We start from the raw sequence: 288,358 nt of genomic DNA, 5'->3' as shown, positions 1-288,358 counted from the left end.
ATCTGTAGCAATTTCAAGTAGAAACCCCATCTTTTAAGGCGAAAAAATGTCAATAAAATGTTCTTCATCTGACGGAAGGAGACTTCTGGAGAGACTGTAGTATTACACATAAAACCAATTTAGGGAAGATTGTAGGAGCCTGAATTTTTTTTCTTAACTTGAACGATCTAATCAGCATGTAGGGAAAGCTGTATGAACCACTGCTAGTCCTTGTATATCTCAAACAGAAGCAATTGCTGATCTGTAACCCACCATAGTACTGTGTTTCAATTTCTTGACGTATCTAAGATAAAGTAGAAAACCACTAAGAAATTGTTGAGAAATCTGAATTTCCCTCAATGTAAAAATAACAAAAAGACAAAGTCATCAATATCCCCCGCAATGGCAAAATACTCTTCATGATTATGTCAAATATATAGGTGTGTATTTAGAAAATTTGAAGGAGAGTAATAAAAGGTCTTTAAAGTTCTGCTCCAGAAAGGAAGACTATCACCAATTTCAGTCTAAGTCAAACTTGTGGCCATGGAAAAACCCAAACTATTTTATTCAGAAATCCAAAACTACCAAAAGGCACCAGTACACCGCCGGACCAATGTATATGCCAAGTTTGGTAAGGAAACATTGAACGGTTTTAGAGTTCTGCTCCGGAAAAGAGCACTACCACCAATTTCAGTTTTAGTCAAACTTGTTGCCATGGAAATGCCAAAAATAGTTTATTCAGAAATCCAAAACTACCAAAAGGCACCAGTACACCGCCAGACCAATCTATGAGCCAATTGTGGTGAAGAAATAATGAACGGTTTTAGAGTTCTGCTCCAGAAAGGAAGACTATCACCAATTTCAGTCTAAGTCAAACATGTTGCCATGGAAATGCCAAAAATATTTTATTCAGAAATCCAAAACTACCAAAAGGCACCAGTACACCGTCAGACAAATGTATCTGCCAAGTTTGGTGAAGAAATAGTGAACGGTTTTAGAGTTCTGTTCCGGAAAAGAGCACAATTACTAATTTCAGTTGTAGTCAAACTTGTTGCCACAGAAAGGCCAACAATATTTTATTCAGAATTCCAAAACTACCAAAAGGCACCAGTTCACCACCAGATCTATCTATGTGCCACGTTTGGTGAAAAAATATTGAATGCTTTTAGAGTTCTGCTCCGGAAAAGAGCACTATCACCAATTTCAGTTTTAGTCAAACTTGTTGCCAAAGAAAAGAAGGAAGAGAGCACTACCACTAATTTCCGTTGTAGTCAAAACTTGTTGCCATGGAAATGCCAAAAATATTTTATTCAGAATTCCAAAACTGCCGAAAGGCACCAGTACACCACCAGATCTATCTATGTGCCAAGTATGGTGAAGAAATATTGAACAGTTTTAGAGTTCTGCTCTGGAAAAGACAAATGTGCACGGACGGACGGAGTCCATTTTAATACCCCCGCAAAACAAGCGTTGCGGGGGATAATAATGGAGAATTGATTTTAGTACAATGAAAAGAATCCAGGGATTGTTGAAACAATTCTTCATTGGATTGTTCTGGAAGATTTTTATCTCCAGTTAAGAGGTGAGATTGTTCTATAGCTGTCGAATGGTCTATCGCAATCACTTGAGTGTTATTGACATCGGAAAACTGCCTGAAACAATGTCCAAAAAAAAGGAGAGCACAAGCCCCCCTTGTGGGCTGACATGGCCACCATGGTATCTTGATGAATTGCCATATAATACTCAAAACCTGAATGAGGAAACTACCCGATTCCCAAGGTAAGTCAACCGCCGTATGAAAAAATATCAATCTAGTATGCATGGTCTAAAAATCTCAAATCTAAAACTCCCTACAAGTAACGATTTGTGAACAAAAGTTTGGGATAAATTCAAGTTCAGGTTTGAGAAATCCCTATCAATTTTGAATCACTGGCGGGGAAAAAACCCATCCTATGAAGGTTGACATGGAATTGTCTATTCATACTCCTAGCCCAGGATGCTTAGTCTTCATATTGGCAATATTGGAACTGAATTGCCCCATCACGATGTGCAGTGAACGCAGACTTGCGAAATCACGGAATAACTTCCCACATGGTGCATAAAAATATTACAGCGCATTTAGCATACAGCGCGTTATATTTGTAAAGACGCACCTTCATAGAAAAGTATCACTAATCAATGTGTCGTTGACTCCCTGAGATTAAACTTATTTCCGCCTGTAACACTCGACCACCTAACATCACAATGTTTACTGCACCCATTTTCAATGTATTAGCTCTTGGCCAATCAGCTTCATTCAGTCCGCAGTAAATACTATTTATCAGCCAATGAAAAAATTCATTATAGTCTAACTTACACATGGTCCAAGCTGGTTCCCAAGTTGGTACTCGGCTCCCTTTGCGCTCACTAACTTGCGCCACAGTGAATATATTGCGATAAGCAGGATGAGGCCCAGCTTAACACATGGTCGTAAAGCATGGCAGAAGTAGGTAGGCCAGATGCCATTAGCTTGTTTTAGAGAGATGGAGTTGATGAAAAGGTAACCTAACGACAGAATACACCTTCCAAGATCCATTAGAAATCAGAGGGACTATAAGCGCTTGTTAGAAAAATAAATAATAAACCACTCCTTTTCCATGTACAAAGCACATGCTCAAAGTGTTGACATGTTACCTTTTATTATCCCTGATAATCCAGGCTGCCAAGAGGCGCTAGAAAGTTGAATAGTCACATGATTTATCCCACCAGGTACCCATTTACTCTGCTGGGTAAATAGAGGCAATTTGAATAATCTCACTTGCCTGTATTCAGTGACTGGATATCGGTCTTGTTTCCAACCTAACGGTGTATCATTCGTGCCTCCCGTTGAGGGCTCAACTGACTGTGCATTCTGGCAAGAAAAACACGTGTCATCCCCGTTATCTGGTTCATTCACCTGACCGTGACCTGGTCGACTACTGTATCGTTCATGTGCTACCTGAACTGCCGCCACCTCGTGGATCAACTGATTGATTTTGAAACGTGGCCTCGAAATAGTCGTGGTGTTTCAAATTTAGTAATAGTAGTAATAATAATGATAGTAATAATGATATTGGCATGACATGACATTGGCATGACATTTGGACTCAGCTCCCCATTGTTCTCGGTGCCCTTGGTTTGGTACCTCCTGATCTCTTGGCGCAGATCAGGAGAGTGCCCGGGTTCTCCGCCGGGAGCACAGCCCTTCTGACACTCTGGGTAATGCAGAAGGCTGCAGTGCTGGGGAGCCTTCCTATTCACCGGAAAGTTCTTGGTGGGTTCAACTAGGCATTGTTTCCTGAGAGAAGTCCCATTCGCTGTCTGGGCTGCGAGTAGAGGGGGCGAGGGCCCTGAGCTGATGATGAGCCTTACCAGCCTGACTGTGCCAGGATCACCCGACCCCTCTCTGCTGCATTTTCATCTTTAATCTGTAAACATAATAGTGCACATTCATAATGTGCTCATTTACACGCTAGCAACATGCTCAAAGCGCAAAAATCAAAAGTACATAGGAAGGGATGATGACAATGTTATATTCATAGAACTGGCGGAAGAGATAGGTTTTGACACTCACTTTTAATGAATCAAACCCTAGAGAAAGTTTAAGATCTTGGGGAAGAAAGTTCCACACGTAGGGGGCATAATGTTCAAGAAATCTCTGACCAAAGCACTTGAGTTTGTATTGTGGCACTGTCAGTAGGTTCTGGTGTTGAGATCTTAGTTCCCGTGCTGGGGCATAGGCTGATATCAGCTCTCATATGTATGAAGGAGATTGCTCATGCAGAGATTTATATGTCATACAGAGAATTTTGATCTGGATCCTTGCTTTTATTGGAAGCCAGAACAGGAGTGATGTGGGATTTCTTGGAGGTGAGGGTCATGATTCGTGCTGCCGTATTTTGCACCTTTTGAAGTTTGTCGAGGAGGACATCAGGGAGTCCTACATAGGGCTGTTACAGTAGTCTACTCAGTATCAGACATCTAGCTAGACAATTAGCAGCTTCCAAGGTGATCAAGGGATTAATCATTCGGAGATTCCAGTAGCAAGTCTTGCAGACGTTATTAATCTAAGCTTCAATTAAATCTTGTGTATCCTCTGGACCAAGGACTGTAGATAATGCTGGGATATGGAATTGTCTGTCAGGCTGGCTGGGCAGCTGATTCTTGCAATAAAATCCCATCTCAGTCCAAGATATACGATATCACGATGTCTTGTTTCAAATTGTGTTCCTCCAAAATCTAGAGAATGGATTTCTGACATCTGTGCTGCCGTTGCTAGGGCAATCAGAAACAGCGTTTTCTGTGTTAACAATTCAAAGGATGTCAGCTCTAGAGGCTTGTAAATGTCACTGGTGACACTACGTTGAGATCCCAAGCAGGAGCCTTAAATTTCTCTTGTTGGTCTTCCAACTTAAACGACTTACTGACTGACTGACTGAGTTTGGTATTACGCCCCTTTTAGCAATATTCCAGCAACATCATAGCGGGGGACACCAGAAATGGGCTTCACACATTGTACCCATGTGGGGATTCGAACCCAGGTCTTTGGCGTGAAGAGCCAACGCTTTAACCACCACGCTCCCCCACCGCCCCCCAACTTAAACGAGCATAGTAGAACTAGTAATTCAGGTACTTTGGTCAACTTAACGCCGGTTTTCATGGCGATAACTGTGCTGAGCGCAGCCAAGTAGGTTTAGATTGTTGAACCTTTTAAACACCTCGTCTGTCGCAGATGACACAAGTATTCCACCACTTGAGAATGAGATGCTTTAGTTGTAGTAAATCCTTTCCGCCATGCATATAGTTTAAATTTCTTCCACCTGTCATGAATCGCGTGTCGATCTGCTTAGAGCAAATGGTACTGCCTTTGCCGATCTGGGAGAGTATCCTCTTTACTTTAGGCAAGCTGTAGTTGGAACGATGAGGGATTCCAGTGAGCTTGCTTGGTGTGCGGATGGACGAGAAGGTTCGACCACTCTGGTAGTTTGGACTTCCGAGTTCTTTGATGAGGATGGGAAACCATACCCTCGCTGGCCAGTAGGGCACGACCAAAATCAGTTGCAGCGCTGTTGTCTGGTTGATTTTCTGTAATACTTGTGGTAATAGTACTGGAAGTGGAAATGCGTACGCGTTTAGTCCATCCTAGAAGATGCTTAGAGCGTCTGTTGCCCATGCCTGAGGATCCGGCACCAGTGAGACGAATGTTGGTAGCTGTTTGTTGAATTTTGTCGCAAACAGGTCTATCAGCTGGGGATCCTAATGCCTATGATGAGCCGAAATGCTTCTGGATGTAATATCCATTCCGTCTGGGATGGTTGGAGTGGACAAGATAGAGCGTCTGTCATGACATTCTTTGCTCCTGGAATGTGACACGCCTTTATGTAGATGTTCAGGTCATCGAGAATGCTGAACAGGTGAAAGGTGATCTTTAACAAACTTATTGAATTTGTGGATCCTTGTTTGTTGATGTAAAACGCTACTGTGGATTTGTCCGTGTGGACCGTGAGCATTGTGTTGCTCAGTACCCTCGACCAATATTGTAAGGTGTTGATCACTGCTTTCTTCTCCAACTGGATGATATGGAGAAGTTCATCCTGGCTCGACCACTTCCCTGCTGCAACTTCGTTGTCGAGGTGAGCACCCCATCCCTGTAGCAACGCATCTACGTAAAGATGAGTGTTGCAGGCCGGCTCTGTTAAATAGGTTCCTCCGCAAACATTCAACTTCTGAGTCCACCACAAGAGCATACAGCATCAGGTTGCCCGGTAGTACAATCGGGTCCATACTGTACAGGTGAGCATTAACAAATCTTTGCCGTGGGCGCAACTGTAAGCTCCCTCTGCGGGTCATGTCTTGAGCTGAGGTCAGTAGACTGAGAATACATTGCCAAGTTCATAGTGCCAGCGGAGAGAGTATTGCTTGATCCTGTTTTGGTTCCAACTGTTTTGGTTCCAATTCCGATTTTAGGTGATTACTAACCATCTGCTGCAAATCATGTCCTACGTTATGGGTAAGCGGACATAGGAACCTTTGCCATGTCCGTAATGGAAGCGGAGAGACAACCAATTCTGGAATCTTGGCTTGAAGCTTATCTGATCAATCTTCCGGTAATATGTAATGAAGATGTTGTCACCAGAATACCAACAATGTGCAGCGATGATGCATAATTCGTCGTCTCTAGATCGGCAATAATCTATGATGTACTGGGACTGCCATCGATGTGAAGTCTATTTATAGTAGATTGGCTGCCGAGAGCAGAAATCGTCTAACGCTTGTCGCTGCAAGTCCCCAGATAAATAATTTCTGCTGACAGGGGAAGTCCTCTGCTACCCTGCTAAGTGGACTGTAAATGGAGCCTTTCCCACATTGAACGAGTTGTTTACAAGTTGTTTGGTACGTGAACTCCGACCTCCTTCTGCGCAGGGCGTTGTCTCTCATGGACCAATCAGATTCCAGATATATGACATCACCAGTGTTGCAACAAACTGATCACCATGGAAACTTGTGCAGTCGTTGGTTCCTTCGTCATCACTCAGTCTTGTCCGTAACCTCGCCATTTGGCTTGTCCCGGAATAACACGAGTGAACACGGGTGTAGTTGGTTGAGTAAAGCATGTGAAAATATTCGCCGCTTAGAGCTGATGTAAGTAGACTATCCCTCTGACAGTTGCGTCTCTATTCTCTCTATTCTTCAATTTCTTATTCTTCACTGAAGACAATGCAGTCTTGTACAGAATTTCTGATGAAGTTTCCACGCTGTCTTAAGCGTCCTAAAATATTCTTGCATACCCCAATTCTGTTGTAATACACATATAGGTTACTGTAACGTTGATAACTTCATCACCTCGTCGATTATAAGTCGAAACATTCATCAAAATGAATGTTAGTCTAATAACCATAGGGACGGATGCGATGTCTCGATGAGGAACTGCAATGACGCCAATCTTAGGCTGGTGTCGTCTGTGAGTATGTTCCCTCGATCTCTTGTAAACTGCACATGCATGATGTCGAATGGAGAAAATATAAATGTAGCTACATTTATGATCGAGATTCATCTTTGGTGCTTTCTCAAACGTTGTGTGACATTATTGTAACTTGCTTCACAAACATGCCTGGGACGAAGTTCTGTGATGTGGGTAGAACTTGACAAAATGCAGTGTAAGCGCTGATAAACGCTGAGGCGCTGTCTTTATCCCTGATGACAGACGTGGTTGATCATCAAACAGCTGGGTAGCTGTTGTAATTGCATGGGAAGTTCATATCACCGATGAAATAGTGTGCGTAATCGTTGATCTTAAAATCTAGATGAACATCTACTGATGATATCAGTTGATAACTTAGGGGGGTTTGCAAACCCTGTAGATGACTGCATTGTTGAAATCTGCCTGTAGATTTTTGCCATGAGGTTACTTCCTCATCTGAAAAACTGACGTCACCCTCTTCATCCAAGGCCAACTTATCCAACATCTCCTGATCCGAGGAGCCATAATGATGCATGTCCTTGCGCGCAGACCTGCGAGCAGGCGAACGGTCCCAGTGCGTGTCCCTCCTAGGGTCTTCTAAACGAGGATCCTCTAAATAGGGATCCCTCCTAGTGTCTCGTGTAAACTCTCTGAGCCTTTGCGCAGGCTGGTTCCTTGAGGTAGAGGCTCCTGATGAGAATCTGAGTGCAATGGTTACGACCATCCGTATCTTTGAACATAGTAAGATCTTGGAGAATGACTTGATCCGCTTCTGCATGAAGAGCCTTTCCCTGATGTTAGTAGAATTTTCCCAACTCCTAACTTCAGAGGGTGAAGATCTCCGGGAGTGTGGGCCTTCCTCATCATCCAAGACAGCTGTAGAAGCTGTTGTCCCTTCGCGCAGGCTGGTAGACCTAGGAGATGTCTTTGTAGCAGCTTTCTCATGTGCAAACCGGCGCTCCATCATAGACATCATCTGTTCTGTGAATTGCTTCATAAGCAATCCTGTGCATTTCTTTTACACATTTGGAATTTGAAACTTTGCACCATTATCTGTCAAACTTATCTATCCCCCACACTGCCATGCGCCCTCGCAGATAGTGAACGGTCCTGAAGCTCTTTTCTGCTTGCAAACGTCAACCCTTGATGATGATCGAAGAAAGACCAATGTCAATATTCATTATTTCATCCCCCTACTAATGTACCAGGTGCTCGTTGTATACCTGGGTAACTTAAAACATAAACAACAAAACTACAGTTTTTGATATTCGAATCTCAAATATGATGTTATTTAACATTCAGTTTTCGGTATTTGAATCCCGAATCTGAATATTACTTTTTTATATCTGGGATCCGAATCCCAAATCTGAATATCTTTTTCATGTTTTAAGATCTGTGGATAAAAAGTTTGATGACCATATTTGGTAATCCGACATTATGAGCTGTGTTACCATCATTCACAGGATAGTTTGATTTGAATATTCTAACACATACTCACACTGGACATTGATGTTGACCTGAGCTGTGTCTGACAGTCCGGGGGTGTTGGAGGCAGTACAGATGTACACTCCTCCCTGAGTCCTGGTGATAGGTCTGTCAAGTACAGCCCCATCCTTGCTGTAACCACCTGGACCTGTCCACCTGTAGCTTGTTGTTGAAGGTTTGCCTGGTGTGATGTTACTGCTACAGTCGATGTTGGGACTGGTGTTCTCTGCCACATCCTTGTTGCTGGGGACGGAGGTGATCACTGGGGCATCTGATGAACAGAGGTGACATATAAATATACATATACATCCAGCAAATCCATTTCCACAGTTGTTGGCGTGAAGATCAATAATATCTCCAATACATCAGATATATTGCATTTTGTCCAGATGTTAAATAATGTTTAGTTAGCATGAGTGTAAAGACCAAATGTTCAGTCACCGACAGTTTCTGGGTGTTATACTCTTGTGCATCGGTCACCTCACTACTCACCTCACTACTCGTTGACTCCAGGATAATGTAGCTCATAGCTCGAATCAATAAGACTGGTGTGTCATTTAAGTTTGAAAATAATACAGATACTGTTCTCAGATATTTCCATTTGCCTGGCTTTTTAAACCAAACAAAGACCTGTGGAAAAGTTTGACAGTGGCGTTATTAACTCTAACACCTGTAATTAGGACAACTAACAATATATTGCCAATGACAATTTTGGTTCCACCCGCCAAATTCAGGACAAACATTCTACAACATGAGTCCAATCCAATCACAATATTTTCACTACCCCAATTTCTAGATTCAGTCAGTGCTATTGAACGACCCCATCTAAATTACATTGCTTGACACAATACGTGAATGTGCATTACATCAGACTGAGAGGTGCCATCTAAAACAACTTGCTTAACGAAATACATGAATGTGAATAAGTGTTACAAAACTTATAAGTGTTACTAGAAAGTGCCATCTAAATTAACTTGCTTGACCGAATACATGAATGAAATTACATTAAGTGATTGACATTAAATGCAGTTATCAAACCATTCTCTGGCATCCTTTGCATTTGCTTCCGAAATCTCGTGTTTACTTCCACATTCTGTTATCTGCTGCCATAGTTACGTCACTTAGTTACCAATGACGTCATGTATCATATGCGTGCCGATTACGTCACTTTCTGAATGTCATTCGCGCCAATCTCATCTTGCCGTCAACATCATTCTGTAAAATCCCCACCCTAGCTTGCCTTGTTATTATATATTTTGCCATATAAATTCTTACACATTTCAATCCCTCTGTAAATGCTCCCAATTATAATTGTTATTGGTGAGGCGAGATTCTTGGAGGCTTAAACATATTATAACAATGTTCTAAATAGGGGTCCTACTTTTCAGTTGGATCTTATTTTCCCTCCACTTATCAATGGTGGGGACTATTTTGGCATATAAATATATTCCTACTTCTCAGCAGACATGTCTTTACCTATCATTTTGCTGCTGCTATATCCTGCTGTTGCTGGTGTCTACTCCGTAGTCGCCCAATTCAACTCCTCTTCCATAATTATTAAGTTAGGGCCCCTCCAAGAACCGCCATGCTCATGACCATTAACCCACAACAATTTTAATTATTTGTGTTGTATGCAACTACAAGGTGCCATCAAAAATAATTTTCAATAATAATGTAAATCAGTACTACATTAGACTGGTAGGTGCCATTTAAAATGATAGTTAAGATTTCAGTCTTCCTCATCTTTCCCCCCAGTATCCAACAGGCAAAAAATCTAATCACCTTTTGTCCTCAGTTCTAGCTAGCCAGTTCTAGGAAACTGTTCTCTGAAGACAATAATGGAGGGTGGCACAGCTTGGCACACTATCCTTCTTATCTTTCCGTAAGCTTCGTGGCCATTATTAACAGTCAGGGAAAGCGGCACAGGAATGCTTTGAATCTTGCTCCTATACAAGATTCGTAATTTTGAAGTTGAATTACATTAGCAACATTCCGGGAAGATGTTGTCATTCAGTGGATGCATTCAGGCATTCCCATGACGTGAAAGTGGAGTGATCTCAAGCTAATGTGTCTGGGATTGGAGTAACAATCTGGGTGTTGACATGACAACACGACAAGTATTTGTTTGTTGATCACACTTTCACCCCAGAATATCAAGCTGTTGCCTATCTTCCATGTACTATAGAGCTATAACAACCAGTAAGGAAACTAACTATAGTGCTGCAGTCTTTGTTAGCTAGTGAATGTGTTATGTGCATAACTTGCCCTCAGTGCATCCAAGTAGTTCCCAACATTTCAACATGCTCTTTTTATTGTTTGTTAGCTCACATGTGCTGATAATTTCAAAACTGATTACTTTGTTGGCTTTATGTTTATATCATTGGCATATGTAAATGACACTTTTAAGACTGTCTTCATATTGCTGGACGTGCCATCATGAAGTGCCATCATGAAGTGCCCTCAAATGACTAGACAACCCAGTATCACAAATGATCAAATAGTCCCAAAGAATAATCTGGATTAAACAATTTGAGACACAGATCAACTTAAGCTCTGTGTGTCATCATGATACCAGGGTCATATGACATATGAACTCCAGCTTCTGAAGCGAGGAGATTCACTGTATGCCGCATAAGATCGAGGTTGATTGGCTACATTGTACATGTAATTAGGTCATCCATATAACATGACACATTTGACTTGATGCCTTTCATGTCGTATAGAAGGTCTGCATCCGGTACATCCCAGTACAGTAAACCATGGTTATAAGGAACTTTAAGGAACCATTAATTTTAGTTTGCTATAACCGTGGTTGGTGCAGCTAAGATCTCTGACTTTCACAATGAGTGAAAGGAAACAGTTGTGCATGACCATTGTAGATCCTACTGCCCTTGGTCCTTGAGGGCTGGATGCAACTGGTAGGAGAGGGAAAAACAAGCAAACATTAAGGCCTTGAAAATCACTGAGTGCATCCAGAATGAGATTGTGCTGCGTGAAAGAGAGCAGTATGAAGATACATTTGTTTCGCGAAGATTCTAGTGCTCTGACTGAACAGAGAGAAAGATCTTCGGTACCGTTATGTTAGAGGACAGAAGACAATGATGGCATTATGCAGAGTCTATCCATGCAAAGCACACTCAAACTTAAAGGGCCTGTTCTGTTACACCCATTGAAGATTTTATGAACACTTCAGTCAGTTTATCAGCTATAGAGTTACCTCCCCCAGTAAACTCTTCCCAGTGGAGATAGATTTGTGAGCCCTGCATGTCGTCTGCTACCCAGCAGCTCTATTTGGGAACCAATTAACTAAAGTCAGACAATTATGCAGTCCACACAGTGTAAGTTTTGTTTCTTTTATCTGAGTAAGGTTTTTTTTTTTGTCACTTTCAGCATAACTTTTAGTCAGGAAATGAGCTTTAAATGTACTTCTAAATGTTCTGAACTTTTGCTGTGGTTTGGCTCCATTGGCAGAGGTCACAGAATTTTACTTCACTGAAAATATGATTGAATTCTCTCTTTATTGATTATTGATGTAGGAATCATTTCCATGAGTTAAATGCATTCTTTGTCTCATGTTAGAATGTATAATGTAAGAATTATAAATAAGCTAAAAGACTTTGTACAGACTAATTTCAATGACCTTTTGAACTGACAGAACTATTGTAGAACTAATTTGAACTTTTATGTCCGTTTCAGTCTTTTCACCATATACTATCAAGTACTACCACAAGAATATGTCAACTAAAAATCATCACTCATCTGTAACGCTCTTATGCATCAACAAGATTCATTAAAATCTTGATAGTTGGTTAGATGGCTGTATCATTTACAAGATTGACTAACTGGTCACAGTACAGGGCCACTGATCCAGAGGGATTATTGTTTCCAGCCAACAGTCTAATTACGAATCCTAGTTGCAAACTGGCCAGCCTCTGCTCCCTTGACCATGACGGACACGGGGACTGGGCTACTGTCCACCCTGGCAGAATTTCTTCAACCTAATCATTGGGACATTAGGAAGGGTGGATGCCCATCAGATGCCGTTATTTGAAAATATCCCCGGTAGTTCGTGTCTGATTGTAATCAAGTATCCCAGCAGTGTAGGCTTTTTCAGATTTTCAAATGTTTGGATGGTATAGTGACTGATCCAATTTGATCCTATTTCTGTGTTTTTCACCTCAATATTTAATCATGTAAAAATATGATGTCTATTATGTATGCTATGATATAAAAAATGCACATTTGGTATATTTGAATCCATTAACTAAACAACCCCACTTTGCCATTGCAAAATACATCTGAAATTTTACTTAGGTATATAGGTATATACAGTTTTTAACGAAGTACACAGCAAATGCTTACATATATTTCTTACGTAACAATGAAGTTCTGTTCGTATCTTCAAAACAGTGTCTGCCCATAAGTTTTTTTTTCAGGCAATCAAACTTGCATGCAAAACAGCGATTACTACTCTCTTGTTGTAACCCTTGTTTGGTGGTAAACCTACGCAGGTTATTTGTCATTCACTTGATGGTCAGTTAATGAATTTATAACAGGTATAATTAGTGATAACACCACTCAGATTACCCGACAAAGGTTCCCATTTAGCATTTCTTGTGCCTGGAGTAATACTCATCATTATAAATTGAGGTCTAATGTGGCAAATGTATTACATCTTATGTAATATGCGCATGGAAGTGGTGGTGGTGGTGGAATTGGGTTTAACGTCGTGCTTGAGAATATTTCGCTCATATGACGACGTGCATGCGTTTGTATGTGTATGTGCGGCTGCTTGTACTAGCCCAGACTGAAGCTGGTTTTATAGTGCTATCCCACTGTGATACCATGCCGCAGTGAAGCATGAATACCCCACTTCGACACATTATACTAACTCCGAGCCGACCAGTCCTTGTTGTACCCATTAATGCCGAGTGCCAGGCTGGGACCAACAAGTACCATATTTTAACGTCTTTTGGTATGACGCAGTCAGGGATCGAACCCGCGTCCGGGCAGACGCTCTAACCCGCATGGAAGTGCAGTAAGGGGAATTATCAGCTGAGTTACAAAACAAACATCGATCAAAGGATTAACCGATAACACGCTGATTGATAAATTGCTTTTGTCCTGTACAGAGGATTTGTCAAAAGGTAGTGTTTGTGTATGTAGATTTACTAATCTATACTGAATACACCCTGTCGTAAAGTCTCTTTGAAAAAACAACGTCCTTCCTTCAAAGGATTAACTTTTTTAAGGAATGGCGGACATCATGCAATTAGTTGCCAGGTGTGTTATGTTGGGTGACCAATGGGACTATACACCAATTTGTATCACGATAGATCACTTTTTCGCATATTAGTCTGTTATAAGACACATGACATGGAGCAGGATTCTTTGTCAGCTGCAGATGAATGGCATCTCATTCCTTCATAAATGTGGATATTGATGGATACATTCCCCGAACAAGGTAATAGCCTGATATTGTTGCTATAACTTTAGTCTGTTTTAATTTTAATATTTGCATTTGTTTATATTTATTTGTTATGATATTCAACAGAATCATTTTTGCCGTGAAGTGTAATGAGGCATACAACAAACACTAGGTCGCACTCAGGGCGTGTGTGTTGGCAATCTATAAAATGTCTAAATATTATAATCATGTTATAAATTCACTAAGTATAAGCAGATCATGTGCATTTTATTAAGTTTCAAAATGCATACAAATATTATAATAAACTATTTAGGATTATAAGATAAAATATAAAGACGTACATTGACTTTGTTGTTTCAGTCCTAACGTTTTTTACCACTGGCAGATGGTTAAACTTAAAATGTTTTCATTTGTTATCAAAATAATGCCATTTAATACAACATTCAGATTGACTAGTAGTGAACCCAAGCTTACAACCCTCCCCAAGACTCCCCATGTACTTAGTTAGTCTTACTTTCAAACAATGCTATTATATCAGGCTTCTCACCAAATTCAAGGTCAAACTATTTCTTAAATCAAATTCAACCTCCATTTACGTTAACATTTATATTAAGTCAACTTTACTATGAAATTAAAATAAAAATTAAAAAATTACATCAAAATCAGGATTTTTATCAAAGTGAATATTTTTTATAAGAAACCAAATTATTCAGCAAAGTCTACATAATTTTACAACAAAATCAACATTATCATGTAAAAAAGATTTCATTTTTGTTGATCAGTCTATACTTATACTATCAATTGCGCATGAGGGTGGCGCAGCAGAGGTAACGAACCAGTCATGAATTCTGGGATATCATCTGGGTACTAACTGGAGAAAAACAATAACAAAGGCAACAACCAGTCCATGGAAATTGCTCTGGATCAGTGGGCTTTTACATCTGAAGCATGAAACACCAAGTGACCCGGGTGTGCCAAATGAAATGCATATCATAATTCTGAGCATTTTTACTACCTGTGTATATTTCAAAACACTGATATCTATAAAAATGTAAAAGATCTGTGTATTAAAAAAATATAGTCAATGAAATATTACAGATTTAGCTGTAATCACATTTATTAATTTATATTAACAAGTTTGTTTTGAGCATTTGTCATAAAACTTTTGTTACAGTAACATTTATTCAACAGAATCAATAATGACATCTTTTGACAATGTAACTATTTAAATGTAACTTTGTTACCACAACATAATCTTATCTGTAATACAGACAGACAGACAGACAGACAGTATTCATTCAGTAAAGAGGCCCTCGCCCATAATACAATCAGACTGATATTGTGTTTAGTGGGTGCGCAATACAACTTTGCAGCTCTATGTCCTGGAGTTCAATTTCTGTATATGGTATAAGTATAGGTATAGGCCAACACTGTATATGACAGCATCATTTTTGCTTTGCAAAAGATTTACGACAGAGTAATGAGTAAGTGGTTCTTTAGTGAACTTTGTTATATATTTCTTTCTAAGTATATCATAGGTATTACAAATATATAGTATGTGATATTCATTTTCTATATAATGCTGGCGTCTGGTTTTACAACAGGACATATTATATTCAATTCCATTATACCTGCCACATTCAACAGCCGTATTAAATTACTGCATCTAAACCTTGATATAGCAATTTTTAAATGCATAGGGATATCACAACACAAATATCTTTCAACATTTAACGAAGTTTTGAACTCCTTGTAAAATCTACATTTAGGAGATTCACTAATTGATGAAAACCAAGACTGTATTGTTATCACCTAGCCTTAGCTTGAATAGATACACAGAATATTCCACATTTCCAATTTCTTGGCTTAGCCAAGCATAACCAAATCCATATTGAAACGGGATGTGTTTAACTTTGGTTACCCAGGTTTTATAGCCTAAGCTATCTGGTGATCTGAACATGTAATACAAATTTGTATTTTGAAGTTTTCAGAAATTGATTTGATTTGAGTTTTTACTATGATCATAGTTTCATAATAGGTCCTGAATCTATTATCAACTCCGATGAAAACTAACAAACACTGTAAATAAATACTCTGTTATACCATTAGTGTAAATATGATGTATATATTATGTTCTCATAAAAATGCAATACAAACTTCATGCTAATCAACATTAAAACTCAATCAGTTTTCTTTCATTTCTTTTTATCAAAGGTCCTTGAAAACTTGATGTAATGCATGCTACAGTCCACAACTGATTAATGCTGCCCAGTTCAGCAAGAGAGACTGTAGAATCAAACAGGTGATTCTCTTTAACCCTTCTGATCAGTCTTTCTACATGAATCCTAAGGGATGCAATGGACTGTGTCTCCCATACTTCACTAGGCGTGAACTGTCCAGAGGAATACAGAAATGGAGGAATGTTCAGACCAACACCTTTTCTCACTCAGTATACTGGCAATAGTAAAACCCTTATCAGTCATAACACTGTCCCCAGGTTCCAGCAAATCTAGAATGCCAGACAGTTTAGTTATTTCAACATCTGACATGACACCTGTGTACAGATTGGATACAAAGGTAATAGCACCATTTGGGGCAATGCCAATCAGACCTTTCAGAGTGCAAGAGCTCTTGAAATGGGAGTAAAACATGGAATTTAACACCAAAGCTGAGGGAATTTGGATCCTGAGCTCAGTACAATCTAAAATGACTCTTGTAGATGGGTAAGTTATCTGAAACTCAGGAGGCATGTGTCTGTCTACTGTCACTCTGGAAGGCCAGATAGGAACTGATCCAAGAACAAAATAGAGAAAATTTGCCCAGGTGATAATTTTTCGACTAACTGTCGAAATATGGCAGTTAAAAAGAACAGCAAGATCCTGTTCTGGTAAACCAAGCCTAAGGCGTACATAAAAACATGTACATTTCATCAATAAGGGCCATATTTCTTGGTCTACCTGCAAGAGAAATGGCATTTGAGCATGTATAATACATACTGCACATATTGGAGGCACTTGGTTTTACAAAGTCAAAGAACTGTTTGAACGAAAAAGATGTGTAGTACTGGATCATATCATCATTTCCAGCAAATCTTTCCAGTCCAAATCTCTCAAGGGTGAGCTGTTGTTTTAACAAATCTTTCTCCTCCTCAAGCTCTTGAATTCTTTTTAGAAGCACCTGTGAATCAAACAGACTGATATCTGTCTGGGTCTGAGCTGACAACTGGTGCTCGCCTTCTGCATGAGGGTCACAATCTGACATGGAGTTTGCATTTTCAGGACTGAAAAAATATGTAATTTTCTGAGTAAAATTGATATTTTATACTTATCCTGACTCATGCTTATTTGCTTGTCTTCTTCTTCTTTGCGAACACAGTGGAACACTTGTATCTCTCAATTGAAGTTCCCTTCAATGTAAAATCACTAATTAGTACTCACCACGAGTTATCTTTCCCCTCGCAAGCGCGGGAACGAGGGCGCCACCTCCCGCCATGTGCCTCACTCTCTCCTTATATAGCGAGCCCAACACTTGAATTTACAGGGAAATCCAAAGTGTTATGTGGGGAGGACGGGAGGGCTTACCTCATGAGTCAGGATAAGTATAAAATATCAATTTTACTCAGAAAATTACATATTTTTTCCTTATCCTGACTCATGCTTATTTGCTTGTAGAATCCGGACAGCTATGGAGGTGGGAATATATAATACTTTGGATTTGGATAATTAGTGATTTGAACTGTAATGATTGTAATAACCCTATGGGAACTTCATAAAGGCACTGAACTGATGAATTCCTGCTGCTAACTTATCAGCTGCCATATATGGGTTATTACAATATAATTATTATGATAAAAGTATATACAACATTAATATAAAGCTGAAGTTGTTAATGTGATAGCATAAACTCCTGTGAGTTTATAGTTAATATACTTTTATGAAGTAACAAAAAGTACTAAGCTTAAGATATGCATAAACTTAAAGGTCACATGCAACCAAAAATCAAACATAATTAAAACACAATTATCACTTCTTCATGACATATAATATGCATTGCTGATTATGAAAAACAAATAAACAAAATTATAAGCGTATAATCGCAAATCAAAAGTGCAATATTGTGTACTTGGGTTTACCTCCCTCGAAACGAAGCAGCCGGGATACCGAACCCAGTCAGAGCGGCTGGTGTGCACTCAAGTGTAACGGCTGGTTCATTAGCAGATGCCGCCTTCACGGGTCATTGTGTGTGTATATATAGAGATGTTGGGTTTTGTAAATACATGCTCATTTTTGTGTATAACATTTTGCAATCAACAGACATCATAACATGTCATGTGTTCAAGTATCACACCTGCCTGTCTGTGTAATTACATAATGTGACAGAGACCGAACTCGGGCAATAAATCAATGCGTTTTGTTTATGGTGTATAGCCCGATTGGTGTTAAGTTCAAATTGTATGTGCTCAGTGATCGCAGTTGTGTATTGAATATTGTCATTAGCAGACAGGCAGGCAGACACACACTGGTGTCAATAAAACAAGACATTGAGTTTTGTCTGTGACAGCGACATATCTATATCACAGTTAGAAATCGTGTCAGCTCTAAATAATGACATTGCTTTTAAGTATCGAACTGAGAAAGTGACTGGGTAAGAAGAACGTGTGGTGAAATAGACAAATGAAATTATATAAAACAGTTTATTTACTGTCATAACATACAAAAAAAGCTCGCGCCTGTGAGATATCAACAAAACATTATGAAAATAGCTCACACCAAAGCCTTCACCGAGTATTCACCAGACAGCCCGCTTCCAAGTTGCGCGAACCTATTTCACTGCGCACGTGCTATGAGCGCAGCCAGCTGTTGAAACCCGTATTCCCCAGAAAAGTCTGGGGAAAATTAGTGAAACGTTTGAACTCCGATTTCTCGCGTTTTTTCATCATCGCGTTATTTTTCAACTTTATAAGTTGAATTTGCATTGATGACGCTTTTTTTTCGGTAAGTCCATACCGAAAGGTATCAGAATCTGCAAAGTTGTGTTTTACGTTGCATGTGACCTTTAAGCTATATGAGTATAGTACTGTGCTTAAGATATATAAATTAACTTAAGCTATATAATAGCAAAAACTCCGTAGAGTTTGTTAGCTAATACATTTATTAAAATGTGACCATATTACTGAGCTTAAGATATGATGAAACTTTAAGCTAAATATATATAATAGCAAAACTCCTTAGAGTTGTTAGCTTATATATTGTATGACATAATAACCATAGTACTGAGCTTAAGATAATAGATTGAACTTAAGCAAAATATATAGATAGCATGTAGCTATTTAGTACTGATATCAGATAAGTATAAAATCTGTAAGATTGACTTATCTTCTCCGAGGAACTGTCAACTGTTGAGCGAGGACCATGGGACCGAAATGGTGGATACCTGAGACGTCCTCGGTGGTGATATCTCTCAGATAGTGGTTGGCAAACACCATATCGGATCTCCAGAAACAACCCTCCATTATGGTATTCAATGAGCAGTTGCCGTGTAGAGCAAGAGTTGAGGCTAGCGCTCTAATTTCATGAGGATTAGATGCTCTTGGAGGGTCGAGTCCTGCAGCCTTGTAGGCACGTAGTATGACAGTTCTGATCCAAATGGAGATAGTAGCTGTAGATAGAGGGATAGAGGGATAAATAATCTCTTGAATTTTGCTCTCCTCTGTTTGGATCGTTGGAGATATATTTTCAGTGCTCTTACTGGGCAAAGTGATAGATCCATCGTATCATGAGGTCCAAGTATGGATGAGAGAGCTGGGACGTGGAATAATCTGTCTGGTTGACCTGGCAATTGGTTCTTAGCTATAAAATCCCAGCGTAGTCCCAGATGAACGATGTTATGAATATCATCAAAGCGTGTTCTCTCATAATCCAATGCGTGAATCTCTGACATCCTGGCAGCCGTAGCTAGTGCTAACAGGAACAATGTTTTCTGGGTCAGTGATTCAAACGATGTAGATTCTAACGGTTCATAAGCCTCACTTGTGAGGTGTTGGAGCACTATATTTAGATCCCAAGCTGGAGCGTGAAACTTCCGTTTCTGATCCTCCAATCGGAATGCTCGTAGCAAAGCGAGTAACTCTGGGTTTTTTGTTAACTTGACGCCCGTTCTCATAGTTATGACAGAGCTTATTGCTGCAAGATAAGTGGACAAAGTTGAGCCTTTTAGATTCTTAGTTTGTCGTAGATCGTTACGCAGGGCAAGCGTGACTGCTTTTGCCGCCTGGCTGAATAACCTCTCTTATTCAGACATGCCTTGATACAATCCATACGTGAAGTTGGAATACTTCTGGTTTTCCGTGCGCTTGTTTGGTGTTCGGATGTATCAATAGATTCGAGCGTTCTGGAAGTTGTAGAATTGGTTGTCCGATTTCTTGAATAAGATTTGGAAACCACGTTCTCGCTGGCCAGTAGGGCGCGACCAAAATCAGATGGAGGCTCTGCGTTTGACTGATTTTCCGTAAGACTTGTGGGATTAACGCTGGTGGCGGGAAAGCGTATGCGTTGAGTCCCTCCCACGATATGCTTAGTGCGTCCGCTGCCCATGCTAGTGGGTCTGGAACTGGCAATACGAATGTTGTCAGTTGTTTGTTGAATCGAGTGGCAAATAGGTCTACTAGTGGAGATCCTATTTCCATGATTATTTGATTGAATATCTCTGTGTGGAGCATCCATTCTGTCAGCGAAGGTAGGTGTGGCCGAGAAAGAGCGTCTCCCTAATAATACATTCTTTGCTCCTGGAATGTGGCAAGGTCTGACATGTTTGTTTAGATTTTCGATTAGATCGAATAATCGGAACATAGAGACAGTAGGTTCGGTGACCTTGTTGAGCCTTGTTTGTTCACATAAAACGCCACTGTTGAATTGTCTGTGTGAATCATCAACTGAGCGTTCTGTAGTAGGTTGCTCCAGTGACTTATGGCGTTTATGACTGCTTGCATCTCTAGCAGATTTATGTGACACTTGCTCTCTTGATTGCTCCATAGGCCTGACGCTGTCTTTTGGCGAGGTGGGTTCCCCAACCTTGTAGTGACGCGTCTCGTAGAGATGTGTTTCCGATGCCGGCTCTATTAAGGAGACGCCTACGCAAACATTCAATCTCTTGGTCCACCAGAGTAGAGATGAGGTTTGACATGATCTGGTAGACTGAACGGTAGAGGGTCCTCGAGATGCGCATTGATGAGGACTTGTAACGGACGTAATTGAAGCCTGCCTCTGACTGTCAAGTCTTGAGCTGATGTGAGTAGTCCCAATATGCTCTGCCACTGTCGTAGTCGTAGCGGAGAGAGTAAGGCTTGAGGGATTAACTGTTGGATCTTGATCCATCTGTCCTCCGGGACTACTATACGATTCTGGGCTGTTAGAAATCGTATACCTAGAAATTGCAGATCTTGCGTTGGTTCTAGGTCCGACTTGAGTAGATTTACTAACCATCCTAGTTGAGTTAGTAACTTGATTATAAAGTTAAGCTGTAGTCTGAGACGCTGTGGATCTGGATCCACTTGTATCCCGTCGTCTAGGGTAAAATGCGCCAAGAAGACCTTGACGATGTAGGTATGAGACAATAGTCACTCTTGTGAATACCCAAAGGGGCCGATGAGATTCCGAAGGGAAGTACTTTCCATTGGTAATGTTTCCCGTCTAGGATAAATCTTAGATATTTCCTTGAATTGGGATGAATCGGAATGTGTAGATATGCGTCTTGCAAATCTATGCTGGCCATGTAATCTTTGGGACGAATTAAGTGCCGAAGTTGCGGTAAGTGTATCATGCGAAACGCTGGCGGTTTGCTTAGATAGTCTTTGTTGAAGATGCTCATGTTGTATATGAGACGAAACTTTTCCTTGGAATTTTTCTTGGGCACTAGGAAAACTGGGGAGTAGAAACCTGGTACGATGTTTCGCTGATCCAGAACTTCTAAGGCCTGTTTGCTTAGCAGAGTAGCTACTGTTTCTCTTAACATAGGTAGTTGTGCCGGTTGAAAGTCGAACCTTGGAGGGATGACTGTTAACGGAGGTATGGCCTTGAGTTGTATTTGATATCCGTGCTGTAGGATGTTGGATACATAAGGATCTTGTAGTAATCCCCAGTTTTCCCAGTGCAGCTGAAGGCGTCCACCCACTTGAGAAAGTTGTACTAGAACGGCTGGGGGTGGAAAACTCCAGTCGTTCCGAACCTGTATTTCATCGTCTAAATCCGCGGGAACCTCTGGATGATCTGCCTCTTGCTGATCCTCCTCTGAAATTGCTGTATGGGCGACGAAAAGATTCCCTGGGACCTTTTGCTGTAGCCAATTTCTTGTCCCGTGCTTTCTGTAGTCCAGAGAATTTAGACTTGCCAGAGTATCTCAAGGATGATTGCTTAATGACATTCGCTAACGTATCCATGGACTTGATCATAAGCACCTCTCTAGAGTCCTTAGACACCTCTTTGGAGACCTTGTCTATGTTACCACCAAAGAGTAAGGGCGATGACCATGGGGCAGCGTAGAGGGATTCCGTAAATTGATTATCCCAATTGCAGGAGGCTAGTAGACCCTGACGACGAGCCATGGTAGTAGCTGCAGTAAGCGCTGACAAGTGATCTGTAAGGAACTGTTGGTCTCTAGATCTATTTCTGCATGAGTAGAGCCGAGTAGATCATGCTATCTTCCTCCTCTGTAGAATCTTTGAACTTGGTGATGAGAGTTTCATTAACAGTTCTAGATCTATTCAATCCAAAAACATTCTCCTAGAAATGGTATCCAGCTGGGCTGGTTTGCGATCGTCTATTCTGTAATTCCTGGACTTGGCATCGCTGATTAACTTAAAAGTTGTCATCAATCTCTTGAGCCTTGAAAAGGAGTCCATATTTCCTTGTGACCTGCAAATTTCTTGGCGTTGAAGACCGGGAAATGTGTTGATTGAAATTTCGTAGATTTGGTAAAGGCTGTATCCAGATTAGCTGGAACCGCCTTCGTTGAGGCGCTATCGAGTCAATAGGAGGTAAGGAGATAGTTGGGCTCTGGGGCCCGCGGCTCTGAGGCCTCTGTAAACCGTATCGGTCTTCCATCAACATCATGATCTGGTTGACCAGGTCGTCTGGGACGGTCTGCGCTGGCGTTGAGGCTGTCCTCTCTGTGACAGTGACGGGACCCTCAGTTATAATCTCAGGCGTCAGCGTAGGCATCTCTGGTTGCATGTTGATCTGTGCTGAAGTGACGGTAGCCGATACTGGTCGCTTCCTATGCCGTACATCTGGAATGATAATCGGAAGGTCATCATCATATAAACACAATTCTGAAACAGGAAGAATGTCAGAAGAAAAGTTTTGAGTAGCCTTCGTGGATTTCCCTTTCGACGAAACTGTAGCCCTGGGGGTTCGGAGCGTACGTTGTGACGACATGGAAGCTCTTCTAGTCTTAGACTGTGATGATGGAACGTCCTGGGATGCCGGTCGCTTCTTGGATATAGCGGACTGCGTCCCACGCTTCTCCCCCGAAGGTAACTCAGGCGGAACACCAGACGGTAGAGGGTCGTCCGCCAACAGTTGACAGGGTATATCTGACTCTGATCGATTAGCCATGACTGAAGATTGTTTCCGAGATCTATCTGCAGCCCGTCTCAAGACGGAATATAAATATTTATCAAAGGCAGAATTAGACAAATTAATACATAATTTGCAGCGTGAAACAATAGAGCATGGAGTTGTACAGCTAGGGCATACTAAATGCGGATCGGCAGCAGAGTAACGTAATTTACAAACAGTGCAGATTTTCATTAACGCAATCTGCTGAGCAAACACGGCGAACCGTGAATAAAGCAGCAGAAACACGAATAAATATCAATGCATGTTGAATAAGGATACTAGTTACACCTGTATAGATGAATATAAGATGTAACAAACTAAATATAATTAAAGGATATAGTGTGTAGGGAGACACAGGCGCTCTCACGTCCTGCTCACTGGGCGAAGAAGGAGAGAGTGAGGCACATGGCGGGAGGTGGCGCCCTCATTCCCGCGCTTGCGAGGGGAAAGATAACTCGTGGTGAGTACTAATTAGTGATTTTACATTGAAGGGAACTTCAATTGGGAGATACAAGTGTTCCACTGTGTTCGCAAAGAAGAAGAAGACAAGCAAATAAGCATGAGTCAGGATAAGGAAAAATACAGAATTTACTTTCAGTGGAAATCAAATGTTTGTATACTTCATAATTTATTCATTTCTAAATGTTATGATGAGGTATGAGGGTCATCAGTGATTATGAATCCTTCATCTGAAATTTAATTAGATGGAAATACTTTAAATTAATGGATACAACAAAAAAGAAAGACATCTTTAGTTAAAGAGCATTTGAACTGAAGTAGTGCTTACACATCTACCAATTTGTTTCTAACTCTTAAACTGACCTTTCCCATGAAATTACTTGTTTTGGCATCAGTGGATGACGGATGGATGGTGCTTTTCTGGACTTCATATTTTCCAAGTTCCAAGGAAATATGGATGGCACAGATCCTTGCTTGAGGGTCTTCCTTACCAGTGTGTACTTGTAGTCCTCAGGCCGGAAATGCTTCGAACAAACAACACTCTTCCTGGTGATCTAAATACAAGTGAAATTAAAATAAGTCTACTGTCATTATAGATTTTGAGCTCCAAGATTTAAAAAATCTCTCTTTCTTTTTTCGAATTGTTACAATAAATAGTTGTGTATATAAGTGATTCTATAAAATCCTTCCTGGGTCCATCTGCCATTGTTTCAAATAGGACCACATAAGGCTAGTGTATGCAATCATCCTGGTAATTAAGTAACACGAAAGTATGGTTGAAAACAAATTTGACATGCAAAATGCTATCATGTAGTTGTTTGAGACAAAATATTTTTTTGTCTTATAATCTGTTTGACAACTGCAGCTCTGATAATATGTTGCTGTTTGAACGACTCAAATTCTCGAGATTTAATTTAGAAAATCCTGAATAAAATTTTTAACCTACCGTAAAGAAGGGTCCTTCATCCCGACGAATGGCAATTATCCATCTCCTTCACACATCTTCAGCCTTCGGAAATGTGTGAAACGAAAGTGAATTGTTGTATCTCGCATCAGATGTACACTGAGGTACAGAGCAGTGATCAGCTGACATATTTGCGGGTATGACCTCGTTTTGGAATCGGTCAAAGGTCACATGCATAAATATTAAGAATCCGCTATAGTGACCTTGACGTCAACCCGGCAAGAAGTGGAGAGAGTCGCTATTGTGCAAGTGCACAACGCGATAACCAATCGTATCTTGAAAGAGAAAGCGCACGACAAATACACACGATAGCTAAAAATAGAGTTGGGAATTACCGCATTTCAAGCGACAACGGTAAGGTGATGCCACACGCAAACATAATAAGCTATTGCGCACACATCAAAGTGTACGGAACTTAGGAGCCTGTACGGTATTCGGAGTACTGACTCTATATCGTATTGTTGGAGGTGAAAAAAACCCAACAAAACTTTGTAAATGAAAATTAAATAATAGATGTAGGTACAGGAACCTTGCAATCAAACACCACTAGACAAGGTAGTTCAATTGTTGTTCTTGTTATGCTACCTGTTATTCAACTAAGCCAGAAATAGCAATCAGTGGTGCACAGATGTTTTGGTCATTTGTACCGGTGATTCAGTTAAATATGATCCGATAACATAACAACAGAGATTATATATTGCTATCGTATAAGTATAATGCATGTTTTCTATGAACATATTTAACTTAATAATTGACATAGGCTGAGCACTTTGGGTTACCTGGCTGGATACATTTTATGTAGGAGACAGTTTGACAAGTCACCGCTGACTTCCCGCGGTACGTGCCACTTTGATTGTAAAAACAAAATGTTGGCAATTAATTGTCAAATATGACTTCAACGAGTCAATAAATCGGGTCTTGGGGTCAATGGATGACGAGGCTGTAATCTGTTCGTGATTGCTCAGAAATTTCTCTGGTTTCTCTGTTGTTACTGTAAACAGTTTTAATCAATGAAAATGGGATTGAATTTGATCAAATATAATGTGTTTTCTGACATCATATGTTCTCGGATGGCGGCGGTGTTTACCCGCGCAATAACGCGGTGTGTTGCATCACAGCAAACATTATAAGTACTCAGCTAATGGCAAGTTGTCTTTCATTATTATTATGATGTTTCGCTGTTCGCGCCTGATTATTATTGAGAAAACCCAGCATGTTTGAAACATATGAAAAAACATGGATATGTACGATAGACACTGTTAATTGCAATCCACACTGAATGTTCACAACGTGATTAACCAGAGCTCAACAGCGGATTTGTTGATGTGCTATTTTCGATCACGTGAAGATGTGTGATCGCTGGGCAACCTTTTTTTTTATGGGAGCCACAGATTACCCCGCGGTTTAACCAAATCCATGGTATCGCGAAGAGCGTTATTGCGAGGGATGACTGTATATATTTCCTGATTTTGAATCAGTCTAATACACAGTGATTAAACACTGTTGAAGTTATATCGTGACTATTGCAACAGCCTCCTTGCTATTTAACAGACTCTAAGCAATTCAAAATACAGCAGCCTGGATTATGTTTAGATCATCCAACTTTCCCCACGCTTCACCAATTTTTAAAATAAATTCCATTGGCCACCATTTGCTTCACGTGATGATTTCAAGATCCTCCTTATGTCCTACAAATGTTAAAACAGTCTTGCAACATCATGCCTCAGAGAACTCCTACCAGTCTACTGTCCTCAAAGGACACCCACTCAGAACAACATCTCTTCTCTGTCCAATTTAAATCTTCTACTTTTTATTGTTTTTATTTCACGCTGCTTCAAATTGGAACTGTTTTTGCAGTCAAAACTGCAACCACTGTCTTTTCTTTCAAATCACAGCTGAAGACTTACTTCTTTCATCAATACTACAGGATCCTCTCTGCTAGCACACAGAGCACATCATAACTGAGAACTAACTCGCTATATAAATGCATGTTTTATTGTTGTTATCATTACGCCCTTAAGTTCGATGATATCTGAAAAAGACACTTCAAAATGTAACCATTATTGACAATCAAGGTTTGCATTGTTCTACTACTAGGGCCTCCTCAACGTCATACAATTTAGTGCTCAGTAAACAGCATACAAGTTGCATTTGTTTTGTGTTATGGTTAATTAATTGCCATGACAAAAGGTTTAAGAATCCCCATTGAAACAGCAAAATAGAACACAGACAAGTCTAAAATATTCAATAATATACTGAGCAAACAATGAGCAAGCTACAATGAATCACAATACAGATATTTAGTGCAATGCAGTTGAGTCACAAATCTAAAGTTATGGGTCACATAATATGGAATATTAACTCACCAGAGTCTTGGTTATCACAGTGAGATCTTTAGAGCAAATATTCAAATGAAGGTAGTTTGACGACAGAAATCAGGCACACAGAGTCAATTTTGAGTGTACTCTCAAGTGTAGGTCAGCTATGTTGACGAAACTAAGGTGACTAAGGACGACCGGTGGCATAACTCCAGTGAAAGATCCATGTAATTCCGTATGCTAGTCTGTGTCAGTCCTTGCTTGTCGTACAACACAACAGCCAGCCTTTATATACACTAGCACAGATTCTTGAACTTTCCAGCAAAGCGTGAAGGTATCATAATTTCCTCAGAATATTCCAGACATCGCTGGGAGACTCAGTGACATGACGATGTCGCATAGAAACATCCGATCAAGGGAGGTAACTCTGGAGTGCTAACCCAAAGGCGTGCTGCTAAAATACTGTTGCCATTGAACATATATGACGCGAAATGTGACCCACAACCAACACTCAAATCTTTCAACATTGTGACTCATAACTATTATCACCTAACCAATGTTATTACAAATTACAAAAATCACACACAGGTACTAATTTTGAGAACTGAACTACTGAGTTAATGTTGGTGTTCATGTTAATTCCCAAGGTGAAACTAAAACCCTAACTGCGAATCAGTTTGTAAGAAGACTACTTGTGAAACCCCAAAACTACAAAGAAATGTGCTGTATTTCACAACTGTAGTCTAAAATTAACAAAGTTCAAAGGTATGACTTTGCCGGTACAAAATAATCTGACAGGATATTCTTACACACCCGTGGGTGAGAAAACTGGAATAACACATATGTGTGAGATCGATTTCTAATCCCGTGATTGGCTACTCCATGGTGATGACCTAGGGTCAGGTTATGACGGACTACTTTCCTGATTAAAATTCATTGTTAAGTTCCTCGTGCTTCAATCGAACAGAAACCTGTTACTCATGCCCAAAAAAACCCTTTACAACTACTTGTTATTTTCACGATTGCAACATAAACAGGTATTTATACAATGAAACAGTATTTGAAGAAATATAACACAAATCTATTTATTTTCTAATTCCTTTTATTAAAACTTTTGATTTCTAGTCATGAATTCAAAAAACCTGTGTATTAAAACGATTATGTGGAAATCGCCGTTAAAGATACCCGGATTCCCATCGAATATTCAAAATGTACAACATTTGTACTTTTACTGGAGAGATGCCACAACTCATGTATCGTCTTGCAAAAATACCTGACCCGATAACGCCAGTGCCTGTCCATTTTGAAAACAATTTGCCTCATTTCTTTGATGAATTGATGAAGATGACATTTTTCATTGATAAACATGATGAAGACCCACTTCCAGCTCCGAGCTACTATGTGATTCCAATGTTACTAAATTCACTCATGACAATCAAAACAAAAACACACTCGTTGAAACAATACAACATTTTGCAAGGGTTCATGAGTGCAAATGCCGGCTCACGTCCTCTCTATTCAATCGAACATGTACAGGAATGATTTATCTACACATAAGTCATTGCTTAGATATTCCTCTGATGCATGATAATGCAAAGTTCATGTCTTCATAACATACAGGATGTAATCAACTCACATTTCATACTGACAATTTCCGTAAATTCCGTTACATCCCAAGCGGCAGGTTCTGGCTCGGGAAAACAAGAAGGCTGTTATCTCTTATAGTAAAAATGATGGTTTAAAATTCGTGGGCATAAAAACACCTATACCGCTTTCACAAATCACCCAAGTAGAAGAACAAAACAAGTTGGTGATTGACGTCTTCGGAGACCATGATGGCATCGTCGTCTATCGAGTTAGCTCCGCACCCACCATGATTCCACGCATTCATTTATTCCTTGTCCAAAGGGCGGTAAATTTCTTTACACGTGAATTAAAAACTTCAACCGTTTCCTATTCGATCCACCCAACAAGAAGTCTGTCTGCAAGGCACCTCATCTGAAGAGCACGTGTGTTTTGGGGTAAACGAATTACTATCCAACAGACGATTCATGGAAACTAGGTTGAAGAAGGACTGTTATAAAATAGGCATTATAAACGGACTTTGCCACTCACAGATTTAGCAAACTGCTTAGAAAAACTAAGCAAATGCCAAGCAAAGCGATAGCCTGGCTCTTTATCCCTGACCTACTTTCTGTTTAATGCTGTGTGTGTGTGAGCTCAGTGGTTAAACAATACTGTGGCTGAGAATGGAATGTGCGTGGGTGTTTAAGCATTCATTGAGAGATTTGACTTCGCACATGGTATACGACATGTGGCCCTTGGGAACTTATTTTTGCAAATGGGTATTGCTCGGCAAGGCCATAACCTGTGGTAAACGCTGTACGGATGAATATTGTCACTTGTATGCCCACTGTGCGAGAAAGGGCCATGTCAATTTCGTGTCCAAAGTATGCAGTACAGGGGTCAAATGTCATTATGGCAAGTGCAAAGCCCACGGGGTGAACGTAGTTTGAAACCAACTTATTTACGACAAGAAGAAAGATTATCTCAACCAACGTTACTCACTACTCAGAATAAAAATGTAAAAAAGATTTTATGAGCGCTAAATTTCTAAACGCGTCAAACAGAAGGCTGACAGGGGGTGGGGTGGGGTGGGGGAAGAGTTATCTGCACAATGAAAACAACCTATTAGACATTTGACTTTGCATAAGATATACAACATGGCTACCGTCAGCGAGCCCAAAGCTCTCGCGAAAAGTCATGGATTGACTGGTTATTCTCACATGAGGAAAGCCAAACTGCTCACCTTGCTGGGCATGAAATATGACAAGCCCCCTACTGTATGAGAACTCAAAGTTTGAGCTAAAGAACATGGGTTGAAGGGTTATTCTCGCACAAGGAAAGCCGAACTGCTCACCTTGCTGGAAGACACCCAGCCGGTCAAATTGCGATTCGTGCCAACAGACCACGCCGTGGGTAACTATCTCCGAGGATGGAAAATGGCGGTTGATTCTAATATTAAAAACCCTTAATCGACAGTAAACTGCATGAAGAAATAAACGATTTGAAAAGTATCAAATTCCAACTGACGATGAAAATGACGCTCCAAAAACCTCAGTCGGACAGCTGTACCAAGTCTATCGTGCCCTATTTCAGAGGCAAACAGGAAGTCCTAACTCAACCGAATTGATTGAATCCTCCATTGACACCTTGTTTAAAAAAATACAAACATCGTTGCAAAAATCGACGCATCAAGGTTCGGGATGGGTGGTGGATACCGTCAACACCGTTTATCTCGACATATCGAATTACAAACGACTCAAAGGTGGATCGTACCTCCCGGTGCCCAAGCATTTCAGAGATGAAAAGGCCACCCTCAACCCCGAACACAAAAGTGAGGATGTTAATAATTATTGGGCGGTGGTGGCGGTCATAGCTGCCTCGCACGAACCGAAAGGTAATCCGTGCAGGCGTTCCAGCTACCCCAACGCTAGAAGCATCTGGGTTCAACTTCATGGGTGTAGAACGCCTCACACCCATCTCCTACTGGACGTGATTCGAAAAGCAAAACCTTTTGGCTATTAATGTTTTCCGAATCAGCTCCATGCCTGATAATGTGCGCAGAATCAATTTATTCCTCATCAAAAAAGGTGACCAGTGTCACTATGCAGTGATTTAAAGTTTGAGCGATTTAATGATGTCTGCACGACATGCTGGAAGCACACCAGGAGGATTGCCGAGGGGTGGGAGAGACGGCGATCAGAATCGACATGCCCCCTCGCGGCTCGTCTTTCAAGTAGTACAAGTTCGGCTCGTCGTCTTTGATGTCCACTTTATCTATGCTGTAAGTCTTGACCGACCATGTTGGGTTGGTGGCTCGTTTCCGAGTGTCTCCTTCGTGTTCCCCCGGCTGGTAGAGGTACCTCACGAGGGCACTGTCGGGAATCTGTTTCTCCTTCCACGCGATGTTGCAGCCGGTTCGGCCGTCACTGATTTCAGTTTGATAGCGCCGGCCGGTTTCTTGCCGGTGAGACGAGTGGTTTCGTGGTTGATAGCCGACACCACTTGAGGTAGCCGCGCTACCCATTCTGTCGATCGTCTCCCCAGGTTGGCCATCTCTCTCGCATACTGGTGCCCGAATATGCGCTCTGCCAAAGTCCGATTGAATCTCTCGACTATGGCTTGGCTGCGATGAGCTCCGGCCGCGCCACACCTAACTTGGACGCCGTGCTTGGCTAGCAGTTGTGACACGGCACCCATGAACTCCCGTCCGGAATCGACTTGCAGCTCTCTGGGCTATGTCAGCAGACTGCGCTTGTATATGCACTCAAACCCAAGGGCTACCTGGGCCGAGTCTTTCGCGGTTAAGGGCTATCAGTCTCCTGAGCTTCTCGAAGTCACTGGTGGCCAGCTTTCGCAGGTCTGTGTTCATTCTGATGTAGGGCTCCATCCAGGGGCTTTGGTTGAACTTGAGCACCCTATAGGTTTTAGTCAGCCTCATACCCAGCGACAGGTACAGCTGCAGGTTGCGATAGTGAACGATGTACTTGGTCTTGTTCATCAAGTTGGGTACGAGTTTTTCAACGTTGGCTAGCTTATTTTTCCCCAGCAAGTTCTGTTGGTAGTCGGACATCCAGTCCGGGTTCACCATCAAACATTCTGGGGTCAGGGGGTAGCCGTTGTGGGACTTGTGTAATGCTGCTGGATACTCCAAGTTCACTTCGAGTATGTAACCTACCCCCGAATCCGGTGGTATGCTCATGACGTTTATCTCAGGCACCCACTCGAACCCCCTAGTGGGTAGATACTGGCTCATGGCCCAGCCGTACAGGTTGTTGGCGTCGAGACAGAGGAGATGATTGGTGGGCTTGCTAGGGTCGTAGCTCTCCACGTACTTATTGTTGGCTCTTGTGTACCGTTTGGCAGACATGGAGATCCCACCTCGCAATCCTTTCTCGATGAACAGGTGCATGTTCTAATCGGTGAGGAGTTCCAGCTTAACTCTGGTTTTCTTCAGCAAGGCATCCCAAGAGAGACCGGGGCTGGTGTAGTACCATGCGGGGTCGAGTTGATACTGCTTGAAACACGTCTTGAATACGTCAGCCACCAGGAGTACGTCCGTTCTCAAGTACAGGTCGTGGTAATCACCCAGGGTCCTGCAGCCCAGTTTCTCCCACACGTTCTGGGCGTGGTCGTAATCGCCCTGGGTGATGGCCGAGTCGGTCAAGTTGCTGTAAAATTCACTGATGGGGGGTAGTCGGGTCTCAGCAACGGCAACCTGACGTGCATCCCCAACAACATGGAGAGATACATCTCCTTCTCCCTGAACGGCCTGAGGTTCATAGACTCAGTTCAGTTCCTGCTGTCATCTCTCAAGAGTTTGGTCAAGGCCAACGATACCTTCCCCATCACCGATCGATAAACCGACGCCGAGACTCGACCCCTGCTGATGAGGAAGGGTGTTTACCGCTTCGAGTACATGGATGGCTGGGCCAGTAGTATATACAATGGGGGTTCTGGACCACTTTCAACCAAAGCCTCTGCAAAGCCTTATTTTACAAGTAAGGCTTTGGTCGGGCCCTTAGCTCTTGCTACCATTACCCCTACTATGAAAAAGTTTGGGACGATAGCGGGGCCTACTAGCCGCGCCGGGGACATGGCTGGAGTGTGTTGGTATCCTGAGGTTGCCGCTATGCCGTGTTGACTGGAGGTAACACTGTGCCGTACGGTACGATCAATAATTCAGCTCTTACAAACCCCCTACCTGGCCCATCCCTCAAGTAGTACAAGTTAGGCTCGTCTGCTTTGATGTCCACTTTATCTATGTTGTAAGTTTTGACTGACCATATAGGATCAGTGGCTCGCTTACGGCTATCACCCTCGTGTTCCCCCGGCTGGTATAGATACCTCACTAGGGCCCTATCTGGTATCTGTTTCTCCTTCCCACGCAATGGAGCAGCCGGCTCTGCAACTATTGATTTTAGTTTGATAGCGTCTGCCGGTTTCTTGCCGGTGAGCCGGGTGACTTCATGGTTGATTGCCGACACCACCTTGGGTAACCTCGCGACCCCTTCAGTCGATCGTTTTCCCCCGGTTTGCCATCTCCCTAGCATACTGATGTCCGAATAAGCGCTCAGCCAAAGTCCTATTAAATCTCTCAACTATGGCTTGGCTGCGTGTGCTCCAGCCGTGCCATGCCTGACCTTTTGTATCGTGTTTGGCTAGCAGTTGTGACATCGTCACCCATGAACTCCGTCCGGGGTCAACTTGCAGCTCTGTTGGCCACGCCAGCGACTGGCGCGTTTGTATATGCGTTCAATCCTCTGGCTACCTGGGCGAATCTTTCAGCGGTCAAGGGCTCGGCTTCCTTGTAGCGACTGGCTACGTCCACTACGGTTAAGGCATACTTGTTCCTCTTGTCGTGGGGTAGGAACAGTAGGTCTGCCTGGTGAACGCTATTAGGTATGTTAATACCGAACCTCCTTCTAGGCACGTAGCGTGGTGCCGGCAAATAGATCTGCCACAGGGCATGTTTTTTCAAGCCACGCTTTGGCCTCCTCGGGGGTACTCGCCCATTTTAGCCAGCTTATCTACAGCTAGCTCCTTTCCAGTACCCGCGCCGGGCTATAGTAAATAGCCTCAAACTTTCTCTGATTCCGTGACATGTCGCCCCGACAGGGTATTTATTTATACCTATGTTCTTGGTTCAATTTTCTCATGCCCATACGCGTACGTGTTTATCCCATCAATAGCTATCCAACGTTTAGTGTCCATAGGCGACAGGGATGTCTTGTTTATAGACAGTCCGTATATCTTATGCCCATCACTTCTAAGCGTGTTCATTTTATGCCTAAAGGTACGGGTCTTGAACAGGGCTTCCTTGAATCTGGCGTGTTTGATGTGTTGTTTCACCACGTACTTCTTAACACCCTTAGCCTTCCGGATCTCACCATTGTCGGCTTTCAGTATGGAGTACATCTTAGGCCTCAAACCTATGTACTCGGCTATGGGCGTGCCAGCACACTCATCCTTCATCTTACCTAGGACCTTTTTATTTACCGTACTGTGTATGGCATGGTCCTTAGGGTAGTCGCTGGTGTCGTTACAAATCGAGGTGTTTTTCATGTCCTCGCATTACCGTCCTCGGTTCGAATCTCCATCAGCAGGGAATCCGTGTCAGTGTACAGCACTTCACACCTGTCGCCCGTACTGTTTCTTAAGCTCGTTGTAGTAAAAGTTGTACATCAGGTGTTTGGACAAATCGAGGATGCTCATCCCCACGTAAACAGGCGGTTGAATTTTATGTGGCTTTTCTTCATGTGTAGGGCAACTAGGTTATCAGTGAATATCTTGCTACGGTTGAGCGGACTGGCTATCAGTTTCCTGAGCTTGTCTTCCTCATTCGACCGAACCAGCTTCACGGTCACGCTGCGTTTCCTCAGGTTTTCCATAGTCTTACCAAACACCGAAGTTGTTCATGAGCTTGTAGAGATTTTTCTCAAAGTCACTGGTTGCAAGCTGGAGGTCTGTGTTCATTCTGATGTAAGGCTCCATCCAGGGGCTCTGGTTGAACACGAGCACCCTGTGTATTTTGGTCAGCCTCATACCCAACCGACAGGTACAGCTGTAGGTTCGCGATAGTGAACGATGTACTTGGTCTTATTCATTAAGTTAGCCACGAAGTTTTCAACGTCTGCCACCCGCCCACCTAATAAGTTATGTTGGTACTCAGACATCCAGTCTGGGTTAACCCTCATACGCGTTCGGGGCCAGGGGTAGCTGTTGTGTGATGTGTGTAATGCCTTGGGGTATTCCAAGTCAACCTCGAGGATATAACCTTTATTCGAATCTGGTGCGATGCTCATAACATCGACCTCCTGTAGCCCATTCGAACCCCTGTGGGTAGATACTGGCTCATGGCCCAGCCGTACAGGTTGTTGGCGTCGAGGTAGAGAATGTGATTGGTTGGCTTGCTAGGGTCATAGCCCTTAGCGTTATTGATTATTTGCTTTTCGTAGACGCTTGGTTGCCATGGAGATCCCACCTCGCCAAGCCTTTCTCAATGAATAGGTGCATGTCATAATCTGTAAGCAATTCCAACTTAACTCCGTCTTTTTAAGCAAGGCATCCCGACAGACCTGGGCTGGTGTAATACCATCGCGAGATTCGAGTTTATACTGCTTGAAACCGTCCGCCTAAGCGTTTCAAACACGCCGCTAACAGCAGTACATCTGTCCTCAAGTACAGGTCGTGATAATCCCCAGGTTCTTACAACCCAGTTTATTCCATACATTAATAGCGTGTGAGTAATCATCTTGGGATATTGCTGAGTCGTTCATATTGCTGTAAAATTCTCTGATGGGGGTAGTCTGGTCTCCGGCGAACTTGACCCAACTATCCATGTACTCATAGGGTACACACCCTTCCTCATAAGCAGGGGTCTAGTCTCCGGCGTCTGTGTATCGGGTCGGTGATAGGGAAGGTATCGTTGGCCTTGACCAGACTGTCTAATGAAGACAATAGAAATTGTACTGAATCTATGAACCTAAGGCCGTTTAAGCTGAAGGAGATGTATCTCTCCATGTTGTTGGGGATGCGTTATATTACCATCGATTTTCGCGATGGCCTGCATGATTAAGTGAGAGTCGGTACCCTCTCAAGTTGTGAAAGACCACGGGGATGTTTATTGTCTTAGGGATGATTCTAAGCTTAAGGTTACACGCTGTGGCGGCCTATACTTACCGGTTACGTGGCAGTGATCTCTCACCGAATCACCATTCAGTGGTGAGTCACACCGTGACAGTTAGTGCTACAGGCGAGCTAGCCTGTCGGCTTTCGGGTCATACGCGCATGGGGCGACTCTATACAGTGCATTCCTAATAATTTTTTCTTCCTCCTGCAAACACTTTAGAAACCTTTCAGCCGCGTCAGGGCCCTATACACTACGGAGCTTTCGTTTCCCCATCACAACGGACGACAATGTATCCAAACCCACAGGCTTCATGCTCTTGTGTTTTGTGGGTGAAGCTCTCACCTGTGGGAGCCCCTGCAATGGGGGTATCCCCAACAACTGGTTTAACCAAGGCTTCAAAGTCGTTATATGATATAAGGCACAGACATTTGGTTCTTGTGGTTGCCGAATTTTAGGATATTGTCACCTTCTTTAGGCATGTCACCTCGATATAGCCGTCCGCCCACACCTTGGCAATCCTCGGTGGGATTCTAATAAATCAGCTCGGGTGAAGCCATGTAGGCACCGTTCGCAGAAGTGGGTCTTTTCTCTGTGTGCCGATTGGTCATACAACAGCCTGCTAAAGTGTTTATCCATGTGTAGTGATACTTGTCACCTAAGCTGGATCATGAATATATTGATAAGGGGTTTCCCCCCTTGGGGTCCCCCCAACGGACTGACCCTGTGCACTATTGTTGTGTTACCTTCGTGCCCAAAAGACATTTATAGCTAGATTATTCTGTTTTTCGATTTTAGTGATCTGGGATATGGGGGTTGGTTCATCTATACCATCCCAGTTGAGCCCATCGTCTTGGGGATAGCTAGAAGGCCTGTCTGAATGAGTGTCAGCTGGAAACAAGGCTGACCTGATAGCTACCCTCAGGCAATCGTCTCCTCTATTCTTGACATTGACCATGGCATGTTTTTTCCTATAGTAGGGAGGCAAGTCTAGGTATGACCCGCCTCTGAACGGCACGTAGTTAGCTATGTCTAGATAGACATTATCGATTTTATCTACAGTCCACCCAGACCCCAAGTGTGTGTAGCGTTCTAGGTATTCCCGTATCTGCTGAAAACTGGTATCGATTGATCGTCAATGGTCTCTGTATGTGACAACCTCTTGTTTACCTCGGAAGTAAGGCTGAGCGTGCTCAGTGACTGAGTGGGGTTCCCCGTTCTTATCGGCGACATTTTCACTGTGATTTGAAATTTGATACTTCCCAGACTGTTTAGTTCCTGGGTTATTTTATCAGCTATCAGAGGCTTGATATCTGTAATGTCTATGTTCCTATCAACATGCATCGCCAGCCTTTCAAATAGTTACCTACAGCGCTCAGTGGTAGTGCGAACTGTAGGTCGACAGCTCTATTCTGCCGTAACAGTTCTACAAGCTGTGGCTTTCTCATTCGAAATATCCCCTAACCCCAAATCACGTGCCTGAACTTTCAGTTCTTTTACAGTGGGAGGTTTTGCTTTCGGGGTATGTGATAACAATCACGACTAACCGGCTCTCCCCAGGTTTGAATAACCCGTGTGCCCAAGCTGTTTTGCTTGAGCTTTTAATTGTTTTACCGTGGGAGGGGTTTGTATGTTAAGTAATTTCAACAAGGCTGGCTTCGCGTTCGAGAATACCCAATAACACCTCTCTGCCTGGCGACCGGCTTTAAGTTCACCAACAGTAGTCATAGTTGCGCATTACACACCTAAGAGAACCAATGTCTAATTGGCCCACCGTGGAGTAAAAAATCAAGATACACCTTATCGATTATTCCCTCAACCCACCGAATATCGCAGCATAGTAGGGTGTTTTGTATTACTTGCAACGAGTCAACAACAAGTATATCTATATCCCCATGCACATCTACTACTTCCACCATCAAAGTAATTCCAAGTGTGCTTGCAGCCCATGGCACATCAAACCCTACTTTTACAATGATTGTAAACGAGCACCCCTTATATAGTTCCCTAATAATCATGGGTTTGAGGACACTAATATCTATACTTTCCCCACATCCATCTGCCAGCTGCTCAGGCAACCTTCCCTGGGCTCAATTTCCACAAACATAGCTATATCGTGAGGTGTGTATAATCTCTAATTGGGACACTACACTGTTATCTTGAGAAGTTAAGCCACGTTCTTTTATGTAGGCCTTTTTATTCTCGTAGATGAGGTGATGTCTGACTACGTTAAGCCCGTGAGCTTTACATAGACAGTAGTGCCCTTTAACCCCTATACCGCTTTACACAGAACACACGTAGTTAGGGCTTCCCATGTGGAAACAACAGTACCCTGAGTCCTGCATTTCCTACCACAGGCCTCGGTCTTCCCCATAAGTATGTATTCGCGCATCGGTATGGAGCAGGTCTCATGTTTAGCATACTTATATGGGTATTTAGTCTAATTGTTTAGCAACCAGCGCGGTCGCTGCTATACCCAGCTATGAAGCCCAGTTCACGGTCCATTTGCCCCTTGGATGGTGTGTAGTACTGAGCGAAGTGTGGGGTTTATTGAGTGGTGGCAACCGTTTACCAGTTAGTAAGTAGTATTCTTCGCGTGCGTCATTCGACATTGTGGAATGTTTGAACGGCATGGTTTTCACGCCTGAGTTGTTCGTTAATGTAATCGATCCTCTGGAGGCGTTTTTAGCGTACTCAGCCTGTGCTGTTTGTAAGTTCTCAATAGCGAGATCATGCCGCTCCTCTCTGCCTGTATTTCAGCCGCGTGTGACTCGTAGTTTCGAGAAGAGAAATTACTCCCGGAAAATGCCAGGGCATTCACTAACGCACCACCGACCATCATAGCTATCGTGGCCATCTTTACTTCATAATATTTTCAGGTATTATCCCTTGTTTTACTAGGATGTCTTTTGTGGCCATCGCCATACCAAAGGTTCATTATGAGCATACCCATATCCTGTAGGTTGAAATCTAGCTTGATAGTTGGTTGTTTAAGCACCATTTTGGTCAACCGAGCATACCCTACGGCTAGACTGGCGACCACTGTGGCGTGGTATGCGTGGCTGATGAACGTTTTTCCCTCAGACATTATGTATATGATATAAAAATATTAAATTATAACATGATATGCGGGTCGACCTCTAATTGTGGGTGAAGGTTTCCCTCCCTGTGAGGGGTTCCCTCACTGTGTGGGTCTCCCTCCCTGGGATTCCTGTGTCGTGTATATAACCACGAGATAGCCACGGCAGCAGTTGCGCATACAACTAACAAGAGTCGCTCGGGTGAGTCACCCTGATAATTTTATGTTGGTTACACCACCGTTTTTTACCGGCAGCTACTCTCTTAGGATTCTTCTGCCTGGTTACTGTTTCCCCCAACTTTGGGGTCTCCACCGCCACCTGTGAAGGGGTCGCCTCCAGTTGGGGTTTCCCCAACGTGGGGGTTTCCTCCAGTTGTTGGGGTTCCCCCAACTTTGGTGTCTCCTGTGCAGCATCCATCTATACTATTATTATTATTTTTCCTCTCAAATTGACAATGCTTTGCTGTAATAATCGCCGCCGTCACTGGGGCTAACAACATACCATATTTGTGGTACAGCTCGCAGCTAATAGAGCTCAAGGCGTGTTCGATAAAAGGGTCTTTCTCGAGGTCTTCCCACAATCGGCGTTCCTGGGGAATGGGAAGGAAGTATGACGCAATACTAGTGTATATCTGGGTCATAGCCGATCCTATTGTCTTTGTTATTTCTGCTCCGAGCCAGGACTCGTATCTAGCGTACAGCTTATCGATTTCTTCGGCTGACATTTTGTGAATTTTATCATGAGTGTAGTCTCCAAAGTAATGTTTGGCTTTGCCACCAACAGCCAACGCCACCAGTTTCTCTCGCTTATCATCATCCACCTGTGGTGACTGGGGTACCAACAATTGTTCAAGCAATTCCTCACACTCCATCTTATAATGTAACAAGTAAGTTTTAGTTTTAACACTATAATACCCGATGCAGGCAAAACACAGCGAAATGAAGGTTAAGTTGCACACGACGAACACTTCAAATATCATAGCTATAACTAAATGCTAAGCATTATACTAAGCATTTGCTAAGCTTTGCTTAGCTTTGCTAAGCATTTGCTAAGCATTACTAAGCATTGCTGAGCATTGCTAAGCTAAAACACCCTATAGGCTACTGGTTGATCGGTCTTGAGCACGAGCTTAGCGTGTTTAGTTTCAGCGAGCTGTTTCTTCACCCGTTCCCGTTCTAATTTGCTCATCACATCGTTCTCTCTCAAACACTCTTCGAACGAATCCCTGTCCTTGCAGTGAAATAAGGCCACCCATCGCGTCTGCTCCCTGAGGTCTTTCAACACCGAGTTGAACTTCTGCGTTAGCACCCAGACGCTGTGATTTGCATGCCGGCCGGAGAAGGCCAGGTACGATAGCATGTCTCTCTTTTTTGTTATCTCGCGATTAGCGCTGCAGTCGTCCAGTATAAACAACGTCGACTCCCCTTTAAATTTCATATGGTAAGCTTTCAGCCAGTCCTGCAGGCGTGTTCCCGGGTCGACTTTGCGTACGTCCGGGTCCGTCATCACCCAAGGTCTTTCCGTGTACGTTTTATTCATGCCCAGAGTAGGGCACATGATAACGATGTGGTCGAACACATCCCTGTAGTACCCCTCCAACATATCCAACACGAAAACGGTCTTCCCACAGCCAGTCTGCCCGCACACTATGGCGCAGTGTGGGTCGCGGGGCAAATCAATGCCACTGCATGCCGGTGGCTTAGTAGATGGCCTGCACGAATCTCCCATTGTCTATATTAAGTTGCGCGTCCATAATAACGTACAGATATAATTTCAACTTACCAGCGGGTTGAGCCTTCTTCACGGAGGATAGGTCCAGGTCCTTGGTTATGTGGTGTTGTTTGGCTGGTAGCTTTTTTATCTCATCCCACTGCTGGTATGGCCTCATACCATGACTGAACAGCTGGTTGGGCACGCCCTCGATGGTCACTTCCACCTTTTCAATCTCGGGGTTGAAAAACTTCTCGCTGTCCCTCCGGAACGGCTCGTAATCCTCCACTGGGACGACCAGGATGCCTTTCATCGATCGCGCCGGCACGTTCAGGTTGATATTCCACACAGTGTCGCTCTTATCTCGCACGACTGATCTGTGCCTCAGTATGCGGTCGTACAGGATGGCCATCTTCCCAGAGTACTGGCTTCGAGCCTGCCTGGCCAGCTCCGGGCTAGTGACCATGTCAAACTCCAGAGAGATGTTATCTATGGCGTAACTGGCCTCATCACCGTTCGGCGTACGCACTACTTTGCTGTAGTCGTTAAACGTTAGCTCATATTCAAGCCTATCACCCAGCGGCCTGGTAAAGCGGCGTGTGAGCAACTTCGAAGTCGGCGGCACGCAGAACCGGTTCCCCGTGACGCTTGAGCGATGGCCTTTTCACCGTCCGTGATCTTGTCTAGCTGGTCTTGCGTGAAGGCATACCCTATCGCGCGACCGGTTGATTTGCTGATACCCTGGTACACGTCATTGACATCGTTCTCCCTCGCTTTTCCAGAGATCCCCGTAGCAGTGAAACACGTCGCTGTCGTCGATGCTCAGCACCTCGTTACCGCTGATCTTGATGGTGGTTTTCTTGATGATGGCTCGACCTACGTTCTGCACTAGCTCACGTTTGTCGTTGGTGGAGGTCAACGTGAGGTTGAACGCCAGTCGAACCGTGCCTGGTACAATGAGGTCATTCTCGCCAAGGTTTGGAAATCTAACCAGCAGAGTTTGATTCTGGTCTATCTTGCTGGGATTGTTGGTGATGGTCACCGACTGGCGCACGGCTCTGACGCCTAGAGGCTCTCTTGATCTTCTGAAAGGATCTAGTTTTCTACCGTACATTGTTATATAAATGAAATATATTTTAATACTAAATAATGGCAGAGTACATACCTATGGATGATATGTGGGATGATAGTGCCCAGGCATTCGATGAGCAGGAGACCTCATTCGAGGATGACACCACATTCACTAACCCCTTAAGTACTGAACTTATACAGCCTGCTGTCGACGATTATTACAACGCAGTTGAAAATAGAGACAACATCAAGCCGTTGGGAAGGGACTATGCCAAGTTTACCGTCGATAAGGCGGGCGCTCGCGATTGAAGGCTCACCCGGGTCGATATCATAAAAAGACGGAAGCCGTATGCTTTGTCAACACTCACCAGTCGCCCTGGTGGGGGCCAGCTGATCCGTGATGAACTAGGCTTCATAGATTACGGTGGCGCACGACCTAAGCTTCCCCCGAAGGCCGTCCAAGATCTGCAAGCAGCCAGGGCCAATACTGGGGATGCTAAAGAAACGTCGGACAGTATCGAGAAAATATTGACCACGCACCATGACAAACCCTTGCCGGGTCTCGAATTTCCCCTGAGGGAACTGCGAGGCCTAGGCGAAGCCTTGAAACATGTACGCGGAGAACTTCGTGAACAACATGGGGAAACTTAATGACATCGATGAGCACATATCGCGCGAGAAAATAAAACTCACCCAAGCGGATGGTGATATGAAACGTCGTGACGAGGATAGAATAAAAACTTGAAGGCGAGACGGACTTCGGTTGGAATCCGCTTCCTCTAACCGGGAAGCCCTCCGATCACAGATCAGTAGAGTACGGGAAACCATCGATCCAGTCCTAAATGAAGACACCACGCTAGCTGACAGGATTCGGATCCTGTTCCGAGAGCAAGGTATCACCATCGCCAGCATTCTGACTGCATTGGGCTTCATCATATCAACCCTGGTGGTGTCATTGACAGGGGGTACCCCCACGCCTGCACCAACACCAACACCCACAGGTGGTGTCAAAGAGTGGATAAAAAAACTCGGGGAAGCCCTGGCTAAACTGGCTGGTAAGGCCGCCGAAGCCCTGCCTGGAATCCTGGGTAGCATCGTCTCGTGGCTGCTGGGCGCTCTGGCTAAAACTGCCACGTGGCTCAGTCAAAACCTATGGGCAGCCATTGTCGCCGTGGCGGGTCTGGTGTACGTAGCGGCTAAGAAATTTTTAACCAAATAAGCCCCAAAGCTACCCCACCAACCACCAGGGCTGTTTTACGGTCGATGTGCTGCTGATTGGAGGCTGCAGGCTGGGGCTGTGGGTGTGTTGGTTGCACCCTAGGCTCCGGGGGTGGCGCCACTATACCCGTTTAAGCCGTCGTGGGTGGTGGGACGTGGGGGGCGTTGACATCGAGGTTGGCCTTAACTTTTGAGAGTCCGCCGTGGCTACAACTATTTTGTTGTTGTAGCCCACTACTTTGTTTACCCTCAGTTGCATGTCACTGGAGCCATGTACAGCCCCACATCGAAGCGTAGTCGACTTCGACCTGGCATATTCCAACACGTCTTGGTAGCGTTTGATGGAACTCGGGAGATCAACTGGAGCATTGATAGCATCCTCAACGTTGGCAACGAACTGTTTCTGAGCGTCGGAAGCAGTCCCCTTACCGATAATACTGGAACGCGTTTAGGCGTCCTGCGCAACAGCCCAAACGTACGCTCAATCGAAGTCGTTTAAGCGTTCAGTGCCGGCACGAGTAAACCCTTTCGACGTGTCCAACATAAACTTTTTCCAGTCATCCGCTGCCCCTCCCTGATCAAACCTCCAGACTCTGTACTCCTTGTTGGCATTGAAAGCCATGTAACGGTCATCCCACTCGTTGGTTGTGAAGAGATGATACGACTTGTATCCCCAATCTTTCACCAGCAGTTTGCTGGCTTCCACAATACATTTTAAAACTATTATATAATGAGCATATATACTCTAACATGTACATAACACTTCCAGGAATAACGAGCGGCGAGGCCATTCAGCTGACGCACGCGATCGATAATATACGTCGGGTCAACTCGAAGTCGCACTCTGCGATATCACCTACCTACCGCAATGGACTAACATCAACGCCAGCAACAATAAGCTGTTCGTCAGTGGAGCTCGCAGCCAGATAACTGACGGCTACTACAGCGTGTGCTCGCTAAGCGACGAGGTCTTCAAATCCCTGGGAGCCGAACTCAAGATGAACGACTCAAACGGTACAGTGGTGTTAATCAACAACGGAAGAAACTCCTTGAGGCTTGGCCGGCCATTGGCGAGGACACTCGGTATGACGCCTGACGAGATAAAACCAACAACAACCGTCACAGGCACGAAGTTACCCGACCTAGTACCGTACCGAGAGCTGTACATTCATCTCGGTCAGGTGAGCACAACGTACAACATTCAAGGGGGTCACCCTTCCACTATACTGAGAGCAGTACCGGTGAAAACAGAGAAATACAACGACGGTAGAACTGAGTCGTTTTCACCGCGGCAGTATAAGAGGTTGACTCAGGGCAACATACCTGGGCCCACTTGCACAGAACGATCTTAGCGCTACAATTATTGTAAATCCATAAGATCGCGATCTTAGGCTTCGGTTACAATCGCCATCGACTTGCACAAAGCGATTGTAGGCTAAGATCGTTGTAAGTTACAATCGAAACTTACAATTGGTCCGGACCAATTGTAAGGAGCTAAGATCATTTTAGAAATGGCATTCAAATTAGTGTTTTTTTCACGCAAATAATCAGCTTTACGTTTGGAGATTGCATTTATATTGCATGAAACTGTGTGGTTCGCCTCGACATTTCAACAACACGGAGAATGCACAACTGATTAAAACGTCGGATACATTGTTATATACTGTAGTGAAACACATAACTATCGAGTCGATATCACATAGTACTATTCCCACCTCGATTCAATGTTGGAATAAGTGTGAAACAACATACCTTCTTGATAATCAAGGAAAGGATAATAGCGAATGGTGTCCGCGTCGATTAACAATGGCCGTGACCTTTTCATTAACTCAAGAGCAGATAATTTTACTTTATACGCCAAGATGGGAGTGGTTTCCCTTGGCATATGCCGTTGCCAGATACAGTCTCTCATGCCCAATTGCAGAGCTCAACATACTGATATCTCTTTTCGGTCATGGAGTGATTTTGTCTTAGTTTATCATTAAAGTAATCTACAATTAGATACAAGTTAACGTGCAAAATCAAGTTTCTTTCTCATCCATAAATCTAAATTTGATTATGCAATTTAAATATATACAAGTAGTCATCAAATAGGGATATACACATGATGGGGTATTAAAATTTTCTGTTTCAAAAAGAATTTCACTTTAAGAAAAATATTAATCAACGCCAATAGGGTTAAATAATTAATATACTGTGAATACGTGTTTAATAACTACTCTCTTGAAATATTATTTAATGCACGTATTTCCCTGCCAAGCATTCTTTACAACACTTCTGTAGCCATTGTTTTATTGTATTTTATTCTAGGTTATATTTAGGATTTTACCCTCCCCTCCCCAACAGCTGCGTATTAAACAACGTCTCATTGACAACCATTGGCAAATCATACATTTAGGTGTTATATCATAAGGAAATACTGTTTATATTTGTTATTTTAAGTTCCATAATTAAGTCACTAAATCTAGATTCAAATTTATTCATGTATTTTTAGAGTATTTCAGTATTTTCATAAAACATGGGTAGGTATTTCTGTTGTTGCGATATCACATTCTCAGTTCATAAATCAAGACAGTTAGAATGTAGAAAAATATATGCTATCGTCCACGTAATCGGTTCCTTCTAAGATTTCTGGGACTTTTTCATGAAAATTCTGCAAGGTGCGATTGAGGGAGGTATGTATTGTGTGCTGGGACCAGTATCACTCTCTATTTGCGCAGTATGCTATGCGCACTTGCAGACAACTGTAGACAGGAGTCGAGTTTAAGAAATTCGCACCTCCACCGTTGAAGAGTGCGATCTTAGCTTTGATCGCGATCTTAAATCCATGCCGTCTTACAATCGCGCTAAGATCGGCTTTGTGCAAGTGGATTAGGGCAATTGTATGGTGATTGTAAAGTTGATTGTAAGGCCCTAAGATTGATTGTAACTAAGATTGCTCTGTGCAAGTGGGCCCTGAGCTGATAATATCGGTGTTAGATATAAATCATAATCCCGTGAATATAGGATACCTCAGCTTAACGCTTCACATAAAATGACCAGCGCACAAGGGCCCGGGGTGAAAAAATGCGTCAATGTGAGGATCTCCGACCTCGGGGACACACGCGGTTTCGACGCTCCCGGAGTAGATGGTAAATTGTACGCCTTGCAACTGAAAAACAACATTTACAAACGCGTTGAAGTCCCCTCCGGGGGAGCCCTAGGTGATATAGTAGATACCACAAGAGCAACAGTCAACACTCGGTACACCCTAGTCACCACCGGGGATGATAAATGGATAATATACCCATCGCTCGGTGGCAAACTGTTCGACTTAGACGATGTTGAGAGCACTACCGTCCGCCCGAAACAAGCCATATCGCTTCGTCTTCACCGAAGATGACAAGTGGGTGTTGATACCAGATAAAGGCGACTGGTTTCTCAATATTAGGCTCGGCTCCCCTCGTGTTCCACGGATAACAAAGACAACCACCTAAACAAAGTCGTTAACAACGGAACCCTGCTTTCGTGGCTTACGTCCCGACTCAGAGACGAAGCGTAGCCATCAGCCCAGTCGCCAGTATGGCAGCCCATATGCTATCGGGTAAACCGGGCATGCAAAAGCGTGACATTGCAGTTGGTGTCTGAATTGGCGTGGTCAGGATACTGGAGAGTCTACCGGCAAACTCAACACTGATCATCAAAGTCTACCTAGGGGAACCATCGCGGGGTGATGTCGAGATCGTGAAGGGGATCAAACTCTGGTGGGTGAAACGACACCAGTATCAAGTTTGCAACGTTTACGTGCGGGTGGGTGTCGGCTCCAACACCAGTCTGCAGGGTGTCACCGTGATCGTGGAAAACACGATATCACTAACCAAGATCTTCCTACCTGACAACATACACTTCATGGGGATTAAGTTCACCCCTGAACTATTATCAGAAAACCAGTTGGAAACTATATCATAGTAGTATTATAGCAATGACCAGTCATCGGCCCAACACTACGCTTAATGACCTAGGGGACACGGAGGGATTCGATCAGCCTGGTGATGAAGGTGGCTCATACATCCTACACTTGAAAGACAACGTGTATAGGCGGGCAGCAATGGCCGATCATCTACCCAAGCCCACACTCGAGGGCCTAGGGGGCACGGAGGGATTCGATCAGCCTGGTGAGGAAGACACCTTATACATCCTACACTTCAAAGACAACGTGTATAGGCGGGTGTCGTTATCAGATTTTAAAGAGCCTGAATGGTTACTCAACTTAACCCTCACTGCACCTTATATCACCTTGAGACAAGATGGTACTGTCTCCGAGCTTAAGAACAATGGCATAATTATAGGATCGTTCGTTCCGGAACTCAAAGGCCTACTTGTAGATGGAGTGGTATATCCAGAATCTAATATATATATCGCACCAATACCAGACCACTCGGGTAACATGTTAACTTCCAGGGAGAAGGTGAAGACAGAGATCAAGAGGTCTTTAGAAATGTCGCGGAAAACTACACATTCATCATAGACGTCTATCTCGGAGATAACCCGTCGCCTGGGAAGTATATTTACATTATGGCCGATGTGGTCATAAATTGGGAAGCCAGGTGTAATGGCAAACGTTGCCGTATTACTAAGGTATCGGGAAACAGACCTGTAGCAAGCCTTGATGGAGTTCGTCTCCTTAATGGAAGTAGAGTTAAGACCCGGTTTTTTTACGTGCACACTAATCTAAGTATTATCAGCTTTAAATACATTAGCCGAAGGTTAACTGAAACTCAATTAAAATATCTTTTGTAATATATATTATAGGATGGGCCTGTACCCAGTCGTGAGGAAGTAGCGAAGACCCTGAAACCGTGAAGCGGGTTCCGTTTGAGGCAGTTATGTGATGTGAAACGCCAACTAGAACAAGACCCGCTGACAGCGTAAAGCACTGTGTAAGAAGTACCATAGAGCTTTCAATATCGTGGACGGGGCTGACACTGCCCTTATGGCAACCAGCATGGGGCTAGGAGCGGCAGGTGTTGGGTTGTTAGCTACCATCGTGGCTACCCCCGTGGTGCTAGGCATTGAAATAACAGCTGGGGTGGCAGGGGTGTTAGGGTTGGTGCTTAAGTTTGCATCACGCAGACTGCATCGTAAGGCATTGAAACACGATGAGATCAGAGTTCTGGCCGAAGCAAAACTGAACACAGTAAGTGGCGTATTTCCACGGCACTTACTGACAGTAAGATCTCAGAGGAGGAGTTTAGTTCAATCCTCTCTGAACTCACAAAATATAACAAAATGAAACAAGATATTCGGTCCAAGTCTCGTAAGTCTACTATCAGCGAGGACGAGAAAAAAAAGTACATAGAACAAGGGGTGAAAAAAGCCCGGCAAGCCTTTATTACAAACACCAAGGAGATCATAGGCGATTCACATTAAACTGTTTCATCGAGGTAAACATGGCATAGCGGCACGTTAGACGCAGCCCAGTATTGGATGGTGCAATCCCAGGATACCAACACACTCCAGCCATGTCCCCGGCCCGGCTAGTAGGCCCCGCTATCGTCCCAAACTTTTTCATAGTAGGGGTAATGGTAGCAAGAGCTAAGGGCCCGACCAAAGCCTTACTTGTAAAATAAGGCTTTGCAGAGGCTTTGGTTGAAAGTGGTCCAGAACCCCCATTGTATATACTACTGGCCCAGCCATCCATGTACTCGTAGCGGTAAACACCCTTCCTCATCAGCAGGGGTCGAGTCTCGGCATCGGTTTATCGATCGGTGATGGGGAAGGTATCGTTGGCCTTGACCAAACTCTTGAGAGATGACAGCAGGAACTGAACTGAGTCTATGAACCTCAGGCCGTTCAGGGAGAAGGAGATGTATCTCTCCATGTTGTTGGGGATGCATGTCAGGTTGCCGTTGACCCTCGCGATGGCCTGCATTATCAAGTGAGAGTCATACCCTCTCAAGTTGTGGAAGACCACGGGGATGATTATTGTCTTGGGGTTGATTCTGAGCTTGAGGTTGCACGCGCCGTGAGCGGGGCCTCTGTACCCCCCGGTGATGTGACAGTGATCTCTCACCGAATCGCCGTTCAGCGGGCCATTGCACACGTGGCAGTGAGTGCTGCAGCCGTGAGCTCGCCAGTCGACTTGGGTCATACGCATGGGAACGACGGTGTACAACCTCTTCCTGATGGTTTTCTCTTCGTGCTGCAAGCACTTTAGAAACTTTTCAGTCGCGTCAGGACCCCTGTACAACACAGAAGTGTCCGTTTCCCCATCACATCGGATGACCACGTATCCGAACCCACAGGCCTCGTGCTCCTGCGTTTTGTGCGTGTTGGGGGCTGGCCCGATGTCAATGGGTTTGACCAAGACTTCGAAGTCGGCGTAGATGATGTAAGGTACGGACATCTGGTTCTTGTGGTTGTTGAATTTTAGGACACAGTTGCCATCCTTGGGCATGAAGATTCGTATGGCCGTCTGCCCCATGCCTAGGCAATCCTCCCTGGGTGATTCCAGCAGGTCGGGCCGGGTGAAGCCGTGCAGGCACCGTTCGCAGAAGTGACTCTTTGCTTTGTGTGCCGATTGGTCGTACAACAGCCTGCTGAAGTGTTTTATCCACACATAGTGGCAGTTGCCACCTCACTGGATCATGAATATATTGATCACGTGACGACCCTCCATTGGGCTGATCCTGTGCACGATCGTTTTGTTACCTTCGTGCCCGAAGACGTTGATGACTATGGGGTTCTGCTTCTCGATTCTGGTGACCTGGGATATGGGGGTGGGTTAGTCTATACCGTCCCAGTTGAGCCCGTCGTCTTGGGGATAGCTCAAAGGTCTGTTCCCCTCTGTTCTTGGCGTTGACTATGGCTTGTTTCTTCTTGTAGTAGGGGGGTAAGTCTAGGTACGATCCGCCTCTGAACGGTACATAGTTAGCTATGTCTAGATAGACCTTATCGATTTTGTCCACAGCCCACCCGAACCCCCTGTGCGTGAAGCGTTCCAGGGACTCTCTTATCTGCTGAAGCGAGGTGTTGATGGACTCGTCTACCGTCTCGGATTGAGTCGCGACTTCTTGTTTACCCCGGAAGTAAGGCTGAACGTACTCAATGGCACCGTCCGTCTGCTGTTTTTCAAGTGACATCTTTGTCGTTATTTGTAACTTGAGACTTCCCAGGTTGTTCAGTTCCTCATTGACTTTGTCAGCGATCAGAGGCTTGACATTGCCGATGTCTATGTTCTTGTTTACATGCATGCCCTAGCCTCTCAGGTAGTTACCTACAGCGCATTCAGTGCGCACGAACTGTAGATCGACGACTCTGTGCTGATGCAACAGTTCGACGAGCTCATGTTTCCTCATACGGGAATAACCCGCCAGCCCCAGCTCTCTCGCTTTGAGTTTGAGTTGTTTCACCGTGGGAGGTCGTTGTACGGGGGGCGTGCAACAGTGCGACTAGCCCGGCTTTCCCCAGGCGGGAATAACCCCCCAGCCCCAGCTGCTTAGCTTGGAGTTTGAGTTGTTTCACCGTTGGAGGGGGTTGTATGCCTAGTAAGCTGGGGTTTCCTCAATCAAGGGTAACCCACTACACCTGGTTCTCTCGCAATCTGCCTGAGCTATCGGACTGTAGGCATTGTTATACCCAGGTGTATACAATCTCCGGGTCAATTGGGTCACCAGCAAGGGAGGTAACTCCTCCAACCATCAAAAAAAGGAGGCGTCATAAAATCCTTAGTAAATACCTACATAGACCTCATCAATTACACCCTCGACCCACCCAGAACATGCGCAGAGTAGTAGGGTGTTTTGTATTATTTGCAACGAGTCGTCGACAATCATATCTATCTCCCCGTGATGCACATCTGCTAGTCCACCATCAAAGTAATTCCAAGTGTGCCCAGCACACGGTACATCAAACCCTACTTTCACCGTGATTGCAAATGCGAAGCACCCCAGCTTATAGAGTTCGCCAACAACCAGAGGTTTGAGGGCACCGACCTCTATACTTCTGCCAACATCCATCAGCCAGCTTCTCAGGCAACGACTTTCCCTGGGTTCAACTTCCATGAACTGTAGACTATTCATTATTATACCTAGGTGTACACAGTCTCTAATTGGGTCACTGGCTAGGGAAGGGAGGTAACTCCTCCAGCTCTTAGTCCTTACACATCCATCCTGCCTACGTTCGTTTATGTAGTCCTTTTTCCTCTCGTAGATAAGCTGGTGCCGGACTACGTTTGCCCCGTGGGCTTTACATAGGCAGTAGTGGCATTTAACTCGGATGCCTCACACGGAGCATGTGTAGTTTATGAAACACCTCCTGTGGAAACAACAGTACCCCTCGGTGTCGGCGCGAGTGAACCCTTTCAACGTGTCCAACATATATACTTTCCAATTGTCTTCAACGTAGGGGGGTTGCTCGACCTTTTGGATGGTGAAACCAACGTCGCCTGTAAAGTCCATACGATCATCTAGCCATTCGTTACTCGACAGAGCAAATTCTGGCCGAAGTAAACTCGTTTCAGTAAATCATCGCTGGCTTCTTTCACCGGTTTTGGCCCACTGTGTATGGGTTTAGGAATGAGGTTGGAGAATGCATGGAAGAAATTACCCGAACTAAACATATTATGCTTCATACAGTTACCCAACCCGTAGTTCACTCCTCCCGGTATACGTCAATCCATTTTCGGATCGATTCGGAATTCGTTCGTAAGCCCGCCGATCGTGCAGATTGTTTGATGCATCCCACTCCTTGTCCTGTGGAAGCGATGCGCTGATCTCTTTGAGGATACGCCTGACCTGGTAGTACACGTGAAACGTGAACACAGACCTACTCAGTGCATCACGCCGAGTGTCGGTCAATGTCAAGCCACACCCCATTGTAGCGCACCACGCGGCGAAGTTGAGTTGATTCTGCCAGAATTGCATCGGATTGCTGAACCAAGCGTGGACTGCCTTGACGTTCATCAGCGAAGGGCTATACCGTTCGAACACATCGATGAACTGGGCTCTGAAGTACAACCCAGCCACGTCGACCACGATCTTCATGTTCATGAAGTCTATGTCCATCTTAGGGTAAAACACTACCGGAATGTACATTATAAAAGTATTATATCATGGTACATATACTCTAATATGTACGTGACACTTCAAGGGATAACGAGCGGTGAGGCCGTTCAGCTGCTGCACGCGATTGATAACATGTCAGGTCACCTCGAAGTCGCACTCTGCGATATCACCTACCTGCCGCGGTGGACCAACATCAACGACAGCAACAACAAGCTGTTCGTCAGTGGCGTCCGCAACCACATAACCGACGGCTACTACAGCGTGTGCTCGCTAAGCAATAAAGTCTTCGACCCCCTGGGAGCCGAACTCAAGATGAACGACTCAAATGGCATGGTTGTGTTAACCAACAACGGAATAAACCCCTTGAAGCTCGGACGACCATTGGCGAGGACACTCAGGCTGCTGCCGGACGAGATAAAACCCACCACCACCGTCACGGGTACGAAGTTACCCGACCTAGTCTCGTACCGCGAGCTGTGCATTCATCTCAATCAGCTGAGCACAACGGACAACATTCAGGTCGAACGCCCTTCAACACTGCTAAGAGCCGTACCAGCGAAGATGGAGAAGTACAACGACGGCAGAATCGAGTCGTTTTCATCCCGGCAGTACAAGAGGTTAACTCGGGGCACCATCCCGGAGTTGGTAATATCAGTATTAGATATAAAGCATAATCCTGTGAATATACGATACCTCAGCATAACGCTGCACATAAGATGACTAGCGCACAAGGACCCGGAAGGTTGAAGAGATGCGTCAATGTAGGGATCTCCGACCTCGGGGACACATGCGGGTTCGACGACCCCGGAGTAGAGGGTAGACTGTACGCCTTACAGCTTAAAAACAGCATTTACAAACGCGTTGAAGTCCCCTCCAGCGGTAGAACCCTATGTGATATAGTCGATACCTCAGGAGCGACCCTCAACACTCGGTACGACCTAGTCCGCATTGGTGATGATAGAAGGTCGGTATACCCATCATTCGGCGGCAAACTGTTCGACCTAGAAGACGTCGAGAGCACGACCGTCACCCGAAACAAGCCGTATGCCCTCGTCTTCACCGACGACGACAAGTGGGTGTTGTTACCCTCTCGAGTTGACTGGTTTCTCGGATCCCCCTACGTGTTCACAGAGAACAAAGACAACTACCTAAACAAAGTCGTGAACAACGGAACCCTGCTCGTGGCTTACGTCCCGACGCAGAGTCGTAGCGTAGTCATCAGCCTACTCTCCAGTATGGCAGCCCACATGCTATCGAGTAAACCCGGGGCGCAAAACGTGGGGTTGCAGGTGGTGTCTGAATTCGAAGGTGTGGTCAACATCCTGGAGAGTCTACCGGCGAACTCCACGCTTGTTATCCAAGTCTACCTAGGTGAACCATCACAGCGCTAAGTCGAAGTCGTGAAGGGGGTCAAACTCCGTTGGGTGAAACAACACCAGTATCACATTTGCACTGTTTACGTGCGGGTGGGGGCCGACTCCCACACCAGTCTGCAGGGGGTCACCATGACCGTGGAAGACACGATATCACTCACCAAGATCTTCCTACCCGGCAACATACACCTCATGGGGATGAGGTGCACCCCTGAACTACTATCAGAAAGACAGTTGGAAACTATCTTGTAATAATAATAAATGCAATGACCAGTCATCGTCCCAACGTCACGCTTAGCGACCTAGGAGACAAGGAGGGGTTCGATCTGCCTGACAGGGACGGCGCCTTGTACGCCCTGTCCTTTTACAACATACATATGTACATACGGGTGCCTCTGTCAGACGACTTTAAAGAGCCCAAATGGTTGATCAACATGACCCTCACCACACCTTATATCTCGTTCAACAAAGATGGGTATATCTCCGAAATTAGGAACAACAGTATCTTGCTCGGGGCTTTCATTCCGGATCCTGGCCTAAGTACTCGGCTAATACTAGATCACACGGGTAACATGTTAGCCCCATACCATTCAGAGTTAAGGTTTGACGTACACGATTCCCAATTGGATCTTATGACTATGAAACCAGGCTCCACACTCGCCATAGAAGTCTATCTCGGGGCACTTTTTGATGATACAGGACTACAACTTTTACCCGGGGTGACAATACACTGGTACCCCATACTCAGGCACCAACGTTGCCATATCGTCATACAACCGGACCCCTTAATGGGTTCTATAGTCCCCTCGGTAAGCCTCTATAGGGTTCGTGTGGTCGCAGAGTTACCTATTAGCCTCTCACCTATTTCCCTGTACGATGATCTAAGCCTTATAAGCCTCAATTACACTGTGCAAGGATTAAATGGCAAACAATTAAAAGATATCTCATTAGATATATAATATGCACAGGATGGGCCTGTACCCAGTTGTAGAGGAAGTAGGGAAGACACTGGAAACCATAGACGGGTTCCGCTTGAGGCAGTTATGCGACATAGAACGCCAACTGGAACAAGACAGCGACAGACGGGCAGCGTTATGCAAGAAGTACCATAGGGGTGGTAGGTGTCGGGTTGTTGACCACCATCGTGGCCGCGTCCATAATGCTAGGCATCGAAATAACAGCTGGGGTGTCAGGGTTGGCGGGGTTGGGGTTTAAGTTTGCATCCCGCAGACTGCATCGTAAAGTGTTGAAGCACGACGAGATCAGGGTTCTGGCCGAAGCAAAGCTGAACATGGTGAGCGACCACATCTCCACCGCACTCACTGACAGTAACGTCTCTGAGGAGGAGTTTCGTTTGGTCCTCTCTGAACTCACCAAGTACCACGAGATGAAGCAAGAGATACGGTCCAAGTCTCGTAGGACTGCCGTCAGCGAAGCCGAGAAAAAAAAGTACATAGAACAAGGGGTACAACAAGCCCGGCAAGCCTACTTTACAAAGACCAAAGAGCTCATAGGCGATTCACATTAAACTGTTTCCTCGAGGTCAACATGATGTAGGTGTTGGTTCACGGTCATAGTGACCAGGAAGTTGGTTGGGGTCGCCAAGGGGGTTCGTCAGAGAGGAATTATTGATCATACCTCACGGCACCATGTTGCCACCCAAGTAGCGATTCAAGGTCATAATGACCAGGAAGTTGGTTGGGGATTCAAAAGTGGTATATATACTTGTGGGGGGAGAGATCAGGGCCTGATAAAGCCTTTATCTATGAAATAAAGCTTTACAGAGGCCTTTGGCAAAAGTGATCTCGTACCCCCACTGTATATACTACTACCCTCTCTATGAAAACTTATTTCCTAAACTGCCAAGCCTGGTTCCACCACTTGGGATCAGAATTCAACCACACATACTGTAAACATATTATATTTCGTGCAGGTTTTATTTTCGCGCAAAACATTTTAGAGCGACAATTTATACACCGCGAATAAACCTGTCATTCATTCAGTCTAACCACGCTCGCCCCCTGAGTTGTTACCATAACACATCAAGTTTGAAGACAGAAATCTACGGGAATCTTAAAATGACGACTGATAGTAGCCATAAAGAATCATACTTAACTGTCGCTGTAATGTATTTCCCAAAACATAATTAAATAATGAGCCAAATCCCATCGCCGAATTAGCGAAAATAGCAATGTGTGTTGTGGCCGCCATGGAAATTGGTCACATGACAGATGGTTTGATACAAAACAGATTACCATGAAACGACTCGGAAAGAATTAATACAGCAGTATTTTATTTATTCATTAAGATTTTATTTACCAGTACATCATGAAGTGAATAGTCACTTAACACTCAATCATCTCATTCACAACAACCCGGCTTGTTTGAAATCACAAAGAGCTTCATATACAGTAGAAGTTAATTCGTCAGATCGTCAGAATTCGGAGCATAAGACTGATGTGTTTTTCATCTCTTCCGTGAGTAAACGGATTACTGTGTACTAGTATATCGCACAGATAAGGATTTCCTGTGAGTAAGCAATAAACGCCGCCTGACAGGTTCAGCCACTCTGTTTGTTTTCACTGCTATTAGTGGCGGCCAAAGAGACAGCTGGCAGTTCCGGCAATTACTGATTGCGCGAATAATTGACCGCGCGATGTAGTCTAAACTGTCAATTCCGCGAAAATTGAACCACGCGAAAATAAGTACGTTTACAGTAGCTGCAGCTAAAATTGATCTCTATATCATAGCACCTTACTGACTCCTGTCTTCACCACCCTGGCAGATGGTGAAACCACAGGTTGATCTTACCCTCACTAAACTGAAAAAAAGTCCGAAACAAATCCCTTGGTGTTCCAGCTGGAATACAACCAGTTACGTTCCAAATATGACACCCATTGATCCATTTTCACAGATGGATCTAAGGATGAGGGCCAAGTTGCCAGTGCTACAGTCATTGGATCTAAGACTGTCTCCTCTACAATTCCCGACAACAGTTCCATTTTCACTGCCGAGGCCAAAGCTATTTTTTCAGGTTTGACCTATATTAAACAGCAGAATCATTCCAAAAGCTTCATCGTTTTCACAGATTCATTATCTTGCCTTCAAGCACTACAAAATGTTACTTCAAGTCACCCAATCATTCTGGACATTTTAGAACTTTACAACGACCTCTCTACTGGCCAATGTGGCAGCATCCTCTGCTGGTTGCCGGGTCACGTCGGCATAGCAGGTAACACTAAGGCCGATGCTGCAGCAAAAGCAGCTCTTGACAAGCCCTTATCTCCACTGCTAATCCCGTACAGTGATTTCAAACCCATTATCAAAAGCTATACTTGGTCCCTGATGCAAAAAAAGGTGGGACACTCAAGTAGGAAGAAATAAACTATATGAATTGAAAAATTGGTTATACCTACTTGGGTTGTCAGTCAAGACGTGATGAGGTAATTTTACGACGATGTCGTATTGGCCACAGTCGATTTACTCATGTCTATCTGCTGAAAACGGATGGGGATGGACCCCCCATGTGTGCCTCTTGCGATGAGGTTTTCACCATCAAGCATATTCTGCTTGAATGAATGGACTTATCGTCTGCAAGGGACTCACATTATGATGCAACAAACCTAAAAGATCTGTTCACCGTGTGAGCGCTCATCTCTTAGTGAACTACCTGAGGGAAGTTGATCTGTATCATAAATTGTAACTGTGAAATGTGACTAACAAATTGCCTGCCTTTAAATTTGATATGTTTTTTAAATAAAACTCATTCCGAGTATGTACTTACAATGTTTATTAATGCAAACTTGTTCTCGTCACTATATGGCTGGAATAATGCCGATTTGATGCAAAACCCAGCTCAACTAAACTCAACTCAACTGAAAATCATCATTTTTACACGCCTAGGAGGAAGTGGTCCCGTACCATCATTGTACTACTCCTTCCCCGGATACCAACAGTCCGTCTAGACCTCGACGCGTTGGAGAGTTGCTAAGACCCCCTATAAAGGAAACTCCACTCGCCACATTGAGGTCTAGAAATCACCTACTTGGCTGTATTGAAGATGAAAAGTGTCACTGTCCGCAGAAAAATAGTTCAGAAGCTTTCTTCCCCTTTACTTTAACATAGGTAATAGAACCCCCATGATAATACTACTATTGTAGTTGGGGAGGAGGTCGTCTTACACGTGGGATTGCACAAAACATGGCAATATACAGTCCCTAACAAAAAGATGCCAGTAAATTCTACACAATGGCAGAAGATTCTTGCTCCTTGTAGCGCCTTTCAGATAACCCTGTCTAAATCTAGTACATGTCTCAATATAGTCTTCTGCCCCTCCCTGACTCTACATGCACAATATATAACAATGTGATGCCTCATAATATTCAAGCTTTAATGAAGCATCAAGCATAATAATTTCAGCACTGGAGACAACAGGTAAGTCACATAATAGTTTTGACACTTCCTTTCAGGACCCATGAAGATCTTGGTCAGCATTGGTCTTCAGTAACCCATGCTTATCATAAGAGGCTATTAACGGCATCATGTTGTCAGGCTCGCTGTTGACTCATGTCATCGTATCCCAATTGCATATTGATGCTGAAGCTTTTGATCACTGGATTGTCTGATCCAGATTAAAGTATTTACAGACCGGCATCATATAGCTGAAATACTGCTGAGTGCATTCATCATTTCCCAATCGATGATCATGACATCAGTCACAGGATTGTCTGGTCCATACCCGATTATTTACAGACATGAATGTTGGAATATTGCTGAACAAATCTGATGTCAAATTGTGAAGCTTTTTTAACATTCAGGTGTTTGGAAAATGTTGAAATCCCACAGTGGTTTTCAGTCTGGGTTTAAAGATAACTTATTCTCACACAAAAGATATTCTTACCCTGCACATTGATGTTAACCTGAGCTGTGTCTGACAGTCCTGCAGTGTTGGAGGCAGTACAGATGTACTCTCCTCCCTGAGTCCTGGTGATAGGTCTGTCAAGTACAGCCCCATCCTTGCTGTAACCACCTGGACCTGTCCACCTGTAGCTTGTTGTTGAAGGGTTGCCTGGTGTGATGTTACTGCTACAGTCGATGTTGGGACTGGTGTTCTCTGTCACATCCTTGTTGCTCGGGACGGAGGTGATCACCGGGGCGTCTAATGGAGACAAGTGAAATATATGTTATGTGGAAGTGTAATTAACCATAAACTCTGAAGTTACCAGAGTGAGTAAGGTGGTTTAGTTATACACTGCTTTTATCAATACTCCACCAATATCATGGTGGTGGACACCAGAAATGGGCTTCACACATTGTACCCATGTGGGGAATCCAACTTTATAGTTGAGTTGAGTTGAGTTGGGCTTTACGTGACAAGTGAATGCATTAACCCCTAGGCTTCCCTACCGCCTCAAGATACAAGTATTCTGACCAACAGCTGTGCAGAATTAATCTTTTGACGTAGGTGTCCTTAGTGCTATAATTACTTCTGTTAAAGCCATCAATGTATTTGCACTGATATTGAATGGTTTCACACAACATCCTATTCAGGACGGAATATTGTTTCAACTTGGAAATCGACAAAGGCAAAGCCATTTCCATATTCATAAATAAAAGCAGGGTCAATGTTTGGTATTTGTATATCTTGTCCTTCCTAACACTGAAATTGTTAGTCAAGAAAAACAAGGAAAAGAATAAACAGTTATTCATCAAGATATGGATAACAACTTCTTGAGTTATTTTCACAACACCGGGCTACTTCTTGCCCCTTCTTCAGGTGGATAATGATATAGTGAACAGTACAGTGTGTTTGTGTGTACTATGTATATCTATAGTTTTGACAGTCTGAGTTCTTCATTGAGTGCAACCATAAATTAATGATAAAAATGACGTGGGCAAACTGAAATTTCACTCGCGATAAAAAATCATCAGTAACGGGTTAAGCCATCATTTGCATCGAATACAGCTACACATTTGTCAATGTGTGCGTGTGTGTGTGTTTGCCGTAGACAGAGGTTTGGATAGTGTTGGACAGTGTTGCCAGCGTCGTGTTGACCAGAACGTCAAGGAAAGGAAGTTTTGAGTTGTTTTCACTGACGAATACATTCACTTTGACTCCAAACACCCTCTCAGAACTAAAACTGGCATAATTTCTACCCTGAACCACATTTTCATCCAGCTTATGCTTGCAGAGGGCGGGAGCCAATGACCTGTAACAGTGTTGGGTCATAAAGGTCAACGTTCGTCAATGTAGGTCAGCTATGCACGTGACAGGTATGAAGAGGTGTCACAGGTCGTGAATAGGGTAAGGTGGGTGCCAACTGTTAACCATCATACGGAGTTTGTTTCTCTGAGTTGTTCAACATTAACCACAAAACCCATTAGTGAGAATTATTCTGTAGGTTAAAATCTTTAAATTTTGCAAATACCCGTCGAATGACATCTCTGATGACCCTGATGTCAAAAGAATCTAACTTTGGATGCCTACCTTTTTGTACAAGGTTTTGTTTATTGGTTGTTGGTTTATTTTTCACAATTTTTAGCACGATGTTCTTTTCATGCCAAGAGTAAAAATTGTAGTTTCATGTAATCCGACACCTTATAAATCGGTTTGCTACGTTTGCTCTCTTTTTAAAAAAACATTCAACACATTTCTAATTAAACGTTTAGCATCATCTGAATAAGCTTTCTCTCTGACTTCTTGAACTAATCCCCTCCCCTAACTAGCTATCCCCACCCCACAGGTATTCATGTTCATCATGCTTTTATTTTGCCCCGGCTTGTCACATCTAGTCTAGGGGTTGTTCAAGGTTGCAGGCCAACGGGCACAATCACACCAACAACGAAAAATTAAACCCCAAGGGTGTGATCTACAAAATAGACTGCAACTGTGGACAATCATATATTGGTGAAACGTCTAGACCAATCAACACCAGGGTTAAAGAACTCCAGGTGTCTACAAACAAATCGGACAAGAAATCAGCTATCTCTGAACATATACAGAACAACCTCAATCATCAAATCAACTGGACAGGGTACACAACACTGGCAGGCAACCAACCTGACTTCACGAAACAAAATTAACCGAAGCCATCCACATGAAACGACAACGCCCATGATCAATAGAGACCAAGATTATTTCATCCCCTCTGCGTACGATGAACTCATCAACCAACCTTAACTGGTTGAACTTATTGAGAATTTAAAGATTGTAATTTTTTTTTTCACTAATTATTCACGTATTAAATGTGAATATTAGCAGAACACAACTCCAGATTCAAAGACATGTGAACAGTTAGTAATTTGTCAAGTCACCATGGGCAGCACAGTTCCTCTATCAATCATATCCAGCCTTAAGTTTTCTAAACTCCTTCGTTTGTTTTTAGAAACAAAACCAAGCCCCCTCCTGTCACCGATAGTCAATTTTCTTGGCCTACCTGCGCCTCCCTGGTGCTCAGTGCCATATCCATTTGCAATATTTTTCAAAACACGATAAACAGTGGACAAAGGGATGCCTGTTCTACTTGAAATCATTTTTGCTGATCTGAGGTCCTTGTTATAAGACTCTAAAATCAACTTCCTCTTCTCTAAATCATCCATACTGAGGATCACTGAAAATGTCATCTGCTAGCAAGTAAACAAAGGGGGATAACTCTTCACAAACTAATGAAAAAGAATTAACGGAGCTGTCTCTCTTGAATGAAACCAAGCACTTGATAGCTGGTCAAGGTTGTTTATACTAGAAATCCAGTATATTCCTAAAATTCTCAATAATTTCTTGTCAAACACCTGTAAACCCCACTGGCTTCTACATACAATCCCTTGTCATCACATTGTTACCTATTCACGTCCTTGTTGGTTTAGTTAATTATTTACTGTATATATAGTCCCCTGTTTTCTACCTTACCCATACTTGCTTGACAACGAAAGAAGAATCTGTATTGAAACGTCGCATCTACCGAATAAAGAAGTTGTTTGTCTTAATATTACTCTCCAACTTCTAAACAATGCCACTCAGAGAAACTCCCGATATACTAACACAGAACTTGTGATGGGTTCCTTCATCACTATAATATACTCACACTGTAGATCCACACTGATGGTGTTGACACCACAGACATGTCCAGTTATCATCACTATCATACACTCACACTGTACATCCACATTGATGGGGTTGACACCACAGACATGTCCAGTTATCATCACTATAATATACTCACACTCTACATCCACACTGATGGTGTTGATACCACAGACATGTCCAGTTATCATCACTATAATATACTCACACTGTACATTCACACTGATGGTGTTACTGTTGACACCACAGACATGTCCAGTCATCATCACTATAATATACTCACACTGTACATCCACACTGATGGTGTTACTGTTGACACCACAGACTATCATCACTATAATATACTCACACTGTACATCTACACTGATGGTGTTACTGTTGATACCACAGACATGTCCAGTTATCATCACAATAATATACTCACACTGTACATCCACACTGGTGATGTTACTGTTGATACCACAGACTATCATCACTATAATATACTCACACTGTACATCTACACTGATGGTGTTACTGTTGATACGACAGACATGTCCAGTTATCATCACTATAATATACTCACACTGTACATCCATAGTGATGGTGTTGATACCAGAGACATGTCCAGTTATCATCACTATAATATACTCACACTGTACATCCACACTGATGATGTTGACACCAGAGACATGTCCAGTTATCATCACTATAATATACTCACACTGTACATCTACACTGATGGTGTTGACACCAGAGACATGTCAAGTTATCATCACTATAATATACTCACACTGTACATCCACACTGATGGTGTTACTGTTGATACCACAGACATGTCCAGTTATCATCACTATAATATACTCACACTGTACATCTACACTGATGGTGTTGACACCAGAGACATGTCCAGTTATCATCACTATAATATACTCACACTGTACATCCACACTGATGGTGTTACTGTTGATACCACAGACATGTCCAGTTATCATCACTATAATATACTCACACTGTACATCCATAGTGATGGTGTTGATACCACAGACATGTCCAGTTATCATCACTATAATATACTCACACTGTACATCCACACTGTTGGTGTTACTGTTGACACCACAGACATGTCCAGTTATCATCACTCTAATATACTCACACTGTACATCCACACTGATGGTGTTACTGTTGATACCACAGACATGTCTAGTTATCATCACTATAATATACTCACACTGTACATCCACACTGATGGTGTTACTGTTGATACCATAGACATGTCCAGTTATCATCACTATAATATACTCACACTGTACATCCATAGTGATGGTGTTGATACCACAGACATGTCCAGTTATCATCACTATAATATACTCACACTGTACATCCACACTGTTGGTGTTACTGTTGACACCACAGACATGTCCAGTTATCATCACCCAAATATACTCACACTGTACATCCACACTGATGGTGTTACTGTTGATACCACAGACATGTCTAGTTATCATCACTATAATATACTTACACTGTACATCCACACTGATGGTGTTACTGTTGACACCACAGACATGTCCAGTCATCATCACTATAATATACTCACACTGTACATCCACACTGATGGTGTTACTGTTGACACCACAGACTATCATCACTATAATATACTCACACTGTACATCTACACTGATGGTGTTACTGTTGATACCACAGACATGTCCAGTTATCATCACTATAATATACTCACACTGTACATCCACACTGGTGATGTTACTGTTGATACCACAGACTATCATCACTATAATATACTCACACTGTACATCCACACTGACGATGTAACTGTTGATACCACAGACATGTCCAGTTATCATCACTATAATATACTCACACTGTACATCTACACTGATGGTGTTACTGTTGATACCACAGACATGTCCAGTTATCACCACTATAATATACTAACACTGTACATCTACACTGATGGTGTTACTATTGATACCACAGACATGTCCAGTTATCATCACTATAATATACTCACACTGTACATCTACACTGATGGTGTTACTGTTGATACCACAGACATGTCCAGTTATCATCACTATAATATACTCACACTGTACATCCACACTGATGGTGTTACTGTTGACCCCACAGACATGTCCAGTTATCATCACTATAATATACTGACACTGTACATCCACACTGTTGGTGTTACTGTTGATACCACAGACATGTCCAGTTATCATCACTATAATATACTCACACTGTACATCCACACTGATGGTGTTACTGTTGATACCATAGACATGTCCAGTTATCATCACTATAATATACTCACACTGTACATCCATAGTGATGTCCAGTTATCATCAATATAATATACTCACACTGTACATCTACACTGATGGTGTTACTGTTGACCCCACAGGCATGTCTAGTTATCATCACTATAATATACTCACACTGTACATCCACACTGATGGTGTTACTGTTGACACCACAGAAATGTTCAGTTATCATCACTATAATATACTCACACTGTACATCTACACTGACGGTGTTCAAAGCAGAGATTTGTCCAGTTATCATCACTATAATATACTCACACTGTACATTCAGACTGATGGTGTTGACACCACAGACATGTCCAGTTATCATGACTATAATATACTCACACTGTACATCCACACTGATAGTGTTACTGTTGATACCACAGACATGTCCAGTTATCATCACTATAATATACTCACACTGTACATCCACACTGATGGTGTTGACACCAGAGACATGTCCAGTTATCATCACTATAATATACTCACACTGTACATCTACACTGATGGTGTTGACACCAGAGACATGTCCAGTTATCATCACTATAATATACTCACACTGTACATCCACACTGATGGTGTTACTGTTGATACCACAGACATGTCCAGTTATCATCACTATAATATACTTACACTGTACATCCACACTGATGGTGTTACTGTTGACACCACAGACATGTCCAGTCATCATCACTATAATATACTCACACTGTACATCCACACTGATGGTGTTACTGTTGACACCACAGACTATCATCACTATAATATACTCACACTGTACATCTACACTGATGGTGTTACTGTTGATACCACAGACATGTCCAGTTATCATCACTATAATATACTCACACTGTACATCCATAGTGATGGTGTTGATACCACAGACATGTCCAGTTATCATCACTATAATATACTCACACTGTACATCCACACTGATGGTGTTGACACCAGAGACATGTCCAGTTATCATCACTATAATATACTCACACTGTACATCTACACTGATGGTGTTGACACCAGAGACATGTCCAGTTATCATCACTATAATATACTCACACTGTACATCCACACTGATGGTGTTACTGTTGATACCACAGACATGTCCAGTTATCATCACTATAATATACTCACACTGTACATCTACACTGATGGTGTTGACACCAGAGAAATGTCCAGTTATCATCACTATAATATACTCACACTGTACATCCACACTGATGGTGTTACTGTTGATACCACAGACATGTCCAGTTGGTTTGACCTCATATCGCCTACACCACTATTTCGCCTACAGCTTATATAAACATCCTGTCAAATCCCATCTACCCTGTTCAGGGAATGGATGGCCCTATTCCACTGCAGTTTCATCGAATGCAACTAAATGGGAGAGAAGACTATTGAGAAGTTACTATTGATACATGATTTGTTTTAAGTATACAGTGAAGGATATTAGTGAAGGGGGTTATGCTTACCCCTGGGTGAGATAATCCCATTGTTTTGATTAGAATTAATACTTCAAAAGATTTATCTTATAAAAGTAAAAAGATTATAATTAGGTCTGTTGTGGTTGCAATGGTCGCAGCAGCACCATCGGAGACCACGTAGTGTCCTCCACTATTCACAGCCACCCACCCTTTGAGAATGGAGAACACATCCGACTCGTCGCCCGTGTAAAAGAGCGTGTAAAGACTGACATCTCACCGGTGCTGCAGATCTACAACAACGAGCTCGACCTCCTTGATGAAGATGATGCCGCAACTGCACCCACGTACTCTAATATTCAGGCCGCACTGTACAGACACAGAGCCAAGTCCATCCCACCACTGCCTGAGAGCAGGGCTGGCGTCACTCTAGAAGGAATATGGACCCAGACCGATGATGGCCGAGAGTTCCTCTGTGTAGACGACGGTGAAGATGACAGACTTTGCTGTTTGCTACAACCGAGATGCTGGAATTATTGAGCCATCGCTGACATTCTCTTTATGTATGGTACATTCTTTGTGTGTCCTAACCTGTGGCTACAAGTGTACATCATTCATTGTCTGGTGAATGGTAAAATGTTTCCTGTCGCTTTTATGCGTTGCTTCCCAACAAGACCAAGCGGACGATGTTAGGCTTTTCACTTTGCTGAAGGATATTGTTGTGAGACGACTTGGCATCGAACTTTCACCAGAAATATTCCAGATCGACTATGAAGCAGCAGTTATCAGTGCTATTAGTGAAGTCTTCCCGACAGGTCCGTCCCGAGGTTGCCTATTCCATTATTCTCAAGCTTTGTGGCCAAGTTTTGGAGAGGGACTGTCTCACGACTACATGAACAACCCAGCAGTCCAAGCCCACGCTCGACGAAAGCAGCTGCTTTGCCACTCCTTCCCTGAACCAGGTCCAAGATGCTTGGTTTGAAGTCATCGAGCAGTCTCCCGACGGCGACAGAGTAGCAGCCTTCAATCCACTCACGTCCACCAGCACCTGGGTTGAAGATGATGCCAAGTTCCCAGCACATCTGGAACCAGCACGAAAAAACACAGGCCCGCCGCTCAAACAACCATCTTGAGGGATTCCACTCTGGCTTGAAGAAACGCGATACCCGATCACACCCCAACATCTACCAATTCGTAGAGGAGCTCAAGAAGATCGAGAAGGCAGACAGGCACAAGACGACAGTTTGGACTTGGAGGAGCAAGGAGACCACGAGCACGTGTAGACCGTGATCGAGATCAGAGGATCGAGAGACTCAAGGTGCAGCTTTCCACCGGTGTGAAGTCTGTGATGCAGTTCCTTGATGCTGTTGGCCACATCCTCAAGCTAAACTGAGAACTCAATTCAATCAAACTCATAACTCTGTGTGCTCCTGATGACAATGAAGTGCTTTATTTATTTTAATTTAAAATCAAAGTTATTAATGTATTAAAGTAATGTGAATCACATACATTTGTTTGTTTTTCTTATCCCTTAGGCTGGTCCATTATTCCATGGGTAACATAGGCAGGAAATGGTGTGCAATGGTGCATAAAGTTGTTTTGATAAGACTGTAGGCGAATCGGTGATGTAGGCGATATGAGGACAGGCCGTCCAGTTATCATCACTATAATATACTCACACTGTACATCCATAGTGATGGTGTTGATACCACAGACATGTCCAGTTATCATCACTATAATATACTCACACTGTACATCCACACTGTTGGTGTTACTGTTGACACCACAGACATGTCCAGTTATCATCACCCTAATATACTCACACTGTACATCCACACTGATGGTGTTACTGTTGATACCACGGACATGTCCAGTTATCATCACTATAATATACCCACACTGTACATCCACACTGATGGTGTTACTGTTGATACCACAGACATGTCTAGTTATCATCACTATAATATACTCACACTGTACATCCACACTGATGGTGTTACTGTTGATACCACAGACATGTCTAGTTATCATTACTATAATATACCCACACTGTACATCCACACTGATGGTGTTACTGTTGATACCACAGACATGTCCAGTTATCATCACTATAATATACTCACACTGTACATCCATAGTGATGGTGTTGATACCACAGACATGTCCAGTTATCATCACTATAATATACTCACACTGTACATCCACACTGTTGGTGTTACTGTTGACACCACAGACATGTCTAGCTATCATCACTATAATATACTCACACTGTACATCTACACTGATGGTATTACTGTTGATACCACAGACATGTCCAGTTATCATCACTATAATATACTCACACTGTACATCCATAGTGATGGTGTTGATACCACAGACATGTCCAGTTATCATCACCCTAATATACTCACACTGTACATCCACACTGATGGTGTTACTGTTGATACCACAGACATGTCTAGCTATCATCACTATAATATACTCACACTGTACATCTACACTGATGGTATTACTGTTGATACCACAGACATGTCCAGTTATCATCACTATAATATACTCACACTGTACATCTACACTGATGGTGTTACTGTTGACACCACAGACATGTCCAGTTATCATCACTATAATATACTCACACTGTACATCCACACTGATGGTGTTACTGTTGACACCACAGACATGTCCAGTTATCATCACTATAATATACTCACACTGTACATCCACACTGATGGTGTTACTGTTGATACCACAGACATGTCTAGTTATCATCACTATAATATACTCACACTGTACATCCACACTGATGGTGTTACTGTTGATACCACAGACATGTCCTGTTATCATCACTATAATATACTCACACTGTACATCCACACTGATGGTGTTACTGATGCTGTTACTGTCCTGACATGTCCAGTTATTGCTATCATTTCTACTGACAGCTGTGATGTTTGTGTAGAATATCTTTGTCTGTCCAGTCACACATCCACATGAGTAGCCAGGATCACCAGTGAACTGTGCACAGGTTCTAGAGTTGACAATACATGGCCTGTATGGTGTTGCTCCTGCTCCCCGCTGGAAGCTCAGTGTTCCTTGTAGAGGGCCGCCTCCAGTCACTGTGCAGGTAAACTGGAAGCTGTCACCCAGTAGCACTGAAGATGAAGAACCTTGTAGTGACAGTGTCTGACCTGAAATATACATAGATAGATATAAGACATATATGTAACTGTACAGGTGGACTGTCACAATGTTGTACTGAGGATGAAGAACCTTGTAGTGTCTGACCTGAAATATACATAGATAGATGTAAGACATATATGTAACTGTACAGGTGGACTGTCACAATGTTGTACTGAGGATGAAGAACCTTGTAGTGTCTGACCTGAAATATACATAGATGTAAGACATATATGTAACTGTACAGTTGGACTATCACAATGTTGTACTGAGGATGAAGAACCTTGTAGTGTCTGACCTGAAATATACATAGATATAAGACATATATGTAACTGTACAGGTGGACTGTCACAATCCTGTACAGAGAATAATGAACCTTGTAGTGACAGTGTGTGACCTGAAATATACATAGATAGATGTAAGACATATATGTAACTGTACAGGTGGACTGTCACAATCCTGTGCTGAGGATGAAGAATCTTGAGGTGACACAGACTCACCTGCAATACACACACATAGACAGCTATATCAGATTAGACAAGACAATGTTTTGAGTGTAGCGGCCACTGCCACAGAATTTAGCAGTTATATTTCTTAACGCTGACATTAACAGATACTGACAGAAGGAGGATGCAATTAAGTAGACAAAATACATGCATGGACATTTACAAAAATATAACTCAGGCACACGTCATTAATTGTTCTAATAGAAATGTAATTTGTTAAGTAAATATAAGCCTATTCGATGACAGAAAACTTATTTCGTATGTTGTGCACATTACCTGGATGTAGGGAGAGATCACGTATTGCTTGAGTGTTTATTCTGCATATAAATCAGCTTACTGCTCTCCCATTTGGTATATATTTTCTAACACACTTAGTCTCTACTAGAGTACATACAATAACTTCATCTTTTGTTTATATTCTGCCATTAAGCTGACACTGAGGACATAATCTTAGATGATATGGTACATTAGCATATCTTACTGTCTCTGTTATAAGTCTAAAATCTGAATCTTGTAAAGCATATTCTCAGAAATATATCAATGCACAGATATTTGTGTCTCATATAGAACATAGTTGGAACTTTCATAAGAAGGGTGTAACATAGAATACCAATTTTGCTTGAGACTATACAAAAATCTTGTTTCAAATAATCTGATGAAAGTGTAAACATACCTAAGATCCTGGCTTATCAATACAAAACCAGATCAAAATCGAAATAGAACATGTTTCTTTTGCATAGCGAATTTGACTCTACAAGTATTGTAAAGAAACTTAACATAAAATAGTGTTGTGAGGTAGCCACTTTCTCAAGAGGAATTAATCTATCTCAGTATGTAACAGTCCGGTCCGAAGAAGACCTCTATCACATCCATGCATGTTTACTGAATATCAGTAAGTATTTGAACATTTTTATCTGAACATTTTCAGCAGTTTCATAGTATTTTGTTTACCAAAGTTCTGACGCATAGCACAGTATTTGTGTAACCACTGCATCAAGAATCCTGAAAAGGTCAGTACATTCAATATAATCTACTCTCTTTTGTTACCTTTAATGCCAGAAGGACTTTACTTGCTTGTGATGCAAGGCATGATTGTGCTGTAGTCAAAATGAGTATGGATGTAAATACTAAACATAAATTTCTATAAATGTAATTAAAAAACCACAATCATCATCAGCAAACAAACATAAGAGCAAATAGTTTTGTTCATCAGGAGATACAAAAATACCGTGACCATCATATTCCTTCTTTATGTTAACATTTTGATCCTCAAAGATGATAAACAACTGTGGACTCAAGACAAATAGTACCAACATTACCAATGAAGTACTTAGACAATCCATTTGAAGTTCTTACAGAGGCTGACAGCTCCGAATACATGATGAAATATTATTGATGAAAGTATTCCAAACAAACAAGCAAAAATTGTTTTATCTCCAATAAACATCAGGCTGGCAATACGCACACAAACTTTTCCAAAGAGTGTATTCGAGTATCTCCCAGTCTCTTTATGTAAACTAAAGTCATTACATCTGAATCCTGCTAATAAACGTTTAAAAGAAGTATTTATTATGAATGAAAGATATCAGCAATAATTACATATCTTGTTTTGGACATTGTCTTTTGTGTGAAAGTATGATGTTAACAATAGCAAAGAATGGGAAGAATAACTGCATCATCAAATAGTGCAGTGAGATCAGATCTTCAACCACATTGTTCTGTGGAAGGAAGATATAGACAAAACTGCCAAAACAGCCACAACAGCCAAACCTGCCTGTGATATAAACAAAGTTGAGCCTTACTCCATGAGAGTCTGGGACAAACACACTGCCTAAACACCTATAGAATGGTAAAACATGCTTCAGTTCTATATCAATTTTCATAACTACTACAAGAATGTCTTAGTTATATACTGAACCGATAAAGAAATGCCACACCAACAGACGTTTCTTAAAGCACACACTTCAGTTCACTCAAATTAACCCATGGTCCTTAGTATGGTGATCTACCTTCAGGTGTTGGCAATTTATAGCCTGTTTTCATATTGTATTGTCATGCTTGGTTGAAATACTTGAGATAGTTTTATATATATATATATATTACTGTCCTTTGTTGACAGGTGTTTATAATTTACTTTTAATTATAATAAATCTATAACTTGATTTACTCACGATAGGACTGAAATATTGCCGATGCAACTTAAAATCTTCACTCACTCACTCACTCACTCTAATTAACAATCAAAGTGGAGGATTGAGTTCAAACCTGAAAATTATATATGGTCAACACAAAATCACCAAAAATGGTGAGTGAGTAAATTTAGTTTTAGGCCGCACTCAGCAATATTCCAGTTATAGGGCTGCGGTCTGTAAATAATGGAGTCCGAACCAGACAATCCAGTGATCAACAACCTGAGCATCGATCTACGCAACCAGGAACTGATGACATGTGTTATCCAAGAAAAGCACGATTTTCTTTATTGTCAGTAACATGACATTTCCTTTATCAGGTGAATGGTAGGAAGTACATGAGGCACTTTCAAAGAAGACATACATTCCGAAACGTCGTAATATTCACAATAAAGAAGTCGACATCCATATATATTCCTTTTCTTATGTACTCCACTTCTAAATGCCCTTCAAAGATTTGATGTGTCAACCAACTAAGCGAGCCCGACCAACCGATCCTGTTAGTCGCCTCTAAGACAAGCATGGGTTACTGAAGATCAATTCTAACCTGGATCTTAACGGGTACCAAAAATACTACAATTAGGATACCTCAAAGTTAGTATCATGTGTGGCCTCCATGGGCATCGATGACGGCGTTGCATCATCTGTACATGCAATGAATTAGCCAATAGATGAAAGCCATGGGCACTTGGTTCCATACTCTGCAAAATGCCTGATCGAGACCAGCGGCAGCTGGCGGCTTTGGTTGGAGGTCATTCAGTCTTCTTTGAATCTCATGCTATCAAATAGGCACTATCATATAAAAACACCACCTTGTAAGAACAAGATTATTGATGTGGTTTTGAAAGGTGACGTTTCTTTTGCAATTGAATATATTTACATTAACCCTCATACTAGGTTCTTTCTCAGAAAAACATCAAAGCTATGTAACCCTTCTACATTTGTTGTGCTGTGTCAACAATCCTTGGAACATTGTCCATAAACAACAAGCATGTACATTTTCCACAGTCAACCGGGTCATGGTTTACTCATAAAATGTATTGAAAGGCCATTTGAAGTTCCCATACTGACTGTAAGTGAGTGAGTGTGTGAGTTGAAACTGTAAGTCAGATGGGCTGTATCTAAGCAATATAGAGGTGAGACACTGCCAGAGTTTGATTGATACATATCATGTCATGAAGGAGAGTAAAACAGTGGCATGACATCACTAAAACCTCAAAACTAACCATTGCAGTAGTGTATGATTATAATTATCAAATACAATATTGTTACATTTCGTAATATTAAAAATTAACTGCACACCACCAGCGACTGAAGCTAGACCATGTTACTGGGGATCATGGGGACTTAAACTACTTCACCTTCCTGCATGCATCCCCGGCAAGATTGAAACATTGGTTTTAGTCACTGGTGGTTGTAGTCATTACTAGCTAAACATTAATACATTATACAATACAAACATGAAAGCATTGACATTCAGGCTGTCCGTGGAGTACTTTTATACCATTAGGACATACATGTCACCATCAGAGTACAGTTAGATAGAGGACGAGACTTCGGCCCCATTAAATGGCCCTGCCATAACAATATCAGTTATTAATTGCATCAACCAAAGATAAAATATTTATAGCGTATTGTATATCTGTACACATTATGCCTGAGTGGACTCATGCTTGAAATGTTTCAAGTTTCAAAACATCTAAACACACCTAACAGTCATCACCACCTTCCACTGACAATGTTACAGCTCTAGTGCAGGATGGTGCACTTTTGAGGCATGCACAAAGTACCCGCCTTTACCTTGACATGTGCACAGTAAGGTCTCCTACAGTGCCCCAGAAGCTCTGTGGGAGTGCACCAAGGATGCACATGAGCGTAATATGGACGCAGTGGTAGTTAGGGGCGCTGCGCGGAGACCTCACAGACACAAACCACTACTCTGGACTGAATTGATGGAACAAATTGGAATGCAAAAGGCTCTAAGACGGTGTCTGTATGAATTGTCAAAGCTGCCTCGTAGATCAAATAGATTTCTTGTTGGAATACAGACGCCCCTTGCAATTACTATCATTAGCCCAATGAGCACACACCTCCTACACACAACAAACTGGTTGGCATCTGGTAGACTGCAGGCATGGTTGCATGACGAAAATCTGTTTACACATAACACAGACCTTCCTATTTCTCAACGGCGAATTATCCTTTTCCATGATGAGTACTAAGGTTAATAAAGGTAAGTAATAGCCTTCTGATTACTGAAGGATTCTCTATATACAACAGGTCATCTGATCTCGTCAGTGGCAAGAAAGAGAATGACTTCAGTCGGGTGTTCCATGGTCGGCTAGGGCATGATGCACTATGCATGAGCTTCCAGAGACTGCCTACATCAAGATAGGTAGCAGGGGTGTGTTCAGGCAAAGTGTTTACAAGGGGCTGGAAACTTTGGTTCAGATCAATCCACTCCATGGTCGAAAGGATAAGGGAAAGTGCACAACACTAAACAGGATAAGTATGAAAATATAATTGTTTTCTGTGTAACTGTTATCTTATAAGAAGAATATAAGTTTCCAATAATAGCAAAGCCTGCACTAAAGTCCCGATTTACCCCAAGAGCAGCATATTTTGAATGTTTTATATACCAGCTCATCTGGGTGCTAACTATAATATACTCGAGACAAACTATAATATTCAGATGTTTACCAACAAAATATTGAAAAAGGTTCACTATTCTATACTAGGCACATAAAGAAACTGTGCATACAAAAATTTAGAATCTAAATTTATCAAACCTGTGTAGACACATAAGGATTTAAACTCAGAGATTAGTGACATGTATCCAACATGCATGCACGTGCCACGCTCCGTGACGTCAGTGGGTTCGTCCTTGAGACGTGCAATATGTTGTTGCACGTCCATTCCGGGAAAGAGAAACAGAGCAAATGAATGCCACACAATACTGTCACTTTGGAAAGCTCAACCCCTGCCCTTGCGATCATTCAAAAAATTAAACCGCTATTGAAACGCATAGCATGCCAAGGCTCACGTCTGCACAACGTCATGAGGCCATTGGGTTGGTTCGTGGGGGAATGTCTCAGCGACAAGCGGCTGCACATTTCCACTGCCACCAGAACACCATTTCTGCAATGGTAAGATGCTACTAGAACACAAATGACGTCATCGATCGGCCACGTTCTGGACGTACACGTGTAACAACGCCAAGACAGGACACATGGATAAGGGTGACCCATCTTCACCATAGGGTTCAGACTGCAGTGATGACTGCCCGAACCATCCCAGGACTTCGCCGTATCCACCCCAACACCGTTCGACAACGTGTACGTCATCACGGGATCGGACCACGACGTCCCGCCATACGGCCTATCCTGACACAACGTCATCGACAAGCCCCCCGAATGTGGTGCCGAAATCATGTCCGCAGACCCTTGTTTTGGTGGAGAAAGTTTGTTTTTACAGATGAGTCCAGGTTTAACATTTCCCATACAGTATGTTTGAGTCAGAAACGGACCTATGAATTGCAATTTTTATCACTGTACAAAATTGTCACATAAATATAAATAGTACACATGTTTATCATTTACTAATACCCAACAGCTTTCTCATATTTGAAAATTTTCCGGACTCCACTATCATCATTGAAAATGCAAAAGTTGTCTAGTCGCGTCGGGGTGAAACCGCTGAAACGGAACAGCCAGTCATGGCGGGGGACATCTCAAAATCTATTCGGGAGACCTGTCGGTTCCTCGTCTGTCGTAGTGTCATAGTCACGACTTAAAGGGATTACAAGTGGTGCCACAGTTGCCTGTTGTAAGCCATCCCGAGACCAGTAACCTTGTTCAATGACGTTAGCTACCTTGTTGACACAGTTTTGCCAAGTTTCAGTCGTGATTTTGTTAAGGGATTCCTTAACCTACGTCACGTAATCTAAAAGTTGTGTTTGATCTGGCAACATCTCCTTTGACAATACCCCATATCATTTCAATGGGGTTAAGGTCACAGTGATAGGGTGGAAGTCGCAGAATATCGTGACCCTTACTTTTTATGTAACTCTCAACTTTGTAGAAAGGTTCACCTTTGTGGGTTTTTATGATCTCATATAGCTGAGGCTTCCTTGCCTTTGAAGGCCGTGCGATCTGAAATTTGTCGAGCCATGATATCATATCACCTTTTCGACTGTTCGATGTCGGGGCTTTACTGTCGGGGTCCTGCACGCTGTGGTATGGGGCATTGTCCATTACGATAAAAGACTTCTTTGGTAGAGCTGGTACCAACCTGTTTTTAACCCAATCGAGGAAAACCGAACCATTCATCTCGGAATGGTAGTCTCTGTTATCTGTGGACTTTGCCCTGAATACCAAGTCGCAGCCTGGGAGAAAGCCTTTGCTGGAGCAACCAGCATGGAGAATGATTAGTCTCTCTCCTTTCCCTAGAGGCAGCTTCTATGTGACCCCTTATCACCCCTATCGGGTACCCACTGACTGCTGGCAGTGTGCGAGGCATTGATCCAGGTCTCGTCCAAGTACACTGGCTCGAACCCTTCCTCGTGCTTCTTTTTTATAACCCTGAGAAAATTATTTCTCAAGTGAACAATATCAGGGCGTTCACAGAGTACTGACCTATCCCGACCCCCGAAATTTTCGAAGAGTCGCCAGAGTGTGTTCTTTGATACTCTGAGGTTGTGTTCTTGCTTCAAATGCTTTTTTAAAATTTTCAGCGACATGTATTTGTTTTCAGAATAGAGCTGTTGATAGACTGCCTTACAAGGTTCTTTTGAAAGTTGTCCAAATATTTTAATTTGTGTGATTTTGACACGACCCCTACCTGCTTCGCATCACCCTCACAATGTTTGTGTTCCAGAACATTTGTCAGTACCCTTGCTGATACTCCTAAAGCTTTTGCTGCCCGCTTAGGGAATTTATTAATGGCATAAAATGGTTTGCCCCTTTCGGCTTCAGCACGGAAAAAATCGTACTCTTTAATCATCAACTGTTTCACGTCAGCATTCAGCTTCATTTTTCATCAGGCATGTGTATCCCGTGCACGACGAGATAGTGGCTGTTCCGTTTCTGCGGTTTCACCCCGTCGCGACAGATAACAACTTTAGCGTTTTCAATGATGATAGTTTCTTCAACAACTTTTTGGTGGAGTCTGGAAAATTTTCAAATATGAGAAAGCTGTTGGGTATTAGTAAAAGATAAACATGTGTACTATTTATATTTATGTGGCAATTTTGTACAATGATAAAATTTGTAATCCATCGGTCCGTTTCTGACTCAAACGGACTGTAGTGATGGACGTCAACGCGCCAATAGACGCGTGGGAGAACGTTATGCACAGGCCTGTGTTTGGAGAGGAATCGCTTTGGTGGTGGTTCCGTGATGATTAGGGGTGGAAATAGCAGCACGCCAAAGAACTCCTTTGGTGATTGTTGAGGGCAACTTAACTGGTGTGGGCTACAGGGATCCAGTTCCTCGACCTGTGGCAATTCCTTTTCTGCAACGTCATGGCCCTGGGTTAACATTCCAACAGGACAATGCCCGCCCTCATACGGAAAGGGTTGCTATGGATTTCTTGCAACACCACAACGTTGACTTACTGCCTTGGCCTGCAAATTCACCGGATCTCTCCCCGATAGAGCATGTTTGGGACGAGATGGATCGACGTCTACGCTGTCTTCCTCATCCGCCAGATAACGTCCTTGACCTTGCAACAAAACTTGAGAGAATCTGGCGTGACATCCCACAAGCCTTCCTTGCACATTTGATAAGCTCTATTCGTCGTCGATGCACTGCTGTTCTCAATGCCGATGGTGGACATACCCGTTATTGAGCCTTTGACATGGTCGTTTGACCCCTGTCCCGCTTGTGGACTCGGGACGTCATTGTGATTGACTTTTCAATTGAAATTCTCCCGACTTGTTATGGTCTCATGATCCCTCCATTAAAGTTTATATGTACCTTTGACATTGTTATCGTACTTATCAGCTGAGATAATATTTTGACAATGCACAGTTTCTTTATGTGGCTAGTATATAATTGCTAGATCAGTACTTTTTTCTGTTGCCAAATAGTGTGTCAGTTTGGTCATCACTAAATGAATGAATTGGTCCATTTGTTCATGTTCAATTATTCCCAACTGTTAAATTGTGTAGAATTGACAAGAAAATAAGACAACAGCAATTAAACAATTGGTCTAAAACCCAAAATATGCTGAAATATGGTAGTTGATGCACTGCTCTACACTACACTAAACTGCACTGCATTTGTCAACACTACACTAACCTACTCTACTCTACACTACAATAAACTGCACTGCATTTGTCAACACTACGCTAACCTACTCTACTCTACACTACAATAAACTGCACTGCATTTGTCAACACTACACTAACCTACTCTACTCTACACTAAACTGCACTCCACTGTACTAGATAGCTCTCTACTTCCCTACATTGTACTAAACTGCATTACACTGCATCAAATGCACTCCACTGCTCTACGCTCTAATAACCTGCTATCCACTTCTCTACACTGCAGTAAACAGCACTTCACTGAACTAAACTGCTCTCCGCTGCGCTCCACTGCTATTAACTCCAACAGACTGCTCTCCACTCGTCTACACTGCACTAAACTGCACTCAACTGTACTCCAGTGCACTAAACTTCTCTCCACTGCTCTACACTCCAATAGACTGCTCGCCACTCCTCTCCACTGCACTAAACTGCTCTCCACTGCACTAAACTGCTCTCCACTGAACTAAACTGCTCTCCACTGAACTAAACTGCTCTCCACTGCACTAAACTGCTCTCAACTGAACTCACTGCACTAAACTGCTCTTCACTGAACTAAACTGCTCTCCACTGAACTAAACTGCTCTCCACTGCACTAAACTGCTCTCCACTGAACTAAACTGCTCTCCACTGCACTTAACTGCTCTCCATTGCACTAAACTGCTCTCCACTGCACTAAACTGCTCTCCACTGAACTAAACTGCTCTCCACTGCACTAAACTGCTCTCCACTGAACTAAACTGCTCTCCACTGCACTAAACTGCTCTCCGATGAACTAAACTGCTCTCCACTGAACTAAACTACTCTCCACTGCACTAAACTGCTCTCCACTGAACTAAACTGCTCTCCACTGCACTAAACTGCTCTCCACTGAACTAAATTGCTCTCCACCACACTAAACTGCTCTCCACTGCACTAAACTGCTCTCGACTGAACTAAACTGCTCTCCACTGCACTAAACTGCTCTCCACTGCACTAAACTGCACTCCACTGAACTAAACTGCTCTCCACTGCACTAAACTGCTCTCCACTGCACTACACCTAAAAAAACTGCTCTCCTCTCCTCTACACTGCACTAGACTGCTCCCCACTGCACTAAACTGCTCTACACTCCAAAAAACTATATACTTGCATATTTGCATTTATAATAGGTCTTTGACCTTTCAGTATGCAAAAAAACTACACTGTATAACTACATACTTTTCTGTGAGAAACCAGTGCATATTACAATACTATACTGGCCAGCGAACAGTTACCGCAAATACATCAGTATCACACGTGCGCAGTTCCGGTCATTTACAATTCCGGTATTTTTCCCCCACGGTATTTGACAGCAACAATGCACAGCAAAAAAAAATCTTCAAGGGAAGTAACATAAATATATCGATATATTATTTCACGAGTGGCATTAGACATTCTGAATGGCGATAACTGTTATGTACAGTCAGTTGTGAGAAAACATCTATTTGTACTGCCATGATTCCCTTCCGCCGCGTTAAATAAATACATGATCGGCGGCATTGAACAGACTGAACACATCGGTGAATAGCTAATTAAGTACCATACTTAATTCTGTTTCATTAATTTAACGAACAGCGGAGTAATTTTGTAAATACCGCTAAAATATGGCGATAACTGTTCGGTAGCCAGTAGAGATCTATAAACTGGTATATTTCGGGCATAACACGTGCTTCAACTTACTGTTACTATAGTGATTTCCATGTAGTCACTCAATCTTCCATGACAGAGTGAACAAGCCTATTTCCGACACGGTTGTTGTTGCTTCCGTGATCTGGAGTGACCTCCCCCCTGATCTATTCTATTTCCGGGTCCAAACAAAAGCCACGTGAAACCCGCTCCATCTACTGATATGCACCATCAGGGCCGTAGGTAACCTGTATGTGAGTGAGTGCGTGTGTGTGTGTGTGTATATTAGTGTACATTAATACTCAAACTGAATAAAACAGTTGTTTTGAAATATACAGATATTTTTAAAACATATTTATGAAATTTAGTTCTGAACATTATGTACAGATGTTACAAAGAAACTCAAACGTAGCATGAAAAAACACACACATTTTATACAAATTTGTAGATTACATGATTCAGTTTACCTTCAGAAAGCAGGAAATTGTATCTGACAGCATCTGATTTTTTTTTTAAATTCCCGGGGGAGTATGCCCCGGACCTCCCAAGATCCTCGAATGTGTATAGCGCCCCCCTATTAAGAAAAGTTAACTACGGCCCTGGGTGCCGTTGTACAAGCGATCTTAGCGCTAAGGTTACCCTAACTCCCATACCTTAACATAGAAGTAAGGTAGTCTCAGCGCTAAGGTTGTTTTGTATAACAGCACATTGATCATTCAGATTTCTTGTTCTTTCGTGTCATTGCTTGAGAATGTTGTTTTTGCTCCTCTGTGATTACTGAACACTTCGTTGTCGACTAAGCACCCGGTGTCGTCTCAGGACGCCGACCTTTCGATTTTCCACTAGTCTCAGGACGCCGACCTGCGGTTTCCTTTGAAGGTTAGGTTCTGATTAGGCTTAATTAGCGTTGTAAATAATCTACTCTAGATGTTTTGATAAGGTGAACTCGTCGCACATGTAACTTCCAAATGACTGAAAAGTTTAAAATAACACTTAGCAGAGTGCCAATATTGAACACTGTTCATATCTTTCGTATAAATGTCTATGGAATGGTCAATGGATTCACATTCGATTTCGAAATGGCAAATGCACAGCTAGATCCGAGATTCATCCCTACAGCTCGCGACAGTCGTTATTTGGTTGTTGGCGGGTTCATAAATGGAAAAGTTTGGAACCAAATGGTTAATGATTCTTTGTTTGTTGGACCCAAATGGTTAATAATTCTTTGCTTTTTTGTAGGCGAAGGAGACGCTAGAAAAGCTGAAGGTGAAGGCAGCTTCGACCCCCCAGCCCATGCAGTCCCTCTACGAAGAAGGCCTTATCGAAACGGAAATTAAATGAAGCGATCCACATCAAATGACACCGACCCCTGATCAACAGAGTGAGAGAGAGAGAGAGAGAGAGAGAGAGAGAGAGAGAGAGAGAGAGAGAGAGAGAGAGAGAGAGAGAGAGAGAGAGAGAGAGAGAGAGAGAGAGAGAATGTTTATTAAAGTGTCACGTGGTTTTGCAATAAAATACAGTACATTACATTACAGACATACATTAAACACAAAAAGCACCCGGCCATTTGGCCTATGAGACACTAAAATCACAAGCATTATCACAGTAATACAATAAAATAAGAGAATACAAATAAAACACACCATTACATACATTCCAGATTAATAACATGATATTTTGATCACACAAATGTTATAAAAGCACTTCACCATATGGACGTAAACGTGCACACTCACACGCAATTATGCACTCACTCAACCCCTCACGCAATCCTGCATTCACACACATCGTACAATCACGCAGTCACATACACAATCACAGGCTTAGGCTATGACATTCTCGCACAAACATGTACGCAATAACGTACTCACGCGCACATACATACATACACACACACGCACTCGCACACATACATACACACATACATCGATACACAGGTACACACATACATCCATACACAGGATATACATACACAGGTTCACACATATATACATATTCAGGTACACACATACATACACATACAGTTCACTACATACTGCACACACTCAGGCTGCTTTTTGCTTTATCCTACTATATATTTCAACCTGTTTCAGTCTTTCTCATACCTGCTTGACAACGATACAAGAATCTGTTTCGAAACGTCGCATCATCCGAATATAGAAGTTGTTTATCCATAAACTTTAGTCCTTATCTGATTCTCCAACTTCTTAACATGCCACTTAAAAAAGCATTACTTTTGACATAACTCCTCTGATGTAGCGGGGAAATCACCGGTGATTGTAGCAGAACTTGGGCCTGTTTGCAAGCATTACCTTTGACACTCGCGGTGATAATTTTAACGATGACAGGTACATCTATCTACATTTCGCCCTACTGGCATATCTTCCATGAAAAATCATTAAATCTGTCGCCCACCTCTGTGAACTGGGGTTTTGATCTTTATTGAGTTTGTGTTCGATTCTCAATCCCTCGATATGCACGTGAACTTCGGATGAAATATTTTCGACTTTATTGTCCGAAGCTTGAAAGTTTTGTGAAAGAATCTGGGTGTTTACTTTTATCTCTGTCAATATCTTTATCTCAACTGAGCCTTTATCATGAGTACACCAGTTGGTTGTCACAGTCACGCGACACATAGAAACGTAGGTTATGGGAATAGTTTCCATGATTTGTTTGGGCGCAAGAAACATCCGATTTCATTTTGTACTGAACCTATACCCACTGTCCCAGCTGGCGAGAAAGGTCCTATTCTGTCGCTGACAAGCCCGGATCATCAAAGATACATATATGGGTAGATATGAGACAGATGTATCACTTTACAGGTGGACGGTCATACTCTTGTAGTAACGATGATGAATCTCACAGTGACATTGTCTGACCTGATGGATGGATGAATATTTCTTCAATGTGCTGCGTCATTCTTCTCAACTGATACTCTCCTCTATATTAATGTATATAACAAGCGATCCATAAGCCTATATACCCATTTCCAAAATGTATGTTTTGGTTATTTGTTCTCGCTATTTGTGTCTCTGATAGCTTCCAGGGAATAATACTTAAGAAAGGTAGATATACAATGCTAATTTCGAAAAATGAACTTGTGGCAAATGTCAAGACATTCATGTTAATTATTTTTCAGTGTCACGTAGATGCTGGTATGATGAACAAGGACAATTCTTTATTGCAATGGATTCAATGGATACATTTTTTGCATCTACTGAAATAACAAAAATCGTTCCTGTTCAAGGTATTATTAATACGATGCCTTGCTACAAATACGAATATTAGTAAAGCAAGCGTATCTAATTTGGTACAATCATTAGACAATACTTTCAATAAACAAATAAACATAACATGATACATATTGTTTCATAGCTAAAAGAAATCGCTCACAGATTCAGAGACCACTCTGCAATTCAATCTGTGGGTAAGAGTAAATGTCATCTGTCTCTCTGAGTTTTCCATGCATCAAGTGTGCACGAAGGCCTTCATTTTTCCGTGACACAAATTAAATCGAGCTTTTTTAGTTCCTTCAAGGATACAATGGGACGCTTTTCAATTTTGAATGTTTCAAAGTCTAAACACATGTTTGTTGTCCGGGGTGTTCTCAAATAGAATTGAATAAAGTAATATTTAGTGACAGTTACATGATCAACAGCCAAACATGACGATTTCTTGTATTTAGAACATCCTAAAACATGATTCTGTAACACAGTACGAATGATCAAATATCATATGAATGTTCAGACAAAACAAACACAAATGGAAACGTCTATGCACATACCTTCAACATGAGACAACAGTGTCACCAACAAAGTTCCTCCAATTAGAATCACCATTTCCATCATCGAGTGTCATTCCTAAAAATGTATGAATTGAAAACATGTATAACCGATATAGTAAATGTGACCTTATCTGAAATGGGTTTTATCTATATTTTCCTGTAACATCATAGCTTGACTACAAGAAAACACAAAACGGACAGTTTTCTTCAAGGTTTTAATAGTGAATATGGCACAATACACAAATCATCCAAATTGGCTCAAAATGTTACAAGTATGGAGCCAGAGTGAGGATGATGCAATATGGTGTGTATGTGACAAAACCTTAACGTGTATTGTTGACCTGGGAACGTTGAACAATAGATATTTAGTGTACCCTCTATGTGTATGGACAACTGCCGTCTGTCGTCGTATCCGTTGCCGAGAAAACTATCGCCATTCATGGTGCAAAGCTGCATGAGGCGCCGTTGTGTTGTATGTGTGGCTGCTAGGTTCGGTCACGCTTGTCACTGACCTTTCTCTTGATTTTGGTCGGTTTTGACCCCAGTGACATTACTGACATCACCACGTGTTCACATTATGAACTAAAATGGATTGTTCATGAATTTCCCTTTCTGTTTACTCAGTAAGTTTTGTTAGACTTGTGTCATCTAAGGATGATGTTTTGATAAGTATTGCTACTTTTTCTTTAGAAGGGTATATTATGCCTGTACATTGTGCAAAAATGGTTCCATAGCTTTCAAAGGCAATAATGTATGACTGTTACTGCTTTTACCAGCATCAAATAAAATGTAAAATTATTTTGTAATGTGGGCCATGGCCATATATACTGAAATAAAACTGTCTGCCTGTCTGCCTGTCTGTCTGTAAATAATGAATTTACCACACATGTCTCTGTCCTTGGTTCCTGTTTGCAAACATACCAGTGTTCCCTAACTTGTTTTGAGTAGTCTAGTTGTCTCTGCAGTTAATTTTGACTGTACATCGTGATTCACTACACATGTAACCATGACTCTCTGCTATGGCCAGAGGCTAATCATGGGTTAAGATAATAAAGTCTGTCTGTCTTTATATACTTCTCTCTTCTCTGAACACAGTTGTAATCTTATGAAGAAACAGACTGTAACGAAGCCTCTGTCAAAGAGCTTGAGGTGCTGAACGAAGCTGGTTCCTGTATGTGAAAAACTGTTGATGCGACGTTACATTTTAACTCACAAGGCTCAGGTATGTGTCAGTCGGACAGAGGTAACAGTTTTGGCAAACCTTGCTTTTCATTATCTGAAATGTGCTACTAAACAATGGCATCACTGACATATCTTCATCATCGATAACTACACCACTTTGATGAAATATATTAGGGGGGTAGGGGTGCTGGATTAAGTTCCATGTGTAGACATACGCGCAAAACAAAATTTGCAAAATAAAGTGCAGAATTATTAGTATACAGAGATGAAACAAGATAAACATATGGAGATTTCTACAAGTACAAACAGAAACAGATCCCGGTTGGTTACACAAATGATATATGATCCAGGGACATCTATCTTATCAGTAATCACTAACATTGAATAATATCTTAAGTAACAAATACGTTTGTTTGTCTAGTCATTTAGTGTGTCCTCATCTAAATGCCTAGACAAACAAGACATGCCTTAAAATATGAAAGCAATCTCCGACACACAAAATCTGCTTCTTACCACCAGCTAAATACTAGACAAGTGTGACCCACATACTGCGCTCTGTGTATGTGTGCTCCGATAGTGGCTATGGTTTGATTGTGAAAATATGATAACGGACGCCTGGCTGGAGGTGTAGTGGATTACACAATACACATTACCTTACATTCACATAACATGTACTCTGATTACAGAAGTAAACTATTTGAGTAATAAATGTATAAGTTACGTAACGACTGTCTTAAACATTTCTGAGTCCAGCATATATTCTGCATGTAATGATTGTATTTTCACAATGTGGGTGTAACTGGACTCAGAGATAGATTACATCATTCATATACCATTTCCACCAACCACCGTACATACAGAATGAAGAAATATAATACTTCATCAATAAAACTGTACTTACATTGCGTATGGTATGTGCACCTTTGGATTGAAGGTAGTCCGACCAACCAGGAAGTGAAATCTAATTTTAGCCTCATCCTTTGACTGGGTATTCTGGCGTTGTCAACACCCATACACGTGATGTAAACAGGTTAATTTACTTCCGTGAAACTGAAATACTGGTGTTCTCTCGTGTACCCGCTTACTACCGTGATTCCTGTCAACTGAATATTGAACAGGCATGTTAATTCATGCACACTGGAGAGATTCTATACCACGAGATATGTCAGGTTTGAGCCAGGAAGGCATATAGTGTTAGGTTTGACGTCATAACAAGTAAGATAGACAGCAATGATACGAGGCCATAGGGTAACTTTTTGTCACTGTGAAACTATTATGCTATTAGTAAGCGGGGGATATTCATCAGGAGTCTCAGCTACTGATATCTAATTTAGTTTAACAGTTCGACAGAGTCCTGTGACTGACATCTGGATTAGTCGCTGCAAGTCTGACGGCCATAGCGTTTGTTACATGATTGGCCATTGCGCCCTACTACCCATCACGTCATTTACAATGAAAAGTCAAGGTCACATTAATATCGTGTGAATCCGCCGCTATTCTCAAGACAATCCAGGATTCGACGAGGCATGCTCGAAGTAAACGGCCAGAGTCAACTATTTTTTTCCATCCCATTCTCCCAAAGTTTGTTGAGCGTGTTGAGTGGCGGTGTATATACATTCTGTTGAGCCGTCCAAGCACATCCCAGATTTGTTCGATGGGTGACAAGTCTGGACTTAGTGCTGGCCATGTAAGGTGGTTGTGTTCTCCTGTTGCAGGTACACAGTAACAATACGAGCCCTGTGTGCGCTTGCGTTGCATCATGAAACACAAACCGATGTCCATGTCGTGGAGCAAGTAGCACCAATCAAAGATTTTGTCACGGTAGTGCTGACCAGTGTCCGTCCGAGAATATCATGTAAATGCGTTCTTCCAGTAACAGTGATCCCAAACATCCCACACCATTACTAAGTCACCCACACCACGGTCGTTCTGTCTATCGTTAACGACATGAGAACGATCGTCCCACCTGTTTCCCAACGACGAATAGTCCAGCGCTGCCGTGGAGGTCGGATAACACGTGGACGTCGGGCAAGCAAGATGCACCTGTGTTGTTGATTTCGAATGTCCGTCCAATCACTTTAACACATATTGTTCACTCACGCTAACACCTCTAGCTTTATTAGTCTCATCTCCATATTGAGAGGCACTTTGACCAGGGTTTCATAACACTGATGTTCGTGTCCGACTGTTGTCACCCTTGGACGACCAGATCAACGTTATTTGTCAGTCGAGTATGTACATTTGATAATTACCAAAAGTAGGCTTATTTTGATGTCATTTATTCATCACTACTCGAGTGCCCCACTTAGATCAGGAATATAAGTTCTAATGAAAGGTCTGCAACCAGTATAGGGAAGAAGTCTCAGATTTGTTGAGTTCTGCTTTAGCTGCCGCACCAGCCACAATGTTATCAGAAATGCCAACATGGCTGGGTAACCAAGAAACGACGATGTTGTATTGGCCAGTAGCAAGAACGTGAAATAATTCCAATAAAACGTGGATGTTTAGAAGACACGTTTTAATAACCCAAATGCAAATATAAAATAGACATTATTGAAATACTGTTCAATGAGATATAAAACCACACTGAACTTAAAGAACAAATAAACTTTGTTTTTTTTACTCTTTTAACTATTACATATGAGAGATTTGTGGTTAGACTTATGCGGAACACCAAATTCACTCTTAAAAAACTTGTGGTTAATTAATACCGAGCGATTAAAAGTTGCCCAAAAGTCGCCTGCTTCACTCTCGCCCGCCAACGAAACCACAGACAGGTTACGTAACTCTGTCGCCAGAGCACTGCAGTGACGTCATATGAGGAGCGATTTTCAGTTAGTTGTATAGCAAGTGTGTAGCACGCTCACCATTTTGATGATTTCTCGACATCAACGACGACATGCCGAATCGTTGCTTTGTCGTCAATTGCTCCTAGGGGTCGGGCGATGGTGTCACCATGCACAGATTTCCACAGGACCCCGCAGTTCGTGCTAAATGGGTTATGTTTGTGAGTGCGAAACGAGCGTTGTGAAAGCCTGAAACGACATCTTATTTGTGTTCAGATCGCTTCACTTCACGTAAGTTAAAGAATCAAAACTACTTACTAGTTGTAGTCAAATATGTATATGATTGATGACCATAAAGATTTTCCATGACACAACTTGGAACATAACGATTTCTTCCTCGGAAGTGAGGTTGTGGTCGAAGTAACAATAATATTGTAAGTAGTATTATATTGACACCCACCTCGCTGCCACGACAGATATTGTTATGTTATAAGCTATGTCATGCAAAATCCTATTGGCAATCAATCAAATATATATGTTACTACCAGTAGAAAGTAGTTTCGATTTTGTAACTCGGTGAAAACAAACCTAAATAGCATTTATCCTCAGACTGGCGTATGTTCGCGACTGGGCGCCGCCATTTTTGAAAATCGTAAAGTGACGGGCTAAAGTATGTTAGAATTAATGAGATTATGGTTTGTTTTCATCAAGTTAGAAAATCAAAACTGCTTTCGACTCGTAGTTAAATATGTATTTGAATCATAACCAAAAGCATTTTGCATGACACAACTTATAACATAACGATTTCTTCCACGGAAGCGAGGTGGGGGTCGAAGTCACAATACTGCGCGATAAATTTCTTGCTGCATTCACATGGTTAACGTCCACTCACCAGTATGTAGATACTAGTCAATGTACGTCTTTATATTTGGTCTTATAATCCTAATGAGTTTATTATCATACTTGAATGCATTTTGAAACTAAATAGAAAGCAGACGATCTGCTGATACTTATAGTGAATTTATAACAGAACTGTAATATCTAGACATTTTATAGTTTGCCAATGTGAATCATATAGAGATTACTAAACGAGTGTCTGTCAGATACCATTTATCTTAAAACGAGTTGTTTCAAAACGTATTTAACGAGCGAAAGCGAGTTAAATACGTTTTGAAACAACTCGTTGTAAGATAAATGGTATCTGACAGACACGAGTACAGTAATCTGTTTCTTACACCATAAAATCGCACCATTTTATGGTCGAATAGATTCAAATTTCATGTTTTCTCATCGTAGGTGCGCAATAATACACAACACAACGTTTATGAATGAGTGACGTCACTTGGCTTCCTAATCACTACTCATCCCCATGGTGACCCTCCACAAAAAGGTTTCTGCCACCTCTTCGCATCATCAAGGCAATGGTGATAATGATAACTAGATAAGATCACAGAAAATTAATTAAACCCTCTAAAACGATGATGTTACCATGCAAATGTGGATGATTTTAATTCTTGCAAGCGTAAAATATTTGAGCGAGTGACGTCATCGTTATCGCTTGGTGGTTGTCGTCATCGAAAGATTGTTTTGGATATCTCTGCACATTGGGGATCTGTACTTGTGTACCAGTTTACGTTCAATGTTCTCCCATCTTTGGGTGTGTGTAATTAGGTGCACCCAGTGTGCTTGAATGTGACATTGCTGAGGTTACGTTCACTGTCAATGGGGGACTACTCTTCTTCGCCACATCCTTCTCGTTTTCCCGAGCCAGAAACTGCCACTTGGAATGTAATGGAATTTACGGAGTTTTCAGTATGAAATGTGAGTTGATTACATCCTGTATGGTATCAAGACATAAACTTTTCATTATCATGCGTCGGAGGAATATCTTGAGAAATGACTTATGTGTAGATCAACCGTTCTTGTACATGTTCGATTGAATAGAAAGGACGTGTGCCGCCATTTGCACTCATGAAGCCTTGCAAAACGTACCATGTCGTACATTGTTTCAACGAGTGTGTTTTGGTTCTGATTGTCATGAGTTAATTTCACGATAACATTTGAATCACATAGTATCTCGGAGCTGGAAGTGAGTCTTCATCATGTGTATCAGTGAAAAATGTCATCTTCATCAATGCATCAAAGAAACAACGAGGCAAATCGATCTCACAATGGACAGGCACTGACGTTATCGTGTCAGGTATTTTTGCAAGACGACACATGACACTTGTCGCATCTCTCCAGTAAAAGTACTAGTGTTGTACATTTTGAATATTCGAAGGGAATCAAGGGCTTTAACTCTAACGGTTATTTTCACATAATTGTTTACACAGGTATCACTGAGTGTTGGCGCCATTTTGAATTCATGACTAGGAATCAAAAGTCTTAATAAAAGGAATTAGAAAATAAATAGATTTGTGTTATATTTATTCTACTTGTGACTCATTGTATAAATACCTGTTTATGTTGCAATCGCGAAAATAACAGGTAGGTGTAAAGGGGTATTTTTTGCACGAGTAACAGGTTTCTGTTCGATTGAAGCACGAGTAACTTATCAATGAATTTTAATCAGGAAAGTAGTCCGTCGTACCCTGACCCTAGGTCATCACCATGGAGTAGCCAATCACGGGATTAGAAATCGATCTCACACATATGTGTGATACCAGTTTTCTCACATGGGTTTCTCACCCACGGGTGTGTAAGAAAATTCGCACGCACACCCTAGTGTATGTTGTCTCATTACACTTCACGGCGAAAACAACGATTCTGTTGAATGCTATGACAAATGAATAAAAACAAAATGCAAATATTAAAATTTAAACAGATTAAAGTTATAGGAACAATGTCAGGCTATGACCTTGTTCGAGGAATGTATCCATCAATATCCACAAAAACGAGTGATATGCCATTCATCTGCAACTGTTCCAAGTGATGTGTCTTTTAACAGTTTAATATACGAAAAAGTGATAAATCTTTTCAGGTATTTCACATTGGTGTATAGTCTCATTGGTCACCCAAGATAGCACACCTGGCAACTAATTGCATAATGTCCGCCTTTCTTTAAAAACAGTAATTTAGTTAGCCAATAATGGGCAATCAATCAATGTATTGCCGGTTAATCGTTTGAAAGAAGGACGTTGTTTTTACGCAGACACCGACACGACAGAGTGTATTCAGTATAGATTAGTAAATCTTCATACATAAACACTACCTTTTGACAAATCCGCTGTGTAAAATAAAAGTAATTAATCAATCAGCGTGTTATCGGTTAATCCTTTGATCGATGTTTATAATGTTGAATATTTACTCCAGACACAAGAAATGCCAAATGGGAACCTTTGTCGGGTAATCTAAGTGTGTTACCACTAAATTATACCTGTTATAAATTCATTAACTGGCCATCAAGTGAATGATGACAAATAACGTGTAGGTTTATACCACCTAACACGGGTTACAACAAGGGAGTATTAATTGCTGTATTGCATGTGAATACTTATGGGCCGACACGGTTTTGAGAATACAAACAGATTTGTACATGACATGATTAAATATCCAGGTAAAAAAACACAGAAATAGGATCAATTTGGATCAGTCATACAAATAAGGCCTAACGACACCAATCGATTTTGACAGAATCGTCTATGAAAACAAGTTGTAACTCGGAAACTAGGCAAAGCAGGAGACAAAATTTAATGTCAGTAGATTGTGAGAACATATAGCTTTCATTTTCCACAACAGTTGTCACGATTTCAGGTTTATAGAAACCTGTAAACAAGATAATTTACCCCCTGAAATGTAGATGAATTCTGCATCGGCCCTCATATCTATTCCTCATATGACGTCACAGAGACGCCCCGCTCTGATTGGTTGAAATTTCGTTCGCGGGTGAGAATTGTGCACTGTTGTCAAAAAGGTGCATTGACAATATTTTTATCTAATACTTTAAACAATGAACTACTGAATTGATAAAGTCCGGAAATGCCCACATTCACCATATGTATAATACATATAAATAATATACAATGGAATTTCTCGATACTGAAATCAATGCCACAATACATTAGAAATTCTCGATACTGAAATCAATGCAACATTATTGGTTGTATTTGGCAGTTTAATATCGTAAAGAAAACACCAGGTGGCAATGGTCCGATTTTTCCAATGTTAACACAACATCAGTGCTTTCCTCCCACTCAATCAGAGTAAAGGACTAACATTGCTAACGTTACTACTAACTTCTTTAAAATAGTGAACTTCAAAACACCATCATCTATGTTTTTGCTAATCTACCTCCCTTTCTAAAGCCAACCATACTAGACGCATCCAAATGAACTGTTAAACCCCACTTTTCTGAATATGTGACTGAAAGATCAAACAGATTTGGAGACCACATTAAGACTCGGAAACAGATTCAATGTTTTCTATTTTGTGAGATTTCTACAGAATGTTTGTTTACGAAAAGCGACAAAAGCATTGGGCAGTTAACATAATCTGTGAAACGGTGATGATATCTCACACCCGATTTAACTAAAGAATAAATGCCTCTTCATTAAAGCTTTTACTAAAAGCAACAAACAAATTTCTATTCTTATTATTCATTATATTTGTCCTCTGTGTTAAAAGTTGATTTAGTACACTTATATATTACTCAATATACTTTATAAGGAAATATTTCATCACTGGTTATGGATTTTACTTCCATCTAGTGTTCAGTTAAATAGACGTGATTACATGTGTGCTGAATGATGGAATAATACAGTAGTTTGTACAAAGGCAGAGTGCTAATATACGCTGTCAGTTATTCAAAACCTCAACAAAGTCATCGACTTACAAAACGCTGTCAGCATTATCATCAAATACACAAGTTCATTTCCCTTGCACGGGTTGAGAACGCACGGGACACATGTGTACAACGGGTGTGCGGCGCCTTATATTCCCGTGTCACATGCGTGTACCATGTGTATAACACCGCACCGGGTTTCACTTGAATTTGACGATTTGAATATAGAAACACTTTCATTTTTGCGGGACATGAAGGGCGAGGGTGGGTGAATCAATGAATGTAATTATGATTGTTGAATCAGGACAGTTTATGGTAAGTTTATGGTATGACTACAAATGTTGCAGAAATACTAATAAGGTAGACCTAATGCAGTAAAGGCATATGCATTGGGCCAAAGTAGGGTATTCCAGAACACTCCTGCTGTATATAGGCCTAGGCTTCATCTCTGGACTTCGTCAAGCTGGCAATCAGTATTTCGTAACTCGCCTGTAAGAAGGGAAAAAAGGTTCTTTCTTCAATTTGACTCTTTTAAAATTACCTCAGACATTGTACTCTCGCCGCTGCCGATGTAGGTGGCAAGGCAGATAACTGCATTTGTGTATGAACGGGACACTGAACGCTTTGACAAGTGGTTGCAAGACCTGTCGTTTTGTGAACAGCATGGTAGTTTTATTCTTTCCCTGTCTGTACAAGGCTGATGTAGTGTCACAACCAGTCATGGCTTGGAGAAAGAGCAACCCAGAAATAAAGTTCTCTGGCAATGCTTGCCGTAACAACGAAATGTTATATAGACGATCAGCAGTCTTTCCGCTCCCAGTTTTAAGGAAGTACAATCTTTCTGTAGCACACAAATGGATGAGGAGTACCAGAAGATCAACATCAGTCCCAATAACAATGGCTTTGTGCCCATTATCAGCACAATCAATACCTGTTTGTACCATGAGAAGATCAGCATCTGCATTGGCTTGTTTCACTGGGATATTGAGCTCATGAAATTGTTGTGTCAGAGCCTATATCAAATGTGACTTGTTTTTACCATTGGACAGGAATTTATCCTGTTTGATCGTCAATGGTGTTTCAGAAGAGACGACAATATCAGTGCTCAGATATCTGGAGTCTCTCCAACTCTGTTCAACACCTTTAGTGGCCACAGACTCGCTATACCCGAGTCAAATAAGCATCATAAACATCATTGTATGTTCTGCTTTGGGGCCATGTCACTTTTCTCAGCAAGTATCCACCATCAACTATGTACATAGCATCTGGAAGACTATTCCTCATCATGTGGAAGGCTTTAAGTACTCATCGAATGGTGATAGAGGACATGGAGAAAGTTCAAAAAAGGATAAAAGGTCATCATCTGTTTTCATGAGGCACAGGATGTGAAAAGCTGCATGGTATTAACATGTATAACCTCATTCTGTATTTTGATTGAGTTGTTCATGACAGATAGGGGGAGTACTCTGTTTTTCTTGGAATATGCAGATCTCCAAAGCTTTTGCCAACTGTATTCTTCAGCAGAATCTCCAATTGCAAGTGCAGAATGGCAAATATGTCTTCTTTCCCTGCAATCCCATTACTCAAGGAGACCAGTTCCTGTCCTTGTTCAAATGAAGAATGAGTTGATAGCTATTCAATTCGCTTGTTAACATCACTGTGGTGTCCCTCTCAATTCTACACGTCCTTAGTTCTACGTGCTGGTCAACACTACAAAAGCTGGTCCCACAGAATTCCTTGAAGTGCTTAATCATTTCAGTACAACCAGGCATTGCCAAGATCCATTGCGCCAACACACTGTCTGTCAGTCCTCGTCCATGTGTGAGACCACCGGATGTCTTCATCGCCCGCATGGGAACCTGTTCAGCTGTCATGTCTGTCCAGATGACAGCCCACATCTCGTCACTTCGCCTGACAGTAAAACCACCAAACCTGGTAAAAGCTTCAAATTGATCCTTGGGCATAGTATCTCCCAGTTGTGACATCTGTTGAACATACATATGGGCACTTTTGGCATAAGCAATATGTCTTCCAGCATGAAAATATGATATTATCTTGCAGGCAGCATCAAGATGAAGATCCCAGTCTCCGATCCTTTCAGCTCGAACTTGCTAAAAATATTGACACCACTTGGCAGTTCTGCTTTGAGACGATTCAAATTCCATAACTTGAAGTCGGTTTTTCGACAAGGTGTGTGACATTGGCAATTGCTGGAAGTTCATCAGGGATCACATGGTTGGTTTGAACATCCTTATACAAAGTCTTCAGACAAGCTTTACTTGTTTCATCCAGGCTGACCTTCTGCAAGGCAATAACAGCCATTGCTAACTGTGTCAGTGTCTGAGCCCTCAATGCTCTTGCATAAGCGTGACCTGTCAACATTTTTTCAGTAGAGTCAGAGGCATAGATGAGTGACCATAGCTCTTTCAATCCACTGCCATCCAATATATAAACTACCAAAACCCATGAAAGACATAAGGAGATGGAAACCACCAAGTCTGACAACAACTGAAGCTAGAGTACTTTTGTTCTGAAGCTACAATATCAACAGCTTTCTCATATAGAAGTTGGTCAAATGCCACAAAACATGTTTTCTGTCCATGTTTCCTTCATTTGTCAACAGAATATGCCAGCACTGAAAATAGTGCGTCTGGGTTCGATGCCTGCAAGTTGACAAATGGCAAAGGGATCACGTTGGATTCTTCATAATTTTGAACACTTATGGCACACTCCATGTATCCACTCCAGCAGGGAGTGTCCTCCAATTTCAACAATACTCCACTCATCCAAAGTATATCCAAAAGAATATGCACATAGCTAGAAGGGGTCAGTCTGACATTGGAAATGTCATCAACAGTCAAACCAATCAAACCTTTTCTTGCGCTGAAATGAACAAGTCAAAAATATCAATTGATTTGGACCTGAGATTGTCTGCTGAAACAGTTTTGTTACACTTGATAACATCAGATATACATACAGAACTACCTAGAGTGACACACATGATTCCACTCATACTATGAAATGTCCCATATCGATCAAGTGAGCGAACATTAAGATCTGCATTGTCAAAGACAAATTGCATGAAGGCATTTCACCAATCTCTGTAGCCATTGCAGAATGTTCATAGAAAATATCCCCATTGTATGAAGAACACATTCCCAAGGCTGACATAACATCCAGAAGGTGCTTAGATCCAATTTGTCGGTGAATAAACCAAGTTGTATCAGAGAAGGAATGATCTTTTTCATACTGCTGAGAGTATTTGGTGACAAATAACAGATGCCTTCCTTTGCTTTGTAGTAACATCACCTTTCTTATCTTTGTTTGTAATCCTTTCGACCAAAACACTGAGAGTATCAGGCACATTCATCATGTGATTATGAAAAGCACCATCAGCAGGAGTGTAATGGTCAGTATCACAAAGCATTGACCTGATGTCCTGACGTATGGTATCCGCTGCTGTTTTCACTCAGGGTTCCCCAACAAACGTCTGAGAATACCATGCATCGCTAAGGATCGCTGTGGCCAGTATTTCTAATGCAAAATAACGGTTCCTTTCACGAATGCTACAAATGATAACACCAGCACCAAAGTGATAGCAATTTTGATATCAGGGTTTTTTTCACTACATTCATTCTCACCATGAACATGAAATTCTCTCAGTTTGCTTACGAGATCCTCTGTTGAAAACTGACATTCATCATTTTGTTCAAATTTTGTTCCATAAATTCAAACAAAACATGAAAGGCTCTACTAAGTTTTTAATCTGCAGGTCGACCCTTCCCTCGGATAGAACGTGGTCAGTTTAAGAATTTCTTATACCATGTATGGTTATACCTGGCTTTGGCAGCCACTAAATCTATGGCGCTTGATATCCGTTCCATAACAGCTCAACGCCATACATCACCACGATATTCAGCCATGTCAAGAATGGAATATTTGGAACTAATCTTTCGAACTTCAAACATATCCCTCTTGTCTTTAGGTTTTTTAGTCTCTGAAACTCACAAATTTTCTCCACAGAACAAGCAATTCATTTTGAAATTGAAAGTTGACAGTGATTTGAGGTGAGGGATTCACAGCTGCTTAAATATAACATTCACGAGTGTAATCTTTGTGGTAGTTTACATGAACTGAAACTGAAGATTTCCAGATACTTTCTCAGCAATTCCATCTTTGCACCTTATACTACTTTGCAGTAAGGTAGTTATACCTCTTGTGACGGTCACAATATCACCATGAGTAAAACTGTTGCTGCATATGATACAAAACTCTGTTGGATCCATAGTGAAATCCGTGGAACTAGCAGGTTGAAATGTGGATATGCTTCAGTATGGCATTGCTAGAGACAGTCTACCTATCTTGAAAAGAAAAGATGGAAGCAAGGATAGAAATGTGGTGAGAAGTACATGCAATCGATATCTCACAAACCATCAAATCAAATTGGTCCATCATATTAGAAACTTTATAAAACTGTTTCTGCATTTGCTTCAGTGAATGGTAATACCACAGGCCTTCTCAAATCGCTTGGAAGAGAAAGGTGTGTGGCAAGATATGTGTTCCTTACCAGCCAAGTAAGCTACACAGAATGGAAGCTGTTCAACTTAATTGCTAACTGTTCGTGTTAAGCTGTTAATTTTAATGCTGAAAAGGGTGACAGACAGGATGCTGTCCTGAGGGACGCCCTGATCTTGGTGGAAATAATCAGACAATGTGGAACCTTTCCGTACTTGAAATTGTCTGTTGTATAAAAACTGAGATATGAACTGAGGTAATCAGCACCTCAATCCAAATTCATGTAGATCTTTTAAGATACCATGTTCCACGTTGTATCGTATGCGTTTTCTAAATCGAAAAAGATAGATACAGTATGTTGTTTGCTGACAATGGAATTTTTGGTGAAAGATTCCAGACGCACCAGATGGTCAATGGCACCTCGGGTTTTTCGGAAACCAACACTGGAGGTCACTAAGGAGGTTATTGGTTTCAAAGTACCAGATAAATCGGTTGTTGACCATGCGCTCCATGGTTTTACAAACACAGCTAGTTAGTGGTATAGGACGGTATATGAGGGATTAGTATGATCCTGGCCAGGTTTTGGGTATAGGGATGATAATGGCGTTGTGCCACGAAGGAGGAAAGTTGCCGGTTGTCCAAATGTCATGAAATATATTGAGTAGAGTTTCCAAACTTGAATCCGGAAGGTGTTTCAGAAGCTGATAATGAATATCGTCAGCTCTTGCTGCAGTGTCGTGAGCCTGCCCCAGGGCAGTACGTAGTTCATGGAGAGAAAACGTTTCATTGTAATCCTCACCATTAAAATTGACTGATTTCTTTTCTTGTTGGGTTTGGTATTTCTGGAACTTGGGGTTTTAGTTTGACGAGGAGGAGTGGTTTGCCAAAGTTTCGCCAAGTTTGTTTGCAAATTCATTTTTATTGGTTAAAAGGGAGTCACCGTCTTTGAGATGGCGAACACCAGATTTGGATCCTTTGCACTTAATCTTTTAAATCATGTTCCACACCTTGGACATTTTTTATTACAAAGCTGGGGATAGGGTTTGGGGGCAACACAGTTTTCTGGCTGGTATGAAAATCAATGAAATTTTGCGTTTTGCCAGTTTCAATTTAAATGTTTAATGATATATGTCTTCCAACTATTTGGTACCATTGGATAGATAAATCAGAGGGCAATTTATTCATGTCTGTATAAGACCAATTAAACTTCACATCAAAAAGTGTCAGTACAAAATTCAGACCCAGGGTCACAAATTCATAGAAATCTATTTTTAGAACAAAACGGGATATGCACGTAAGGCAAATAATTAATTTCTACTTTTTAAAAAGAAAATTATATCCGTGCACTATAATCCATTATATCTGTCAAATGTGATGAGATTATATTCATAAATAAAGATTTTATGAGCATTTCTTAGAAGAAAAATTATCGTAGGGTATGCATGTTTGCTCGTGCACTGTGGATTTAGCCCAAGTGGGACTCTGGGGGACTTTTAGTATGTTATGCAAGAAGGTCCATTAAATATATGTGCCAAGTTTAGTTTCTTCATCATTTTTTTCCGACCTTGGCCCACAAAATGGCTAATTTGACTGACCCATGAGTATGTGACGATTCATGCCCAGCATAGGGGGTGTAACTAAGGGATTTAATTATTGATTGTTTAAGAAAAGATATATATGTAATTAATATTGTATATTGTAATGTCCCGAATAGTTTATGATTTTAAGATACATGCTAGCTTTAAATCTGTAACTGTGATATTCTAGTTGTCTTACTGCCCTTCGACCAATTATGTTCGATAACATTATAGATTATTTAAGTAAGGCCTGTTATATTAAGGATATGGCTGAACTATTGTAAAAGTGTAAATTGTCACTTGTAACTCACTCACTCGCTCACTCCTGTGTTCACATATATACTTTTCATACTAATAGACTGAACTAATGGAAGCAACTCTGCATATACCCGGCATAACAGCCTGTGTTCAGAGGGTAAATAGTGACCGTATTGATAATCTACGCAGACAACACAGCGGCAAAGTCGAAGTAGGCTTGTATATCGAAATATTGTGTGTTATTCCTATACACTTTAATGCAGAAGATGCGTTCGATGTTGCCATGTTCACTGAGGTGAAAGAAGTGAACACAGACAAATCAGGCGCTTTGTAATGTAATTAGAAATAGATACATTATACACACCTGTTGAGACTTCGGTTTGTCCGGTAACAACCGTCACTGCGGTCGTCCTTTGTAGCCCGGTTTCAACAGTAATGTGTAGGTTGCATATATGAAAATGCATATATCACTCGCTTAAAACTGGTTGAGTAGTTTCTAAATATAGCTAATTTATTTTATAAAATGCATAAATGACTTTGTCAACTCTGAAGACAAACTTGTACGTATTTTTGAGTTCAGAAATATGTATAATATAACTTTGTTCTCGTCACTGTATGGCTGGAATAATGCCGATGTGACGTAAAGCTCAACTCAACTCAACAACCCTTATGATATCTGTCATATCAAAGTGGGTGTAGAGGGATCAAAACACTTCTATAACGTATTATTAGTTTACAGCGACTTCTACTAACGCTAAATGGGATAAAGATATGACTGATGGTCCTGAACCTTTAAATTGGAGAAATATTAACGAAATACCATTTACATGTACGGATAGTACTCATTTACGGTGGCTCCAGTACAGAGTAATAAATAGAGTCCTTCCTGTTGAAAAATATCTTTGCAAGATGGGATATAAACAGTCCCCAGTGTGTACTAAATGTAAAGAATTCGATCGTGATATCAGCCACCTATTCTGGCATTGTAAACATGTCAACTTTTTATGGACTGATATTCAACATTGGATAAATAAACTAGAATAAACTAGAATATATGTCAATAAGAAAATGTTATTTTGGGATTTCCTACTAAAAACAATGACCCTTTAAATGCTATAATTCCAGTGATAAAAGACCTCATTTTTTAAATCGTATTTCAAACAAAGACAATTGAGTCTTGAAGTTGTCCAGCAAGAGTTGACAAACTACTATAATATTACGAGCAATAGCATATTCAACTTGTGATTATAATACGTTTATAAGTTTTGGTCCAGTTGTCACCGATTATTTGCTTGTGTCGCTTCTGAATGATGTAACACTCATTTCTTATGCCAAATCAACTTGTCATATACATTGTTTAAATCAATTGTATTCTAATCATTGATGTGTAATGCGTCTGTGGATGTATAATATGCTGTACAGAAAAAAAGTGGAAGAATAAAAAATAATAATTATATGACAGCAGGCTGTGAGTGAGTGAGTGAGTGAGCTCTTATGGACTTTGGAAAATAATAAGGGTTATATAACGACATGTCAGCTTGGCGTCTTGAACTATGCAAATCTTTCAGGGTTATTTCTCTGGTGAAACCGACATGGCCACCAAATCTTGGTAATCGATCCCTACCCAAGACCCTGGTTTTTCTGGCGAGACTGCGAAAGCCCTTCTACATAAAGCACTGTAGTGTCAGCCAACCCGTGAGTAGTATAGAAGTAATCAGTTTCCAACATCAAAGCATTCCTAAGGAGAACAAAAGCATTCCTAAGGAGATCAATAGCATTCCAGGGGAGATCAAAGGCATTTTTTTAAGGAGTAATCCTACATACCAACGGAGTTTTCAGGATTCACATTCCATACATTCCAGGAGCTGTCCTTTGAACCTTTAACCCTATTGTATACAATGATAGCCTACACTATGGTTCTATACCAGCCGATAAAGAGTTAAGGGACGTCTTTATTTAACATCATGACTCACGGAGATGGAAATGTGTATTGAAATGTTATGACTAGGAACCAAGCAAATTTGATATATCGAAATCATTGCTATTAAAGTTGAAATGGGTGGACTGTTGATCACCTACATCTTTTAAATATTTGTGTCGTTTGCCATTCCATTTATCGTGTCTTGTTAACCAACCAATCAGACAGCATGTGTACTACTCTACATCCAATCAGACAGCACAAGCACTACACAATCCCCTGTTGCACCTTCCACTATGAGACATTTCAAATCAGTTATCATTGCTATCATAGACCAGAAGAGTTTTAGAAAAGCATTTCTGCTCGCAATCAATATGGTGCAGAAGGTGTTGGACATGAGACGTATAGGCTTCTCAACAGACTAGTTACTTACTAGTGTGTTTCAAGAAGTGAAGGATATTGTGAATACTCAGGTACATTTGCATGAAACTATGATGCGAACAAGTGAGTTGTACAAAACCATGTACACCGAGATGGCAGAGTGAATGAAGACCTTAGAAGAGAAACTGCCATCAGTATCGCCCGCTCTCTTGAGTTTGCTGTTGGATTACATGAAACTTGCTGCCACATCTGCCAACGAGAATTCAGAGAACGGAAAGCAAAAATCTCCCATCGCATCTCTTCCTAAGGCTAAGAAAACTAGAAAAGTGAAGGAGAACGAGAGACAACCAGTGGCAAAGAAGAGCAAAAGACCGCAAAAGAGGAAGACCAAACAGGAGGTAGCCAGTCCAGCAATCAAACCAAGGTAAGTGTAATCATTACGATAATTAATTATATTTGTTCTACCTAATTTGCTGTTGATCACTGGATTGTCTGGTCCAGACTCGATTATTTACAGACCGCCCCCATATAGCTGGAATATTGTTGAGTGCGGCGTAAAACTAAACTCACTCACTCACTCACTCAATTCTACCTAATTGTTTACAATGAAGTAATTTTGTTTCTCAATTTACATTCGTCTTCTTTATTGATAGGAGCGATGTCAGCTCTATTTCACCTACTGCACCGCAGCCATCTCCATCACTCCTGATAGAACCTATAACACCTCCTACAGAACCTAACTTCAATGACTGGCTTCCAACAGAGTCCACCTTAAATGACTTGTGGTTGGATTAAACTCAACTCATGGAAAACATTGAACAGCAAGAGAAACAACACATGGAGATGAATGTCGCAGGTGATTTAACAGCGGAAGATCCATATGAAGAAGAGAAACTTACTCCTCTTCAACGAAATTGTAGCATTTGTCGTCACAATAATATGCTGCTCCACGTGAGTTGCAATAGTGGACAAGTCAAGTGTCATGTGTGTTGTAATGAACTTATTGACTGTTTGTGTGACTATGATCCAGAGGGGATGATGGAAGACATGTTATCTCAAGATTTTGAAGGACATATCCTATCAGTTTAAATTCAGAGGTGTTTTAATCATGCTTTGTAAAATGGTGATAATCATTATGTACTGTAACACACTTTTGTGAATTGTAATAGGGGATAGTGGTGGAATGAATAAATAATCAAACCAAATGTGTTTTATGTTATATATATTGTTTAGTAAGTCACGTTCTCCTCAGTACAACATGAGTTCCCAAAAGAAAAGCAGTGAGTTGAAACAGCAAAAAGCATTAGAAAAGTATTATTATGACCCTCACAATCCGGGCGCTTATTATGGACCCTCCAAACTGCCTGATGAATTGAAGAAAAAGAGTCACCATAGTATCAAGCTGAGGAAGGTGAAACGATTTGTGAACAACCAAGATGCTTATAGTTTACACAAACCAGTCAAACATAGATTTAAAGGATGAAGTAGGAACTGAATATCTCAATCTGGTGAAATCGGGAAATGTGAGACTTGAAATTGAATTCAAATCTGCTCTCACCAAAACTTTGAGTTGTGTCATCATGAGTGAAGAAACTCTATCATAGAAATTGATAAGGCAAGGATGGGTGTCATTGTGAATACAGACAGCATACAAAAGAGTGGTCGCCACTGGGTGGCTATGTATTTCAAAGGAACTAGAGCAGAACTGTTTGATAGTTTAGCAGAACCAGTTGATGCTGTATTTGATAGTTATCTAAAGTCTCATGTTAAATCTTACTTGCACAATGGTGAACGGTTACAATCTGTAGATTCAAATGTATGTGGCTTCTATTGTTTGTATTATCTCTTATGTAAATGTAAAACCAACTTGAGTTTTCATCACTTTCTTCATCAATTTGATGTAAGGAACTTTATATGGAATGACACTTATGTATCTCAATATATTTGTCACTACTTCAAATACTGTACACCTTCTTGTTTCAGTTCTCAATGATGCTATTGATGTATGTGGAAAAAAAAAACATGGAAAAAAAGTAGTTTAGATCAAAATGATGTTTTGTTGGGTATAAGAAAAATATACAAATGCAAATATCATTTACAAAAATATCCTGCATAGTGAGAAAGTAGAATAATACTAAACTGAAGTAAGTAATTACTGGCATTTCTCTCTTGCCTGCTGACGGATAAGACGTCCTTTTTCAACATGAGGAGAGCTTCTGGGGGATATATTTGGCCCTACACCCATGTTCACAAAGTTTGGCAAGAGCAAGTCAACAAAAACACGTCAGAGAAAAGCAATGGGATCGCTGAAAAGACAGGTTACATCTAACAACAAAAAAAGAAGGGCAACTGTGAAGGGCAAAAAGAAGACTGCACTGAAAATACAACCTGTGTCCAATATCATTATGAAACGGACTAAAGCTGCCTTGGAACGTAACATGACTCAAAGGTATAAAAGAATGCTTCAGACCCTCTAATCACCCACTTGTGTTACATCACTATGGAGCTTACTACCACCTGTCCAGACTGTGACAAGAGATTTACGCGAAAAGATAATTTACAAAGATATCAGAAGCAGATGCATGGATGAATTCAAGAGTTACATCCTCCTCTTCCTCAGGATAAACAACTTCCTTCTCCTCCTCCTCAGGATAAACATCTTCCTTCTCCTCCTCCTCAGGATAAACAACTTTCTCTGCCTCAGGATAAACAACTTCCTCCTCCTCCTCCTCAGGATAAACAACTTTCTCCGCCTCAGGATAAACAACTTCCTCCTACTCCTCCTCCTCTTCCTCCTCAGGAGGAGCACAAGAAGCATGAACGATTCAAATTTCTGATTCCCTCCAATGGCATCATCGTCGGACCCAGTGGATGTGGAAAGTCGGTGTTTGTCTTCAACCTATTAAGACATGGATTCATTCAACCTCTACCTGACTGTATAGTCTGGTGTTATACCGTGTGGCAACCTCTTTATGATAGCATTCTTCAAACTTTACCCCAAGTACGTTTTGTGAAAGGAATACCTTACAATATCGAAGATGAAAACTACTTTGATGCCCACAACCAGAACATGATGGTGTTGGATGATTTTCTGTCTGAAGCAAAGAACGATAAGCGGATTTCCCGTCTGTTTACTCAAACCTCCCACCACAAAAATGTTATTATCTTTTTGCTATTGCAAAACCTCTTCCCAAGAGGTAAGGAATCTCGTGACATTGCTCTAAATTCACATTATGTAACACTTTTCAATTCACCAGTGGACAGACAGCAGGTGAAGTTATTTGCCAGAAGGATATTTCCTGACAACATTAGTAGATTTATGACTCTTTATGAAAAGGCTGTTGAAACACCTTATGGACACCTCACAGTGGATCTCAAACCTAGTACAAGTGAAAAGAATAGACTCCATGTCAATCTCTTGAAAACCAACCTCAATACATCTGATCAACAGAGTGGTTTGCAACAAAAACAGGTAAAAAAGGTCTCTCCAGTATTAGACGTTCAGACAGCTTCCGACATTTGTGCTGATCACACATCCAAAGAAAGATCTCTTAGCTTTGACAACGACGCTGAAACAGCAGCCATCTCGAGTGACGACACAGGACCTTTCACCATGGCCACTGCATGTACCGACTGCGGCGTATTGATAGACAATATGCATGATCTACAGCGACATATCAAAACATGGTGTCCAGCAAACACCAGTTTGAAATCCAAGAGGAAACGTTTTTAGATATGATAGTGACGACAACAGTGAAGGCGAGGAACAACTTCCTGTACAGAAAGGAGGAGGTTCTGCTGGAAAACAATGTCGTGGGAAGCCTTCAAGCACTGACATGGAGGAGTGGCAAAATGTGGGTTTACAACGCATCTGGAATCGTGTGTACAACATCAACCATGACGTGATGAAACTCAAAAGAAAAAAGTACAGACAACAGGGTCGAACAGAAGATTGGATTGACAGAAAAATGAAACAGATATGGGGAAATGAATTGGCCAATAGCCTTAACAATGTCATAGAGTTCACTCAATACTTTAAACAGGCACCTCTATTTCAACCCAACCTAGACAGCCTGAGTGATATGGACCCTGGCACTGATCAATCTATCATCAAAAACAGGATAACCCGTTTCATGAAAACTATCATGAAAGACATTCTGACTCGTATAGATATGCCCGAAGTAGAAAGTGACAGTGAATCTGTCATGGCTGCCGATGACGATACTGATGATGATGATGAGGGTCAGCAAGAATAAAATCCTTGTCTTGCGTTACAACCCTTCAGTCGAGATTTTATCGTCCCATAATAATGACACAGAAGAATCTGTCACCAAGCTGACATAAAGGAAGGAAGAGATGTGGACTTATCCACATATTAAAAACACAACCTGCCAAGAAAACAAAACAGTTTTCTCGAAATGACACCAACAGCTCCCTATCAAAGAAACACTTGGTCCTTTACATCAGGAGAGCAGCCAAGTTGGGACCCCCAGGACACAAACATGTTTCTGTGGCATAAATGCCGCTAAACAATAGTCTTCTCTGTTTTATACTTGCTGTATCTGAGTTGTTTCATGTTTCATGTTAAGACTAAAACACAATACAAGCTTTAAAATCATTGAACCAAAAGATTGCTTTTTTTCTTGTGAAAAATTCCTTGAATCCTACACTTGTGCAGAATGACACCTTATGTTGTTAATAAAAGGTCTGTTACAATGTTTGTTTCGTTGTTTTTTAATTCATGTTTCTATGGTGTCATACACATTGTAAATATGTTTCAGCAATCCTATTGTTCAAAACAATATGATCTTGAACAGGCTGTTACTGACTGACTGAGTTTGGTTTTACGCCGCTTTTAGCAATATTCCAGCAACATCACCGCGGGGGAAACCAGAAATGGGCTTCATACATTGTACCCATGTGGGGATTCGAACCCGGGTCTTCGGCGTGACGAGCCAACGCTTTAACCACTAGGCTACCCCACCGCCCCCGAACCCCCGAATATATATATATATATTGCTGACACCAGTGTAATTGTCTTTTCACAAGACCACCCCCGCTCTGGATCGGGTGATCAAGTAGTAGCATAACCTTATATGGAAAGGTCTGCTACGCCATGTTTTGGCTGAATGAAGAGTCTAAGTTAATATAGCATTAGTGTATTAGCATCTGTCATCACGTCTAACCTTGATGTCATGCACACATTGCGTGTTTATGAGTGTTCATGCACTTTACATAACTACCGAGAGGTAACAACAAAAGTTAAAGAAGCTTTGACCAAATAAGCAGAAAAACCTAAAGTATTTACCAATGAAACTATTCCTACAATACATCCAGGTGGTGTTGTTGAACTCGAATGTTTCGTGTGAAGAAAACACAAAACGATTACAGCTTAGATAATTTCATAGTTTTGCAAAATGCTGTTCTTCGAATTCTGCTATCTACCTAAAATGCTCACAAACAGGTTGTTGACACACGGCATCTCTTTTCAATAGTGTCAAGTCGCAGCCGCTACACTAGTCAGTTGTGGCTCATGATCTATTATAACATCTCAACAATGACCACACAGTGAGCTTGTCACGTGAATACACATTCCTTTCTGTGTCAGCACTTCCCTATTTGGAAATGGCTACTACGTTTTTATACTATCCATTGTTTTGCTTTAATGAAGGCTGAGATGACTGAATGTATCAGTGCATGAGAACAATACACCCAACCATGACTTGGCTGACTTGTTACGTCATGCATATCTTTAGCTATTAATGACTGACTTACTGACTGAGTTTGGTTTTACGCCGCTTTTAGCAATATTCCAGCAACATCGCGGCGGGGGACACCAGAAATGGGCTTCACACATTGTACCCATGTGGGGATTCGAACCCGGGTCTTCGGCATGGCGAGCCAACGCTTTAACTACTAGGCTACCCCACCGCCCCTAGCTATTAATGAGTTACATACATACTAAATAACCTTCCACAGAAAACACATGAAACTAAATCTGACCTCAGTTTAATATAAAGGTTGTAGTTGATGAAGTATCAATAAAATAGTTTGTGGCACAACTATTTGAATACAATGCAATAATCAGATAATAGTGTAAAGAGGTCATATGGTATACTTTCTTATTTGTCTGCAAACAAAAAAGGTTTGCAAATCTTGATCGTGACATTTTTGATAGAATATGTGTACTGAAAATTCAAAGGAATTGTAAGTCATGATATAGTGTAATATAAATCGTGACATTTTCGGAATAGCGTCTACCATTAAACATTCAAAATAAAGTGGTAAGACATTGAAGATATACGTGATTTTATTTTATGTTGGTATAAAAATATCACAGGTACAGGTGAACGCACACATCTCTGCCTGGCGTGTGATTCAGCTGAATGATAAGCAGTTGTGTGAAACTATACCTATCCTAAAAAGCAAAGTGAAAAAAGTGTTATCAATTCAAGACCAGGAACGGTGTTTCTGCAAACCCTATGTTGTTCAGTTGAAGGTATGTAATTGAAACTTTGTACAAATTGTTAGAATTGATTGACTTATAAGTAACATTTCTCATCCATTGAGCATTTGATATTTCATTTCTTGCAGAGAATAGTCTTAATTTTTACCTGCTTGTATACTGCAGAATTATATTCATATGCAGACATGTACAATGAGCTAGAAAAGGTGAGCTGTATTTCATACATTCTGTTAACCCTTTACCTGCTGGAGTAGAGAAATACTCAGTTGACATTCAATACACATTCCGATCTCAGAGAGTTATGTTTGGTGCAGAATTCCGGAAATGACTTTGTTTTCTGGAAGCATGACCCATATCGAATTCATGTAAGTTGGCTGTGTAATGATATCTTGCAGGCTTTTGTAAATAATTAATCTTTGCCGCAGGTACCATTAACCTGCATTTTTACTAGTGAGTTTAAGCTTTTGATGGGTAGTATATCTTAGATTGAACAAATTGCGATCCGCGGGAGTGTAGCGCCAAAACACAACTTTGAGGCGAGATGACCAACTTTCGTCCCACTTTAACGTGGACGGTTGCGTTTGGGTGAATATTTTCAATTTCAGTAACTGACATTCCAGTCTGCGTGACTCACCAGGCTAAGCCTTCCATTCATATTGACATATGTTTGTACTTCTTTTCAAACTATTTGATTTAAACCCTATGTTATTTCCAAAGAAGCTATATGTACATGGTTTGAACATTGATATTACATATAAAAGGAAATAGACTGCTGCATTTCTAGGTTGGAATGTTTGATGGAATATAACGTAAGAAGTGATGCATGCTTACAAGTTAGACTAACAACTAGTCTCTAAAATGAACATATTTTACTGAAAAAAGTTCATAGTAAGTAAAAAAAAATAATAATATAAAGGAGCCCTGAGACTTTCTTCATTTTCAGAAGCTGAGAAAATATAGACTTGCCACATTTTCTAGACTTGCGTGGGCTTTCTTGGATATATTTGCTTCAGGGTCTATACGACAGACTAGCTTACAAGTGTTAACAAATAAGATGTACTACTTAATGAACATATTATTTATGGTACCAAGCACTTATTGAAAGCAGTTAGAATCAGCTATGAATTTATAGACATAAGCAACATTCCAACCATTTCAAATTTAATAGCAATGATTTCAATATATCAAATTTGCTTGGTTCCTATTCATAACATTTCAATACACATTCCAGTCAGCATGAGTAATCTCATTATATAATGATGTCATGGAATAGGTTCAAAGGACAGCTCCTGAAATTTATGGAATGTGCTCCTGAAAGCTCCTTGAGTATGTAGGAGCGCTCCTTGAAAAATGATATTGTTCTCGCTGGGATTTATGGAATGTGAATCCTGAAAACTCCGTTGGTATGTAGGATTAATCCTTAAAAAAATGCCTTCGATCTCCCCTGGAATGCTATTGATCTCCTTAGGAATGCTTTTGTTCTCCTTAGGAATGCTTTGATGTCCGAAACTGATTACTTCTATACTACTCCCGTGCCGCTGTAGATCTAGAGATTTAAGGGCTATGTTCTCGGAAACTTATACGATTTTCTCGAAAGGTTGATTCCGTTCTTAATCCTCATCATGATTTGTCATCCAGCCCATGCCACTCTGTTATTTCTGTAAATACTGTTATGCATATTTTGTCATTTATAACCTTAAATAATCATCCCCTTGGTCGTGTCTGTCGCATTAATATGCCCAAGGCAATGTCATTCTATCTTTGTGTACCCATTTGAATACACACTGTCATTTAGAAAGTGGTCAAATGTAGTATATATAGTGTTTGGGAATACACTTTCTCAGTGAAGTACAGGCTCTTAGGTTGAGTATACCCGGGATTCAAACCCCACTCTCAGGCATCTAATCGCCAGCACACAAAGTCAGCCATCCATCCCAGCATCAGCAGATTCATTACTGTGAGTTTTCAAACGTGTAACAAAAGATATTCTTAGATTCAAGAGGATTGCGCCCATGGCTCGAAATCAGAAATGTATACGTTCGTAAGAAAGGCGCTTAACCTGCGGATTAAAGGGTCGGGGTTACCTGGTGTTTGATGTGTCATGTATGAAGGATTCATTCATAGACATTACAAAACTGTATTTGAAATATGTCCTTCATCTACCAAGCTGTTTAAATGAATACCTTAGTGAACGAATATTGTTGAGCACTGCTCCGACCAGAAGTTTAGTTCTCGTATTTAGGAGGGACGATAGCGATTTACCACAACTATCTAACTGAGCGACAGGATCGATTAAACATTAAACGTCGTGTTGATTCTAATGCACGAAATTGTCCCCATTATTATCTTGGTAACTAACACATGTGGAAGTAAACTGACGAGCGTTTTATCGTGGATATATGGTAGGTCCCAAACAGGAAACTATCAGGAGGAATATGAAATATTGATCCCACGAACACAGGTCTGGTACTCTTGAATTCACCAATTTGTACTTGTGCCTGATTTTGGTTTGACGCCTTTTTTTGAAACAACAAAACTAAAGTTACTTTCAAGCGTGTGTGATTGATGTGGACACTGGAAGTAAATATTTGTAACCAATAAGCATAATCAGGAAGAATTTGTTAGCCAAAGCCGTTAGCCTGGTGTTTACTGATTAGACACAATCGATAAACCATTCACAACTTCATGATTTTTATCCAGTTTGCTTGATTATTATCTCTGAGTGAGTGAATTTTACGCTGCTGTTAGCAATATTCCAGCAATATCGTCGGCATGACTAGCGAATGGTTTAAGCACTGGGCTTCCCCCACACCTATATCTAACTGTTTTACAGATTGTTTATAATGCATTACTAGTTCTCATGGCTGTATATCTGCAATAGTGTCCATACACTATAAAAAATTACCTCATTCACCCACGATAACAGGTTGACAGCACCCCTGGTGACACAGCAGAGCAGATTTGAGCGAGTGAACAAGTTCCGTTTAAAGCCCTTTGGAACAATATTTCTGTTATTTCACAGCCTGTTGGTTTGATGAGGGAGGAAACTCTTAAGAGAAGCATGTGTATGGTGCGTGGATTCGCACACACGATGACCGTTTTCTGGTGCGTTTTGGAGACGTAGCCCCACACAGCAAATTGTCTTAACAACTGGTTCAGAGATCGATTCGAATGGTTGTCGGGGGCTAGAATAAATATATTATATAGGTGCAATGACTTTATGGATGGTTTACAAGAAAAAGATCTCAGCAAACAAGACATGTATAGCATGAAGCAACGATAAAAGATTTGTTTGAATTTTGAGAAAAAAGCAACCTGACAGCTCCACCATTTGAAGTGACAAAAGACCACTGGAGTGTGAAAAGAAGTATATCAGTTCACTCACTACACATGCGCACCAATAATCGAAAAGGGCACCAACGTGTAAGTTTCCTAACCTTGTAACTGCAATACTTTTAGTGTCATTTATCAAGTGATAAAAACTTTAACAGGTTATTTTATATGAAGCCATAGACGTTTTAGTGTAGTTTATTTTGAAGGTGTCTTCTCAGTTATTATTGTGTGTACTGTTGAGGTGTTACTGTGCGCCTTGTATCAGCACCTGTAACAACATCAGCCACCCACAGACCTTGAGCTGGACGTCCCGATCCACAACTTCCCATCAGTTGATCATAGATACGTTGAAACATTGTACAGGTGGAATACTCGATATCACTGCAACGCATGGGGTAGACACTGGAACATCTGTCGGTTCCTTTAGTTGCCATGATGACAAGCATACTCTTTTATATCATATTGATGACTTCGTTTTGGCCCCGAGATGCATGCTGGCATCAACAGTGAGCAGTTGGCAACTACTGGTTTACTTTTCGAATACGTTGAGGTTTCACTGTCTTTGAGGGTGAACAGTTTATCTAAATGTGATTTTGCAAACATCTGGTGGCAGCACAGATTTTCAGTGACTCACCCATAACTGTTTTCATCAAACCCATCATTTCGGCAGATGGTCGTCACCAGTTGGTCGGGCGTTTACGTTGTATATTTATAGGATTGTTTTGTGTGATATTTTGACATGAAAGACACAGTTCATATAGTTCCCTTTAGGTGTTCTTCAAGCCAAGAATGACACGAGTTACTACACTCAGCGATTGAAGAAAGCTTGGGAAATGCTTGTCCCAATTCAGCGAACGTCAGTGGCTGATTCTGGGCTTGACGTAATCGACACTTCGTTTCTTTCCAAATGAGCTCAATATCGGAGAGGTCCGGAGAAACAGCTGGCCAGGGGAGTACCGGAATGATCTGTTCACAGGAAATTTGTCTGTTTTCTGAGTTTCAGTTTGAAATCTGAGTTTCATGTGGAAGGGCATTATCTTGCTGAAGCGAGAAGTTACGACTCTGTTCTTCAATGAACGCCTACACATGAGGCCCAACGATACCATCCCTATATCGCAGACCTGTCAGATTGCCAATGGCTATGACAAGTTGTGTCAAACCATGAAATGTGATGATCCCCCATGCCATAACGCTGTCGCCACCGAGATTGAACATACCGTTCACCTCGCCGTCTGTACACCCTTGCCCTGCCATCTGAGCTGTCCAGATGAAATCTCCACTCGTCTGTGAACAAAACACAATCCCAGTATTGTGTCCTGCACCGTAAAAATACTGTCTGAACAAGGCAAGACGTGCCTGTCGGTGGCTTTTGAGCAAAACTGGACGTATTGCATTCCGCCGGGGCCAAATTTTGTCCTCCCTCAGTCGGTTCCGTACAGACCTCGAACTGATGGGATGCAAGCCAAGAATGGTCTGCCGATAATGGTTGTCTTACGTTACGCGTAGACGGCCGGTCCTAGGCATATCTTTCGTGTTCCCATTATGACGTACGCTAAGTTTAGGTTGAAATTAACGTGTTTTCCAGAACATTCAGAAGCTAGAGAATACTCAACTCAATATCATGTGTGTGAACTTCAGTAATCAAAAAGCATGCAAAAAGCGAGATATGTATTGTGCACAAGCCACGCGCGATACGGGACATGAAATTTGTATGCAAAGAGTGATTTGCTACATGTTTATTTAGGGTTATTTTAGGGTTATTTTTTATACTTTTCAAAAAACGTTATTTTATGCAATTTTATGTTATGCACACTTGTCAGCTACTTTCTTCCGTTAGTAGAATATGTGCATACTGTATAAATATCAGGAAAATGTGCACTTATATGTTTTACACCATGGGTAATACATACATACTTGCATGCAAATCGTGTTCTGGAAAATGCGCTCCAAGTAAATACTCCCACGATGAATATCCAAAGAGGGTTGTTTCTAACAGACACATGAGGAATTATTTAAGGGGCTGTCTGAAACCCGGTCAGGGAAAAGCCGGGTTATTTTAGTAACATATGGGTCTCCGGACATGGACCCTCATAAAGCTACAATCCTTATTAACAGTAACTACCAAGGAAGTACGACAGCTGCACAAATCTTGAAAGACGTTTCGCCCATTATATTTAATGGAATTCTACTGCTATTGCTTTCGTAGATAATGAGACAACATTTGACCGGATATGACGCAACGGCCTCTTGATGAAATTGTATAAACTGTTGAGATACTCCTTCCAAAGCAAAATACTGTGTTAAATTCAGTGGCTATTGGGTGCGTGCCAAGGTCGAGGACTTTCACTTGGTATGTTCTGCGTGTATAATGACTCTTTTCTTCACTTATCAAATGATTTGAAATGTGTACTCATAATTGCAATTAAACTTGTTTCAACTTCCCTTTTAACCAATGACTCAACTGTAGCAAGTCATACGCTAACGTGTCTTCAGCACTGGATGTTGTCCAAACCTATGGGAACTTTCACATAATGCAAACATATTTTAAGAGGAGGTAATTGACTTGGCAATAGTTGTGTGCTCACGATGAATTACAATGCCCTACATAAGCTATCATAATGATAAAATATTTCCATTTATGCAGAATGTTACACATATACTACAAAAATAAACCGGAAGGTAAGAGGAATCAGATGATTTCTCGGGAGTCCATGATCAATATGTTGGTGTTTGGATATGGCGGCTGGTGATCATTTCCAGAATACACTGTGGTTGTGAACTATGGCCTGTCCTGAAACCAACGGTGATATATACTCTCCCAAAAAAGAAACGCATCATGAAAAAAGCAATTTCATGTAGCAATGAATTAAAACGTGATTCATTTTACAAAAGGTTTTGCTCTGTTTATGAGTCCTATGGTGTTAATGTTTTGAAACATCACAACAAAACGCACCATCCGTAAAATACCTGTATTTAACAGCATGATTTTCAATTTCGGCGTGTAGTCTCACAGGATACACAATTCACATGCAATGCACGTGAATGTTGGGGATCAGATAGTCTCAATGATGGGTATAAAAGGTTGATCGCTGTCTGTCGATTATTCACTGTATTTGGAATATTGTTGACGAACGCAAAATGCCACGTCTAAGTCAAGCCAACCGTCATAACGCCATTGGTTTGCTTGAAGCTGGCCAGTCTCAACGTGCAGTTGCCCGACGCATGAATGTTCACCAAAGTACCATTTCCCGGCTCTGGGAGAGATATTGCCGGCAGAATGCTCTAGCAGATGCCCCTCGTAGTGGGCGATTTCGAGCGACCACTGCAGCGCAGGATCGCTACATCCGGGTACGTCACCTGCGTCATCGAACAGCTACGGCGACCAGTACCGCTCGACAAATACCCGGATTGAGGAGGCTTTCTGCACAGACCGTCAGGAACAGGTTGAGAGAGGCTGGTTTACGTGCCAGAAGACCTTATTTTGGCCCTGTGCTTCGACAACAACATCGTCGACATCGAGTTCAATCGTGCACCAACGTTCAGGCCTGAAACCTACCGAATTGGCGTAGAATCTGGTTCAGTGATGAATGACGATTTCTATTGGAACGACGTGATGGAAGAATGCGGGTGTACAGGCGTCGACGTGAACGTTTCGCCGACGTGTGCGTTCCCCAGGTGGACAGATTCGGTGGGGAGCGATCACCTGCCGTAGGAGAAGCAATTTGGTGATGATCCAGGGCAACCTGACAGCTCAACGGTACCGTGACGAAATCCTACGCCCACACCTCCTTCCAATCATTGATCGCCAGAGGGAGTTGCTTCAACAGGACAATGCCAGGCCCCACACCACGTCACACTAGAGACTTCCTCCAGAACCAAAACATCAATGTGCTCCCCTGGCCCTCAAGATCACCGGACTTAAACCCGATCGAACATCTGTGGGATGCCCTGGACAGACGGCTGCGACGCCGTTACCCTCACCCCAAGACACTTCAGCAACTCGCACAGGCACTACAGGCACAGTGGGCTGCGATTGGGCAAAACGAGATTCTGAGACTTATTCGTTCGATGCCGAGGCGATGCCGTGCAGTTCTGGATGCCCAAGGTGGTCACACGAGGTATTGTCTTCAGCGCGACCACACGTCTCCATGTGACACTCAAACTGAGTTTCCTAGAGTTGGTGCCAAAGACGGATAATTCTGCATTCCCAGTTTGCAATTTCGCTACATTTCATTGACTCATAAAGCCTTCAAGATGTTTCAAAATAATCATAAAAATACAGTTGAAATTCCTATATGCGTTTCTTTTTTGGGAGAGTATATAAACAAGCATAGACGATCGGTCTATGGAACAAATAAGCTGCTACTGACAACGCCATATTATTATATCTAAAGAAATTTTATAGCCTCGAATACCACTGGAGGAAAAGCAGATAAATCATTTATGCTCCATGACATGAGAGGTAGTTCTGCGGTATTATTTTGCATACTTGTGTTGTGTTCAATTATGTCAATAAACATTGTGTTCCATAACATTTCATGGTATTGACATCAAACCACAATGTAAACTAGCTTTGTTTATTTGGTTCCTTTATATCATAGGTGGAAATATAGTACAACCAGAAATTATTGAGAATGTAAAGAGTAATTATTTTTATTTTTTTCACCCATTACTCACATATTAAATGTGAATATTAGCAGAACATAACTCCAGATTCAAAGACAGGTGAACAGTAAGTATTTTGTCATGTCACCATGGGCAGCAATGTAGGCTTCAATGCGGCGGGGCATACTACTGATCAAAGAAGTTAGAAAGTCGTGGTCCATACTGTCCCAATATCGGACCACCTCTTCTTTCATTTCAGCAATATTTGTATGATTGTTCTTATTGATCCTTTCCTTTATTAGTCCCCAAACATTTTCTATTGGATTTAGGTCAGGGCTATAGCTTGGCCAATCTAATAATGTCATATTTTGGGTCCGAAACCAGGCCTGTGAATGCTTTAAACGATGCTTTGGGTCGCTGTCCTGCTGGAAAATCCAAATATTTCCATAGAACACGTGAGAAGATGGACGTAAATGTCCCTCGAGAATATCTGTGTACCGCTCACTGTTCATATTCCCTTCAAATACACAGAGGGACGTTGCCCCTAACACAGATATGCCGCCCACACGCTAAAGTTCGGAATGTACTTTGGGCGCTGATACAAAGGTTTTTCAGTTTGTTTGGTCCAGAATTTCAGTGTATTAGGAAACAGCCACACAAAACTTTTGAGAAAATCACATTGTCCCAGTTAAAATGTATATGCTGTAAGCACCAGTTCAACCTTCGCTCCTTTTGTTCAGATTTCATGATCGGTGATGGAATTCCTCGACTTGTCTGCCAACCAGTTGCATGCAGCTCAGTTCTAATTGTCTCCTTACAGACTGCCACAGTTCCTCTATCAATCATATCCAGCCTTAAGTTTTCTAAACTCCTTCGTTTGTTTTTTAGAAACAAGAATACCAAGCCCCCTCCTGTCATCGATTCAATTTTCTTGGCCTACCTGCGCCTCCCTGGGGCTCAATGCCATATCCATTTGCAATATTTTTCAAAACACGATAAACAGTGGACAAATAGATGCTTGTTCTACTTGAAATCACTTCAGCTGATCTGATGTCCTTGTTATAATACTCTAAAATCAACTTCCTTCTCTAAATCATCCATACTGAGGATCACTGAAAATGTTGTCTGCTAGCAAGTAAACAAAGGTGGATAACTCTTCACAAACTAATGAAAAAAGGATTAACGGAGTTGTCTCTCTTGAATGATTGTTTATACTAGAAATCCAATTAAACATATTCCTAAAATTCTCAATAATTTCTGGTCATACTGTATATACTGGAAACACTAATTGTTCAGAGGGATCCACACATCACCTTCACATCTCCAGCACAACCAAGAAGCTGGAGGAACCCGAATCTAAACAATGAACCAGCAGCATAGTTCTTGCTCAGGCACATTTCTGTTAGTTTGGACTTCCTTGCCAAGCACAACATTGTGACCTAGACGGAAATACATTAGACAGAACAATCGCTTCAGGGGTGGCTCAGTAATGGTATCTGGTGGGACCGGTGTGACTGGCAGAATACCTTTACGTTATTCACGGACGTGTAACTGGACAGTACTACCGTAACAACACCATGGAGGCAGAAGTGGTGCATTTTGCGCACCGACATGTACGTCGATTTTTCACTAGGATAGCAACGCAAGAGCACCCAGGATTCATATTGTTACACCCAGGGTTCGTATTCACTACCTCAAAACAAAACATACCCACCTTACCATGGCCAGCACTTAACATGTCTGGGATATCCTTGGACGGCATACATCGTCGTCCAAAACTACTGACCACTCGGCGAACTCGGTTCTGCCCCACAAAGATTGGGAACGAATGAACCACGTTGACATTGGACGTTTGATTAGTTTGAGTATCTGGGTTTGTCTCGAGAATAGATTAGGATTGACGCGACATTAATTAGTTACATTTTGTATGGTAAATAACGGTGACAAACGGGCGCTTTGTAATAATATTATGGTGATCTGAAAATCCCAGTCAGTCAGATGTCCTTGTTACATTACTAAAGTATTTATCTCAGTAAGGATATAAACTACCAATAGTTGAGACACCTTTATTAGTGAATATCGCTTACGTGTCTTAATAGTATAGTACATCGTTGTAGTTTATGAATATTCCTAAAGCATGGCTACTTTCAACTCAACTATTGTTCCGCTCCTCAAGCGACTGCAGAAACGACCACAATTCACATTGACGTGTTAGTTGTGCCTAAAGCTGACACTGGGGTTGTGCGACTAAGAACTTGAAAGTGCAATAATACAGTTTCTGGCACGGTCTACTAACTGTAATATAGGTGAGGTCATAAAACAGATGGATCTTCTCTTCTAATCAAGTTTATTCATACAAACAAAATGTCAACATTTTCAGACTTCTGCCATAAACGTTTCCCCCTATATACATTAAACAAATACATAGATAAGTTCTGACTTTGAATATAGAGGCAATGCACATATTAAATATTTGCGTACTTGTGATTTTCATATATAGTCAATGCACATCATCATTTGTTCATACCAGTTGTACATACATAAAAGTAACCAAGGAACGTTAAGAATGAATACAATGTTCATTTACGCATGTTTAGGTTATAGAGCAAGACACTCATTTAAAGTGTGTACTGTCAGATAGTCCCATCAAAAGTAACTAATATAAACATTTAGTTGTTTCATTGGCTCTTTAACCGATGCCTGTACACGACGTTCATGAACAGGTCAGGTTTCAGCAAACCAGCACGTTCCAACCTGCTGGTGAAGATTGCAGAGGTTGAGACACAGCTGAGTTGGTGTGTAACCTTCAAAGTCACCCATTATGATGTCAGAGATAATGATGATTCAGTCATTGATTCCGGTGTTCACATAGGGCGAATCTGAAACAGAAATTTGACAATATTCATACATAACACTTGCCCCCAGTATGGTAATATCCAATGCATAAATAATTATTTAGTAGAATGTTTAATTTTGAGTCAGACAAACGAGCGACAGATAGGTCTTTGTCATGCTGTGATGGCTAACAATGTATTATCTTACCCTCATGTAAAATACGTTAATTTCATTGTTCAATGACGCTTTAACAAGTTTCCGTGTCACCCCTCCTAGGAGGGTGACAACTGGAAAAAAATATTACCTACTGTCACGGTAACTGCCAAACTCTCCGCCTAGAATCTGCATCACTTGTCAGAATATGTTTCACTGATGTTTAAAATCCAGTCTAGAGGCAGACGCCATTTTATTTACATGTCATATAGTCGGTACCAATCCTTCAAATAACATAAAATGATAGTTTGTACATTTACCATGGCGGTAAGATAAATTTATATGTTGTATGCTTCTCCCTCGGGTAATACGGTCTGACGTACGCCTCTTTGTAGCAGTGTTGGCCTGCCGGTTCGGGTAATACTGCTACAAAGATGTGTACATCAGACCGTATTACCCGAGGGAGAAGCATACACAATACATTGTAACTGCTTAATGGAACGTGGAGCTGGTGATGGAGGGTATCTATTCTTTGATGTATTCCTGCTTCAATATTTTCATGCTATGCATTGTATTATATTGCTCTCGTTAAGTTCCACATCAGTCATACCTTTGTCTTTGATATCAGCATTCACATACATGGCAGGCTTGTCGTGTTCATAACCATGTCTTGAGGTCTGGTTGATATCTTCATAGGTGTTGACGGTTTCTGAAAATAATTACCACTTGCGTAAAGTAACTTCGTGGTGGCTGAGAATCCATTAGTGCAAATTTAATGATTTCAAGTGTATGAAAGAATGATACTTTATGTATGAGTTATTTAATGGTATAGTCAAAATCATAACAGTCCACATCCAGTTTAGGGATCCAGGGATGTATAAACGTTCGGCTGGATACCTTTAGAAGTACGGAATCCTGTATTTTCATAATTCTTCAGTTCTGTGTAAGTTTGTTTGTCATCCGCTCTCTCTTGCAGGCCAGAGTACAGGTTAATATCTACATTGAAGAAAAACAGACAAGTGCAGACATGAATTAGACATTATTTAACAAAAGTGTTGCAATACATCGCACCCTTTTCATTTTATCATATATACATGTACTTTGAATATTGACGTACCCTGGAAATGCACTTGTTCTCCTGTATTTTCGGGGATCTGTGACCTGCAGCAGAGCAACATGGAATTCACACATACATGTTGTACACAGGGGGTTTGAGGGGTTTTTTTAACTGGTGACCTACTTAATTTGATGAATGTGAGTTTTTAATTCCTCTCACGTGACCTCATACGTGGGTTGTTAGGTGACCTAATGGAAAAATCCCTTTCTTATCAGTTCATGACTCTCATGAATGGTACACATGTTAAAACCGAACCATCATAATATGGCCTCATTTTCGGTATAAAAATCATCTTGTTTTTCACACAACTTCACTTGCACTACTTCTGTCATGATGGACTCCTCGGATATGAACACCCTTCGACATAATCAGTGTGGTCTTCTGAAAGCTATAGACAATGTGAAACCTGTGGTCAACTTACTTGAACAATGGGGCATCCTGAATCAGAGCTTACATATTGGTAAGTCCTATTCTTCACCTAAATAAATAAGTAACTAGTAGATATACGCATTCTGTGTGTTTTCCACGAATTTTCATAATTTAACAGCATGCATTGCATTCTTTGTAGGGAAATCAAGACACTAAACTAGACCGCGCCAAGATGTTGACCCTGCGCTTTTGAATAATTTGTACAAGCCCTCCTATACAGTAGGAATGAATCAGCCAGACTCCTGGGACGGAGGGATGATGATGATAAGAATTTGGTGACCCTTAAGGACCCTTGCTGTCATCTGGGTTGAGTTGAGTTGAGTTGGGTTTTACGTCACATCGGCATTATTCCAGCCATATAGTGACGAGAACAAGTTTGCATTAATAAACATTGTAAGTACATACTCGGAATGAGTTTTATTTCAAAAACATATATTCATTACATTGTCATTTAAAAGCAGAAAAAGTCATAGCACTAAATTTAATTGCAGGCAATTTGTTAGTCACATTACACAGTTACAATTTATGATACAGATCAACTTCCTCAGGTAGTTCACTATCAGATGAGCGCTCACGCGGGAGAACAGATCTTTCAGATTTGTTGCATCATAGAAGTGCCTCCTGTAGCTTTTACACCGGGAGGAGAAAGGGAGTGGTAGGAGCTGTACCGATGGATGTCAGATTTATCAGTCCTTTTTAGGTAGGTTTCTTGGAGATGATTTGAAGTCTTGAATCAATAACTGTAATTCGTTATAATTATTCTTAAGTCCTCTGCAATTCCATTGAATCATGTTTTGTGGATTCATGGTGCTTCCACTGGTGACATGTCAGGTGAACGTGAGAAAGCGTTTGATGAACTCCTATTGGTGTCAGGTGGAGATGGAATGACCTCCATATCCAGAGGGCCAAAGGAGTTATGGACCTCGACGGGGACCTCTGAAGGAGAGGTGGCCTTTGGTTTTGTGTTTGGCATTTGCTCAACCTGCTTTACTCTCTGTAGCTTCTTTCCTTCCCTTTTTTCGCGCGCAGTTTCTGTTTCTGGTTTGGGCATTTGTTCTGATGTTTGTGATTCAGAAGTTTTGACTTTTGGCGTTGGAGATGGAGTGGCTGAGATGGGCTGAGTTGTGTTGAGTTGAGTTGGCTGAGAAGACATGACCCAAGTCAGATTGGTCTGACAAGAGATAGTTGCAGTAGTGATGGAAGGACGGGGAGACAGCAGTAGAGAAGGTGATGGTTGAAGGGGCTACAGTTAAAGTTGCAACCCTCTTCTTAGCTTCATGAAAGGAGATATTTTCTTTGTGCTTGATCTTTATGATCTCTGATTCGCGTTGCCACATGGGACAAGATTTTGAGGAGGCCATATGGTTACCACCGCAGTTTGCACACTTCACTTCCATAGTACAGTCATTGCTCTCATGCTTGTCACCACGGCAGTAACAAACAGCAGAAGAACGACAGGACTTGGATCCATGTCCAAACTTTTGGCAGTTGTAGCACCGGAGTGGATTAGGTACATACACCTTCACACCAATGCTGATCTTATATTGCAGCGGATCGGCAAGCTTCAAAGACCAGGGATAAGGGGGGTGTTATACTCCAGCGAATTTGACATGAAATGCTGTAGCTGTCTACCAGATTTAAGGTCAGGATGGTTCTGTCCATGTCATTCAATTGGAGACGTACAGAAATCGGAGGTCAGCATCACCAGATTGGCCCATGAGCCACCGCCTTCTGTGCATGGGTCTGCGAGGCTAGTTTGTTTTGGTGGAATATTAGTTAACATTTTGAACCTGGTCAAAAGTGTTATGTAATACCAAATTTTGTATAAAAATTCCATGCACAGGGCAAGGCGTGACCAGCCGATTGGTAGAATCGGGCCTATTCTGAACATCCCACTAGTGAGAGCTTCCCAGGACACTGGTAAACCAAATAACTAAGGTTTCAAATTTATTGATCTGTGTGAAAAGTTATAACTTATTAATATGTAATGGCAGATTAGGCATGGATAGAAACATTGGTAAAACCACGTCAGTATAGTTGATCATGTAATACCAGCGGTATTACCCCTTATTTACAATTTCCAAGTTGGTGATTTCTGTCCTATGTTGTCTGAAGTACACAAGCCAATCTCATTCAACCGTATTTCCCCAAATTTGAATAATACAGGTGAAGAAGAAAATAAGAACTATACTTGCAGTAACACACAGTTATCCTACTCTAAGCCAGATAAATTTGATGAGTGTTAAGCTGAACAATTCAATGATAACATTCCAGCTGATCTTGTACATTTTTTTTTACCCAGAAAGCAAGGTCACTAAGAGGTCAAGATAACCCTGTTGAAGATGTGAATGAGCTTGCCGAAGACATTACGCTCGTGCTGATCGGATCTGCACGAGAAACATTTGGAAGCGTCCCATATAAGGTTAACCCTACTACATGTGCAACTAGTAAAGCTAACCCTTCCCGTAATTAATCTTGGTTTGGATATGAATGTAAAAAGAAAAGAAAAGACTTTTTTAGACTAAAAGAAAATATAACAAAAACAAGAGTAAATTGAATAAATCCCTCCTGCATAAAGCAAGTAAGAAGTACAAGAAAGTGATGAATAAATACATTAAGAAAAAGAATAACTATGTAAGACAGAAGTTGTGTGAAACATGTCGCACATCTCCGAGACGTTTCTGAATGGTAGAGCAAATATTACGAACTATCCTATATCACTGGAGTATCTCCATGACTTTTTCAAGCATGTAAATAAGTCAGTTATTAATGAAGATATAGAGCCAGATATTGACTTAGATCACCCGGACTATGATGACAGTATACTTAATAACGAAATATCACTAGCTGAAATTATAGCAGCAATACAAAAACTCAAGAGAAACAAAGCTCCTGAATTAGATATTATTCAAAATGAACACTTGACTTCAACCTCGTCAAATCTAATGAATTTTTATACAGAATATTTTAATCCAGTACTAGAAAGCGGAGTATTGCCTGAATCATGGTTGAATGGTATCATTCGACCTGTTCATAAGAAAGGTTGTAATCGTATGGATCCTGCTTCTTATCGACCGATATGTATTTTAAGGTGTTTTGGTAAATTATTCACCCATTATAAACGACAGGCTCACCAAATTTTGTGACAATCACGAGATAAGTTCACATGCACAATCTGGTTTTAGAAAAAGGCTTTTCCACGACGGATAATGTTTTCATCATTCAGAATCGTATTTATAAAATGAAAGAGACTAATAATAAATTATTTTGCGCTTTTATAGACTTCTCGAAAGCTTTTGATAAAGTATGGAGATTTGGCCTTTGGTATAAATTAAGACATATTGGTGTGAAGGGAAATCTACTAAATATATAATTCATCAAAAGGATAATATTATAAGATTTTTAAAAACTCTCCTTCACTCGACAAATACTTATTGCTATCAGAAAAAATATGGAAACCGATTCTATATTTTAAAACATCTAACCATAAATTGCCAGTAGAAAGTAGGAGATGGACGAATCTCGCAAGGAATGAAAGAGTATGTAACCTTTGTAACTCGCAGTTAGCTGGGGATGAATTCCATTACATCTTAAGATGTTCATACTTTAGCCAACAACACATCACTCACCTAGAAAATAGGAAAAAAGTATCACATTTACAAGCTTTGAAATGTCTTGGAAAGATGAGGTTTCCAAGACATTTCCAATTTTGGAAATATGATATTTCCAAAAATTTACAACTTTGGAAATGTCTACAAGGGCAGATAACTGGTGGGTGATGGTAAATGATTGTTCTTTGTACGCCACAAGACCTAATCACTTGTTAATTGATTAGTGAGTCAAGGAAGTTAAGACAGCCTCTGGAAGGGGTCTACTCCCATTTGTGAGAACTCCAAATTGTGAGACTCCCAGTTATGAGACAGTGGACTAGGTAATTAACCAAGAGAACACAACATATTCCCCTATCTGATAGAATGGATTAACCCTAGCTAATTAGGGATTGACTATGTAACTGAACCTTGTGAACAGAACAGAACAGACATTTTATTCTCACATGTAATTTTATAATCACATTTAATAATCGCATATAGTGACAAACACAACATATAGTATATTAATACATATTAAAACATTGAACAAAGTCCAGTTTTGATCAATTTGGCAACTTTACAGCTAAGTGGTGAATAATCACATTTCATTAGATAAACATTATTTCAATATCAGGATGTTTACAGAAATATTGGGGAAGAAATTGATGTCTAAGGGCATTTAAAGCTGGACAGTATAATAGTGCAGTTCTTCGCAGACAGATGATGTACAATGTTAGCAGATTCTATTACATCTTTTTATGCCGTATCAGCCTTATGTTTCAATGGACAACCTGTGGTTTCAATCATGGTAAATCAATAAATTTGATGGCTTCACGTTCTTCAAACTGGGTACAGAACATTCATAAGCTCCTCTGGAGGTAACTTAATGAAACGAAAGGATAAATTAGTTAATCTTTAAAAGATAAACACTTTATGTAGGTAACATGATCATTTGAAACAGAAATAAACTTCGCTACTCAGATTTACGTGTTCACATAATGTAATAATAACTGTTTTCATTATAATTAATATAAATGTATTTATTAACCTTTGTCTGCTGTTTTCGATCGGCAAGTACCCATGTCGACCTGGCTGCTCCATATCTTTGATAATCTATTTCATTATTTCTGTATCTATCGATGTTCTTTATTAAAAACAATAAATGCTCTTTAACGAACAATGTCTTCTGTGTTAATTAACTCATTAATGAATCACGCCTCCTGTGGGTACTCTTCAACAACAGGGTTGTTCCCACGTTCATTGTAGGTGCCTAGGTGCACTCAAAAATTATTAATATGTCTCACAACTGGGAGGACACCCTGGAAGGAAACCGAAGTTCCAAGTTTCTATGCCTCTTAAAGAAGCCTCTGGAAGAAAGTTAAATCTTTGATGGGCATTTAGAAGTGGAATGCATACGAAAAGCAAGATTTATGGATGTCAATTTCTTTATTGTGACCTGATTTTCACCTGATGAAGGAGCAAGCATATGCTCCGAAACGTCGTGTTATTAACAATAAAGAAGTTGACATTAATAAATCTTGCTTTTCTTATTAATAATGTAAGTTATTTATATCTGCGATGTGATTATCGCTCTAATATACCTGAGAGACTCGTCAACAGTGTGATATGCACAGGCGGTGAAAGTTGTATTGTACTGAATTTGGTTGATTGCATATTGTTTTGTGTTAAGCTGTCAGTTTGTATGTATGTGTGAATGAGGAACCTCACATATTATGACATTGAAATCAGACTGAAATTAACATTATTCCATGGTCAATATCGCAATATTGGTGAAATGGTAGTATACGGAAGTTGGTTTCATATTTTGGATAACCCTTCTTTTATGCTGATGAAATCATTAAAAAATGAACTAATAATGCCATGCTTTTCTCCGAGTGAGGGAAGATAATTTATATAGCGATTCATATCAAATTAGATATTTCTTTTTCGTCAGAACAGAATTCACAAATTGCAGATATTTTGTTTGGGTGTGGGTGCATACACGCATTTATCTAACTTGATAGTGAGTGAGTGAGTTAAGATTTAAAGTCACATAGGCAATATTTCAGCCATATCGGGTGACTAAAACTAGTTCTAAATTTATAATACATACATATGATATATAAAACCCTGTCAATGAAGAACAGTAAAACCACTAGATTATCACAGATTGAGTTAAAACTAGCTAGTATATATCTTTAAAAGTAGTATAGATCGCCAACAACTGAAGGTAGATCACCATACTAGGGTCCATGGGGACTTACAGTGCCTTTGCTACCTGCATGGACCCTAGTTGGATTTACACCATCCCTTCAGCCGCTGGCGATTGTAGGACAAGTTTATCCGAAAGTTAAAAGAACAAATATACTACGTTTAAAAATCGGGTAAGCAAACATTGAACTTTGAAAGTTTGGGACTTACGTACCCTCTCAGGAGGACAAAAATTTTACGCTACTTCAACCCCCCTTTGAGGGTACAGCCACTAACAATCTCAGTAACTAATCTAAACTACCAATAATAAACTATGTATCTATTTACAAATCAGTTAACAAGTCTCATTTTTTTAAAAAGGCAATAATTAAATGAGAACTTATATCACTAAAAAGATCCTTCATAGTTTGTGATTTGAAATAGATATCCCTTGTGATGGAATATTCAACACAGTCAAGCAGGACATGTTTGACCATTTCTACTTGATAGTACATTTATTGATTTGAATATTGATATCAACTGTTCTCGTCACGATATGGCTGCAATATTGCCGATGTGACGTTAAGTTTTAACTCAAATCACTCTAACTTGATAGGTATTAAATATCAGGTCGTTTGTAACCATAATGCCTATATTGGTTGGAACACTTGAAGAACGAAAATAATTTCACACTTCAAAATGAACTGGAACAGTAACTTTTATCATGTTATCATATGAGCTTCAAAACATTGAATGAAATAAATGCTGTATGATGAAATGAATCAGAAAACATTATAATGGCATAAATGACGCTTTAATGACACATGTAATTGTAAAAAATATATAATCACTATGTTAGTTAACTCATGACCAGACACATCAAACTGGTACTGATAGATGTATATCTAATATGTAAAAAATCAGTATTTCTTATTACCTGAAATAGGATTACACGAATTTGGAATGAGATGATTTAATCTGAGATCAGTTTGTTAGGTAACAGTTTACTAAAGTAGAACTTTAAATCAACTTCAAAAGATTGGTCATTCACAAACTGAAGCAGATCTCACTTATACTGCAGTAAACAGTATGGGGATACATAACGAAACATACCACTTACATGATAACAACTCCCTGTTTATTGCATAGAGCGGCATTTCGGGTTATCTCCCATTGACAGACACCCATTTGACAGACAGTCGATTGACAGAGACTGAAGGTTAATTAGGGTAGCCGCATTTCGATGTACATCGTTCATGATAAACATGCTGATTCAATGTTGATAGATTCCATCATTTGGACAATGGAGTGGATTTCGACCTTGTCATACTGAAGTTGATTTACAGATATAATCTGTCAATTAGCTGTTCAATCAGCATCCAATCAGCCTGTCTACAATTTGTTGATATGACTCTCCTGTTGGCCCCATCCAACGATGTGCTACTTAAATTACCTATTGCTGTTATTTGCTGCTTGTAACTATGCATATATACTTCTTTTCACGTAGTTGTTGTAACATTTATCTTGATAACGGCATGTGAATAAACATGGAAACTCCCCTCTATACATCAACAAGAAATCGGCATCTGTAAGTCGTACTGGCGGTGTATTCTCAATGCAGGTTTTAACATTTTCTTAACAAATAAAAGTTCCTTCGTCGCGGGTGTCACAACAGAGACATATTTTATATCAATACTTTAAAAGATGAGCATGCAGATGTCGCTTCAAGCCTTTTAAGAATCGCATTAAACAGCAGGCGACTGCAGATTTGAACACTCTTCTCAAACGGTTAGGGCTCAGGACGTCGACCTTTTCTAACTAAACAATGGATTGAAATTCTAAGATTTTGGCGTAAGCTACATGTAGTTGACCAAAATATCTATGTAATTTATAATTGGTCTTTTACATTTAGAACTTCATGGAATAACAAAGTTCTTCAGTTAATCACTGCATGGAATCTTCCTGTCTCTAGTCTTTTTACTATTTCCCAATATGAATTTCAGAAAGCAAAGTTTTGTCTATTAATGTTGGATCATCAAGAATGAATTACTCAATTGTGGAACGATAGAAGCCAGCCAAATGGAAATAAACTTCATACATACCGTCAATTTAAGCATAATCTCAGTACTGAGCCATATGTAAGTTTCGATCATGGATCCACATCAACGTAGTCAACTGAGTAAACTGCGGTATGGGACCATCCCCTTACACGTAGAGTTAGGAAGGTTTGCTCGTCCCCAGGTTGCTTTAGAAGAGAGAATTTGTCACTGCTGTAATACGAACAGTGTTACAACATGCTACATTTAACAGGAATTATAAATAGTTATGTCACATCATATTACGTAATGTTACAAAATATTACCAAATTGTAAACATACATACGCATTTATACAAGTACATTATAAATTTATTAAAGATGGAAAAGAAGAGACGCTGAATCAGCAGACTGTCTAACAGTAAACATTGCATTTTGAAATTGGTGTCTCGGTTTCTTCTTCTTCGTGAGTAGTATAGGGAATGGGGGTTTTGGACCAAGTCCAACAAAAGCCTCTGCAAAGCCTTATTTCACAAATAAGGCTTTTGTCGGACCCTTGATCCAGCTACCATTACCCCTACTGCTTTTGAGTCCCCCCGGCACTCAAAGCCTTATGAAAAAGTTTGAGACGCTAGCGGGATACGAACGCCCAATGTTATCCGCGCCACTTAACCGACTGAGCTACCGGGGACTTGGCTGAAGTCTGTTGGTTTAACGGGTCTATCCTGGGATTGCATCATCCAATGCTGGGCTGCGTCTAACGTGCCGCTATACCACGTTTACCTCGATGAAACAGTTTAATGTGAATCGCCTATAATCTCTTTGGTGTTTGTAATAAAGGCTTGCCGGGCTTTTTGTACTCCCTGTTCTATGTACTTTTTTTTCTCATCCTCGCTGATAGCAGACTTACGAGACTTGGATCGAATCTCTTGTTTCATTTTGTTATATTTTGAGAGTTCAGAGAGGATTGAACGAAACTCCTCCTCTGAGATCTTACTGTCAGTGAGTGCAGTGGAAATACGCTCACTTACCGTGTTCAGCTTTGCTTCAGCCAGAACCCTGATCTCATCGTGTTTCAACGCCTTACGATGCAGTCTGCGTGATGCAAACTTAAGCGCCAACCCTAACACCCCTGCCACCCCAGCTGTTATTTCAATGCCTAGCACTACGGGGGTAGCCACGATGGTAGCTAACAACCCAACACCTGCCGCTCCTAGCCCCATGCTGGTTGCCATAAGGGCAGTATCAGCCCCATCCACGATATTGAAAGCTCTATGGTACTTCTTACACAGTGCTTTCCGCGTGTCGCGGTCTTGTTCTAGTTGCCGTTTTACATCACATAACTGTCTCTAGCGGAACCCGTCTACGGTTTCCAGGGTCTTCGCTACTTCCTCTACGACTGGGTATAGCCCCATTCTGTGTGCCTATAATATATCTGATTAAATATTTTTTAATTGATCTTCAGTTAATGACCGGTGAATGTACTTGAAGCTTATAAGCCTTAAATCTGCATGCAGGGAAATAGGTGAGAGGCTAATAGGTAACACTGAGCTCACACTAACTCCCTTGTAGTGTAAAGTGTCGCTAAAATCCTTTTGGGGATCCATCTGTATAATGAAACGGTGAAGGAGTACGTCGTCACCTCTGCGTCTTAAAGGTAGGGAATACCAGGTTATTGTCACCCCAGGTAAAAATTGTAGTTTTGTTATTTCTTGCGGGGATACATTGCGTCTGCGGAGATTGAATTCTATGATGAGTGTGAAGTTTAGTCTAGCAATCATAAGCTCTTGACGGGGATTTGGATTGGGAAACCTTAACTCCCCCTCCCAGCGTGTCTCTAACATGTTGCTCGTTTTATAATGTGTTAGCTCAGGACGTATTATATCAGACCCCGGAATGAAATCCCCAGGCAAGACACCGTTGTTCTTAATTTTAGAGATATTCCCATCTTGGTCTAACGAGATATAAGGTGAGGTGAGGGTAATGTTGAGCAACCATTTGGGTTCTGCCAGAGGCACCCGTGTATACACACGACCTCTTAAGTGTAGGACGTATAAGTCTTCCTTACCAGGATGATCGAATCCCTCCGTGTCTCCTAGGTCCCCGAGTGTGATTTTGGGTAGATGATCGGCCATTGCCACCCGCCTATACACGTTGTCTTTCAAGTGTAGGACGTATGAGCCACCTTCCTCACCAGGCTGGTCGAATCCCTCTATACCTCCTAGGCCCCCGAGTGTGATTTGGGGTAGATGGTCGACTATTGCTGCCCGCCTATACACGTTGTCTTTTAAGTGTTGGACGTATGAGCCATCTTCCTCACCAGGCTGATCGAATCCCTCCGTGTCCCCTAGGTCGTTAAGCGTAGTGTTGGGGCGATGATTGGTCATTGCTATAATACTACTACGATATAGTTTCCAACTGGTTTTCTGATAATAGTTCAGGGGTGAACTTCACCCCCATGAAGTGTATGTTGTCAGGTAGGAAGATCTTGGTTAGTGATATCGTGTTTTCCACGATCACGGTGACACCCTGCAGACTGGTGTTGGAGCCGACACCCACCCGTACGTAAACTGTGCAAACTTGATACTGGTGTCGTTTTAAGCCCACCGAGTTTGACCCCTTCACGCATCTCGACATCACCCCGCAGTTGTTCCCCTAGGTAGACTTTGATGATCAGTGTTGAGTTCGCCGGTAGGCTCTCCAGGATGGTGACCACGCCTTCGAATTCAGACACCAACTGCAATACCACGTTTTGCATTCCCAGTTTACTCGATAGCATGTGGGCTGCCATACTGGCGACTGGACTGATGGCTATGCTACGTCTCTGAGTCGGGACGTAAGCCACTAGCAGGGTTCCGTTGTTCACGACTTTATTTAGGTGGTTGTCTTTGTTATCCGTGAACACGTAGGGGGAGCCGAGCCTAATATTGAGAAACCAGTCGGCTTTATCGGGTAACAACACCCACTTGTCATCTTCGGTGAAGACGAGCGTATATGGCTTGTTTCGGGCGACGGTAGTGCTCTCAACATCGTCTAAGTCGAACAGTTTGCCTCCGAACGATGGGTATATTATCCATTTATCATCACCGGTGTTGACTAGGGTGTACTTAGTGTTGACGACCGCTCTTGAGGTATCTACTATATCACCTAGGGCTCCACCGGAGGGGACTTCGACACGTTTGTAAATGTTGTTTTTCAGTTGCAAGGTGCACAATTTACCATCTACTCGAGCGTCGAAACCGCGTGTGTCCCGAGGTCGGAGATCCCCACATTGACGCATTTTTTTCACCCCGGCCCCTTGTGCGCTGGTCATTTTATGTGAAGCGTTAAGCTGAGGTATCCTTTATTGATGGGATTATGATTTATATCTAACACCGATATTATCAGCTCAGGTATGTTGCCCTGAGTCAACCTCTTATACTGCCGCGGTGAAAACGACTCGGTTCTACCGTCGTTGTATTTCTCCGCTTTTCACCGCACTGCTCTCAGTATAGTGGAAGGGTGACCCCTTGAATGTTGTATGCGTTGTGCTCACCTGACCGAGATGAATGTACAGCTCTCGCTACGGTACTAGGTCGGGTAACTTCATGCCTGTGACGGTAGTTGTTGGTTTTATCTCGTCAGGTGACATACCGAGTGTCCTCGCCAATGGTCGACCGAGCCTCAAGGAGTTTCTTCCGTTGTTGATTAACACCACTGTGCCGTTTGAGTCGTTCATCTTGAGTTCGGCTCCCAGGGGTTTGAAGACCTCATCGCTTAGAGAGCACACGCTGTAGTAGCCGTCAGTTATCTGGCTGCCAGCTCCACTGACGAACAGCATATTGTTGCTGGCGTTGATGTTAGTCCATTGCGGTAGGTAGGTGATATCGCAGATGCGACTTCGAGTTGACCCGACGTGTTATCGATCGCGTGTGTCAGCTGAACGGCCTCACCGCTCATTATTCCTGGAAGTGTTATGAACATGTTAGAGTATATAAACTCATTATATCATAGTTTTAAAATGTACTCCCCTGGAGTGTTTTACCCTAAACTGGACGTAGATTTCTCACCCATGAAGATTGCGGTCGCTGATGGGATGCATTTCAATGCCCAGGTTTTAGATGTGTTCAGCCTGTATAAATTTTCGGTGACTAACGCTAAGGTAGTTCATGCTTGGTTCAACAACCCGATGCAGTTCTGGCAGAATCAACTCAACTTTGCCGTGTGGTGCGCTACAACAGGGTGTGGTGTGACATTGACCGACACTCGGCGTGGACTGCTGAGTCAGTCTGTGTTCACGTTCCACGTGTATTACCAGGTCAGGCGTATCCTTAAAGAAATCAGCGCTCCGGTCCCACAGGACGACGCATGGAACGCAGTAAACAACAAGTACGATAGACGGGCCTATGAACGTATTTGCAACGAATTCGAACTAAACGCGAAGATGGATTGGCGTTTGCCGGGACCGAACCACGGGTTGGGCATCCCCATCGTTCACAACATGCACCTCGTGGATGCCAGTGAGAAGTTGAAAGAATGGGGATACAAGTCGTATCATCACCTCACAACCAACGAGTGGGATGACAGTTACATGGCTTTCGACAACAGCAAGGATTACAGAGTCTGGAGGTTCGAGCAGGGGGCAGCGGATGACTGGAAAAAGTTCATGCTGGATACGTCGAAAGGGTTTACTCGTGCCGGGGTAATCAGGTTGAACGACTCGATTCGAACGTACGTGTGGGTGCTGTTGGGTGCGCAGATGCAAACGCGTTCCAACATCCTCGGTAAGGGGACTGCTTACGACGCTCAGAAACAGTTCATTGTTAATGTTGATAATGCTATCTATTCTCCAGTTGATCTCCCGAGTGCCATCAAACGCTACCAAGACGTGTTGGAATACGCGAGGTCGAAAGTTGACTACGTGTTCGACGTGGGACTGTACATGGCTCCGAGTGATATGCAACTGAGAGTAAAAAAAGTGGTGGGCTACAACAATGAAATAGACATAGCCACGATGTCAACCTCGATGTCAACGTCCCCCACGTCCCACCACCCACGACCGGTGAAACGGGTATAGTGGCGCCACCCCCGGAGCCTAGGGTTCAACCAACACCCCCTGTGGGGCCACCCCCACAGCCTGCACACGTTCAGGCGTCCAATCAGCTGCACATCGATCGTAAAACAGCCCTGGTGGTTGGTGGGGTAGCTTTGGGACTAATTTGGTTAAAAATTCCTTAGCCGCTACGTACACCAGACCCGCAACGGCAACGATGGCTGCCCACAGGTTTTGACTGAGCCACGTGGCAGTTTTAGCCAAAGCACGCAGCAACCACGAGACGATGCTACCCAGAATGCCGGGTAGGGCTTTGGCGGCCTTACCAGCCAGTTTAGCCAGGGCCCCCCGAGTTTTTTTATCCAGCCTTTGACACCCCCACCACTTGGTGGTGTGCCTCCACTTGGGGGTGTGGGGGTACCCCCACTCAATGACACCACCAGGGTTGATATGATGAAGCCCAATGCAGTCAGAATGCTGGCGATGGTGATCCCTTGCTCCCGGAACAGGATCCGAATCCTGTCAGCTAGTGTGGTGTCCTGGTAGAGGACACGATCAACGGTTTCCCGCGCACGGCTGACCTGGGATCGAAGCTGGTCTCGGAAGGAGGATGCTGTTTCCAGCCGGGTCTTCCTTTCCTCTTCCAAATTACGTATTCGTTCCTCGATGGTGGCTTTCAGAGACTCGTCCTCAGTTTCACTGAGTTTGGCCTTTCATGGGCGATGTGGTCGCCTATCGCGTCCAGTTTGGCCGTGTTGTTCACGAGATGTCCGCGAATGGTTTGCATGGCCTTGTCCAGCCCCCGTAGTTCCCGAACGGTAAATTGAACCCGGTAAGGGTTTGTTATGGTATGTGGCCAACAGCTTTTCAATGTTATCAGTCATGTCTTGATCCGATGTGGCGCCCCTGATGTCTTGCAGATCTTGAAGGGGAAGGGCTTTAGGCCGTGCGCCCCCGTAATCTATGAAGCCTAGTTCATCGCGGATAAAGTCACCCCCATGGCGACTGCCGAGTGTTGATAAGGCAAGCGGTTCTCTCGTGCGCTTGTTCATGAGATCGACCTCTGGGCGACCCCTCAGTCGCAGCATGCCATTGCCATCGACAAAAAACTTGGAATAGTCTCGCCCCCACGGCTCGACGTAATTTTTATCCCCTTTTAAGCCATCATAAAAACCATTGACAGCCTGCTTCACGAGTTGCCTTGTGAGATCTCGAATGAGGTTTCATCATCCTCGAATGCCTGGGCACTATCATCCCACATATCATCCATAGGTATGTACTCAGCCATTATTTAGTATTAAAACTTAAATATTTCATTTATATAACAATGTATGGTAGAAAACTAGATCCTTTCAGAAGATCAAGAGAGCCTCTAGGCGTCAGAGCCGTGCGTCAGTCGGTGACCATCACCAACAATCCCAGCAAGTTAGACCAGAACCAAACGCTGCTGGTTAGATTTCCAAACCTTGGCGAGAATGACCTCATTGTACCAGGCACGGTTCGACTGGCGTTCAACCTCACGTTGACCTCCACCAACGACAAACGTGAGCTAGTGCGGAACGTAGGTCGAGCCATCATCAAGAAAACCACCATCAAGATCAGCGGTAACGAGGTGCTGAGCATCAACGACAGCGACGTGTTTCACTGCTACGGGGATCTCTGGAAAAGCGAGGGAGAACGTGTCAATGACGTGTACCAGGGTATCAGCAAATCGGCCGGTGCGCATTGATAATGGCTTCACGCAAAGACCAGCTAGACAAGCTATCGGACGGTGAAAGGCCATCGCCAAGCGTCACGGGGAACCGGTTCTGCGTGCACGCCGACTTCGAAGTTGCTCACGGGACACGCCGCTTTACCAGGCCGCTGGGTGATAGGCTTGAATACGAGCTCACGCTTAACGACTACAGCAAAGTAGTGCGTGACGCCGAACGGTGATGAGGCCAGTTACGCCATAGACAACATCTCTCTGGAGTTCGACATGGTCACTAGCCCGAGCTGGCCAGGCAGGTTCGAAGCCAGTACTCTGGGAAGATGGCCATCCTGTACGATCGCATACTGAGGCATAGATCAGTCGATGCGAGATAAGAGCTTACACTGTGTGGAATATCAACCTGAACGTGCCGGCGCCGATCGATGAAAGGCAACCTGGTCGTCCCAGTGGAGGAATACGAGCGTTCGAGGGACAGCGAAGTTTTTCAACCCCGAGATTGAAAAGGTGGAAGTGACCATAGAGGGCGTGCCCAACCAGCTGTTCAGCCATGGTATGAGGGCATACCAGCAGTGGGATGAGATAAAAAAGCTACCGGCCATCAAACAACACCCATACATAACCAAGGACCTGGACCTATCCTCCGTGCAGATCGGTGAATACCTGACCACCAAGTACGCCCTATGGCTGGACATGCGATCCACGGATGACGATAAACTGCACGGTAGCGGCCGCCGCATAGACAACGGCAGCGAGGGGATAACAATCCACATTACCAAGAAGGCTCAACCCGCTGGCAAGTTGAAATTATATCTGTACGTTATTATGGACGCGCAACTTAATATAGACAATGGGAGATTCGTGCAAGCCATCATCTAGTAGGCAGTTGCCTACTGATTTACCCCGCGACCCACACTGCGCCATAGTGTGCGGGCAGACTGGCTGTGGGAAGACCGTTTTCGTGTTGGATATGTTGGAGGGTTACTACAGGGATGTGTTCGACAACATCGTTATCATGTGCCCTACTCTGAGCATGAATAAAACGTACACGGAAAGACCTTGGGTGATGACGGACCCGGACGTACACAAAGTCGACCCGGGACCACGTCTGCAGGACTGGTTGAAAGCTTACCATATGAAATTTAAAGGGGAGTCGACGCTGTTCATACTGGATGACTACAGCGCTAATCGTGAGATAACAAAAAAGAAAGACATGCTATCGTACCTGGCCTTCTCCAGCCGGCATGCAAATCACAGCGTCTGGGTGCTAACGCAGAAGTTCAACTCGGTGTTGAAAGACCTCAGGGAGCAGACGCGATGGGTGGCCTTATTTCACTGCAAGGACAGAGATTCGTTCGAGGAGTGTTTGAGAGAGAACGATGTGATGAGCAAAGATGATAGGGAACGTGTGAAGAAACAGCTCGCTGAAACTAAACACGCTAAGCTCGTGCTCAAGACCGACCAACCCGTGGCCTATAGGGTGTTTTAGCTTAGTAAATGTTTAGCAAATGCTTAGCAAAGCTTAGCAAATGCTTAGCAATGCTTAGCAATGCTTAGTATAAATATTTAGCATTTAGTTATAGCTATGGTATTTGAAGTGTTTGTCGTGTGCAACTTAACCTTCATTTCTCTGTGTTTCGCCTATATCGTATATTATAAAGTTAAAACTAAAACTTACTTATCACATTATAAGATGGAGTGTGAGGAATTGCTAGAGCAACTGTTGGTGCCACACTCACCACAGGTGAGTGATGATAAGCGAGAGAAACTGGTGGCGTTGGCTGTTGGCGGCAAAGCCAAACATTACTTTGGAGACTACACTCCCGATAAAATTCACAAAATGTCAGCTGAAGAAATCGATAAACTGTACGCTAGATACGAGACCCGCCTCGAGCAGAGATGACAAAGACAATAGGATCGGCCATGACCAAGATATACACTGGTATTGCGTCATACTTCCTTCCCATTCCCCAGGAACGCCGACTTTACCTGTGGGAAGACCTCGAGAAAGACCCTTTTATCGAACACGCCTTGCGCTCTATTAGCTGCGAGCTGTACCACAAATATGGTATGTTGTTAGCCCCGGTTACGGCGGCGATTATTACGGCAAAGCATTGTCAATTTGAGAGGAAAAATAATAATAATAGTATAGATGGATGCTGCACAGGCGGAGACACCACACATACCCACAGTCACCAGACAGAAGAATCCTAAGAGAGTAGCTGCCGGTAAAAAACGGTGGTGTAACCAACATAAAATTATCACGGTGACTCACCCGACCCGACTCTTGTTGGCTGTAGGCGTAACTGCTGCCGTGGTTATCTCGTGGTTATATACACGACACAGTGAGGGAGACCCACACAGTGAGGGAAACCCTCACCCACAATTAGAGGTCAACCCACATATCATGTTATAATTTAATATTTTTATATCATATACATAATGTCTGAGGGGAAAACGTTCGTCAACGACGCATACCACGCCACAGTGGTCGCCAGTCTAGCCGTAGGGTACGCTCGGTTGACCAAAATGGTGCTTAAACAACCGACTATCAAGCTAGATTTCAACCTGCAGGATATGGGTATGCTCATAATGAACCTTGGTATGGCGATGGCCACAAAGGACATCCTAGTAAAACAAGGGATACTACCTGAAAATATTATGAAATAAATATAGGATGGCTACGATTGCCATGATGGTCGGTGGTGCGTTAGTAAATGCCCTGGCATTTTCCGGGAGTAATTTCCTCTTCTCGAAACTACGAGAGTCACACGCGGCTGAAATACAGGAAGAAAGGAAGCGACACGACCTCGCTATTGAGAAATTACAGGCAGCACAGGCCGAGTCCGCTAAAAAAACGCCTCCAGAGGATTGATTACATTAATGAACAACTCAGGCGTGAAAACCATGCCGTTCAAACATTCCACGATGTCGACGACGCAGCGAGAGAATACTTCTTATTAACAGGTAAACGGTTGCAACCGCTCAATAAACCCACACTCGCTCAGTACTACACACCATCCAAGGGGCAAATGGACCGTGAACTGGTATTCATAGCGCTGGGTATAGCAGCGACTGCGTTGGTTGCGAAACAATTAGACTAAATACTCATATAAGTATGCTAAACATGAGACCTGCTCCATACCGATGCGAATACATACTTATGGGGAAGATAGAAGCCTGTGATAGGAGATGCAGGACTCAGGGGTACTGTTGTTTCCACATGGGAAGTCCTAACTACGCGGGTTCTGTGTGTGGTATAGGGGTTAAAGGGCACTACTGCTTATGTAAAGCTCACGGGGCGAACGTAGTCAGACATCACCTCATCTACGAGAATAAAAAAGGCCTACATAAAAGAACGTAGGCGACTTCTCAAGATAGACCCCAATTAGAGATTATACACACCCACGATAGCTATGTTTGTGGAAATTGACCCCAGGAAAGTATACCCGCATCGAATCTCTGGTTAAAACATACTCAAAGAGGAACTGAACGACTGGGGCTTCAGATTTCAGGTCATATTGGAAGTGGCATGGATTAAGGAGGGTGTTAAGTATACTCGCCCCTTCACATGTGAGGGGGATATCACGACTCAATACCAAATCAATTGTTTTACAAGTATACAGGAATACATGTACAACTTCAAGGAATACTATATCCAACAGTGTAAGTACTGGATTGAAACGGCCCATCTAGTGATTTTATGATTTTTTACCTTTATGGCGGCCCAATTAGAGATTGATCTTCTTAGGTGTGTACGCAACTATGACTACTGTTAGTGAGCTCAAACAAATCGCCGGACGCCGTGGTGTTATCGGGTATTCTCGAATGCGGAAGCCAGCCTTGTTGAGATTACTAGGTTTAGAAGCCCCTCCTACGGTAAAACAATTAAAAGCTCAAGCAAAACAGCTTGGGCTCAAGGGTTATTCAAACCTGGGGAGAGCCGGGTTAATCGCATTGTTATCACATGCCCCCGTAGCGCAACCTCCCACTGTAAAACAACTGAAAGCCGAGGCACGTAATTTGGGTTTAGGGGGATATTCCCGTATGAGGAAACCACAGCTTGTAGAACTGTTACGGCAGAATAGAGCTATTGACCTACAGTTCATGCGCACTGAGCGCGCTGTAGGCAACTATTTGAGAGGCTGGCGCATGCATGTTGATAGGAATATAGACATCACAGATATCAAGCCTCTGATAGCTGATAAAATAAACCAGGAACTAAACAGTCTAGGAAGTATCAAATTTCAGATCACAATGAAAATGTCACTCGATAAGAACGTGGGGGGAGGGGTCACTGAGTACGTTCAGCCTTACTTCAGAGGTAGGCAAGAGGTCGTGACCCATATAGAGACCATAGACGCATCAATCGATACCAGTTTTCAGCAGATACGAGAATACCTAGAACGCTACACACACTTGGGGTCCGGGGGTGGGCTGTAGATAAAATCGATAATGTCTATCTAGACATAGCTAACTACGTGCATTGGTTCAGAGGCGGGTCATACCTAGACTTGCCCCCCTACTATAGGAAAAAACATGCCATGGTTAACTTCAGGAATAGAGGAGACGATTGCCTGAGGTTAGCTATCAGGTCAGCCTTGTTTCCAGCTGACACTAATTCGAACAGGCCTTCTAGTTATCCCCAAGACGATGGGCTCAACTGGGATGGTATAGATGAACCCACCCCCATATCCCTAAAATAGAAAAACAGAATAATCTAGCTATAAATGTCTTTGGGCACGAAGGTAACACAACAATAGTACACAGGGTTAGTCCAGTGTTGGGGAAACCCCAACTGGGGAACCCCCCTCGCGTTATCAATATATTCATGATCCAGCGAGGTGACAAGTACCACTACGCGTGGATAAAACACTTTAGCAGGCTGTTGTATGACCAATCGGCACACAGAGAAAAGACCCACTTCTGCGAACGGTGCCTACATGGCTTCACACGAGCTGATTTATTAGAATCCCACCGGGAGGATTGCCAAGGTGTGGGGCAGACGGCTTTACGAATCGACATGCCTAAGAAAGGTGACAATATCCTAAAATTCGGTAACCACAAGAACCAAATGTCTGTGCCTTATATCATATACGCCGACTTTGAAGCCTTGGTCAAACCTGTTGAGGCTGTTGGGGGTACCCCAACCACACAGAAAACACAGGAGCATGAGGCCTGTGGGTTTGGATACGTGGTCGTCCGTTGTGATGGGGAAACGAAAGCTCCGGTAGTGTATAGGGGTCCCGACGCGGCTGAAAGGTTTCTTAAGTGTTTGCGGGAGGAAGAAAAAATTATTAGGAACGCACTGTATAGAGTCTCTCCCATGTGTATGACCCGAGCCGACAGGCTAGCTCACGCCTGTAGCACTAACTGCCACGTGTGTGACTCACCACTTAACGGTGATTCGGTGAGAGATCACTGCCACGTAACCGTAAGTATAGAGGCCGCCACAGCGCGTGTAACCTCAAGCTTAGAATCATCCCTAAGACAATAAACATCCCCGTGGTCTTTCACAATTTGAGAGGGTACGACTCTCACTTAATCATGCAGGCCATCGCGAAAATCGATGGCAATATAACGTGTATCCCCAACAACATGGAGAGATACATCTCCTTCAGCTTAAACGGCCTTAGGTTCATAGATTCAGTTCAATTCTTACTGTCGTCACTCGACAGTCTGGTCAAGGCCAATGATACCTTCCCTATTACCGATCGATACACAGACGCCGAGACTAGACCCCTGTTTATGAGGAAGGGTGTGTACCCCTATGAGTACATGGATGGCTGGGCCAAGTTCGCCGAGACCAGTCTACCCCCCATCAGAGAATTTTACAGCAATCTGACAGACTCGGAAATATCCCAAGACGATTACTCACACGCTATTAACGTATGGAATAAACTGGGTTGTGAGAATCTGGGTGACTATCACGACCTGTACTTGAGGACAGATGTACTGCTGTTAGCCGACGGTTTGAGACGCTTAGGGCGATCGGTTTCAAGCAGTATAAACTCGACCCGCGATGGTATTACACCAGCCCAGGTCTGTCGTGGGATGCCTTGCTTAAAAAGACCGGAGTTAAGTTGGAATTGCTTACAGATTATGACATGCACCTATTCATTGAGAAAGGCTTGCGAGGTGGGATCTCCATGGCAACCAAACGATACGCCGAAAAGCAAATAATCAATACGTGAAGGGCTACGACCCAAGCAAGCCAACCAATCACATTCTCTACCTCGACGCCAACAACCTGTACGGCTGGGCTATGAGCCAGTATCTACCCACAGGGGGATTCGAATGGGCGTGACACGAGGTCGATGTTATGAGCATCGCACCAGATTCGAACAAAGGTTATATCCTCGAGGTTGACTTAGAATACCCCAAGGCATTACACACATCACACAACAGCTACCCCCTAGCCCCCGAACGTATGAGGGTTAACCCAGACTGGATGTCTGAGTACCAACATAACTTATTAGGTGGGCGGGTGGCAGACGTTGAAAAACTCGTGCCCAACTTAATGAATAAGACCAAGTACATAGTTCACTATCGCAACCTACAGCTGTACCTGTCGCTGGGTATGAGGCTGACCAAAATACACAGGGTGCTCATGTTCGACCAGAGCCCATGGATGGAACCCTACATCAGAATGAACACAGACCTCCGAAAGCTTGCCACCAGTGACTTTGAGAAAACCTCTATAAGCTCATGAACAACTCGGTGTTCGGTAAGACTATGGAGAACCTGAGGAAACGCGCGACCGTGAAGCTGGTTCGGTCGAATGAGGAAGACAAGCTCAGGAGACTGATAGCCAGTCCGCATTCAACCGTAGCAAAATATTCACCGATGACCTAGTTGCCCTACACATGAAGAAAAGCCACATAAAATTCAACCGCCTGTTTACGGGGATGAGCATCCTCGATTTATCCAAACACCTGATGTACGACTTTTACTACAACGAGCTTAAGAAACAGTACGATGACAGGTATGAAGTTCTGTACACTGACACGGATTCCCTGCTGATGGAGATTCGAACCGAGGACGGTAATGAGGACATGAAAAACACCTCGATTTGTATGACACCAGCGACTACCCCAAGGACCATACCATACACAGCACGGTAAATAAAAGGTCCTAGGTAAGATGAAGGACGAGTGTGCTGGCACGCCCATAGCCGAAAGTACATAGGTTTGAGACCTAAGATGTACTCCATCCTGAAGGCCGACAATAGTGAGATCCGAAAGGCTAAGGGTGTTAAGAAGCACGGTGAAACAACACATCAAACACGCCAGATTCAAGGAAGCCCTGTTCAAGACCCGTGACCTTTAGACATAAAATGAACACACTTAGAAGTGATGGCCATAGGATATAAGGACTGACAATAAACAAGACGCCCCTGTCGCCTATGGACACTAAACGTTGGATAGCTATTGATGGGATAAACACGTACGCGTACGGGCATGAGAAAATTGAACCAAGAACATAGGTGTATATATCGGGACGACATGTCACTGAACCAGAGAAAGTTTGAGACTATTTACTATAGCCCGCGTGGGTACTGGAAAGGAGCTAGCGCTGTACATAAGCTGGCTAAAATGGCGCGAGTACCCCCGGAGGAGGCCAAAGCGTGGCTTGAAAAACAAGCACTTTGGCAGATCTATTTGCCGCCACCACGCCACGCGCCTAGAAGGAAGTTTGGTATTAACATACCCAATAGCGCTCACCAGGCAGACCTACTGTTCCTACCCCACGACAAGAGGTACAAGTATGCCTTAACCGTAGTGGACGTAGCCAGTCGCTACAAGGAAGCCGAACCCTTGACTGCGAAAGATTCGGCCCAGGTAGCCAGAGGATTCGAACGCATATACAAACGCAGCCCGCTGACGTGGCCAACAGAGCTGCAAGTTGACCACGGGCGGAGTTCATGGGTGTCGTGGTCACACCTGTTAGACAAACACGATACAAAGGTCAGGCGTGGCACGGCTGGAGCCCATCGCAGCCAAGCCATAGTTGAGAGATTCAATAGAACTTTGGCTGAGCGCTTATTCGGCATCAGTATGCAGAGAGAGATGGCCAACCCGGGAAAAGATCGACTGAATGGGTCGTGAGGTTACCCAAGGTGGTGTCGGCAATCAACCATGAAGCCACCCGCCTCACCGCAAGAAACCGCAGACGCTATCAAACTAAAATCAATAGTGGCAGAGTCGGCTGCTCCATTGTGTGGGAAGGAGAAACAGATACCAGATAGGGCCCTAGTTAGGTATCTATACCAGCCTGGGGAACACGAGGGTGATAGCCGTAAGCGAGCCACCGATCCTATATGGTCAGTCAAAACTTACAACATAGATAAAGTGGACATGAAAGCAGACGAGCCTAACTTGTACTACTTGAGGGATGGGCCAGGTAGAGGGTTTGTAAGAGCGAATTATTGATCGTACCGTACGGCACAATGTTACCCCCCAAGCAAAATACCAAGTAATCCCAATATCAACACGACATACTACATGATCAGTTCGCTATCCCAGGATAGACCCGTTAAACCGACACACTTCAGCCAAGTCCCCGGTAGCTCAGTCGGTTAAACGGCGCGGTTGTGGGGTATACATGTGGAGTTCGTATCCCGCTGGCGTCCCAAACTTTTTCATAGTAGGGGTAATGGTAGCAAGAGCTAAGGGTCCGACCAAAGCCTTATTTGGGAAATAAGGCTTTGCAGAGGCTTTTGTTGAAAGTGATCCAAAACCCCCATTGTATATACTACTTGTGGTCCACAGCTCCCCATTGCTGATCCTGGGACCGATTTGGGCAACCTGTTTGCCGTGGGTTGCGCCCTGTGTCGGTGGAGGACGGGATTCTGGTGGTTGAGGGCAATGGTTCCAGGAACAGTGTTCCTTTGTCCAACACACCATTTCGGCCCTTACTTCATTTTGACGGGTGGTTGAATGGGCCCGATTCAATCAATCGGCTGGTCATGCCATGCCATGTGCATTGTACTTGATATTGCACACATTTGATTTCTATAAATGATCCTGATAAGGGTATTGGTCAAATTACTTCACTGAATTCATATTGATTTAAAAATTCAACAAATATTAATTTTGCCTAGAATCTTACTGCCCAGAAGGCGATGGCTCATGGGCCAATCTGGTGGATTAATTATTTATAATCCTTCTGCTGGAGTATATCATCTGGGTATCCTTGGTGTCAGAGGCCCACTTGTTTTTAGCATTGTCCTTGTGATACTCCGTGGTGCAAGGGGAGCTCAGATGATGAACCATATTAAACTAACTAACGTCAGCTTGACAATGATGATGATGAACTACGACCGTCTAACCCAATCGAATATTGGCCACGATTTCTCGTGATCGAGACTCTTGACAACTCACCTATAAAATTAAACCCTTTTGCAATATCAAAAGGTATACATGGTATCGGAGGTGAGGTAAGAAATATGAAACGATTGCGTTCAGGCTCCCTACTTATAGAATCTAGCAGGAAACAGCAATCAACCAACCTGTTGTCAACCGAGTTGTTTGTTGGAGTTCAGGTTTCAGTTAATCCACACAGAACTCTGAACACGAGCAAAGCGATTGTCAGAGATCGAGATCGACTGTTTGCTGATATGATTGAACTCGACATCGTCTCAGAAATATAAGAGCAAGGAGTTATTTTTGTCAAAAGATTTACAACTCGTATAAACTCAGAAACAAAACCTACTCACACTTATCTCTTCCATTTTTCTTCTCCAAGCATTCCAAAATCAGTAAGAGCAGGATATTGCAATATCGGTGTTGATACTTATATTCCCAATCCACTGAGATGTTTCAAATGCCAAAAGTACGGACACGGTGTCACTACCTGTACCAACTCGGTAACATGCGCTCATTGCAGTGCGAAAACTCAAGTTACTGAGGATTGCAATAATACCATTAATAAATGCGTCAACTGCTCTGGGACACATTCTTCTTCCTCTAAACAATGTCCAATCTGGAAGCAACAAATGGAGATCAATAAAACTAAATTTACACAGAATATCAGTCATGCTGATGCTAAGAAGCGTCTTGTTCCCACCCCAGAACCAAATACATCTTATGCCTCAATTACGAGAGCACCCACTGCCAACAGCCACAAAACAGCTGTGTCCACTTCATCAACACTGTGCCAAACTGTTATGACATGGGTTGATACAGATAAACCTGAAGTATACTCACCCAGTCAGTCCACTCAGCCTGCTGAATCCCTTCAGACTGCTGAACCCCTTCAAAAAATACTTGTTCAAATTCAGTCTCGGTCATCTTCTCAAGAACAATCATCGTCATCATCATCACAATCAATACCGAAACATCCATCTCAAAATAATCGGAAACATCTTACCAAAAATAAAATCAAAGCCAGAAATGACTTGCAAAAATGTCAAAGCGGCAGAGCCTCCAAAGGTTCGAATGACAAAATCCAACTTTTTAATAAGATTGGATCCTTAGAGGACATGGATGTGTCCAAAAACATCCAAGTTAGGGCACATAGCTTGTCGCCCTCAAAGAAAAGCAAGGGGAAGATCCTCAATAAACCCTCCAAAACAATAGTTTCTTCACATATTATCCAGTGGGGCTGCAGAGGCCTGAAGACTAATCTTAAAGGTCACATAAACCCTAGGGGGTACAAATACATAAATCACTAACTGGCATCGTTATAAATGAAACCCCGTCATTAAAACTACTCATTTCGACCTTTAATTGACTTAAATCGACCTTTTTGACAACAGTGCACAATTCTAACCCACGAACGAAATTTCAACCAATCAGAGCGGCGCGCATCTGTGACGTCATATGAGGAATAGCTTTGGGGGCCGATGCAGAATTCATCTACATTTTAGGGGTTAAACTATCTTGTTTACAGGCTTGTATAAACCTGAAATCGTGACAATTGTTGTGGAAAATTAAAGCTATATGTTCTCACAATCTACTGTCATTTAATTTTGTCTCCTGCTTTGCCTAGTTTCCGAAGTTACAACTTGTTTTCATAGACGATTCTGTCAAAATCGACAGGTGTCGTTAGGCTCTATTTGTATAATGACTGATCCAAATTGATCCCATTTTACCTCGATAATTAATCATGTCATGTAAAAATCTGTTTGTATTCTCAAACAGTGTCGGCCCATAAGTTTTCACATGCAATACAGCAATTAATACTCCCTTGTTGTTACCTGTGTTAGGTGGTATAAACCTACACATGTTATTTGTCATCATTCACTTGATGGTCAGTTAATGAATTTATAACAGGTATAATTATTGGTAACACACTTAGATTACCCGACAAAGGTTCCCATTTGGCATTTCTTGTGTCTGGAGTAAATATTCAACATTATAAACATCGATCAAAGGATTAACCGATAACACGCTGATTGATTAATTACTTTTATCTTACACAGCGGAATTGTCAAAAGGTAGTGTTTATGTATGTAGATTTACTAATCTATACTGAATCACTTTTTCGTATATTAAACTGTTAAAAGACACATCATTTGGAACAGTTTTGTGGATATTGATGGATACATTCCTCGAACAAGGTAATGGCCTGATATTGTTCCTATAACTTTAATCTGTTTTAATTTTAATATTTGCATTTTGTTTTTATTCATTTGTCGTAGCATTCAACAGAATCATTGTTTTCGCCGTGAAGTGTAATGAGACAGATAACATGCACTAGGGTGTGTGTGCGAATTATGATTCACATTGGCAAACTATCAAATGTCTAGATATTACAGTTCCGTTATAAATTCACTATAAGTATCAGCAGATCGCCTGCTTTTATTTAGTTTCAAAATGCATGCAAGTATGATAATAAACCAATTAGGATTATAAGACCAAATATACAGACGCACATTAACTAGTATCTACATACTGGTGATGGACATTAACCATGGGAATGTAGAAGGAATTTGTCGCGCAGTATTGTGACTTCGACCCCCACCTCGCTTCCGTGGAAGAAATCGTTATGTTATAAGTTGTGTCATGCAAAATCCGTTTGGTTATGATTCCAATACATATTTAACTACGAGTAGAAAGTAGTTTTGATTTTCTAACTTGATGAAAACAAACTATAATCTCATTAATTCTAACAGACTTTACGATTTTCAAAAATGGCGGCACCCTGTCGGGAACATCCGCCAGTCTGTGGATAAATGCTATTTAGGTTTGTTTTCACCGAGTTACAAGATCAAAACTACTTTCTACTGGTAGTAAAATATGTATTTTATTGATGGCCAATAGGATTTTGCATGACATAGCATATAACATAACAATTTCTCTCCTGGCAGCGAGGTGGGTGTCAATATAATACTACTTACAATATTATTGTTACTTCGACCACAACCTCACTTCCGAGGAAGAAATCGTTATGTTACAAGTTGTGTCATAGAAAATCTTTATGGTCATCAATCATATGCATATTTTACTAGAATTAGTAAGTAGTTTTGATTCTTTAACTTCCGTGAAGCGATCTGAACACAAGTAAGATATCGCTTCAGGCTTCCACAACGCCGCCAAGACTCACAAACATTACCCATTTAGCACGAACTGCGGGTCCTGTGGAAATCTGTGCATGGTGACACCATCGCCCGACCCCTAGGAGCAATTGGACGAGAAAGCAACGATTCGGCATGTCGCCGTTGATGTCGAGAAATCATCAAAATGATGAGCGTGCTACACATTTTCTATACAACTAACTGAAAATCGTTCCTCATATGACGTCACTGCAGTGCTCTGGCGACAGAGTTACGTAACCTGTCTGTGGTTTTGTTGGCGGGCGAGAGAGAAGCAGGCGACTTTTTGGCCACTTTTAACCGCTCGGTATTAATTAACCACAAGTTTTTAAAGAATAAATTTGGTGTTCTGCATAAGACTAACCACAAATCTTTCATATGTAATGGTTAAAAGAGTAACAAAAAACAAAGTTTAGTGGTTCTTTAATGAACTACACCTATTAGTCCAAGACTTTAAACCTGCAACATTTTGCTTGCAAGAAACGTATTTAAAGATAGATACTTTTAACTTCCGTCACTATAATGCATCTCATTATTTTTCTCCACCTTGTAAGGCATGATGCTATTCATAACCCTGTGACACTCAAAACTAATCTTCAAGCAGTTGCAGTGTGAACTACTTTGACCGTTACACTTACTTGTACATTCCACCTTCATCAACTCGTATGCAGGCTGATCTACAAACTCTCTACGATCAACTACCCAAACCATGTATACTCATGGGTGATTTAAATGATCACAACCCACTCTGGGGTGGTGTGACCACAAACACGAAAGGTCAGGTTTTGGAGGATTTCATTTCGAATAACAATTTATGTATATATAATGATGGTACAAATACATATTTACATCCTGGCACAGGAACATATACAGCTCTGGATTTGTCACTAACTGACTCCAACTTACTAACTGAATTTGAATGGTCAGTCCAAAATGACCTCTGTGGAAGTGACCATTTTCCTACTATACTAAAACCTGTAACCCCATCTGATGGTCCTCCATCATCAAGATGGAATTTTGAAAGGCCTTTATATGAAACGCTGTGTGCTGCCAAGCTTAAACCTGATTTATTTATTGATGTTCCTGATGCTATCAAATGTTTTTTTCTGATGAACTGAATACCATAGCTGATGAGTGTATACCACAGTCCTCTGCAATGCCATATATTCGAAAACTGTGGTTCAACGTTGAGTGCAAACAAGCTCGGAAAGCAAGGAAAAAGCAGAAACTTATTTCCGTCTCCACCCTATGGTGCATAATTTAAATACATTTATAATTTTAAATGCTAAAGCGTGGCATACATTTAAACAGCATAAACGCCAATCCTGGCACAATTATGTATCCAAAATACATTCTCGAACGCCCATGTCCAAAGTATGGAACATGATCCAGAAAACTAAAGGTAAAGGTGCTAAATCAAGCGTCCATCATCTTAAACATGGAGATCAATTACTTACTGATAAATCAGATATTGCGAATAAACTGGGTGAAACTCTTACTAAACATTCTTCCTCTTCTAATTATGTGCCTAAATTCCAACAATATCAAAAACAACAAGAAAAGAAACCTATTACTTTCAATTCAGATAATGGGGAAGACTATAATGAACTATTTTCCATTCTGCCTTGTGGAACACCCTGATCCTGATTGTAATGATCAGACAGGGTAGAATCCACGCGGACTTGTCTGTCAGTTAAAAAGTTGGCTATAAATTGAGGCAAACGGCCTCGCAATCTGAGGCCATGTAAATCTCTTAAAAAACTATATTTCCAAGATAGACGAAAAGATAGACACAGCGTGTTGTTTATTAATTAGAGCGTTTTTAACAGTTCCAAAAGCACTAAGTGATCGACAGTACTTCTGTTTCTATGGAAACCACATTGTATATCTGTTATAAGATTATTTAATTCCAAGTACCAAACAAGTCGATTATTTATCATTCGTTCCATGGTTTTGCAAACACAGCTAGTTAGTGAAATCGGTCGATAATTTGTCGGATCCGTATGATCACGTCCAGGTTTAGGTATTGGTAATACTATAGGGTCACGCCATGAGGGAGGAAATATCATCCAAATATCATCAAAAATATGTGAAAGAGTTTCTAGACAGGGTTCTGGTAAGTGCTTCAGGAGTTGATAATGTATGTTATCAGCTCCTGTAGCAGTATCGTGAGCTTGTTCAAGAGCCGTATGGAGCTCATTGTCTGTCACACTATTTAGTATAAAGATAAATAGTTTGTCAAAAGTATTAAAGGGTAATACGAGCAAAAACAAAACTTTTGATGTATTGTAAAGGATATTCTAACCGTCACCTTCCGTGATTAAAACTGACCAAAAAGTTTGTGAAATAGCAATAAAAACACAAAAAACGTACTCGTATTTCCGCCTATTACGGAAACACCCGACAGTTAATGAGCAGACAGGTATGACGTGACATGACGTCATATGTGCCTGTTGCTGTATGGCTTCCTCTTTGATTTAACCTCAAAACTTAATAGTGTCCATGGATTCTGAAGCAGTAAAGGTGTTCCTGGCCCCGGGATCACGAAAACATCTTAAGTCTAAAATTTGCTTAGCACCAAAAATTCTTAAGTCTAAAAATATTTGCTTAGCTAAGATTTTAGTTAAGACTGGATCATGAAACTCTCTCAACAAAATCTTAGTTAAGACTAAGACAGTTACCATGGCAATTTTAGAATGGTGTAATCATGTCCGGTCACTCTTAATTAATTGAGGAGAATACTTTAGTAGCAGGCACCTGCTGAAATGTTCCAAACAAGTCAACTGACGCCTTTATCCCTGCCGCGGTGAATTTTAGTGTCTTTACGGTTGGGATGTTTTCGAAAATACACCAACACGAACGCCTAAGTGCAGTGCGCTTTCTGCCATATTGCATTGGATAGTGTTTACAAAATCACGTTTCGCGAAGGCCGGTATTGACACGCCTATTACATCACGTATATTCCACATTCAGCAGCGACAAATGCATCACCGAATTCCTCATACATTTTAGTATCAAATAAGAAATGGTCTTTGTCATTAAAATCAAGTGTCTAGGTAATATGAAACGAAAGATATTGGGCATGAAAACGAACGCTGTGTGCGAAAGACAACACTTGTTGAAATGTAAACAAAGAAAAATTCAGACTTTACACTGTGTAGATCTAGCATTTTCCCAAATTTCAGACTCCCATTCGACAATCGTCTATTCGTAGCATGCATATGCTCAATATTTTTAGAACCTACATGGAAATAGTATCATTGCAAGAAATAGCAAATTAAAACTAGATACACTGACTGACTGACTGAGTTTGGTTTTACGCCGCTTTTAGCAATATTCCAGCAATATCACGGCGGGGGACACCAGAAATGGGCTTAACACATTGTGCCCATGTGGGGAATCGAACCCGGGTCTTCGGCGTGATGAGCCAACGCTTTAACCACTAGGCTACCCCACCGCCCCTAAAACTAGATACAATACAGTAATGTGATATGTTTATACGAAATTGTTCGAGTTTCTGTGCAGCGTAACGCCATGACTGACGGGAAATCTCGCAGAACAACAACGGGAATGATCGGCATATCTGGCTTCTTCTCTTACTTACAATGAAAACGATAAAACATATGACAATACACAGATAGTCAGATTCATTCCGATTACTTGCATCACACATTTATGTACAAACGACCTCCGAATCAAGGGAAAGGTCCTCGCAAAATCCTGTGTACCCATGTCAGCGAAGCCGCCATTTTGTAAGAAATCGGTCAACGGTAGTGATGTCGTATACGTAACATTGTCGTTAGCAATTTCTTTGAGGTGAAAGTCGGTTGAATAAGAGTCAACACAATCGCCACGTCCCACCGATGACACTTTCAGTGTTATAATGTATATTTTGTGTAGCGTTCAGATATTTTTTCATGAAACTAATTTCATTATCAATTCTACATTTAGCCTTGTTCTATATCATATCCGTGAATATAGGATATACGGTTTTTATTCTATGAAGGGTTTTGTTTGTTTGAATAATATTTACTTAAGAAATTGACATACTGAGTGTATTACACCATATTTTAAACCATTAAACAAGTATTAGAAGAACAAACGCAGGCATAACTGCAACATGCACTTTAGTTCCTATCATGAGCAATATTTGCCATTCAGACCAATATTACAATTTCATATGAACAGGTTAATGAAGAGCGATTTAATTTAACCTTATAGGAAAAACCGACAATATCAATGAAAACTAGGATTGCCTCCTGGGCAATACTGTAGGTCTTCAGACTTCCCCATATACACCCTCCGTGGCTACTTTTACTTATCCTGTTTCTTTGGACGCCAGCTGGATCCCCCATTACAGTGTTTCTGAGATAGAATTACCTAGAAAGTAAATGTCAGTTAATGTGAAATGTTGACGCCCTAATTTGGCGCTGATTCAATGCAGCTGACACAAACTGCAGTAAAACAAACAGGAACGCACAGCCAAGCACAGCAAAGGACATGCCTCTTGAGAGATTATATCCTTCCAATTCCAGAACACTAACTCTTTTGAATGTAGACCTAAGAACAACGGAGTTACTGTTAAAAAGGGAACTATTTCTGTGGGCACTGGTAAACCAGGACGTGGGCAGTGCTAGATTTTACTGGCGCTCCTGTGAGATGAGATAACTAACTAACTGACTGAAGGAAGCGCCAGTAAAATCTAGCAACACTCGCTGCTTCCTTCAGTTAGTTATGTCCCAACTGAAAAAATGCGAAATCCTCATGTCCCTCACTGTTTGTGGCGTAATTGTGGCGTAACTATTGACTTTTACATAATAATAATGTGAAGCAAAATTGTTCTACATTTTATTGTCTACATTTTGGTACCTTCAAACATGAAATCCATTGTGTCTTCGCAGAGCTGTGAACCCTATAAAAATGCGTTTCGCCAAACATTGACCAACTTCCAAGGGCAATAACTCCGACACTATTCAAGATATCGACATGCATTGAACAGCCTAAGTAGTCCGGAGTGTGGGCTTTAAAACCATATATAGAACACTATTGTATTATTTGCCGTTCAGGAGCAGCAGATTGTTAAACACAGGCACCGTCAAAAAGTTGCGAAAATTTGCGAAATCGCGAAGGTTGTCTTTGGGTCGTAATGGTGACGTTACTATTGATTTTTACATAACCATGATGTGAAGCAAAAATGTTTCCCATCCAATTACCTAGAGGATGGTACTTAGACAAATGGAATACATAGATTTTTCGCAGAGTTGAGACCTTTTTCTTAACCCTATGAAAATGCGTCTTAGAAAAATCACCAACTTCCAAGGGCGATAACTCCAAAACCATTCAAGATATCGACATGCCTTGAGCAAACTAAGTAGTCCAGAGTATGGGCTTTCCAACGGCTTATCGAACACGATTGTACTATATGCCGTTCTGGAGAAGAAGATTTTCAAACACAGGCACCGTCAAAACCCTGAAATCGGCAAAAATTTCAGTTTTTCCAAAATTGCAGAAAATCTATCATGGCGGCCAACTTCCGCTATGCGTTGAGTCGCTAGGGAATGATGTTGTCTACATTGAGTGAAAATTTGGTCAATTTATCTCTTATAGTTTTTGAGTTATTCAGGTTCAAAGATTTCGACATTTTGGGTTGTCTGCCCTTACCGGAAGCCGGAAGTCGGGATTTTTTCGACTATGTATCAATTTCAGCACACAAGCTATAATCCCTGAAAGTTTCATGAAAATCGACCTAGCGGTTAGGGCAGGAGAGCTGTCACAAAAAAGGTACAAATAATAATAATAATAAGAATAATAATAATTCGGGTAAAAACAGTAGGTCTTCCAGACTTTCGTCTGAAGACCTAATGATTTAGATATTTTATTAAATGTATATGCACTTGTTTTTAAAGGAATGGTCTTGTTCATTGATTTTGGATATTTTGTTTTATTGACAAAACAGTGATGTATAATATTTGGCGTTTGTCACAGTTATTTTACGGTTCACTTTCATTGTTTTCGATAATATAATCAATTCATATTCTAAAAAAAATATTGTAATGACAGGATATCAAACCGTAACTATATTTCTTCGAAAATTGTAAACAAAATATAGACCATGTCATGTCTTACATTTGACAAACCTTACATCATCCTTCTGATAGTTCCATACAAAAAGAGCTATGTTTTTGCATCTTTAAACGAATTTATCGTATACTTATGAAGAGAAATAGCCACACAGTCGTAAACAAAGAAACGTCTTATCCGCTTTTACGTGCTTTCTCACGTAGTACATTGTCATCTCTTCTTATAAATTGTGAAACTACCTAAACGTTTCTGCTCGCATTGGGGAACTTTGTACTGGAATAGTTTGGTTCCCAGTGAACAAAAGATAACGAAAATATAGCGTCCGTATCCACAACAATTTCTCTCCAAGTGATCTGAGTTACATTGACCTCGTCCATGGCCTCTCTGTCGTCGTTTGACGTCATACAAGAAAATCCATTTTCGACATTTATTGCGAGTCATTTTTAATGTTGAGCGTATAACGTTATGCATAAGCAAATAATCCCATTTCATATATACTTATGTCGTTCAGATATCAGGCTGTATTTTCTTAGCTCACACTTTCCGTAAAGATGCCAAATTAAAAAAATCGTAGCACAGTGCTTTTATCGGTGCACGATCAAAAGCGGAGAAATTTACTGTAATTTAACGCATAACAAAATTTTGGACATCATTTAACAGTGTCTATTTCTCAAACCGCTGGGGTATTTAGGACTTAAACCTACTGTGTGGGAAAATCAGAGGTATATAACGAAATTATAATAGCTCTAAATTTCATTTAAAACCGAACGCGTAGCGTGAGGTTTTAAATGAACAATTTAGCGCTATTATAATTTCGTTATATACCTCTGATTTTCCCACACAGTAGGTTTATCTCCATTCTACCATGACAATTTTATGAACAATTTCAGGTGGAGCTCTTTCTTTGGTTACGAAATCAATGCATTGAAGCGGCCTCGCATTCAATCTCAAGTGGCATCGCCCGAAACGGGTGTTTGGTGGCAAACCCGTCAATGACTAACAAACTCCAGATTCAGTAATAACAAATCACGCTTTGTTTTCAATGCAACAATAACCAATCATTAACTGATAAGTTGGAAAACATATATCAAATAAGTTTAAAAGCTTGGTTCACATTTGAAAATTCCACCGTAGACCCTTTCCCCACCAGAATAGTGGCAACAACCTCATGGCCTTGACCTTTTCTCGAAGTCATTGTTTACATTTACGCAAATCTGGAAAGATGCGACAGGAGAGCCTCTGACAGTTTGCGCAAGGGTTAACCTGATTGTATGACTGAGATAGTCTTTGATATCTAATTACTGGTACTGGTACAAAATTTAAGAGTAGGGCTTTTTGCTGTAACGAAGTCCGTGTTGTGCGAATTTAGATACTGTTGAATTTTGCCCTGTCAACAGATCTTTTCACGACCTCACGCTCGCGTGCGACAGCTGTGGTGACTCTTACACACTCATGTGTGTACTTTGTGCTCAAATTCGATTCTACGGGTATTATTTTCTACATTTTGGAAAGTGTTTTGTGACCTAGTGGCTTCAAAGTGTAGTGAATTCAAATTGAATCGGATTCGCTGGCATGTTCGCGAGTCTGTTGACAAAGAGCCAGATTTGTGGTGATATTTCCGAAAAGAAGGATCAGGACACGAGGGTGTACCTCTGGCATAAACACGGTAAGGTAATTAATTATACTTTAATAGACTACTTTAGATCAAGCAGTGTAATGGATAAGAGGGATCATGACTAAGCTAAATAACTTTTTCAACGATATTATACTTTTAGAAAAAAAATATGTTGGGCTAAACAGAACGGTTTGCAGTTTCTGTAATTGTGTTTTACTACCGCTAAATCTGAAACAGTACAAATTTCAAAATATCATTTTGTTTGAATTGATAACCCAACTGTTTATTTATGTGGACGGAAGGCATTAAAACTTCTTCGGCGTTCGATGTAAATGCATCCTCCGTTACCGGATCAAGATCAGTGGCGATAGCGTTGACGAAAGCTGATAATAAATTTAACACCGAAATTATGTAGCAGTCTATTGCTGGATCTATTCTGACATAACATAGAATCGGAACTTCGGAAAGCAGACGATGTTTTGATCTTGTTCGACTGAATATTTGTTTCCATGCTTTCGAAGTACTTTTGTATGTATAAACACCTATTGCTGTGATTTACTCAAGTTGTGAGTCGAGCCCGTCATCGCTAAATCCATCTTTAAAGACATATGTGTAATTTCCGACAGTAAAATCGCCGTAATTTATCGATGCATCGGTAGGTTGTTTGGTGTCTGCCATGTTAGTGGGCAGACAAAAATAGTGCATTACCGTAAACCATGTATGATTGCGCACGGAAAACAGCGTGATTATATACCTCTGAATGACTTTAATTAACCAATCACAATCCTGTGTTTACTGAAGTCATGGTAGAATTGCATTTATATTTATACAAACGGATAGGAAATTTCTGTGTAATTCTATAGCCGTTCGCAGATCCAGGATCACGCGGGCGTAAATCTCGCACAACGTTAACTTTTCAAACCTTATGAAAATGTGCGCCTGAAAAAAACAACTTGGCACCAAAAAGGTCTTAAGACTGGTATGTAGCAGTCTCAGGATTTAAGACAAAAAATAATCTCAGTCTTAACTTTTAAGACTAAAAAATGTACGTGATCCCCGATTTAAGACAATGTTTTGGACTTAAGACCAAAATGACAGATTTAAGCAATTTCGGGGCCTGATCAAGACAATCTTCGAGTGAAGATGAAGAAGAAGAATCTAGCAAAACGGAGGTCAAAATACATTTAAATATAGACCATAACACTTAACAAGAATACTATATGTCAGCAAACTGTGATACAGTTCCAACCAGCAAACCCACCCCTATAATATATGACTAGTCCCTAAGAAATTTTAAAAAAATGTGATTGCAGTTCCTTTTGTGTCAAATGGGTACTTGTAGGGTGGTCGAGCAGAGATAATTTTCGCGACGCAGATAAGTTATTCCCCGAAAACTGGTGTATTATAAAATACTAGTCAGGACAATGGATGTTTCCCCAGTGTTTGGTTGTGGAAATAGTTATGGTACTCGGTCAAAGCCTAAGAATGACATGTTGTCAGCCAATGAGAATACAGAACAGCTTTCACGGCACACACTACTGACAAATAGCCAGTCCGATGCTGACGTAATTGGACAAAATGGAAAACAATGAAAGAAACAAGTACTTCATGATTTGCCGTTGTATTCGGCAATGTTTCAGGTAGACTGCAGTATTTAGGGCTCCAAACCAAGCGAAATATTTTCAAGCTCATGTGAAATCTCTTACTAATTTCGATAATATATATTTCATGGGTACCAGTCGAACTGCCCCAGCTACAAAATGCCCCAGCAAATTGAGTCATTCTTTCTAATTTGGTCAAAATGACTTAAAATGACTAAATATATATATAAAAGTATATACATAGATATGAGTTTACTAATGGAACATTTATCAGAAATATTACTTCCTAATAACTTCTATATTAAGAACATAATATCAATGTTGACAAAAACTATGCATTTATGGCCTATATTTAATCATTTTAAATACATTGGGGCAATTTGACTACCCCCTGGGGCAATTTGACCAAAACTTCAGGGCACTTTGACTAAATTTGCTTGGACAATTTGTAGCGGGGGGCAATTCGACTGGCAATCGGACTTTAATCTTTCTTATGTTAAAAATAGCCCTGACAGTAACTTGTAACATGGAATGATGGAGTATAAATGAATCTCGTGGGTACTTCTTCCTTCTTCAGTCTAGCTTTGGGATTTTCATACCCCATGTGTGCATGTCTCTTTCATATGTGTCCGACTCGGAATGATCGGAGCATTTCTCCTGCCTAAATCTGTCTCTTTACTTGGAAGAAATGGTGGCTCTTTCCATTGTTCGATGATTCCGTGCATCCCCAGACGACGGAATATACCATCGTTCAATTTACAAAACGACAGAAACAACACGATTTGTATTACTGTAGCGCTTGCTCTTTAGCAATATGGCGGACGCTTGTCACATACGATGTCATGAGCGGAAAGGTCACGTGAGTTCCAGTGGAATATGCTTAATGACCGAAGCTCAGATAACAGAAACTTTTTTCACAATAAAAACATAATAAACCATATTTTTAAAATAATATTGGGGTACATGTTTCTGATGACTTTATCTTTCACCCAGCAAATTATTGCAATTGTCTAGTATTCTCATTTAAACGATTCAATAGATGGGTCGTTATTTGTGGATGATTTTAATATTTCCTGTCGTGGTAAAAATGTGTATACTATTGAACGCAACTGCAGTTGTGTTTAAACAAGATAAATAAATGGTGTCTTGAAAAGGCTTTAAATTTTCTAAATCGAAAACTAATTGAATACATTTCTGCCGTAAATACAAACCACATAAAGACCCTGAACTATCTCTAGATGGCACGCCCATCAAAGCTGTCAAGGAGGCCAAGTTCTTGGGTCTAATTTTTTACTCACACTTAACGTTTCTGCCACATATTAAATCCCTTCAAACTAAATGCTTGACGACACTTGACTTGAAAGTGGTTTCAAATTCTAAATGGGGAGGGGATCAAGTTACCCACCTCCATCTATATCGATCACTGGTCTGTTCCAAACTTGATTATGGCTCCATCGTCTATGATGGAGCCTGCAACAGTAACCTAAAACTATTAGATTCTGTCCACCACCAAGGTCTAAGACTTTGTCTCGAATCCTTTACAACTTCTCCTGTTGACAGTCTTTACGTTGAGGCTGATGAGCCATCCCTTAACCAACGCCGTATAAAATTATCCTTGCAGTATATAACAAAACTATATTCTATTGAGTCAAATCCTGCATTTATCTGTGTTTTTAATCCTCTTTATGAGGATCTATACAATAAAAAGTCTTCTCTTGTTCCGGCTCTGGGACTAAGAGTAAAACCTTTCCTTCTGCTGCTGGCATTGAACTAGAGAATACATCTCCTTCCTGTCTGCTTTCTTCTCCTCCTTGGCAGTTGATCTAACACTGACAACTTTTAAAAAATCGGAAACAAATAAATTGCAATATAAACAAGAAGATAATCAATTAAAAAGTAAATATAGTACATACAAATCCTTATTTACAGGTGGGTCAAAGGACGGTGGCGCAGTTGCTTGTGCCACTGTCATTGGATCCAAAACAGTATCTTCTCGATTGCCCAATAAGAGCTCTATTTTCACAGCAGAAGCTAACGCCATATTATCAGCTCTTAAATATACTGAGTCAAAAAAGAAACTTCACAAAATGTAATTTGAAAAATAATGAATAATTTTTATCTGATGATACATCTAAGTATCCGAAATGGGATCCCTATCTTTCGACTCTAGAAAAACGTTAGCAAACCCACTCAAACCCATTCATTCGTCGTGCAAATGACGTTAGTGCCAAATCAGGTTTTGCACGTGCAGTCGATCACGTGATCTTCGCATCGAAGTTTTCTTCATATGCACGTGTTTGCATTGGCCTCAAGAATTGAAAAAACACTTTTAAACCACAGTTCTAACGGTACTTGAAATGCCACGATTGTCAAATGTGCAACGGGAACGTGTCGTTGGCATGTTGCAAGCGGGAAGATCAGTTATTGACGTCGCCCAAGAGCAATGGGATGCAGCCGCCGTACTGTGTATGACTTGCGAGGTCGTCTACAACAAACTGGCACCACTTCTGATAAGCCCAAGGTCAGGTCGTCCACGTGTGGCGTCCACGAGCAGAAGACCGTCAAATCGTCCTACGTCACCTACGTGACAGATTTCTGCCGGCTACGAACCAGGGCTGAGATGTTTAGAGGTCGACTGTCCTCACAGACCATTCGAAATCGGTTCGCGGGCTGCCAATCTCTATTCTTGGCGTCCATATCGTGGGCCAATATTGACGCCATTTCATCAGCGTCAGCGTCTACTGTGGGCCCAACGTCACCTCCGATGGACCCAGAAAGACTTCGAATCGAGTCGTCTTTAGCAATGAATCAGGTTTACCCTCAGATTCGTGGGCGGCAGGCATAGAGTCTGGAGACGGCGTCGTGAGCGGTATGCCCAATGTTGTGTACAGGAAGTCGACAGATTACGGGCGGAAGTTGCATGGTGTGGGGTGCTTTCTGGGAACAACCGTTCCGACTTCTGGTCATCCGTGGAAATCTCACAGCTGCTGCTTGCAGCGACCAGGTGCTCACCCTGAACTCGTTCCTTTCATGGCGGCTCATGGCCCAGGTCTACCAAGCATAATAATGCTCGGCGCGCCAGCGATGTTGACACGAAACTATTTCCTTCAAAGCGTTGGAATCAGCGTCATGGACTGGCCATCGAGGTCCCCTGACCTTAATCCAATAAAGCACGTTTGGGATGCACTTGGGAGAAGGCCGTGGTCTTAGGAACCAACCTCAGAATTTGCAGGAACTTGGCTGCCTTGCAAAACAATGGCGCAGAATCCCCAATCACGTGTTCACAAGCATCGGGCAGTCGATGAGGAGACGGTGTTTGGCAGTGGTGAATGCGCGGGCGGCCATACACGATATTGAACTGCGACATTTCGCATTTGTATTCTTGTGACTTGAAATTCTGTATACCTATGTTTTGGAACGGGGATGTAGCTTAATGGAACTGATTATGGCACTGTCAGTGTATCGAGTACATCACACAGATCTCAGCAATGAAATAATAACAATTTAACCATCTTACCATATCTTGTTCTTTTATAGTGCCCTGAAGAAAGAATGTGAAGTTTCTTTTTTGACTCAGTATATATTGATAAACACCGTAAATATAGACAATGCATAATCTTTTCCGATCCTCTTTCATGCCTTCAGGCCATTAAAAATAATTCTTGTAAACATCTACTTTTAATAAAAATTATTGAATTTTATAATGAACTTGCTACTGGCCTATGCGACATCGTCTTTTGTTGGTTACCCAGCCATGCTGGCATTTCCGGGAACACAATGGCCGATCTTGCTGCTAAGGCAGCACTCAACAAATCTGTGACACCATTTCTTATCTCATACTCTGATTACAAAGCTAGCATTAGAACTTACATCCATGATCTGATGAAAAAGAAGTGGGACACGCAGGTAGGTATCAATATATTACATGCAATGAAACCCTATATCGGTTACACCTACTTGGGTTGTCAGTCCAGATTTGAAGAGGTCCCTATGCAAGGATGTCGCTTTGGCCATACTAGATATACTCCCGAATATTTATTGAAAGGCGAAGATCCTCCGTTTTGTATCCCTTGTGATGAAAGAATCACGGCAAGCATGCCTTTTATGATTGGAAGTTTAAATTAATAACTCAGATTGTTAGTGGCTGTATCCTCAAGGGGGTTGAAGTATTGTAAAATTAGCGTCCTCTCAAGAGGGTACGTAAGTCCCAACATTTTCAAAGTCAATTTAAACTTACCAGGATTTTTAAACGTAGTATTCTTGTTATTTTAATTTTGGCTAACATTTCGTACAATCGCCAACAGCTGAAGGGATGGTGTAAATCCAACTAGGGTCCATGCAGGTAGCAAAGGTACTGTAAGTCCCCATGGTCCCTTGTATGTTGATCTACTTTCTGTTGTTGGCGATCTATAGCCTGTTTTGGTTTAAGCATATTTATTTCCAAAGAGAGGAACCGGATTGGTAAACAGGCATAAGCTTATATGAATACAGAAATACCAAACCCAACAAGAAAAGAAATCTGTCAATTTTAACTCTGATAACGGTGAGGATTACAACGAAACGTTTTCTCTCCATGAACTACGTACTGCCCTGGGGCAGGCTCACGACACTACAGCAGGAGCTGGTGATATTCATTATCAGCTTCTGAAACACCTTCCTGATTCAAGTTTGGAAACTCTACTCAATATATTTGATGACATTTAGACAACCGGCAACTTTCCTCCTTTGTGGCACAACGCCATTATTATCCCTATACCAAAACTTGGCCGCGATCATACCGACCCCTCAAACTACCGTCCTATATCACTAACTAGCTGTGTTTGTAAAACCATGGAGCGCATGGTAAACAATCGATTCATCTGGTACCTGGAGACCAATAACCTCCTTAGTGACCTCCAATGTGGTTTCCGAAAAAAACGAAGTACCATTGACCATCTGGTGCGTCTGGAATATTTAATAAAAAATTCCATCGTCAACAAACAACATAATGTATCCATCTTCTTCGATTTAGAAAAAGCATACGATACAACGTGGAAACATGGTATCTTAAAGGATTTACATGAGTTTGGATTGAGGGGCAGATTACCTCAGTTCATATCTCAGTTTTTAAACAACAGACAATTTCAAGTACGGGTGGGTTCCACATTGTCTGATTATTTCCACCAAGATCAGGGCGTCCCCCAAGGCAGCATCCTGTCTGTCACACTTTTTAGCATCAAAATTAACAGCCTCACTAACGTCCTGAACAGTTGTGTTGATGGGTCCCTTTTCGTGGACGATTTCAATATTTCATGTCATGGTAAGAACATGCACGCAATAGAAAGGCAGCTACAACTCTGCCTTAACAAAATCAAAAAATGGGCCAATGAAAATGGTTTTAAGTTTTCAAAATCTAAAACAAATTGTATTCACTTTTGTCGTAAATACAAACCACACAAGGATCCAGACCTAGCTTTAGATGGTACTCCCATCAAGGTCGTAGAAGAGGCCAAATTCCTTGGACTCATATTCGACCGCCACCTGACATTCTTACCACATATAAAATATTTGAAAACAAAGTGCTTGAAGGCTCTAGACTTGCTAAAAGTAGTCTCAAATACAGAGTGGGGAGGGGATCAGACCACCCTCCTTCACTTGTACAGATCATTAGTTCGCAGTAAAGTAGATTATGGCTCCATTGTCTACGGTGGAGCCTGCAAAAGCAATTTAGAAAAATTAGATCTATCCACCACCAAGGGCTGAGGCTCTGCCTGGGAGCTTTTAGGACCTCTCCGGTAGACAGTCTATATGAGGAGGCCAATGAACCTTCCCTTGAACAACGCCGCATCAAACTCTCACTGCAGTATATCACTAAATTACGTTCAAATGAGTCCAATAAAGCATACAATTGTGTTTTCAACCCGCTCTATGAAAACTTGTTTCCTAAACTGCCAAGCCTGGTTCCACCACTTGGAATCAGGATCAAACCACACATATCTGCAGCTAAAATTGATCTCAACATCATTGCACCTTACCGACTTCTATCCTCACCACCATGGCAAATGGTGAAACCACAGATCGATCTTACCCTCACCAAACTCAAAAAGTCTGAAACAAATCCGATGGTGTTCCAACAGATTTACAACCAGTTACGTTCGAAGTATAACACCCATAGATCCATTTTCACAGACGGATCCAAGGACGATGGCCAAGTTGCCAGCGCTACAGTCATTGGATCCAAGACTGTCATCTCTAGGATCCCCGACAACAGTTCCATTTTCACCGCTGAAGCCAAAGCTATCTTCTCAGCTTTGACCTACATTCAACAGCAAAAACATTCCAAAAACTTCATCGTTTTTACAGATTCATTATCCTGCCTTCAAGCACTTCAAAATGTGACTTCAAGTCACCCAATCATCCTGGACATATTAGACCCGTGAAGATCCGGGGTAGAATAGGTCTTCAGCAAACCATGTGCTTGCCATAAAAAGGCGACTATCTTGTCGTAAGAGGCGACTAATGGGATCGGGTGGTCAGTTTCGCTGACTTGGTTGACACATGTCATCGGTTCCCAATTGCGCAGATCGATGCTCATGCTGTTGATCGCTGGATTGTCTGGTCCAGACTCGATTATTTACAGACCGCCGCCATATAGCTGGAATATTGCTGAGTGCGGCGTAAAACTAAACTCACTCACTCACTCCTGGACATATTAGAACTTTACAACGACCTTTCTACTGGCCAATGTGACATCGTCCTCTGCTGGTTGCCGGGTCACGTTGGCATAGCAGGTAACACCAAGGCTGATGCTGCAGCAAAAGCAGCTCTTGACAAGCCCTTATCTCCACTGCTAATCCCGTACAGTGATTTCAAACCCACTATCAAAAGCTATACTCGGGACCTGATGCAAAAGAGGTGGGACACTCAAGTAGGAAGAAACAAACTCCATGAATTGAAGCCAACAATCGGTTATACCTACTTGGGTTGTCAGTCAAGACGTGATGAGGTAATTTTACGACGATGTGGTATTGGCCACAGTCGATTTACACATGACTATCTGCTGAAAACGGATGGGGATGGACCCCCCATGTGTGTCTCTTGCGATCTTATCGTCAGCAAGGGACTCACATTATGATGCAACAAACCTAAAAGATTTGTTCTCCAGCGTGGCGCTCATCTGATAGTGAACTACCTGAGGGAGGTTGATCTGTATCATAAATTGTAACTGCGAAATGTAACAACCATAAATTGTAACTATGAAATGTGACTTACAAATTGCCTGCCTTCAAATTTGATGCTATGACTTTCTCTGCTTTTAAATGACAATGTAATTAATATATGTCTTTGGAAAAATACTCATTCCGAGTATGTACTTACAATGTTTACTAATGCAAACTTGTTCTCGTCACTATATGGCTGGAATAATGCCGATGTGACGTAGTCATTAATGAAAAACATTCAACTCAACTCAACTCAACAGCAACAACATTCATCAGAAAGTACTGGAAGCATTTAGGCTACTATATCCATATACCATGATCATCTCTGGACCCACCTCCTGTGCAAAAACCTACTTAGTGAAGGAGATTCTAGAGCAGATGAACATTAATCTGAACGTATTATATGGCTCTACAAGCGGTGGCAGCCACTGTATAACATCATTCAATCCTGTGTTTATCTCTACGTTGAATTTCATCAAGGCATTCCTTCTCACCTCGAAAAGGATGCGTTTCTGGACCCTAGTGTTGTAAAGGTCATTGTGCTCGATGACTTAAGTTCGACAGCGAGCAAAGATGCACGCATTACATATCTTTTTACCGAAGGAAGTAATCATCATAATCTCAGTGATCGCCTTGAACCATAATTTGTATTACAGAAAGGATCCCACACAACGAAGGAACTGTCATTATCTGCTTCTGTTCAACAACCCTGTTGATAAACAACCCATCATGACTTTGTCAAGGCAAATGTATCCAGAAAATTACACATATTTCATGGACCAGTTTCAAAGGGTTACCCAAAACCTTATGGACACTTGTTCGTAGATCTATAACCACACACACCTCCCCATTTGCGACTTTGTCTCAGTTAAAAAGGAGACCTTTAAGCCAGGACAATTTAGTCTGAGTTAGACTTTCAGTTTGAGCAGACATATGAAGAAAAACTGCCATCCTGTGATGACTGTGGAATCATGTTTCAAGACGTGCATGATTTGCAAAAACACAGAAGAAACTGGTATTCCGAAAAGTCTTCAGTGGGTCCACCTGGGATACCCCAAGTGGGATTCAAAAGAAAGTGGGAGGAAGACGACAACTTCTCTGCTGTGAAGGCACATCGTCCTCTGCCCGATTGTGATTATTGTGGACAGGTGTTTAGCAATAACCACAACTTACAAAGACATTTACACGATAAACAATGTCCTGAAACGGAAAATGATGATGATGAATCGTAAAGTGATGTCACACACAACATGATAAAGAGGAAAAATAAGATGGCTGATCTCGAAGAACAAGGTATAAGACAATTGTATTCACGTACTCGTGAGCTGAAAAAAGACTTTCTTGATGAGAAACGAGAGCTGTACATGAAAAGGAGTTAAACGAAGACATGATAGAAGCCAAACTGAAGAAATTAATCTGGATCACTTTTAAAGAGATGTATGCACGATTTATTACTTATCTGTATCATATGCAGTGGGGTCCAAAGAAACAAGGAATATTGACGCAAGTACAAGACACGTATCATATATATCATGACATGTTTTCAAAACTGTACAAATATAAATCTTGGGTTGAAGACTTGATTGAAGATGACGATGACGACATGATATGAAATCTGTATATCTTTCTTGTATATCTTTCTTGTTTCTGATGTATTTCTATTGCTGGAGGACAGACATAACTGTTCGTTGTACAACTGACTAAAGATGATTCATTGTTTGTTTTATAACTGATAAATAATACCAATTCCAGCCTTAACTTCAGTGTTAATGGTAGTTTCAGGGTATTCAATGCACAACAGATGAGTCTACCCTAAAGTGTCCCTGACTAACTATGAATGTTACAGGAAACAAGTGATTATGTCGAATGCTTGTTTCATTCAGTGGTTATGTCTAATTACTTCGTGGCTCGGGCATACAACTGTGCTGTATCCACACGCAACATTCCAGGAGGTGTGCGTTTTAGGGGTGCAGGACTTTTTTTCTTACTGAAAACACTGGTACTTACGCATTCTGTGTGTCTGTTGAGCCTGTGGAGAAAAAAGGTGAGTGAGTGATTGAGTATGGTTTGACGCCGCTTTTAGCAATATTCCAGTATTCAGGGGACACCAGAAATGAGTTTCACACATTGTGCCCATGTGGGGAATCGAACCCGGGGTCTTTGACGTGACGAGCGAACACTTTAACCACTTGGCTACCCCACCGCCCCTGGAGATAACAAAGACACTGTCATGCCGAACTTGTCAGTGGAATTTTGGTAATTTCTTTATAAAGGAGCAAGTTAATACATGAACCCTGTTTACATATTTGTTTTCATGTCCCAGTGAATTGCTGCATTATACTTTACCTTGGTATGTTATTTTTGTCAAGCTTATGATGAGGCAACATGCATTCATGAATACATTTGAAAATACACATTTGGAGTTGTCATGCAAAACTGTGTTGCCATGGTTTTCTACAAACACTACACCTACCTATTTTTTGCAAGATACATATGCATCTGTATCTTTTCCTAATCATGATGACAACAACGACTACAATGCCAACGACCAATGCCACACAGACTGTCAGTCCAGCTATTAATCCAGCTTGTGAAGAGGATGCAGGAGCTTAAACAGAAATACCCCAGGTATAAACAATGCCACACTACACTGCAACAAGGAATACAGAATGAGATCCAGTCATCAAAAAAACGTTCCGTCAGGAGGTAAAACAAAAATAGTAGTCAGACATACATGCAAGGCGTTTGGAAAATCGGTGATAACACCAGGTGTTCATGAAAAAGTTGGCATGTTCTGCACTCCACTTAGCACCCTCCACTTACAGAATGTATGTCTCGAATATGCTGTCTTTCAGTGGTTGAAGAATGTGTTCTATACACCTATAAGAAAAGTCGATTACTGTTAATTCATGGATAGATTACAGATGGTGTCTGTGCATCTTCGATGATAGTTAAATAGTTAGCTGGTCTGGATGTAGCAGATTAGCAGTAGCGTCTAAAGGACCTTATGAAATGCATGTTGTTACGGGTATACTAACAAATAATAGGTAACAAATAAGGAGAAAGAACCAATTGTTGATATTGGTTGTGAATTCAAAAGCATTAGGAAAATATATTTGTTGCGAAATCCTGCCGGTTTCTTTGGAAAGATTGTTGCACGCATATGTACCACCAAAGATACCAAAGATATGTTCTCGCTAAATTGTTGTTCAAAGTTTGCCAAATTTGGAAATGTTTCAGTGTTGTCATTCTTTAACATTGATTTACACTATCTATCACTTATATTTCCATGACGATAACAAGTACATAGAAGAGGGCGATGCCATGTCTCTTTGAAGTGACATGAAGTAGTACTTATATGTACTTTTATATCTGTGTACCAGTCCTTATGTGACCTAAACGGAGACCGATTATACCTGCTGCCTTTTTCTTGCCGAGAAACAAAATCATTAATTGAAAGAAATATCACGAGATTGAGTTATAGCGAGTGAGTGAATAATTCTTGTTATTCACACTGTGATATCTTTGCAGCATGTGAATACTGAACTCTTCTAAATTTAGTATCCCCACACGACATGTGATGAGGTGGTGAGCACCTGTCTCCAGTGTTCTCTATGTGATCATGATGAATATATCAATTGTGTTTTTAATATATGTGACACGAAAGGGTCATGGTGTACGAAACAATACGTGAATCGTTACACGGGAAGAAAGGGAAAGTAAGTAGGAAAGTTAATAACAGTATTAAGACTTCATAACGGAATCTTTCTAAGCCACATACACTAGTCACTCATACAACCAAGTCTGGAATGGATGCAAATAGGTCTGGATTGTAAACATTACATCAGTATTGAATATCAAAAATATATATTCTTTCAATTGAAAAAGAAACTTGATTACCTTTTGAGTAATTACCATGTATAAAACAGAAGCAACATACAGCCCTACCTACGTATCTTGAGATGATGGGTTCAATGTAAAATGAGACGTACGTATAACTTTCTTCTCCGTAAGTCCAGTCGCATGTTCAGTGTAGCTGCTGTTTCCAAACTTGTTCCTGGCGACAACCCTCACATAGTACAGTGTGTCAGAGTTGAGATCATTGATGACTGATGTCATATAATTCCCACTTCCTGTCTCCGTATGACTCCCTGCTGTCTTCCAGTCCTTCTCATCTGTGCTGTACTCTACAGCGAATGTCTGAGTAGCTCCCCCATTGAACTCCTCCTTCCAGGAAACATGTAGAGTGAAGGGACCTTCTGGGGAGACACTGACGTTTGTTGGGGTGTTTGGTGGTCCTAGAAACAGAAGATGAATTGACACTACACTTGTGTATGTAAGCAGTTCTGTTACAGTAATTAATGAACCAGTAATAAAGACCAATAAGATTGTATTACAAACATATCAACTGACACTTTATTGCAAATAGGCATAGCGACATAAACATCAAACGTTAAGTTAAGTCAAACTAAAAAACGTACAGGTAGAAATCACTTCGTGTAATATCCTTTTCTGAGAGCACCACCGCTAACAAAGCTGAATGTTTGTTGTGACCTTCTAAACAATGAATGAATCTTATGCCACACTCTTTTGAAAGTTGCAATCTTATCTGCCTGGCAGAGATCAAATGGGGTGATGTGAGAAAATGTCAGTGTAAACTGTCAGTCGATATGACTGGTTTGAATGACTACATGTATGTGCATGGCTACAAATAGAAATATCAAATCAGAAAGCCAAATGAAGGGATGATGAATCACATATTTGATGGTGAAAAACATAGCGATGATGAATGAACGCATCGAGAAATAAAAGGAATAGAAACCAGTTAACATTGACATTAGAGTGTTGGGTTAATGTCTGCATGACATCACACATCTGAATATCTGAAATAATTATCAGAGTTTTTTGTTAGTTTTCAGGGAGCTGTGTGGGAAATCCGATGCTCACTGCCGACATGGGTTGAGTTGGGTTGAGTTGGGCTTAACGTCACATCGGCATTATTCCAGCCATATAGTGACGAGAACAAGTCTGCATTAATACACATTGTAAGTACATACTCGGAATTAGTTTTATTTAAAAGACATATATTCATTACATTGTCATTTAAAAGCAGAGAAAGTCATAGCACTAAATTTAAAGACAGGCAATTTGTTAGTCACATTACACAGTTACAATTTATGATACAGATCAACTTCCTCAGGTAGTTCACTATCAGATGAGCGGGAGAACAGATCTTTCAGATTTGTTGCATCATAATGTGAGTCCCTTGCAGACGATAAGTCCACACAGTCAAGCGGAATATGCTTGACGGTGTAAACCTCATCGCAAGAGTCACCAATGGGGGGTCCATCCCCATCCGTTTTCAGCAGATAGTCATGAGTAAATGGACTGTGGCCAATACGACATCGTCGTAGAATTACTTCATCACGTCTTGACTGACAACCCAAGTAGGTATAACCAATTGTTGGCTTCAATTCATACAGTTTATTTCTTCCTACTTGGGTGTCCCACCTTTATTGCATGAGGTCCCGAGTATAGCTTTTGATAGTGGGTTTGAATGCCGACATGGGAAGCTCTCGCCATATTTGGAGATGACTGGAGTTAAAATTATTCATGAAATGTTGTAATGCATCACATTGTTGTGTTTAATCTGAACTGAACTGCGGCATTAGAAGTACATGTTTACATCATTATTATGTTCAACGTTTACAACACTAAATACATGCATTATACACAAAACGGTAGCATATACATATCGGCCGGTTGCAAGAATAAACTTTGCAAATACATGAATTTATTCAATTAAATGACTAATGTTACTCTCATACATTATTTGTTTTTCTTGTTTGGGCATTGCTTAAAGTGAGACATTATTATTTTGCAAAATATTGCTCATTTTCAAATTGTTTGCAGTATATTGCAGTGAAAAAGCTGGTTCATTTTGTGCACATTTGGATTTCTTCAGTAATATTTTTCCTCACTATCATTTCTAGGAACAAGGCAGAGCAAATAAACAGAAAGTGAAAATCATCTTCAATAACGTTTGACTTACAAGGAGTGCATAATCTTTTGTTGCTTAAGGGAAAAATCTCATTCCCAAATACATGGACCTAATCAACTATCTGGCTGATTTATACGGCTCAATATCCGTTCATATATTACGTCTTTGAGTGGTATTAAGACGTTGGTGTGATGAACAAGGGGGATAGTTCTATGGATATACAACTTCTAAATTACAATACATGTAAAATGTTGCCACTTGTCCCTTCACAGGAGTCGGATATGTTGTGGTCGCATCACATAAATCAATTGGACAATATGTCCTCCGGTCAAGAGATGAACATGAACAGACTAAGTCATATAATATTAAAACAATTAGGGCCAATGGTAAAATGTTAATCTGCCCTTATATACGTCCTGATTTTCCACATTTTATACACAGTGATGGAAGTGCAAATGTATTGTTGTGTTTGTAAGCAATTTCGGGAGGCTGGCAGGAATCTCAACTATCTTTGCTCAGACACTCTAATTTAGCTTGTCTTTGTTTTCAAGGCAAGACCAGGATATGATCAGGAGGTACCGTTTTATCCTGCCCAATTTCAATGTCTAACAGCAATGCGAATATTCAGGATACCGTGCCATCTTATGTCTTCTTTGAGAGTCATAATAATGAAACATCACATTTGTCAGTGGCTGGATTAGTTACATATACACAGTGACAGTCATGTCAGCTAAACCAACAGTCAGCTTAAGCCACTGTACTATGTGCTGACTGTCTTACCTTCACCATTGTCTATGGTGAGTGACACTTACCTTCAGATACAATGCTGAATGTCCATGCCCCTAGCCCACCTACACCATTATCCATGGTAAGTCTGTTATCCCCAAGGTCCTGTTCTAGGAGGTTAGTAAGGTGTAATCCTGCAGTATATATCCTAACCCGCCCACACCAGTGTCAAGTGTAAACCTGTTGTCTCCAAAGTCATGCTGCTGGATATTTAATAAGGTGTGGCACCCATGAAGGGCCACCTCCTCGTGGTGGGTGCTGGGTAACGCTAAACGCCCTTCAACCCCCCGTTGTGGACCAAGGGGGGATATTTGGTCCACCAACCCGTTTGCCGTGGGTTGCGCCCCTGTGTCGGTGGAGGACGGGAGGCTGGTGGTTGAGGGCACTGGGAGCCTGGAACCGTGTTTCTTTTGCCCAACACACCACTTCGCCCCTTACTTCACCTAGACGGGTGGTAGAACTGGCCCGGTTCTATCAATCGGCTGGTCACGTCAAGCCCTGTGCATGGTGGATATATATTTGCACATTTTCTCATTTTGAGGGTATTGGCTTTTTCGATTTCACGATTACAATTTAATTATATGTTAACTTGCCTAGAGTCCCATGCCAGAAGGCGGTGGCTCATGGGCCAATCTGGTGATGTTGACTGCTGTATTCTGTATGTTTCTGAGTTGTTGTTATGGGCAGAACCTCCCTGACAATATACGTGGTAAACAAATATAGCTATACATGTCATATTTGCTGGAGTATAGCAACCCTGTATCCTTGGTGTTTGCGTGCTGGAGACCCGATGCAGTTAGACACCGTCCTTGTTGACACTCCATGGTGGGTGGGGAGCAGGATTGCTGAATAAATATATGTCACCATGGCTCATAATCACAATGGTTCGAAACGCAAACATCTTGATTCAAGTTCCTCTGACGAGAGTATTACAGATTTTGATTCGTGGGCTCGATTCATCGTGATCGAGGCTGAAGACCACTTACCAATTAAACTAAACCCCTTTGCCATTTCTAAAGCTATTCATGGACATTGTGGAGAGGTGAAGAATGTCACCCGGCTTCGTTCTGGCTCCCTACTTGTAGAATGTGTGAGGAAACAACAATCCCTCAATCTGTTATCCATCAATCAATTTGCCAATGTTAAGGTTGTTGTATCGGAACACCGGACACTCAACTCATGCCGAGGCATTGTACGTGATCGGACCCGCTCCTTGTCTGGCATGTCGGATCAGGAAATAACTGATGAATTAAAACATCAAGGAGTGTCTTCAGTTAAACGTTTTACAAGGAAGAAGGAAGATTCAACAATTGAACCAACGAATACGTACTTGTTTACGTTTGCCAGATCATCATTACCACAATCTATCAAAGCTGGTTATGTCAACATCGGAGTGGAGGTGTATGTCCCCAATCCACTCCGATGCTTTAAATGTCAAAAGTTTGGCCACGGATCAAAGACATGTAATCGCTCCGTAGCAAACGCTGTGGAGATAACCATGAGTATACTGACTGTCAACAAGCACTGAACTGTATAAACTGTGGTGGCCAACATATGGCCTCATCTAAATCCTGCCCTGTTTGGCAAATTGAATCAAAAATCTTAAAACTAAAATGTGAGAACAACATTACTTTTGGAGAAGCCAGGAAGTTACTGACTTCTCAGTCAGCCTCTCAATCCACATCTCAATCCGCATTCTCTTATGCTACTGTTGTTGCTAAGACAGCCCCAACTTCATCTGTTTCCCTCTCAGACGGAATTGACTTGGATCAATTCCGAACAACCTGCTGTGACATCACCTGTCATCATGGTTGATAGTCAAACATCGACATCACCTTCTACTTCTCAGGCTGAAAGTCAGACTCAATCAGTCTTGGAACAACCATCCAGTGAAAAAATCACCAAAAGTGGCAGAAAAAAGTTAAATAGAAAACAATCGCCCAGGAATCCCGTTCCATCAAAGGTGCCTGTCCAGAACACCTATAGTGCTTTGGACATGGAAGTTACTCCATTATCACAGAGTTCTGTGGGGAGTTCTTCATCACGCTCACGTGAGAGATCACCAATTGAACCACCATGAGTCATTCATCTAATATAGTCCAATGGAATTGCAGAGGACTTAGAAAGAATTTCAACGAGATACAATTGTTAGTTCAGGATTTTAACCCATCGGCAGTCTGTCTACAAGAGACTTATCTTAAACATACTGATACATTTGATTTAGGGCAGTACATGTGTTATCATTCATTTTCTCCACCAGGAGATAAAGCGACTGGAGGTTCTACTATATTAGTAAGACAGAACATCACCCATAGTGGTGTCCGTCTAAATACTAATCTTCAAGCCGTTGCTATTCGCCTTACTTTGCACATTACACTTACTTTGTGCTCTTTGTACATTCCACCTTCATCTGCTCCTCGACAATCTGATCTTCAGAATCTGTATGATCAGCTACCAAAGCCCTGTATCATCATGGGCGATTTAAACGGGCACAACCCTCTATGGGGAAGTACAAGTACAAACAATAAAGGCAAAGTCATTGAAGATTTTATTTCTGATAATAATTTATGTGTGTTTAAGGATGATTCAAGCACTTATTTACACCCTGCTACAGGAACCTATTCTTCACTTGATCTGTCCCTCGCAGATACGTCTGTTTACACCGAATTTGAATGGTCTGTTCATGACGACCTTTGTGGAAGCGATCACTTCCCTACTATCCTCAAAGCTATAAAACCGGATGATGATCCCCCTTTATCACGTTGGAATTTTTCCAAGGCCAACTGGTCCTTGTTTGAAACAATATGTGTGCAAAAATTGGTACCTGACAATTTGATAAATGTATCAGATCCCATACAGTTGTTTTCCGCTCAACTGACTGAAATTGCTGAACAAACAATTCCTAAGTCCTCTGCAACTCCTCATATTCGTAAACCATGGTTTAACAATGAATGCAAACAAGCCAGGAAACATAGGAAGAAAGCGGAAAAATATTTCCGCCGACATCCTACAGTTCATAACTTAAATAATGTTAAAATTACGAATGCCAAGGCACGACGTGCATATAAACAAAACAAGCGTCAATCTTGGAGAAACTATGTCTCCAAAATTAATTCGCGCACACCCATGTCTAAGGTGTGGAACATGGTTCAGCGAATAAAAGGCAAAGGGTCAAAATCTGCTGTCCACCATTTAAAAGATGGTGACAATTTAATAACTGAAAAATCTCACATTGCAAATATAATTGGCGAAACTCTCGCCAAAAATTCGTCCTCGACAAATTATGTCCCTGAGTTTCAGAGATATCAGAAACAACGGGGAAAAGACACAAATTAATTTTGATGCACATAACGGTGAGGACTACAATGAAGTGTTTTCATTACATGAGCTTCACACCGCTCTTGAGCAAGCGCATGATACTGCAGCAGGTGATGATAATATCCATTATCAGTTATTGAAACATTTGCCTGAATCATGTCTTTTGACACTTAGATATATTTGATCAAATATGGACGTCTGGGAATTTCCCTTCATCGTGGCGTAATGCCATTATAGTTCCAATACCAAAACCTGGCCGGGATCATACTGATCCATCAAATTACAGACCCATATCTCTAACTAGCTGTGTCTGTAAGACCATGGAACGAATGGTAAATAATAGATTAACATGGTATCTTGAAACCAATAACCTTATCACAAACATTCAATGTGGTTTCAGGAAAAATCGAAGTACCATTGATCATTTGGTACGATTAGAATCCTTTATTAAAAATGCTATTGTAAATAAACAACATGCAGTGTCGATATTCTTTGATCTCGAGAAAGCATACGATACCACCTGGAAGCATGGCATTTTAAAGGATTTACATGATTTTGGTTTAAGGGGTTGTTTACCTCTTTTTATATCACAGTTTTTAACAGACAGGCAATTTCAAGTCCGAGTGGGTTCAACCCTGTCTGATCATTACAATCAGGATCAGGGTGTCCCACAAGGCAGTATTTTGTCTGTTACGCTATTTAGTATTAAAATAAACAGTCTGTCAAAGGTTTTAAGTGATTCAATTGATGGATCACTTTTCGTGGATGATTTTAATATTTCTTGTCGTGGTAAAAATATGCGAACTATTGAGAGACAATTACAACTTTGTCTCAACAAAATTCATAGATGGTGTCTGGAAAACGGGTTTAAATTTTCTAAATCTAAAACAAATTGTATACATTTCTGCAGAAAATACAAACCTCATAAAGACCCTGAATTATCTTTAAATGACACACCCATCAAAGTTGTGAAGGAAGTTAAGTTCCTTGGTCTTATCTTTGACTCCCATTTAACTTTTCTGCCGCATATTAAATATCTAAAAGCCAAATGTTTGAAGGCACTCGACTTGTTGAAAGTCGTTTCCAATTCTAAGTGGGGAGGGACCGAACTACCCTCCTTCACTTATATAGATCACTGGTCCGTTCGAAGCTTGATTATGGCTCCATCGTTTATGGTGGAGCCTGTAAAAGCAATTTGAAACTACTTGATTCTATCCATCACCAGGGTCTAAGACTTTGTCTTGGGTCTTTCAGAACCTCTCCCATTGACAGTCTCTATGTTGAGGCTGATGAGCCATCTATAAAACTTCGCCGTATCAAATTGTCCCTACAATATATCACAAAGTTATATTCTAATGAATCCAATCCTGCTCACACTTGCGTTTTTAATCCTCTTTATGAGGATTCGCATAACAAAAAACCTTCACTTGTCCCACCTTTCGGGATAAGAATCCAACAATATATTTCTGCTGCTGGCATTGAGTTGGAGAATATATCTCCTTCCCGTCTTCTTTCTTCTCCTCCTTGGCAATTAGTGAGGCCACAAGTTGACCTAACACTGACAAAGTTTAAAAAATCCGAAACTAACGAATTACAGTATAACCAAGAATATAATCAATTAAAGAATAACTATAATACATACAAATCCTTATTTACAGATGGGTCCAAGGGTGGTTGCGCGGTGGCTTGTGCCACTGTCATTGGATCCAGAACAATCTCCTCTCGTTTACCAGATAACAGCTCTATTTTTACAGCAGAAGCAAATGCCATCTTGACAGCTTTGAAATATGTTCAAAAACACTCTAAATATCAACAATATATCATCTTTTCTGACTCACTTTCTTGCCTTCAGGCTATCAAAAATATTTCTTGTAAACATCCACTTTTATTAGAAATTATTGAATTGCATAATGAGCTTGCTACTGGCCAATGCGACATCGTCTTTTGTTGGTTACCCAGCCACGTTGGTATTTCTGGGAACACAATGGCTGATATTGCTGCTAAGGCAGCACTCAACAAATCTGTGACACCACTTCTGATCCCATACTCTGATTATAAAGCTAGCATTAGAACTTACATCCGTGATCTGATGCAGAAGAAGTGGGACACCCAAGTAGGTATCAATAAATCACATGAAATAAAACCTTATATCGGTTACACTTACTTGGGTTGTCACTCCAGATTTGAGGAGGTCATCATACGACGATGTCGTATTGGCCACACTAGATACACTCATGCGTACCTACTGAAAGGTGAGGATCCTCCGTTTTGTATCCCTTGTGATGAAAGAATCACAGTCAAGCATGTCCTGCTTGACTGTGTTGAATATTCCATCACAAGGGATAAGTATTTTAATGTCAAAACATTGAAGGATCTTTTTTATAATGTTAATTATCATTTAATAGTTGAATTTTTAAAAGAATTAGATTTGTTAACTGATTTGTAAATAGATAAATATTTTATTATTGGTAATTTAAATTAGTAACTGAGATGGTTAGTGGCTGTACCCTCAAAGGGGGTTGACGTAGTGTAAAATTATTGTCCTCCTGAGAGGGTACATAAGTCCCAAAACTTTCAAAGTAAAATATAAATTATCACATTTTAAACGTAGTATTTTTGTTATTTTAACTGTTGGCTAAATTTTCCTACAATCGCCAGCGGCTGAAGGGATGGTGTAAATCCAGCTAGGATTCATGCAGGTAGCAAAAGTAATGTAAGTCCCCATGGCTCCTAGCATGGTGATCTACCTTCAGTTGGTGGCGATCTATAGCCCGTTTTTATATTGTGTTGTCCCCTATGGTTTAAATGTTTTAGATCCAATTACTAGTTTTACATGTATATCTGTGATACTCTAGTTGCTTTACTGTCCTTCGTCGGCAGGTGTTTTATAACATACATATATTTTATTTCAATATCAAATGTTCTCGTCACGATATGGCTGAAATATTGCCGATGTGACGTTAAATATTAACTCACTCACTCACTCACTAATAAGGTGTAGTCTTGGAGTATAGCTAGACAATTACATGATGTACGTTATATATCAAGTCTCACCTATTGGCACAATGTTGACTGTGTATGTCACTGAACCACCCATACTGTTGTCCACTGCAAGACTGTAGTCCCCGAAGTCCTGCTGTTGGAGGTCAGTAAGGTGTAGTCTGGCAGTGACTGAGATGTCTGAGACAGGGCTGGAGGAACCTGTGAGGTCCTGGCTGGTGCTGATGGATCTACGCCAGGTGAATGTAGGAAGGGGGTAGGCCAGGACTGATACAGACACAGTCACGTCACCACTCTTCCTGGAGGCGTACTTGAGTTGCTTGGGCACTGTTTCACCTAGTCGAGGAGAACCTGAGGAAACAACACTAGGGTCATAAGGCTCTGAAATCACTGGAACTTTGGAAAGAAATAAAATGAAAACAACAGAAATTGCCTAATGTGAGAGAGAATAAGTTTAAAAATTGTGATAGTCAAAAATCATATTTTCAAAACAGCCACTATGATAGCCTTATCACAGGTGGGTATGTTCATACAAGTTTAACTATGTACTTATCACCAAGTATGTGATAAGGATGGCTGACTATATGAGTCTGGCACTTGTCTGTTTACATGAATGTTTTGTATTATTTATGGTATCCACAGGCACAGCCACTACTAAAGAATACACTTGAGTACACAAGTCAAAATCCAGGAAGAAAACGCCCTTCTTGTGCAGAAATTCAAGCCACAACCTTGTCCATCACGACACAGCCAATGCCACTGTGCAGAACACAACCAGCATACTCAGGCAGTCCATGGACAGCGTACAAAGTCTGGGACATCACATGAACAGTTGTACATTGCCCCACAGACACTTTACCACAAGTGGTGGAGGTAATATTCTGCGAATTATTATCATTGTTAATAATAATGCAGAATTCTGACGAATACGCCCCCTTTAACACTTGATTGCCAAATCACACATTGGCTAGGAAGACAATCATAAAACTAACAAGTAGGAACAATTACAGGTGTTGTTAGTAATTGTTAGTAAACTTACCTCTGGATTATGATTGCCAGTTTCCTGTGGTATCACAGAGACATACAGAAATGAAAGAGAAAAACTTTCTCTTAAAAAGCTAAGTCATAGTTATCCCTAGTGGTATGCCTAAAGAGTTACGCAGTTATCTCCCCTAGCTGTGATGTCACAGCATTGTTCTCCCCAAGCCTCATAATTTTTTCTAAAGAAAACTCTAACATAGCTCTTCTCATACACTTCGTGAGGTTCAGAGGGACCTATATCACATAATCCAGAGGTACGTTTACTAACAATTACTAACAATGCCTGTATATGTCTTAAACATTCCCTCTGGATTATGGTTGCCAGAATCCCACATATGGACGGAGGGACCCGAGAACAAGAGGAGATTAAGGATACCAATATCTCACTAGAATTAGATAATTCTCAGAACTTAGATAACTTCATGTCCTATGACACCCGCCACCATAATCCTAACAGATGGTTAATTGTTAGCTTCAATAAACAGGACAGGAAGTTAATGTGAAGAGAATTATATCCATCTTGGAGAGTCTGCTGGATTATTTCTTAGTAACCATATTTCTGTTGAGACTATGCTTATATGTTCCTTAGACCTCATGACTTCACTTCCGGTTTGATGGCATCACTTCCGGTCTAATGGTACTGCTTTTGATCATTTCGAGGTGATTAAAACACCCCGTCTAGTCTCATGACGTCACTTCCGGTCTTATGACATCACTTCCGCTTTTATGATGTCACTTTCGATTGATGACGTCACTTCAGGTTGATGACGTCACTTTCGGTTAACGACATCACCTCCGGTTAACTTCCAATTATGACTAACCTTCTATCATTATGATACAACTATACAAAGATTGAAATCTTACATCCTCCAAACCTGTTCTTAATATGGATCTAGTGTCACTTGGCAACCTTGAAGAGCAACCTCCTCGTGGTGGGTGCTGGGTAACGCCAATGGCTCTTCGACCCCGTGTGGACCTGGGGTCGAATAGGTCCACAGCACCCCATTGCTGGTTGTAAGAGGCGACCCAATTGGGCAACCCGTTTGCCATGGGTTGTATCCCTGTGTCGGCAGAGGAAGGGAGTCTGGTGGTTGAGGATGACGGAACTGGCAATAGTGTTCAATAATCCAACACACCACTTCGATCCTAACTTTGCCTAGACGGGTGGTAGAATAGGCCCGATTCTACCAATCGGCTGGTCACGCCTTGCCCTGTGCATGGAATGTTTATACAAAATTTGGTACTACAAAACACTTTTGGCCATGTTCAAAATGTTAACTCATATTCTGCCAAAAACAAATTAGCCTTGCAGACCCATGCACAGAAGGCGGTGGCTCATGGGCCAATCTGGTGATGCTGACCTCCACTCACTGTACATCTTCAATTGATTGTCATGGGCCGAACCATCCTGACCTTTAATCTGGTAGACAGCTACAACACTTCATGTCAAATTCGCTGGAGTATAAAACCCCCTTATCCCCGGTCTTTGCAGCTTTGAGATCCGCTGTAGTATAAGATCGTCCCTGTTGACACTCCATGGTGGGTGGGGAGAGGGGATGCCGAACCACATTCCTGATGACATGGTTTCCCAATACCCCGGTTCAAAACAAAGACATATGGACATATGGACTTCCCCGTCTGACGAGAGTACGCCCCCTCGACCTGATTACTGGCCACGTTTTTTGACAATTCGAAGCTTGTGACAAGCAACCTTTGAAATTGAACCCATTTGAAGTCTCCAAGGGTATCCGCTGGTATCTGTGGAGAGGTTACCAATGTCTCGAAGCTCCGGTCCGGTTCTCTACTACTAGAATGTGCTCGGAGACAGCAATCCTTGAACCTACTGAAATTACAAGAGTTTGTCAATGTAAAGGTTGCTGTCTCAGCACACAAACACTGAACACGTGTAGAAGCATTGTACGGGACAGAGCTCGCTGCCTGTCTGACATGACTGAGGAACAAATCGTCCAGGAACTTTCCTTCACTATCAAGAACGACGGTGTGGTTCAACTGACAAACACCTACCTCTTTACCTTCGCCCGATCGAAGATTCCCGAATCTACCAAAGCCGGTTATTGCAGCATTGGTGTTGAGGTGTATGTACCTAATCCACTCCCGTGCTACAACTGCCAAAAGTTTGGACATGGATCCAAGTCCTGTCGTTCTTCTACTATTTGTTACCGCTGTGGTGACAAGCATGAGAGCAATGACTGTACTATGGAAGTGAAGTGTGCAAACCGCGGTGGTAACCATATGGCTTCTTCAAAATCTTGTCCCATGTGGCAACGCGAATCAGAGATCATAAAGATCAAGCACAAAGAAAATATCTCCTTTCATGAAGCAAAGAAGAGGGTTGCAAGTTTAACTGTAGCCCCTTCATCCATCACCTACTCTTCTGCTGTCTCCCGTCCTTCCATCACTTCTGCAACTATCTTTTGTCAGACCGACCTGACATGGGTCATGTCTTCTCAGCCAACTCAACTCAACTCAACTCAACTCAGCCCATCTCAGCCACTCCAGCTCCAAAGCCAAAAATCAAAACTTCTGAATCACAAACACCAGAACAAATGCCCAAAGCAGAAACAGAAACTGCGCGCAAAAAAGGGAAAGAAAGAAGCTAGAGAGACTAAAGCAGCTTGAGCAACTGCCAAACACTAAAACAAAGGCCACCTCTCCTTCAGAGGTCCCCGTCGAGGTCCATAACTCCTTTGGCCCTCTGCATATGGAGGTGTCTCCATCTCCACCTGACACTAATAGGAGCTCGTCAAACGCTTTCTCACGTTCACGTGACATGTCACCAATGGAAGCACCATGAATCCACAAAACATGATCCAATGGAATTGCAGAGGACTGAAGAATAATTAAAACGATTACAGTTATTGATTCAAGACTTCAAACCATCCGCGTTTTGTCTCCAAAAAAACCTACCTAAGATGGACTGATAAATTTGACATCCGTCGGTACAGTTCCTACCACTCCTTTTCTCCTCCCGGTGTTAAAGCTACAGGAGGCACTTCTATCCTGGTGAGGCAGGGCATCCTCCATAGCCCTGTCCCACTTATCACCACCCTGTTGCTGTCCGCATGACTCTGAACATAGGGTTTACACTATGTTTACTCTATCTTCCTCCCTCCTCAACTGTCCACCTATCAGATCTTCAGAGCTTGTATGATCAACTCCCAAAGCCCTGCATAATCATGGGCGACCTGAACGGTCATAACCCTCTATGGGGGAGTACTGATACCAATTATAAGGGAAAGGTTCTTGAAGATTTTCTCCAATAATGATCTATGCATTTTCAACAATGGATCAAACACTTATCTCCATCCTGCCACTAGAACATACTCTGCCACTATCACTTACAGATTCTAATCTCTTAAACGAGTTTGAATGGTGGGTCCACGATGACCTTTGTGGAAGCGACCACTTCCGAACTATTCTTACTCCTATCAATCCCGCGGATGAACCACCTTCAACAAGATGGAATTTTACTAAGGCCAATTGGCCATTATTCCAAACTCTCTGCTCTGAAAAACTCATACCGGACAACTTCAGGAATGTTCTTGATCCCATGGAACTATTTTCTGATATCTTAAATACTATTGGAGACGAAACCATTCCTAAGTCCTCTGCAAACCCGCACATACGCAAACCATGGTTTGATACAAACTGCAAACAAGCTAGGAAAAATAGGAAGAAGGCGGAAAAATACTTCCGACAACATCCTACTGTGCATAACCTGATTGCCATTAAAATGACAAATGTCAGGGAAAGTCGTACATTTAAACAAACTAAACGCCGGTCATTGAGGAAATATATATACTGAGTCAAAAAAGAAACTTCACAAAATGTAATTTGAAAAATAATGAATAATTTTTCTCTGATGATACATCTATGTGTCCGAAATGGGATCCCTATCTTTCGACTCTAGAAAAACGTTTGCAAAACCCACTCAAACCCATCCATTCGTCGCGCAAATGACGTTAGTGCCAAATCAGGTTTTGCACGTGCAGTCGATCACGTGATCTTCGCATCGAAGTTTTCTTCATATGCACGTGTTTGCATTGGCCTAAAGAATTGAAAAAACACACTTTTAAACCACAGTTCTAACAGTACTTGAAAAGCCACGATTGTCAAATGTGCAACGTGAACGTGCCGTTTGCATGTTGCAAGCGGGAAGATCAGTTATTGACGTACAAGAGCAATGGGATGCAGCCGTCGTACTGTGTATGACTTGCAAGGTCGTCTACAACAAACTGGCAACACTTCTGATCGCCCAGGGTCGGGTCGTCCACGTGTGACGTCACAAGCAGAAGACTGTCAAATCGTCCTACGTCACCTACGTGACAGATTTCTGCCGGCTACACAAACCAGGGCTGAGATGTTTAGAGGTCGACTGTCCTCACAGACCATTCGAAGTCGGTTGCAGGCTGCCAATCTCCATTCTCGACATCCATAACGTGGGCCAATATTGACGACGTTTCATCAACGTCAGCGTCTGCTGTGGGCCCAACGTCACCTCCGATGGACCCAGAGAGACTGGAATTGAGTCGTCTTTAGCGATGAATCCAGGTTTACCCTCAGACTCGCGGACGGCAGGCATAGAGCCTGGAGACAAAGTCGTGAATGGTATGCCCAATGTTGTGTACAGAAAGTCGACAAATTTGGGGGCGGAAGTTGCATGGTGTGGGGTGCTTTCTGTGGGAACAACCGTTTCCGACTTCTGGTAATCCGTGGAATCCTCACAGCTGCTGCTTACCGTGACCAGGTGCTCAACCCTGAACTCGTTCCTTTCATGGCGGTTCATGGCCCAGGTCTACAGTTCCAGCATGATAATGCTCGGCCGCATACCGCGATGTTGACACAAAATTTCCTTCAAAACGCTGAAATCAACGTCATGGACTGGCCATCGAGGTCCCCTGACCTTAATCCAATAGAGCACGTTTGGGATGCACTTGGGAGAAGGCTTCATGGTCTTAGGATCCAACCTCAGAATTTGCAGGAACTTGGCGCTGCCTTGCAAGAGCAATGGTGCAGAATCCCCAACCACGTGTTCACAAGCATCAGGCAGTTGATGAGGAGACGGTGTTTGGCAGTGGTGAATGTGTGGGGTGGCCATACACGATAATGAACTGAGAAATTTTGCATTTTTATTCTTCTGACTTGACATTCTGTAGACCCATGTTTTGGAATGGCGGTGTAGCCTAATGGAACTGATTATGGCACTGTCAGTGTATCGAGTACATCACACAGATATCAGCAATGAAATAATAACAATTTAACCATCTTACCATCTCTTGTTCTCTTTCATAGTGCCCTGAAGAAAGAAAGTGAAGTTTCTTTTTTGACTCAGTATATCAACTCCCGCACACCCATGTCCAAGGTGTGGAACATGATTCAAAAGATAAAGGGCAAAGGATCCAAATCTGGTGTTCGCCATCTCAAAGATGGTGACTCCCTTTTAACCAATAAAGTTGAAATTGCAAACAAACTTGGCGAAACTTTGGCAAACCACTCCTCCTCGTCAAACTATAACTCCAAGTTCCAGAAATACCAAACCCAACATGAAAAGAAATCAGTCAATTATAACTCTGATAATGGTGAGGATTACAATGAAACGTTTTCTCTCCATGAACTACGTACTGCCCTGGGGCAGGCTCACGACACTTCAGCAGGAGCTGATGATATTCATGATCAGCTTCTGAAACACCTTCCGGATTCAAATTTGGAAACTCTATTCAATATATTTGATGACATTTGGACAACCCGCAACTTTCCTCCTTCGTGGCACAATGCCATTATCATCCCTATACTAAAACCTGTCCGGGATCATACTGATCCCTCAAACTACCGTCCTATATCACTAACCAGCTGTGTTTGTAAAACCATGGAGCGCATGGTTAACAACCGATTAATCTGGTAGTTTGAGACAAATAACCTCCTTAGTGACCTCCAATGTGGTTTCCGAAAAAAACGAAGTACCATTGACCTTCTGGTGCGTCTGGAATCTTTCATAAACAATTCCATTGTCAACTAACAACATACTGTCTCTATCTTCTTCGATTTAGAAAAAGCACACGATACAACGTGGAAACATGGTATCTAAAAAAATTTACATGAATTTGGTTTGAGGGGCAGATTACCCCAGTTAATATCTCAGTTTTTAAACAACAGACAATTTCAAGTACGGGTACGTTCCACATTGTCTGATTATTCCACCAAGATCAGGGCATCCCTCAAGGCAGCATCCTGTCTGTCACCCTTTTTAGCATCAACATTAACAGCCTCACTAACTTCTGGAACAGTTGTGTTGATGGGTCCCTTTTCGTGGACGATTTCAATATTTCATGTGGTGGTAAGAACATGTACGCGATAGAAAGGCAGCTACAACTCCGCCTTTACAAAATCCAAAAATGGGCAAATGAAAATGGCTTTAAGTTTTCAAAATCCAAAAATAATCGTATTCTTTTTTGTCATAAATACAAACCGCACAAGGATCCAGACCTATCTTTAGATGGTGCTCCCATCAACGTAGTAGAAGAGGCCAAATTCCTGGGACTCATATTCGACCGCCACTTGACATTCTTACCACACATAAAATATTTGCTAAAACCAAGTGCTATAAAGCCCTGGGCTTACTAAAAGTCGTTTCAAATAACGAATGGGGAGGGGGTCAGACTACCGTCCTTCACTCGTACAGATCTTTGGTTCGCTCTAAACTAGACTATGGCTCCATGGTTTATGGTAGAGCCTAAGAAAACAGTTTAGAAAAATTAGATTCTATCCACTACCAAGGCCTGAGGCTCTGCCTGGGAGCTTTTAGGACCTCTCCGGTAGACAGTCTATATGCAGAGGCTGACGAACCTTCCCTTGAACAACGTCGCATTAAACTTTCACTACAGTATATCACTAAATTACGTTCAAATGAGCCCAATCCAGCATACAATTGTGTTTTCAACCCGCTCTAAGAAAACTTATTTCCTAAACTGCCAAACCTGGTTCCACCACTCGGAATCAGAATTTAACCACACATATCAGCAGCTAAAATTGATCTCAATATCATATCACCTTACCGACTCCTGTCTTCACCATCCTGGCAGATGGTGAAACAACAGGTGGATCTTACCCTCATTAAACTCAAAACGTCCGAAACAAATCCTTTGGTGTTCCAGCAGGAATGCAACCAGTTACGGCCAAAGTATGACACACATAGATCCATTTTCACAGACGGATCCAAGGATGAGGGCCAAGCTGCCAGTGCTACAGTCACTGGATCTTAGACTGTCCCCTCTAGGATTCCCGACAACAGTTCCATTTTCATTGCCGAGGCCAAAGCTATCTTCTCAGCTTTGACCTATATTAAACAGCAGAATCATTCCAAAAAATTCATCGTTTTCACAGATTCATTATCTTGCCTTCAGCACTTCAAAATGTTACTTCAAGTCACCCAATCATTCTGGACATTTTTTAACTTTACAACAACCTATCTACTGGCCAATGTGACATCGTCCTCTGCTGGTTGCCGGGTCACGTCGGCATAGCAGGTAACACAAAAGCCGATGCTGTTGCAAAAGCAGCTCTTGACAAGCACTTATCTCCACTGCTAATCCCGTATAGTGATTTCAAACCCACTATCAAAAGTTATACTCGGAACCTTATGCATAAAAGGTGCGACACCCAACTAGGAAGGAATAAACTGTATGAATTGAAGCCAACAATTGGTTATACCTACTTGGATTGTCAGTCAAGATGTGATGAGGTAATCTTACGACGATGTTGTATTGGTCACAGTCGGTTTACTCATGACTATCTGCTGAAAACAGATGGGGATGGTCCCCCCCATGTGTGACTCTTGCGATGAGGTTTTCACCATCAAGCATATTCTGCTTGACTGCGTGGACTTATCATCTGCAAGGGACTCACATTATGATGCAACAAACCTAAAAGATCTATTCTCCCGCGTGAACGCTCATCTGATAGTGAACTATCTGAGGGAAATTGATCTGTATCATAAATTGTAACTGTGTAATGTGACTAACAAATTGCCTGCCTTTAAATTTAGTGCTATTACTTTTTCTGCTTTTAAATGACAATGTAATGAATATATGTCTTTGAAATAAAACTCATTGCGACTCTGTACTTACAATGCTTATTAATGCAGACTTGTTCTCGTCACTATATGGCTGGAATAATGCCGATGTGACGTAAAGCCCAATTCAACTCAACTCAACTCAACTCAAAGTCCACCCAGAAGCGTAATCTTCCCCAACCGTCCATGGAAGGCAGCTTAACAAAACCCGCCTTCATTATCAACTCAGGATTAGAAACCGGGTTGGCCGTATGCCCCTCCGAGTCTAACAAGTCCGGGATTAATAGTAAGATCGGCAGATTGTCCGTGTCTTAAAGTCCTGACTACCCGTGGAATTCCCCGTAGGACAAGCAGCTATCCGCTGGGAGTCTGCCGTGAAACCCGTGCTATCTGACGGCTGGTAAGGGACCATGCTGACGGGCTGAATCCGGCTAGCGAAATCCCCCTGAAGCTGCACGGGTGACACTGGCCCAACAGAGCGTGAGACAGTGTCCCTCCCGCATGAAGCCTCAGCATCTCCCGTCATGGTGATCGGCAACGCAGCTTCAAGACGGTGGTGGTACTCGGCTGAAACGAGCATAGCACCGTGCCACCCTACGGGAAATGACTGTTGAGTCAGGGGCCTAGTGTGCCCGTCATCATCATCGTCATTCATATATGGAGACCTCTGAGTTAATGGAAGCCTGAATTTCAATTTAAATGAAGACAATAGAGACGTAATGGCCGACATGTCCACTTGACTGGACGAAGAAGCACTAGATTTTGATTTTTATCTAGACTTAGGTTCTGATTTAGCCGAACCTGATTGAGGTTGAGATGCAGATTTCTAAATTTTGATGACTCTAATGAATCTGATAACTTCCTTTTCTTGGAATTATTGCGGGCTTTGTCCATAATTAACCAGTCTTCTTTGAATAATCCTGAGCACAGTAAGCAACAATTATCTAAAGAGCAATGAGATCCCACAAAACACGAGGCACATAAGGAATGAGGGTCCGATTCAGCCATGAATCTCTGGCATTGCAAGCATTTGTTTCGCGACATTTTGTATAAGTCCTAATGGCGGGAAAACTTAACTCCTCACAAGTAAAGCAATTTGCACAAAATACACTTAAAAAATGAATGCGATGGTAAGAACAACAGTTCACTTGCAAAATTCACTTGTGAAGACTTTCACTGATAATTTCTCTTCCACTTCTGTGAAACTTCTTCTGAATGTGACCATACAGAAAAAAAATGATGAGGGCTTCCGGAGAACAATGCTGTGACATCACAGCTAGGGGAGATAACTGCGTAACTCTTTAGGCATACCACTAGGGATAACTATGACCTAGTTGTTTTAAGAGAACTTTATTCTCTTTCATTTCTGTATGTCTCTGTGATACAACAGGAAACTGGCAACCATAATCCAGAGGGAATGTTTACGACATAATTCTTAATGTTTACTGATTAAACACATAGACCTGCATTTGGTTGTTGTGACAATAACTTGGACTGTTATCATCGTAAAAAGTTATGGAGCTATTGATCTTGTAAATGGAAGGACCATGAATTGGAATACTAGTAGTCTCTCATTGACAGCAAAGCGTAGATATATTTGAGAGTCCTGATAGATAGGTACATGGAGATATGCATCATGCAGATCCATGGAGATCATAGAGTCTCTTTGCAAGCCTTGTCAAATATCGCTTTAGCCATATTATCTTAGTGGCTGCGCAGCATTTGAGCTGTGTTGCCTGCTATCACATCAGCCATAGTGGGGGGATAACATCTTCCTGATGTTGGAGATGAACATGTAATTAAAACCATGGATATTGTTGATCACAAGTGCAGACTCATCAAATCTCTGATTCTCTATTCCTTAATTGACATGTGCTCTGGAAACTTGATTGCTAATCCCTTAAGCCTTTGTCTTGTGAGGGAGAGGATGACCGCAAATCTCTTTTGTCTGTTGCGTAGGACAGTGTTGCAGTGTTGAACAGCCAAGACGATACAGGTATTTCAATTGTGTATTTCATGTGATGCAGGCCCTTCAAAATCTTCATTTGAAAAGACGACAGCGGTAATTTGCGCTTACGTCTAGTCTTGAACAATGGGCATCTCTGCTGCAAATTCCTCCTGATCCAACAATGACGGCAAGGCATCTGGGAAGAGGACTTTCAGAGCAGCAATATCAACTGCTAAAGAATAGCAAGTTGCCTGCAGAATAAAAGCTTCCCATGCTTAACTCGGTCAGAGCTTAACGTGTGTCGCGAGCTGATGTCTACAGTGTAAAACTGTTAAAACTTCTGCTGCTTGCATCTAAGACTTGGTGACCCATATGGCGTATGTGAACTGCATCACCTCTATGGCTGGTCGGGTCATTACGACTGCTTTACGGCTGGTTGCAATTTCCTCCATGACCGAGGTCTGATTTAGATAGCAAAGGTCACTGACATAGGTGAGGAAAAGATATATTTAGAGCCCTTAGATTTACCGTTTCTATTATCAAATCAGAAAATGGAAAGTGTGAAGCTGTTAAGAAAACAATGACAGGCACAGCGAAAAGCAAAACTGAATGAAAGACACCAACAGGACCAACATTTGGGCTCAGATTGGAGTTATACTGACATGTGGACATCTAAACCAGATCATGGCAAACACTGTTGGTTTATACAATAAAACGTGTGGAGGGCGGGCGGGCGTGCGGGTTGAGTGAGTGAGTGAGTTTTACACCGCACTCAGCAATATTCCAGCAATATGGTGGCGGTCTGTAAATAATCAAGTCTGGACCAGACAATCCAGTGATCAATAGCATGAGCATTGATCTACACAATTGGGATACGATGACATGTGTCAACCAAGTCAGTGAGGACTGATCGCCCGATCCTGTTAGTCCGCCACCAATCTACTTGTCACACAGTTCTCAAATAATGACTGCTGTGATTATATAAACCACCACTTGGGACCACATCAGCACTTGGGGAAGCCATCCCTTGCAAGGATAATATCTACCAGTCTCCTCCTCATGCTGGTAATCAAGCATAAAATTCACAGTATTGGTATCCTCTGCCACTCCTCCTGACCATAAGGCTCTTAAACTTTGCGTCCACAACAATTGAAAAGATCCCCCGATGGAGTTATATCAGGGCTCCTTGTGGGTTATCATAATGTTTTGATGGCACTGTTCTTGAAATAGGCAGTGGGGTTTTGCATTGTAATCCATAAAGACTGGCAAGGTACTTCCTGTTGATAAAGTTGACAATTAGGGTACAGTCCTCACAGTTACTGGTCCTCCTCTGTCACCCAGCTCTTGCACAATCCTCTACCTCACTTGTGGCCACATGCTTCTTCACAAAGGTTGGCTGATAACTGGGCGGTCAATGTTCAAGTAAGCTTTATTGTTAGCAATTGCTATGAACGCCAATAATTTGCCATTGTGTATTGTGTAGAGAGTCTATGTCTTGCCTCGTCAGGAATAATGAATTCATAGTATTTTCGGCTATACTTCAGAAAATGGTAGTGCACATACTTATAGATCAAAGTGCTTGGCGCTCACTGCAACCCATAGCTTTTGATAGGTGGTGCTTAATTGATGATCATGTGTTTTAACATTGCCTTATTCCTTTTACATGCAGTTTTACCAGTCCGAAAGTACAACATTATGACTGCCAATGATACATTCACCCATAAATTTTACTATGATTAGGCCTATAAGGCCCAGACAATACATACTAAGAAATAAAAAAGACGTGTTAACATGTATCCATCATTATGTGCTTGTTTATATCCATATTTTAAATGCATGCTCGAGTCCTCAGTTTGTTTCCTTCATCTTCATTCATGGAAAAGGGTGGGAGAAGTGTTTTTATGTGGACGCACACTTCGCAGATTTTCTCACTACCATTGCTGATGTCAATTCAAATATAAATGTCATCATTAGGTCTATTAGCAGCTGTGCAACATGTTGAAAATAAACAATAGTCATACTGTAAACATAAACATCATTGTTTATAATTCTAAGAATACCACCTTTATTACACCTGTTAAAAATCCAAACTTCAGTCACAAATACATGATTATGGCAATGATGTATTACAGGGAGAGATTAAATAAAAACAATACCTACATTTGACAAGCAACTCCACCGTCTTGGTGACAGGTGCCCCGATGTTATTGGTGGCAGTACAGGAGTAGTTCCCTCTTTGTCTACAGTCTGCCGACTCAAGTCTATATGTTGCTGTCAGAGAGTTATCTGCCCTTGTCAACTCCTCAGATCCATTCAGTAACTTGATGACTGACCTTGGATTACTGTCAACCTGGCAGCTCAAGGTGGTTTGATCCGATTCGTTAACTGTCACTGAACGACTGAGTGAGTTGACCGTAAACATACTTATATTGACAGGATCTGAAATTAAACCCCATTGAAACATTAGAATGGAAAACACCACTAGCTTGAACACATACGTCTTTAAATACGACACTCTTAAAATACTGGGTTTATTTCGCAAAACATAACTTCAGTTTTGATACATCTCATTAAACTAAACACAATCATTGTGATACATGGCTACATAAAGGATGAGAATGTTTCAGAAAAACTGTCCGGATTACTGCTAATTTAAACATGGTTCCATCAGCATTTTTTTATTCTAATGCAGCAACATTTTAACTAAATTTAACTGTTTCACCACAGGCTCCATCCAAGTGAAGTCATAATGTTACACCATACTGTGAAATAGTGACCTTTATAGGCGGATCCAGAAGGGGGGTGCAGGGGTGCGCATATAATCGATTATAGTTTAGAGGCTCTATTACATAACTTTAAGATGAACCGATATCAGGTCCTGATAAGACGTACATGAAAGTCTTCTGTTAAACGTTCTAGACACAATGTCTTGAATCAACAGTTTAAGTTTCAATATCAGTTAGTGTCATTCATGTCTGATAGCTTGTCCAAATTGTTTCCATGGAAATCGGGGAAAAATAAAAATAGCAAAATCACCCATTTAGATTCTGTCTGATATATCTACCACTTTTTGTTGAAGGATATTGAACAGTTTCCGAGTTGTGCTCCGGAAACAAGGCCCAACAAGACTCAGGCTATATCGAGGATCGACCAAGCTTAGGGCATCCAAGGAAGACCACTTTAGTGGAAGATCTCACTCTGGCCTGTTGCACTCCTCTGAATCAACTCTGGCTGCCATTTGTGCACAACCATATCAATGCTCATGGTTTGAGGTCCAGATTAGGTGTCAATTTGTATATGTGACTCTGTCATACTTACAGTGAACAACAAGGGTAAACTGTATACTGGCATGTCCTATCACATTCTCAGCTTCACACGTATAGTCTCCAGCTTGGGCTCGGTTGACCTTGTCTAATGTGACTTGACCTTGACCTACATCGGTAGTCCCCTTCCTCAGTTGGAGTCCGCAAGAAGGATTACAGTCGGCAGTACAACTTATGGATACAGGCCCTGTTCCTTCCACTGCTGTGTGGGGGGAGGATGGATTTATACTGACACTGGTTCCTGGTCCATCTGAAATTAGATACTTACAGCTAGGAATATACCCCACTTGCCATGTTCCTTCTACTAATGTGTTGAAGGGGAGAATTATACTGACACTGGTTCCTGGTCCATCTGAAATTAGACACTTACAGCTAGGAATATACCCTACTTGTCATGTTCCTTCTACTAATGTGTGGAAGGAGGGGAGTTATACTGACACTGGTTCCTGGTCCATCTGAAATTATACACTTACAGCTAGGAATATGTACCTACTTGTCATGTTCCCTCTACTAATGTGTGGAAGGAGGGGAGTTATACTGACACTGGTTCCTGGTCCATCTGAAATTATACACTTACAGCTAGGAATATACCCTACTTGTCATGTTCCTTCTACTAATGTGAGGAAGGAGGGGAGTTATACTGACACTGGTTCCTGGTCCATCTGAAATAAGACACAGCTCAAAATTCAAATGACAAGGGACATGACTAACATGTTGAAAAAGTCAACAATTCCTTTATGTCAGGTAATTCCAGCTTGTATCTTTGTTCCTTCGAAAACTGGTGTTATAACTGTCTCATGATTAGGTCATTATCAGAAATGTACAGTGGACTCCAACAAAATAGTGTGGTTGTTTATCCTATTACTGCTAACAAGTAACGTGTTACAACATAAGATAGTGTATCAGCATATTCTGATTCCATCTATTGGAAACTATATGAGGATCGGGTATATCAATAATGTTTAATAGTTGTGTTAGATATGTTCCTGTTTTCTATGAACAAATCTTTCTTTTCAATGACAACACATGGCTGAGAAATGTTCTGCTCAATGAGATGCTGAGGAGAACTCTTCCTTCTGGAGTTCACTTGCTTCAAGAATCGAACCAGGGCGCAGACCTCACACTTGATTGAGAAGATATAAAGAGTTTGGGGGACCTCTTCAAAGGGGTCTCAGATGACTGCCATCCAACCACTAAATTCGTTAGTATTTTGAATGGGCAATGGAAAAAGTAACTACTAACAATGCTGAAAACCAAGGTACAAGAAAAAGACCAATAACATTGGCCCAGTTGTGCATTACAAGGAAGATCCGGAGGTGCAGTGCTGTATACAAAGCAGTTTGACTCCCCGTAACACTCTTCCTGTTCACAAAGCCTCCTTAGAGGTGATGGGTGCAACACCTGAGATCACACTGTCCACCAAACGTCCATGACTACAGGGTGACAGCATTTACTGATGACAAGGATTGACTGACATACTGGAATCATTCATATACCATTAGATCCAGTAGAAACAAGAGCCAAGATGATTTCATTGACCCTGTACACCACTTTCATCAACACCTCAATCTCTTCTGATTTGTGGAACTAGTAGAGGGGATCGAGAAATCAAAAGACAGTAAGTTGACCCAGAGAGACCTTGGTGCTGCTCCCCCTTGAAGAACAAGGTGTACAGTAAACCTGACAAGAGGCTGATGCATGTTAAGGGGATGTCGGGCAAACACACGTCTTGAAATTTCCAATGCAAACACACATTTGCTGAAGCTGGGTTGAAAGCATCTGACAATTTGGGTATACTCATAAACTCAAATGAAATTCTGCTAACATGGACAACCCGGTGAATGAAAAATAATAAATTCTATTTCCACTCAGACATTACAGTTTACAATAAAAATATCCACTTATATTGAATGGTAAAAGTGAAAACTCCCCCACAATACTACCTCTTAATTTTTCCTCCAAAACAAACAAACTAAAACATATTTTTTCACAATCCACAAAAACAGTCATTTGATTAATTTTCAACTTTTACGAACCATGCCTATCATATCACCTTGGGGGTTTCTGTAGCAATGAAAGTGAGCACTCACATATTCGGGATTTACATCATAGTGTTTTCTTTTAGCTCAATGTTCAGTTGATCCATTTGTCAAAGTCTCATGTTTACCCGTGCCACAAGCATGCTCAACGTTTCAACGACTTGCGAAAAGGTCCCTCAGAGTCTGTTGATATAAGCAACTACAGCGGCGTTGTCTGTGGCAACTACAAGGGATGATTAGTTATTTACCTTGTATGTCATATTTCACCTCTTCCAAACTTCTGTTTCTAAGAAAGGAAATAACTCAGATAATCTAAGTTATACACTTGATGTTATATTTGAGAAATGTCAGCACATCATTGAGGTTCATTTTCAAGCGGTCATAACTTTTTCAAAATTGATTGCGTTTTTTTTCTCACCACCAATAAATAATATTGAGACACAAATTTGCTTGTTATACTAAAATGTCTGGTTCAGCTTTATTTTATGTCGATTTCTACTGGACAATCTGACCGCCTACATTCCAACAGGGAATCTGTCTTGCACTTATTGTGAGGTTGTGAAGTCAGTTCATACAGTTGAAATGTCAACCATTCGCTGTGAGACATTCCAATTGGGGATAAACGAGACCTTGATGAGTGTTGAATATGGCCAAATATGTATTTGTGTATTTACTGGGGCTGAATATCTGATGTGTCCTGATGAACCAGAAACACAAATTTCTCGCAGATATGGGGAGTTGTCTAAAGAGGTGTCTAAGTTGGCATTTGGAGAAAGAAAATCGTCCAGATAAAAATGAATTCTAATGACTTGTAGATGTACATATCCTAGAACACTAGCGGTTATAATCGTGAATACCAACAGAGCTACTGATATCCCGAACAGCACGACTCTGAACTGGAAAATTCTTCCATTGACATCAATTTGTAGACGTTTGTGAGAGTATGATAGGCATGTGCAGGTAGAATCTTCATCTGCCTGAGGATATCTATGGACGCCATCTGAAACATTCTTGTTTGTCTCAGATATTCCCGGTTAAGGATCTTAATCATTCTGGGGTATATTGAATCCTTTTTGGGTACCAAATTCTGGGGTCCAAAAGGTTCGACTAGCCGACAGCTTTCTTGTCCAAGAGCTTGTCTATTGTCTTCGCCACTGGAAACTTTGAATTGGAGAGTTCTTATTGCTGCTTTCTATGAGATTTGTGAAGAGTCAACTGGGTAAAGGTTTAGACTTGCCATCTTCCTGGCTGGGAAAGCCTTTGAGGCCCCTGACTATAGCGCGTACTTTGCTGGAGTCTTATGGAGGACGATGAAGTTGAAGTGAAAGCTCTGTGGCACTTCCTATCCTCCTCAAACCTCAAGACCTTCAATGCTTCTTAGCACTTGATCTTCAAAAATTGATCATCTAGAGGTTGTGAATACAGCATATTCTGCATATAATAGGATACAGATGAATAAAGTTGGTGTAGGTGGGGACCCTGTCTCAATAAGATAAACTGCTCTACCAGGTTGGCTAGTAAGCCTTGAGAATCGAACTACTTTTGTCATACTATCTATAGTCATGAAACATGTATCGGTGGCATTCTCCAATTTTACAGATGATAGGTCGCCTCAGTCGTGGGAGGGAGCATCTTCCTAATAGCTGAGATTAGCAATTGTTGGGCCGTCGATGTTGTTGTCCACACGCACTGACTGTAATTCGTTTCTGACTGCCTGATAGTAACGTACTTTGGAAACTTGACCACAAATCCTTGAAGCCCTTGGTTTTGAGAGTAAGGCTGTTGTCTGACACATACCAATCTTTGCCCTGCAGTGACGAATGCCCCAGACAGTCCAAATACTTGAGAGTGTTTAGGTCTTCATTCAAATCCTTCAATATCTTGGAATGGAAGGATGACTATGGAAGCTTGATTTTCTGTCTAGGGGAGCTTAGAAGATAACTCCTACAAACAACGCTTGGTAAGACCATTTGGAAGAGAAAAAAACAAAAGACACTGATCGTTAACAATTTGATTAAAGCTAAACAGGTCGATCAGAAAAAGATTTCAGGAAATAATGAAACAAAATGTGCAGTAACTAAAAACAGATTCATGGCATTCCAGCTTACGGAATGAACACTGTATGCTTGAACCTCTTGTAGCATGTCATCACCTGGAATCAATGCTTAAATCAGGTGTGATCATGGCGATGAGAGTGGAGAAAGAGGATGGCATATTTCTTAATATACTAGCCACATAAAGAAACTGTGCATTGTCAAAATATTATCCCAGTTGATAAGTATGATAACAATGTCAAAGGTACATATAAACTTTAATGGAGGGATCATAACAAGTGAAAAGTCAATCACAATGAGTGAGTGAGTTAAGATTTAAAGTCACATCAGCAATATTTCAGCCATATCGTGACTAAAACTAGTTCTAAATTTATAATACATCCATATAATATATAAAACCCTGTCAGCAAAGGACAGTAAAACCACTAGGTTATCACAGATTGAGTTAAAACTAGCTAGCAGATATCTTTAAAACTATTTTTGGACAATACAATGTAAAAATGGGCTATAGATCGCCAACAACTGAAGGTAGATCACCATACTAGGAACCATGGGGACTTACATTACTTTTGCTACCTGCATGGATCCTAGCTGGATTTACACCATCCCTTCAGCCGCTGGCGATTGTAGGAAAATTTAGCCAACAGTTAAAATAACAAAAATACTACGTTTAAAATGTGATAATTTATATTTTACTTTGAAAGTTTTGGGGCTTACGTACCCTCTCAGGAGGACAATATTTTTACGCTACTTCAACCCCCTTTGAGGGTACAGCCACTAACAATCTCAGTTTCTAATCTAAACTACCAATAATAAAATATTTAGCTATTTACAGATCAGTCAATACGTCTAATTTTTAAAAACTTCAACTATTTAATCATAACTTACATTATAAAAAAGATCCTTCAGTGTTTTGACATTGAAATACTTATCCCTTGTGATGGAATATTCAACACAGTCAAGCAGGACATGCTTGACCGTGATTCTTTCATCACAATGGATACAAAACGGAGGATCCTCACCTTTTAATAGGTACTCATGAGTATATCTAGTGTGGCCAATACTACATTGTCGTATGATGACCTCTTCAAATCTGGACTGACAACCGAAGTAGGTGTAACCGATAGTTGGTTTTATTGCATGTAATTTATTGATATCTACTTGGGCATCCCACTTCATTTGCATCAGACCACGGATGTAGGTTCTAATGCTAGCTTTGTAATCAGAGTATGGGATCAGAAGTGGTGTCACAGATTTGTTGAGTGCTGCCTTGGCAGCAAAATCGGCCATTGTATTCCCAGAAATGCCAACGTGGCTGGGTAGCCAACAGAGGACGATGTCGTATTGGCCAGTTGCAAGATCATTATATACTGAGTCAAAAAGGAAACTTCACATTCTTTCCTCAGGGCACTATAAAAGAACAAGAGATGGTAAGATGGTTACATTGTTATTATGTCATTGCTGAGATCTGTGTGATGTACTCGATACACTGAGAGTGCCATAATCAGTTCCATTAGGCTACACCGCCGTTCCAAAACATGGGTATAGAGAATGTCAAGTCACAAGAATAAAAATGCGAAATTGCTCAGTTCAATATCGTGTATGGCGACTTCCGGTAATGCTTTGTGCGGGGTAAGACGTACACAGAGGTGGCTCCGTCCCAATCCGTCTTAATCACAAGTAATCCATGAAAATGGCAGCCACAAGAAGCCAAATAAAGAACATGGATCAGTCAACGACATCCAGCAACTTAAATTTGGATAGATTTCGATCCGACAGTGCAAAAAACCCAGAAAACAACGAGCGCAACACCTGAGGAAAACGTGGGAGACGAAAGCAATATGGACGACATGTGTGAGACGAAACTTTTTATCACAACCGAATTAAACAAACTCTCAGACAGGCTAGCTGAGAGAATGGACATCCTTCAATCACAAGCGGAGAATACAAATTCCAAAGTTGAGGACATTGTGAACTCAATAAACTTTAATACAAAATCAATCGACGAGAACAGATGTGAGATAGAGGCACTGAAAGCAGACATGTGCGAGCTAAGAACCGAAATGGAAAACAAAAGACCTACAACATGAGATGTATTCACGGAAACAAAACCTTCTTGTATATGGCATCCCGGATAATCAGGACCCGGAGTCAGAAGTGAGATTTTTTTTTGCAAATATGAATGTAGAGGATGCGGAAAAGATGTAAATCTACATCGGCTCCCAAGATTTTCAACGACAGGTCGTTCGGCGCAGATGCCCCTACCAATAATAGTCAAATTCATTCGCATGACCGACCGACAGAAGGTGTTCAGTGCTGGTAACAACAGACAAATGCTTTCATAGAAGTGTATTTCCATTCGTACCGACCTGCCAGTGAAACTAAAGAAACTCAGAGGGAAGCTTGCAACACGTGCCTTCGAACTCCGTAGAGACCACAACGTACAGACAAAAATCTCGGAAAAAGGTGTGGATTTGAAACTGTGCTACAGACCAAACAAAAAACTGTCAGTGGAAGGGCATCGGCTTGGAGGAATCACTTACATAGAATGAGAATGCCACAGTATCTTTTTGGACTCTAAACTGTGCCGAACAGACTGATACATACGCCTGTACACATACATAAAAAAATCATAAAAATCTTCAGGGTTTCTTCAATCGAAAGAATTCTCAAAGGACCGGGAATAGTGCTTTTCATTATGTTCATGGAAAAGATTGTGAAAACAAGGTAAAAGCATGTGCATAAAATCTTATATCTGTATCCTCTATATTGAAATAGTCAAAATGTAGAAAACAAGATACCGGGTATGTGTAGTAGTACTAATGTGTGAATATTATTATTTCAATACTATCATAACATGACAAAATTGTTTTTGAAAACAAGGCATAATATGGAAATATTACACTTCATGGGAATATTATATATCACCATGATTTCATACCAAACCGAGTAGTCGGTAATAGGCTGTAAAATTAAATTGAACCGATGCGACGAGTGTCAGAATCCCTGTACTCGATGTATTATCCTAACCAGGAGAAAACAATGGCAAATGCATTCAGAAATTCTATTTTTTATCTCCATGGCTCTTTAATGTAGATGCCATTATGTCGGTCACTTCATACTACACAATATTTCAGGCTTATGCATTTGCAAGGGGGTGACAGTATCCATGTGTTCTCAGTATTATCCCAGCATATTGAATGCAACAAGGTAGAATATCTAAATACCTGTCTGACATGTGATGCTCACTGTATTTATCAGACTTGGCCAAAACTGCAATATGTTATTGAGTGACAATATCCCTCTGCTCACTGTACTTTCAGATATGGCCAAAACTATGTAAAATGTGTTTCAGAAACCTTCCAACCTTACCATATTTCTTATGAATTGTCAGATAATCGAATGAAGATGTCAACTTGTTTTTCAACATTATGCATTATATACTCCATGTACTTGGCTACTGAACGATGGCATTTCCGGGTTCTTGGTATTATTAGATCTGACCAAAACAATGTAAAACGTTTCCTAGAAATCATGTATATTTATATATATATATAATATGAACTGCAGGGTAAACCAAATGTAGATGTAAACATACCTCTCAACATTATAATGATGGTTTTGAAGAATTAAGTATATTTTTTGGATACTCTGTATTCTCATATTTTTTGTATAGTTCACAAGAGGCCAGGTAGGCTGAAAGGGGGAAGAGAAGGGTATTATGATTTTTCAGTGATATGCACCAAGATTTGCATATACACATGTATATTTAAAGAAGTGGAGAGTACCTTTCTACTCTTTATAACACTGGTTATTGCCAAAATATGGCAAAAGAATGCTCCTTTGTAATCCTATATTTGCTTTCATGTTTCATGTATCACATTGTTTAGTTATGTGTGAAGGTGCGAATTGTGTCATCACAACACTATGCATTATACATTTCATGGAATGTTATCGAGTGACAGAATCCCTGCGCTCAATGTACTATCAGATCTAGCTAAAATAGTGTAAAATGTTTTTCTAGAAACCCTGCTCACTGTGCTATCACCTTCAGGCAAAAATAATGTAAAACATTCTCTAGAAACCTGGCACTTGTTCATAATTCTTGTAAAACGCCAGGAAATCAATGCAAATGTATTTTTGATTGTAAACATTGTGTATTAGAACACCTCAAGTTGTGTGCTGACAAATAAGACTAATTAATGCACCCTTTGTCTACTAAATACTATGTACAAATGCCTTTGAGCGAAAGATACTCGTGCACCCTGAGTAGTATATAGAATGGGGATTCTGTGACAGGCCGACTAACAGAGTCATTATATGCCAATTCCACTTCCAGACCCAAGTATAAATTAACGATTTCAAGCAGAGACACCTTTCGATGCACATCCCAGACCCCTATAGGAGCCTTAAAATCTGTAGGGTACCATGAGTTTCGGCAACCCCATGCAGGAACGAGGACGAATCAACTGACAGCGATGACTCCAATAGCCTGCAATACATCCCCGTAGACTACAAACCGCAGACGGTGCCATATGCTAAGCAGCCACCAGTTCCCCGACCATAGAATGGGGATTCTGTGACACGCCAACTATGAGCGCCTCTATATGCCAATTCCGCTTCCAGCCCCCAGTATAAATCAACGATTTCGAGCAGAGACATTCGATGCACAGCTCATGCACCTCAACGATTTCGGGAGACATCATTCGATGCACCTTTGAACCCCCCCCCCCCAAGCCAACTAAGAGCGCCATTATATGCCAATTTCGCCACTCAGTGGTGGGCCTCAGTGGTTTATGAGCGTGGGCCCATACGCGTAAGTCGTGACGCCGTCAGCAGTGATCCACCGTTTGGTGTCCATGGGCGACAGCGACGTCTTGTTGAGGGTGATGCCGTAGATGCTGTGCTTGTCGCTTCTCAACGCATTCATTCGGTGTTTGAACGTCTTATTCTTGAACAGAGCTTGTTTGAAGAGGACGTGCTTGATGTGTTGTTTCACCACATATTTCTTGACTCCCTTTGCCTTTCGGATCTCACCCTTGTCAGCTTCCAAGATGGAGTACATCTTAGGCCTCAAGCCGATGTATTCGGCGATGGGTGTGCCCGTGCATTCGTCCTTCATCTTGCCGAGGACCTATTTGTTGGTCGTGCTGTGCAGGGCATGGCCCTTGGGGTAATCGCTGGTGTTGTACAGGTGTATGTGTTTTATCATGCCCTCGTACACATCCTCGGTCCGTATATCCAGCAACAAGGAATCTGTGTCCGTGTACAGCAACACGGACCGTATTGCTTCTTGAGACGGTTGTAGTAGAAATCATACATGAGATGTTTGGACAGGTCGAGAATGCTCATCCCCACGTAGACGGGTCGGTTGAGCTTGATGTGACTTTTGTTCATGTGCAGCGCCGCCAAGTCATTATCGAATAGCTTGCTTCAGTTGAACGCCGGGATAGCGATCAGTTTCCTGAGTTTTTCCTCCTGGTGTGATCGCACGAGTTTGACCGTCACCTGTTTTCTCAGGTTCTCCATCGTCTTATCAAACACTGAGTTGTTCATGAGCTTATACAAGTTCTTCTCGAAGTCACTGGTGGCCAGCTTTCGCAGGTCCGTATTCATTCTGATGTAGGGCTCCATCCAAGGACTTTGGTCAAACTTCAGCACCCTATGAATTTTGGTCAGTTTCATACCCAACGATAGGTACAGCTGCAGGTTGCGATAGTGCATGACGTACTTGGTCTTGTTCATCAAGTTCGGGACGAGTTTTTCCACCCGAGCCAGGGTGTTCTCACCCAACAAGTCCCGCTGATAGTCGGACATCCAGTCTCGGCAGACCATCAACTGTTCGGGGGCCAGCGGGTAGCTGTTGTGGGTAGCGTGTAATACCTCGGGACACTCCAGATCCACTTCGAGAATGTAACCCTTTCCTGAATCCGACGCGATGCTCGTGATATCGATCTCATCATCCAACCACTCAAACCCACCAGTAGGCAGAGACTGACTCATAGCCCAACTGTACAGGTTGTTGGCGTCGAGATAAAGGAGATGATTGGTGGGCTTGCTAGAGTCGTAGCCTTCCATGTACTTATTGTTGGCTTTCGCGTAGCGTTTGGCAGCCATGGAAATCCCACCTTGCAATCCTTTCTCGATGAACAGGTGCATGTCGTAATCCGTGAGCAATTCCAGCTTAACTCCGGTTTTCTTCAGCAGTGCATCCCACGATAGACCTGGGCTGGTGTAGTACCATGCAGGGTCGAGTTGATACTGTTTCAAACACGTCCTCCTGAACGTCTCGAACACATCGGCTAGCAGGAGCACATCCGTTCTCAAGTACACGTCGTGGTAGCCACCCAGATTCTTACATCCCAGTTTCTCCCACACGTTCTGCGCATGGTTGTAATCATCCTGGGAGGGTCAATGACTGTGCCCACCGTCCAGGACTTCTACGACCGCTTGGGGAGGCTCGTGTGGAGAAAACTGCGGTGATGTAGGCTCGTGTGGAGCAAACCACGAATTTGTTGGTCGATGCTGGAGGAACAAGGAGAGACCCGTCTGGATATCCAGAAGGTGCGGTAGATGCTAGAAACAGACGTACATGTCGGGGGTCTGGGATGTACATCAAACGATGTCTCTGCTCGAAATCGTAGAGGTGCATGCCGGGGGTCTGGGATGTATATCGAATGGTGTCTCTGCTCGAAATTGTAGAGGTGCATGTGGGGGGTCTGGGCTGTACAACGAATGGTGTCTCCGCTCGAAATCTTCAATTTATACTGGGGGCTGGAAGCGGAATTGGCATATAATGACCCTCTTAGTTGGCCTGTCACAGAATCCCCATTCTATGGTCGGGGAACTGGTGGCTGCTTAGCATACGGCACCATCTGCGGTTTGTAGTCTATGGGGACGTATTGCAGGCTATCCGAGTCATCGCTGTCAGTTGATTCGTCCTCGTTCCCGCATGGGGTTGCCGAAACTCATGGTACCCTAAAGATTTTAAGGCTCCTATAGGGGTCTGGGATGTGCATCGAAAGGTGTCTCTGCTTGAAATCGTTAATTTATACTTGGGTCTGGAAGTGGAATTGGCATATAATGACTCTGTTAGTCGGCCTGTCACAGAATCCCCATTCTATATACTACTCCCTGGCATTTTTGAATGATGTTTCTGGATACCCTGTATTCTTATACTTTTTGTATGGTTCACAAGAGGCCAGGTAGGCTGAAAGGGGGAAGAGAAGGGTACATGTATTATGATTTTTCAGTGATATGCACCAAGATTTGCATATATACATGTATATTCAAAGAAGTGGAGAGTACCTTTTTACTTTTTATAACATTGGTTATTGCAAAATTACGGCAAAAGAATGCTCCTTTGCAACCCTATATTTGCTTTCATGTTTCATGTATCGCATTTTTTAGTAAAGTGTGAAGGTGCGAATTGTGTCACAATGACATTTAATATTGGATAGAATATCAGGTATTTGTGCCAACAAGGGTCAGTACCTTTTTGTATTACTAAGTATAAACAAAATAAGAGAAAAGCAAACCTTGTATATCCTAAATGTTACAAACCTCCCATTCACACTAAATAGTTTCAAACAGGTGGCTGCCATTTACTACACGTATAGAATATTAGACATTAAACACCCTTGTTAATTAATCTACCACAGACGGAAAACATCTCGCGTTCTGTGAATATTCGTGCCACCTCATATGGAAGTAAAAAATGTACGTGCAAACACGCTTTTTATTTTTTTATTTTTCTCTATTGTTGTACCAAAAATATTCCCAAATGTATTGTTGTCACAAAAGAACTGCCATAAAGTTACCCCACAAAACCTTAAAAAAAAAAAAAAAAAAAAAAATATCATTATTTACATGTAGGACGATATAATCACGATGTAAACAAAGAAAAATTGAAAGTAGTGTCCCTAAACTGCAGAGGCCTTAACAGTGCATTTAAAAGAAAACAGATATTTCGATTTTTGAAGCAAAAAGGGGCAAATATATTTTGTCTCCAGGATGTTCACTTTACTAATGAGCAAGAACAATTAATTAAACAACAGAGGGGATACGATGAATGTTATTTTAGTCATTACAAAAGTAATGCAAGAGGAACCGCTATTCTTTTTGATAATAATTTTGAATTCAAAGTAATACACCAACAAATTGATAAAGCAAATGGAAACTACATCTTGCTGAGAGTAAAGATAAACAATAATGATTATACAATAATTAATATATATGGGCCAAACCAAGATTGTCTTTTTTATTCAAAATATCAAAGACATGCTAGAGTCTGAAGAGAGTAATAGATATATAATATGCGGAGACTGGAATATAGCATTAGATAGCAACCTTGATACATATAATTACAAGCATGTAAATAATCCCAAAGCTAGAAAGGAATTACTTAACATAATAAATTTATTGGATCTGAAAGATCCATGGAGAGAATCAAATCCATACGAACACGCTTCACCTGGCGACAACCAAAACCACTCTCACATAACCTTATGCAATCTATCATACAAACAGATATATCCCCAAGTATCAAATCAGATCATTCAATAATTTCACTAACTCTTTCTCTGGGAGACACACCACGAGGAAAAGTTTTTTGAAAGTTTAATAACTCATTACTTTACGATGAAAAATATGTGGAACATGTAAAAAACACCATTAAAAATACTCTACAGCAATACGAGGAAAAAAGGAAAAAGGAAATGAAAAGAAATATACCATAAACGACCAATTATTATGGGAAATGTTATTGCTCGAAATAAGAGGTATGACCATATACTTTTCATCTACCAAAAAAAGAACATTGAATAGAGAGAAAGTTCTAGAAAATAAATTAAAGGAATTAGAAATTAAACTAGATACAATGTCAGAGGATAAAAAGACAGAGATAATGAAATAAATAAACGAACTAAACCACGATCTAGATGATATCACAAGCCAAAAGACGAAAGGGTTATATACAAGATCCAAAGCAAAATGGATCGATCAAGGGGAGAAACCAACTAAATATTTCTTACAACTTGAAAAAAGAAATTTCCTTAATAAATCAATAAGGGAATGGGAAAAAAATGACGGTTCAGTGATAAGAGACCAAACAGAAATACTTAGGGAGACTAAATTATTTTATAAAAAATTGTATTCAAGTGAGGAGTGTACACAGATAAATCTAGAGGATTTATTTACAGGTGATGAAATACCAAAACTGTCTGAAAATGTAGCATCTTCCCTGGAAGGGAAACTAACTCACCATGAAACACTATCTGCTTTAAAGAAAATGAAAAATGAAAAAAGCCCAGGCCCAGATGGATTTTCAAGTGAATTTCTTAAATTTTTCTGGAATGATCTAAATATATACCTCATAAATTCGTTGAATTATGCATATGAAAATGCTTCGCTGTCTGTATCACAAAAACAAGTACTTATTACATGCTTGCCAAAGGGTAACAAAAGCAAAAAATTCCTAAAGAATTGTAGACCTATATCATTACTTAATACCTCGTACAAATTAGCATCGGCCGTAATTGCAAATAGGATAAAAATAATACTTCCGAATATTATCAATGAAGACCAGAAAGGTTTTGTTCCTGGAAGGTATATAGGGAAAGTCACAAGACAAATATATGACATTATGGATTATACAGAATCATACCAAATTCCAGGATTACTACTGCTTATCGATTTCGAAAAGGCTTTTGACTCAGTTGACAGAAATTTCATGCAGAATGTTCTAAAGTTTTTTAACTTTGGGCCAAGCATACAGAAATGGATAAATATTTTCTCAAATGATATTGAATCTAGCGTATTAGTAAACGGATTTGCAAGCGATTTTTTCAAGATAACCAGGGGATGTCTCCAGGGAGACCCAATATCACCGTATATCTTTATTCTATGCTCCGAAGTGCTAGCTTTACTAATCAGGAAAAATAAAAAAATTAAGGGAATAAGAATAGGAAATATTCAAAACTTACTTGCCCAGTTTGCTGATGACACTACAGTAACCTTGGATGGATCAGAATCAAGTCTCTACGCAGTTTTGAACACATTGACTTTCTTTGCAAGATTTTCAGGGCTAAAAGTAAATACAGACAAAACTAGGCTGATATGGATAGGATGCAAAAAAAGATCTAGGTATAAGATGTGCAAAGAATGGAATCTAGACTGGACGCAGTCAAACTTTAGGCTATTAGGAATAGACTTTGATGTCGAGTTAGACGCTATGATAGACCACAACTATAAAGACAAACTTGAAAAAATCTACAAAGAAATGAACCTCTGGTCCTTGAGATATATGACACCAATGGGTAGAAACACTATTTTAAAATCTTTGCTATTACCCAAACTAAATCATCTCTTTTCTTCAATTCCAAGCCCACCGGACGATATAATACAAAACTTTCAGAATAAATGCTTCATGTTTGTGTGGCAAGGAAAAAAGGATAAGGTAAAACGAGAAACCATGTTTCAAAAACCCAAGAATGGAGGCATTAGCGTACCAGATATAAAAAATACTAAACATGCGCAGAAACTAATGTGGATAAAGAGGCTCATTACCGAAAATTCAAAATGTATCTCTATTGCCAAGGTATGTATACTTGATAGGATTAAGCTATGTTATGCTGATACAGATTATGTATGCCAGTATATTATGCCAAATATTACAAATCCTTTTTGGAAAGATGCGTTATTGGCATGGTGTTACTACCTAAGAAACTGTTATTCAGAGGTAAAAGAAATTTCAGAAATTCTCCGTCAGTCTCTATGGTTCAACAACAATATACAGATAGAGGGAAAATTTGTTTATTATGAATATATGGCCAAAAAAGAAATACATCTTCTTAAAGATATTCTTGACTATAATGGGATTTTCCAACAAAAAGCTGAGATAGAAAAAAAATATGGAATACCCAAGATAAACTTTTTGCATTTAGAGGGTATAAACATGTAATTTTCTGAATAAAATTGATATTTTATACTTATCCTGACTCATGCTTTTTGCTTGTCTTCTTCTTCTTGCGAACACAGTGGAACACTTGTATCTCCCAATTGAAGTTCCCTTCAATGTAAAATCACTAATTAGTACTCACCAAGAGTTATCTCTATCCTTGTCTTTTGGCGGGAACGAGGGCGCCACCTCCCGCCACATGCCTCACTCTCTCCTTATATAGCGAGCCCAACACTTGAATTTTCAGGGAAATCCAAAGTGTTTTGAGGGGAGGATGGGAGGGCTTACCTCATGAGTCAGGATAAGTATAAAATATCAATTTTATTCAGAAAATTACATATTTTTCCTTATCCTGACTCATGCTTTTTGCTTGTAGAATCCTACGGATACGGAGGTGGGAATACAGAATACTTTGGATTTAGATAATTAGTGATTTGATAACTGTAATAACTGTAATAACCCCTATGGGAACTTCATAAAGGCACTGAATTGATAAATTCCTGCTGTTAAACTTATCAGCTGCCATATATGGGTTACTACAATATATAGATATTATGATAAACATAAATAAAGTATTTACAACATGAATACTATGCTTAAGACTAAGATACACTTAAGCTAAAATATATAATAGCATAGAGTTGTTAGCTAATGATATTATTATGATATAATATACATAGTACTGAGCTTAAGATAGTGATTAAACTTAAGCTAAAATATATATAATAGCATAAACTTCATGGAGTTATTAGCTACATAGTACTGTTATCAATTAAGCAGTAAAAATCTGTAAGATTGGCTTATCTTCTCCGAGGGACTGTCAACTGCTGTGCGAGGACCATGGGACCGAAATGGTGAATACCTGAGACATCCTCGGTGGTGATATATCTCAGATAGTGGTTGGCAAACACCATATCGGATCTCCAGAAGCAGCCCTCCATGATGGTATTCAAAGAGCAGTTGCCGTTTAGAGCAAGTGTTGAAGCTAGCGCTCTAATTTCATGTGGATTAGATGCTCTTGGAGGGTCGAGTCCTGCAGCCTTGTAGGCACGTAGTATGACAGTCCTGATCCATATCGAGATAGTTGTACGTTAGACTTCAGTCTGTGTAGCTGTCGACAGAGGGATGAATAATCGTTTGAGTTTTTGTCGTCTTGGTTTGGATCGCCTTAGATATATTTACAGTGCTCTGACTGGGCATAATGATAGGTTCAGTGTATCATGAGGTCCGAGAATTGATGAGAGAGCTGGGACGTGGAATAATCCGTCTGGTTGACCTGGTAACTGGTTCTTAGCGATGAAATCCAAGCGTAGTCCCATATGCACGATGTAGTGATTATCATCAAAGCGTGTTCTCTCGTAATCTAGTGCTTGAATCTCTAACATCCTGGCTGCTGTTGCTAGGGATAACAGGAACAAAGTTTTCTGTGTCAGAAATTCGAATGATGTTGATTCCAGTGGTTCATATGCCTCACTTGTGAGGTGTTGGAGCACTACATTTAGATCTCATGCTGGAGCGCGCCAAACCTCTGTTTCTGATCCTCCAATCGGAATGCACATAGTAAGGCGAGTAACTCTGGGGTCTTCGTTAACTTGACACCCGCTCTCATAGTTATGAGGAGCTTAAAGCTGCAAGATATGTTGATAATGTTGAGCCTTTTAGACGCTTAGTCTGTTGTAGGTAACATAAGTAGTCAGCCACTTGTGGATGTGTAGCATATCTAGCTGTAAATCCTTTCTTTGCAGCATAATTTGAAAACTGTACCACTTGTCATCGTACAAGTTGTGAGTGGAGTTACGTAAGTTGGAATGCTTCTGGCTTTCCATACGCTTGATTGGTGTGAGGATGTATTAGTAGATTCGTTATAGTATTAGTTGTCCGATTTCTTGAATAAGAATTGGAAACCACGTTCTGGCTGGCCAGTAGGGCGTGACCAAAATCATTTGGAGACTCCCGAGTTTGCTTGATTTTCTTTAACACCTGTGGGATTAACGCTGGCGGTGGAAACGCGTACGCGTTGAGTCCTTCCCACGATATGCTTAGTGCGTCCATTGTCCATGCTAGTGGGTCTGGAACTGGTGATACGAATGTTGTCAGCTGATTGTTGAAGCGAGTGGCAAATAAGTCTATTAGTGTACTGCTAACACATTCTTGGTTCTTTTAATGTTGTGTTTACTGCTATGGACAGTCAGTTTGACTGTTATGCTGATCAACTGAAAGCAGAGGTCCAGAAGGTTTGCCAACTTTTGTTGATCCTTCTGTGGATGTAGACAGTCCCTGTGGAGGTGACTGTGTGTACCGTTAGATGAGCATTTATAAAAAGCTGATCCGGTGAAGTATGGCGTTTATTGCTGCTTCCATTTCCAGCCTGTGGAAGTGCAGATCGTGTCTGCTATGGTCTATATCACAGCTGACATATTTTTGTCAAGATATGGTCCCACTCTAGGAGCGATGCGTCCCCATAAAGATGCGTCTTGTACTATGACTCCGCTGTTTAGGTGCATCTGCAACCCTCCTCGCACGGAGTTCACCATAGATAGATATGAGTTATAACCTGTCCGTATCGTCCGGTTGTACATTCATGAAGACCAGTAGTGGGAGTAATTATAATTCTCTTTGCATTCCATGTCTTGTGCTGAAGAGCGAAACCCCAACAGATTTCACCACTTCGTAGTGAACACGGAGAGAGTAGTGCTTGAGATACAAGAACTTGTATCTATATCCTACGAACTTGACACCCTTCCCGTGTCTGTAAGGAAATGAAGCAATGGCCGACTCTGTGACTGCCATCGTTGAAACTTTATGTAAAAATCGCCTGACTGCCGTGCCTCGTCTTTTTACTTGACAGGGGAGGTCTCTAACCTCATAAAGGCAGCCCAATCATGAAGGTCCAGTATAACTGGACTGTAATGGAGGCATTGCTCGTTCACTGATATGTTATTGTCACTTGCAACCTATGTCTTGAACTGTGAACTATGACCGACCTCTGCGTAGGGCGTTGCCCCTCGCGGTCCAATCAGAACAAGGCATTTTGATTCTGTAGTGTACCCGTGCTGTGATGTCACCGGTGTATAATCGAGTGCCGTCGTTGATATTTAATCAATCGTCAGTCTTGTCCGTAACTTTCGAAGTTACACGTGACCACGCGGTGTCGAGGGTTAATGGTAAGCGTCGCGAATATTTCCCTGCGAAATACTTAGCCCTGTAATATTAATGCTGGGTAGGTTATTTTCCTGGCTGCTGTGAATGTAACTTCAGTCTTGAAGATAATGCCGTCGTCCTTATATATAGGCTCAATAAAACTTGTACGTTGTCAGCTTGTAGCTTGCATACATCAATGCAGCGTCATAATTGTAGAATTAATACTGAACTTGTACAGTTTTCCTCTCAGGAAATGGATTGACGATTATGTGTTTTACTCGCTGTAACAAGGCTGCTGCTCAATTTCGTTATTGAAATTGTCTGCAGATCTGTCCGAAGGTGAAGATCTCTATGTCATAAATCTACTAATGTAGATATATCAATCTATGTGAATCCCATCCTGGATTCCGACTGATGGTCCATGCTAGTGATGAATTGTGACACCAAGTATCTTTCTTGTAGTGTATTATCTATCTTCCGTCTGTGTACCAAAGAAGATATTCCCATTCTAGGATGATGCTATATCATGTCCTAGTTGTATGATCTTGACGATCTGCGTAGTGATCTACGTAGTGGTCAACTTGGTGTGACTGTATGGCGCCTTGCATGTAGATAATCGTTTCGTAGTCCGAGATTGCCTACCTGGTAATATATACGGAAATGGTGATTCCTGTGATGATCTGCGAAACGTCGTTGATCCCCTTGATGTAGGTAGTCGGCCTGAAGATCCTTTATTAGGCTCTTCATCTGTAAATAGTACTTCGCGTAACTTATATAACGTTCTGTTAAAAAGTTCAGTACTGCGACTTCTCTGTCTTGTGGATTCGGTAATGACATATAGCGTTCTTTTTTTCTTTTTCCCAGATAATGTGTTGATGCTCCTCCGATAATGACTGAGGTGGAGTCCTTGCTGAACTGTGTCTAGATCGACAAGATGATCGATGAGGTGATCGATAAGGAGATCGGCGAGTAGAATAATGTGGTGAACGTACTGACGAGTGGCGTCTATAAGGTGACCTTCGTGGAGACTTCCTTGGCGAACGCTGATAGCTTCGCTAAGCTCTCGGTGACTCTCTTAAGGATCTTCTAGATGAGGATGACTTGGAGTCACTTAACCTTCGTGAAGGTTGAAAGTATGAATCGGAATCATGAGATGAGAGGATCTTGCTTTGCGAACGTCCTCTCTCATCAAGGTCCGATGTAGGTGATACAGACATCCTCCGTGAAGCCTTCCGCGATTGCTTAGGATCGGGGTCCTTCGTGCAGATGGGATTCGCCCTTCGCGGAGGCTAGATACGGGCTGGGTCGCCCTTCATGGAGGTGCGTGAAGCCTTCCGCGATTGCTAAGGATCGGGGTCCTTCGTGCAGACGGGCTTCGCCCTTCGCTCAGGCTTAGATACGGGCTGGGTCGCCCTTCGTGGAGGTGCGTTAGCGGGCTGGGTCACCCAACCCTGAGACGTGCAAACGGGCTGGGTCGCCCTACACGAATTTGTTTATTATGAATATATGGCCAAAAAAGAAATACATCTTCTTAAAGATATTCTTGACTATAATGGGATTTTCCAACAAAAAGCTGAGATAGAAAAAAAATATGGAATACCCAAGATAAACTTTTTGCATTTAGAGGGTATAAACATGTAATTTTCTGAATAAAATTGATATTTTATACTTATCCTGACTCATGCTTTTTGCTTGTCTTCTTCTTCTTGCGAACACAGTGGAACACTTGTATCTCCCAATTGAAGTTCCCTTCAATGTAAAATCACTAATTAGTACTCACCAAGAGTTATCTCTATCCTTGTCTTTTGGCGGGAGCGAGGGAAGCCACCTCCATACATGCCTCACTCTCCTTATATAGCGAGCCCAACACTTGAATTTTCAGGAAATCCAAAGTGTTTTTGAGGGGAGGATGGGAGGAAGACTACCTCATGAGTCAGGATAAGTATAAAATATCAATTTTATTCAGAAAATTACATATTTTTCCTTATCCTGACTCATGCTTTTGCTTGTAGAATCCTACGGATCACGGAGGTGGGAATACAGAATACTTTGGATTTAGATAATTAGTGATTTGATAACTGTAATAACTGTAATAACCCTATGGGAACTTCATAAAGGCACTGAATTGATAAATTCCTGCTGTTAAACTTATCAGCTGCCATATATGGGTTACTACAATATATAGATATTATGATAAACATAAATAAAGTATTTACAACATGAATACTATGCTTAAGACTAAGATACACTTAAGCTAAAATATATAATAGCATAGAGTTGTTAGCTAATGATATTATTATGATATAATATACATAGTACTGAGCTTAAGATAGTGATTAAACTTAAGCTAAAATATATATAATAGCATAAACTTCATGGAGTTATTAGCTACATATTACTGTTATCAATTAAGCAGTAAAAATCTGTAAGATTGGCTTATCTTCTCCGAGGGACTGTCAACTGCTGTGCGAGGACCATGGGACCGAAATGGTGAATACCTGAGACATCCTCGGTGGTGATATATCTCAGATAGTGGTTGGCAAACACCATATCGGATCTCCAGAAGCAGCCCTCCATGATGGTATTCAAAGAGCAGTTGCCGTTTAGAGCAAGTGTTGAAGCTAGCGCTCTAATTTCATGTGGATTAGATGCTCTTGGAGGGTCGAGTCCTGCAGCCTTGTAGGCACGTAGTATGACAGTCCTGATCCATATCGAGATAGTTGTACGTTAGACTTCAGTCTGTGTAGCTGTCGACAGAGGGATGAATAATCGTTTGAGTTTTTGTCGTCTTGGTTTGGATCGCCTTAGATATATTTACAGTGCTCTGACTGGGCATAATGATAGGTTCAGTGTATCATGAGGTCCGAGAATTGATGAGAGAGCTGGGACGTGGAATAATCCGTCTGGTTGACCTGGTAACTGGTTCTTAGCGATGAAATCCAAGCGTAGTCCCATATGCACGATGTAGTGATTATCATCAAAGCGTGTTCTCTCGTAATCTAGTGCTTGAATCTCTAACATCCTGGCTGCTGTTGCTAGGGATAACAGGAACAAAGTTTTCTGTGTCAGAAATTCGAATGATGTTGATTCCAGTGGTTCATATGCCTCACTTGTGAGGTGTTGGAGCACTACATTTAGATCTCATGCTGGAGCGCCAAACCTCTGTTTCTGATCCTCCAATCGGAATGCACATAGTAAGGCGAGTAACTCTGGGGTCTTCGTTAACTTGACACCCGCTCTCATAGTTATGACGGAGCTTAAAGCTGCAAGATATGTTGATAATGTTGAGCCTTTTAGACGCTTAGTCTGTTGTAGGTAACATAAGTAGTCAGCCACTTGTGGATGTGTAGCATATCTAGCTGTAAATCCTTTCTTTGCAGCATAATTTGAAAACTGTACCACTTGTCATCGTACAAGTTGTGAGTGGAGTTACGTAAGTTGGAATGCTTCTGGCTTTCCATACGCTTGATTGGTGTGAGGATGTATTAGTAGATTCGTTATAGTATTAGTTGTCCGATTTCTTGAATAAGAATTGGAAACCACGTTCTGGCTGGCCAGTAGGGCGTGACCAAAATCATTTGGAGACTCCGAGTTTGCTTGATTTTCTTTAACACCTGTGGGATTAACGCTGGCGGTGGAAACGCGTACGCGTTGAGTCCTTCCCACGATATGCTTAGTGCGTCCATTGTCCATGCTAGTGGGTCTGGAACTGGTGATACGAATGTTGTCAGCTGATTGTTGAAGCGAGTGGCAAATAAGTCTATTAGTGTACTGCTAACACATTCTTGGTTCTTTTAATGTTGTGTTTACTGCTATGGACAGTCAGTTTGACTGTTATGCTGATCAACTGAAAGCAGAGGTCCAGAAGGTTTGCCAACTTTTGTTGATCCTTCTGTGGATGTAGACAGTCCCTGTGGAGGTGACTGTGTGTACCGTTAGATGAGCATTTATAAAAAGCTGATCCGGTGAAGTATGGCGTTTATTGCTGCTTCCATTTCCAGCCTGTGGAAGTGCAGATCATGTCTGCTATGGTCTATATCACAGCTGACATATTTTTGTCAAGATATGGTCCCACTCTAGGAGCGATGGCGTCCCCATAAAGATGCGTCTTGTACTATGACTCCGCTGTTTAGGTGCATCTGCAACCCTCCTCGCACGGAGTTCACCATAGATAGATATGAGTTATAACCTGTCCGTATCGTCCGGTTGTACATTCATGAAGACCAGTAGTGGGAGTAATTATAATTCTCTTTGCATTCCATGTCTTGTGCTGAAGAGCGAAACCCCAACAGATTTCACCACTTCGTAGTGAACACGGAGAGAGTAGTGCTTGAGATACAAGAACTTGTATCTATATCCTACGAACTTGACACCCTTCCCCGTGTCTGTAAGGAAATGAAGCAATGGCCGACTCTGTGACTGCCATCGTTGAAACTTTATGTAAAAATCGCCTGACTGCCGTGCCCTCGTCTTTACTTGACAGGGGAGGTCTCTAACCTCATAAAGGCAGCCCAATCATGAAGGTCCAGTATAACTGGACTGTAATGGAGGCATTGCTCGTTCACTGATATGTTATTGTCACTTGCAACCTATGTCTTGAACTGTGAACTATGACCGACCTCTGCGTAGGGCGTTGCCCCTCGCGGTCCAATCAGAACAAGGCATTTTGATTCTGTAGTGTACCCGTGCTGTGATGTCACCGGTGTATAATCGAGTGCCGTCGTTGATATTTAATCAATCGTCAGTCTTGTCCGTAACTTTCCGAAGTTACACGAGTGACCACGTGTGTCGAGGGTTAATGGTAAACGTGCGAATATTTCCCTGCGAAATACTTCGCCCTGTAATATTAATGCTGGGTAGGTTATTTTCCTGGCTGCTGTGAATGTAACTTCAGTCTTGAAGATAATGCCGTCGTCCTTATATATAGGCTCAATAAAACTTGTACGTTGTCAGCTTGTAGCTTGCATACATCAATGCAGCGTCATAATTGTAGAATTAATACTGAACTTGTACAGTTTTCCTCTCAGGAAATCGTTGACGATTATGTGTTTTACTCGCTGTAACAAGGCTGCTGCTCAATTTCGTTATTGAAATTGTCTGCAGATCTGTCCGAAGGTGAAGATCTCTATGTCATAAATCTACTAATGTAGATATATCAATCTATGTGAATCCCATCCTGGATTCCGACTGATGGTCCATGCTAGTGATGAATTGTGACACCAAGTATCTTTCTTGTAGTGTATTATCTATCTTCCGTCTGTGTACCAAAGAAGATATTCCCATTCTAGGATGATGCTATATCATGTCCTAGTTGTATGATCTTGACGATCTGCGTAGTGATCTACGTAGTGGTCAACTTGGTGTGACTGTATGGCGCCTTGCATGTAGATAATCGTTTCGTAGTCCGAGATTGCCTACCTGGTAATATATACGGAAATGGTGATTCCTGTGATGATCTGCGAAACGTCGTTGATCCCCTTGATGTAGGTAGTCGGCCTGAAGATCCTTTATTAGGCTCTTCATCTGTAAATAGTACTTCGCGTAACTTATATAACGTTCTGTTAAAAAGTTCAGTACTGCGACTTCTCTGTCTTGTGGATTCGGTAATGACATATAGCGTTCTTTTTTCTTTTTCCAGATAATGTGTTGATGCTCCTCCGATAATGACTGAGGTGGAGTCCTTGCTGAACTGTGTCTAGATCGACAAGATGATCGATGAGGTGATCGATAAGGAGATCGGCGAGTAGAATAATGTGGTGAACGTACTGACGAGTGGCGTCTATAAGGTGACCTTCGTGGAGACTTCCTTGGCGAACGCTGATAGCTTCGCGAGCGAAGCTCTCGGTGACTCTCTTAAGGATCTTCTAGATGAGGATGACTTGGAGTCACTTAACCTTCGTGAAGGTTGAAAGTATGAATCGGAATCATGAGATGAGAGGATCTTGCTTTGCGAACGTCCTCTCTCATCAAGGTCCGATGTAGGTGATACAGACATCCTCCGTGAAGCCTTCCGCGATTGCTTAGGATCGGGGTCCTTCGTGCAGATGGGATTCGCCCTTCGCGGAGGCTAGATACGGGCTGGGTCGCCCTTCATGGAGGTGCGTGAAGCCTTCCGCGATTGCTTAGGATCGGGGTCCTTCGTGCAGACGGGCTTCGCCCTTCGCTCAGGCTTAGATACGGGCTGGGTCGCCCTTCGTGGAGGTGCGTTAGCGGGCTGGGTCACCCAACCCTGAGACGTGCAAACGGGCTGGGTCGCCCTACACGAATGTAAGGGGGTGGGCTGGGTCGCCCGTGGCTCTGAAGGCCTCCGAAGATCATAGCGATCTTCCATCATCTGCATGATGTGGTTCATCAGGTCGTCTGGGATGGTCTGCGCTGACGTAGTTGCTGCCTTCTCTACGGTGGTAGTGACGGGACCCTCAGGGCGATTCTCTGACATTAGTGTAGGTGCCTCAGCCTGTGTGGTAATCTGCGCTGAAGTTATAGATGCCGACACTGGCCGTTTCTTCCGCCGTACATCTGGAATGATGATCGGATCTTCATCAAATAGGCCCAACTCTGCAACGGGAACAATCTCGGCTGAGAAAGTACTGCTGGACTTTGATGATTTCCCCTTCGACGTGGACGTAGCCCTGGGGGTGCGGAGTCTGCGTTGTGACGACGTGGAAGCCCTCCTTGTCTTTGGCTGCGACGACGGGATGTCTGGGGATGCAGGTCGATTCTTGGAGGTGGCGGACTGCGTTCCACGCCTCTCCTCCGAGGGTAACTCTAGCGGAAAACCAGACGGGAGGGGGTCGTCTGACAACAGTTGACAAGGTAAGGGTTCTGGTGTATTAGCCATGGCTAAAATACGTTTACGTGACCTATCTGCTGCGTGTCTCAAGACGCAGAATAAATATTTATCAAAGGCAGAATTGGATAAATTAATACAATAATTGCAACGTGAAACAGTACAACTAGGGCATATTAAATGCGGATCAGCAGCAGAAAAATGTAGTTTACAATTAGTGCAGATTTTCATCAACGCAATCTATCTAACAAACACGGAGTCCCGTGAATAAACAGTAGAAACACAAATAAATATCAATGCATTATGTTGAAGGATACTAGCTACACCTCTATGGGAGTCTATGAGAGGTAAATAACTAAGAATAAACAAAGGATATAATGTGTAGGGAGACACAGGTGCCCTCACATCCTGCTCACTGGTCGAAGAAGGAGAGTGAGGCATGTGGCGGGAAGTGGCACCCTCGTTCCAGCACAAATGATTGGGAAAGAGATAACTCTTGGTGAGTACTAATTAGTGATTTTACATTGAAGGGAGCTTCAATTGGGAGATACAAGTGTTCCACTGTGTTCTCAAGAAGAAGAAGACAAGCAAAAAGCATGAGTCAGGATAAGGAAAAATTGTGCTGTATTGGCATACTGAAGGTCTAAACATATAACTGATATATGAAAAACTAGTTCAGAATTCCAAAACCCTGTATTACCGTTTAATATCTCTTGTATATGTGGAAAAAAACAAAGGAGTAAAGCGTTTTATAATACTCTCTTGCCACAAAGTCACGTCAATCCCAGTGGTCAAAATAAATGGGAAGATATTCTGAAGCAACATTATAACAAAGAAGAGTAGACTAATATTTATTTATGGCAAACAGATGCACATAGAGCGTTCAGTTAAGATGGTTTCACTTTAAGATCACTCATAATATTTTAATGACAAAGTACAGGTTACATTTAATGAAATATACTGATTCGCCCATGTGCTTTTTCTGTATTATCTACAAACGATAATATATTATTTGGCTGGAAGGGCAAAAATAATAATCCACTAAACGTGCTCTTTCTTATTGTGAAATATACACTATATAAGATGAGTTTGAAAAATATGAAGCCAAACTTTCAATATTTGCAGCGGGAAATATTAAACTATTATAAATCCACCAAATACATTGCCTTTTCAAACGCGAGGCAAACACAATTTTTTACATTCTGGTCCTCCTTCCATACACTATTTTCGAATATCATTTCTCATGATGTATCTATATAAACAATCGCAAATATCGTGTATGGCCGACCCGCGCATTCACCACTGCCAAACACCGTCTCCTTCCAAACGGGCTTGCAAAAACTCTAATACTCGGACTAAATCCGCAGAAAAGGGATCTGCAATCCCCCTATCTGAACACCAGCGCGCATAGCGGGACCACCTATCCTCATTCTGAACGTTTGTCGAATCCCGCCTCAAAGCCAGAATTGTGTCTGCAACTGCTGCAGGAATTCCGCGTGCTTCAAGGCTAGACCTGACAGAGGCCAAGCCACCCACTGAATCCTTGGATTGGGGTGGGGCGCTCCGTTCTGAGTGAGAATGTCCGGTCGTAAAGGTAATAGAACAGGAGGCTGAGCCAGAAACCTGAGAATTACCGGAAACCAGCTCTGTGACGGCCAAAGCGGTGCCAGTAGCACAAGCAGCCGAGCTGGCTGGGTGGACAGCTGTGAAAGGACACGGGGAATGAGTGGTAATGGCGGGAACGCCCAGAGCACTTTGCCCGTCCAATCCAGCAGGAAGGCATCGGCAGCCAACGCCCTCGGGTCCAGTATTCGAGAGCAGAACACGGGTGTCTGATTCGTCCCGCCGGATGCAAACAGATCCACCTGGAACGACCCGTACTGTCCCGCCTGTTCCTCGCCCGGTGGTATGCGCTCGATTGCGAACTTGTCCAGCAAAGCCTAAACTTCGTCGTGCAATATGTTCGCCCTTGCCTGACATGACGGCACTGGAGTGCGGCGTATGCCGGTGAAGTCTGGCGGACCTCGCTTCCACAGTGGTAAATGGCCGAAACTGATGGTGGACAGCACCCAAGTGTTGTTTGTAGCCTTCTCCCACTCCGGCAGGAATAGAGAGAGGCAGCCTTCCACTGGGACGTTGGGTAAGAGTGCGTGAGTGGTCCCGAGTAGCGGAGCTGACTGGGAGTGACACACGGCTGGGTCTACAGCCTGATGGGTTAACGGGAGGTCGGGGTAGACCTCCCGCGCCCGAGAAAAGGCTGGGAGCTAGTCAAAGGGGACTGCTCTTTGCCCTTACCCTTGGCGGACCGATTCCTCCGCCTACCCCTGCCGAGCGGCCGAAGCCAGCCAGTGGACTCGGGTGTAGGCTACACCCCGGCGGAGGAAGGTGGAACGGGAGCGCGGGGGCGAGAAGCCCGCGGGTGCTCCAACAAGGCCTTAGAGTCCTTGAAGGAGGTAGCTGCAGCGGCAGCCTCCCGTATGACCTGCTGGGCCTAGACGGTAGGGAAGGGCCAGCAAGGTCTGCTGTGTAGCTGCCGAGTACCGAGACGTCGACAGCCACAGCTTGCGCATCCCCATGACTGCGCACATCACCGTCGACGCAGCTGACCGCAAGGAGTCGTGCGCGAGGTGTGCCTGGACTTCGGATAACTGACGGAGCAGAACGACATGCGGAGAAACGTCTCCAGCGTGCCCCTCCGCCTCCAGGTCCGACCTCTGGATCGAGGAGAGGTAGGCCTCATGGACCATGACCCGCACCTGCTGCATAGCGTTCCGGTAGACCTCCTCGTAGGTCCGGTACGCATGCTGCAGGGGGGCGCCCGCGAGGGCAAACGGTGGTGTAAAACGCCCTTGCCGAGCAGCCGGAGCTGCTCCGGAGGAAGTCGAGCCTCCCCACAAGGCGACTGAAGTGAACATGCACTCGTCGACCATTGGTACAGCGAACAGGGAATCCTCCCCCAGTTGGTACCTCCGGACAAGCTCAGGCAAGTCGAAACCAGACAGGAGGGGATCGACCACGTCCTGCACCAACGACGGCAGAATGCGGAGCAGCGTCTGCGTAGGTTGCCGAGGGGCAAACGCTTTGCCTGGCACGCGGAACTCAGACGAGTCCGAGTGGCTGACAGGCACCGCGGCCTGGAGTAGGAACTCGGCAATGCGTTGCCGGACCTCCCGCAAAGCTGACGAAAAACGGAAGGCACCCTCCTGCTCCTCAACCTCCCAAGTATCCATGGACTCGGCGCCCGAGCCCGAGTCCGAGGCTGGGTCTCCTCGCGAAGAGAGGGTGGGAGAGGGTGGGTACACAGCGAACCCCGACCTGGTGGGCGGCCTAGCACCAGGCACAGAAGAGAGGGAAGAGCAGACAGAGCGCCCCGTGTCAGCACCTGCCATCACGCACGGACCCCGGTCCCGAGACTCTGGAGGCAGACCAGGCAGAACTGGTGCCTCCGCTCTCATGGGGCGGGACTGCACAGGGACCGGAACCCCAGGAAACTATGGCTCTTGCCGGCGTCATACGAGTTACTATGGCCGACGATTCCGTGGATGGCACTCGGTCACGTTCGGCTTGCGACTCCAACCGCACCATGTGGAAATAAACAATTGCCTGCCAAGCGGACTTATTATCAGTAGGGTCAAACGCAAGCGGCTGAACCCCCCGGGACTAACGGCAGGACCTCATGCGGCTTGTGCCATGGGCATAAGCTACCGTCGGTCGACCTCGTCGACCTAGACGGTGTCAATCTGAGCCGAGATATATCCCGTTATGCCATGCCACCGATCCGCCGGACTACCCGTGGCTACGGGAGACGGCAGCTGGTGTACAGCCGTGAAGCCCGTGTCTCCCGTAGCTGGTACGGTTGACTGGGACGATCCCATACGAGTGGGCAGCAAGCGGACCACGGGATCAGCCCCGTTATGCTCGCGCGGCTCCAGACCACCCGTGGCTAGCGGGAGACGGCAGCTGATGGACAGCCGTGAAGCCCGTGTCTCCCGTAGCCGGTACGGTTGACTGGGACGATCCCATACGTGTGGGCTGCAAGCGGTCCACAGGATCAGCCCTGTTTTGCTCGCGCGGCTCCAATCCGCCTGCGCAGGAAAGGGTGGCCGGCCGAGAGGGCTTTTTTATGGGTTGTAACCGTTGCTGGTTGAAACCTAGGGACTGAAGGCAGGGCCCGTGCGGCTTGCGCCATGGGCAAATCCTGCCTCTTTTTTATTGAATTTGCAAAAAATAGATATATGGACGAATGAATCTACCCCATAAGGGATGAAATAATGCCGAATATTGTCCATTAATCCATTCACGTTACCAAAAAAATTCTTGACACAATGAAAATCGGTTATAAAAAGAGTAGGGAGGACCCGTGAGGCAGGAGGCAATTAGAAATGGGGATACAATTTGGCCATGAATTTTTTTAGATTGCAGACACGTGCTTGAGACATTATGATTTTTGGCGGGAAAATTAGATGAAAATCAAGCAATATGCACAAATATAGAATGCGATTTTCAGAAACATCAACCAATGCGACACTACTGACCAGGAGTCTTGAAGTTGTTGAAAATTTGAAGAAAAGTTGAAAAACACTTCCATTCTGTAAACACGTCTTCTGTGTTGTCCATACAGAAAAATTATGAGAGGTTTTCAACAACTACGTTGTGACGTCACAGCTAGCCTAAGGGAGATAACCGCGTAACTCTTTAAGCATACCACTAGGGATAGCTATGACTTAGTTAAAAATTTCATTTCCATTCTGTATGTATCTGTGGAATCCACAGGAATAAGGCAACCATAATCCAGAGGGAATGTTTACGCCTATAATTGTAAAAAATTGTGTTTGCCTCGCGTTTGAAAAGGCAATGTATTTGGTGGATTTATAATAGTTTAATATTTCCCGCTGCAAATATTGAAAGTTTGGCTTCATATTTTTCAAACTCATCTTATTTAGTGTATATTTCACAATAAGAAAGAGCACGTTTTGTGGATTATTATTTTTGCCCTTCCAGCCAAATAATATATTTTCATGAGAGAGGTTTATACTTCCTTCGGATAATATGTCAAGCCATCCGGATACCTCCTTCCATATTTTTACAGTATGGACATTCACACAATAGATGTATTATCGTTTGTAGATAATACAGAAAAAGCACATGGGTGAATCAGTATATTTCATTAAATGTAACCTGTACTTTGTCATTAAAATATTATGAGTGATCTTAAAGTGAAACCATCTTAACTGTACGCTCTATGTGCATCTGTTTGCCATAAATAAATATTAGTCTACTCTTCTTTGTTATAATGTTGCTTCAGAATATCCTCCCATTTATTTTGACCACTGGGATTGACGTGACTTTGTGGCAAGAGAGTATTATAAAACGCTTTACTCCTTTGTTTTTTTCCACATATGCAAGAGATATTAAACGGTAATACAGGGTTTTGGAATTCTGAACTAGTTTTTCATATATCAGTTATATGTTTAGACCTTCAGTATGCCAATACAGCACAATTTTTCCTTATCCTGACTCATGCTTTTTGCTTGTCTTCTTCTTCTTGCGAACACAGTGGAACACTTGTATCTCCCAATTGAAGCTCCCTTCAATGTAAAATCACTAATTAGTACTCACCAAGAGTTATATCTATCCCTGTCTTGTGGCGGGAACGAGGGCGCCACTTCCCGCCACATGCCTCACTCTCTCTCCTTCTTCGCCCAGTGAGCAGGATGTGAGAGCGCCTGTGTCTCCCTACACATTATATCCTTTGTTTATTCTTAGTTATTTACCTCTCATAGACTCCCATAGAGGTGTAGCTAGTATCCTTCAACATAATGCATTGATATTTATTTGTGTTTCTACTGTTTATTCACGGGACTCCGTGTTTGTTAGATAGATTGCGTTGATGAAAATCTGCACTAATTGTAAACTACGTTTTTCTGCTGCTGATCCGCATTTAATATGCCCTAGTTGTACTGTTTCACGTTGCAATTATTGCATTAATTTATCCAATTCTGCCTTTGATAAATATTTATTCTGCGTCTTGAGACACGCAGCAGATAGGTCACGTAAACGTATTTTAGCCATGGCTAATACACCAGAACCCTTACCCTGTCAACTGTTGTCAGACGACCCCCTCCCGTCTGGTGTTCCGCTAGAGTTACCCTCGGAGGAGAGGCGTGGGACGCAAAGAAAGTGTAATCCCAAATATAACATGTTACATTTGTCCACTTTCTAAACTGGCATTGTGTATTTCATAGAATATAGTTTGGTCATATATTGTAATGATAGTTTTATACGGCGTTGGGTAAGAGATGGTTCATCTGCCTCGACGTAGAGACTGTCAACAGGAGATGTTCTGAATGACCCAAGACAAAGTTTCAGACCTTGGTGGTGGACAGAATCTAATAGTTTTAGGTTGCTTTTACAGGCTCCACCATATATGATGGAGCCATAATTAAGCTTCGAGCGGACCAGTGATCTATATAGGTGTAGGAGGGTAGTTTGGTCCCCTCCCCACCTTGAATTAGAAACGACTTTCAATAAATCGAGTGCCTTCAGGCATTTAGTTTTTAGGGATTTATTATGCGGAAGAAAAGTTAAATGGGAGTCGAAAATCGGACCCAAGAACTTGGCCTCTTTTACAACCTTGATAGGAGTGCCATTTAAAAACAGTTCTGGGTCTTTATTTGGTTTATATTTACGGCAGAAATGTATGCAATTAGTTTTTGATTTAGAAAATTTAAAGCCGTTTTCAAGACACTATTTATTTATTTTGTTTAAACACAACTGTAGTTGCCGTTCAATAGTATGCATATTCTTACCGCGACAAGAAATGTTAAAATCATCCACAAAAAGTGATCCATCAATTGAATCATTTAAAACCTTGGATAAACTGTTGATCTTCATGCTAAACAATGTGACAGACAAAATACTGCCTTGTGGGACATCCTGATCCTGATTATAATGGTCAGAGAGGGTTGAACCCACTCAGACTTGAAATTGCCTGTCTTTTAAAAACTGTGATACAAAAAGAGGTAAACGACCCCTTAAACCAAAATCATGTAAATCCTTTAAAATGCCATGCCTCAAGGTGGTATCGTATGCTTTCTCAAGATCAAAGAATATCGATACTACATGTTTATTTACTATTGCATTTTTGGCAAAGGATTCTAAACGTACTAAATGATCAATGGTACTACGATTTTTCCTGAAACCACATTGGATATTTGTTATCAGGTTATTGGTTTCAAGATACCAAGTTAATCTATTATTCACCATTCTTTCCATGGTTTTACAGACACAACTCGTTAAAGAGATTGGTCTATAATTAGACGGATCAGTATGATCCCGGCCAGGTTATGGACTAGGGACTACAATGGCAGTACACCAGGAAGTTGGGAAATTCCCTGAAGTCCATATTGAATCAAAAATATTTAGAAGTGTTTCCAAACATGATTCCGGTAAATGCTTCAAGAGCTGATAGTGTATATTATCAGCTCCTGTTGCTGTGTCATGAGCTTGCTCAAGGGCAGTGTGTAGCTCATGTAATGAAAATAATTCATTATACTCTTCGCCATTGTCTGAGTTAAAATTTATTCTCTTCTTCTCCTGTTGTTTCTGATATTGTTGAAATTCAGGGACGTAGTTTGACGAAGAAGAGTGTTTGGCGAGAGTTTCACCAAGCTTATTGGCAATGTCAGACTTACCAGTTAATATATTGTCACCATCCTTCAGATGATGAACAGTAGATTTGGAACCTCTGCCCTTAATTCTTTGGATCATGTTCCACACCTTTGATAATGGTGTGCCTGAATTAATTTTAGATACATAATGTCTCCAGGACTGACGTTTACTCTGTTTAAATGTACGTCTAGCCTTTGCATTGTTTATTTTTACAGTATTGAAATTATAAACTGTAGGGTGTCGCCGGAAATACTTTTCTGCCTTTTTCCTAAATTTTCTAGCTCGTTTGCAATCATCTGTAAACCATGGTTTACGTATGTGTAGGTTCATAGAGGACTTAGGAATAGTTTCATCAGCTATACTTTTCAGTTTCTCTGAGAATAACTGAATTGGGTCTGAAACATTTCTGAAAGTTTCAGGCTTCAGTGTTCTGGAACAAAGTGTTTGAAATAATGGCCAGTTTGCTCTGGTAAAATTCCATCTGTTCACAGGTGGCTCATCAGTAGGGTTTATAGCTTTAAGTAGTGTAGGGAATGATCACTTTCACATCGGTCATCATGGACAGACCAGTCAAATTCATTTAGTAAATTGGCATCTGTCAGAGTCAGATCCAGTGCTGAATAAGTTCCCGTGGCAGGATGTAAGCACGTGTTGGAGCAATCATGTAAGATACATATGTTATTGTCAGAAATAAAATCTTCAATTACTTTGCCTTTAGCATTAGTACTAACACTTCCCCACAGAGGGTTATGTCCGTTTAAATCACCCATGATACCATAGGGTTTGGGAAGCTGATCATATAAAGCTTGTAGATCTGCCTGCTGTAAAGCCGAAGAAGGTGGAATGTACAAAGAACATAGTGTTAAGGCAATGTGAAATGTAAGTCGAACTGCAACAGCTTGAAGATTAGTAGTTAATGGAACAACATTATGAATAACATCCTGTCTTACCAAGATAGAAGAACCTCCAGTGGCTTTTGCACCTGGAGGTGAAAAGTGATTATACAAATTATATTTTCTGATATCACATTTATCTGTGTCTCGAAGATAGGTTTCTTGTAGACACATTGCTGATGGTATAAAATCCTGTATTATCTGTAAATCATTAAAGTTATTCCTAAGGCCTCTACAATTCCATTGGATTATGCTGGATGACTGCGTCATAGTGGCTCTATTGGGGATCGTTCTCGTTGTAACGGATGTTTACCGCTCTGAGACAAAGGGGTTGTGTCCATATCAGGGGCTTCAAAAGAGTATATCTGAAGAAGAAGTTTTCCTGTTTGTCTGTTTTCTATTGAATTTCTTTCTTTCATTTTGGGTCAAAGGTTGAGAAGCTGGTGGTGCTGTGACTGGTATATCGGGAACATCAAGTACATTGACATCAATCTGAGCTTGATTTACAGTTTGGGTTGAAGATGTGTGTGACTCACTGACTGAAGTTATGTTAGAGGGTTGATCTGATTTGAGCCATGTGAAATCAGTCTGAACAGAAACTGAAGTGCATTTAGTAGTAGAAGTAGCAGCAACTGCAGAAAAAGTTTTATTGAGTGGAATTGTTGACTGATTTTCAACAAATGTTTTTGCTTCATGAAATGAGATGTTTTTTTCATGTCAGACCTAAGTATTTTAGACTGGTTTTGCTACACAGGACATAACCTTGATGAAGCAAGATGTTGTCCTTTGCAATTTGCACATTTGCTGTCTGCTGAGCAATCTGCGTTCACATGGCCCTCTCCACAGCGGTGACAAACAGCAGATCGATTGCATGATTAGGAGCCATGTCCAAATTTTTGGCACTTGAAACATCAGAGTGGATTGGGGACAAACACCTCCACTCCGATGTTGACATAACCAGCTTTTATTGATTTGGGTAGGGCAGACAATGAAAAGTTACACAGATATGTATTTGAGGGAATGACATCACCATGCTGGGTCTTCACTGTAAAAGTTTGACTGTTGTCACTCCTTGATTTTGTAATTCGTTTGAAATATCTTCTTCGGACATGTCGGACAGGCAACGTGCTCTGTCACGAACAATGTCGCGACAAGTATTTAACGTTTTGTGTGCAAACGCAACGACCTCAGTGTTTGCAAATGTTTTCAATGATAACAGGTTAAGAGACTGTTGCTTACGCAAATACTCAATAAGCAGTGATCCACTACGAAGACGTGTCACGTTGTTTACTTCTCCGCAAATTCCTGAAATGGCTTTAGAAATTGCAAACAGGTTGAGCTTAAGTGGCTGCTTGTCTGCTGCTTCAATGATAATAAATCGAGGCCATGAATCAAGTACAGGAGATACATTGTGATCAGTTTCATCTGAACCAACATGTCGACGTTTAGATCTGTTTGAACCAGGATTTTGTTGAACCATAGTGGAAATAATGGGATTCAGCATCCCTGCTCCCCACCCACCATGGAGTGCAAAAAAGAGCGGTGTTTAATTGCATCGGATGCTAATCTCTATTGGGTGACTTCAAGCGGAATTTCGCAATCATGGGACATAATAGTCAGATTAAATTTACTAATCTGGATTAGGACCGAAGGTGACTGGGGTGCCGACAGATAAATGAAACTTGGGGAAATGGCAAAACTCTTTTACTTACACATGTACATAAATGTTACACACATAATCAACAGCACCATCAAATTTACAAACTAAGCAGGTGAGCTGCTGCATCGGCATAGGCCAAAACTGAAGTGGTTGCCCTGGAGTCTCGTCATCAGCTGGTCTAGCCTGTACCAATCTCTGTACTTCCTCCTCTTGGGAGGTCTCCTTTGGCCAGCATCGTACTTCAGGTGCCTCTATCTGCTCGTCTGCTCTATCTTTAAGATATGGATCAGTTCATATATGTTGGGGTGAACCTTGCACACCAACCTCTTCACCGTGTTGTGCCATCCTTCCAGTGTGTTGTTGGTGCGGGGGCCGTCAGTGGTGAAGTGGTTCCAACCAGGGTGGCGTTTTCCGGTGTCCAGTCACCACCCCGCATACATTTTACTTCTTCCTGGAACAGCTGTGGCAGAGGTCTGATCATGGCCTTGACTTTTTCTTTTAGTGTCTCCGTCTCCACTGGTGGGTGGTTGTGGTTCTGGGAAAGTTTGGTGAGGATATCACTGATGATGGTCACAGTTATATGGCGCTACTAAGGTTTCATCACGCTTCCTTTTGTTCACTCTGTACATGAAACCACCCGAACAAAGATATGTGCCGCCTCTCGAAGTTGGGATAACTTGACCTCAAGCAGTGCATTTGCCATGGTAGGACTTAAGAGACGGAAGTGGTCCGGGACCTCTATTTATATTTGTCAGATAATTGATGAACAGAGTTCACTAATAAATGTCATTTAATTTACAGTGACATGAAGTGAACACCAGTTCAGCTCATTAGCGGCTCTCGCTCGAGTGACCAACTGACTAATCTGTTAATCCTGCTTGGATTAGAAACTTCAAAGCAAAATCGCCAGTGACCTAGTGCGAATAGTGTTCATGAGAAGATACCAATAGTAAAATATATGATAATTTCAGTTTGTTTTTATGTTATATTTACATAATTTAAACATTCACTAAGATAAGTTTGTTGTGGCATTACAATTCGGGGTATACAGGGTTATAAGCGTCTCTCGTCAGGTTTTATAAAACCGAACACAGAATGCATAATTCCTGTATACCCCTCATCACGATGCTACAACCTATAATGTACTGGGATATTTCAGTCTCTGTTTGTTGGATGATTTTATGTAGTTTTACTGAAATTTCACTCACACTGGACATTGATGTTGACCTGAGCTGTGTCTGACAGTCCTGCAGTGTTGGAGGCAGTACAGATGTACATTCCTCCCTGAGTCCTGGTGACAGGTCTGTCAAGTACAGCCCCATCCTTGCTGTAACCACCTGGACCTGTCCACCTGTAGCTAGTTGTTGAAGGGTTGCCTGGTGTGATGTTACTGCTACAGTCGATGTTGGGACTGGTGTTCTCTGTCACATCCCTGTTACTGGGGACGGAGGTGATCACTGGGGCGTCTGTTTGAAAGAAATCGTGAAAGCAACACATGACGTTAACTCCTCATAAGTATGGACAATACCGTTGACAATTTTTTCCACATCTTGATGACCATTTCAATATTATTTATGTCACAACTGTAAGTGATTGAATAATATGGTCACAATGGCAGTATTTCAAACTTATTGTAGAAATAGCTTTTATAAAATTCTTTATTTCAATTAGGCTGATCATGACCAAATATTCCTATGTACATAACTGAAAAATGGTTCATTGCACAGGACACTTAATGAGGCAAGTTAATGATTTCCTTGACAGCCTTCATTTGCTTGATGCCCATAATGAATTTTGCAGAGGAATAATATTGTTTTACCCTTATTCTGACTCATACATATACTTCTCTCTCCCTTCATCCAAACTTGGAAAGTATGTGCTGTGTGACCCAAGAACAGCAAGGACATCTCACCTGAACACGATCAGGCCTGTTCACTTAGAACGTCTTAGTGTATTGTTGGGAGGGATGCCATTTTAGCATATGATTCAGGATAAGTAAAATATGCATATTTACCTCATCCTGACTTACCTACTGATTGCCTGAATCGGTAAAATGGTGGGCAGCCACTTAAGTTAAAAATTCTGAAACTGTTCATAAGTTGAGAACACCTATTCTACTTGCATCTCGATAATGTTATATGTCTAACAATAAGCAATATGTTCAAAAGTAGTCCTCAACGTAACTGAATCGCATCACTCACGCTCCGAACTATATAGTAAATGAGGAAGCATGGAGCATCAGTCGTTTGGTATGGTTCAGTAATCTAATGTCTATGAGTTTATGTGATTGTAGGTGAGATTGTATCTTCTTGAAGGAATTGTCAATTGTTGAGCTATGGCCGAAGGACCAAATTGATGGATGCTAACAATATCCTCTGTAGCCAATTCTCTGAGATAATGGTTGCAAAGACAGTATCAAACTTCCAAAAGAGCCTTCCACAATGAAGGTGATGGATCAATTGTCAGCACACTATGACTTACTTTGTAAGCTGTAGTTTGCTCATCATACCAAAGACACAGGCTCGTTTTCCCACATGGATACAATGTGTTTAAGCCCATTTTAGTGTCTCTACCATAATATTGCTGGAATAGTGCTAAAAGCGCCGTAAAACTAAACTCACTCACTCATTCATTATAAGCTGCAGTAAGAAACTTGTGAGCTTTGATAATCACTGCTCTCCTCCAGAGGGGTATACTTGTTTTAGAGACATCTTTAGATAAGTTGTGAGATAGAGATATGCATTCTAGAACATTTCTTCATCTCAAGGCTGCTCTTTGCACACAAAAAACAAACAAGAACCCAACAAAATATGAAGCCCTCTGATGAGACAGACTGATAAGTCCTCTTGCTTATCTAGTCCTAAAGATCAAAGTCAGAACTGGGCTATCTATTTTTCCCAGCGCTGATTCTTTGCTTGAAGTCCAAGTTTAATCCCAGAGATACTGAAGCACCCGGCTACACTGAAGTCAGTTGCATAACATTTTGGCTGCTATAGACTAATGCCAGGTGAAACAATGCTTTCAGAGTTAACAACTAAGAGTCTGTTTGATAGAGAGGTTCATAGACAAAGTTTCTAATCGGATGTTGTAAATTATTCAGTTTCTTTTGCTGATCTTCTGAACTGTAAGATATTTCAAGAGTTTCATGCCTTCAGTCATGTTCACAACTGAACTGATAGCCACAAATTAAATGCTAAATATAAAACCTTTAAGATACCGTGTACATCAAAGATGACACACACTTCACAACTTGATTGTGTAACCTTCATCACTGTTAAATCCTTAGATCTTGTGAATCGGTTACGGCTCTTCCATTTATTATCATACAAACATCTTGTGCTAGTATGGATCCAACTAAATATCCTTATCTGACAAGGCAAGTCTTGATATGTTCCACAACACAAGCTCGAAGAGCTCCAAATCTTGGATTAAGTTGTCTTGTATGAGGATGACGAAGAAGATTTTGCAAGTTTTCGCTAGATTATGTATTTCCGCTATTGCAGAAACAGATATGGAGGCAATGCATATGTATGAAGACTTTACAAGCATAATACCAGTATATGGATACTCCAGGTCAGTGGGTCTGAAATTGGAGGTGCGAAAGTTTGTTGAATGCAGTTGCACATCTATCAGCGGGCAGCCTTGGTCCTGTACTTCCAGCTGAAATGTCTCAGATGTGGCATTCATTCCATAGCCATGGCTTGATTGACCCGGCCAACACATCTGCTGGAATCTGTGTTGCTCTTATTGCGAGGTTGTGAAGTCAGTTCATACAGTTGAAATGCCAACCATGTAAGACTTGCTGACCTTGTTGTGCCTAGCTGATTTATGTCAAAGGATACAACTGCATTAGCTGTGAGAGATTTCACTTGGTTTTCCACGATAGGATGAACATTTTCAGCCATAGTGGAAAATGAATCTTGAAATCCTGATGATCGAGAAATGGTCTCAGGAATCTTTTGAAAAGTTCTCTGGTTACTCGTGTAAACAACCACTGGGTCATACATACTCCAAAGGGAAGACACTTGATACCTTGATACAGGAAACTCAGGTACTTCTTGGATGTTTGATGAATAGAGATGAGAAGGTAGGAATCTTGAAAGATTGGTGCTTGCTAAAAGTATCTTGAACCTCTCTGGCTGGTGTAGATATAGTATGACCAGAAATTATTGATAATTTTAGGAATATGTTTAATTGGATTTCTAGTATAAACAACCTTGACCAGCTATCAAGTGCTTGGTTTCATTCAAGAGAGGAAGTGAAGTGCCAAAACTGCGGTGGTAACCATATGGCCTCTTCCAAGTTCTGCCCAGTATGGAAACGCGAATCCGAGATACTGAAGATTAAACACAAAGAAAATATCTCCTTTCACGAAGCAAAGAAGAGGGTTGCAAGTCTAACTGCAGCCCCTTCAACCATCACCTACTCTGCTGCTGTCTCCCGTCCTACCATCACTACTGCAACCATCTCATGTCAGACCGACCTGACATGGGTCACGTCTTCTCAGCCAACCGAACTCAACACAACTCAGCCTATCTCAGCCACTCCATCTCCAACGCCAAAAGTCAAAACTTCTGAATCACAAACGCCAGAACAAATGCCAAAACCAGAGACAGAAACTGCGCGGCAGAAAAAGGGAAAAAGAGGCTAGAGAGACTAAAGCAACTCGAACAACCGCCAAACACAAAACCAAAGGCCACCTCTCCCTCAGAGGTCCCCATCGAGGTCCATAACTCCTTTGGCCCTCTGGATATGGAGGTAACTCCATCTCCACCAGACACAAATAGGAGTTCATCAAACGCTTTCGCTCACGTTCACTTGACATGTCACCAGTGGAAGCACCATGAATCCACAAAACATTATCCAATGGAATTGCAGAGGACTTAAGAATAATTATAATGAATTACAGTTATTGATTCAAGACTTCAAACCATCTGCGTTTTGTCTCCAAGAAACCTACCTAAAAGGACCGATAAATTTGACATCCGCCGGTACAGTTCCTACCACTCCTTTTCTCCTCCCGGTGTAAAAGCTACAGGAGGCACTTCTATCCTGGTGAAGCAGGGCACCCTCCATAGCCCTGTTCCACTTAACACCAACCTACAAACTGTTGCTGTCCGCGATAACTCTGAACATAGGGTTTACACTATGTTCCCTCTATCTCCTCGCACCTCAACTGTCCGCCTATCAGATCTTCAGAACTTATCGATCAACTCCCAAAGCCCTGCATAATCATGGGCTTACTTCAACGGCCATAACCCCCTATGGGGAGTAATGATACAAATAGTAAGGGAAAGATCCTTGAAGAGTTTCTCTCCAATAATGATGTATGCATCTTCAACGATGGATCAAACACCTATCTCCATCCTGCCACTGGATCATACTCTGCTCTCGATCTATCACTTACAGATTCTAATCTTTTAAATGAGTTCGAATGGTCGCTCCATGATTCGACCTTTGTGGAAGCGACCACTTCCCAACAATTCTTACTCCTATCAACCCCACGGATGAACCACCATCAACAAGATGGAATTTTACTAAGGCCAACTGGCCTTTATTCCAAACCCTATGTTCAGAAAAACTTAAGCCAGACAACTTCAGGAATGTTCCTGACCCCATGGAACTATTTTCAGACGTCCTAAATGCCATCGGAGACAAAAGTATTCCTAAGTCCTCTGCAAACCCAGCATACACAAAACCATGGTTTGATACAAACTGCAAACAAGCTAGGAAAAATAGGAAGAAGGCGGAAAAATATTTCTGACAACATCCTACAGTGCATAACCTGAATGCTGTTAAAATGACAAATGCCAGGGCAAAACGTACCTTCAAACAAACTAAACGCCGGTCATGGAGGAAATATGTGTCCAAAATCAACTCCCGCACACCCATGTCCAAGGTGTGGAACATGATTCAAAAGATCAAGGGCAAAGGGTCAAAATCAGGAGTTCACCACCTGAAAGATGGTGACTCCTTCTAACAAATAAATCTGAAATTGCAAACAAACTCGGCGAAACTTTGGCAAACCACTCCTCCTCATCAAATTATAACCCTCAGTTCCAGAAATATCAAACCCAACAAGAAAAGAAACCAGTCAATTTTAACTCTGATAATGGGGAGGATTACAACGTAAACGTTTTCCCTCCATGAATTACGCATTACGCCCTAGGACAAGCTCACGATACTGCGGCAGGAGCTGATGAAATCCATTATCAGCTTCTGAAACACCTCCCTGACACAGGCCTGGAAACACTCTAAATATATATTGATGACATCTGGACATCCGGACACTTTCCCCTTCATGGCACAATGCCATTATCATCCCTATACCAAAACCCGGTCGCGATCATACTGATCCCTCAAACTACCGTCCTATATCACTAACTAGCTGCGTTTGCAAAACCATGGAGCGCATGGTCAACAATCGATTAATCTGGTACCTGGAGACCAATAACCTCCTCAGTGACCTCCAATGTGGTTTCGAAAAAACGAAGTACCATTGACCATCTGGTGCGTCTGGAATCATTTATCAAAAACTCCATTGTCAACAAACAACATGCAGTATCTATCTTTTTCGACTTAGAAAAGCATATGATACAACATGGAAACATGGTATCCTAAAAGATTTACACGAGTTTGGATTGAGGGGTAGATTACCTCAATTCATATCTCGGTTTTAAATAACAGACAATTTCAAGTTCGGTGGGTTCCACACTGTCTGACTATTTCCACCAAGATCAGGGCGTCCCCCAAGGCAGCATCCTGTCTGTCACACTTTTTAGCATCAAAATTAACAGCCTCACTAACGTCCTGAACAGTTGCGTTGATGGGTCCCTTTTCGTGGATTACTTCAATATCTCATGTCGTGGTAAGAACATGCATGCAATAGAAAGGCAGCTACAACTCTGCCTTAACAAAATCCAAAAATGGGCCAATGAAAATGGTTTTAAGTTTTCAAAATCCAAAACAAATTGTATTCACTTTTGTCGTAAATACAAACCACACAAGGATCCAGACCTAACTTTAGATGGTACTCCCATCAAGGTAGTAGAAGAGGCCAAATTCCTTGGACTCATATTCGACTGCCACCTGACATTCTTACCACACATCAAATATTTGAAAACAAAGTGCTTGAAGGCTCTAGACTTGCTAAAAGTAGTTTCAAATACAGAGTGGGGAGGGGATCAGACCACCCTCCTTCACTTGTACAGATCATTAGTTCGCAGTAAACTAGATTATGGCTCCATTGTCTATGGTGGAGCCTGCAAAAGCAATTTAGAAAAATTAGACTCTATCCACCACCAAGGACTGAGACTCTGCCTGGGAGCTTATAGGACCTCTCCGGTAGACAGTCTATATGCAGAGGCCAATGAACCTTCCCTTGAACAACGCCGTATTAAACTCTCACTGCAGTATATCACTAAATTACGTTCAAATGAGTCCAATCCAGCATACAATTGTGTTTTCAACCCGCTCTATGAAAACTTATTTCCTAAACTGCCAAGCCTGGTTCCACCACTTGGAATCAGGATCAAACCACACATAACTGCAGCTAAAATTGATCTTGACATCATTGGACCATACCGACTTCTATCCTCACCACCATGGCAAATGGTGAAACCACAGGTCGATCTTACCCTCACCAAACTCAAAAAGTCTGAAACAAATCCCTTGGTGTTCCAACAGGAATACAACCAGTTACGTTCGAAGTATAACACTCACAGATCCATTTTCACAGACGGATCCAAGGACGATGGCCAAGTTGCCAGCGCTACAGTCATTGGATCCAAGACTGTCTCCTCTAGGATCCCCAACAACAGTTCCATTTTCACCGCTGAAGCCAAAGCTATCTTCTCAGCTTTGACCTACATTCAACACCAAAATCAGTCCAAAAACTTCATCGTATTTACCGATTCATTATCCTGCCTTCAAGCACTTCTAAATGTGACTTCAAGTCACCCAATCATCCTGGACATATTAGAACTGTACAACGACCTTTCTACTGGCCAATATGACATCATCCTCTGCTGGTTGCCGGGTCACGTCGGCATAGCAGGTAACACTAAGGCCGATGCTGCAGCAAAAGCAGCTCTCGAAAAGCCCCTATCTCCACTGCTAATCCCATACAGTGACTTCAAACCCACTATCAAAAGCTATACTCTGGACCTGATGCAAAAAGGTGGGACACTCAAGTAGGAAGAAACAAACTCCATGAATTGAAGCCAACAATCGGTTATACCTACTTGGGTTGTCAGTCAAGACGCGATGAGGTAATTTTACGGCGATGTCAGATTGGCCTGATCGATTTACACATGACTATCTGCTGAAAACGGATGGGGATGGACCCCATGTGTGTCTCTTTAGCGATGAGGTGTTCACCGTCAAGCATATTCTGCTTGAATGCGTGGACTTATCGCCTGCAAGGGACTCACATTATGATGCAACAAACCTAAAAGATCTGTTCTCACGCGTGAGCGCCCATCTGATACTGAACTACCTGAGGGAAGTTGATCTGTATCATAAACTGTAACTGTGAAATGTAACAACCATAAATTGTAACTATGAAATGTAACAAACCGCCTGCATTTAAATTTGATGCTATGATTTTTTCTGCTTTCGAATGACAATGCAATAAATAAATGTCTTTGAAATAAAACTCATTCCGAGTATGTACTTACAATATTTACTAATGCAAACTTGTTCTCGTCACTTTATGGCTGGAAAAATGCCGATGTGACGTAAAGCTCAACTCAACTCAACTCAAGAGAGAAAACTCCGTTAATCCTTTTTCATTAGTTTGTATAGAGTTACCCCCCTTTGGTTAATTGTTAGCAGACGACATTTTCAGTGATCCTCAGTATGGATGATTTAGAGAAGAGGAAGTTGATTTTAGCTAAAGTGATTTCAAGTAGAACAGGCATCTCTTTGTCAACTGTTTATCATGTTTTGAAAAATATTGCAAATGGATATGGCACTACACATCAGGGAGGCGCAGGTGGACTGTCGGTAACAGGAGGTATTCTTGTTTCTAAAAACAAACGAAGGAGTTTAGAAAACTTAAGGCTGGATATGATTGATAGAGGAACTGTGGCTGTCTGTAAGGAGACAATTAGAACTGAGATGCATGCAATGGGTTGGCAGTAAAGTCAAGGAATTCCATCAACGATCATGAAACCTGAACAAAAGGAGCGAAGGTTGAACTGGTGCTTACATCATAGAAATTTTAACTGGGACAATGCGATTTTCTCAGATGAAAGTTCTGTGTGGCTGTTTCCTAATACACTGAAATTCTGGACCAAACAAACTGAAAAACATTTGTATCAGCGCCCCAAGTACAGTCCGAAATTTAACATGTTGGGTGGCATATCTGTGTTAGGGGCAACGCCCCTCTGTGGATTTGAAGGGAATATGAACAGTGAGAAGTACACAGATATTCTCGAGGGACATTTACTTCCATCTACTCACGTGTTCTATGGAAATGTTTAGATTTTCCAGCAGGACAACGACCCAAAACATCGTTCGAAGCATTCACAGGCCTGGTTTCGGACCCAAAATATGACATTATTAGATTGGCCAAGTTATAGCCCTGACCTAAATCCAATAGAAAATGTTTGGAGACTTATGAAAGAAAGTGTCTATAAGAAAAATCCTACAAATATTGCTGAAATGAAAGAAGAGGTGGTCCGATATTGAAACAGCATGGACCACGACTTTCTAACTTCTTTGATCAGTAGTATGCCCCGCCGCATTGTAGCCTGCATTGCTGCCCATGGCGACTTGACAAAATACTAACTGTTCACCTGTCTTTGAATCTGGAGTTATGTTCTGCTAATATTCACATTTAATACGTGAGTAATGAGCGAAAAAAATATAAAAATTACAATCTTTAAATTCACAATAATTTCTGGTTGTACTGTAATTCTGAATGAATTCCTTCCTCTTGTAAATTAAATGAAACTATTTGTTTGAATTCTTCTTGGGGACCAGACAGAACTTAAAATAAAACTGCTTAGTTTGGTCATATGGTTGATTCCTATTGCTTATTGGCTTCTGACAATTTTGGTTGAAGAATTTGTGAGTATACTATCATTGGAGGATCAACTGTTAAGAGAACACTTCTCTGAGAGGAGGACTGTAATCCTTCCTGAAAATGTTCAAAACATAGGGGACCTCTAGCAGTGTCCCAATTTTGGAAATAAATCATCAGTCTTCTTCCCACTGTTTAAAAACGACTTCTGAGCATAGGCTGTCTGTACATAGAGTTTAAACTGACTTGATCAACATCTGTACACTATTCTCATTCAGTTTGACCACTGAGAACAGGACATTAATCCTTGCCACAGAAAAACTAACGTGATCTAATACCAATTCTTGATTACCCTGCTGAGAGACAATCGCAGAAAAAAACATTCTTTCCCAATTCAAAATTGAGGATTCATTGCAACGATTAACATAGCTTTGTTGGTAGCCTGAAAATGGCTAGAACAAAGAAATATCTTCAGGAAATTAACTTATGCTCAGCTCCATATGACCTTGACTTGGAATCCCTCATGACTGAATTGTCTTTGTCAATTTCCATCACATTGTAAAATGCCCCTCCCCCCAATGTTATGTAATGGGAAACTTCTTGGATTGAAAGGTGTAGCTAACCTTTGAGTTTTCATCGACTTCACAAAAAAGCCCCGCAAAATTGCCATACATGAACATGTCTATTTCAGAGGTAGTCAGTGTCTCGATCTTCATTATACTATTAGTAGGAGACGAATTCCTTGAAGAGATGGCCAATGCAAGTCTGTGGTCTTCATTACTAACCAGATTCACCTTGTCTTGCAATGAATCTCCATTGAGTAATGGCTTAATACTATGTTCAGCTTGTGTTAAACACAACGTATTGTGTTGCTGGTGTGCACGGCATGGGTGGTTTATCAAATACCTGATGCTGTTGTTGAATACATTAAGAGTACCTGTTTAGTTAGTATCTTCAGTAAAGTATATATATCTATTATTAATACAAGATTGCGGTTTTGGTGTGATCCCTTTAATAAGATAGTGGAATGGCAAGAAGGTATTCTTGTAGGATACTCCACTACAGACAATATTTGTACCTTACATGCATTCATCCAGCGATATCTATGTATATTCTCTATGTGGATTTTTCCAAAGCGTTCAACAGTATTGAAAGATCTCGTGTGTGGTTGATTTTGAAGGAAAGTGGAATCTCGCCTAAAATGTTTAATAATCAATTTTCAGATAGCTTTGAGTGTAAACTTAGTGTCCGTCAGGGCTGCATCTTAAGCCCCTTCTTTAAGTTATTTATAAATGAGCTGCCTAAGGAAATAAAGTTAGGATGTTTCCCCCGGCAGTCAGTTTCACCACGAATTGGCCAGTTGTTCCTCCTGCTTTTTGCTGACGATATTACATTGCAGATACGGTTTTTGGCCTTCAAAAGAGGATAAATTTCATTTATGATTTTTGCCAGAGATATTCACTTTCTGTAAATCTGGAGAAAATGAAGATGGTTGTCTTTAAAAATGGTGGAATGTTATCAAGGTAGGAAAAGTGGTACTATGGTAATACGTTGATAGAGTGTTTTCTTCTTATAAGTACTTGGGGGTTACTTTTGCAAGGAGTCTGAGTTGGAATAAGCACCTTGCTAATGCTTCACTGCAGGCCAAAAAGTTTTATTCTGTGTAATAAAGTCACTTAATAATGTGAAACCAATAGATTATAACGTATTCTTCAAGATCCTTGACCCAAAGGTTTTTCCTATCCTTTTATATGGGGCTGAAATATGGGGACTAGATAACATCGCGGAAATAGAATCAGTTCATTTATTGGCTTGTAAGCTATTTTTAGGAGTTAAAACTTCTACCGCCGACCACTGCGCTCGCGGTGAGTGTCAAAGATATCCCCTCTATATTTCAGTTTTCAAACGTTGTTTGACATACTGGTGTAAACTTTTTGTAATGCCCTATTCTCTGTTTCCTAGGAAAGCGTATAATATGTTGTATCTCGAGGCCTCTTGTGGGAAGACTAACTGAGCATCTAACATTAAATCCTTGCTTTATACTTATGGTTTTGGCTATATCTGGGAAGCCCAAAGTGGAGATTCCCCTGCCTTTTCTGGCAGAATTTGAATCTAGATTAATAGCCATATACGAACAGAATTGGCATTCTGCTCTTGAAAATAGCCCTAAGATGTGTTTGTATTCTCAATTCAAGACTGCTTTCACTGTTGAACATTATTTACTATTACTAAATCTTGACAAGTTTAGAACAGCTTCGGCGAGCTTCCGTTGCAGTCCTCATTCTTTAAACATCGAAATGGGAAGGTATCATAATATTCCAAGAAATCAAAGGGTTTGTAAACTCTGTAATAATGGTAATGTCGAAAATGAATTTCATTTTCTACTTGTATGTAGCGCTTACAGTAACCTCAGAAATCAGTTTATACCACATAAGTATTTTGTAAACCCTACAATTCATAAGTTTAACCTACTATTGTCCAATATCAATGTTGAAATCATGAGACGTATTGCAGTGTTTGTACTACGTGCAACCTAAGTTCGAAACTCTATGGACCAGTGATATATGTACTATGGGCCAATACTAATGTTGAAATCATGAAATGTGCCGCAAACTGTGAACTCTGTTATCAACGATGTATGTTTACTTAAGTTAACACTATGAAAAGTGTTGCACTGACCGTGTTATGTATGACTAACTGTGGACAGATGATCAATGTACCATGGGCCGATGGCCTACATGTACCCTTTGCAAATAAACATGTGACCTGTTTAAATAGTTACATTCACAACTATATCTCATTGATTAGCAGGATGTACATGTCCCTGCATGAGTGAAGAGAACTGCATTGTTTGAGGTCAGAGGCTTCATGAAGCCTGATGTTGAGTGAAAGGCTGAGGCTGCATGTAAATTTGAGTTGTGTGATGGCTATCTGATGTACACATATCCAAGCAACTTGAGAAAGTGTAGGTGGTTGCATCTAGTTGTTCTAGAATTTGAGGCTGTAATACTGCTGAAGCCTCCTTAAAAGTCTGCGTGAAGGGTAGATCTGCATCTGGTGAAGTTGTACTTTCCAGAGAACCCTGCATGCAGATTTTATTATCTTCTTCTGTAGCCAAAGGATTTGAGAATCCCGAAATGATACTTGCACCCAGCTTCGTGATCAACTATTTCCTTTCACATGTCTTCTTCAGTTTTGCTAACTTCTGAAGATTATGCTGTTCTTATAAAGACGCTTCTCCTCTTATTACATGAAACCCTTACTATTCGCCTCTATAAACCTCCCAACAGAGTCTGAAGAAAATTAAAATGACTGATTGAACAATACTATTCTCTTCAGAGGAGTTTATTTTTATACACTTATACTATCTCACATAGGGTGATCTCTGTCTCTCATGATTCGACAGCTGAGTGGAGACGAAGTGCAAAACCAAGTTTCAGCCTCTTTTGCTCCATTCACCCAAACACTCCCCACTGCTCCCTTTCATGGTCAGTCTCAGCATCTGTGAAGCATGAAGCACGCCTCGTGATTGGCCATGTGTCTCCTTTGTCTGATCATTCTCTTCTTGAGTGTTATCTGTGTAGTGGAGTAGGTTGGGTGAGCATTTAAACTTATCCTATCTCACATAGTGTACTTATCCCAGAGTCAGATGGCGGGTTGCAGATTACCCAGTGTCTGTAGATAGGTAGACAACTAAGTCTCTGGTAGACAGTGAACAACCGTGTGATGGCAATGCACAAATGAGGCCTGTTACGAGTACATTCCCTTGATCGACTACATAACTCCGATGCTGTGATCATTCCACAGAACTCCTGGATGTACTAGCCACAAAACTCCCAGAGAGTTAGGCGTTCTTGAGTAATGTGTTTTTCCACCACAATTTTTGTCTGAAGATGAAAAGACAGCAATATGTAGGATTCCCTGACTTTTCCCAATTTACAGAAAGATCCAATAAAGTAAAGTATTTTGACCTCAATCTGGTCCGCCCCTGTTTCAAAACCATCCCCACAGTCACCATCGGAGATGAAAGGGAAAGAAGGTCCGGACGCCAGTCCCTTGACGTCAGTCACTGATAGGCCGCGCAGGTAAAGGGAGATGAAGGGAGGTGAAGAGTGTGTGAAGGAGGAAGTCGGCGAAAGTGTAGGCTTGCAAGATGGTGGATCTCATATCCAGAATGCTAGCATTGTGCGAGAGACTGTCACTTCTGCTCTAGAGGCTATAGAGCATGGGATGAATTGTGTAGTCTCCGATGATCTTGCAAGGCAGCAATGTAGAACTTCAGCTCCCTCAATAGGCAGAGCAAAATATATTTGGTGTTGTCAGGCCCTAGGATGTTGGACAACGGGAGAATTGTGAAGATATGATTTGGTTGCTCTGGCAACTTAGCTATGAAGTCCCAGCAAAAAGCGAGAAAAACCTTGCCATGTTTCTTCTGCTTGAACTGAACCCAGTTAATGTCAGCGAATAGAGTTCTGAGATTCAAGCATCAGTAGCCAGGGCTACCAGGAAGAAAGTATTGAAAGTAATGCACTCAAATTCCTTCTCATCCAGCAGTTCGTAGTCACGCAAAACGAAATGTTGAAGAATGACGGAGAGATCCCAGAGAAAAGCTCTGAACTTCTTAGATTGTTCAGCCAACTTACTGTAGTTCAGGCACAGTCAATAACTTGCCTCCCGTAACCATAGCTATCACTGAGTTGATAGCAGCCAGATATGTGGTTAGGGAAGATGTCTTCAATTTCTTAGACATACATAGGCGTTGTCAGAGACTTGGTGCCTTTCTTTCTTGAGTAGTCTTCAAACTTCTTCAATAGTCATCAATAAGTGAGTGTGTGGAAGTGCGATGAGCCAGAGTGACTGCACAGCAGCTCTTCTCAAGTATCCTTTAGCAATCAGACAATTATGCAGATGTGCTAAACGTGAACATTTAGTGTCTGCGGCGACCCTAGGAGTTGATCTGTGTGTGGATGGACCAGTATGTCGTCTTGACTGGGTAGATCCAATGGGTCTGGATTGGTGAGACCCCCAAGATTGACGAACAAACTCTGAACAGGCCAATAGGGCACAACCAAAACAATGCTATCTTCTTGGTGACTAAAGCTCCTGTAACACTCTGGTAAGTAGAGCTGGTGGTGGAAATGTGTAATCATTTAGACCCTCCCATGAGATCGCTAGAACGTCTAGGTCCCATCCCAGGCTTCTGGAACTGGAGACACAAATCTGGGAAGTTGGTCGTTGAACCTGGTCACAAATAGATCTATTTGTGGGTTGGTGATTGGAAGGCAGACTGATGTGAAGATCTGTAGATGTAGTTTCCATTTCCAGTTACAGCCACTCGCAATAAAGCATCAACGATGTTGTTCTTACCCCTGGTATGTGTCTGGCGCTTGCTGTAATGCGCAGGGAGTCTGTCAGTTGAAAAAAAAAACTGGATCGCCCTTTCCAGAAGATGCAACGAACCTGTTGAGCCCAGATGATTGATGTACCAAACTACTGTCCAGTTGTCTGATTGTAACAGAAGGCTGGTTGACTGAAAGTCTTGTGCCCATGGGTTATGGCTAGAATGAGTGATTTGAACTCCACTTCGTGTATGTGAAAGGACTGTTCGTCTGTTGACCACAACCCTGACACTTTATGATCGTGAAGGTGATGAGTGGAGTAAACGGTGTCTAGTAAACTCATACTCAGATACAAATTAGTACGCCATGATGGAGCAGCGAGGGTAGTGCATAGTGGAACAGACGTAGAATGGAACGTACCCATAAATGTTGAATCATCGAACCACTACTGAATGTACTGATGGATTTGAAGAAAGTAGTAGGATCTGTGCATGGAAGCAATTATCGCACTAAGACGTGATCACAGTCTTGCCGTGGTGCAATAACGCTACCTGACACCGCTCTCTTCCTTATTTCGAAAGTGCAGTAGCCCCCTGTTGATGTTTTAGATGCAGGGTGCATGGGCATTGTATTTTGTCGAATATGTAGTCGAAACTTCATACACACAAATTTACTCCATGAAACTCTATAGTAGTCAGTGTGGTTTTCGATCTTAAGTCCATCATCAGTTGTTCCGAAGAACTTATGGTTGTTCTTCAAGTCAACTCCGTAGAAAGTATAATGTCACTGGTGCATTATCAGTTTGACCTCCATGATGTTTGGTGCAATAGATGGTTGAGTGAGTACACGAGTAAGATTATATGTCACTTCTGCCAACATCACATCGGATGATGATAAAACCCAGGTAGCATTGATATGTTGGTCCATAGTTAGCCCATAATCACCGGTTTGGTTGGCCCATAGTTGGCCATAATCACCGGTTTGGTTGGCCCATGGTTGTCAAACTGACGATGGGCCCACTAGGATATGCTCATCGGCTCCACAGTGGCCCATTATGTTGGCTCATTGTTGGGCCAACGAATTAAAATTCACACAAAACCATGGCCCATAGTTGGCCCAATGTAGTGATTTAGTTGGCCTTATGTTGGCACCACCGTGTTACAACATTCAGCTCTTTCTTGACCTTTGTACTAAACCATGGCCCATACTTGGCCCAACGATGTGATTTAGTTGGCCTTATGTTGGCACAACTGTATTTCAACATTTAGTTCTTTCCTGACCTCAGCAATTAGAAACATATATAAACAACACAACAAGTTAATCAAGTGAACTATTTAAATCTTTTTTTCATTGTTATTTGAACATTATTGTATTTCTTGACAGTATTCTTGTCTCAGGTCTTTTGGCTGTCGCCGCTGACAGGTTTTTCGAACTGCTCCTGAAAAACACCCCCAAAATTTCATGAAACTGTCAGATGTAATAATTTTAGACATGAGAACTATCGTAAAAGGACATAGTATTTGACCTTATGTTTTATTTGAAACATACAACTTAACGATTGAAAACTTCTTGTTTATTGCACAGAGTGACGTTTGGATGTAGATTCTTACACTGCTATCAAGCTAAAACCAAATGATGAGAAGTATATATGCGTAGTATGTTTTGACAATTAGCAGATTGACATTAACATGAACATGTAATTGAATAACAACTGGTACATTATTGGGAGAGGCCAGATGAGGACTAAGAACAATAAAAGGAATGGTGATGAAGCCAATAAACAAGGGGGGATTCAGTTGTAACAACAAGCTGATAGGGTGCTTTGATAGAGTCTATAGTTTGATTAATTCTTCATTGATCTGTTGTTTTCATGTGACTGCAAAATTTGGTTTTGTTGCAATTATTAGATTTTGTGTTAGTGAGCAATTCATTGGTCTCAAATGAAATCAAACAGACTATGAGTTGGTGGGTTACTGGTTGAGGCTTGTGAAGACATGTTGTAGGTGGTTCCGCTCATGTTCTAGGTCATGGCTGCTGGAGCAAATGTTCTTAGCGTGGTTGATCAGGGATGAGATGACGCCAAACTTAGTTTTAGGGGGCTGGTTTGACAAATTCGAAATCTTATCCACCAAGAATCAGGACTTCACAAATAGAAAACTTTTGGAAGCCATCAAAATCAGCCGCCACAAACCTTAGATCAATACTGACTGACCGACTGAGTTTGGTTTTATGCCGCTTTTAGCAATATTCCAGCAACATCACGGCGGGAGACACCAGAAATGGGCTTCACACATTGCACCTATGTGGGGATTCGAACCCGGGTCTTCAGCGTGACGATTTGATCAATAGAAACCAAGGATACTATATACCATTGGGATATGAAGAACTAATCAAACTATAGACTCTATCAAATCACCCTATCAGGTTATTACAACCTAACACACCACCCCCTTCCCTTCCTTGTTAATTGGTTTCATCACTAGATCAATTTGTTGTTCTTAGTCCCCAACTGTCCGCTCCCAATTACGTTTATTTGAAAAAACATTCTATGTACATGTATATATACTTCTCATCATTTGGTTGTAGTCACTTTTAGCTTGAAAACGGTGTAAGAATCTACATCAAAATGTCGCTGTATACAATAAACAAGAAGTTTTTTCATTTTTGACTCACCAACTTCTAGAATGCTGTTCAAACAATGTTTTATTTGGATATGACGTGTAACTACTATAACTGTGACACATATATCTGATATGATGATTTTAAGCAATTATTGGTTGTAAAGATGAATAATAGAGAGAGTTGTGTATGGAAACGGGAGTGTAACTGACAAACACATGATGTTAATAATAGGGGTGTTGCGATACGCGAATGTATCGATGCATCAATACATTTTTACTGACGATACGATACGCGATACATGCTTGCGTGTATCGATTCCTATTTTAAAACTTTATCGATTCAAATTTTTATGCTATATCCATCTCCGTCAAAGTCTTGATAGTAAAATTAAACCAGACCGCTCCAATAAATAGATGTAGCTAGCTTTACTTAAAAAATAGGTTGGAAACTAACAGCTTTTGTGATTGGCTAGACTATTTTGATGGACCAATCAGCGAGCGCGTACGTTGCCCGTAAGGCAATGCTATGAAAAGGCGCGATAATTATGTATCGCAATACGTATCGTATCGTGACCTTAAAATCGTGATGCGTATCGTATCGTGGGATTGGTGTATCATGACACCCCTAGTTAATAAAGTAGACACAATTAATTTAAATAATTTAAAATTAAATGAGATTGATCAAAGTGGATAAAACAGGCTACCTAAAGAAAAGAGTCAATTAAATCTTTTATCTACTCAATCAATTGCCCTTCAATACAGTATGTGTCAGTTTCTTTAGCCTAAATGATGATTTAAACCAATTATTTCACAATATATTCGCAATTAAGTATCACAGAAATAACAATGCATATTTACCAGTTGAAGGCCTCCAGAAATGTAGTGTCGTCTGCTCTTTGAATATCAGGTAAAGCTATCAATGATGACAAGTTTGGTATTCAATTTGGAGAAAACAATGCTGTAAAATTCACTGCATCATAGTTGAAAGACAGGGAAATGGATTCTTTATTTTTGTCTGTGTAATTATTTCAACTTTCATCAAAATCTTTATAAGAAAACATGGCAAAAATGGCTGTGTGCTCACTCTTTTATACACAATGTTGGGCCAACGGTGGCCCAACTTTGTGAAATAGATGTAAGATCAGGGAAAATAGGCAGAGTTTTTCAAATGTTGGCCCACTGTTGGACCAACGTGTCAAAAGCCACCGTTAATTTTAAGTCATTAAGATAACGTTGGGCCAATGTTGTCAAACTGTTGGCCAACCAACCAACTATATACCAACATTGGCCCAACACACCTTTGCTATCTAGTCATACACTTTTGACTAGAAGTGAGTTGAAGCAGACGTTAGAATGTCGAGTAACTCTTGCTACTGTCGAAGAGTTCTCTCTTGAGACAGTGCTAGTGGTATGCTGCGTTGACTCTTGACACATCTGTCAAGGCGAACAAATTTCTACCCTATACTAAAGTTGAATACAGCTAGATGAACTGCAGTCGTTAAGCTGGAAACAACTCTTACTTCTTGACGTTGATCTAGAGTAGTTCATAGAGTTGATATGTGCACTGCAGGGAAGGTTTGCCAAACTGGTTTGGTGGACAAGCATGGGAATTCTATGATCAGTGTCTTGTAAACCAGGCTGAGCATGGATACAACAAAAAGGTCTCCCTAGAGAGTCCAATCGCGAGCATATAGACCAATTCTTCCGCCAACTGGAGTGTCTATGATCTGGACGACTTGGGGTGGAAGATCCCAGCCGGGCGAACGCGTGTGATAGTCACTACTTCCCGGATCCCGCTTTACGAGCTGTGTTTGAGCTGTGAACGCTCTTGGTGAAGGTTGTTTCCTTGTTCAGAACTGATGTATGCATGTTTATTAGGCATCGCATGCGTAAACGATGAGGCTACCACTTCAGTGGTCAACAGAGAGAGGTTGACGGCGAGGTTGATGGTACAATGAATTAATATATCTATGTGTGCTAGCACTCGGTCTTCAATAAGGAAGGGAATTATTGCGTTTTGGGCAGAGCGTGAAGATGTCTTTATCCACTGCAGGGAATGTGACCAGGTTGGAGAATCCATGTCTATGAGCTGCGGATAAACAGTGGAAAACCCTTCTCTGACCCTTATAGATTCTTGAACTCCTCATCTAGAAAGAGTGTCATTTGAGTAATGGAATGATGTGGTTGTAGAGTAATAGTTGTTAGATCCCTGTTCTTGATACAAAATGTGTTCAACAGGACCTCTGAAGACTTGCTATTAGATAGCTTCAAGTTGTCTACAATGCATGCCAATATGTAAGACAGATCAACGTAGTCTATGGTCTTTCCATAGTAGAAAATTATTCAGTGTAGGAGGGAGAAGGAGAGGCAAAAGTTCACCGAACTGAAGTAGGAACTGTAAGAGAGGTCGGAGGTATGATATGAGGCGGCAGATCCGAGGTCTCTTCAGCATGCCGGACTGGTCGTGGTTCAATCTGCTGGATCTGCTCCCAAGCAGTGAATGTAGGATCCCAAGACACAGGAATAGTTGGTGGTACCGTAAAACTTGCAGTATCCTTGAATGTAGATCGGGTTCTGATATCTGCAGCAGAAGTCAGCCCTGACATGGAATAATTCTGAACTGAATCGATTCACCGAACTGAATCAGTTCGACGGATCTGGGTAGATGGATTGATTCTCCTAACTGGAACGATTCACTGAACTGGATGATGAGTGAGGATGAGGCATAGAAGGCTTCGAACTGGAGCGAGTCACCGAACCGGATCAATTTGCTGAAGAAGTCTGTAGCAGCATGGTGTCTTGGGAAGGTTCGCCAGACTGTGTAGATTCACCGAAATGGATAGATTCTCCTTACTGGAACGATTGACTGAAATGGATCATATTGCTGATGATATGTGAGTCGCCGAACTGGGCTTGTTTGCCGAACAAGAAAAGATCACCAAACTGGTTCGTCTATGGTAGTCACAGTGGTTCATGACAATGAACCAAATGTAGGGTTATGGATGAGGCATAGAAGGAATCTTCCGCATTCGGAGAATGGTCTGAGAGTTGGGATTTGCCGAATCAAAGTTGTACGGTCTGGTGGAGTCAAGCTGACCCATTCTCTCCACCTGAGGCTGATCATGGGGTCCGTCGTTGATTGGGAAATACGGGATCCCGATAAGCGTTTCCACAAGTCCTGCATACCCGGTGATAAAATCGGCGTGTCTGAATGATCAGACGGCGTATGTGGCCTCTAAGGAGAGTGTTGTATGACAACAGCTTTAGAGACCACCGGATGGTTAGGGGTGAATAAGCATCGCAAATTCTCGCTGAGGGTAAGAATCAGGTGAAGCCTCAAAGAAATCTTCCTGGTTGGTGGTAGGCATAATTGATCGTTAGTCACTAGACATGTTCCTCTGTTAGTCTCACAGAATCTCTATCTAAAAGATGCTGTACTAACTTCACAGTAGGCCACAAACATGTCGTCTGACAAGCCCTTGCACAAGTCACATCTCAACAAAGTCCAATGCAGTCTATACACGACCAGTGGGGTCCGATGAAGAAAAGATTTTCTAGCATTGAGAACAAAACTTTCTTCTCCTTCAAGTAGAGTCTTCTTTACCCAAGGTAGACTATTTAAATTTTAAAAAGTGTTCCCTTCACAGAGGCGTGCTGCATGCTTCACAGAGGCTGAGGCTGACCATGAATGAGAGCAGTGGGGAGTGTTTGGGCGATTGGTACAAGAGAGGCTGAAAACTGTTTGCAGTTTGTTTCCACTCAGCTGTCGAACTATGAGAGTACACTGCGTGAGATAGGACATTTTAAAAATATTGAAAGAACAAATCATCTGACAGCTAAACTTGATGGGAGAAGTTCTGTTTGATTTGTCCGTCTGTATACAAGACTAGTTATTGAGCAATCAAAGCATTAACATGGAATTGTGATTTGAAACTTTGTATTTCTATGTCAGTTACACACCAATATATGAGAAATAAATGCAACAAATCTCCAAATAGCAAAAGGCACAAGTTTGGGATCTGTCTGATATATCGGTCATTGATTTGTTGAAAAACTTTGAATGTTTTTTTTACGTTATGCTCTGGAATCAAAATGATTACGGACGGATGGATGAACAGACAGACAGAGGAGGCGCACTAAAAACAGAAAATACAATTCCCAACCATGCTGTTAGCTTAAAAGTAAAAGAGTCACCAGTTTGGTCACAAAAGGGGTCCATTTGGGTGAGAAAGTTTTGCTGTTTTTGGGAAACATAACACAGAGAGTTGCCACAACTTGATGTGTTTTAAGGAATCATGGTAGCATGAATGACATACTCACACTGCACATTGATGTTGACCTGAGCTGTGTCTGACAGTCCTGCAGTGTTGGAGGCAGTACAGATGTACACTCCTCCCTGAGTCCTGGTGACAGGTCTGTCAAGTACAGTCCCATCCTTGCTGTAACCACCTGGACCTGTCCACCTGTAGCTTGTTGTTGAAGGGTTGCCTGGTGTGATGTTACTGCTACAGTCGATGTTGGGACTGGTGTTCTCTGTCACATCCTTGTTGCTGGGGACGGAGGTGATCACTGGGGCGTCTGTTTGAAAGAAATGGTGAAAGGAACACATGATGTTGACTCCTTTAAATTATGGACAATACTGCTGATATTTTTTTATCACATCTTGACGACTGTTTCAGTATGTCTCAAATGTAAGTGATTGATTACATCATTGGCAGTATTTCAGACATATTGCAGCAATATCATTTATAAATTCTTTATTTCAATTAGGCTGATCATGACGAAATATAAATATGTAAATAAGTGAAATATAGTCACCAGTTAACTGCACAGGTCAATTCACAGAGCATGTTCATTAGGTATTTCCATATCTTCTGTCTGTGGATGGGTATTTTAATGTCTATTTCCATATCTATATACAAAACCCAATCTTTAAATAATAAAACCATGTTGGCAGTTTTTAAGGATATTGTAAAGACAGTTTGTACAACATTTTGTTTTAATGAAGCTGATGGTGACCACATGTGCCAATGTACATTATTAAAAACTGATCACGCGTTCATGCAAAGGGTGTATTTGATAATAATGGTAGCCTGACTGACATACTTACACAGCACATTGATGTTGACCTGAGCTGTGTCTGACAGTCCTGCAGTGTTGGAGGCAGTACAGATGTACACTCCTCCCTGAGTCCTGGTGACAGGTCTGTCAAGTACAGCCCCAGCCTTGCTGTAACCACCTGGACCTGTCCACCTGTAGCTTGTTGTTGAAGGGTTGCCTGGTGTGATGTTACTGCTACAGTCGATGTTGGGACTGGTGTTCTCTGTCACATCCTTGTTGTTGGGGACGGAGGTGATCACTGGGGCATCTAATGATGACATATAAAAATAGAATGCAATTGACCAAACCTTTTCTAACCCTTCTTGTGAAATGGTACATCCTCAAGGTAAGTCCTTGAACATATTTTATCATTTCCTTCTCAAATGAAAGTGAACATTTCTGCAACAGTCTTTCAAAAACATAAAAACACTTTTCATCTCAGCTCACAGTTATTCCATACTAGTCAACATACAGAAAAAATACTAAATTGCAATTTTTTTTAACATTACTCTACAAACAGAAGAAAGATTATATTATTTCGTATGTGATAATGCTAAGCTAGCAAACTGGGGGATGAAAGGACAGACAATTGCTTTAAAGAATTTGAGAAGAGGATGCCAGTGTTAAGGCTCTGTAGATCTTCCTCTCTTCCTCTGATATGATGATTTCTACTGCCTCCTTGCATCTGTCACTGAACAGCAGGTTGGATAAAGCCTGTGAATATTCCCTGTTCCGGGTTCCTTATGTCAACTGAGCCAACATTTTAGCTACTTTTGACTGAGAGTCAAATACTGTCTTGGTCACGATGTCCAAATATCCATGAATCATCTGGATTGTCTCCCCTGCTATCTATGTATTTGTTGTACTCTCTCATCCAAGTCCTGGGTGCCATTTCACGAAAGCCTCTTAGCGCTACGACGTCCTAGCCGGTATGACTTACTTTAGGATGTCTTAGCATAATGACTTACGACTGTTCCATGAAGATATCGTAAGCCCGTCGTAAACACCTCTTAAAATATGGGTGTATTTACGATGTACGATGTCCTAACCAGCCTGGTTCCCTGGGTTCGTTACGCCTACGCTACGCTCCGACACTGACCCAGGCAACCACTGCCGAATGGAGGCCTTCGCTGCAGGGAGACGCGCCGTGCATTTACTATAGGAAAATCCGAGAACGGGTGGTTAGAATTTTTTCATAGCATTTTCATCGATACTATGGGAAAATATACGTCACCAGAACAACGGCCATCGTTACTTTCAGTGTACAAACACGTTATTTAAGCAGTTTCGAGACATGAAAATCGTCGTTACATTGGCGATATGTAAACAATGACACACACCCTATTTTCATCACTGACATGTGCTTTGATATTTCGTGTCAGCTCGCTATTGCCACGAAATTGTACAAATAAAACTTGAATCTGAACGACCACATTGATTGAATATAGTTAGCATCTTTATTTTAGCAAATGTGATCACGTGTAATTCGATGATTTGGCCCCGATTTCTCCTGTTTTGTGTGTTGGAAATAAACTGAACGCCCAGTAATAGTAACCAGAAAATGGTTGTTACCACATATAATTGTAATCGAACCAGAAATGGAAGTGCACCTGTTTAAATTTTATCAGCGAAGAGCCAAACGCTAAATATGATATCAATAAAAGCTTATATGGTAAGTATGGTTAATTACAAACCTGTTGAAGTTTAATGACAGTATGTTACACCTCACGATTCCATCATCAGTTTGTAAATCTGATGATTTTAATAGTAAATAACAATATCCATCTGCTCCGGCAAGACTTGTAACTCTCCTGTGTGGAGATACGGAAGATTGTAATATCAGAGTTGTTCCCCCTCGAAAGGGTAGACGACAAGGAAAACATATTATGGACGCTTCGATCCCTAAAAAGAGGAAACAAAATTTCTCCACTGCGGACATACATATATCGTGTCTGGCGTGGAGAGTAATTTTGAAACGTTATACTCAAGCCTCACAAATATGGCCACCAACAATGTAAAGAAGAAGATCTGGAAAGATATCACCACGAAGTAGGTTCAATTGTTCAAACGACATGTTACATGAAACTCCTATAAAATCTAAATCTAGACTCTTTTTAACTATTTTTTTCACACAAAAAGAATGAGAGACATTCCATAACACGTTTGAACTTACTTAAATTTATACGAATTGCCAGACTTATTTCATCCTGAAATAATACGGATAATGAAACGAACTGAATTTGTGGGGAAATGGTTTATTGCTAGTGATGTTTAATGACATGCGCATCAACTATGTTCTACAATGTAAGAATAATACAATTATACCAAATTAATTCATTGGTTTAATGATTTTTTTTTTCATTTTCTCATGACACCATAATCCACTCCTTTTCACAGCTGAACCCAAACATTATTATCTAACAATCTTCCCAGACTAAGATAATGACTGTAAATTCAAGTGTCGGGCTCATAATTTGGAGAGAGTGAAGCATGGGAGTACAGTGGCACCGCTTTCCCGCCAAAACGGCCAAACAGATAACTCTTGGTGAGTGGTGATTTTACGTCTCTTTTTTATTGAAGGGAGCTTCAATAGGAGATACAAGTGTTCCACTAACGTTCGCAAGAGGAAGGAGACAAGCAATAAGCATGAGTCAGGATAAGGAAAAATATGTAATTTAATCAAGTTCTAAATGTATTTCAAAGTTATTGTATGAAATGTTGACAGTGTTTCTTTATAACACCACCAATGACAATTTTTCTTTACTTTGACAGTCTTCAGCATGATTCCCTCTATTGCTGATGAAGCTGAAGAAACAACATTTCTCTTTTGTAAATAATGATGCAAACTCATTTCTTTGTTTTGAAGATGCAAAAGTATTTTTTTTCATTTTAAAGTTTAACTGAATAAAATTGATATTTTATACTTATCCTGACTCATGCTTATTTGCTTGTCTCCTTCCTCTTGCGAACTGTAGTGGAACACTTGTATCTCCTATTGAAGCTCCCTTCAATAAAAAACAGACGTAAAATCACTCCTGCCAAGAGTTATCCTCCCAGCTGTTTAGGCGGGAAACTGTGGCACCACCGTCCCCACGTGCCTCACTCTCTCCTGATTATGAGCCCGACACTTGAATTTACAGGGAAATCCAAAGTGTCTAGTGGGGAGGATGGGTGGGATTACCGCATGAGTCAGGATAAGTATAAAATATCAATTTTATTCAGAAAATTACATATTTTTCCTTATCCTGACTCATGCTTATTTGCTTGTAGAATCCGACGGATAAGGCGGCGGACAAGCTACTTTGGATTTCATGTAGTGATTTACGTCTCTATACCCCCCTTCGAGTTGGCAGTGTAATTACTGCAAATCTCTGCTGCTGTTGCGACCCTGTCCTTCCAGCTGCCTTTATATGGGGGGACCACAATAGTTAACTTTGGGTCCTTCTTCTGTTAACATTTTATGTGGATTTTGCGACTCCATTTCTTGATGCAAGCACCAAATGGAGAATTGACCCATTCTTGTACAAGTATCCTTACAAGTACAGGGTTATATCACTTATGCTAGTCGTTAGACGTGCATTGCAACTTAAGCAGAACTCTGCTGAGTGTAAGCTTTGTAAGTCATGTGATAAAAGGGCGAGACTCCGTCTCAGCGCCTTTGTGGGACTGTGAATTGTAGTGCTACAATAAGAGGGCCGAAATGGTGAATGTCAGAGCCGTCCTCAGTGGCGAAGTCCCTCAGGTAGTGGTTGGTAAATACCATGTCCCATTTCCAAAACAGACCTCTATTATCGACCTGATAGAGCGATTCCCAAGTAGAGCGAGCGTTGACGCCAGAGCTCTAACTTCATGAGGGTTGGAGGCTCTTGGAGGATCCAATCCTGCTGCTTTGTAGGCCCGTAGTATGACAGTTCTGATCCAGCTTGATATCTTAGTGCGGAAGACCTCTGTCTGTGTCGCTGTCGATATCGTGACGAAAGGACACTTGAAGTACCGTCACCTGGACCTTGATCTTGTCGGAAGACTTTAATGCTCTCACTGGGTACAAGGATAAGACCTGCGTATCCTGTGGTCCAAGGACTGATGATAGTGTTGGGATGTGGCACTGTCTGTCTGGAAGACCTGGCAATAAATTCTTTGCTATGAAGTCCCATCTCAGTCCCATATGCACGATGTTATGATTATCATCAAATCGTGTTATCTCGAAATTCAGATCATGTATTTCCGACATCCTTGCTGCTGTTACTAAGGTTATCAGGAACAGCATCTTCTGCGTCAAGAACTCGAATGATGTTCTCTGTAATGGGTCGTAGATCTTACTAGTGAGATGTCGTAGAATTACATTGAGGTACCACGCCGGAGCTTAAAATCTCTGATGTTGGTCCTCCAATTAAAAGGGCGTAGTAAGGCAGTACCAGTAACTCTGGTACTTTTGTCAGTTGCACTCGTCCTCATGGCGATAACTGAACTCGATGCCGGTAGGTATGTTGAGGGTGTTGACCCTTTTAACCGCTTCCTTTATCTCGGTGATAAAGGTAGTCCGTCACTTTGAGGATGTGTCACTATCATGGCTGTGAAGTCGATCCTCGAAACGTATCATTTGTCTCGAAGCGTCACCACTTGTCGTCAGACAAGTTGCGTGAAGATTTGCGTAAAGCTAGTGTGACTGCTTTCGCTGCACTGGCGAAATACCCTCTCTTGTTCAAGCATGCCTTGATACAATCCACACGTGTAGCCGGAACACCTCTGGGTTGCCGTACGCCTACTTCGTGTGAGGATGTATTAGTAAATTCGTCCGCTCTGGTAGTTGCAGTTGAGGCAGTCCTAGGTCTTGTATGAGAATAGGATGGCCAAAAGGCGTGCCCCAAATAGCTGTGGGTCTCTCGTCTGACTGATTTCTGCAATACCCTTGGTATTAGAGCTGGTGGAGAAAACACGTAAGCGTTTAGTCCTAGCCCGGAGATGCTTCGCATGTTCGTTGCCCATATCCGTGGATCTGGTAATGGTGAGACGAATGTTATCAGTTGACCCTTGTGGCGAAGAGGTCTATTAAAGGTTCAACCATCTCTTATATGATCTGCTTGAAGATCTCTGAATGTAGCATCCAGTCTGTTAAGAATGGCTGCGTTGGACAGGATAGTGTATCTGCTATCACATTCTTGGTTCTTGGAATGTGGCATACTCTGCTATGATCAACCGAAAGCAGAGGTCCAGAAGGTTCGCCAACTTTGTTGATCCTTCTGTGGATGTACACCGTCACTGTTGAGGTGACTGTGTGTACCGTCAGATGAGCATTTTACAAAAATGCTGATCCGGTGGAGTATGGCGTTTATCACTGCTTTCATTTCCAGCTTATGGAAGTGCAGATCGTCTCTGCTATGGTCCATATCCCAGCTGACACATTGTTGTCAAGGTGTGCTCCTACTCTGGGAGAGATGCGTCCACACAGAGATGCGTCTTGTACTGCGACTCCGCTAAATAGGTGTGTCTATCACGGAGTTCACCATATTTAGATATGGATTATAATCTGTCCGAATCATCCAGTTGTACATTGACGAAGACCAGTAGTGGGCATAGTTGTAAATTCTCTCTGCATGTCATATCTTGTGCTGACGTGCGAAGAACCAACAGATTCCGCCACTTCGTAGTAATAACGGAGAGAGTAGTGCTTGAGATACAAGGACTTGTATCTATATCCTACGACCTTGAAACCCTTACCGTGTCTGTAAGGAAATGAAGCGATGGCCGACTCTGACTGCCATCGTTGAGAAGTCTATGTAAAAGTCATCTGGCTGCCGCCCCCTAATTCCCGCCAACGTATGTTGTTGCAATTCGTATAAAGAACAGTCTTCAATGATGACAGGTGTAGGGGAGGTCTCTAACCCCATGAAGGCAGCCAAATCACGAAGGTCCCGTATAACTGGACTGTAATGGAGGCGTTGCTCGCTCGCTGACATGTTGTTGTCACTTGTAACCCATTTCTTGACCTGTGAACTACGTCCGACCTCTGCGCAGGGCGTTGTCCCTCGTGGTCCAATCAAAATAAAGCATTTTGATTCCTTTGGCTAGCCGCGCTGTGACGTCACCGGTGTAGCAGGAAAAAGGTCCTTGTAGAATCTAGTGCCGCCGTTGATATGTGATCAATTGTCGGTCTTGTCCGTAGCTTTCCGAAGTTACACGGTGACCACGTGTATCGAGGGTTGAAAATGTAAAATATTCGGTGGGAAATATTTCACCGCGTATATCAATGCTGGGTAGGGTGTTTTCCTGGCTGCTGTGACTCTTACTTTCGTCTTGAAGATAATGCCGTCGTCCTTATACATAGGATCAATTGAACTTTGCACGTTGTCAGCTTGTAGACTGCATACATCAATGAAGCATCGTAAATGTAGAATTAATGCTGAACTTGTTGTAAATTTACTCAGGGAATCGTTGACGAGTATGTATTTTCCTAGCTGTAGCAAGGCTGTTGTTGAACTCCGCCACTGAGAATATCTGCAGATCTGTACGAAAGTGAAGATCTCTATATGGCCATGAGTCTTCTAATGTAGATATATCAATCTATGTGAATCCCGTCCTGGATTCTGTCTGAAGATCCGAGCCAGTGATGAATTCTGACAAGAGTACCTCTCTTGTACTGTATTACCTGTCTTCAGTCTGTGTACCGACGAAGATGCTACTTCGTGTCCTAGTTGAATAACCTTGAAGATCTGCGTAGCGATCTGCGTGGTGGTCGGCTTGGTGTGACTGTATGGCGCCTTGCATGTAGATAATCGTCTCGTAGTCCGGGATTGCCTACCTGGCAATATATACCGAAATGGTGATTCCCGTAATGATCTGCGAAGCGTCGTTGATGCCCTTGATGTAGGTAGTCGGCCTGAAGATCCTTTATTAGGCTCTTCATCTGTTGACAGTCTATGAAGATAGCGTCGTCCTTCGCGCAAGTTGTAAACGATAAGTAGCGTTCTGTTAAGAAGTTAAGTACTGCGACGTCTCTGCCTTGTGGATGGCCTGGGCGAATGCGCAGCCTCGGTGATGACATGTAGCGTTCTGTTGAGAATCTAAGTACTGTGGCGACTCTGCGTTGTAGACGGCATGTGGTGTTCAGTTGAGAGACGAAGTACTGCAAAGTCTCTTCTTCGCTGGAGACCTGCATGACAACCTTCATGGAGACCTTCGCGTACACCTGAGCGGAGACCTGTGTGGGGATCTGCGTGGAGATCGGCAAGGAGATTGATGTGGTGAATAGCCCGGCGAACTGTGCCTGTAGGGTGACCTGTGGGTTCGGGAAGGTCCTGGTGAATCCCTCGACGATCTATGGGACGAAGATATCTTATATACTGTAGCTGACATCCTTCGCGCACTTGGGGAGTGGCGACTGGTCCTTCACGAAGGCCTTCGCGAAGGCTGGCCCGAGTCAACGCTTCCGTGAACGTTGATCATCCGAGTCCGTAACAGGTGAAGATCGTGTAGCCCTTCGCGAAGGTCTTCGCGAATGCTGATCGTCCGGGTCCTCCACAGGGGTAGGCTGGGTCTATCTTCACGGAGGTTGGTCCGTTGAAGTTCCGACGTCCTTCGTGAAGGCCTTCGTGATGTTGGTAGAAGTCTCGTTGATGGCAGGTCTCTCAGAGACGACGTCTGCGTTGGAACCTTCGCGAAGGCTCGGGACCTCGTTGTGGGCTGTGACTTCTTCTCCAGGCCGTAACGCTGCTCCATCATCTCCTGCATAAAGTCCCCCGGGTTGAAGGTCTGCGGTGGTAGTAGCGCTGCCCTTTCTGCGGTGATAGCGACGTGGCCCATAGGACGCTCATCTGTTGTCATCGTAGATACCTTGGGTACCGTGGAGATCTGCGCTGAAGTCACCGTAGCTGAGACTGGTCGTTACTTGTGATGAACCTCTGGGAAGATGATCGGTTGATCATCGGAGAGTCCCTGTACCGTCAACGGAGCAATCTCGGCAGAGAAAGTCCTTGTAGTCTGCGCAGACGTCCCCGTAGAGTTGGTCGTCATCTGAGGGGTGTGTAGCCTTCTCTGGGTAGAGGATGGCGTCTATTCATCGTCTGCGATGATTGTAGAGCTGCCCTCTCTGCGTTGATAGCGATATGGTCCAGGGATCGCTCATCTGTCGCCCTCTGACTGCGTGCTGTATCTCTGGGATGATCAGTAGCGGCTCATCATGAAGCCCTCTCACTGCCATCGGGATGATGTCTGTGAGGCTTCATTCTGCGTAGAGGATGGCGTCTTCTTCTACGTCTGCGTTGAGGGGTTGTCCGATGTAGAAGCCAACGTCTTCGAAGTAATGGCGGACAACATCCCACGCCCATCCTCCGAGGACACCTCCGGCAGGTCACTTGATGGTAGTAAGTCGTCTAACAGCAGTAGACAGCTCGTGAGGGACTCAGCCAGTTTATCCATGACTTGGAAAGTCACCTGGATAGTCGATAGTACGTCTAAGTACAGAGAAAAATTATTTATTAAATTGAATTTTAATTAAATGCTGATAAAGATTACAGCTATAGCTGGAAGTACATGTTGTTGTGCAGCTAGGGCACAATCAATGCGGGTCTGCAGCAGCGAACCTAAACCTACAACGAAAATAGGTTTTCATGAAATGTAAACAACTGAACAAACACGGACAATTCCGTGAATAAACAGTGCTAAATACGATTAAATATCAAACGATATTGTTGAAGGATACTAACTAAACCTCTATAAAAGTAAAATAGAGGAGAATAACTAATTAATTAAAGGATATAGTGCCGTATAGGAGACACAGGCGCTCTCACAACCTGCCCACAGGGCGAAGAAGGAGAGAGTGAGGCATGTGGGGACGGTGGCGCCACAGTTTCCCGCCTAAACAGCTGGGAGGATAACTCTTGGCAGGAGTGATTTTACGTCTGTTTTTTATTGAAGGGAACTTCAATAGGAGATACAAGTGTTCCACTAACGTTCGCAAGAGGAAGGAGACAAGCAAATAAGCATGAGTCTGGATAAGGAAAAATAATATCAAATAATTTTATATATGGTGTAAAGTTGTTTTGGACATAAAAGCATATATAAAAATAAACAGTTACATAACTATAATATCCAATGTTATCATCCAGTTAATGTTGTGTGTGAAAAATGCATACAGTCACAACTGATATGTTTTAGATTCTCAACAGGAAGTGTTCTTCACACCAGTAACTGCCACAGATACAGAAGGCAGTTGTGGAACTAGCACAGGTGTGACATCATTCCAGAAATTCAGATGATGAAATGCTACCATACTTTGCAATTTACAATGACACAGTTAAGCAATTCCACTGTTTTTGTGCTATACAATCTATGTGCATGCCATAAATACACTTGTAACATGTTATCAGTTATAGTTATTTAAAAAAATGCTATGCATTTCAGATAAGGACCAAGCTTGTGTGGTGGACACAATAGTCACTCCTGCTATTGAAAAAAGTATGTATTTAACAGTATTCAACTTTATTGATAAATATTTGTGCACACATAAAAAGGCAAGTTACTTTGTTAGTATCTCTAGCTAATAACAATAAAAAAATTCTTTCAAGGAAAACCTAAAGGGAAGCCTCCAGTAAAGAAAACATCAAATGAAGGTATGTTATTGCTTTGTTTACAGTATTGTAGTATCAGTACTGCAATTGTGATCCTAAATATTTCATTGGATGGTATTAATGACCATTCACACATCATTGATTATCACAAAAAATGTCTTAATCTTTCCAGAAGACATTCTGGGAGAAATCAAATCCCTTCAAGCACAGGAAGAAAGAAAGATGTATCTTTTGGAAGAAATTCTGTCTGTCCAGCGGGACATCCGGGACATCCAAAGACAGAGGCTGGATCTGGAACGAGAGAAATTTGAATATATAAAATCATTTGGAAATTCATTGTCTCCAATAATCAAATTTAATTAAAGGCACATGTTTACTTGTGCTGATAAAAGTTTTCATGTGTTTGTGTTCTTATTTAGATAAAACATATGTATGTAAAAATATATTTTCCATAAACACTAAAAATACTATAATGGAGTATTGACAAGTGTTTCTGTAAAGTGGTACAGGATTTTGAAAAAACATGCTACCTTGCCACTTCAGGTAGGACATGTGGATATTACATGGCTTGTGGAGTAGCGGTGGTCCGATTAATTGAAATAATCGCGGATTGGTCGCAGTGACTAGACAACCAAGCAGTCGAACATGTTTTCTCATCATAAACGAACACAAACAATTTTTGCACACTTGTATGCATCAACAATATTTTTCACAACATTGGTTTTGACTCCATGAAATTTATGTTCCTAATATCCTAATCATCCTTTAAATATCTTGCGCAGTTTGCATAAAAACCCCAAAAAACTACATGGTTTTTCTTTATTTTTTGTCTACATTAACAAATATAACAGGAACATTTGATAAATGATGCTAACCAATTATTTTCTATGATTGATTGGTTGTAATGGATCAAACATCAATTATGATATTTTAACCAATTCCCAAAACTATTGTGCAGAGAAGGATCACTTACTGGTTATGTGTGTTAAAACCTTGTGTTGATAAGAATTCTCCTGACTTTATATCCATCGGTGTTGTAGTTATCAGAATGAGTGTTGTCGATGGCTGGTCCACTAGTCTCACACAGAACATCTGGCTCAGGCAACCTCAGTAATATTGCCATATTGTGAAGTTGCATGCAGGCAGTAATAATTTTGATTCTCTTCTCGGGACTAAATAGCAGGCATCCAGTTGATTTGTGAAGACACCTATACAGATTTTTTTATAATTACATGTTTGTAATCACAGACAGTGATGAATCATGCATGTTTATAGCACAGTTATTAAGAATTTCAAGAAGTAATAACAAAGTGAAATAATGAAGTTGAAACGGTTATAATTACATATAATCACCAGTACAACTTCTTTAGATGAGAAGCTTCAATAACACCTTGAATAAAGACATAAGACTTCCTAATATTTAACTGAATCTAGATTTGCACAATCCAAATGCCCTCTCCACTGAGTTTCTTGTAGCAGTGTGGCAGCGGTTATATTTCTCCGCTTTTTCATTTTCTGGATTGCTGACTGAAGTCAGGAGGTAGGGTCTGCATGCATACCTATGGATAAAGTTTGAAATATTTAAATGTTAAGGGTAGAAATATGACATTTTTTGTTAATAAACAAGACAAAGGCTGACATGACATAACTTGAACAAAGATATACTTACCCTGAATCGCCAAGAAGCCAGATGCCATATTTCCCTTCCTGGAGACTGCATTTCAAATTGCAGTTATTAAATGCAGTCAGGCCGCGGTAATCCGGTCCTCGTTAACCCGAATCCACCGACTTCCAGACGCTACTCACCGGGCACCAAATCATCTCCCTATATATTGTATATAATTGACACCTCGTTAGTCCGATGATTCAGTTTCCGCCTCCGAACGCTGGTCAGTCGGAACGGATTGGACTAATTAAGTTGTAAACAGATGCGTTAATCCGAACGATTGAAGTTGACCACGCTGCTGTCACTGGTCCACCCAAAGTGACGCGTTGTTTGTTTAGCGACTTAGCGACTCATCCCTTTGATCCCTTTATCATAAGTGATAGGGAAATTTCGACGACCACGCTGTTTTGGGAAAGACTTCAATCCAGAAATATATGCTCGGTACCGAATTAAAATTATAAACTATTTTTCGCAATGTTATTGAAAACAACGATTCTCGGACACATGCTTCAGCAGCGGGTCCACAATAACATTGTCAAAGAGCAAAGTAACGATGTAAATTGAATAAACTAATGAATAAAATCCATAATTTACGTATTGGTAGCGATTTCTTGCTTAATATGTTCAAAATAGCATTATTTTACACAAAACTTTCGTCTAAATCTAAAAGTTTTCGTTTACGAGGACGGTATCCATTGCCGTAATATGATTGGCTGCCTTAGGTCACGACCCTTATAGCAGACTGTAGCGGAAAAAGCGTCATTCTACCATGACATCAGTAAACACCGGATTGTGATTGGTTAATTAAAGTCATTCAGAGGTATATAATCACTTTATACAGGTCTCTGTTTTCCGTGCGCAATCATACATTGTTTACGGTAATGCACTATTTTTGTCTGCCCACTAACATGGCGGACACCAAACAACCTACCGATGCATCGATAAATTACGGCGATTTTACTGTCGGAAATTACACATATGTCTTTAAAGATGGATTTAGCGATGACGGGCTCGACTCACTACTTGCGTAAATCACAGCAATAGGTGTTTATACATACAAAAGAACTTCGAAAGCATGGAAACAAATATTCAGTCAAACAAGATCAAAACATCGTCTGCTTTCGAATAAAAATTCAGCAAAACAAATATGTTTACGTTGATTCTATGTTATGTCAGAATAGATCCAGCAATAGACTGCTACATAATTTCCGTGTTAAATTTATTATCAGCTTTCGTCAACGATATCGCCACTGATCTTGATCCGGTAACGGAGGATGCATTAACATCGAACGCCGAAGAAATTTTAATGCCTTCCGTCCACATAAATAAACAGTTGGGTTATCAATTCAAACAAAATGATAATTTTGAAATTTGTACTGTTTCAAATTTAGCGGTAGTAAAACACAATTACAGTATCTGCAAACCGTTCTGTTTAGCTCAACATATTTTTTTTCTAAAAGTATAATATCATTGAAAATGTTATTTAGCTTAGTCATGATCCCTCTTATCCATTACACTGCTTGATCTAAAGTAGTCTATTAAAGTATAATTAATTACCTTACCGTGTTTATGCCAGAGGTACACCCTCATGTCCTGATCCATCCTTTCGGAAATATCACCACAAGTCTGTCTCTTTGTCAACAGACTCGCGAACATGCCAGCGAATCCGATTCAATTTGAATTCACTACACTTTGAAGCCACTAGGTCACAAAACACTTTCCAAAATGTAGAAAATAATATCCGTGAGAATCGAATTTGAGCACAAAGTACACACATGAGTGTGTAAGAGTCATCACAGCTGTTGCGCAGACATAGAGGTGCGTGAAATCGTCAAGTTGACAGGGCGCAAAATTCAACAGTATCTAAATTCGGTACAACCACGGACTCCTCGTTACAGCAAAAGCGCCTCCACTCTTAAATTTTGTACCAGTACCAGTAATTAGATATCAAAGACTATCTCAGTCATACAATCAGGTTAACCTTGCGCAAACTGTCAGAGGCTCTCCTGTCGCATCTTTCCAAATTTGCACGTAAATGTAAACAATGACTTCCGAGAAAAGGTCAAGGCCATGAGGTTGCTGCCATTATTCTGGTGGGGTAAGGGTCTACTGTGGAATTTTCAAATGTGAACCAAGCTTTTAAACTTATTTGATATATGTTTTCCAACTTATCAGTTAATGATTGGTGATTGATGCATTGAAAAACAAAACGTGATTTGTTATTACTGAATCTGGAGTTTGTTAGTCATTGACGGTTTGCCACCAATCACCCGTTTGGCGATGCCACTTGAGATTGGAATCGCGAAGGCGCTTCGCGTATTGACTTCGTAACCAAAGAAAGAGCTCCACCTGAAATTGTTCATAAAATTGTCATGGTAGAATGGAGATAAACCTACTGTGTTGGAAAATCAGAGGTATATAACGAAATTATAATAGCTCTAAATTGTTCATTTAAAACCTAACGCTTTCGCGTTGGTTTAAATGAAATTTAGAGCTATTATAATTTCGTTATATACCTCTGATTTTCCCACACAGTAGGTTTATCTCCTAATTAGGAACCAATTTTTATCCAATAAAATAGCTTCTTACAACTGTGAAAATACTCCCAGCAAGGGTTCAGTGATGTTGTTGATGTTCAGAGCTTTCGAACGATACCTGACATCAAACGATTCGCCTCCATGTTATTCATCTGACGCTCAAAACGGAGGTATTTTCCGTTGTTATGTCATGTTACCGAGCGGAAAGCCACAGATATCGGGAAATAGGGGACCATACATATTATTTAAGAAATCTTTTTCTGATGACATAAAAATGAAAATATAAAAGAAAAAGGCACGGGCATGTTATGACAATGGAAAAAAATCGCCATAGTTTTTGAATAACATTGTAAAAATAAACTTCATATTTATCAACAGTAGGATTAGATAACGTTTTACAAGCTTATAATTTCCTTCATAAACATAGGCTTCATCTATGACTTCAGAGTCTCGATAGTAAGGAAAGATATCAAGGGGAAGTAACTTGGTGCATATACTGTGGTTTCAGCAGTACGAACGTTTCACTATCCGAACGGTTTTTATTAAAAACCAAAGTGTTCGTATTAACGAGGTCTGACTGTATATGGGAATCATGTGTTGATCCAGGCCACTGGATGATGATGTTCGTGAATCTGCAATACATGGATAAAGTACTATGCTTTTTAAGAGATCAATCTTTATAAAACTATTTAACACAACTCCACATTTACCACATGGCACAATGGCACTGTGGCCTTACAGTTATATATACATCAAAACAAATAAATAAATATTTTTAATATAACCAAACAAATAAATAGATTTTATTTTTATAAAAAGCTGATCAATGGGACAAACAGGCCTATATTAGCGATTTGAAAATCAAATACGACACAATGACATTTATTATTTGCAAGCACCAGCAAGTCTAGATCGTTTGTTTACACTGCAAGGGTCAAGGACGTCAGGGATATTTACCGCAGTTGAGTGTCACACACAGCTTGCACATTGATGGCATGGAATCCTTCCTGCACACATATACTGCCTCATCCAATGGTGGCCGTTGAATCGGTATTAAAGTGCAATCTATGCAGCCAACAACTTTCGGAAAACCACAGATGTTGAAGAAATCCTCCGCAAGTTTTGCATGTTTGTCGGGTGATGGAAACCGGATCAGATCGTGCTAGTTGACAATTGTTTCCGTAGTGTTTTCCAACACGCCACTAACACTTGACTTGGCAATACCATGTATGTCTCCTAGTTCGCTGAGAAATCCCCCTTTAGAATAATATCTAAGTGTTGCTAACACCTGAACATGGGCAGGTAGGGCACATGAACGCTTGGTTGGCCGAGTGATGGCCTAGCTGACTCGATCAACCTGCTGAAGGATGTTATGTTGAGGAAAACGATACCTGGCAATCAGTTCTGTGTCGGTCAACGTGTCCAATATTTGGGTCCTATCTCTGAATATTCACTCTCATTTAATATTTCTCCTGTTCAAAATATCCTGGATTCTCAGTAGTGTCGCCATATTAAACGCTGACTTACGATGTCGTAAGCTAGGTACAAGTGCCCCTTACCTATCGTTTGCTAGGAGGTTGTTTATGATGTGGTGTAAAGTTAGTAGGTCTTTGTGGAACGATATAAAAGTTAAGAGCTGCTTTAAGACGTGGTTTCGGACGTCGTAGCGCTAAGAGGCTTTCGTGAAACGGCACCCTGGTTCTTCCTAAGTTGATAGCTTCGGTTATATTTATCTTGCTGGGTCTGTCTTGTGAAAGTGTTCAAATCTGATCTGCCAGCCCTCTGATGAGGTCATGACATGGCTTTGAAAACCTTTTTCATTACAAACTTCAGCTTAGTAGCCTCTGGTTTGATGGAAGAGCTTTGAAGGCCGCTAGAAAGAAAGACAACTAAAATCCTTACACATTAAAATTTTAATTCAAGCTGAACCTATGGACTAGGAAACAAGTTTCAAGAAAAAAAGGCTATCACGTTTAAGAGGGATGTATTTGCGAGAATTTCATACTATCTGTCTGTGATGGCATGGTCAGTCGTCGAAATAACTGGAAGACACTAATGGGACTAATGAAGACTGTGATGTAGGGCAGTCTTTGTGTGAGGCAGAGTTATGAAAGTAGTCCATTTGTGTGGGCGTGGCTTCATGTTACACATTCCCTTGGAATATTCATGTATTAACAAATTTTGCTTACCAGAATGCAGGAACTATAATCAACACACTGAATTAAAAATTATTGAATGCCTGCAACCATGCGAGTCACATTAACTGTTTAGTTTCCGTATTTCAACAATAGCTGACTGGCCTGCAACTACAAAGATGTGTAAGGTCTATATGGTCGTTTTCTGAAACTGATACATTACTTGATGTTACGTTTTCTGAAACTGATCACACACAACTGCCTCTTCATTGTACCTGAGAAACTGATGACTTGTTCCCCTAAAGGAAAGGTCAGTGGATCTTTCACCAAGAAATAACAAAGAGACTGTTTCATTTAAATTCCTACTAACAATCAGTTACAATCTAATCAAAATCAATAAAGAAAAATTTGAAAGCTTAAAATGTTTATGCTACCAAATCATTTCAATATATCCATGAAGAAATTTTCACTTCAGATACGTTCTCTGATTTTTCTTGTTCCAATGGTTATATTCATTACCAATAGCACAATGAACTTAAAAATGTCCTTTAATACATCAAGAAGAACATATTGACAAGAACTGTGTCATAGTGAGAGAATTCCTATGATCGTCTTCCATAAAAATTCCTGGAATGACTTGAAAAGGCCTTTAACAGAGAAAACCTTATCAAATGTCTTACTTTTTGTTTCTCAAAATGATTTAAATTTTCTTCAGTATGGAAGAAAGTGAAAAATGTAGATACTATAAGCCGGATCTTGTTCTACATTATTCGACATGAAGGGGAAATTTATCATACAGCTGTGTACATACACATAAGCATAGGTCCAGATATTACGCTCCTTTGTGATAACTTAATGTCAGGATGAACATAATGAATGACAAGTTTTTCTCACATACAACCCTTAAACCATAGACACATGTCATACACTATATTTGGCATTGGGGGATTCCCATGCTAATACCCATCACTACATGCTAATACTTACTGGTACCAACCTGAAACACTGTGGTTGAGCATCAACCTTTAATTGTCACAGTCTTGGGTGCGAACTACTAAATTTAGTACGGTTGAGCATCAACCTGGATCTGAAAACTTAGACTGAGAATCAGTCCTTGACAACCCCAGCATGAGGTTATATTGCACATACTACTACCCAAGCATGGGTTCAAACATACTCTAGACTAAGCATCAGTCCTTGACAACCTCAGCATGAGGTTATATTGCACATACTACTACCCAAGCATGGGTTCAAACATACTCTAGACTGAGCATCAGTCCTTGACAACCCCAGCATGAGGTTATATTGCACATACTACTACCCAAGCATGGGTTCAAACATACTCTAGACTGAGCATCAGTCCTTGACAACCTCAGCATGAGGTTATATTGCACATACTACTACCCAAGCATGGGTTCAAACATACTCTAGACTAAACATCAGTCTTATTGAACCCAGGATGGCGTGCAACCGGTTATCATGGTAATACCCGATAACTCCTATTGCGAGACCTTCTTACTCAGAGCTGCCATTTAAGCGGAAATAACCTGTACATCAAAATAAGACCTGTTTCTTAATTAGAAATGGGGTGTAGAAAATAACAAATCTTTGCTATGTTAATTCAAGAAATATATTAAGCGAAGCGATAATAGTTTGACAAATGATACTAGACCACACTCAGTTTTAAGTAAGATATTACAACTGTTAAGCCTAACATATGATACACATTTTCATCAAGGTTCCCAGACTCCACGTGAGGTATACATATGAGTAAATTAAAACCATGAATGACTCGTAATACCAATAGTTTGACAAAGCTATAATAGACTATCACTCATGCGTGATGTCATCTGAAGCAACAAAACATATCAACCAACAAGCGTGAATGGTAAACAACTCCATATTCAAGGTATACAGGCACATAACAGGATGCTTGGATAGTGGTTTAGTCTTCCGTCATTATACCTAGTTAATTACATTAACCACACAGAGTCAGAGCGGTAACCGAGTTCTTGAGACAAGAAGAAGACATCACCACCCTGTCTTGGCCAGCTTTTTGTGGTCGGATCTGAACCCGATCGAGCACGTTTGGGACCTCTATGGTAGGAAAATCAGGAACCGTGAAACCCCAGTACAGAATCTGGCTCAGCTGGAAGCAGCACTTCATGCAGAATGGAACAGGTTGCCTCAGAGGCACATTCAAAGAATTGTACACAGCTTGAGGGCGGAGGGTCCAAGCAGACATCAATGTTCTACTCACGATATTAAGTTTTCTTTGTTTAAAATAACTTGCACATGGAGACTTAACATTTCTGGCACCTAATATGGTCAGTGGCATGCCTAAATTATCTGCATTGAGGAAAGATTTATCATGTTAATTTTTCTGTTTAAATGAACCATTCAGCAAAGTTTCATGTTTTCAGTGTACACATTTCAAATCAATAATAGTCAGTCTGTCACAGCTTGCTTTTGTCATTTGCTATCAAAGACCTGTTTCTTTTGTTTTAAAAATAATTAAAATTTCCCACAATTTCAAAGTGATCCCACAGAAAAACATCACGGGTGTTGCTTAACTTTTGTCCCGTGTCTATATTGTTGTTCGACATGAAGGGAAATTCATCATACATATGTGTACTAACACATATGCAAAGATCCACATATATTTCATTACACACAATAAGCTTAAGATTGCTGAGTTGGATTTTGATTACAACTCTGCTGGACAGATGGGAGTAAAGAAGCAACATGAAGTTCGGATTGGGGATTGAACCCCCAATCCCCAATCTGAATTTATTTAGAAACGGTTCGAATTAGGCATTGGGGATTTGAATCCCAAATCTGAATTTTTTGTTCACATTTGGCATTCAAATCCCGAATCTGGTTTATTTTTTTCATATTGGGTATTAAGTATCATGAATCTTATTTTATTTAAATATCGCGGGATTAATCTTTTTGCAGATTAGGCACTTTCGGCATTGACATTCGTTATTTGAACTCTTATTGTGCATTTCTTTTTACATGTTTGGAATTTGGAACTTCAAGCGTCCTTGGAATTATACTCTTTGCACCATTATCTGTCAAACTTATCTATCCTTGGCGTTGTCATGCACCATCGCAGAATAGTGAGCGGTCCTGAAGCTCTTCCCTGCTTGCAAGCGTGAACCTTGATGACGATCGAAGAAAGGCGACCAGTGTCAATATTCATTATTTCATCCCCTTCTAATGTACTAGTTGCTTTCGTAGTGTACCTGGGTCACTTTAAAACATAAACAACAAAACTACAGTTTTCAATATTTGAACCTCAAATATATTGGGTTTTAGCATTCGGGTTTCGGTATTTGAATCCCCCAATCTGAATTATTTTTTTTGTATTTGGTATTCTAATCCCGAATCTGAATATTTTTCACATTTTAAGATCTGTGGATAAAAGTTTGATGACCATATTTGATAACAAATCCGACTTTATGAGCTTGTAGTCAGCTGTGTTACCATCATTCACAGGATGGTTTGATTTGAACATTCTAACACATAAGATATACTCACACTGCAAGTTAATGTTGACCTGAGCTGTGTCTGACAGTCCTGCAGTGTTGGAGGCAGTACAGATGTACACTCCTCCCTGAGTCCTGGTGACAGGTCTGTCAAGAATACAGCCCCATCCTTGCTGTAACCACCTGGACCTGTCCACCTGTAGCTTGTTGTTGAAGGGTTGCCTGGTGTGATGTTACTGCTACAGTCGATGTTGGGACTGGTGTTCTCTGTCACATCCTTGTTGCTGGGGACGGGAGGTGATCACTGGAAGCGTCTGTTTGAAACAAATGGTGAAAGGAATACATGATGTTAACTCCTTTTAAGTATGGACAATACTGTGATCACTGGGGCATCTAATGGAGAGAGTTGACATAGAAATAAACATAGAAAATCCATTTCCACAGTTGTTGTTGACTCTTCAGTTTTGTTCATCACAGAAGAAATGTATGGTGTAAGATCAAATGATATCTCCAATACATCAGATACATTGCTTTTTGGCCAGATGTTAACTCATTAAGGCTGAGAGACGCATATATGGGGCAAATTAATCAGCTCCTCACAGCGAGTGGCGTGTTTATGGGGCAGTTAATTAGCAGTTTCTCACAGCGAGAGCCACATACAGTCGTCAACAGAAAGCACCTCTTATTCAGCGAGAGGCAGCACATATGTGTTGTACTTTTAAAAATCGCACTGTACCTATTATTTCAACCAATTAGCAGTACTGAGCAAATGTTTACGAGAGATCCACCTTTAGTGTCAATCAGAAGAAGTATTTAAAGTGTTTGATAGCAACTGCTAATCATTATCATAGGCTCGTTACAGCGTTTAGCAAATGAGCATGTCGTAAGTGAAGGGGGATTATGATGTTTCTTCAGAGGTAAGTGCCTGGTACTCTTCCTTGGGAATGGATACTAAAATACTTAGTATGCACCTTGATTGAATTAGATGTAATGGTTTAGAGGTTACTAAAAATTATATTTCCTTCAACTACCTAATAAATGGGGAAACAATAAAGTAATTTTCTGAATAAAATTGATATTTTATACTTATCCTGACTCATGCTTAATTGCTTGTCTTCTTCTTGTGAACTAAGTGGAACACTTGTATCTCCTTGTTGAAGCTCCTTCAATAAAAGCGTGCTTAAAATCACTAATCACTACTCACCAAGAGTTGTCCCTTCTTCGTTTATGCTGGAAACTGGCCACTGTTTTCCCACATGCTTCACTCTCTCCTGAATCTGAGAGCCCGACACTTGAACTTACAGGGAAATCCAAAGTGTCTTGTGGGGAGGTTGGGAGGGCTTACCTCATGAGTCAGGATAAGTATAAAATATCAATTTTATTCAGAAAATTACATATTTTTTCCTTATCCTGACTCATGCTAATTGCTTGTAGAATCCAAATGGATAAGGAGGTGGGAAAAGGCACTTAGGATTAATTAGTGAATTTCTACGTCAAAATAAAAAACCCTCACAGGGAACTTCATAATGGCACTGTAATTATGTTAAAACCTGCTGCTGTAACTAAAATAGTTCTTTCAGCTGCCAAAATTTGGGGGACCACAATAGTTAACTTTGGTCCTCATTTTGTTAACATTTAAATGTGGATAGAACCACTCCAAAGTGGAGAAGCGACCCATAGTACTAGAACTATAAGTACTGGGTTTAACATTTTATGCTAGTATTGAAATGTGCATAGATACTGAAAACAAAACTCTTCGGTGTAGGCTTGATCAGTCATGTAAAACACAGTCTGTGGGGAACTGTCAACTGCTGTCGCGACAACCAGAGGGCGAAATGGTGAATGCCTGAGACATCCTCGGTGGCGATATCTCTCTCAGGTAGTGGTTAGCAAACACCATGTCAGATTTCCAGAAACAGCCCTCCATGACCGTATTCAGCGAGCAATTCCCATGTAGAGCGAGTGTTGGCCTTCCAGTGCTCTAATTTAAGTGAGGGGTTAGAGGCTCTTGGAGGATCGAGTCCTGCAGCCTTGTAGGCTCGTGGTATGACAGTTCTAATCCAGATTGATATCGTGAGTCGTGATACTTCCGTTATGTGTAAGCTGTTGATATTGGGACCGAAAAGTCGTTTGAATTTGCGCCTCATCAATCTGGATCGTCGTGAGATAAATTCTTAGTGCTTTCACTGGACACAAGGATAGGTCAAAGCTGTATCATGAGGTCAGTATGGAGGAAAGTGCAGGGATGTGAAATTGTCTGTCTGGTTGACCTGGCAGTTGATTCTTAGCGATAAAATCCCATCGCAGTCCCATGTGCACAATGTTTTGATTCTCATCAAATCTTGTTCTCTCTCGTAATCTAGAGGATGTATTTCCGACATCCTGGCTGCTGCTGCTCAGGCTAGCAGGAACAGTGTTTTCTGTGCCAGAAATTCAAATTGATGTTCAGTTACTGAACTCAATGCCGCTAGGTATGTTGAGAGTGTAGACCCTTTCAGGCGTTTGGTTTGTCGTAGGTGACATAGATAGTCTGCCACTTGAGGATGTATTGCAGTTCTAGCTGTTAATCCTTTTTAGCAGCGTAGGTCTCAAAACTGCGCCACTTGTCATCGTACAAGTTGCGTGTCAAATTGCGTAAAAACAAGCGTGACTGCTTTAAGCCACTCTGGCTGAGTAACCTCTATGTTTAAGCATGCCTTAATACAGTCCACACGTGTAGTTGGAATGCCTCTGGGTATCTGTGCGCTTGTTCTGTGTGAGGGATGTACTAGTAGATTCGATCGCTCTGGTAGTTGTAGTTTTGGTGGTCCGAGTTCTTTTATGAGAATGGGAAACCACGTTCTAAGCTAGCAGCGACAAAATCAGTTGGAGGCTCTTTGTCTGACTGATTTTCTGTAGTACTCTCGGTAGTAGCGCTGGCGGAGGAAACGCTCGACGATTGAGGATATGCTGAGGCGTCCGTTGCCCTCGCTTGTGGATCTGGGACTGGAGAGACAAATGTTGTTAGTTGATTGTTGAAACGTGTGGCGAATAGGTCTATTAACGGAGCTCCTATCTCCTTGATGATCTGTGTGAAGATCTCTGGATGGAGCTTCCATTCTGTTGGCGATGGTAGAGCTGGATGGGATAGTGCGTCTGCTAGGACATTCTTGGCTCCTGGAATGTGACATGCTTTTATGTGGATGTTCAGATCGCCGATTAAGTCGAACAGTTGAAAGCAGAGATCTAGTAGGTTCAATGATCTTGTTGAGCCTTGCTTGTTTATATAAAATGCCACTGTCGAGTTGCCTGTGTGTACTATGAGATCGCATTCTGTAGAATGGAGCTCCAATGGAGTATGGCGTTGATGGCTGCTTTCATCTCCAGCATGTTGATATGCAGACTTTTCTCCTGATTCCATATTCCGGCTGCCACATGGTTGTTGAGATGTGCTCCCCAACCTTGGGTACGCAGCGTCCATGTATAGATGGGTCTTGAATTCGGCTCTGCTAAATAGATGCCTTCATGAAATATTCGACCTCGGGTCCACCATAGTAGATGAGGTCTGAGGTGATTCGGTGGACCCGAAGGGTTGTAGGTCGTCGAGATGAGCATTGATGAGGACCTGTACTGTGCGTAGCTGTAGTCTGCCTCTGGCTGTCAAGTCTTGTCTTGGACGTGAGGAGACCCAATAGACTCTGCCACTGTCGAGTAGTGGCCACGGAGGAGAGTAAGGCTTGAGGGATGGTCTGTTGGATCTTGAGCCATCGGTCCTCTGGTGCGATGACACGATTCTGGGTCGTGAGAAATCTGATGCCTAAAACTGTAGGTCCTGCGTGAGGTTGTAGGTCCGACTTGAGTAGATTCACTAACCATCCTAGCTGAGTGAGTAGATTGATGGTGAAATTCAGTTGTAGTTTGAGACGGCCTGGATCTACTTGAATCCGTCGTCGAGGTAGAATGCATTAAGTAGCCCTCGATGATGTAGGTATGTGACTACGGGTTTCGTTACTCTCATAAACAACCAGGGGGCGATGATATTCCAAATGGCAGGACCTTCCATTGGTAATGTAGACCGTCTAGTGTAAATCTGAGGTATTTTCTCGAGTCGGGATGTATCGGGGATATGCAGGTAGGCATCCTGTAGATCTATGCTTGCCATGTAGTCCATCGGACGGACGAGGAGTGGATGGTGAGGTAGATGTATCATGCGGAACTTGGGAGGTCTGCGTAGATAATCCCTGTTGAACTTGCTCATATTGTAGATGAGTCGAAACTTTTCCTTTGAATTTTTCTTTGGCACTAGGAACACTGGGGAGTAGAAACCTGGTTCGATGTTGACTTGATCCACGATTTCTATGGCCTGCCTGGTTAGAAGAGATGAGAGAGCCTCTCCGTAACTTGTCTATCTGATGTGTCTTGCAGTCGAACTTGTCTTGGGTTGACTGTCAGTGGCGGCTTGTCCTGTAGTTGGATGCGATATCCGTGCCTTAGGATGTTGGATACGTAAGGATCTTGTAGTATTTCCCAGTTTTCCCAGTAGCATTGTAGGCGTCCACCCACTTGTGAAGGTTGTACAGGAGCGGCTGGGGTGGAAAATTCCAGTCGTTCGAACCGTCTTTCATCGTCGATAATTCCGGGAGCCTCTGGATGCCCTGCCTCGTCCAGATCCTCCCCTGTAGTTGCCGGATGGGCGACGAAAAGAGTCCTTCCCGCCTCTGGAGGTAGCCACTTTCCTGTCCCGTGCTCTCTGTAAACCAGGAAACTTGGATCTTCCTGAGTACCGTTGTGTTGTTTGCTTGATGGCGGCTGGCCAGGGTATCTATGGACTTAATCATCAAAACTTCTCTTGAATCCTTGGTGACTTCCTTGGCAGCTCTGTTGATTTCTCCAGTGAAGATGGAAGGAGTAGACCACGGAGCTGTGTATGTAAATTGTTCACTCCAACTGCAGGAGGCGAGGAGACCTTGACGACGAGCCAGAGTTAGCGCTGCGGCGATGGATGAAAGGTGATCTGTCATGAACTGCTGGTCCTTCTTTTTGCATGAGGAGGGCCGAGTAAATCATCCTGTCTTCATCTGCGGTGGAATCTTGAAACTTGGCGATGGCGTTTAGTTGACTGTCAAAGCGAGATCTGTTGAGGCCGAAGAACAGTCATAGATTCTACTTGAGCCAGCTTGCGGTCCTCAATCTTGTAAGACCTGGCCTTGGCATCGATGATTATTTTAAAGTTGTCGTCTATATCCTGAGCTTTGAGGAAGGGATCCATATTATGGGTGGAGAACTTCCTGGCGTTGAACTGTGGAAGATGTGGTACCTGGGCTTTAGTGGCTGTCTTGAAAGCTGCCCAGGTTCTGTGAAACCATTGCGATGGGATCGTCCGGATATAGAGTGAGCGTGTCGGCGTAGTCATCTCTCATAAGATAGGTGTGAGCGGATTATCGTCTTTAGATGGAAAGCCAGGTCCAACCCGTTAGCCATCCAGTAGGGTATATCAGAGTCGGGAAAAAATGATGCGCCATCGTCTTCTGAGACTGGGGTGCTGAGAAGGGATGTTGATACTCCTCCGGTGGTGACTGAGGTGGAGTCCTGCATGACTGTGGCGATCTACGAGGAGACCTGCGTGGAGATCTGCCGCGGGAGACTTGTAAAGGCGGCGTCGTGGAGACCTGGTGGTAAGTTAGAAGGTGCTGGTGAATCCCTCGAAGATCTATAGGATGATGTCTTGTATGCTGTCGTTGATGTCTGGGTCCTCCTTCGGGAGGCTGGTCTGGTGCAGATCTGGCGTCGTTCGCGAAGGTCCTTGTGATGTTGGCGCCGTCTACGCTGATGAGTACGCCCCTCTGGAGGTGATGTCTACATTGGAGCCTTCCGAGAAGGCTCGGACCTTGTGCAGGCTGTCTCTTTTCCAGGCTGTACGCTGTTCCATCATCTCCATGATCTGCTGGGAGAACTGCTGCATAAAGTCGCCGGGAAGGTCTGCGGTGGTACCAGTGCTGCCCTATCTGCGTTGATGGCGATGGGGCCCGTTGGACAATCATCTGTAGTCAGCGTTGATACATGAGGTTGAGTGTGGATCTGTGCTGACGTCACTGTAGCTGAAGTCACAGTAGCTGAGACCGGTCTTTTCTTGTGCGGGATCTCTGGGATGACAATGGGCTGGTCATCATATAGGCCTTGTTCTGCGGCGGAAGCGATCTCGGCGAGAAAGTTCTGGTGGTCTGTGACTTCTCCTTGGTGTTGGGCGCTGCCCTGGGGTGCGAAGTCTGCGCTGAGTGGTAGACGACTTCTTAGTCTTGGGCTGCGGCGATGGGATGTCTTGGGATGCAGGTCAGCTTCTTGGAAGTGGCGGACTTCGATCCACGCCTCTCCTCTGAGGGAAACTCTAGCGGAACACCAGGCGGTAGGGGTAGATCCGATAGCAGTTGACTGGTGAGGGAATCCGCTGAGTTCCGCACATGACTGGAACAACCTTACGCGACCTATCGGCAGCACATCTCAAAACACCAAGAATATATTTATTAAATGCACAAGTTGATAAAAGTTTGCAAAAACTGTAGCATGAGCTGAAAGAACATGGTACAGTACATCTAGGGCATATTAAATGCGGGTCAGCAGCAGAGAAATGAAACTTACATACGAAACTTACAGATTAACGAGACTACTGAACAATCACAGAATACACAGCGAATAAACAGTGAGAATTACGAAAAATATCAAAACATATTGATAAAGGATACTAGCTAAACCTCTATAAAGAACTACTAGAGGTAACTAACTAAATAATGAAAGGATATAGTGCGTATGGGAGACACAGGCACTCTCACAACCTGCTCACTGGTGAAGAAGGAGAGAGTGAAGCATGTGGGAAAAACAGTGAAGCCAGTTTCCGTGCAAAAAGCGGAAGGAGGGACAACTCTTAGTGAGTAGTGATTAGTGATTTTTTCGCACGCGTTTTTATTGAAAGGAGAGCTTCAATAAGGAGATACAAGTGTTCCACTACAGTTCGCAAGAAGAAGGCAAGCAATTAAGCATGAGTCAGGATAAGGAAAAATTACGAAATTTCAAGCACATACAAAGAATTCAAACCCAATAGAATAGTTTGAATTTACTTTTAGGCATCATTACGTTGTCATGTTTCATATACTGAAACATAATGTATAAACACAAGTAATTATACATCCAAGCTCGAATAGATTAAACATAATTGAACTTACTAATTTGAAGTTTACTGAATTGTAACTAGTTGTTTTCCATAATCTAAAGTTAAGTAATGTTAATTAAAGCGAATATAAAGTGATGAGTCGCACCTTTGCATCGAATACATGTCAGTGTTATTACAACGATGAAAATCTTTTACTACGTTTGTTACAAAAGACAGTAAGTTGGTAATTCAAAACATTGTCACACATGGACAGAAGTAATATCATAAGTTATTACATGTAAGCCATACAAAGGTATTCCAAGCATTTTGTTGTTCAAGCTGTTGAAAGTTTCATGTTGATTTGAATTGTCAGTTTTCTATGCAATTTACATGAGCATTCTGTAAAACGTTTGTATTTGATCTGTGTAATTATCAAATCGGGTGCAATTATTAGGTGTATCAATCAACTCAGTCTCTATTGATCGATCGTCAATAAAAGCTGGATAGTATATCAGCTACGGTATCGATAGACATGTGTATAATCATTCAAGCAGATAACAGTAATGAGATAATTGAGCGCCTCTTCGACCTTAAAATAAAAGCCTCGGTAGAATGCATATGTAGTTACGTCCTTGTTGAAAGGTTTGTCCTGTGACAAGTGTAAAATAAACAGATGCGCTGTTATATCATTGGACATCTTGCTTTATGGAGTCACACCCTCTCTGTGATGTTTATACATGCATGCACATCTAATCTTATGCGCCTCGAGCGCTGATCAGTCAGAGCGGATTGGACTAATTAAGTTGTAAACAGCTGCGTTAATCCGAGCGATTGAAGTTGACGCTGCCGACTGGCCGTAGCCAAAGTGACACGTGGTTTGTTTAGCGACTTAGTGACTCATCCCTTTGATCCCTTGATCCCTTTATCATAAAGCCTAACCAGTCCAGTAAACACTTTAACAACTTTTACTCCAAATATATTGAGTGAGAAGTGTCAATGTGTGTTGTTAAAATCTTCCGCTATAAATATATGCGGGTAAACATTTCACAAATCAATGCATTTTCACTATGGCTAGCCAACCTGCTAAGTGTAAGCGCTTGAAATTACTGCGTCTCAAAAAGAGGGAAATTTGCCTATACAAAGAAAGAAATCCTAAAGCCAGTTTCGATTTCTTAAAGTAAACATTTTGGCCTAAGAATTCGGTCATTCTGTCGGCAAAACTACTGTTTCGGACATTTGGAAAAGTAAGGATAAGTGGCTAAATATTTCGGAAGATTCTCTATCTCTCACCAGAGAATGAAATGCTAAACATGCCAAATTATAGGAAGCACTTTATGTTTGGATGACAAAAATGAACACAAAAATGCTTCCAGTGAATGACCAAATGTTAACTGAGAAAGGCATGGAATTGGGCTCAAAATTAGGAATCAGTGATTTTGGTTATTCTCAAGGGTTGGCTTTACCGCTTCAAATCCTCGTCATCAAATTAAGAAACAAAATTATCAGGGGAAGCTGCCAGTGCTGATAAGAATGCAGTAGTTAAGGGTAGAGAAGAATTGAAATCTGTCTTGAAAAATTACGGCCGAAGGCGACATCTTCAATCTTGACCCGAGAGACCGGCTTGTTTTATAAGCTTGGACCCAATCACACACTTGCCTCTAAGAAAACACCTGGTGTGAAGAAGTCGAAAGAAAGAGTGACAGTTGCATTATGCTGCAAACAAGTGAAACCCTTCATGATAGGAAATATATCGGCGACCACGCTGCTTTGGTAAAGATTTCAATCCAGAAATCTATGCTTTCGGTACCGTTTTAACAAGAAGGCGTGGATGACCTCTGAAATGTTCAGTGATTGGCTGAGAACTTTTGATGAGACAGTGTAGGTCACGTGGCGTTAATGATACTTCTCGTTGACAATGCAGCCAGCCACAATTGCAAACATGTGAAATTGACAAATGTCAAAGTTCATTTTCTTCCTCCCAACACTACATCCCGAATCAGCCACTTGATGCTGGTATTATTCGACATTTAAAGCTTATTACAAGAGATCGTTAGTGAGACATTTCATCGCATGTGCAGAAGACGACAAACCTCAGTGTATAAACTTACGAGAAGCCTTGCGATTAAGTGAAATCTGCATGGGCAGATGTTTCTTGTCAGGCGATCAAAACTGTTTCAAGCATGTCGAAATTCTGCCAAGTCAAGAATCCCAGATTGATGAAACTGGTGATCTCCGAAGATGATATCGTGCTTGCCATCTGATGATGAAAACATATGTCGCCTGATGATTTCATCGATGCCGATGCCAACGAAGAAACTTGTGATTCACTGACTTCCAGAGAACATCATAGAGATGGTGGCAGCTGCAGATGATCAGTTGGAAAGTGAAGAAGAAGAAGCAGAAGACACGGTCACCCTTCCGTCTTTAACAGACATGAGACTGTACCTCGGTAACATCATTCACGTTACTACAAGTGCCAGGGTGACATCGAGAATGCAGATAAAGCAATGGACATGCTCAATTCTTTAAAACAACCTTTGGCGCAGCCCACCATTAAAGACTACTTTCGTAAAGTAAAATGTGTGAGTGAAACAATGTGTAATAAATCCAGTGATTGTCTTTGATGTTTTGTTTTGATTTCTTTGATATCAAGGGAAGTAACTCGGTGCATATACTGTTGTTTCCAGCAGATACTGAACGTTTCACTATCCGAACGTTTTTACAGAAACCAAAGTGTTAAGTGATTAGCGAGGCCTGACTGTAGCGGTAATCTTCGAGAATGCTGCTAATTTAAAATCCAAGGTATGAATTTCAGATACTCTGGATGCTGTCACAAGGGCCTGTAGGAAAGCTGTTTTAAATGATAAAACTTCAAAGGAAGTTGTATGGATGGGTTCAAAAGGAGCTCTCTGAAGGCACTGCAGAACTAGGCATAAGTCCAGTTTTGGACTGATTGAGTTTAGTTTTTACGCCGCTTTTAGCAATACTCCAGCAATATCATGGCGATGGACACCAGAAATGGGCTTAACACATTGTGCCCATGTGGGGAATCGAACCGGGTCTTGAGCCAACGCTTTAACCACTAGGCTACCCCACCAACCCTCAATTTTGGAAAGATCGAAGGAGCCGTTACGTCCTTAAGCTGGAATGATCTAATTAATTCATGAAATGCTGAATTCGCTCGACTGACAACATTTCGATACCATAGACTGAAGCAATTGCTGCTCTTTAGCCCTCTATAGCACTATGTTTCAGTTTTCTAACTTCTCTCAAAAACAGGAGGAAATCTGCAATTGTGGGGCTAGACACTGGAGATTCCAAGAGTCCACTTGACAAATCGGTTCCATTTTGCATTGTACAGGGCTGCTGTAGATGGTCTAATAGATTGGGTAATTGCCAGGAATATCTATCGTCAAACCCTTGTGGTTAAAGTGACTTGCAGATAGCCTCCACATGTGAGGAGATAGACACTTGAGTGCGACTGGCATCAGAAAAAACTTGAAAATGACATCCAAAAGGAGTGTGCAAGTGCCCCTCGTGGGCTGACATGGTATCTTGATTAATTCCCATATAATCCTCAAAACCTGGGTGAGGAACCTACCTGATTCCCGAAACAAGGCAATTGATGCATGGAAAGATATCGATCTAGAATGCATGGTCTAACTCCTAAATCTCGCTGTGAGTCACATGAATTGTGAATGAAAGTTTAGGATAATATCGAGTCCAGGTGTGAGAAATCCTTACCAATTTGAAGCACTGGTGTGGAAAAAGTCCTCTGCAAAACCGCACATATGCAAACCATGGTTTGATACAAACTGTAAACAAGCTAGAAAAATGGGAAGAAGGCGGAAAAATACTTCCGACATCATCCTACTGTACATAACCGTTAAATGACATATGGTGTACCTTTAAAAAGAAACTAAACGGCGGCAATCATGGAGGAAATATGTGTCCAAAATCAACTCCCCGCACACCCATGTCCAAGGTGTGGAATATGATTCAAAAGATTAAGGGCAAAAGAATCAAAATCTGGTGTTCGCCATCTCAAAGATGGTGACTCCCTTTAACAAGTAGATTTGAAATTGCAAATAAACTTGGCGAAAACTTTGAGAAACCACAATTCCTCGTCAACTAATAGCCCTCAGTTCCAGAAATACCAAACCAAACAAGAAAACAAATCAGTCAATTTTAACTTTAATAATGGAGAGGAATACAATGAAACTTTTTCTCTCCATGAATTACGAACTGCCTGGGGCAGGCTCCGCGACACTGTGGCAGGAGCTAATGATATTCACTATCAGCTTCTGAAACACTTCCCTGGTTCAAGTTTGGAAACATTACTCAATATATTTCATGATATTTAGACAACCGGAAACTTTCCTACCAAAGCCTGGCGGGATCATACTGATCCCTCAAAATACCATCCTATATCACTGACTAGCTGTGCTTTTAAAACCATGGAGCGCATGGTCAACAATCAATTAATCTGGTACTTGGAGACCAATAACCTCCTTAGTGACCTCCAATGTGGTTTCCAAAAGAACCGACGTACCATTGACCATTTGGTGCGTCTGGAATCATTTATAAGAAATTCCATTGTCAACAAACAACATACTGTATCTGTTTGTTTCGACTTAGAAAAAGTATGTGATACAATGTGGAACATGGTATCTTAAAAGATTTACATGAATTTTGATTGAGGGGTAGATTACCTCAGTTCATATCTCTGTTTTTAAACAACAGACAATTTCAAGTACAGGGTGCTTCCACATTGTCTGATTATTTCCAACAAGATCAGGGCGTCCCTCAAGGCAGCATAGAAAGGCAGCTACAACTCTGCCTCAATAAAATCCAAAAGTGGGCCAATGAAAATGGTTTTCAAAACAAATTGTATTCACTTTTGTCATAAATACAAACCACACAAGGATCCATATACATTATCTTTAGATGGTGGTCCCATCAAGGTAGTAGAAGAGGCCAAATTCCTGGGACTCATATTCGACCGCCACCTAACATTCTTACCACACATAAAATATTTGAAAACAAAGTGCTTGAAGGCTCTGGACTTGCTAAAAAATCGTTTCTAACACAGAGTGGGAGGGATCAGACTACCCTCCTTCACTTGTACAGATCTTTGGTTAGCTCCTAAACTAGACTACGGCTCCATTGTTTATGGTGGAGTCTGCAAAAGCAATTTAGAAAAATTAGATTCAGCCCACCACCAAGGGCTGAGGCTATGCCTGGGAGCTTTTAGGATCTCTCCGGTAGACAGTCTATATGCAGAGGCTAACGAACCTTTCCTTGAACAATGCCGCATTAAACTCTCACTGCAGTTTATAACTAAATTACGCTCAAATGAGTCCAATCCAGCACACAATTGTGTTTTCAACCCTCTCTATGAAAATCTGTTTCCTAATTTGCCAAGCCTGGTGCCACCACTCGTAAACAGAATTCAAGCACACATATCAGCAGCTATAATTAATCTCAATAACATAGCACCTTACCGACTTCTGTCTTAGCCACCGTGGCAGATGGTGAAACCACAGGTCGACCTTTACCCCTCACCAAACTCAAAAGTCTGAAACAAATCCTTTGGTTTTCCAACAGCAATACAACCAGTTACATTCCAAATTATAACATCCATAGATCCATTTTTATAGACAGATCCAAGGAAGATGGCCAAGTTGCCAGTGCTGCAGTCTTTGGATCCAAGACTGTCAATAGTTCCATTTTCACTGCTGAAGCCAGAGCTATATTCACAGCTTTGACCTATATGAAACAACAAAACCATTCTCAAAACTTCATTGTCTTTACATTGCCTTCAAGCACTTCAAAATGTTACTTCAAGTCACCCTAGCATCCTAGACATTTCAGAACTTTTCAACGATCTTTCTACTCTGCTGGTTGCCGGATCCGCGTCGGCATAGCAGGTAACACAAAGGCGATGCTGCAGCTAAAAGCGGCTCTTGGCAAGCCCTTATCTCCACTGCTAATCCCGTACAGTGATTTCAAACCCACTATCAAAAGTTATACTCGGAACCTTATGCAAAAAAAGGTGGGATACTCAAGTAGGAAGAAATAAACTTCATGAATTAAAGCCAACAATTGGTTATGCCTACGTGGGCTGTCAGTCAAGACGAGATGAGGTAATTTTATGACGCATTGGCCACAGTCGGTTTACTCATGACTATCTGCTGTAAGCTGATGGCGATGGACCTCCCATGTGTGTCTCTTAGCTGAAGTGCTCACCATCAAGCATATTCTGCTTGACTGTGCGGGCTTTTCGACTGCAAGGCCTCTCATTATGATCGCGGCAAATCTGAAAGATCTGTTTTCTTGCGTGAGCGGGCATCTCATTGTTTATTACCTGAGGGAAGTTGACCGTTATCATCATGTAATTGTAGTTATGTAATGTGAATAACGAACTGCTTACGTTCCAATTTGGTGCTATAACAATGTTAATAATATATATGCTTTTGAATAACAATTCATTTGGACTTAGGTTACTTATCGTTTATTAATTCACACTTGATCCCGTCACTATCGGCTGGAATAATGCCGATAAGGCGTAAAAACCAAACTCAACTCAACTCAAGTCAACTATTCAACAGTGATGGCGGCGCCAACCACTGAAGGAGCGCTCTCCATGAGAGGCCATGGAAGTCTATAAGAAGGAGTATCCAATTCCTTCCAGATCGCAGGAGTGTCTGTGTGGTTGAAGGGGTTAGCAATTCACTTAGATATTCTGGTACCATGCTATTTAGACTAATGTATGTGATACAAAGTATTTTTTGAGACAACTGTACTGGGTTGTTTGGAAGCCGTGGCGTGGGGTAGATTCCAATGTCACTGGAGAATAGTTGAAGTAGTAGGCTAAGTAATAGGCTGAGATGAAGAACAATCTATAGCTTCTTGTACCATGGCAAGTGGAACAGATTATCAAGTGGAGACGAGATCGACAACTCCCTGACTCAGTGTTTGCCCTAGGCATAAAAATTTAGGAGTCATCATTACCCCCTAGAGTCATGAACATGTTTTGGGGAATCAACTTCAGTTAGGAACTTCTATCAAGACATAGACTGTGATTGTTTAATAACGACAAAAGAAACAAGGTAAGGCAGGTCAGTTATTTAAGCAGCACCGAGCAGTAAAAAAAACAGTCATCCCACAGAAACCAAGTTAGATTATCTGAACTAAGGGCCAAGTAGCATTGCGTCAACAATGACGCAAGCTTCTAAATTCACAGCGTATTTGAGATAATTTGTGTGTCAAATATGCAGGTTATCTGCGTCATGACAAACACTGCTGACTCCCATATTTCTATCCCCCTGAAGGTAGATATCTACCGAGAGTTGAGAAGTGAGAAATTCCAATGCTGTTTCACAAGTGATGAACGGGAAAGAGATGTCTTGGGAGTCCCTTCTGCTTGACGTAAAAGGCGACTAATGGGATAGGGTGTTCAGGCTTGCCGACTTGGTTAACATAATAAGGCATCATATCCCAATTGTGTAGATCGATGCTCATGTTGTTGAACACTGGATTGTCCGGTGCAGACTCGATTAATTACAGACCGCCACCATAAAGCTGGAATATTGCTGAGTGAGGCTTAAACTTAACTCTCTCACTCCGTGGTTAATACTCGGCTTCCGTGTATAGACTACAGAGCATCTCAACAGCCTACTGCCTAGACTATGCCGGCGTCATCACGGTGTTGTATGCTGACTACGACCCCATGGGCTTTGGGCTTTTCGCGGTTCCAACCCCACCATCGCGGAAAAACGATTGCCGGCCAAGCGGGCTCACTGATAGTAGTCAGTGCCACCCAATAAATGCACGATGTAAAATGTATTTTAAGCGTCAACATTGCCACTCACTCAACATGTCAAATGTCAAATTGAGGAGGGACAGAGAAAAAGCTCTCAGCGTAATGGACAATAGGCACACACATCTAAATACGTTCAAATTCAAGGAAACACCACATAAATAGTGTGATTAAACACACCCTGCTTCAAGACAAGCAACAACTCTCCAGCAGCAGTACACATTAAAATGTAAGAACTGACATTAGCATCTCCTCTGTATTCAAACATAAATCGACAATTTCTGTTTATCGACTAAAACAGGACAGTATGAGTTACCAGCATCATTCATTGCACGTTACCAACATCCAGACTTTGAGTTACCGACATCCTCGCGCGATTTCAAAATGCTTATTCTTCAACACATAGACATTAATAAGCAAATTCAGTGCACTCAGTTAATTTACACCATCAAAGTTTATCAGTGTGCTAAATAATGTTGATTACATGCACGTTGAAGACTGCTAATTCGAGGCGAATAGTCGCCAAGCGATCTTCCCTGCCACCATGTTGGGATGATGGTAACCTTAGATACAGTAACAACAACCAGGAAGGAAACTAATTATAGTGCATTAGCTTGTGTTAGTAAGTGAACGTGTTATGGACATAACTTGCCCTCAGTGCATCCAAGTAGTTCCCAACATCTCAACATACTCTTTTCATTATTTGTTAGCTCACATGTGCTAACAGATAATTTCAAAACTGAATTACTTGGCTAGCTCTATGCTTATATCTTTTGCATATGTAAATGACACTTTTAAGACTGTCTTCATATTGCTGAATGTGCCATCATGAAGTGCCCTCAAATAACTAGACAACCCAGTATCACAAATGATCACATAGTCCCAAAGAATAATCTGGATTAAACAATTTGAAACACAGATCAACTTAAACTGTGTGTGTCGACATGATACCAAGGTCATATGGCATATGAACTCTAGCTTCTGAGGCGAAGAGTTTCACTGTATGCCGCAAAATGAGATCGAGGTTGATTGTCTACATTGTACATACAACTAGGTCATCCATATAACATGACACATTTTACTTGATGCCTTTCATGTTGTATAGAAAGTCTGCATCCAGTACATCCCAGTCCAGTAAACCATGGTTATAAGGATGTCATAGGAACCACTAATTTTAGTTTGCTATAAATCTGGTTGGAAGCCGTTTAGTTTGCTATAACCGTGGTTCGTGTAGCTAAGATCTCTGACTTCCAAAAACATCCCTAAATGAGTGAAAGGAAACAGTTGTGGTACATGGCCATTGTAGCTCCTTCTGCTGGTTGGAAGCTGTTTAGTTTCCTATAACCGTGGTTGGTGCAGCTAAGATTTCTGACTTCCAAAAACATCCCTCCATAATGAGTGGTGCATGGCCATTGTAGCTCCTTCTGCTGGTTGGAAGCTGTTTAGTTTCCTATAACCGTGGTTGGTGCAGCTAAGATTTCTGACTTCCAAAAACATTCCTCCATAATGAGTGAAAGGAAACAGTTGTGCATGGCCATTGTAGCTCCTTCTGCTGGTTGGAAGCTGTTTAGTTTCCTATAACCGTGGTTGGTGCAGCTAAGATTTCTGACTTCCAAAACATCCCTCCATAATGAGTGAAAGGAAACAGTTGTTGTGCATGGCCATTGTAGCTCCTTCTGCTGGTTGGAAGCTGTTTAGTTTCCTATAACCGCGTGGTTGGTGCAGCTAAGATTTCTGACTTCCAAAAACATCCCTCCATAATGAGTGAAAGGAAACAGTTGTGCATGGCCATTGTAGCTCCCCTGCTGGTTGGAAGCTGTTTAGTTTCCTATAACCGTGGTTGGTGCAGCTAAGATCTCTGACTTCCAAAAACATTCCTCCATAATGAGTGGTGCATGGCCATTGCAGCTCCTTCTGCTGGTTGGAAGCTGTTTAGTTTCCTATAACCGTGGTTGGTGCAGCTAAGATTTCTGACTTCCAAAAACATTCCTCCATAATGAGTGAAAGGAAACAGTTGTGCATGGCCATTGTAGATCCTTATATATGCCCTTGCTCCTTGGGGGCTGGACGCAACTGGTAGGAGAGGGAAATACCAGCAAACATTAAGGCCTTGAAAATCACTGAGCGCATCCAGAAGGAGACTGTGCTGCGTGAAAGAGAGCAGTATGCAGAGACGTTTGATCTTAGTGTTCTGACTGAACAGAGAGAAGGACCTTCGGTACTGTCATGTCAGAAGACAAGGCACTTAAGCGATGGTATTATGTAGAATCTATCCATTCAAAGCACACTCAACTTACATCTGAAGCATGAAACACCAGTTGACCCTGGTGCGCCAAACTGCCAGTTACTAGCTCCGTGAAAACTATCGTCTTGTCTGACACAAGATTCCTGTGTGAGACTTATGCTTTCTCTTGCCGTCTCTCATACTGATTATTGAAGCGATTTAATTTATTTTATTTTAATCTAAATTTGTGGCAACAACAATTGATATATATATTTCCAGATTTTGAATCAGTCTAATACATACACTATTGAAGTTATATCATGAGTATTGCAACAGCCTCCTTGCTAATTTAACAGACTCCAAGCAATTCAAAATGCAGCAGCCTGGATTATGTTTAGATCATCAAACTTCCCCATGCTTCACCAATTTTATAAATAAATTTCATTGGCCTCCATTTGCTTCCGTGATGATTTCAAGATTGTCCTCATGTCTTACAAATGTTAAAACAATCTTTCAACATCATTCCTCAGAGAACTCCTCCCGTCTACAGTCCTCAAAGGACACCCACTCACAAGATCAACATCTCTTCTCTGTCCATGGATTTAAATCTTCTACTTTCTGAAAAGATGTTTTTATTTCACAGCTGCTTTTAATTGGGACTGTTTTTGCAATCAAAACTGCAACCACTGTCTTTTCTTTCAAATCACAGCTGAAGACTTACTTCTGTCATCAATACTACAGGTTCCTCTCTGCTAGCACACTGAGCACATCATAACTGAGAACTGACTTGCTATATAAATGCATGTTTTATTGTTGTTATTATTATGCCCTTAAGTTTGATGATATCTGAAAAAAGACACTTCAAAATGTATCCATTATTGACAATCAAGGTTTGCATTGTTCTACTAGGGCCTCCTCAACGTGGTAAAGTTTAGTGCAAGGTAAAACAGCATACAAGTCGCATATGCTTTGGTACACACAGGTACTAAATTTTGAAATTACTGAGTTAATGTTGGTGTTCATGTTAATTCCCAAAGGTGAAATTATAACAGTAACTGTGAATCAGTTTGTAAAAGAAAACTACTTGTGAAACCTAAAAACAACAATGAAATGTGCTGTATTTCACAACTGTAGTCTAACATTAACAAAGTTCAAAAGCATCGCTTTGGCGAGTACAAAATAGTGTGACAGGACAAAATCAAAGGCCGAAATTAGAACAATCAAGACAATGAAGGTAATATTCACCTCTAAAACAACATTAACTCAGGCAGCAAGAAAGGGGCTAGGCATGGTATGATTACCACACACAATGCTGGACCTCTGTTGGAGTGGAATGCTAAATGAGATGAGGAGGCAATTGATATATAAGGTGAGCTCTTTGTACCTCAAATGAGGGGCCTGAGAAGGGGATGGGTTGGGGAGGGGTTCTTATACACAGGGTGGACGATTTCACATTTTTGCTTTCAAACTGGTGATGTCAACCAGTCAGGGATAGCCAGTGATGTTGTTTGATGGTGAAACTTCACATTTTATTAAAAATAAAACTGATTCAATATATGGTATGCAAGCTTCCACTATATGTGAATTCTTTGTTCATACCTATACAAATTCTGCAAATACAGTTTAAAGGGTGAATCTCCTCAATTCACGATTGCTCAGCCAGACGGACAGGGTGAAAAACACTGCCAAGAAAAAAGCAGGAAAGGGATTATCTCAAATCATCGAAATATTGAATTTTAAATATATATTTTGAAATTATCACTGCGTTCTCTAAATAATCATCTTACTTCAAAGTTTAATGAACAGAACATTTTTACAGTCACCAATTTGTTATCACCGTTGTGCTGAAGTTCTAAGTTTAAGGATTGTAGTTGGGGAATTAGTCTTATCGTTAGGATTGCACAAACATGACAATATACAGTCCCTAACAAAGATGCTAGAACATTCTACTCAAAGGCAGAAGATTCTTGCTCCTTGTAGCACCTTTCAGATTACCCTGTCTAAATCTAGTACAAGTCTAAATATTGTCTTCTGCCCCTCCCTGACTCTACATGCACAATACACATGTATATACATGCCTCATACTGTTCAAGCTTTAATGATGCATCAAGCATCAGGCATCATTATTTCAGGACAGGAGACCAACAGCACACAGGTCGGTCACATAATAGTTTGACACTTCCTTTCAGGACCCATGAAGATGTGGATCAGCATTGTTCTTCAGTAACCCATGCTTATCATAAAGAGGCTATTAACGGGATCGGGTTGTCAGGCTCGCTGTTGACTCATGTCATCATCATCCCAATTAAGTAGATTGATGCTGAAGCTTTTTGATCATTATCATTACTCACAGGAGGTCTGGGTTTAAAGATAACTCATTCTCACATACATATGATATACTTACACTGCACTCTGATGTTGACCCCTACCAGCTGTGTCTGACAGTCCGGCAGTGTTGGAGGCAGTACAGATGTACACTCCTCCCTGAGTCCTGGTGACAGGTCTGTCAAGTTACAGCCCCATCCTTGCTGTAACCACCTGGACCTGTCCACCTGTAGCTTGTTGTTGAAGGGTTGCCTGGTGTGATGTTACTGCTACAGTCGATGTTGGGACTGGTGTTCTCTGTCACATCCTTGTTGCTGGGGACAGAGGTGATCACCGGGCATCTAATGGAGACAAGTGGAATATATTTTATATGGAAGTGTAATTAACCATAAACTCTCAAGAGTTACCAGGTGAGTAAAGGTGGTTTCGTTATACACTGCTTTTATCAATACTCCACCAATATCATAGTGGTGGACACCAGATATGGGCTTCACATAGTAGCCATGTGGGGAATCCCACTTGAGCAGTTATTCATCTAGATAAATCTTATGGATAACAACTTCTTGATTTATTTCTCACAACACCGGGCTAGTTCTTGCCCCTTCTTCAGGTGGATATTATGATTAAAGTGAACAGTACAGTGTGTTTGTGTATATATATAGTTTTTGAGAGTCTGTGATTTATTCATCCAGTACCACCATAAATTAATGATTACAATGGCGTAAGGCAAACTCAAATTCTTACTCACACTGGAAACCGTCAGTAACAGGAAGCTACACATTTGTGTCGAAGCATGTAGTTTTGCCATAGGCAGAGGTTTGGATAGTGTTGCCAGCATCGTGTTGACCAGAGCGTCAAAGAAAGGAAGTTTTGAGTTGTTTTCATTGACCAATACATTCACTCTCAGACTTAAACTGGC

General features: G+C 41.6%; 2 protein-coding genes across 8 annotated transcripts in view; both read right to left on the bottom strand.

Annotated features, from left to right (window-relative positions):
* Window positions 1-85,139, bottom strand: part of LOC124253579 (hemicentin-1-like) — a 143,390-nt gene extending 58,251 nt beyond the window's left edge. Inside the window, exons 1-5 of one of the 6 annotated variants that reach the window (XM_046687381.1) lie at window positions 84,912-85,094; window positions 82,829-82,904; window positions 68,080-68,406; window positions 58,315-58,572; window positions 8,457-8,714 (exon numbers count right to left, since the gene is read on the bottom strand). In XM_046687381.1, coding sequence (XP_046543337.1) covers window positions 8,457-8,714; window positions 58,315-58,572; window positions 68,080-68,406; window positions 82,829-82,892 — 907 coding nt within the window. In that variant the 5' untranslated portion in view covers window positions 82,893-82,904; window positions 84,912-85,094. Of the gene's footprint in view, window positions 1-8,456; window positions 8,715-58,314; window positions 58,573-68,079; window positions 68,407-82,828; window positions 82,905-84,911 lie in introns of all 6 variants that reach the window. The other 5 variants (XM_046687386.1, XM_046687385.1, XM_046687380.1 and 2 more) reach the window with 5 other exon arrangements.
* A 31,820-nt stretch (window positions 85,140-116,959) lies between these two features.
* LOC124253578 (hemicentin-1-like) lies at window positions 116,960-268,095 on the bottom strand. Of its 2 annotated transcripts, XM_046687378.1 has the most exons (14): window positions 267,998-268,095; window positions 248,561-248,818; window positions 247,771-248,028; window positions 226,672-226,929; window positions 190,254-190,508; window positions 189,096-189,374; window positions 175,912-176,208; window positions 166,745-167,050; window positions 165,226-165,360; window positions 164,760-164,781; window positions 118,735-118,778; window positions 118,515-118,613; window positions 118,228-118,326; window positions 116,960-117,508 (listed from the first exon to the last, which is right to left on the bottom strand). In XM_046687378.1, exons 4-14 carry the CDS (start codon window positions 226,739-226,741, stop codon window positions 117,474-117,476), a joined length of 1,641 nt encoding a protein of 546 aa, XP_046543334.1. In that variant the 5' UTR covers window positions 226,742-226,929; window positions 247,771-248,028; window positions 248,561-248,818; window positions 267,998-268,095; the 3' UTR covers window positions 116,960-117,473. The 2 variants fall into 2 exon arrangements, with proteins under 2 accessions (XP_046543334.1, XP_046543335.1); XM_046687379.1 differs by lacking the exon at window positions 118,228-118,326.
* Between the last annotated feature and the right edge of the window lie 20,263 nt (window positions 268,096-288,358).

This window comes from Haliotis rubra, unplaced genomic scaffold, assembly GCF_003918875.1.
Source record: "Haliotis rubra isolate DU_JTF1 unplaced genomic scaffold, ASM391887v1 Scf545, whole genome shotgun sequence".
Classification (NCBI taxonomy): Eukaryota; Metazoa; Mollusca; class Gastropoda; order Lepetellida; family Haliotidae; genus Haliotis; species Haliotis rubra.
This window is presented reverse-complemented; position numbering and strand designations above follow the sequence as displayed.

Excerpts from the sequence above, each read along its gene's own strand:
- LOC124253578 (XM_046687378.1), bottom strand. The coding sequence starts at position 226,741 with ATGTACATCTGTACTGCCTCCAACACTGCAGGACTGTCAGACACAGCT. Across the intron at positions 167,051-175,911 it reads AGTCAACATTGTGCCAATAG|GACCACCAAACACCCCAACA; the intron begins GTGAGACTTGAT and ends TTCTGTTTCTAG. Across the intron at positions 165,361-166,744 it reads TACGGAGAAGAAAGTTATAC|CTCCTGCATCCTCTTCACAA; the intron begins GTACGTCTCATT and ends TTTCTGTTTAAG.